The 288,358-nt window shown below is 40.1% G+C and overlaps 6 protein-coding genes, 3 long non-coding RNA genes and 5 other non-coding genes across 17 annotated transcripts; 6 read left to right on the top strand and 8 right to left on the bottom strand.

Moving 5' to 3' along the window:
* Positions 1-67,135: 67,135 nt before the first annotated feature.
* trnai-uau (transfer RNA isoleucine (anticodon UAU)) lies at positions 67,136-67,229 on the bottom strand. Its single transcript has 2 exons — positions 67,192-67,229; positions 67,136-67,171 (listed from the first exon to the last, which is right to left on the bottom strand). It is a non-coding gene; the product is annotated as a tRNA-Ile (tRNA).
* Positions 67,230-68,057: 828 nt separating this feature from the next.
* trnal-aag (transfer RNA leucine (anticodon AAG)) lies at positions 68,058-68,139 on the bottom strand. The gene has a single exon. It is a non-coding gene; the product is annotated as a tRNA-Leu (tRNA).
* Positions 68,140-70,184: 2,045 nt separating this feature from the next.
* Positions 70,185-70,266, bottom strand: trnal-aag (transfer RNA leucine (anticodon AAG)). The gene has a single exon. It is a non-coding gene; the product is annotated as a tRNA-Leu (tRNA).
* A 781-nt stretch (positions 70,267-71,047) lies between these two features.
* On the bottom strand, positions 71,048-71,129 carry trnal-aag (transfer RNA leucine (anticodon AAG)). Its single transcript has one exon. It is a non-coding gene; the product is annotated as a tRNA-Leu (tRNA).
* Positions 71,130-83,703: 12,574 nt separating this feature from the next.
* On the bottom strand, positions 83,704-83,785 carry trnal-aag (transfer RNA leucine (anticodon AAG)). Its single transcript has one exon. It is a non-coding gene; the product is annotated as a tRNA-Leu (tRNA).
* A 30,753-nt stretch (positions 83,786-114,538) lies between these two features.
* Positions 114,539-152,539, top strand: LOC131448868 (uncharacterized). The gene is made up of 3 exons (XR_009234231.1): positions 114,539-114,675; positions 151,871-152,096; positions 152,464-152,539. It is a non-coding gene; the product is annotated as an uncharacterized LOC131448868 (long non-coding RNA).
* Positions 152,540-153,861: 1,322 nt separating this feature from the next.
* On the top strand, positions 153,862-158,106 carry LOC131448726 (bone morphogenetic protein 2-like). Its single transcript, XM_058621429.1, has 5 exons — positions 153,862-155,002; positions 155,608-155,747; positions 155,890-156,006; positions 156,103-156,295; positions 157,444-158,106. The coding sequence occupies exons 1-5, from the start codon at positions 154,684-154,686 to the stop codon at positions 157,857-157,859; spliced, it is 1,185 nt and encodes a 394-aa protein (XP_058477412.1). The 5' UTR covers positions 153,862-154,683; the 3' UTR covers positions 157,860-158,106.
* Positions 158,107-165,716: 7,610 nt separating this feature from the next.
* On the bottom strand, positions 165,717-167,857 carry LOC131448701 (uncharacterized). The gene is made up of 3 exons (XR_009234213.1): positions 167,722-167,857; positions 167,534-167,636; positions 165,717-166,012 (listed from the first exon to the last, which is right to left on the bottom strand). It is a non-coding gene; the product is annotated as an uncharacterized LOC131448701 (long non-coding RNA).
* A 3,073-nt stretch (positions 167,858-170,930) lies between these two features.
* On the top strand, positions 170,931-175,992 carry LOC131448829 (transmembrane protein 273-like). The gene is made up of 5 exons (XM_058621617.1): positions 170,931-171,284; positions 173,991-174,044; positions 175,354-175,473; positions 175,565-175,594; positions 175,782-175,992. The coding sequence occupies exons 1-5, from the start codon at positions 171,224-171,226 to the stop codon at positions 175,793-175,795; spliced, it is 279 nt and encodes a 92-aa protein (XP_058477600.1). The 5' UTR covers positions 170,931-171,223; the 3' UTR covers positions 175,796-175,992.
* A 2,687-nt stretch (positions 175,993-178,679) lies between these two features.
* Positions 178,680-217,348, top strand: vstm4b (V-set and transmembrane domain containing 4b). The gene is made up of 8 exons (XM_058620135.1): positions 178,680-178,929; positions 180,742-181,149; positions 188,841-188,894; positions 189,077-189,184; positions 189,740-189,773; positions 190,044-190,168; positions 213,649-213,713; positions 214,456-217,348. The coding sequence occupies exons 1-8, from the start codon at positions 178,878-178,880 to the stop codon at positions 214,579-214,581; spliced, it is 972 nt and encodes a 323-aa protein (XP_058476118.1). The 5' UTR covers positions 178,680-178,877; the 3' UTR covers positions 214,582-217,348.
* Positions 217,349-222,324: 4,976 nt separating this feature from the next.
* lrrc18b (leucine rich repeat containing 18b) lies at positions 222,325-224,813 on the top strand. Its single transcript, XM_058621560.1, has 2 exons — positions 222,325-222,588; positions 223,344-224,813. Exons 1-2 carry the CDS (start codon positions 222,325-222,327, stop codon positions 223,779-223,781), a joined length of 702 nt encoding a protein of 233 aa, XP_058477543.1. The 3' UTR covers positions 223,782-224,813.
* An 8,264-nt stretch (positions 224,814-233,077) lies between these two features.
* Positions 233,078-265,374, top strand: si:dkey-191m6.4 (rho GTPase-activating protein 22). 2 transcript variants are annotated; one of them, XM_058622025.1, is made up of 10 exons: positions 233,099-233,401; positions 242,354-242,553; positions 246,576-246,663; positions 255,893-256,021; positions 259,856-260,063; positions 260,148-260,280; positions 260,439-260,512; positions 260,716-260,837; positions 261,038-262,076; positions 262,719-265,374. In XM_058622025.1, the coding sequence occupies exons 1-10, from the start codon at positions 233,359-233,361 to the stop codon at positions 262,939-262,941; spliced, it is 2,259 nt and encodes a 752-aa protein (XP_058478008.1). In that variant the 5' UTR covers positions 233,099-233,358; the 3' UTR covers positions 262,942-265,374. The 2 variants fall into 2 exon arrangements, with proteins under 2 accessions (XP_058478009.1, XP_058478008.1); XM_058622026.1 differs by lacking the exons at positions 255,893-256,021; positions 259,856-260,063; positions 260,148-260,280; ... (2 more) ...; positions 261,038-262,076; positions 262,719-265,374 and adding an exon at positions 246,932-247,484 and having other exon boundaries at positions 233,078-233,401.
* Positions 255,917-264,233, bottom strand: LOC131449069 (uncharacterized). Its single transcript, XR_009234251.1, has 3 exons — positions 264,098-264,233; positions 256,330-258,890; positions 255,917-256,001 (listed from the first exon to the last, which is right to left on the bottom strand). It is a non-coding gene; the product is annotated as an uncharacterized LOC131449069 (long non-coding RNA).
* Positions 265,375-265,611: 237 nt separating the features above from the next.
* Positions 265,612-287,740, bottom strand: mapk8b (mitogen-activated protein kinase 8b). 3 transcript variants are annotated; one of them, XM_058622028.1, is made up of 12 exons: positions 287,379-287,740; positions 281,459-281,642; positions 280,522-280,651; positions 280,000-280,058; positions 278,471-278,609; positions 277,220-277,385; positions 276,229-276,300; positions 273,405-273,587; positions 271,865-271,989; positions 271,118-271,181; positions 270,313-270,390; positions 265,612-269,691 (listed from the first exon to the last, which is right to left on the bottom strand). In XM_058622028.1, the coding sequence occupies exons 2-12, from the start codon at positions 281,578-281,580 to the stop codon at positions 269,675-269,677; spliced, it is 1,155 nt and encodes a 384-aa protein (XP_058478011.1). In that variant the 5' UTR covers positions 281,581-281,642; positions 287,379-287,740; the 3' UTR covers positions 265,612-269,674. The 3 variants fall into 3 exon arrangements, with proteins under 3 accessions (XP_058478011.1, XP_058478012.1, XP_058478010.1); XM_058622029.1 differs by having other exon boundaries at positions 265,612-269,686; XM_058622027.1 differs by lacking the exon at positions 276,229-276,300 and adding an exon at positions 275,320-275,391.
* Between the last annotated feature and the right edge of the window lie 618 nt (positions 287,741-288,358).

Genomic DNA, 288,358 nt, shown 5'->3' with positions numbered 1-288,358 from the left:
TGCAAAAGTTGGGAAGATACAGATTCAACCTTTCACGATCAACACGTTGTGAGTTTAGTGTCGTCAAAACACAAACAATGCCTTTGTTGTGCCATAAAAATGTTCCAAAAAAGCTTTTTTATTCCTTTTTTATTGTTATTATTCAAGTAGGTTTTTAGTTCAATGAGGGTTTTTATGGCTTAGAATCTATGTTATGTTGAAGTTTTCTTTACTTATTCAATATTTAAGAAAAATCTTGTTAATTCAGGAAAACTGAGCGTTTCGTGAAATTTTGAAACCGCAATACGCTCTTGTACCTGATGATCAATTCCAGGGCGGAAACCAGAAGTTGCTAAAATCATTAATTCAGTCATTTTGTGCAGTCAGCATAAAATCTGTTGCACCTTCACTGTCCCGTGTGTGTGTGTGTGTGTGTGTGTGTGTGTGTGTGTCGGCATCAGTCACAGGCAGGACTTCCCCAAGTGGTTCCCTGGTGTTTGCTGGTGACCTGCTGCCCTGTGTAGTAATGGTGTCAGTGGGACACACAGTGACTTCTCTGTGCAGCAGCAGCAGCAGCAGCAGCAGCAGCAACAGTGGCCTGTTGTGACTGTGGCGAGTCAAACAGAGGCTCTGTATGCTTCTCCATGAGTGGCACGTGTGTCCTTTCTCGCCGCGCGGCTAAAAATAGCATCAACAACAATGGCACCGGGAAACTGCTCTGGTTAGAAAAAGAGAAAAATAAAACCCTGACCTCAGATGATATCAGTTTGCAGCCAGTGAATGAAGCTCAGAGAAATTTAAAATCGGTGGCAGAGAAGCTAAAGAGTGATTCATTTGTTTCATCCCTTCATGTGTAATTTGGATCAAAGTGTCTATGGAATAATGTTTGTTTTTCAAAAAAATGTTTTTTAAATCTTTAAAGCTCCAGTATGTAACATTTAGGAGGGTTCACTAGCAACATTTAATATACTAGTAAAATCTGATATTGCTTTGACGGGAAAAACACCTGCTCTCTCCGTCAGGTCTGATAGTTTTGCTTCACAGAACTCATTTTCACATAAACGATGCAGCTATACTGTATATAGATGTATATTTACAAAGACTAAACTCAGTTACGTACTGCAGCTTTAACAGAGCACAGTAATAATGTGTTCGCCCTTTGATCCGTCTCACACTGGAAAAGAGACATTAAACCGCTCCCTGTTGGATTATACCACAGTTATTGTTGCACATTGATGTTCACATCACTGTTCCTCCTCTGTGGTTCGACTTTGCTGAAAGTCGGTTATTAAATGATCAGCTGCCGTTTTTCAGCATGACACTTTCCTCGACGGGTGGATCTGTCTGTGGCTGTGAGGCAGCGAGCGAGGGAGGGAGGGAGGTATTGACTGTGCAACCTCAGCCTGTGAACTGGAGTTATTCAATGGCCTCTTTTTTTTCTCCCCCCCTGTGGCCGTCACTCACCCACAGAGCTGTGAAATGATTTATGGAATAAAAGAAAATATAGATTTTTTTTAATGTTTGTCAAACTTGCAATGTTGCAGTAAAAGGGAACTGAGGGGGGGGGGGGGCTTGGGGGGTGATAATATAAATAAATATTATAACCTTACGTGAAGAGTGATTGATGCCTTTATGGGTTTACCAACATCGCCCTATAATTTTAATTTAGAATATTCCAACAAAAACTGCTCTAGTTAATCATCAGTTTGTCTTGTACCTAAATGTCATTGATGGAAATAGACAGTGAAAAATAAAAATACTTAATTTTATAGGTAAAAGTACTAGATTGTTCTCCTTTAACTTTACGTTTGGCTGGATTAGGATTAGGGTTAGTTTTATGCATCCACTTCAGATATTTAAGGTGCAGGCTAAGTGGCTAGAGTGTCCTCACAACTACAGGAAGTCAAACATTAATGTGTGTGTCTGTGTGTAGAGAGAGAGAGAGACGACCGACACTGAGAGGTAGTGAGGAGCCTGCTGGGTATGGACCCAGGTTGTCCATCATGGTTTGACGGCACACAGAAGTGGTCGCTCCTGACAGCTCCACCGTCTTACATTTTCCACTCTATTTGAGATGAAGAGGGATCACACCGCGCGCTAGCCGGCCCGCTAGCTAATGGTGGCAAAAGCCAGAGTTATCAGCCCTGAAAGACTCATCCATCTTCTCACCACTCGAGTGACGAAAAGCAAACACGCGGGAACAAGACTGCCATACAGCGTCCAGCTCTCACACTGCTGCCCAAACACTCCAAACAGAGATAACAAGACGCTTAAGAGGCTGGGAGTTACCCGCAGGGCTGAAATGTAAATAAATGCTGCCTCTTGAATAAAAATAAGCAGAGCTTCATTAGCCGAGGTTGGTGAAAACGAGTTGTCTTTTCTGTTTCGTTACAAATACATACAAAAATGTGTCTAAAGATGGAAACAAGGCAACAAAGAGGAGCCTGTGTCAGTCTCTGTAGACTACATGAATTCTTCTTTACCAACCTTTCATTGATATCATGGTATACACTGGCCATGCCCCCAAAACCAAGTCTTCAAAGGCTTTAAAGTTTAGTTTAATCAAGCTATGGTCATAGTCTGGCTAACACAGGCGATCGGACAATTTACCGAGGCTGAGTATTCATGTGGAGGAGAAAACCGATTTGTACTGTACATCTGACCCCACCTCCACAGGTGGTGCTGTATCTCTCTATAAATGAATGCGTATTGAATGCGTTTCTTGTTGACCTTTATGTCACAGAAAAGCAAAGATCATGCTGTGGTTCTAAAGCATGAAACCCGTCTCTTCGTCAGTCCAAACGTGGGTCTTCTTCGTAGCTTTCACTCTCACCGGCGCCATCTTGTTGTTAAAACAGTACTGCAGTTTATATGTCGTCTCCTTCTACTTCCAGGTCAAAGTGTAATCAGACTATTAATCACATTATCCAGGTATGTTAGTCTGACTAAGACTAGCTCTATTTTAGTCTGACTAACATGTTTCCATGACAGTAAGAAAACCAAAGCTTTTAACATGCATGTAACATACTGAATGTTATCATGGATTACTATTTTGAACACAGAATAGAATAGAATAGAAATCCTCAATATAATGGGAATAATTTGGTTGTATCTACACCAGGAGCTGCTGTTTACATCATTCAACGTGTTTACACCAACGCCTGTTATTATCAACCCCTCATTTGTGAATTTTCGTATTCAGTGAAAAGAGTCAAGAGGAAAAAACAAAGTATTGCAAGTCAAAGAGTCATCGCAACAAAGATTAGAGGCAGTAGGACATAATTACAGAGAGGGAGACATGTACTGCACACAGCAAAGCAGGAACCCGGAGTCCCTCCGTCCGCCAAAACTAATTTGTTCAAGCAGTTTGCCAGCAACACGAGGATTTGGACGACGGGGGAAATTGAGTTGAAGTAAACACGCCCGCTCGCATGTAAACTCATCAGCACTCGCAGCGTCTTCCAAATAATCCCACCCTAATTTTCAGAGATGAAGTGGAGGAAAACCCTTGTTGCGATGGTGCGGAGAGTTCCCGAAGTCTGAATTGCCGACTGTATACGTTTGCGTCATGGGTTCCCACAGACCGCGGGCGCTGCACACGCGTCACGAACAGGAAGAGCTGGAATATTTTCTTTGAGCGGTCATGGGAATCTTAATATTCACAGTCCAGCGTTCTGATTGTGCCGAGTCTGCTAAGCTCTTTTCTCTGCACAACAGCCAGACATTAAAACATTTTAGCCCCTTGATTAGAGCTGAATGCTCCGTCTGCATTAGCCAAGCCCGTGGAGCCCAGAGGAAAACACTGTGGTTGCATTCTGAAGGGAAATTAATTAAGCTGATAAATGTCAATGAGATTATTGCGCAAAAGCGTCTCATTAATTATTTAATCATGTCAAAATATGAGAAGCAACAGTCGTGTGTGTGTCGAAGAGGCTTCATTTGAAATGTTGGTCATTTTCCTGCCAATGAGTTCTAATCACAAGAACTGAATGTCTCTCGCAGAATTAAATTATGATTATGTTGGAAAACTTCTTAAAAACAGAATTTTTTTTATCCGTCACGGAAAAAAGCCCACGATATTTAGTGAAGCAAGCTTTCATTTTATGTTTTTTAGAATATAAATTTCATTACGAGTACTCTGAAGTTCTGGATATATCAAGATTTGGTGAGGCTTTAAAGCCGCATTCAAGAAATAAAGCCGTAGTGTGTAATTTTTTAAATACAAACAAATGTGCGCTACATTCAGTTCCACATAACTCTGTTAGTGCGTTCACGGTTCTGGCTCTGGCTCTGGCGTTGTCTCCGTTCTGGAGTCTCAGAACCTTGGAGCTTTCTGGCAAACCAGCCCGCGTTCACACCAGTTTAAGAGGAACCAAGTTGGGAGGACGTAACTCCGCGTTACTCAAGTACAACCCAGAATATGACACGCCCATTGATGATGTCACGGTTTGCGCGGAAGAACCAACAATTTTTTTGGTTCCAGCTGAGAACCAACTTTTCAGTTTCTGAACCAATTTAGTTTTCCGTTCGACACACGGCAACTGGTTCAAAATCAGGTTCAGGAACTGGAACCGGAAACCGGCGATATTCCCAATATAGCAGTGCTTTGTTTTCATGTCTGTGGAGACACAGAGCGATGGTAAAATGGCGGACGCACAACTGCTATGCAAATAACAAGAGACGTCAGCGAGGTGGAGAAATGAACCCCAGTTTACTGAAGCGTGTGAGGTTGTGAGATACCGAAAACCCCCACCGATGAGTTACCAAAAGTTACACAATATAGCATTTACTTTGGCTAAGTTTGGCTTTGCTTTTTCATAGAACGTCTTGGCTTTAACTCCAAACCAAAGAGTCTGTTCCTCAGACAACCACAACCAAGTTATTCCCTTCTACACATTTAGACCTAAATGTCTCATTAGTCTCATCTGATTTATTGTGCACACTCGTGATTAAATGTGTACCAGACTAACAGCTAACAATCCTGATTTAATGCATCTATTTGAGCCTCCCTCGTATCAAAAGGAGAGGTGAAGACCTCCTGTGCTACGGTATCAATTACTGCATATTTTAAGAGCTTAGTGGGGAGGTAAAGCCCAACGAACAAATATTTGGCATGTCAGGCAAACATTTTCTGCTGTTTATAATCATTAAGGGGGGGGGGGACAGCAGACCTGTGTAGGTGTCCTTCAGTGGATCTTGGTGCCACATGCACACTTGTGGTGGAAGGTGTTTACTCGAATCTCCAGCAGACGTGTGTGTACAGCGTCCACGGAACAACTTAAATGTGCCGGTTGCACGGCCAATTTGACCTTCTTGAGAAGTTGTGGCGAGCGTGTGTGTTTGCAACATGCCTATGACAAACACGGGGGTGAAGTTGCCGCTGGAAACGAGCATGAGTGTGGAATTAACGTGGTTCTCCTCCCTGCGTCACTGAAAGTGTCTTTTGTTTGTTGTATGCGAGAGGCTAAAAGGTCAACGGGCTTGAACATACGTCCCAGGGCTGTGCATCTCTGTCTCGGTCTTCAGTTTTCTGATTCCTATCGTGAGATGTGGACTACTTACGGGATCTGCATGCAACTCTGTTTTCATTTAAAAATGCATGAATTCTGCTGTGGATGCACATTTTTCTACCTTTTCATGGTGTTTTTGAGCCACAGACAAGGATAAGTTTAAAACATCTGTAGACTTTGTTTTCATTCAATTTCAATGTTTCAAAATTCATTGTTTCACTAAACCTCCGGGCTCCATAGAGAAAGAAGCCCTTTCGATGATACGATGATACTGTTACTCATTCACTTCCTGATTGTTTCACACTCAGGAAGACCCCGTAACAAGGTCTGAACAAGGGCCTTTCTGCATGGAGTTTGCATACTGGTTCTCCGGTTTCCTCTTACAGTCCAAAAATGTGCAGATTTGGGGATTAGGCAAATTGATATTCTAAATTGACCGTAGGTGTGAGTGTGTAGCCCACCTTTTAATCTATGTCAGTGCCACCTGCGAACCTCATGTGGAGGACAAAGAGGTAGAAGATGGATGGATGGATGGAAGTCAGGAGTGTTCCAAGTGCCATGGTACTTGTATCTCAGTTTATAACCAGTTATCAATCAGCACTGGTTTTTTTTTGTATTGGATATTGGAAAAAGAAAAGCTGAAGTATCACAGGCTTCACTAAGAACATTTTTTTTGGAGCTGTTTACTTATTGTTTATGGGATCAGAATAATTGTTACACACTTGGGGCTATATATACTAATTATGTGTGATTTACTGCATGGTACTTTATGTAAAATGACAATATTGATCTGATATCGGTATAAGTAGCTACTCAAGTTTGTGTTATTGGTATCAGACTCGTAGAAAATGGTATTAAGCCATCCTTAATTTTTAGTATTTCCCCAAAAGTAATTTTAAATGTACTGTAGAGCCACATGTGTGTAATAAAGACCCCAACATCAAACTGTTCAAAATTCAATTTAGCTTAGTGTCCCGTGATGGTCGGGGGAAATTAGGTGTAATTCTGAGGTGTTTAGCAAAAATGTGCTCTAAGCCTTTTGTTGCCCTCGGTCGTTGATCCAGAATTCGCTCTATTTGCCGTTTCCTTCATTGTGAGTCAGCGTGAAATGATTAAAATGTAAATGTAAAACCTAAGTATTATCTTTCCCTGCAGGAAACCCTTTCGCAGGAAAGTAGACTCTCGTGGGGACGATCTTTCAGTCTAATCACGCTGCTTTATCCGAAGATGGATTTAGACGTTAATATTTAGAAGAATGTTGGTACAAAGATTCTCCAGAGACTTTCTCTCCTTTGTGCGAATATACATTAATGCATGCGGAGAGACATGTAGTAAAACACACTTACTTTTGAGGGAATTCTTTTTGTGGAAATCATTAGCTCTAACCTCTGTCTCACCCTGAACTTCGACTTAAACCTGTCGTCTGGGACTGAGAGTCTCAGTAATATAGTAGTGCAGAGCAGTGTTGGGTTGATTTACTTTACATACATTTTACTAAATTGGTTTGTTCCACAAGTGTTGCAAGTTGAAGTGTTTCTTTCAAGAGCGAAGAAGAGCCTTAGCAATTATGGTAATCGGCAAAGCCATAGGCAGGTTGTACGGTTGCGCTCCTACGCTTGTCCAAAATGGACTGATGATTGTGACACCGTTTGTGACAGTTTTGGAAGACAAGGACAAACTTCCTGACGATTGAAGTCACGGGAAGCTATTCCTGTGAGTGTTTTGAAAGAGTTGTCCCAAAGACAACCTGTCCTCCAACGGAAACGGAACTACATACCTATGGTGTCGTATTCAAGGATTGGCCAAAACGACCCATAGGTATTTTAGTGCCCACAGAATGAGTGACGTCAGGGTTACGGCTAAAAAATAGACAGGGTTACATTACAGATAATGACATCAAAAAATGTGTATCTCATGTGTATGAGTCGAACGTGGGAGTCAAACCGCTGTCGATCACGCCAAAGTACAATGCTTCAACCACTAAGTGAACTGCCAGTGGAAACCTCATCCATGTCACAACCACACACCATTATACTAGCACCTATTTTAAAAAATCACCTATGGGTAAAATTACTGCATTTGACCCATAGTTACTCTCCCCAAGAGCTTGAGTGTCACAACACAGACGTCCAGTCAACAGGCAGAACTTTGACTTGAAGATCAAAGAGAGGTAAGAACATCTCCAACTTGAATTAAGGAAGTCCAGTTGCCTACAGCTAAGTAATGAGGATGACCTGGATGAGTGAGAAACTCCACAGATAGAAATGAAAGATAGATGACACAGAAACACATCATTTTTAATACAAAACCAATATCTGAGGAAGACATTGACAGCGTTTGGAGGGCCCTACTAACACACACAGAACGTTCTCCTAAGGTTTTCCTCAGGTCGGTTACAACCAAACCAAAATCTAACCCTGAGGGAAACGTTCCCTAAACATTCTCTTTGTGGTTGCACCGTGGTTTCCACACAACTAAAAGAGAACGTTGTCCAAAGGTTTGTTTGTCGACAAGGAAGAAGTATGAACTGTTGAGGCAATTTGAAGGTTCATCAATGTCATACTGTAAATCTGTAGTAATGCACGATAAAAACATTTGAGTGAGTGACATAGCAGCATGGTTGGCTCGTACCTTAAAATGAGGCGTCAGGAGAAACGGCCAACTCATTGAGTCTCTGTTTGCCAAAGAGTGTCTGCATCACACTATGCAATCAGATTGAATATCATAATGTCAAACTGAAGCCAAGAAGTTGACTGTTTTAGCTTCAAGTGGTTCGTCTTTCTCTTAAAATGTCATGGGCGTGATCCCAAACCGAACCATCGCCTAGTGTTTCCATGTGATCATGCATTTTATTATAATGTGCATCCATATCACAAAGATCCAAGCTTCTTTTTTTTTTTTTTTTACACTCAAGGCCATATTATGACACCTTCAGATCCCCGGCTCTACCTGCTTTGACATCTTCATGCGCCGCTTTAACACCGGGTGCATACAGTTCATATCAAATTCCCCCTTTGCTATGGTTTGACTTACAGTGTCAAAGGAAGCCAAAATAATTCAAAGAAATCCATAAAAGAACTTTATTTTGACAAATGGAGCAACACAATATCCTCGGGGCTTCCAGGCGATAGTGCAACCTGATCATTTGATATCAGATATATATATGCAGTCCCAGGGAGACATTTGGCTAACTGGCTGCATATTATTGGATGGAGGTAGTGGATAAATGTTTTCCAGTGGCAGCGGATTGGCAGGTTTACAGAGCGTGACGGAATTTGATCTATAAAGTGTCTTGCGAGCCGGGTGTGATTGGTGTCACAGCCGCGTTTGATTCATCGAGATCTAATAAAAACCTAAGACGGAACCCACCTCCTCCTAAACGGACGCCTCTGGCCTCCCGTCACAGCAGCGCTTCAGGCCAAAAGTGTCAATTTTACATTGAGCCCTGATGTCAAATATCAAATAAAAAAAGGGATATATTGATTTGACCTGCAAAATGTAAGTTAGTCATCTTGAATTCATCATCCTACAGTGGTTGTTTGTGCCATTTTGTCTGAGTGAAGTTTAACTCCCTCCCTCCCCCCATCACATACTCGGCTTCTTGAACCACCCACAACTTAATCAGAGACCTCGGGGGTCATCACGTCGACAATCTCCATCTCTGTCTTGTAAAAGTCCCTTGTTTCCAAACCAAACAAGTAAAGTACGTTAAACTTTACGTCCACTTCGAGAGGAAAGGGAATTTGTTTACAAAAATATGAACAAAGAACTTTTTATTGGAAGAGACTTGAGCCAAAGAAGTAAAAAAAAAAGAAATAAGAGGAGAAGCAAAGATTTTCTAAAAAAAAACTAAACTTCATTCCCAGGAAAGAGAATCCCACAAATCTTCACCGACAGACACAACGGTCCCATCAATGGGCCGTGAAGGCTGAATTTAAAGTATCTCTTTCAGAGGAAATGTCAATATTGTTCTTGAAGACGCTTGGACTTGACTATTTCAATCAAATAAACTCTTCTGATGTTGCAGAAATGAACTCATAGGTCCAGGAGTCGTGCTGAGCAATTTGTCAGAGTCCCATGAGAACTCTTTTCTGCTTTTCGCAGCCCGGAATATTCTTTAATCTCTTACCTACTGTTACGTATTATTATTATACACTGGGAATTCACTTTGCCGTTTCACTTGGAAAGTATTAGTAACTCTACCTTTTATAACTTTACAAGGGTATTACGGGCAGGAGAGCGTAATGGGCCATAAACTTTATTTTTTTTATAATAACGGTCATAATATTTCAGTACACACTTATGTCAGAATCTGTGGAGAGAAAAAAAAAATAGGAGCTAACAACAGTTTTGGGGTTGTTGTCTCTACGTCACACCTGTACGTTCAATATGAAGCTGTAGAGCTAGAGGAGGATTCATTTAGCAAATCAAGTTTCTGAAGGAGGAGGAAATTAAACGTCTGGTTTTGTCTTTCACCGCTCTCTGGAGGAAAGTATGCAGATTTACGGCACAGGTGCAGTTACTTTCTCTCTCTACGTCTCTGCGAAACACTCTCTCCTGACCAGTTTATAGTTTACATGACTGTAAAACTAAAAAAAGTCTATGGTCAAAGGCCCCACCCCCAACTAAGATCAATGAATCCCAGAGAAAATCTTCATGTTTACCAAACCATTGTCACAAAAAGTCGACAATGGCCCTCGAAAACAACCGATGATGTACGGCTGCTAATATTTAGGAATGCTTATTGTTAGATATTGAATATACTTTGTCTGTATAATCACGTTAAAATGAAAATGTGTGTGGTTTCCGTTGCCTTGCAAGAAGCTTTTTATTCTACGGCCAGCCGAAAGACGAAAAACGAATTTGCAGAGAGAAAAGAAGAAAGAGTGTTTTACATCCTTTCAGGCATGTGCAGGCCACCGTAGTTCCCTGATGCACTTGGTAAAGGGAGTGAGTTGGGAAAGTCGTCCTTTTGTTGCACTCTGCAGTCTCGCCATTATATGTCACTTATTCTTATGCTGTGTTCACACTGGTTGAGATTTGTCGCTTTGCCACTATCGTGACGCGGGATCATTTTGTACATTTAGTGACGCAAAGTAACGGGTCTGCAGAGAAGAACGGTTCCTTCTTTTAATGATAATGTACAAGAGACGGCAGCAATGGCACCATGGGTTCTAGGCCCATCGCGATGTAGGGCCCTATGGGTTCCTTATGCCACGGAAAGGCCCAGATCTCCTGAAAAATTAGAGCTTGTTCATAAATCATAAATCTTGTTCACATTTTTGTGTGAATGATGATGTTGTGCTGTTTGTATGGGAATTAACCAATAAAATCAGAGGCCATTGTTGGAAATTTGACTCTTCTTCCCTCCCTGTATCTCTTTCCCCCCCCAGCACCATTCGTCATTGTGACAAATACAACTGGTAGCTAAATGTGTCCTGTTGTCCCCAGACTGCACTAAACACCAGCCATGAAAGAGTCACTGCTAACAGCCAGAACATCCTGGTCCAAGTCTTGTCATGGTAGATGCATTAAGCTTTCCTGGCCTCCTCCTCCTCCTCCTCACTCCTGTGGAGAGGGAGACGGAGTAGGAGGGAGATGGGGAGCGTAAACAGGAGGAGGTAAGAGTTTGTTGAGCTGGAGACGAGTGAGCTGGATGGATGGGAGAAAAGGGTTGAGAGGATGAAGGGGGGCAAAGTTCACCAGAGGGAGGACAGACGCTGGGAAGGAGCTGTGGGAGAAAATTGGCCCCCAAAAAAAAAGTTGAGAAAGTCGTCTGATAGTTATTGAGTGAGGAGGAAAAAAGAAAAAAAGAGCAGACATGTTGGACTGGATGTAAACTAAAGCGGGGTAGCACACGGGTGTGTGTGTTTTAAAGTACCTGAGGGACAACCTCGCAAAGTAGCGCTACAAGCATCCACAACTCCTGATGCTTCCAACAGCTGTTCCACTGGAGCTCCGTGCACGTTCTCACTGCTGGGAAATGCATTTTCCCTCCAAATGTGGGGTCTCTCTCGCTCTCTCTGTGTCTCTGTGTCTCTCTCCCATCATGGCTAAAACATATCAAAGCAGCGTACCATAGATCAGGAACACATTGGTCCTCTGGGGTCACTTTGAGAAGTGGTTTTGACTTCGTTTTTCTCTCTCTCTCTCTCTCAGTCCTCTCCTCCTAATTTTCCAACATCTGTCTCCAGCACTCACTCTGTCATACGGAGCCGCGGCTAATGTTGATCGAGAGGCTTATTAAAGGAAAGTGTTAACGGAGGAACGGTTGTCACATTAAGAGAGCAGAGGAGTGATGTTCTCACTGCGACTCTTGTGAGGAATAAGTGGTATTTTTATTGTGTCGCTCAGATGGGAGTCGCCGCGATGTGTCTGCTCTCCTTGTCGCTCGAGCTCCGTCTCTGTTGAAGCAGGTGCCACGAGAGGACTCGTATTGGTTCTCGAGAAGCAGAGTGCTAGCACCTTATCCATTTGTCTGTCGGTATTACTAAATCATTCAATTATGAAAATCCTCAGTAAAGAAAAGATGTAAAAACGGGACTCATGTTTCACATTTTGCCAACTTTTCTTTAACATTTCCAACAGTGATTTAAACTTCCAAGAACACAGTCCATTTTATTTGGTGTCCTCTTATTATGATGTCCTTAAGGACATAAATGTGGGTTCTTATAATGAAGTGGACATAACCAGATATCCAGACCAACATCTCATGAGAAGAGAAGTCAAATAAAGAAGCGGACAGTACTAGCCTTCTTCAAACACTGCTCAACTGATTTTTATCTTTTCCCTTGGATATTATTTTCCAATTTATACCCTAACTAATTACCAATCAGACCATTTATATCAAATAATAATTTTCTATTTATGTATTTTTATATTCAGGGATACAGTGTGTTTAGTATTTCATCAGAAAAAAACATCCATCTTTATGGTTTCGATCATCGTGTAGCTCATATAACCTCTTTTTAGTCACAACGTTTGGACGCTGCCCTATCGTCATGATATGCATGCTTTGTTGCCATTTCTTACCATATACCATTTTCTTTCCACAGTCTTTATTATTATTCTATAATCCTTGGATGGAGTTTATTCTCTAATCATAAACGTGGGACCTATGACATACAGTATGTCTCCTAGCTGTTTCTCACATACCAACAAAGATGATGTAGGCGTTGTTTTATACTAGGATTAATTACATATTTGCCATTATATTGAAGAAAGATTGAATCTGCTTTAACTGGATTATCTGTTCATCATCTATTGCACTTATAAACACGATAAAGGAACATACATTTTTTTTTTTTTTTAATTCTGAGCTCATTGTTGTTTCATCTGTAGAGTTATCCGAGAGATTGCACTGAAGCAGCAGTTTAAACGTACTGTATTAAGGGTGATTTAAGCTATATTCCCACAATACAATAAGCCAAGAATCTATGAGGTCAAGGTTGCCTTGTGTAAGAAGAACAATGGAAATCAAAGCGCCTGGGATGTTAGGGGGGAAATACTGAGCTTAACCAAACAAAGCTGCGAAAACATAACTGCGAGTAAGTCTGAACCTCAAGAAGGGAAAGAAGAAACATCTCGAGAGGTCATTCTTAAAGGCGCAATCATCAGCTGGTGTGCAACAGTCCACAGTGTTTGCAATTCAAATTGTGGGCCTCGATATGAAAATCTCATCATACGCATAAATGGAGTTGAGCGTCTTTGATGTGTAGCTGCCCCTGTAACGTATACCAGGAGATTTAGCCAAAAAATCATTAATATTGGCTGAAGCAGCAAAACAATGAAATGGTCTGAACCACAACACCTTGACTGCTTACTGTTCACGAGGGAAAGCAACAATACCCACGAGAACCAGGAACATTTATCTTAATGAACAGGTCCATCTTCATGACCTTCAGTAGAGAAGACCAAAAACACGACGTTGATGTAGGATGCAATTCAGTAAAGTGTGAAAGTAAGCAAGAAGAAATAGATGCTGTTTAAAACTGTGGATATCGCAAAACATTTGGTGCTCAACAACTTCAATAAGTGAGAAACCCTTTATTGAGCTGAAGTAGGACCTGTTTTAAACTTTATATTTAAGGAAACCTGCTGAACGAGTTGCATGCAGGAATAAGTCACTTTTCAAGACAGTTATTGTTGTGTTTACAAGACAAGAGGTTCATTCAACCTGAGAACCTGAGATGTATTACAGGGTAAACAGTCTTCAGGGTAGACCAGATGCTGCAGAGGTCCACGATTGGCTTGTTTCCACCAAGTGGAACGGTTCAGTACAGTACGTATTTTGTTGCTTTTCCATTAAGAATAGTACCAAAATTATCGGCCCCAACCATTCCAAACTGTACCATGATGGAAACACAGCTCACGGCTTGCTTGGATGGTGCTAGCTGGTTTTAAAGAAGTGAGCAAAAGTTAGAGTAATAAAATCAAAAGAAGACAGAATGTGTGATGCTAACAATTCCGCTAAATTGATTAGCAAATAGCGGTTAATGCTGATGCGGCAATAGTAAACAATTAATACGCTTAAGGCTTAAAGGTTCATTGTATTAGACGTAGTGACATCTAATGGTGAAACAAATGACTCCTCTATCTACCCTTTACCTTTCCCAAACATGTTGAGGAACGTTGGTGGCCTTCACATACCAGAAGGCCACCAACTGTTGCTGTTTCCCCTTATTCTTAAATTCTTTATGCATCAGGTTTACGTGGGCAGAGCCATTTTTTTATTTGTTTGCTTGGTTAGCATCCATTTTAAAATGCAAAACACATGCTCTCTCTGGTTTGTCCACTTTTGGTCTGCTGTAGAAAATGGCCGCACAAGACGGAAGCCTCTGTAAAAGAAAGGCTTGAAGAAATATTAAAATATGAATTAGACCACAAAGATCTTTTTTTTTTTTTTTTGCCATGGAGACAACATAATAGCGAGATAAATGGATTAAAATCAAGTGGATCATTGGTGGAATGCAGAGAACTGTTGACATACCAAACACAGAAAACAGTAATTGGAGAGTCAGTAATTGGATGCATTCAATTTTCCTTAAAAGGGGGGAAATGGCTTTTGAAGAGTGGTGAGTAATCGGGGTGCACCGCTGTGGGGAAAGTGGATCAGTAAAACATGAGAATCTTTCCTCCACAGCGTGCCATGCACTTAAAGACATGCTGGCACCACTAACAACAACATGTCATCTGCCTGCTACTTCAGTGATTATTGTTCTTTCCAGCATCTCCAAATTTCTCAACATTAAAACCTAATTCCGGTAGATTTGGGGCTAAGTAACAAGCATTTTCATAACAAAGCCATGGATACTGTCATACCTTAGGGTAGCCATGAGGAGATATGACTCATAATTCACTCTCAGAGCTAATAGCTTATGACTTCTCATGGCATAATGCAGAAGATCCATTGAATTAATGTTTTCCCAGACTTGTAGTGTCCTAGTGGAGCGTGGAGACCAATTTTGAGGCAGGATTATATGTCAGAAGCCGTGACTTTGCAAACTTCATGTGCAGCAGCGCTGCCAGCAAACCTGCAGCGGTCAAGCTGCTTCATGGGTTGCCTGTCAGCAAGGTGAGTCAGCGCCGTGACTAACCAGTGAAACTAAACCACTATCGAGTGCCTCCATCTATGGCACGGGGTCCAGTGGGCACAGTGTGTAGCACAGGAGTAAATCTATCTATATCCTCGACTTTGTCTGCACTCCAAGAAACATAAGACACTCTCTTCTCTGCGAGAGATGGAGGGTGGGGTTGTTTTTATTCCTGTGCAGGATCCAAACACGAACCTGGAAGACTCGGAGCCACAGGGGCCAAATCTCTGAGAGCTACCCAGTCATCAAGGCACCTGAACTGATGATTAAGTGCCAAGAGGCTGCCTTTTCTGGACCTGGTGTCTCTGTGGGACTTGGACTCATAAGCTTTAGGGAGCTAAACATGGACAGCAGGAGCCTAAACTGTAATTTCATGTAAATTGTGGCTTAAGAATTGTGTCCGTATGTAGACAGTTTTCTACCAAAATGATCCCAGTGTTGTCAATATAGATCCGCTGACATCACGTTTGACAAAACCTCATGTGGACATGTCAGTATAACTAATGATGTTTAACAGAAGCCTCCACTCACTCAAACTGAGGCGTCTGCTACTGACTTTCTGTCTTTATTTTCATGACAGGACAGCAGTTCTTCTTTGACTTTATAATTTGACCTGGCAAAATATTTGAATTTTGATTTGACAGCTTCACGGATCACTCTCTCATCTCATAGCAGCCTCATTTCCAAAAGCTAGAGACAAATATTCAAGCAGAAAACAAAAAACAAAAAAAGATCAGTAAAATAGAACAAGATTTAACATTGGTGTTGATTCTAATAGCCCAAAAACAGCTCTTAGCAAGTAAAGAAATAGCGTTTGATGATAAAATTTCAGCTGAATTGGTTAGCGAACAGCTGTACATGCTAACTATGGCTGCTTAGCAATAGCAACTTTAGCATAACGTCTTAAATCAAACTACAGACTGAGTTATCAGTAATGTACCATAACATTAAGCTAAAACAACCCAACCTAAAAGTTACATTATTGTTTTTTTTTCGCAAAATATGAAAGCAAACAACTGATAGCTAATGTGCTATATAAAAATTCTGAGATGTTGAAAACAAAGTGAATGTGGCGTTCATTTTTGTCCAGAAATCCAAAAACAGTAAATAAACGGTCATAAATCTATCGTAAATGAGAGTTTACAGTAGTTTTGTAGGTGTAGCGTTTAAGAAGGTTTATTAGCATTAGGCTTGTGTGTGGAAGTAATGTTAGCCTTAAATTAAAACATTTACATGTATTTAAGGCCCTATTTCTATAGCGGCCGAAACAAACAATCCACAGCCAGAGAGTATTATTTTCCATATTGAATCAGAGGCTTACTACACAAAATAAGAATAACAACATCCTCTCAATATAACGACCACTGTACATCATTGACACATTTGATGGAGTCCTCTCTTTGTTAGAATCTGCAGTCTCACCATTTGATATCACTAACGCTCACATATGAGACCTTTAAGACCACGTTGGTATGTGTGTTTTGGTTGTTTCTAACCTCCCAGCCACAGGGAGCCACAAGAGCCGGGCCAGGCACCCAGACAGCACGTAGAATTAAGCAACTTAACCGCACCAGGCCAGCCACTCAGAACCAGCCTAATGGGAATACAAGGACCTGGGTATTTAGCTGTCACAGGGCCGTCAGCAAGCGATGGCGAAGTGACTGGGCTGTGGTGCCGCAGTCTGTGATTAACCTCCACCACCAAAGGAAAATCAAAGCACTGATTACTCTCTGCAGTTCGCTGTGGGCCTGGCCTCAGGGACTCGGTGGTCAGACATGACTGACACTCGAAGGGCAGTGTAGAGAATTTACAGTTGTTGCTGTCTCTTGTGAAGCAGCCCTCCCTGACTGATAATCAAGGGATTCCATTTCATTTGAGAAAAAAAAAATCCCATGAAATGTTGATGTGACAGCCTCCCATTCGGTTTGTTTATACTCGCCCCTCCAAATCTACCATCAGCCATGCGAAACATTATGAGATACTTAAATCCTCTTCACACTCATCTCTGCCGCTACATTGATGGAAACAGTGATTACAGAGTTGTTTGGTGTGGAATTATCCCCGACGACCGCACGCTGGTCAAACGTGGTCGGAGCTCAAACAGTACTGGAGAGAAGAAGGGCAGGCATTTGATTTTCCAGGGTGGTTCTGTTGTCACGTTTTTTCCCTTTTTGTCCAGCGCCGTCCTCTGTCATTTTTCTGAGCCTGTACAGCTGACTGTGTCTCACGTTAGCTGCACAGTGAAAACTGTCCCTACTGTGGAAACCGTTAGTCATCTGCCAAACATGGGATCTATTCTGGTCAATGATGATGATGATGCATGAAAAGAATAATTGTCCAATATTTGACGTGCTGCAACCATAAGAAGCCTTTGGTCAAAATGTAATGGTGAAGTGTGATGTTCTAAAATTTGGAAATAATCAGTGCTTGATCCTTAAAGTGAACAGTTATTGATATATAACAACCAGTGGAAGTGATGAGGAACACTCTCTGGTCATAAAATAGCTGAGAGACAGATTTGTTTTACTTTTTATTGTATTAATGCACAATACAGTTTAAATTGAAACATGGTATAATGATATAAGCCTGAAATTAGGATGTCATCAGCTCCCAATGTCTGTTTTCCATACACCTTTTAATCATCTCTTTTCAGAAATCTTATATATATATATATATATATATATATATATATATATATATTTATATTTTAGTGCAATATTTATGACTAACAAAATGTGTTGTTTTAAAAGGACAGTTCAAGATATCATTAGTTTAAAAACACACATTAACCCTTTAGAGTTCCAAGGGCCATTTTGTGTCATTTTTTGGTGTAGAATGAATATAACTTAAATTTGGATATACATTTTTTGAAAAAACATAGCACTCATGTTTACAGCAGTTTGAGAAGGTGACATTTTGTTCCTCTAAGAACAAATTTGTCAGGGTTTTTTTTTTTTTTTTTTAAATCTGACACTGCAAAAAATCATTGAACCATCTCAGGGCCTAATAATAATTACAATCAAATTCTCCTTGAAATGTATTTTCTGGAAATGATTGTAATATATTTTGGGGTCCAACAGTGGAGTTGTGTAAAGATACTGGCCTTTAATGGGTTAAAATCTCAAAAATATAATTCATATTTGATATGTATATTTCAGGCTGAAGTAGTTTTAAAAGACTGAATAATTTAAAGTGGAAAAACAAACAAATAATATATAATGTTTTGTACAGCAGTTTGTGGGGGAGGTGACATTTTCTGCCTCTAGGAGCAAATTAGTCAGGATATTAAAGGAACTCTTAAGGGTTAAACAAAGCGAAATGCAGTTAAGATGAAAATACAGGCTCATGAGGAAGATTTTATGTTTTCACTCCTCAGCTCATTGATAATGTTGGGTACCATTGTCACCCTCCATTCCACATTAAAGCAAAAACACTTTTTGTTTCCCCCTTTACTTTCCTACATGAACCCAAAACACATGTTGAACCTGAACCCTTATCATACCTGTGTAAATAACCCCCCCCCCCCCCCCCCCCCTTACTCATATTACTGTTGCTGACCGTCCCTCAAACTTAATCCCTCTTGACCCGTCCACAGCTGCTTAACAGCCCGTCGACGGCGACCTCCGACCCCTCGCCCCAACATGGCTGCCATCTCTGCCAATTATTGGCAATTGGTCAGTTATTTTCTTAGGCCACTGAAATTACCGTGCTGTCAGAGTAAGCAGTGCTATAAAATGTAAACGCTTCCATTCGCGGATCAGAGCGCGGCGGCGAGGTGTGCACACTCACACATGTGGGTAAACAGCGGACACGTTCACGTGTGGAGGAATGGTTCATTGACACATCCAGTGACTTTGAGATTTCCTTCATATTAAAAATAAAAAAAAAAACACCTTAAAACATGAAAAATGCACTTGTGGGGGGGAAAAGTGTCACCCGGTAATTCTGCTGCAGTGAACGCAGCAGAGACTTTCAAACACGTGAACTTCCTTTGCACTGAAGCACCGCAGCAGACTGCAGCCCAATTAAAACCCCATCCACACTTTTCCCTCATCAGTTCCAGATTTATGACCCTTTCCAAACAATACAGATCACCCAATACAAGGGATGATTTAGTGCCGTGCTGTGAAACCGTGGCTCCTGTAACCGAGGGAAAAAGTGAGATGCACACAGAGCCCAGTGACTTATGCTCATGATTATACTTGACTGGTACAACAACGGCACTTACAGGAAGCTGCAGACTCTCATCCAGGGATCTGGATTCCAGGATCCTGTGAGATTGATGTCCAGGCATCAGCGGTGTATGAGGGTTTCTGCCATGACTGCAGCGCTGCCAGGGTTAGACGCATGGCTGTGTGAAGCTCTGGAGGAGCTGCACTGCACTGCCTACATTCAGGGTGTTTTGAGAGTTTTATGATGAGAGGAATGGAACTTTTGTACTTTGGGGTCACCTCACTGTGATTTTTGTTGATGTGTGGTTGGGCTGACCTGGAAACAAAGACAGTGGAACAGGAGGAGAACTGATTCTCGCCAACGCTTACTCTCCCGCACCAAAGTCCATAGAGAAAACCAAAGATTTTAGTTCACAGGAACACAAGTGTTAGTGGTGTTTCTGCCTTGTTTGGTTAGTTTGTACTACTTATATTAATCCAAAAAAAGAGGTTTTCAAACACCAAATTTACAACATAACATATCTTAACTCAGTAAAGGAGGCAGCGGTGGTTCGACATCGCTCTTGTGCCGTGATGTAAAATTGTTGTTTTTCTCTATAGACTTTGGTGCAAACAGAATAATTCTTGAGCTGTTATAGACTCCATCAGGCATACATTTTTATTAGGTTAGACATTTTGTTAAGTGGCTAAAATTTGTTTTTCCGCACTCAGCAAAGCTTATGCAGCCACTTCTAGAAGATGTTGTCTGTGTTGGAACTGTGACGTTTGGCACTCACTCACTAACTTCTGGCTGTTGCTCCAGCACCTCTTTGGCTTTTTGTGAAGTTCATGGAAGTCGGCAGGTCTGTCAGTGACGGACGAATTAACGTCCTATCTATCTTCTATCAACGGGATGGAACTTTGGCTTTGACTCGTGCGTGATTTCCGAGTATCTTTACCACTTGTCCTGCATGAGACTAGACATCGAGTTAGGGCCAATTCAGTGTTGGCGTATGAAAGAAGCAGAGGGATGGATTAAGTATAGCCTGTGTCTGATTGTGACATTTGCTGCAGTCGATGTTTGACAACGGTTTCTCTCCGAACAGAGCTGTTCTGTCAGACTTTGACATAATGATTCAGCAGGATTCTGGAAACACAGACTCAGTGGCAGCAATGCCAACGGTTTATTTACTTATTTGCTTGTGTGTGTGTGCGTGTATTAGAGTGTGTGCCCTATTAGTCTGAGACTTGTCTGTGTTTATGTTGGGATCAAACTCCTCGTGGCGCCATTTTGCTGTTCACGCAACGACCTGCATTTCGTCATGTTTGTGTTTTTCTGCTGACGGGGCACAGGAGACTGACGCACAGGAAAGTCAGGTCTACGTGTCCGACCCTCCCTTTTATTTTCCCCCCGTGTCTTCTTCAGACACCAAACATGTTCGATGGGCTCTCCAGAGCCAAAGGATGTGAGCTGTTGGGAGTGATGTCACTTTTTTTTTTTTACCTTTTTTTTGCTTCAGAGTCATTTCCTGAGTGACTGACTGGCTCACGCTTCTTATATTTGCTTGGACAACACAGAGGATTATCTGCCAGGACGGCGTCATTTGTTTACCGAGCTCGCACAAAACCCCACAAAGCCGCTGCTTTACATTTTCCACTGTAGCCTTCACAGCGTTATATTCAGGTGAGCCGAGCGGCGCTTGAATGATCATTTAAACCCCGTTGGTGCCAGATTTTCCTTCCACCGCTTCATCGTCGAGACATCCAAAAAGCCTCCGAGGGGGATGCGACCGAGAGAGTTTAATGTTTAACAACGCTCAGGAAACATGCACACAGAGCCCGCCGAATTATTCAGCCTCCGTTGCCATGGCGACGTAGCACTCCGCTCGCCGGACGGCGCGGACACACTTGTGCCCTGTGTCGCTGACTCACGCCCGGGGGCAGCGGTCCATGAGCCAGGCGCCAATCAAATGCGAACATGTGTGCCACTGAAACCGCTGAGTCCATGCCACCCTGGCCTTTCTCTGCAGCTGTCAGCGGTTGGCAGGGAAGGAAGAAAACAAGAAGAAGAAGAAGAAGAAATAAAGAAAGGAACGAAATGTCTCGCTCTCTTAGGCAAGAGGCACGGAAACCCAAGAGGGTTGAAAAAAAAAAAGAAATTGAAAAAGGAGAATATTTTTCATTGCTGCTCTTGTCAATATATCAATCTTCTGACAAGATTTTTTTTTTTTTCCCCCTTGTTAAACATGTTTCTTTCCCTCTCCGGCCTGAGAACAAATGCGAGTCAATGAAAAAGTAATGGATCTAAATCAGGTCTGAAGGCGGAGGAAATCAGAACGGAGGAATAACACAGTGGACTCGCTGCGGTCCTCGCAAATCAGACCACATAAAATTGTCCCAGGGCTAACAGCGGCGGGACATGTTTGACATGAGTGCTTTTCCACCCCAAACACACACACACACACTCACGGGTACACGCATGTACGCAGCTATGGGCGCATACGTGCATAAACTCCGATGCAGAGATTGCGAGCATGTCTCGCCTCAACAGCGGTAGAGTCATAACAAATTGCTACGGTCTGTGCAAACAAGAACAATGTGTGGCAGGGTTTGGTTCGACCTCTCTCTTTCAAACACACACATACAGAGTTCCCTCAATTACATTTATTTATTCCATAAAAACCAAAAGTAGCCAAAGCAACGTAGAAGGTTTTCATTAGCGCTCGACCTGGAATATAACATATCACGTCCTTCTTCTTCTTTTTCTGTTTTGTTTTTTCTTTTATGGAGCAAAGTGTTTCATCAAGCTTTATTTGGATGTGTGTGTCACATTGAAACCTGCAGAGGAGTGCTGGTCTCCGCTGATTACCAAAAATAAACAGCAGCGAAGTAAAAGTCTGACTCATTCGTCATTGCATCATATTGACTCTACATGGCGTTTGATGTTGCCAGGGTTTGTGGATGGGAGCCCTCTGCTTTACTCAGCATTTCTGTAGCAGATCCATCGTTTGTGCTCGGGAGATAGTTTTCTGTTACGTAACACTTGGATTGATGGATAAATGCAGGCTGGAAAGGCTGCAGGGGGGGGTTGTAATATTATATTGAATAGGTAAACCAACAATTTACAAGAGATATCTGTTTGGATGGCAACCCCAAATGAGGATTCAGACTCGTATCTGGGAATAACTGTTTTTCCATGCACATGGTGGTCCTTTGTTACATTTTGTAGGCCAAAATAAAGTGCTCAACATTGCATCAGAATGTCTGAAGGACAAAATATTATGTTGCGCCTGCAAATCCCACTTTTATAGCTGTTATATTTTAGATGTAATGACTGAAAATATGTTGTTTTATCACAGAGGCCACAAACAGTCACAGTGAGGGAGGTGACATCCCTCCCAGTCCTGACTTCTGATGTAAATGGAATACATGTGTTAGCTATAGCAGTTAGCCCATCTTTCCAACTTTGGGTCAAGCTGTTGGTCACTCTGCTTGTGGTTGTTGTGTTGTTAGCTGTAGCATTAGCCTGGAGTAGTCAGTTTAATCGAGCTAAGGCCATAGTCTGACTAAGACTGAGAAAAATCGATTTATTGGCCAGCGTATGTCTGACTCCACCTCCGTAGGTGGCGCTGTATCTCTCTTTAAGCCAGTAGCTATGCATTGAATCAGTTTCCTCTTGACCTTTAGGTCACAGAAAAACAAACAGTGAACGACGAGATGGACGGTGAGCCGAATCGTGTCGTGGTTCTGTATGTTTCGTACCTGCTGTACGTGTTCAAAGACGCCTAAACTGCAGTTTATACTTCGTCTCCTTCTACTTCCGGGTCAAAGACCGGGGAGGAAATTTTGGTGAATGCAGAGGAACACCAAGTCTGACTTTAGTCCGACTAAGCGTATACATGCAGGAGTAATCAGACTATGAATTACATTATCCAGGTATGTTAGTCCGACTAAGACTAGCTCGATTTTATTCGGACCAACGTCTTTACATGACATGAAGAAAACTGAATTATTGTCTTAGTTTGGCTAAAATCGGACTTTTAACATGCATGTAAACATACTAAGTGAGACAAACATCTAACTGGCTTGAATACAAAGAGATTCAAACATTTGTTCAACACTCCTAATGTTACATCACAAACCCCTGATGAAGCCACGTACAAAACAAAGACTGGCTGTATATAAAAGCAATTTTGTCGAAACAATACCTTCCAATTCCTCAACCATAACAAATACTGTATATTTCTCTTTGTACAGCAGGATTCGGTTGACAGACCTTTCTTTACCGCGGGTGGGCAGATTAATTAATTAGCATCATTAGACTCCTGACAGTGAAATGAGGCTCATTAAAGAGAATTAGATGAAACACACACCAGCCGGTGGTGGTGGTGGTGGTGGTGGTGCAGGGAGCCTGCTGGATTTGGGGGCATGTGGAGGAGGGGTAGGGTACGAAAGGCAGAAAGAGAAATAAAGACATTTTGGTGATAGATGTGTCTGCAGCAAGCAAGTGGGGGATCATCGTGGGCTTCTTTTCTGAAGTGAACTGTTGTTGTGCTTCAAACAATGGCAGGAAATGGATTGATTAAGTGTCATTAAAGCTGCAGCGTGAGTGATTGGACTCCCCATGAGGGTTGTGCCCCCTCTTGTGGAGCTTGGATAAACTGTTACAGTTCAACTCTCAAGTGGGAGATGCTGTAGAGTAGTAGAACACAGCAGCACACGCGGGTAAAACTGATTTACTGTCGTTGAAGAGACCACAACCCTGTATTTAAAGGTTAAATAGAGAAATACTGCACATGATTGAGACAGATAGAGGAAAACTTGGGGGTTTCTGAGTCAAACCGAGAGGGACAACCCCAAATAATACAGCAGCATGACTCAGAAAAAACGTGCCTCTTCATAATTTAAGCTATTTCTAGGAAAATGTTGGCAAAACAAAAGAAGTAAACTGCAACACATGATTTTCCCCATCAGCTTTTCATTAAAAGTGATTGTGACTTTGGGTTTAATTACACACTCATTAGAATATTGCTCTATTTTTTTTGGCACTTCAGTATTTAATTTATTCAGTATTCACTGACCAGTACCGCGTGGCATTAATGACCACTAGTAGTGCTGTAGAGCAACATTTTCCCAGGTTTGTCCCAGTTTTTTGCTGCCATTTCCGTCACAACCTCACTAATGTGACCACAAAGGAAGAAAAAGTAAAGCGCTGGTAACTGGAAATTGTGCTTAGTTGGGGTATTGGAATATTTAAAATGAGGAAAATCTGCATTAGACACATTTGTTAGACCTTGAGGATAAAACAAAGTGCAGTCAAGTACGAGGGACTTTTAACTTTCGGTTGTTTACAAGAAATCTCCATGGGGCATTTTTTTTTTTTTTCCATTTTGAATTATTGCACCCCAGAAAGTCCTTGACCGAAAATTATGTAAATTTCTTTATGTAACTGTAATGAAATAAAAGCAAGATGAACTCTTAATTTGGTCAATAATAAAAGCAGCTGTCCACTGCATTGATGTCACTGGAGTGGAGGCACCAGGATTGTCTGTTTTTATTTGAAGCAATTATTCGAACATGGGGGGAAAGTTCATATTCAGTCTGTGAGTGCAACAACAACAACGATATGTCTTGCGACTTGTGCGTCATTCAAACGTTGCTCCAGCTTGAGTTTTTTTCTTCATTTTTTTGGCGGGGGAAAAAGTGACAGCTCTAGAAATGTGCTAACAACACAGCGCGCCGTCCGGCCGGGGCCTCGTCTGCAGGACGAATGGAAGGTGAGGCTAAAGTAAACCTTCCCTGAAGTGCAATGTGGCATGTTTTCTTTGGTCTGCGTTGAACCTTATTCCAGCCACTAAGACAGTTGTTTTAATTTAATATTAAGCTCAGAGTTGGTGAACTCCATCACGGACTCGCCCGCCCCGTGTTTCGTTATGAACGCAGTCACCTCCGCGCCTCACAATCATCCTTCATCAAGTCGCCCGGCAGTGGAACACACTCCGTCACACGTGTACAATCTGAGGGTGTGTTGTAATTGTGCAGTGGGGGGGGGTGGGGCTTAATTGCGTCTGATAATTGGTGGCTGTTTTAAGGGGAAAATGTGCCCAGCTATCAGTCACCTAAATGGAGCGACGGAGAGGCCGAGTCTCACGCTCTCACGTCTGAGTGGAGGAGGAAAAAAGCAGACCAGGGTCCACAGGAGTGTTTGTTAGGGTCTCGTAGCTTTAACCTCGCCGCCACTTCCCTGGTGGTCGGCCAAGAGGAATGGCACAGCCCCACGGGGAAGCAGATGACTCAGTGCGTGTGTGTTTCTGTGCACCGACTACATTCATTTTGCTTTAAATACACTCCAGACTCAATTCAGCCGGAGCCGCAAATCGGGGCTGGCACTTCATTTCTGAGTGCTTTTGTGAAAGTAAGCAAGTCGCGGCCACTGCTTCTGCTGCTCCCGACGATTAAAAGTTCAAGTTCACACTCATTTCACTTCGTTTCTCTGAACTCAACATGTTCACAAACAAAGTCCGAGGCGTCCCGTCGCCCTCAGTCTCTTCCCTCGCCCGAGAAAACAAACGTAAGCGCATGATTTTCTACACCACAGCCATTCTCTGCGTATACTATTTATACAATTTGTCATTTTATTTAAAGCCAGGCTGGGCAACTTTTACCCAGACGCCGTAACTCGCAGGTGACAATTATGGGATAAGGGAAGATTGCGTTTTTTTCCTCCCATTTCCTCTCGTCTTTAGAGTTTTTGTGCTCTCATGTCAACAGTCATTACAGTGACGGGACGGAGCAAGTGCAGCAGGACATGTACGCAACAGTCAGGTATGTGAGAATAACGGGCGTGTAAATGATACACAGAGTGTATAAAACTGTTGATGCTGCTAAATCTAGGGCCCGCGGGGCCAGAACCGGCCCACCGGAGGGTCCTATCCGGCCCGCAGGATGAGTTTGGGAAAATGAATGTGATATACTGCATTTTTCAGACGTTTCCTCCCTGAATATTTGAGTTGAACGCTTCTTTTTTTCTCTCTTGTTGTTTTTCCATCCAAGTCTTTTCACTGGCATCAATTGTGAACTTGCTGGGCCTGATTAAGGCACTTTTTAGCTGCTGAATGTCATTCAGTATGACTCACTTTTAAAACATCGGGTGTTCGGCACCAAGGTCGGGAATGAAAAAAAGTCAAGATTGCAGCATAGAAAATTCATTTTAACTTCTTATTTTCAAAGTGAAATTGTTGCATATTGATCTTTTAACTTTAAAATAATGACGATGATTATAATGTTCTGTTGTTTAGTGGTGTGACTGGGTGAGTGTATGTGAATTTGGATGATTTTAATCTCTTCGATTAACATATTACAGTCTTTCCCATGTTTTCTGGCGATGTTATCTGGTCATTTTTGTCATTTTGGTGTCACTACGTTGAACGATCCACTCAAAATTCCATCAAAGTGGTCATGAGCACAATTTTATTGAAAAAAACGCAACATTTATGCTTTAGGCAAGTTGGAAAATACAAGTACTGATAATTATACACAACAATCAGTGTCCTGTCATGTCATGTCTCTAACAGAAAGACACTTGTTCGACTTTATTACATCAGCTCCAGTCAATGTAAGGGGTTGTAGTCTAAAGAGTCCTTTGGGGTCAAACACATGAAAGTGTTTGGAAACAGTTGCTCTGCCCTTATTCCACAACACTGACCCTGCCAACCAAATGCAATGTCACCTCACAATAGTAAAGACAAAATGGAAACTATCATTTTACTTGTCATCACCTTCACCATCGTTGCTTCTCTTGGCCGTGACTGGAGCTCTCTGTGCGTCGACCTCGTCAAAGTGTGCCTGTCGTTGAGTGTGTGTGTGTGTGTGTGGGGGGGGGGGGGTAACCAGGTCTGCCGCCACATGTGGAACATCACAGTCACCGTATGGTCGTCAAGCCGTGGAGCCGGAGAGTCGCTGTCTCCTTGTCCCACAGGAATCGAACCTGGAGCGGAGAACTGGGATCTCACTGTGAGGGCCATGACTTCATGTTTCGCTCACTGCCTCCTCCTCCTCCTCCTCCTCCTTCTTCTTCTCCTCCTGGTTCTCATTGACTTAATGACAGAATCATTCTTTTCTTGCTCTGTGTCTCCACCTTACAATGCCAGCTGTTGGACATGGACCAGTCATCACGGATACTAGAGATGGAACAACGTGTGATTTTATCACGTATTGTCTCACAGAGCATTCACACGGAGTTGAGTGTGGTGAATTTGCAATATCGGGATAATCACGAATGGAGAAAATGATCAAAATCTCCTGTAAAAGACATACAGTCCTAGTGATTTATGCTTGCAAGAGGGAGTCATGCATTTCCACACATCTTTTTTTAACTTAAATATACTTAAATAATACTAAAACTCATAAAATATGTAACCTGTAAGAATTTTTGGTAACGTGAGAAATGTTTTTTCTTTTAGTTAGACAAGGGTTTTTATGGCTTTGAGTGTTTCTGTGTTTTTATCCGTAGTATTTTTCATGTCTCTTTTAATATTTGTGGCATTTATTTTATTGTAAAGCACCTTGTGATTTTATATCCGTGAAAGGTGCTTGATAAATAAACTTTACTAACTTACTTACTCTTTCAAGGCTTCGTAGTTTCCTACAATGTCAGTAGACTCATCGACTTCATAAGATTAACACTTAAATGAGTATGAAGATGATTAAAAAAAAATTCCATAATCACAATTAAAGGCTAATCATGGCTTCTTAGGCAAAGCAAGTTTACTTACATAGCACATTTCAACAACAAGGCATCTCAAAGTGCTTTACAATAAATGTAAAACCCTAAAATAACTTAATTCCACCCCCAAAACCCTAACTCTAATCCTATCCTGAGCCCTAAATCTAACCACATCCTCAACCCTAACCCTCTGCTCACAATTTGGCAAAAAAAACCAACAACACAACAATGGTCCATGTGAGGATGAATACATTTCAGGTAAAGCTGCAGGAGAAGAGCCGCTGCTCTGCACCGCCCTTCTTTCACAGCTCGGAGGTTTGACCACAAGGAGAGAGACGCCAACAGCGTCCCTGTTCCTGTCCTCCTCTCTAATGTCTCTGACCGTGTTGTCCCCCGCCGCAGTGAAGCAGGTGACACGCGGTGTACAGCGGGGGTTATCCACGTCTCCCCAAGTGCCAGCGTTCGTCACCTAAAAACAAACAGCCTGTAACTAATCTTGGGACTGTTTACTGGTAAATGTCACCGCAGCAGAAATGTTTGCACGTGTGTCCTCCACCCCACTTTTTTCCACGCTTTCTCGCTCCCCACAGCGCCAATCACCTGGCTAATTTCAGAATTAATTGCAGCACCTCAGGAATTATTAATGACCTAAACAAATAATCAACGTGGCGGCGGAGAAGGCGTCTCATTTCCTGGCCAGCACCCCACCCTGACCCCTCCCATGCAGCCCATCTGGAAAACCGCAGCCAGGAATATGTAAATGGCAAATTAATTGGAGAGCTCCTTTTTCTGCTTTTTCTTTTTTCTTCTTCTTTTTCTTCATATTTTGAGTAAAAACACAGGCACAGTCATGAGGCCGAGCGTCTCCCAGGCACCGAGCCAGATCCCCAACACTGACTGACTAAATGATGCCGTCGTCAGTCGGCCCGGAGAATAATTTCACCTCATTACACGGCAGGCGAGGCAGGTAGACTCTGGAATTCTTTCCAGCGAGCAACTAAGGAAAATAGAGCAAAAAAAGAAAAGAAAAAGAAATAACAACTCGCAGCCTTGACAGTCGTTCATAGTGTGATGTGTGCGTTTCGGTCGGTCAGGTACCGCCGCACAAAGTGCTACACCCAAAACGGCTTCCACCTGACTGTCGCGAGATCATTCAAGAAATCGATAGACGTGTCGTAACACATAATAACCTGAAACTCTCTCTCTCTACACACATCTCCTCTCCGCCATGTTTTACCCTCCCGGGCCTTTTCTCCCCCCCCCCCCCCCCCGCAGATTTATAATGTGGCAGGTAGAGTTTAGTATGTGAGCAGCGAGCTGTGCAAACCACATCATGACGACTCGCACGCTTGCCACACGCTACAGCAAGCGGTCTGTCTCCGGCACACACACACACACACACACACACACACGTGTTGCTGGCCAATCAGAGCACTCTGTGTGTGTGTGTGTGTGTGTGTGTGACCTTGCGTTTGACATGAGAGTGCAGAGTGGTGTTAGTTAAGCAGGTGCGGTAGCAGCATCTTCATCTTCTCTCTTCTTCTTCATTGGTTCACATGAAATGGACAATCAAAAGGATCATTTTTGATTTATTTTAAGTCCATGACCATGTTTCGACTAGGGATGGCTCAATTCTACTTTTTTGTCTCTGATACCAAAATCTTGAGAAACTTCCAATACCGACATTAGTATGATACAGTATTTTTTTATATATATATTTTATTTTATATAACTATATATAAAATATAAAAAAAATATAAAATAAAATAATTAATTTTATATATATATATATATATATATATATATATATATATATATATATTATATATTTTAAATGGGTCATTAAATTGCCATTTAATGAACTTGACACTTTTAAAGTTCATACAAACAAGGTCTGGTTTAGTTTCATTAGTGTATATTTACTTGTGGAAATCTACATTTACTTTTCAAGTCAGGACTGGGAGTGACATCACCTCTTGACCAAGAGTTGACCACGTTCCATCTGTGGAGTCGGAAACAAACGTGGGCGCACACACACATCTCAGGTTAGCCGCTGATAGTAATGCCAGACAATGCATGTACACAAAACAGCATAGCAACATGTTCATGGATAAAACAGTAATATGGAACCCAATGTTGGGGTTTGTGTGGTCGATCTGACTTTGCGGATTGGAAATACGACCTGAGGGGGACGTTTCCGAACAAGAACTCGTAAATTTAGACTTTTAACTACAACAAACCATTATTGTCATGGCTCTGAGACTGAGAAACAGATGGCAATGAGTAAACACTGATCACTGATCGCTGGATATACTCATAAGTTCAATGAAAGTTGGGTTTCTAGTAGTTCATTTCTTTAGGGTCCTACTTGAAATACACTGTGACTGTAGAAGAGCTTCATAGACACATTTAAGCACAACACATATGCAAAGAGAGGACAAAACAAATCACCCCAAACTCCAGCCTGTTCATAGCTCCACGTGTAAAACTCCCATGTGTTCCAGTAGCAGTGATTTAAACGGATGGCCAGACTCAAATTTCCACACTTTTTAAAGTAGGTTTCTTGGCAAATCCACCAAGGCTGTGTAAATGTTATGGTCCGCAGGTTCTCCACCACAGTGCAGCAGTGCTGTTTCAGGGTCAGGCGATAAAGTGATTTAAAACACATCAGACAAGTTTACAACTTTAGCGTAATATAGTCCACGTATTACTGTAAATTTGATTAGTTGCAGCCTGGCATTAATGGAGCAAAGCCTTAATTCTATTAAAGGGGCGTCGTCCTGCATGTCACCCTAACTCTTTATTTGTAGCTCTGCTTTGCTTCATGTTACTATTGATAATGCGAGTGCGAAAGGATTGAGACTTGGCCGCTCGCGATTGGCCGGTGAAGCCACTCCTGGAAAAGCCGCGCTCCGCTGCACATCCTGAATGACAGGCACATAAAGAACTGCTCACCGGCCGTGTTCGCTGCAGGGACTTGTCCAAATGCAGAGTGCGTGTTGTCAATTTTTATGATGGGACGGACGACCCAACTTTCTGGTAATGTTCTTTCCCCCGAAGCGTTTGGAGAATGAAGTCAACAGTTGGCCCGGTCTTCCACGTAGAGCGTTTAAACATCATCGAGGGCTTTCATTAAAAGATCTGTGGAGGATAAAATAAATTAATCTCTCAACAAAATGGTGAAATAAAAGAATATTGTTTACTCCAAAGAGAATTTAATTTACCCTCATTTTATTATATATTTGTTAGATAGATAGATGGATGGGTGGGTAGGTAGGTAGGTAGGTGGATGGATGGATGGATGGATGGATGGATGGATGGATGGATAGATAGATAGATAGATAGATAGATAGATAGATAGATAGATAGATAGATAGATAGATAGATAGATAGATAGATAGATAGATAGATAGATAGATAGATAGATAGATAGATAGATAGACAGACAGACAGACAGACAGACAGACAGACAGACAGACAGATAGATAGACAGATAGATTTTAATCTGACACTTTGCTGAACCTGCTGAAACAAGTTGCTGGTTTCATAAAAAGGCATTAATCTCCTGATGTAATAAGTCAAAGTTCTACCAGTTTTCTTTCTGGAAGGCTTTCATTCTTGTCCTTCAACATTTGTTTAACACAACTTTAGCCGCACTGCACACATGTCTCGTGTTTTTCCGTCGTTCAAACAAAAGTTCATTTTTGGACGATAGAACGTTGCAACAAAAACAAAAAAGCCACTTTGGCCAAACTGCTTACGCCAATAATGTAACACAGATGCAGGGTAAACACGAAAAGCATTTGCAGTAGCTGCTGCCTTCAACCTAATCCATGACTTCACCGAGGCCGACAGTGCAGGTACCATGAGGTCATTGCTGAAACTGACACCCGTGACATAAATCTGCGTGTGGTCTACTAACTATACGGTGACAGATAAATAAAGGACTGAAGAAGCCAAGGCTGTGGAACATGGAAACTTTTTCTATTTATAGAACTCCCCTAAATAAGAGCACAACATGACAAAACTCTGCTCCTGTCTATTTTCTGAAATAACCAAATGTCTCCAAAGAGAGGACAAAAAATGTGGGATGTTCCCGTTTGATAAAGGTTGAGGCTAACCATATTTGACATAGACTGTAAATAATATCTCCTCCATGACACCCGTGCAGCAAAAACAACCATAAAATCCATATGGAAGCACTGTACTGCAGCAAAACAGCCCATAAAATCTTGCTATTTTTCATATTTTTTTTTCCCATCACCTCGCACGCACACACGCGCGCTTAAAACCATCAATGCATCCCAGAATATTTGCCTCTGAGATGAAATCAATCGCTGTCTGGATTGATAAAAGACCCCTAATTCAATTTATAAATTTGATCAGGCCCTGTAATAAAATAGTAGCGTTTGCTCGTAGAATGTTGAAACATAATCATGTTTCACGCTCTTGTGCCTTCTCTCAAATCATCCGTGTTTTGGTTTCAACCGCCGAAAAAACTCCGCTCAAAACGGTGAGCGGGCTCCTGCTCAAGGAAACTTGACCCCGTCGCATACTTCAAAACACACACTCGTGCAATTTATTGAATGGTGACCGCTCCTGTAGCTTTGACAGGGCTTTTAATAGCCTGATTAAAAGGTGATTAATTGCAGATATTTTTTTTGTTTTTTTTGATAAAATGTGTACAGTTGATATGAATCACCCCGTTGGGTGCCATGTTTGGTGCAACAGCTACGGTCACACCGGGGTTAGCGATAAATATGTGGCTTAGTCAGTCAAGCAGGCAGTCTGAGGATCAAGCTGTGCCCCAGTAGACTTATGTTCTGCTGGGTGTGAGTTACATATAGACCCCTCGGTGTCTGTATAGTCTACTGACCCATTACAGGACCCCACCTCCCAGCCATTTACCGCCTGCTAGCATGTAGCACCAGCCACAGTGGAGCTGAGGCACACGTACACACCCTTTAACTCACAAACACACACGTGGCCCCTGACTTCCACTGTAATTATATACAGTATGTTCATTTGTTAACTTAAAATTGATATCACTGACTTGTACTCACAAAATATGGACAAAAGGCTCCGTCTCTGTGTTTTGCGTAGCATATAAATGGGCCTTTAGGCTCCATTCTGCATTAGTGGGAACACAAGACCCAGGTGAACACTTTCATTTCTTATTTCCTGGCCGCTAGCATGACAGTTAGTCTTAAAACATTTTCAGCATTCATTCAAAATGTGTTCACTTGCTGTTCATTTTGAAGTAAACACAGAAGAAGTGGAAAATAACGCTGAATAATGCTAGCATTTGCCACACTGTCACTGTTTCTTCTCTCCTTGCTAATTTTAGCACAAAATAATGACCATGTCTCTACTGAAAATACACACATTCACCTTAAAGAGAAGATGTGAACATTGTGGAATAAACACATTTACTTTCTTTTTTTTTTTAAACATAGCATTAGCTGGATACTAGCTAGCCTGCCACTCTACATATGAAGCAATAGCAAGCGGCTTCTTAGCTCTGAAGCTAATCCCCTTCTGCTTCCATTGACTGTGGGCACACATTTCAGTGATAGCTAGGTAAGAAAGCTAAAGACCAGTCTTTCCAAACCAATATTCAACGACAAGCAACGCTGAAGGACTGGTCCACTGTATGTCCACCTAAACCATGCAATTAGTGTGTACACACTGCAATACATGCTCTATTTTATCATTGAATTGTCCTGTTTTGTTGATGATGACAAGTGACATTTACTGATGTCCATTCAAGAGAATGCAGGTATTTTCTTTATTGTCTGGAACCGTATACTTCTTCTATTTCTTACATATATATACAGTGCTTAAGAAATATTTTGATAATTACCAATGCTGTTCATTTAGGGCAGCTGTGGGTGATGGTCTTATCCATTTTTCCGAAGTTTGTATGTCCAAGTCGCTCAGCCATGATTGACACAGTCTAATTCCAAATATGTGAAGTACAGGACAGTGTCTGCAACGACACTGCAAAGGTTCTGCCTTCAAAATTGTCCTGTTATTGTTTTTGTTTGGAAACGGTATAAATTTGACTCCAAATGACTGGAAAACCTAAAAATACGGGCTCGTATTTCTGTCCCATACACAGATATATATACGGGAGGAAGAAGGGAGAAAATAACAGGAGCAGAAAAGAGAGGGAGAGACGGGTGGCGTCGGAAAGAAGTAAGGCCTCAGAAACCTTGTGGAAGATTTCAATTAGTCATGGAAACAGGGGTGGCCCACCGTGCTGCAGGAGCGACAACACTATTTACAAATCCTCCTCCACTCCTCCCTATCCTTTTTTTTTGACACTCTTTATCCCTCTGTAATTTCTTAATTCCTTTTTTTTTTTTAATCCCGTTCCCCTCTTGCACTCTTTCGCCACTGCCTCTCACCTTTTTCTCCTTCCATTTTTGTTGCTCTGCAGTGACAGCTGAGCCCTGACAGCTTTTTACATTTCATTTTTCTCCGCCACAGCGAGCGAACAGCAGGGCATCGGGGGCCTTGTTCAAACAAACAGGAGGCCGTGTGGTTCGCCGAGGGTGGCGACACGCCATAACAAACCGCCGGCTCCTGGCCGTCCGTCGCAGGCATACACTACACTGGGTCCCGGTACGGCAAGCAGTGGGGCGGGGAAAAATGGACCTGCCGCGCTGGTTTTCATGGCAACCAGACAATAACATTAGACGTGACGAGGTGCCGAGTGACGGCAGATGGGCGCTGATGTGTTGAACCACCTGGTCGAGGCGGTTTTGACGTGTGCGAGGTGGAATCGGAGCGGCGCGAACGGAACGAGGGGACGTCTATTTCGGTCGGGGGAAAAATAACACGAGTGTAATAGAGTCGAGACAAAAGACGGATAAATGGTTTTATAATGGTGCGTGCGGTTTTTGGGTTTAGTGATGGCATGAGTCAGGATGTGTCACGGATGAGTCAAGTCAAATACATCGACTGGATTATGAGCTTATGACACTCAAGATTGTAGTTTAACATTCCCCCAACACAGATTCAGGGTCCAGGGACACTATCTCTCTGAAAATCTTTTTTTCTTTTATCTATTTTATCTCTAGCTGACTGTCTGTCTTTCACTTGACAGGTTTCAAGCTTGGCAGGACACTTACTATGGGTCACCTTGTGTGCAGTGCCAACTTTGGGGATATTTGGTTCAGAAATGCAAAATATATCAGTAGAAATCTTTAAAAACTACTACTTCTGACCTAACTCTCTCTCTATCTCACCTTAAATCACAACTAAGTGCCTAACCCTAACCCTTCCCCTTATCCTAACCCTATTCTCAACCCAATTCTAACCCTAACCCTCACAAAGTGAAAAAAACAAGAACACACACATACAAATTAGTTTTGTATGTGTAACCCTTAACCCTTAACCTAAACCCAATTCTGACCCTAACCCTAAAACCAGGTCTTAACCCTAAGAAAGACCTCACAATATAAAAGGTTGTTTGTTTTGCACATTTTATGATCTGAACGGAACAGGGAGAAGAAAAACGTATTCTAATGCAATCTGTATATAAATCAAAGATCTAAATGATTGATTGACATAGTGAAGGAGGAATTATGGGTAATATGGGCATATTTTTCAATTTCTACCTTGCAACAACTTTAAAAACACAAAAAACAGCTCTCAACATGTGAAGAAGTCTCATATGCTTTTAGACGAGGAAATATCATGTTCCAATGAGGCGTGGCAAATGTTATTTTTTTGTAAGAAGTCATTCCAAGCCTTTCTTTGCTAACATTTGCATAATGGAACAGCACATTATACCATTAATTCATGCTATTCTAAGGATAAATATATATATATATATTTGAAATGTTATTTATGCGACAATATAATTTCATTAGCACATGTATATTCCTGTACATCACTGCGGATGAAGACTCCATTTCATCAATTTTGGTGAAACATCATTATTGAAACACAACACTCAAAGTTTTTTGGGGGGGGGTTATGCATTAATTCAAGTTTAAAAAAACACATTTAAAGTTGAAACATTTCAACTTTCATCAAACCACTGCAACATTCAACTTAGGCAAGAACAGATTATAGAGTAGAATAAAATATGAAATAAAAATCACTATACCAAGTCTCGCTCCTATTTTATGCAGTATATCAGCGTATTCTGTTAACAATGTTAAGAATAGCATTTGGTTTCTTGTAAATTTTAAACTTAAGAAAACAAAAAGAAATCCAATACATTCACATAAAGTGATCAACTGCAGCGTTGGAATTGAACCCATGGTTGTGGGTCCAATTCCTGGCTCTGCTAGTCCATATGTGTCCTTGAGAAGCGTGTGAATGGGTGAAAACTGTAGTGTAGAACAGTTCATCAAGACTAGAAAAGCTCTGTATAAATACAGACCATAATACCAACTCTTCTTCTTCTGATTTTATTTAGTAGTGCTTCCCGAGTCGAGAAATATCTTCATTCTTTTCTTCTTTGTTACGTGCCCACCAGTGACACTTGGTCCAAGGCTTGAAACTGCAACTCTAATTCTGCACTTTTTAGACCCACTCGTAGGGGGGCGGGACCTCATTGCTAACAGTTACGCTAACAGGACCAAGTGTCACTGAAAAGAATGAAGATATTTCTCAACTCAGGGGAAACTGAGGTTGGGAAGCACAATTTTTTCAAAAATACTTCCCCTATTCTAGTGATACAAAGCGAAATGCAAATCGGTGAAGTATTCCTTTAAGTAGTGTTTTTCTGACCCAACTCTGCCCCCACACAACCACCGAGAACATCAGTGGAACATCATATTAGCCCCTGATTGGCCACGGCTGAAAACAGATAAGAGAGAAGAATACATCACAAATTGAGCAGATAAATGAAATCATGGTCTGCGCAGACGCGCTACAAATTCTAAGGGCTGCAGGAGCCGCCGCCGCAGCTGCGGGAGATAAAGCCACTGCAGGCCCCCGGGGGTGAAACATGCATGGCGAGATTTCCAAACAGTCCAAACAGTTTATGCCACGCATCCCGATAAGATCTCCCCTGCCACAAATAAAAAACACATTAGCAGTTTGTTTCCACAAACCTCCCCTGAAAAAACGGCTGCTCCCTGCTTGCACTTAGCGAGGACTTTTTCCAAGTGAGAGGCCAGATCTGCACTTAGATTACGCAAATGACCCAAACCTTTCTCTGCTGCCTCACCGTCGACCACCTCCAGCCACCTCTGGACTCGAGTGGCACCTAATGACCTCCCAAGTGATGTTTCTCCACCGCTCTCCAATGCCCTCTCCTCTCTCTCCCATGTCATCTTCTCTGGGTTGAAAAAACCCCCAAGATATTCTGATTTTCTCGTTTTTGCCGCAGCCGTAGCAGCGATCGCTGGAGCAGGAAACCGTGGTTGAGTCAGTCCAGGTAACTGCAGAGATGATGGAGAAGTGAGATAACGCACATTTCTAAACTGATTACTCAAATCAAATTAAAAAGTCACTGGAGACCAAAAAACCTCAGACGTCAACAATGGAAAAAAAAAAGAAAAGAAAGGGCTCGCTGTACCTCGCTCGCTATCCGATAGAGAGGCGAATGTTTATTTCTATATTTACTTCTCTTGACCGATAATCCCGACAGGTAAACACAGGTCGCCATGGAGACTGACCAGTGTCACTTCAGTTCAGGACACAGAACTCTTCATTCAGTGTTTTGCAGTCTTGTATTAAGTACCTTAAAGGGGATACTTGAGTAAAAGTACAAGTATTTTACCAGAAAATGACTTTTGGTAGAAGTTGAAGTCACTTTTCATAATATTACTTAAGTAAAAGTACTTAAAGTATATGACATTTACTGTACTGTATGTGTCAAAGTGTGTCAATTGTTAGAAGCAAAAGTATTAAAAAAGTATGTAGTAGGATTGAGCCATGGTGGCTCAGTGGTAGGGCGAGTTGTCTTTCAGCTGGAAGGTTTTGGGCTCAATTCCTGGCCCAGCTAGTCTATATGTGTTCTTGAGCAAGAGATATTTAGAGGAAATATAGTGGAGTAAAAGGAAACGTTGCTAGAAATATAAATACATGAATTGTGTACTTAAGTACAGTAACAAAGTATTTGTACTTTGTTGCATTACAACTACATGGAGTTTAGACACTAATGTATACTCCAGTAACAGATTTTAACATTATCTTTGATGGGATAAGTGTCACTCAACACTCTTTTGTGTCCTAGACATTATCATATTTTTCATTAAATGCGATTGGAATTAAAGTTTTTCTCCCTGTTTGGTCAAAAGGACACATTTGTAACAATTTCCTCTTAAGAAAAATGACTTTAAAATCTATTCCCCTTCAATTAGATCTCATCAAATTCGACCGTAATGAAAAGCAGAGTCAAAATAAGCTGAGAATCGGTTGTAACGCAGTGTAAAAGTTGATTTATTACAGTTACTTTACATAGTCAGGCAGTGAGACACATAAACAAAACTCCAACACGAGACGAGTCCTCGCATACAATCAATAAACTGTATCACTCTAATGGAGGAAAACAAAAACAATTAGATTCAATACAGCACAAGTTTAACCTCTACATACAGCACTATGTGCCATAAATCAGGGTGATATTAAACGTGTGTGACTGGATTAGTTTGTTTAAAAAATGAAAATAAAACAAAAGCGCAATTAAAAGCACGTCAAAATTCAACAATTATCCTTATTTACTGCAGCCGGTAAACAGTGAAGCACCTTGTTTAGAAGTTTAACTCTTTATAATTTACATTTTATCAAACTTTATTTGTTATTCTGATTCATTTTTGGTTCGCCCCCCAGCTGGTTCAGTCATAGTTTAACTTCTCATGACGTGTTTTTTGTCAGTTTTTTACTCTCCTGCAGTTGTTTAGCTCAAAAGTACGTGTGTGTGTGTGTATATATATATATATATATATATATATATGTGTGTGTGTGTTTTTTTATTTAATTCCCACCCTTAAAGTGAGCACAGCTTGCTTCGACACCACTGATTGCACCCCAAGGCCCCTGGAAAACATTGGCAGCGTTGTACGGCGAGGGAGACACCGAGTCTGATAGATTAACATTAATATGGACTGGGGGAGAAGGGCCGGGTGTATTAAAGGTCATTTCCCCTCCTTCATTCACGGCTATCGGGGGGCGGGGGGCGGGGGGGGGGCAATGCGACGGGCCATTGACTGCAGGGCCACACACGCATGAGCGAGTGCACACACACACACACACACAAAGACACACAAGAAAGACACAAACAGCAGACGTGGGCATGAAGACACACACACACACACAAACACACACACTCTCGCACACATGAGTCAGCGTTACGGTCGTGTGCTGCCGTGGCGACAGCCTATTAAAATCCCAGTCAATTTATAACTCCCAATCTGGTGATTAGGTGATTGTGAATTTGCTTGCTCTCTGCTTCAGGTTGGTGTCACACCGGGCCTGTTTTCTGTCCATAAATCTAACGGCCAGGAGTCACCGCCCCGCCCCTGCCCCCCCCACCCTTTTTTATGGAGGTGATTGCTCCAGCCAATATAGGATTAAGTCCGTTTCATGTACATGTTTCACGACCTCTGGGCTCAGTAAGTAAGTGTAACTGTATGTGAACGCCGTCTGTACCAGGTTTTTCCGCCCGCCGCATCGTTTCCATTTGTCTCTGGTTCGCTCACAGACACATCCATCACTTTTGCTTTCATGAAACTCAATTGCAATAGAATTAGGTAAAAGTTTTTTTTTTTTTTTTTTGTCCTTGAAGGGATAATTCAGGTTTTTTTGAAGTAGGAGGTACATGGAACCAGTGTCGTGCTTCTGTCTGCGTCGTGTAGAATTCAATTTATTTCTGACCAGTGTTAATTTGGATTTAGTTGTAGTCTTACTATAAAAAGGCCATTTAGTTTCAGTCATATTTTAGTCATCTGAGATGTTTTAGTGTTAAAATCAACTTGGACTCATTATCTTCATCAGGTCAACGGACATTTCCACTTAAAATCCATACTTTTCAGAATTGGTGGTTTGTTTGTTAAATTTAGCAACAAAACAACATCTAAGCTGCTAAGCTTCAGGTTCATTGGTGGTTTTTTTTCCTTTGAGTTTGTCTCCACATGGTTTAGAAAAAGACTTTCGTCTTCGGAAACGTCGTACGTGAAATTCGTCCACATGTCGTCGCTCCTCTTTCCTTCCTAACGCCGTCATTTGTGCCGCTTTTCCTTGTGTGTCCTCCTCTGTGTTGACATCGGAGTAGTTCCATTTTTTGGCACCCTTCCCTTACAAAAAGTCAACTTCCACTTCTACCAGTAAAAGATACTTTTAAAGTACTTTATACAAGACTGAGAATGGTCAACATGCCTTTAATTGCAGTAAAAATCACACTATTGAAGAGGTACACAGTAAAAAACTCGAGGGTTCATCACCACGTTGCAAAAACATGCAACCGTGTGTGTTATTACACATACAATTTGGTACCTAATACACACAGACCCACTCACACACACACATACAGAGAGAGAGACTCTGCAGTTTGCAGATGATGTGTCTTTGCCAGCTTTCATTGCAGGATATTAAAAGCATCAGTAGGACGCAGGTTCAGGTTCCACGTCGCCACCGTGTTCCGTGGCCTGTTTGTGTACTTTGGATAAGCCTCGCGTTCAGCCCCCCGAGCGAGGAAATAAAATCAACCAAACAAATGAGGAGAGGCTCAAGGGTTCATATTGATTGGAATTAATTGCTAATGGCGTCACGGGTAAAAATAACAAACAGGTTTAGTAAAGACGTTATTATATGATTCAGCTGCTTTTTGACGCGCCAGGTAGGCGATGTAATTGCTGGCGGGAGGAGGTGAGTAACTGTGTTCATGTACACGCATGTTCCTTTGGAATATGCATTTGTGGATAGAAATATTGCAGCAATTTCTGATTTATTCATTCATTTATCTGTTTTTTTTTTTTTTTTACTGCTCAATAAAAGCCAAAATCATGTTTTTCATCGGCCCCGTTCAGCGCCTCGTACCCAGTCGTCTACTCCCCCTTCTGCGTCGCCACATGACCAAATTTATAGATTGAGCTCTTACAGTAGATACAGCGTGTTTTCTTTGGTTCCGCTCCCATCTAAGTCTTGCTTATTTAAAAGCCGCTCAGCCTCGTACGTTACCTGTGGAGTTCAGAGCTTACCATTATGTCACCATGGGATGGCGGTTCTGCTGCTGCACTTAAAAGCCCCCCTGATGACGGACAGAGACATAATCAAATGAGCATGGAGGAGGGGGGAGTGGGGGGGGGAGGAAAAGGACGCCTTCAGGACCTTCGTCAACATACTGCACAATGAAAACACACAAGGGTAATGTTAGTGTTTAAGGCTTGAGCTGCGTTGAGCAACTCTGCCCCTTTGGCAGCACCAAGTGGCAAGTCACAAGAAGCAGATATGCGCGGATGTGTGAGTGCTTTAGAGAAAGTGAGAATTAAGCAATAAAATGAGAAAAAAACGCAAGACCCTCCTGACTTGCTAAGAGAGAAATGCTTCACCTTTTGGACACATCGGTGTGTCTGTGAAATGTCGCGTGAGTCTGGGATCGTGTGAGGGGACAGAAGACGATGTAATGGACATGTTTGAAGCGACTGACCTGAGCTGACCCTTTGAAGTCCCTTCAAAATGACTTGTGCAGTTTTGAAGATAAAGCATGACTTGATTTAATGTTTATCTTTCTTCTGCATGACGTTTTGAATCATCTCCAATTTTCCTTTAGCTTGTCAATTTTTTCAACCAACCCTTGACAAAGGGTGGATGGAGTTGCAGCAGTTGCATTTTGACCATGCCCACAATGCCCTGAGTTGCTGTCATGTGATTTACTGATGTGCATTAAATCCGCAGGCTTCAGTTTAATTTACTACCCTCTAGTCATTAAGGACAAAAATGTCCACTTCCAAAAAACTGCTATAAAATCTTTGCAGATTAAATTTTGTTTTTCAGCTTTTTTATGGCCTTTTTAAGCAGATTTGAACCCTTTCAATTAACAAATATTAGGTGACTGGGGGAACATCAGTCTTGCATATGTCAAACATTATTCAAAATATTGACTTTGATGCAATATTAGTTTTTGTATATCGTCAGATTTAAAATGTACTACCCTCTTAAGCCATTAAGGACAAACATGTCCACTTACAAAAACTGCTATAAAAAGTACAGATTAATGTGTTTCTGCTTTGTGTTTTTTTTGGTTAATCTTTTGATTAACTTCAGTCCTGATCAAAACAAGCAAATATTGAATAATTATCAGGAAATGCCAGTTTGATAACATGATTATCAGCTAATATTTTTAATGAAAAAAGCACACAAAAAATTTGTTATTTTCCATATAACAAATCAGTTATCAGTCTTGAATATGTCAAGGATTCACCAAAAATATTGACTTTGAGGCATTATTAGTTTTTTATAACATCACATTTAAAATGTACTATCCTCTTTAGCCCTTAAGGACAAAAATGTCCACTTCCAGCAACTGCTATAAACATAGTTCAGATAAATATTTTTTTCTGTTTAGAGTTTAGAGTTATTTTCCATACCACATATTTTTTAATCAGTCTCGACTATGCCAGCCAAATGAATTTATTTCCATTATTATCAGTAAAGCCAGTATTATAATAGTAAAACCTACTGTTGGTAAAGAAGCATGGAAAGAGCTCACGAAAATACACTGTACTGTGAGTGTGAAAGTAAAACCATATAATCAGAAAACGCTGACAGGGTGAAGGAATGTGGTGGCACAGATATGCCAGAGGCTGAATCAGCCAGCGTCTGACCAGTGTGGGTTGTCAGTCAGTCCACACTGTCACCACTGGACACAGACATGCTTTGGCTTAGTGGCTTAAGCTCCTCAAGGAGAGCAGTGATGCCGTCCGCCCCGATGCCGAGGCCATCTGGGTGGTCTGGCATGAGGTTTTCTGGGAAAAACGTGTCTCCTGCATCGCTGCTGCTTTATAGAGATGTGCTGCACAGTGTGAAACAGTCAAGGAGTTCCTAACAACAGACACAACCCAGCTTTTTACAGCCAAAATCATGGGCACGTATATTTTTCAAGAAGCAACGTCGTCAGTGTTTGAGACATAAATACAAGTATATTCTTGGCTCAGTGAGTGTTTATTTCCAGGTCAAATACAAAGTCAGCAGGACGATTTCCTTCCAAAGCAACAACAGATTGAGAAAAAAGCTGAGAGAGAAAGAAAGAGTTAATCACCATGAAGCAAGTTTTAAATTAAGAAGAAAAAAAAAAGTTTCAACTTCTGGATTTGTCTTCAGTGGTAGAATTAAGGGGAAGTGGTCGGACTATCAGCAGGTCTGTTTATAGCTGTGCAAACAATTCATTTAACTCTGCAGTTCTTTTCCTCCTCCACATATCTGAACGCGCTCATTTATTCTGTATTCTAAAACTGATTTAACGCTATATAACCCTTGTTTTTCCCTGTTGAGAATTTCACTACTGGTGTTGATGTTTTACTATTAATTCAAAAAAAATGGATGATAAATCTTGTGGAATGGTTTTACAGAGATTCATTTTTTTTCTTCTAATATTGGAATATGTTGAATATTTTGGCGTAAAATTCTGGTTTCTAATTAAAACCTTTCCCCATTTTCATTTGTTCTCATCATGTATCGGCTTTGTAGCAACTGTGTGGTCTGACAGCGTCCTGAACTCCGAGCGTCTGTTTTCCCAGCAGCAGCAGCGTGTCTGCATTTTATTAAAGGTTAACTCAGGTCTTATATGAACAGGTTGAGTCTGGAATTGATTTAGTCGGATAATTATGGTACAAGTTCTGAGGAAAGAACAGGTTTGCGAGTTTAATCATTTTCACGACAGACTATTTTTGGACTGGTTTGATTTTAATAAAAGAATTGATGGAGAACAGGATTCATCTTGCAGAAAGCCTGCTTGTAATTTGTTGCGTTTTACAAGTGGAATATTAATTCTACTTGTCTTCTTCGTCATAATTTTAAATAGAGACTAATGAAAGCCACAGCAACGTTATCACTCATACACATCAAGCTGCACGCAAAGACAAATTTACAGTGCCGGAAATCAACATGTTTTATTTTATTTTACTGTTTTCCCAATAGATGAGTTTAAAAACGGCCTTAATTGAGCTTTACCCCTCAGAAGCCTTGAATAAAAACAATGACAAATGAAAATGACAATGCATTTTTAGACATAACATTTGAGTAGCCATAAATAAAATGGGTGTGTCTGTCACTTAATGCAAAAATAAATAATCATAATAATAACACATTTTATTTATAGGCAGCTTTCAGGACACTCAAGGTCAACGTAGAAACTACATAACAACAAACCAACAATGTTGAAGATGAGAATGTAAAGTATGAGCCTGTCTGAAGAGGTGAGTTTTGAGCTGAACATAAAAAACTTTAATTTATATAAAATTGTTGATGAATTCAATTAATTCGAGTTATTGTAATTGAAAAATAAATTGTTTTTGAATTTGTCAACCATTGCCTTTCGTCAGGTTTCAAGAGCAAAATAGAAACTTTTTTTTTCCCCTTCATCGTGTTCGTATCAGTAGCTTAAGTCAAGTCACGTGACTTAAATCCCAGCCTGTAAAATCAGAATCATAAAGTAAACAAGAAAGTAAACAACTGTTAATCCAAATTCAAACAACCCACCTCCCATAGCAACAAAGGCTGGAGACTGAAAACAACATTTCACTCATCTACTACCACACATGAACATACACACACACACACACAGGGAGAGAGAGGGAGAGAGTCTCCCTGAGCCTCTGTGCTGTAACCAGAACCTCTCGCTGTCAGCACAGCACTGTGAAAACAAATTAGTCCAATGATTAATGGAAGGGAATTAGAGCCAGCCGATCGTCCTGCTGTGAAGATGGGACCGTGAGCGCAGGGGCAGCATGTGGCATATGAGGCTCACACTGACACTCAAACACACACTTTTATGTCTACACTTGTGAGGACCAACGCGAGCCATATTTGTTTCGCCAACCCTGAGCCATGTTGTCGACCACTAACTTGAATTCCTTTATCTTATGCAACATTTTATGGTGCAGTGGTAAAAAAATAAACAAAACACAAAAAACGAGCGTCTCACAAGAAGAAGGTTCTCTGTTTGAATGAAAGTCTGACCCGAGGCCTTTCACAGTGGAGTTTCCATGTTCTCCACATGTTCTCTCCAGATTCCCATCATTCTCTTTTTTTCACCACTACTGTATACGACTACTGTGTGATACAATGATACCAGAACAAGTAGAGTTTTATTACTTGTGAGCCGATCTCATGTCGACAGCCTCATGTCAGACATGACAGTGTCTCATGTGACCTCATCATGTAAATGGTACTGGCTTCGACTGAGCTGCAACTGAAACACACACTGACCTCCTGTCTGTGATCAACCACAAAGAAGTGAGTCAGTGTGACCCTACAGATGTGGGAGGAGCTGTGTGAATCCAAGCACTACTCACTCTGCTGCAACATTAAAATAGAACAGAAATCTCATGTTAATCTGTGTTTATATTGTGACTATGGCTACAGAGCACTAGTAAGTGTAAAATGGAGTAACTTTTGCGGCACGTGTGGTCACTGTACCAAACACGAAATGATGAAAAAGTGATTTTATCTAGTATAGTTTTTCTAACCCTCCATTCAGCAGTTTCTTTTGAGCTTTTCAGGGCCTGAGTCTGGTAGTTCGAGACTCTGATAGTCCTCTCCCACCGGCAGGACTCGGTGCCTGTTCTGGTTCTCCCTTAGCAATTTGACATCATCAGTGGGCGTGTCATATTCTGGGTTGTGAAGACAAGCTGAAATCAGAAGTATGGAGATTTTGCCCGTGTTGTGTTTACTTCCGCTTGAGTGACGTAGAGTAACGTCCTCCCACTTTGGTTCCTCCTAAACTGGTGTGAACACGGGCTGGTTCACCAGAAAGCACCAAGGTTCTGAGGCTCCAGAGCGGCGCCAGAGCCAGAACCAGAACTGCGTCTGTCTGAAAGCACTATGAAGTTCTCACACTTCGCTGTCCAAACCCATATGTGACCCCCTCAAAGTGATTTTGAAGTCCATATACCATAAACGACCATAAACCACCATTAGACCACTGCATGCAAAGATCCTCGCACTTCAAATAATAAGACTAATTTTAGACACTAGATTAAAAGGCCAAGATGAGTCAAGGTTCTACAGAACAATACAATCATAAATCACAATTTGCTTTGACGTAATAGCAGTTTTATCTAAGTGGCTTTTTGTCAACCTCTGATCTCTGTCAGGGGCGGTGGAGTTTTTGGAAATCCAAAGGAAAAGCACATGAATTAAAGTGTGACAACAAACATGATTTCACAGTTACAAGATGTTCACACCACTGTTCACGCCACGGAACATCATAAATCCCACAATGCTCAACATCAGTCCCACAACACCCTGGCCCTCTTTCTCTGCCTCTGTTCTAAGAGTTTTCAGCTGTGTGCTAACTCCCACTTTACTTTTATGTTTGCGCCGTCGCCAAGGCAACACATCCCGAACTCCTTTAGAAAAAAGAGGACTTTGCTTAGCTTTGGCCGGCGACCAAATAAGGTTTTATGAGTGCTACTCATGCAACAGTTGGATTTATGCTGGAATAACCACATGACTACGTGGAACAGAGACAAGAAATATAATGAGCATATTTATCTTCACCCACCAAACACTGATTAATGTAAAATATGAACGTATGAGGGCTGTGAGTGAGGATGTTTGGGCCGAGAACTGCAGTAAGGATAGATTACATTGAACCGAAAGGAAATTTTAAGAATATGAAAAATAAATCAGGAATAATTTGACGGATCTGTAATTTAAGATCAATACACGGACTTACTGAGCGGAGTTAGGTCATTATTGGCCTCGTGTTTAGTAAACAACGACTAATATCAGCCAGTTACATCATTTGAAGGCAGTATTGTTCCCCACAGTTTCTCTGACATTGATAAACTGGTGTTAGTCATGCTGTTTACACAAAAAAATAATAATAATTTCATAGTTGTCATTAAAGACTAACAGTGTCTTCATGAACCTAATGCCAATCCAGATGTTTTTTTTTGTTTGTGACACACTGACAACTCTGTGGCAAACATGGAGCATTTGGTTTGCACAAAAGGACACATACTAGTAAACAGAGGCAGCTCTTCTGTCCTCTTTAAAGCTTCAGTGCGTAACTTTTGGTTTGTTGTTGTTTGCGTCTGTCTTTCATCGTGGGTTCTATCAGGCAATACTATCAGACCTGACTGAGGGAGGAGTATCTGTGTGTATAAAGCAGCAGAGCAGAACTACTTAACAACCAGATAGCCAGAAAAGGGTGGATTGCCCACTCTGGGTCAAGGTCCTGCCTTGAGTCGGGAGTTTAAGTATCTTGGGTTCATGTTCACTGGAGCTGGAGGTCAACAGGCAAATCAGGGTCTTAACCGGTATGTTGTGGTGCAACGGGAGCTAAACTGGAAGAGGAAGCTCTCGATTCACCAGTCCATCCAAGTTTCAACCCTCACCTATGGCCATGAGCTTTCGGTAATGACTGAAAGAACGAGATTGCACCACAGGGTGGCCGGGCTCAGCCATAGAGATAGGGTGAGGAGCTCGGATACCTGGGACGGGCTCAAAGTAGAACCGCCGCTCCTCCACATCAAGAGGAGGCAGTTGTGGTGGTTCGGGCATCTGGTTAGGATGCCTCCTGGTCTCTCTTGGGAGGTGTTTCGGGCATGAGAGGGATTATATCTCTTGGCTGGCCCGAGAACGCCTTGGGCTCCCCCGGGAGGAGCTGGCAGAAGTGGCTGGGGAGGGAGCTTCCTTGCCAAGGCTGCTGCCCGGCGATCCGACCCCAGATCAGCAGAAGACAATGGAACAATGGTTTAAATGTTCATTTGTTTCTCTTTGCTCCTGCAAAATTGTCTGCAATGTTGCCAGAAGGGATCCAGTAACTCAGTGTCAATACCTCAGATTACTTGAATGTAGGAGGGAAATGAGTCTGGTTGGATAGATGAGCTAATGAGATTAGAATTGTTTTTTCATTAACGTCATTAGTGCGGCAGATTAAGTGTGGGGACGAGAATAACGCTTTCAACGTGCTCTCTGCTGCGAGCTGGCTACATTTGACACCAATGTAAAGAGATATGTTTTTCAGAAAACTATTCACTGGACGTGATCATCACCAGAGCAAACACTGACCTCCAATTTGGATAAGTGATATGGGGTAAAAAATAAACACATTGTGAACTTGTACACCATGTGCTGATGCTCTCCATCCTCTTTATGTGTTGAACTAAGCTGGAATGACCAGCCACTGCTTCCCCCTCAACATTTATTCTGGAGCGATATAGCAATTATTTTTAATGGAGCTGAAATAAGAATGGTGCAAGGAGCTAGTGAGCAGCGGAAGGCATAAATTGCCTGCGGGTGGGACGGCACAGTGCAGCGATGACCTCATGCAGGAAGGCCTTCTTCTTCTTCTTCTTCCCCGTCAGCGTCTGGGAGTGATGGGTGATGTGATACGAGGCGGGCAGACAGGGGGCTTTGGATCTGGATGTTGCTGGAGCTGCTTGAGCCCCCTGAGTGACCCATGTGCAGAATGACAGGCGAGGGAGCTGCAGATGCCTCACCTGTCAAGAGGCGTATCGCTAACACGGTGGACGGTGACGGATGGACGAAGGGATGGGTGAGTCAAAGGGAGAATGAAAGAAAGACAGACAGGCCCAGTGAACTTTAAAGGGAAGAGTTTAAGAAAAAAGGGATTTGAGGAGGAACAGAGGAGAAGAAAATGAGGAAACATGAGCAAATCCGTGCAAAACGACAAAAGGAAACGGAGGCAGGAGGTCAGAGGAGTGAAGCACGTAGAGAGAGAAGCTTTAGTCCCTCTGGTGGCTGAAGTGGATGTAACCTAACCAGCAGCAGCCGTTAATGACATTTTATGTAGCTATTAACCAATTATTGAATACACAAAGCCTTTTATAGCATCCAAGCCCTGTGTACGCTGGGGACTTGCACAGCAGAGCAGAGAGGATTTTTTAAAAAGTAATAATAATAAAATCATTCAGACATCCAGGCCAAAGCCTACATTTTAATTTGCTAAAGAAGTCACGCTTGTGCATAATCCACAGCGTACCAGGGATTTCATACATGACTGGGGTACGTCCAAAGTGGCCCCAGCTACTCTCCTTAACAGGTACAAAGGTCTCTGTGGGCTCGCTTAATGAGGCCGTACAGCAGACCACCATTCTGGCTGCTGCCTTTCCCTGCTCCAGGCCCCCAGAGGAGCTCACAGAGTGGAGGGAAAGACTCATGTGATGGAGCCAAACTGCCGGAAGGCATGAAGGTCCTTGGCAGGGGTTGTGCAGGGCGGTAATCTCCACAGTGCTGAGACTAAGCGTTGTGGATTACATACTGAAGAGACTCAGGGGTTAACACTTGTTATAGGACAATGCCAGAGAACACCCGGGATCAGACTAAGGCCTGTGCACACCAGACACCAGTCTTTTAATCCGCAACCTGTGTGGGCGTTCACATCAGTGAGCTAAAAGTGCTAAAAGGTAGTTTCCAGCAGGTACAGATTCAACCAGTATCACAATGTGCAATGTTGACAATGTGATACTGAACCAAGTGAACTTTCCTCTTGTCTTCAGCGTTGGTTGTATCCAGGTATTTCTTTTCAACAATTTCTTCCCAAGAAGCCTTTTTTGGGGGTCTAATAGAGCAGCATCCCAAAGCTGTCACTCATGTGCATCAGAGAACCTACCCCATGTCTCTAACCCTAATCCTAAGACTTTGACGTCCCCAGGTGAATTGAGAGTAAGCTTTCCTGATACAAATGTCAGTGTCTGTATTCAGATTTATCTGTATCCTCTGTCGTCTTTGGCTTCTGAGGTTTGCGTTTGATGTGTTTCAGTTCCCATGGTTCCATACTTTCGAGAATCCATACACGTTTACCTGATTCCATTCCCCATTCCACAAGATAATCATACAAAGCTAATGCTAACAACCTCACACTTGTATATCTGCATAGTAGTCTGGATAAATGATGGTATTTACGTCATGTAACACAACTCAGGATTCACAATTATGCTGCTTTACCCTGCTGGAGCTTCCTCTCCACCAGCGAACACATGGATCCTGTAACTAAAACCATCCTGTTTGGACTCTTCCAACTTAACCTTTGAGCTTTTGTTCCCTGAACAGTTGCAAAAAAATGGTCTCATAGGCTTTAGTATCTGCTTTTTTGGAGGAAAGAGAAGCGTTCAAAACAAACTCAGAAGGACGAAAACCTTCTCGGCTTGGCAAAGCTCTATCATCTCATAATCCCATAATGGCCTTGTAGGCTTACTTGTCTATGATTATGGGTATTTGTTGATGTTTCAAGACAAGGCCACATCAGAGCTGTACACATAATCACAGCCTCTTGGCTACATCGCGACACTAAACAACACCTTCAGAACTCTGCGTCTAATTCTAGCCCGAAACCAAACTGCAACTGTAAATCATTTCATTTAGATAAATATGGAGTATTTGCTCTTGGAGCGCGTCCGAATGTTTGTGTGTTCCTGAATTAGGGACTTGAGTGTTGCGGGGGTATTAATCATCAGTTTTTCTTGCCAATGGAACCAAGTTGTCAGTAAAAATCTGGGAGTCGAGCTGCAGATCTCTATTTACTCTCCCCACAGTAGCACCATGGGACCCGTCGTGAAAGCAACCTCTGTCTAATCAGGAGAGAATATTCTGGATCACTTAGATTTCAGGCGTCTTCTGCCAGCAGCGAGCTGAGAGGGATGTTTTGGTCAGAGAGGGCGGAATCCCCTCATGACTCACGATGCGCCCATATCTGTGCTCGTTAGCAATGAGGAAATTTTAATTTATATAATTGCTGCAATTTGTTTGCGTAAAAGTTCAGATCGGAGTTCTTGTGAAGGCTCCTTTTAATGATAACAACAATATACACTGGAAACCCACCAAGCCTGTTTGAATCCGTATGAAACACAGTGGGTTGTAAGTGGATGTAAAACACACAGGTTCATCATGCCTCCGAGCTCAAATTTATATAGTGTCAGCCTTGTATATTGTTTCTTTCTCTGAGTAGGTTTTACAGCTTATTACTGATTGTGGCTTTTTTAAATGCTCTCCAAATATGAATGTATGTTCTTTCCAGGTCATGTATATTATCCTGAATGCCTCGCGTGTTCCATTAAAAAGGGAGGAGGGGGTGGGGGAGGGGGGGTTACATTCATCAGAGCAAAATAACATACGCTATAATTCAAGTCAGTTTTTCATTATTTACAGAAAAGAAATCAGAGTTATTCTGTGGAACAAGGTGCACCATACATGTCGAGGAAAACAAACCAGGAAAAGGCGACTTAAAAATAACTGCAAAACCATAATCATAATATTTTCTCTGGGTTATGCACTCGCACAAGGAAAATAGACAAAGAAGATTTTTGGGGGGGTATTTCTTTTTTTCCTTAAACCTCACTTCCATTCCCCCGTGAAAATATTGTATGGAGTACACAGTGTATATGAAGTAGGCGACAGGAGCAGGAAGGTTTGCTTCACACTGAAGATCTTTAAGACCATTTCTTTAGCACCTCATTTTTTTATATGATAAAATATATAGTGTGTGTTCGAGGCGACGTAACATTTATAATGAAATAGAAGCAAGAAGATTTAGTGTCAATAGATTATGCAGAGGCAGGATAATTTAAATGTCTGTTTTATTAATAAGCTTATATTTAAATTCTTGTGTGTTTTAAAAGAATTTTTTTCTTTGCATTAGTAGTAACTTAAGGCCAAGACGATGATTTTCAGAGACTTGAATCCAGTGCAGGAATGGCGGAATTTGAATTTTAAAGATAATCTCAGAATAAATGAAGTATTTTGAACTATTATTACAGAAAAACTGCAAACCAACTATCACAAAAAGTAATCTTTAATTTGATACATTTCGTAACCTACGCCTTATAATATTATAATATAATATCTAATCTTAAACCACACATAAATGATTTAACTGCCTTTTTTTAAGTAATAAATTGTTTATATATCTCCAAGCAACTCTGCTTATGGTACGATTGACACATGGTTGTCTTCTTGACTCAAAATGGCACTTAAAGTCTTACTCTCAACAAAAACCTTATTGAATTAGTACAGAAATCATAAAACACGCAAAATTAAGTTGTATTATATTTAGGACTTTGTGGTTTTCATTTCAATTTAAACCCTACTTCTAAACCAAAACCTCACCCCATTCTCTGATTGAAGCCTTCGCCGTCACCTGATCAGATATTCATTGAGTCCATGGTTTCCATTTTCCTTCAAACCACAGTGAATTACCTTCAGTTTGTGCTGTGGTGCAAAAACATAACTTTCTTAGTGCATATTTCATCTGTTACACACAAAAAAAAAACGGCCACACAGCAGGCCTCAGCTATCAGCCATGTTTATAAAAGAGTACGTATACCTGGCGGGCATCGCTGCCATTCATCCTGGCAGCTCAGCCAGACAAGACTGATGGAGTGCTGACACTGTGCATGGATGGAGGGAAGGAAGGAAAGAAATGGAGGAGGTGTGGAGGCTGGCACGGCCCAGATGGGTGGAGGAGACGGTGAAAGGTGTATAAACTGGCAGCGGCGGAACAGATGGAAAGTGCAAGGTGTAGGGTCAGTAAAAAAGAGTATAATGGGGTGTCGGTTGATGGTGATGGTCGTGTGTCCCACAGGTCTCCGCCGGTCCAATGATAACTTGCGGTTTTTGAAGTTCTCCTCAAAGCCACAAAGACGCCTAAGAAATGGTTGGCACTTGGCAAGAGGTGGAGCGTTCCATCACAAACAGGGACCCGGGACGCTCGGGCCTGAAGAGGGAAATGTCTCTAAAACCATTTACCACCCAGTTTACTCTGGCACCAAACTGGAAACCAAGACTTTTATATGCATAGCTTCAACGTCGGGTTTTGGAAACAGCGGATGATGGACGAGGGCGGAAAGCTACCTGCTGGTGAGAGGAACACCAGGCTTGTAAAGTGTGCACACTGCACTCGTTTTTGCCAATTAAAGGATTTAGAGAATCAAAAATAACTGAGTTTATTTGCAGTTTCGGTCCCATCTCGCCTGCTTATTGGTTGTGTTTTGATCCCAGCGTGGTCATAACTTGTGTTTCTGGTTTGTTCTCAAAACCGTCCGGAACGCGATTTACAAAACCACAGTTCATGAGAAACACTGCAGGAAGACAAAAATGGGGGCTTGTCAAAGTCTGGTACGAGCCGGTCAACAACACAGGAGGAAGGGAACTCAGCCCTTGGCCTCTTCTGCCTCTCTTCTGGGATCTGTTTATGAAGGCGAGCAGATGACATTTTTTTTTAATATGTTGTGTTTGTTAGTCAACCTGTTAACTTGTGTAAGAACCTTCTCCCTGCAGTAGAAACACCTTTGACCTGATCCCGTAGTGTTTATTATATAAGGCGCTGTCACATTTACGCGTCACGTAACGCTCGATAGTGGACAGGCCTGATGTTTGGAGCCATGTCCCATTCAAAGTGAACGAGAAGTTCTTCAATCGACACCCCCATCCTTCAACTGGTGTTGCCAACTGTTCCATAAAAGAAGGACGTGTTCCATATTTGAACGATAACACGTATAGAACAGTTGTAGAAAGCACTTATTTTTGATAAGTGCTCTTACCTTAAATCAGATGTCCTTGTTTTGTATGATAAAATATCGAAACTTACATACAGTACTGTGCAAAAAGTCTTGACCCCCCACTAGATTTGTTGTTTTATCAATCCAATCCAACTTTATTTATAAAAGCGCATTTAAAACAACAGCGTTGCACCAAAGTGCTGTACAGTCTAAAATCTATACGTACAACACCCACAAAAACACGAATAAAGGTTCAACTCGCGTTGTGGTAAAAGCTAATGAAAACAAATGTGTCTTTAAAATAGATTTAAAAACAGCCCAACAGTTAAAGGCGACTTATTCAATGCTATAAAGACCGTACACCATAACTATTTCTCAATTACAGTTTTTAAATTAGAATTTAAATTTCCCAGTTTCTACAGGTTTAACTTTACATTTGAACAATAACACGACCGTGACGCCCTTAAGCGAGGAGTTTAACCCTAATTAATGTTACGGGTGAAAACCTGTTTGTCCTACTGTTTCATGTGGACAAATATCTGCTGTGAAAAGGACTATTACACCACTTTATTAAACTCATTGTCAGTCTGCTAATATGTGAGACCAAGTTTCAGTCACATCTTTCCAATCCAAATGCCAAAGATCACAGAAATTGACTGACAGACCCTAAGACTTTTTGCACAGTACTGTAAATGTAAAATAAATCCAATTCTCTCAGTTGTTAATAAAGGTCATGGAGAGGTCAATGCCTCTCAATGCCCCCCCCCCCCTTCCACTCAAAAGTCAATAACAATAATCCTCACATCACACTCCGCTTTCTGTTTCTTACCTTTAACCCCTTTGTCCCTCAGTATCACCACCATCTCTCTCTCTCTCCTCCTCCCTCCTCCTCTCCTTCCCCTCGTCTCCTGCATTCTCCGCCCTAATCTGCTTTAAGTGTTTACAGACTGCTCGATTTCTCAAAGGGGGTCAGCTGGTCTTTCTCAAACAAGCCCATCAGAAACAGATGAGTGGCACTGGTAGGACATAAGTGTTCGGCAAATTAACACAACATGTTAGGTCATCCTTCCAAACGCAGAAAATGTTGCTCTCAAGACGTAAAGTGTATTGTTCTCCCTTTTCCCCCCCCCTGTTTTAGAGTCAGAAATAATAAAGGTTGGGGTAAAAAGTGGGGCTTTTATTTCTTCTGATACTTGTTCAAAAGTACATTTCAACAAAACATAAATAGTGAGTTGGCCACACCACAGAATTTTGATGATGGATAGTGGAAGTGAAGTGGATTTGTCTTTTGATCAAGGTCTCTTTTATTTTTCCCAAGTCCTTTTGGACATTAATGGAATTAATGTAGATCCCTTAATGTAGGTGACATTTCAAATTTGAGGTGAAATGGGAGTGTTTTAAATAATATGACAGCTAAAAAAAAAGGAGTATAAACATGTCTAAAATCTTTGTATTCCACCTGTATTCCACATTTTGCTTCATCTCGACTTAGCAGCAATCGTCCGTTCTCAAACAGGTGTTTGGTTTCAGTGAGTTCAAGATTGTAGCTTGAACCCACTGAGCTTGAACCCAAAACCCCAAATCCTCTCCCGTCTTTTATGTCGGTGTGTGGTTTTTCCTTTCACTTACTAAAACAAAAGAACTGAAGGTTAAAGGTCAACGGGGTCTCCCGCGGATCCTTAAAAATGACTTAAAAGGCATTGTATTCATACAGTAAATCTAAAAGCAAAGGCCTTAATTAGTATTAAAATATCTTAAATCCTGCTTTCAAAAGTCTTGGAAGTAGGATTAGGACAGTTAAACCAATAAAACAGTTTCCCGACACTGGGAAGTAGATATTCTAACTTTTGTGCTGGACCGAAAAGTCATGTTTTATGTTAAAATAACCACTTGTTGCAAAGTTGTCCCTTACTCATGTGTATTGGGCAGCTTTGTTGTTTTTGTTTATAGTAAAACTGGTCTGAAATTTCACTCCAAGTGGCATTTTAAAAGTCTTAAAAAGTCTTGAATTTAACTTGCCTTGCGCTATAGGAACCCTGAGTGGGGAGTGAGTCAATTGAAGGGAGGAGTGGGAATGTTTTTGGGGTTGGAGTCAAACAAGCAAACATGGAGGGAAATAAAGGTGAGAAAAGGTCAGAGATGTCGTGGTATATAAAAAAATGAAATGTGCGTCAGGTTGTTTGTGTGTGGGGTTCATGTTTGTGGATGTCTGAGCTGAGGATCTGTGTCGGAGGAAGAAAAAGCGAGAAGGGAGGAAGCGGGATTGTCCGCGCGATGGGACGGGATTAGACGGACGAGTGAGTGTGGAATTTGAGGCCGATGCTGAGGCTCAGATTTAGATCTTTGACCTCGAAATGCGTATCATATGGAATAGCTGTCAGAGGGGAGACGCGGCGAAACGATGAGACGCAGATATCGCAGTATTGTGGGAAACAGCGCTGAGGCTCCGACCCCGGAGTCTTCATGCCTTGCCTGGGTACACAAACTTTGCTTGATTGCCTCTCATTTGAACCGAAACCTTCCGACACACACACGCGCACACACACACAAGCACAGACAGACACTCGTGAGATACACATAAGCTCATGCTCACATTTTCTCTTAAATCCCACAGTGGAGAGCGCTCCCACACATGACCACACAGTTGAAAATTCTTCACCTTAAGACGAAGCTTGTTTGCTTTTAGAGGACGGGGATTAGTCGGACATGTTTGAAAAGGTATATGTTGGATGACGCCGACTTCTGAGGCCCTGATTTATCTGCCATCTGTGGTATCTCTCTCGTTCACTAATACTTCTTCACCTCTCAATCTCCGCCTCCTTATCCTTTCATCTTGATGTAGTGATCACTAAACACTCCTCCTGGAAGTGTCTTCTTCTTCCACACAGACAGCCGCTGCATCCCCCCGCCGCCCCTCCCCCCTGAACTCGTATTTCCAGGTTAACCAGGTCGCTGTAATTTATGACTTGTAATTACTGAGGTGTCAAAGGAACCGAAACAGCCCAGTGGCATAAACGAGCGACGCTCTGCGTCAGGCGACTTCCTGTTTTCTGCCCTCTTGACCTTGTTGTTTGACCTAGTACTTTTAATTGAAGGCTGCAACCTGCAAACGATACAGTCCACTATTTGGACGCAGGTTTCACCCCTCATAATGGTGGGAGTGCAGCACATCCATCCATCTTTTACCACTTTGTCCTCCACATAAGGGTCACAGGGGGGCGCTGGTGCCAATCCCAGCTAATATAGGGCGAAAAGGTGGGGTAGAACCTGGACAGGTCGCCAGTCCATCACAGGGACACAGAGACAAACAACCATCCACTCTCAATTGTCCAATCTGCCTACTCCCCAAACAAATGTTGGGGGAAACCGGAGGAACCCCAAAAGAACATGAACTCAATACACCAACCGTGTGGCCAGTAAAGTAGCTCATGCACCTATGATTTTAGCTCATTTAAAGGTATCGTGTGTAGAATTAGCAACATTTAACGGTGAGATTGTAACAAACAAAGAACTCCACCCTTTTCCAAGTGCGTCAAGAAATCTATGGTGGCCTTTGCAGACCACAAAGGATATGATTTTTGCTGGTTTGTCCATTTAAAACTGCTGTAGAAACATGGTTTTGGTGCAAGATGGTGACCTCCGTAAAGCAAGACCCTTTCCTTTCCCTCCTCAAGTAAAAAAAAAAAAAAAGGCTGACTGTAAGGCTTCAAAAACCATATGATTTTTATTTATAAGTGATTATCCACTTGCGTAGTACATGCAATTCCTGTTTCTTGTTATGGTTTTCCCAGGGAAGCACTTTAAGCTGCATAGCTCTGTATGAAAGGTGCCATTTAAATAAAGTTTGATTGACTGATCACAGAAACCAGTAATTCCCTGTTGTTGTTTCCCCCTAAAAAAAAAAAGTATGTTGAATGTCATATTTTGATCTTGATCATGTTTGTCTGCATGTCGATGATATTAGTCTCACTGTAAAACGTTTTTTTTCTCTCTCTCTCTCTCTCTCTCCCTTCTCCCTCTTCTGTCTTTCTCTGAACTGACGTTCTCAGTCTCCCAGTGAGGGCATTTCCAAACGAGCCAGAACGCTTCCAGGGTTTTCGTTGTTGTCAGAGAAATCAGGCTGACTGACGGCCTGTGGATTCTCTCCCTCTCTCTCTCTCTCATTGGAGCAGTCACCACTGATGCAGCCAATTACAAACCCCGTCCTTCAGAATGATGGCACTGGAGAGGAATGTGGAACAAGAGCAGAAGCAGCAGCAACCTTTCAGGTCAGTAAATAAGACAAGAAGAAACATGACAGTGTGAATATTATATTTAAAGGTAAAGTCTGTAGGTTTGGGGCCACCCTTTTGAGCCACTGTGTTCTATATGGAAGCCAGAACAGACAATCCAGCTAGAGCCATGGTTCTCAAACTGTGGTACGTGCACCACCAGTGGTGTGCGAGCTTCCTCTGGTGGAACCTGGAGGAAAAAAAATCAGAAATACTACTTCTGCCTACTTTACCAAAAGTACAGAAAAAAGGCTTTTTCTACAGCCCAAAACGCCCAAATTAACGGGCAGTATATTCAATTTCTACCATTAAACTCCTGCGAAATGTGACATCTTGGACCTATTTCCCAACAATGCACTGTTGTTTCTCGCAATTTGATTTGTGAAAATGAATTATCTGGACCTGACAACCATCTAAACCCATGGTTCTCAAACTGTGGTACGCGCACTCCCAGTGGTACGCAAGCCTCCTCTGGCAGATCATATCTTATTGGGAATAAATCTGACCTATTTACACCACCGTATTTTAACGTTGGAGATACTGGTGTTACTCCGAGAGGTCAGTATCTTCTCAGGTGGAACTTGGTATACACTCTGGAAAGGACGAGCGCGTTACAGTTTGCAGTCTCACCATTAGATGTCACTAATTCGTAAGATAAGACAAAAAAAATTGTTACACACCCCTAATTAAATTTTAAGAGACACTGGATGATGATCTTGAGACCAGAACAGAAACCCATGCAGTAAATGTCGACATGATTGTACTGGCTACCTGTCATGACCGACACAAACAGTTGTCTCGTCCAAGCCGTCACACGCATCATCACTTGGGCTTCATTGTTTTTCTTTCTGTCTGTGGCGAGACGACACGCTGCGTGGGGGGAGGCACGAGCTTCATCACTGTTTACCTTCTCCACGCATGGACTACACCAAGCCTGTGTGTGGGCCAGACCCCCGGAGAGACCGGTCGGTGTAACTACTGTCAGCGGTGTGGACAACAACAATACCCCCCCCCCCTCCCCCTTGCTATATATGGACAGGTTCTGCACCATTATCTGGGTGACTTGCTGACCAGAATTCCTCATGTTTGAGCCGTAAAGAGCCTGTAAAGCTTGTCGATTGGTTGATGTTGTTACGCACAGCACGCTGAGTGTGTACAGATGCAGATGTCCGGTTTGCCAAAATGCTTTGGCATCTGCAGGTGAGCAACAAAGTTTGTTTGGTTCCCCGCGGGAGTAAAGGTCTGTGTTTTTATTTGCATAGTTTTCAAGTTGTTGTTGTTATCCCTCTAAGCTGCAGGGAGGTTTTCTTGCAAATGTTTCTGACTAGAGCTTGGAGAAGACGGTTGCATGCCATGGATTCTACCGCTAAAAAAATAAACCAGGACATCCATAATTTGATTTAAATCACAATCTCCATTTTGGTTCCTCACAAGTTGTTGTGTTCCATAAAGAACTGCATGTCTGCATGTTCAATCACAGCTGCTGCTGTTCCTGCACCAAGCAGCTCCAAGTTTGGTACAGTTTGGAACAGTAAATCTGTTCCAAACTGTACACAACCAGACTCAAAGATGTGCGGCCATCTGCCTCGATAGGTTGTGGTGAAAGGAAAGATGACAGAGAGGAGGGAGGGGAGAGAAAGAACAAGAGGGGGAGGGGAGGTAGAGACAGAAGATAGAGACCAGGAGCAGAAATACAACAATTGTATTAAGTTATAAGTTTAGACAAGACAGTTATGAATCAGTGATCACATGTTTATAGTAGTACAATTTCATCTAAATACCGGCAACAGCAGAGATTGTAAATACGAAATTATACTGATATCAACTTTAACTGTTATTGGTCTAGCTCCACTCGTACTGTACCGTACCATTACTCTAGTACCCCAGGGGGAGGCTACCGCAAAATGGAACGGTTGGAGGCCACTATTACATACATAGTGCATGCATACTTATATGTATATATATATATATAACACAGTACTTTGTACTTACCAAACTTACCAAAGTACCAAAGAAACAAAAAATCCCATGTCTATGAGCTTGTGTAGAAACACATGCTGGCAGGTAGTTTAAGAAGCCCACAGGGGGGCGATAAAAGGTTCCACACTGTAGCTTTAATATACTACAAATAGGTTTTGTAGTATCCAACGTATATTTTTGGTACTACATTCTTACATGAGTTGATGAACTGCAGCCTTGCTCGATAGCTCGCTAAAAGTAGGAAAGTCAGCTTTTTTCTTCCCTCAACTAGTTTCAAACACGAGTCCTCGCTCTGACCTCCTGACACGAAACACATTCAGGATACGAAGAACAACTCATTAGCAGGTCCTTGTGTAAACCGTCCTTGTTTCAATAAATGTAACGCTGCAAACTGAACCCTCCGGAACAATGTGTAAGCCGCTCCACGTCCAGGCCTCAGATGGTGGTCCCCCTCATTGACTCCGCATGTTTTTGTTTTTTTCCGCTAATGACCGTGGACCTGGATCCCCGATTATCAAACACAGATAAATGTTTACTGTGAGAAGGATGACATCACGAGAGTTAACGTCTGTACAAATATACAGGTGCTCTGCCGCCTCCCTGCCCTCCGCGTTCTCCACTTCCTCAAGTCCACATTGCTTCGATAAAAACAACCTCGATGCATCAGCGTCCCCGTGTTCACATTTGCTCCGTTTCATTTATTTTGTTGGCCGCTGAGAACATAAACTTTTACTTAGCTGTGTGTTATTAGAATGTGAGCTTTTCCATGGTGTGTGTGTGTGTGTGTGTGTGTGTGTGTGTTGACCTGAGGTTTTCTTCTCGGTCCTGTCACTGATTAAGCCTCTTGTTGTTTTTTTTACACAAAGCTTCATACATCAATAAATCACATAACGTATCACGACTGTTACTAAACAAAGCTAAACACTGGCACCGTCCGACCCGACATCCCATTTTAATTTTCAGACACTGGATTTGTTTAATGGAAAACTCTCTGTGGCACAGCAACAGTTGTCACGGTGCCATTCAGTGTATTTATACATTTTTGCTTCTCAAATCTAATATCAGAAAGTTGACGGGGGTAATATTCCCGTAGCTGGAAGAGGGTTTGTTTATATGATATCACTTTTTATATGTCTTTGTTTTTGCAACACATATGGTGTGTGTAGTATCAGTCTGAGTTTGATGAAGGAACATTTGCGTTTTTCTGAATTGTAATGTGAAAAATGATAATTTAAAGTTTTAATAACATTCTGTTTAACCATATTTTACACATTTAAACAATGAGTGGATTATAAACAGAGCTAGTGAACTACTCTATACTGTAAGTTTTTATTTTATTTAAAGGTTTAAATCTTTGTGCTTTCATAGTGACCTTTTATTTAGAGATCAAGGTGAGAAATAAAAGTGTTTTAATAGCTGGGCTACTAAAAATGTGCATCACATCCTACGTCTACGTCAAATTCGATATTCATTCGATAAAACCTCATCAAACCTGACTTCATTTTGTGTTTAAAATATGGAAAGCCATTCCCAACACTTGGGATTCCATTTTCCACAAATATTTGAAGGACTCGAGTAGATCTACAGTACAAAGTTCTGTGGTTTATTTCCAAGGTAGGCCTACAACGTGCCATTTGTGGTTTTTGTTAGCAGTTAAACTATATAATGACTATGTAATAATATGTGATAACTTATTGCACGGTGTCAAAAAGGTTTTGTGGCTCCAGATTAATTCGATTTGGGTGGCGAGGGGTCAAAAATGGCTCTTCTGATTCTAGCTTTGGAGGAAATGAGGTACAGGTGTGAAAAATTGGCATAACTCAAAATAAACTATACATACTGTATATATATATATATATATATATATATATATATATATATATATATATATACACATATATAGACAAACCCATGTCATAACGTATGCCCTTTTTATAAATGAAACTCCTGCCTGTCTGTTGAAACATTAAATCAGTCTATCTATACTCCAATCTTAAGAATGTTAACACACTTTTCCTCTCTTTTGCAACATGTTCACAGGTAATTGTCGCCTTGCACCTGGTTTTGTATCAGTCCGACAACTTTGAGGTGACATAGAACATTTTAAAATAAAATGCCTCACAGTAAAGCTGCTGCAGGCAAAAAAAAAAAACACCAGGACAGCCTCTCATCTAGTGAAATGGCTACTACTGTGTATATAATCTTTTCTGCTGAGGTTTCTTTTTCCTCTGAATCTCATTGCTGTCACACCCCGGTTCTTAAGAAAGACTTACATCCTCTCTCGTTAGACATTCAGCAGCCACACAGTAACCTGAACCCCTCACACACACACACACACACACACACACACTATCACAACCTGTCCCCTTCTTGTCTCGTGTTCTACGCGCATACATTCGTATGTTTATGTGCAGACAAAGCCTCGTATGCACACACATGTGCCTCAGCTGTAGCCGACACCAGCCCCTGAATCTAATATTCCCCCCATTGGAAACACATGTGGACGTTTGACAAAAACCTGCATGTTCCCTGAGTCAGTCAGTCAGTCAGTCAGTCCGTCAGCCTGCTGTCTGTTGTGAAGGTCAATGTCAACAGTTCTGTCCGGTGCAGCAAACTTTACAACGTGTGCAGGAGAGGCTGTTGTCATTTGACTTAGATTGTAATTAATTCTTATTCTTGGATTTTTTTTACTAAACGTTTTATTTAGTAGCGTAAGTTGCATATTGCAAACAAGTTAATATATTTTCAATCAATTGTATGCAGTCCGCCACTTACTATCAATTTATAATAGGTTATTTCTTATTTATTTATTTAAATTTAATTAACAATCAGAACATTTAACCCTGTTATGGGAGATATCACTTCATTACATCACAGCTAACAAGCTATATTAGCTTGCACTGTGTTTGCTTCCTTTGCCTCTTTGTTTCTTTAAAACTTAAGCCAAGGCAGGTTTTGAATTATATTCAAATAAATCCACATATTAGTTATAGGCCCGTAGTGTGACATTCAATGTATTTCTTGGGTGTGTTAAACAATCCAATCCCATCCAACTTTATTTGTAAAGCACTTAAAAAACCGTAGTGGACCAAAGTGTTGTAAAGAATCATGAATAAAAGACATAGTAGTTCTAAAATACATCTAAAAAAACAACTGAAATAAGTGAAAAGACATAAAACATGGGTAAAAGTAACACCCGTAAGCAAAAAAACATGCAAAAATAACATAAACTAACATCAACAACTGAAATAGTGTCAAAGGCCAATGGAAAAAGATGAGTTTTTAAGGAGAGATTAAAAAATAAACAGGTCAGAAGTCATCAGACATTATTTCGTACTACGTGAATAACAGATTCGTGTTATATTTTGACTATAACAACATGGATGTGTATTTGCTTCTCCAGCTTCCTCCAGAACGTTCTGGTCGTAGGTATCGGGCAGGTTTGTTGTAATTTGTCCGTTTTAGAGCGAGTCATCCAAAATCATTTTTGCTGAGTGTACAGTGATGACAAAGTTCCTGCAGGGAAAGCAGAAGTAAGCGGCTGCTCGGGGCTTTTTCATTCTCTACCTCGAAACCTTGCACCTTCCCAAAGTGCCAAATTTCCGCCCTTGGTTGCGGCAGGTCTGGCGCTCACGTTGTTGCTCTTTTGCGAGATTGTGGTTCAGCTTTACTCAGCTGCGCGGACGCCTTTTTTCTTTTAGCCACAGCCGCTCGCACCAAAGCCGTCTCCATTCTCTTTCACTGACTACTTCTCCTGATTTGAATGATTAAATCACTGGCAAAGCGTTCCTGACGTTCCGTTTTCTCAAGCGGCCGCTAATCAGCCGGGGGAAGTAATCGGGTAGCGCACGGGGGTGGGGGGAGCGTTTTTGAAAAGCGACACGTTGTGACAATCTGTTTTGGCGCTTTGTCAGAACCCGTCTTTTGTCACCGGGGCGGGTTTAGGAGCTAATAGGTGGTGAAAAGCGCCGCTTGGAGGCCCAGATGAAGCAGATTATTTTATGAATCCCGAAGGAGAAGGCGGAGAGACATCCAAGAATTAGCATGTGTGCTAGCCAGAGTCGGTCCCAGGAGGGAAACTCAAGTCTGGCCATGACGTCCCGGTGGACATCCTCTGCCGAGGTTAGCATATCCCTGTTTCGGCTGAGTTGCTGACAGTCGTTGCATGTGTGACCACGTGTGTGTGTGTGTGTGTGTAGCAGCTGAAAGACGTGTTATTTGGAGCCGTGAAGTTTAACGACGTTTGTCAGCTCTAATATGCAGAGAGCTGCCCGGGCTGCGGCCGAAAAACGCTGGAGCTTTTTCAGCTTTGCGTCAAGTTTATTTTAAAAGGAAGTGCTGGTTTTCCAGAGGACGACCCGCGTCTGGAATAAACACATGTTATTTGTAGTTATATGGACGGAGATGGACGTTTATTTAGAGACACACGTGCAGTCAGTCAGGAGGAGGGTGATGTGGTTTGCTGTCATCACATGTCACTGGATGATAAATGGGGGCAAATAGCTTTCTCATCATTATTAATATTACTATCTTTTTAATAACAGGAGCAAAATAAACACAACACTTTTGTTGTACTGGTATTTCTTATATTAATTAATAAATATTACTACTACTGCTACTATTATTAATAACAACAAATTTAGTTCCCATCTTTCATAGAAACTTAAAATGAGAAGTCATGCAACCATTAATAGACCCATAGCATACATGGATGATTATGATTAGCGCTAATATAAAATAAATACTGGACATTGTGTTGTTTGTGTTGCCAATTCATTAGAAGACCATTCTGAGCTTAATTTAGGCAAAAAATAAACATATTTATTAAATAAAAGACGTGTTTTTGATGATAAATGGACAACATGCCAATATAATGATAATATATGTAATTAATGTCATTAGCATCTGATGTCCTATAGGTTCTTTATGTGTTATAAGATCAGTTCTATATAGAATAGGAACATCAATACTCACTGTGTTTGACACATACAATGTTGGTGAGGGATGATTTTTCTGATATGAATTTATAAATATTGCTACTTCTACTAATAATAATTATTGTTTTATTATAATAATAACATATTTAGTTACAATTTTCAGATAAGCTTAAAAGGAGAACTCAATTTAGGCTCAAAATAAAGGTTTTAATTTTTTTTTTAAACTTAAATTTTGTGTTTGATGATAAATACTAACACTATGCCAATATTCTATGTTCTTTATATGTCTTTTGGAATTTGCTGTTCTTTTAGTCAAAGTATCAGTAATATTCACCATGTTTGACACACACAGCGTTAGAGATATATGAGCAAATTAATGTTTGATCACACAAGCTGACTGGAAAGGAAAGAAAATGAATTGTTGATGAATGAAGCAGTAAATTAGACTTTATTTTACTTAAATGTAAGAAAATATTCACGCATATATACAGTTACTTTAACAGATTAATCACACCTGTACAGCCCCTCCACAATCATGACTATAAATAATTATAATAGTATTACGTCTGTATTGAATTTGACTTGATCTGAAGCAGCCGTTTACAGAACATACAGTAAAAAAAATGCTGTTTTTTCAGCGTCGATGGGAACCTGGAGGCACATGTGCCACACATTTGTGTAAAAAGGCCCGACCACCGCATACCTCTGAAACCTAACAGGCTGTGAAACATTTCCCGTCCAAACTCCCGAATCCCATAATTCAGCAGGACACGCACCACCGTGTCATCCTCGCTCATCACCGGCTGCGTCCATCCGTCGAGAGGCAGCAGACGACACAGTCGAGTGGCTTCTCTTTCTGTCTCTCTGCTCCGCTCTGTCTGACGTGTCTGATGTGACGTATCGCGTTTCTCAATCTCGACCTGAGCCAAATCCAGTGACCGGCCGGTGTTTCTCTGTGCCAGTGAGGCCTGTCAGCTCAGTAACACATGTAATTGCTCCCTAATTCCCCGTCATTGGCTGCTTAATATCTGATTTATAGGTAATGAGCCATGTCCCATTCAGCAAAGCTCTGTCTGCGACTTTTGCCTCGCTTTGTTATGCCCCCCCCCATTTTTTTTCCTGTCTTTGTTTACTTGAAAACCGTTTCTTGTTTCTTTGCACTGTCGTGACAGCGAGGAAGCTCCCTCGTCCTTCAAACAGTGACGCAAAAACCTGATTTGAAGGAAGAATCCATCAGATAAATCAAATTATGTTTCTTTTTTTCCCCCCATTTTAAATAGACTGAAATTAAAATGTGATCGTTTCCAGATTGAGAAGTCAACTATGAATGGGTCTTAATTATATTTGTGTTTTCCAAACATGTGAAATCGTCGATCAGAGCTAAAGTCACTGAACTTCCAAATCCATTTTTAAGTGTTTTCTAAGATTCTGTGTTTTTCATTTGTCTCATACCGTATACATGAGTCCTCAAAGCGTCCATGCACACGCTTTTTGAATATTTTAATAAGAAAAAAATCTACACAATAACAAAACAATAAGCCACAATTGTAAAAACAAAGGAGACAAACTCAAAAAAAAAAAAGTCACAGCTCAATAAACATAAATCGTGCATAAATTGTTGTGTTCTCGACTTCACCTCCAGTAACTTCAAAGTCGGTTACATGCAGAAAAACAAACAAACACACTGGATAATAGAGAGAAAGAAAAGAAAACACTCACTATGGTTTCATGTTGATTTAATTTCTTTTTTTAGGTTTTAACCCAAAATTACAAGCGATTCAAATAAGATAATACAGGCATATTTTAATAGAAACATGATCATTTTGTAGTTGTAGGAACGTGTTTCATACGACTATACGAGTATTAGGGCCAAACTGAAGAGAGAAAAAAATGTAATCTTTCAAGTATAAAGTCGTCACATTATGAGAATAAAGTCGTAATATTAAAAAAGTCCTCATTTTATAAGAATAACGTCGTAATATAACAAGAATAAAGTCGTAATAATATTAGAATAAAGTCATATTATGAGAAAATAAGTTCACAAAATGCTCAGATTTTGCTCGAATAATAGTGATGACTTTATACTCAGAATATTAGAACTTTATTCTTGAAAGTTGACGCTAATACTTGTAGTTTTAGGGTAAGTATCTTTTTGTGATCACTAGTATTAAGTAACTCAGCACGACTCACCTTGCCACGTTTATTTGCGTTTCCACTAAATACCACTAGGTGGTACTCTCATCGTAGGAGATATTATGTGTGATGTCACAGGAAGAGTCAAGCCCGACAAAAATCAAGCTGAACAGATTTATCTCACTATACTAAGCCACAAACTAAAGCTGCTCCAGGTGAGGCTCGAACTCACAACCTCGGCATCACTCTGCAGGTTACTGTCTTATAAGTACCGCGCGCTGACCGATTGCGCCACTGGAGCCTGTTAGCATCGCGTGTACCTGCACATGGACGAGAATGCATCAGTAACAATCCTGCGTTCTCAGCAGTGGCTGAAGAGTGTGTTGTGAAACTTTAGGGATGCATAAATGAGGAAATGGCGCAGATGCACACACCCTCTGTAACTGATTTTCCTCCTTTCCAATTAGAATGAAGCCCCTTTTTTCACTAGCACGACTCACCTCGTGCACGGTTACTTTGTCTTTCCACTAGAGATAGTACCTGGTACGTGGTACTTTCTTTAGTACCTGCTCTGGTGAGGTTCCAAGCGAGCTGAGGCGATACTATGCGTGAAGGAAGAGTCATGAGCAAGACGTCCGACACAAGAATCAAGCTGAACAATGCCGAACTGTAGATCAGTTAAAAAGACTTAAAAATCCTTAAAACTTGGGTTCATCTCCAAAAATTACCAAGCAGAATCTCCTCATTTAGAGGAGTCTGGTGTATTTAGCGACAGCACTGCTGGATGTGACCGGCGAGCGCTGTATCAGACGGAGACGGACGTACTGAGCAGATCTTTTTAATGAACTGATTCTAATGATTCAGTTCCACTGAAAACAACTGCTCGTCACTAGTTGGTGTGTGTCGCGTGTAAAATGAAGTCACGGCAGTTTCATGCAGCCGTGCAGTCATAACTCCGCCCACTTTGAGTAGATGCTGTTTTTGTAGTGTGAAACCAACTTAAACTGTGCCGTGGTGAGCTGGGACCATAGGTGGAAAAGGGGCTATAGAGATAAACAACCATCCACACCTATGGTTGATGTAGAGTGTCCAATTTGCATGTTTTTGGACACTCTAGTTCAAAACTTTCTGGCAGCGGTGGGATTCGAACCCACGCCTCCGAAGAGACTGGAGCCTTAATCCAGCGCCTTGGACCGCTCGGCCACGCTACCTGTTTTATCCCCCTTACAGGCACACGGGACACGAGTTTGAGACATCTGCCATACAACGTATCTATCTCTGAGCTATTGATTAGGGCTTTACAGGCCCCCAATGTAGCAAATATGTGCATTTCTGACTATGTTTACTGTCTTTCTATAACAACCTTATGAGTGTTCGATAACTTAATTTTCTACATGGTATTTATCAAATATTGAGTAAAAAGCTGGAAAAAAATGTATTTGGGGACCCAAAAAAACTCTCCCGTGACCCTTCTGTGGACCCCGCCCCAGTCTTTGGGAATGATGAAATCAGCATGGGATGTCTTGTATTAATTTGAATTGAGCCCTTTATTCCAAAATAAAGCAAAACCATATTTGAAAGAGCCTGACTGTGTGGAGAGAACTCTCCACACTCATGTGACCACTTCTCCTGCACATCTCAGTCGACCCAGCGCGCCTGTTTTCATACGTTCACCCGCTGGAATTTTGAAACCGTTGTTGCATTTTGTCTTTGTCGCAATTAGTGGTTTGTGTGCCGGAGAATAATAACCTCGTATGATGTCCTTCAGCCGTGGTTTGCCCACAACCACCGCGTCTTTATACGTCTTAATGCACTCTCTCTATAGATCCATTGCTGTTGTTCATACATACGCCACCACAGTAATAATCCCTTCTTAAAAACTCTCATACCCAACATAAATCAGCCGTACCTCCTTAATTAGCTGCTACAAACCACAAATTCTTAATTAGATAAAACCGTCTGCATCGAATTATTGTTCCTTGTCCGACTAATTCTACATTTCTGTAAAGTTTTAGTTGTTTTCGTTGGTGCTCCGTCCGTTCCCATTCATTTCTTTGCAGACTACTGTACAGTTAAAGGGCAGAATAGGATAATTTAGGTCTTATTTGCAGATAAAAATATGAGATTTTTATGGGTTTTGGCAGCGACTTTGTGTCGGAAAAACCTTCATCGAGACAGTTTGGCAGCAAAGTGACTTGCAGAAGCTAAACATTAACAAATAGGAGTAACCTTTGCAACATTCGTCGGTGGATTCTCACACAGTTCTTAGCTGTAAATGTTGGGGAAAATGAGAGTCAAAGAGAGCATAACACTCTCAGATTATTTTATACCCACGTCTGATACGTTAAGAAGCTTGACCTGCATCGCAAAACAGCATTTTTTTATTTTTTATTTTTTTTGCTCCCATAATTGCTGAGTTTATGAGCCATTGCTTAGATATGAGACATTGTCGTGGGTGTTTATGCCAAAACAAGTAAACCAATCAGATTTAAGGGGCAGCAGGATTGCAAGGGGTTTTCAATTGTGCTGGTAAATGATTTATTTTAAAAAGGAGATTGGGTGATATTTTGTGATGGTTGAAATAATCCCTTTCAATGGCTGAAGTCAACCTCCAAAGAAAATAATACAGTTTACTGACTCATTAGTCTTTATTTTCACTGTGGACGCTCGGCGTTTACATCCACGTTTGAGCGAGTGCACGTTTGCGTGCCGATATTGTAGTTACACCTGAACGCATGCTTGCACTTGTGCGTACTGTATATACACGTGTGTGAGACACACAGCTGGACCTGGACTCCACACGGGGACCAGTTCATCCCCGCTTTTATTTTTTTTCCTGTATATCTGTGGTTTGCAGAGATGTAAACGTGCAACATGTGACCCTATAGTGACTGGATATAGGACCAGCCGGGCAGTAATTAAATAATAATATAAGGCGTATGGGGGTCACACGGCGACCGGAGTCGTCAAAGGTACGGGTATTTTAAGTACTTTAAAGACTCTGTATTTTAGTGCAAACACATTTAGAGACACAACAATAACTGGTTATTCTCTGTTTGAAGGGTTTTTGTGAAGTTTTAAAAACGCATTTAAGCATTTTTTTCTCTTTGGAGCCCCCCCTACAGTTTTGCGGTACGTCTTTTAAAGACACCAGTGACCATTTGCATTTGTTTATAACACAGAACATAAGTCATGTTGATTAGTAATTGTCACTGATATGTTATTATTTGACATTATCAACATTCTGGTTCAAAACTGGCAGCGGTGGGATTTGAACCCACGCCTCCGAAGAGACTGGAGCCTTAATCCAGCGCCTTAGACCGCTCGGCCACGCTACCTACTGTCTGATTGAACTGCCAGGCGCATGGGCTGCAAGTTCGAGACCCCCTGTGTCCATCCCTGAGCTATTGATTGAGACCTTACGCGGGCCCAAAAAGTGCAAATATGTGCATAATATAACACTTCGGACTATTTTTACTGCCGCTCTATACTGTCCTCATGTTGTGCGTGTTTGATAACTTAATTTTTTACATGGTTTTTTTTATCACAAATTGAGTAAAAAGCTGGGGAAAATTTTTTATTTGGGGACCCAAAAAAACTCTCCCATGACCCTTCTGTGGACCCCGCCCCAGACTTTGGGAATGACTTATCTTAGATGATAAAATCATCATGAGATATCTTGTATTCATTTGAATTGAGCCTTTATTCCGAAATGGACAAAACCGTATTTGGTAACCAACAGTGAAGTACACATCCTTCCATATTAAAACCAGCACTTTTACTTTGAAATTCTGTCAAATATCGTAATGGATATCTGATATTGCCCACCTGCTACTGAACCACTTTTTTGTTCTCTAATCCGGCCCCTTCTTGACCAGACTAGATGCTCATTGGCTCCCAGGTCATTGAAGTTTGACACCCCTGTTGTAAAGGGATATAGAAATAAAGACACACCAGTGGGGTAGGGAAACAATGGGGTTTCAACCAACAACCTTGACGTGATGACTTGACTGCTCCCCAGGGGGCAATACATGTATGCATTTGACCCTTGCTCTATCAGGAGTTTTCTAGAATTAGTAGTAAAGTTTCTTGGTGGGAACTTAAATGGGCAAAACTCACTGGCAGCGGTGGGATTCGAACCCACGCCCCCAGAGAGACTGGAGCCTTAATCCAGCGCCTTGGACCGCTCGGCCACGATACCTGTTTTCACCCTTCCACGCTCACTGGTCAACGTTTCGAGACCCCTGCCATACACTGTTTCTATCGCTGAGCTATTGATTGAGGCTTTACAGGGACCCAAAAAGTCTTTCTGCATCTCAGGCTGCAAAAGTCAGTCTGCCATTTCCTGTCACTGTATTTATTCATATTCTGATAGGAAACATTTCTGTCCATATGATTCAGCAGCGACGACTGGGTTAAGCACCGTTTCCCTCTTTCCAAACCGATGCCAGAAGACAAAGAACTCATCACAGAAACTTCTGGGACTTTTCCAGTTCCTCTTGGAAGAATTCCCATGAACTTCTGTGAAGCCGAGCCCGTGGCGTGACCGTAAATGACAGTCTGTGACATCCGATCGCCGAGCATCGAGTTGATCTTGGCTGTTTGTCGGCCGTTGTGGGCAAAACATGGAAGCGTGCGTAACGGGGAGGAGAACCACAGAGGTCACGCACATTGGGAGATGCTCGCGAAAAACCTCATGCAAACAGCTTGTAAGGCGAGATCTAATTTGAATGTTTCGAGTTAAACTCAACTTATAAATGGCTAATTTATTGAATCAGTGCCTTGATTTAGAATAATAAATAACACAGGCCAGCGGTTGCCATATGTCACATTAAAAACATAGTGTGTATCTAAGTGTTCCCTGTTGGAGGGCCAGGATTAACCCCAGAGCTGTTCCTGTTTTAGTTCTCCTTGCATGCAAAAGTCAATTTCAAAGTTCATCTGAATTTAATATGAGCCTTTACACAAATTAAGTGAGTGCGTTCCAAAGTTTAAGTCCCTTTAGCAAGAAATCCTGTCTTCATACTCTTACGAAAGACTTATGCTGCACAAAGACTGTAACTTTGGGGAATACTCACCTACTTTTACTGAACGCAGACTCTCTGAAACCCATACTTGCTTTAACATTGGCCGTGTGGATTCTTGTCCCTCACAGTCAGGGATTGTCAGGAACCGACGTCTCAGTGGCCAGAATGAACAAGACGGAGAGAGAAAAAAGGAAAAAGAAAAAGAAAAATCATCTCACCAAGCAAAACGTTATTAATGCCAGGCGTAAAGTAAATGTCACCCTCTCTTACGCCAGTCAGCGAAATGTGTTTCAAGTAAACACGGCTGCGAGAATAAATTAAGCGAGGCCTTAAACCTCGTACTATTTTCATTTTACGTTCATAAATGAATCATAAAACTAGTCCTGTTTGCTCCCGGTAACTTTAGTCGCTCTTTAATTTGGCAGTAAAATGAATAATCTGTCAAGCTGTAACTCATAAAAAAATCACTTTTTTTGAATCCCAAACAGTAAATTACATTAGGAAATTGCATTTTATGCATTCATTTAAATCGTATTCAAAAGTATTTGTCATTAAATTAGGCACATATAGTATATACATCTGTTGATATAGTTCATTTGTTTCTTTATCTTTTCATCTTGTCTGGTACCTTTCCTAAAATTGAGGTTTTATTCGAGTAATTTTAGTCACTTTAAGTGAAAAAATACAGCAAAAGTTAGATGTAAAGTGAATAAAAAATGAATTAAAGCAAATTTATGTAGACGGGGAATGATCTTACTTATTCTCCTGTTTTATTTGATCTTCTTTTGCTTTTTAAATCTTCTATATACCTGTCTATATATTGATGTTTTTTATTTCTCCAATTTGGTCACACGCACTCCATTTGTGAATAAAATAAAAGGAAGAAATATGAACTCGGGGCCAATTTATAATTCCAGACAGACGTTAACTGACCGTTGCTCGGAAAACGCTTTGAGTAAAAATAGAAACACGTACAGTATCTATACTATTTTTTTCCAACCTTTTTGCAAGATTTATATTTTATTTAATGCACTTTGGGATGAAAGAATGTAAGTGTGTGTATTAAATATGTACGGCTAATTGAACACAAACACAGAGTCTGGGCTTAAAATAAGAGAAGTGGGCAAAGGGACATATCAGGTATTAATGTTATACTGTTATATTTGTCCTGCTATAGTAGGTGAGATATTCTATGTCCAGACTATAATAAGACGCGAGGCCCCCCTAACATGTTTATCTTGGACGTGGCCCACACACACACACACACACATACCGCGGACTCAGAGAAATCAGGTGGACATTTCGGGGGCTACGTTATACTATAGTAGCAGCTTTTTACGAGACAGACAACACGCCTGGCTTTCGCCGGCGAAACCTCATGATGGACAGGCACTTCACCTGAGCCAAGAGCGGGCGGGCCCCGCGACGAGGGGGGAAAATGAAATAAAATCAATACTCGAACATAACTTTTTAAATAAACATTTGCACTCCGCGGACATTGTTGGCAGTGGGAGCCGGTAACCTGTCCCCATTGGTGGAACTCAACACCAGACCGTTCCGCGGAGCACTGGCTCCCATCGAGGTGATGGCTACTGGCAAGATGTGACGTGAAGAACAGGCTGTGTTCTGTTTATACAAGGGAAAAGAGGCAGACGCTGCTCTTTGCCCCCCCCCCCCCCTCAAGCAGAGGTTTTTACGGCTTGGTGATCACAACTAAAAGCCTGGAAGCTCCAAGCAACAATCTCCTCCAAGAAAGAAGAAATCAGATTAAAGTATAATTTCAAGTGCACTTGGCCCGGGACTCTTCCACAGAAACAATGCGGGGTGGACTCGGAGGTTTAAATGTAATTTTGATTGAGATTTAGCAGTCGGACTTTTTAGGTGTTAAGCCAATAAATCATCGGCTTAAAGAGTAAACAGACCAAAAAAAATAAATAAAACACTCTTTCCTGGCGGCGATTTAAAGTCTGAGAGGGAACATTTTTGCTTCGTACATTTGAGTGAAAACAAAGCTGTCATTTGCGCCGGGGTAATGTTCTTAGCGGTGGGTAAGACGTCCAAATATGTTGTACGAAAGGAAAATCGATGAAAGCTTATCATGAGGACTTGGCAGACATGGCAAAGCAACTGGATAGAAAACATTACACATTCCTAATATCTCTACAAAACATGTTTTGATCTTTATCAAGAACTTAATTATCCATTTTTTTTCTACCTTTTCTCTGAGGGTCATGGGGTCGCCAGACTAATTAGCATTCACACTTATACAGTGGGTTATAAGAGCCTCTATGACCTAATCCCAATCTCTATGTCATGGGACTGTGGTAGTGAGCGAGCAGGTTGTGGGAAGGCGCAGGGACAGAGTTTGGACACTTCATCTGGGATTAACCTGTGGAATGCAGGCCGCGTTGCAGACTGATGAGCAGTGTAAGAGTATCTGAGGAGGATTTTCTTTCAAAAAACAACAATAGACTGGTCTGGAACTAATAGTCCACAGGTTGATACGCTGGGTGGCCTGGCCTGGTCTGGTCTGGTCTGGTCCAGGTGCTGCTGAGTACGGTGGAAAAGACCTCTCACTCTCCTCACAGCTGGCTGAATGGACACACACACACACACAGAGAGAGACAGAGATGGACACAGCTGTTTCGTTGAGTCTCTCTCAGCTGCAGCAGCTGCCACACTTGAGTCCTGATGAAGTGGGTCACAGAGAAACACCTGCAGCCACAAATCAGACTTAGATTTGAATCAAATCTCTGATGTCTGAACGTCTCTCTGTGACCGTGGATTATTTTTTATCAACGACTTTGATGAGAAACATTCATTGAATTTTATTTTAGCTCATTTGCATTAAAGGTTGATTTTGAAGAAAATATTATTATGAGTAATAGTTTTACAACATAATCATATTGGTGATCAAACATGCAGTCAACTGAAATTTCACGTCTTATTAAAAGTAATTTTGGCACAAAGATGAAATTAATAGATTTTGGTGGTAAAAAAAAAAAGCTCAGTCAGTCATGAACTTCCATAGTTACCGCTTAAAGCTAACTAAAGTCAAGTAAAACATGGTGAAAGCGACACATTTTATGCTTTCAGCTTAAAGAATGAGATCTTTTTTAAGTTGAAGTAAGACTTGACACATGTTGGTCAACATGCTAACAACTAATTTAGCCGCACGCTAAACTGGAAACCACCTAATGCTAACTAGCTAAAAGGAAGTGTTTCGCACCCCCTAGCGAGTGGGAGTGGACATACATCGTTCAATCAATTAATTCATGGTTCCCATGGGTCCTTGAAATCCTTGAAAGTTTGTGAATTTGAATAACAAAAATATTCAAGGCCCTTGAAAGTTTTATGTAAACTGGTCCTGGAAATTCCTTGAAAAGTCCTTGAATTTGATGGCACCCAAGGTGTAGGAACACTGTTGATTCTCCAGTAGTGCTTGTATACACTGATGAAGACAATAGTCCGATTAAACGGTGTAGTCAGGCTTTTACACCCACTCAGTTGTCATAAAGTGGAAACTACATCAGCAATGTTTACATTTTCTTTTAGTAGTTGTTAGTAGTTTACCCCGAGGGATTCAACGTGGCCTGAAATTCAAATGTCATCAACGTGAGGGGACAAAAGTAGAGACACGAACTGTAGAACATCTCTGCATTTTCAGTTGACAGCTTACCAGAAATAGTCGGGCTGTTTTTTTTTGAAAATCAGGAATATATACCCAACTGTTTTATATCACCGCTGTTCCGTCCATGTTGCTCGTGATCCCACCACCAAATTAACCTTTGAAGGGAGAATGACGGCTCTGGGTTGAACAGTGGTCGTTTTAAACCAGTTTCCTGTTACAAGAAGCAAATTTCAAATTTAATCATGTGGTAGAAGCCAGATATTTCTGTCTGGGGCTGGTTTATACTTACTGGATTATACTTGTATTTCTATGTGTTATGCTAAGTTGAACAGTGAAAAGAGGAATACATTGGCTTGGAGACAGTCTAAAAGACAGGAGGGCGGAGCTGGAGATGCTGAGATTTTTCGTTGCGCGTGACCTGGATGGACAAGATGGACATATTCCAGGGACAGCTCAGGTTGAAAGGTTTTGAGATAAAGTAAGGGAGAGGAAGACGACAGAGAAGGTTCATGGATGTTGTGAAGGAGGACATGAGGACAGTTGATGTAACAGAAGAGGACACAAGGGAGAGTACAAGATGGAGGGAGATGATTAACTGTGGCGACCTCTTATGCTGCTTATGCCCTCACTGTCCATTTTTAAAACTCATCTTAAAACCCATTTTTATTCCCTGGCTTTCAACTCAGCATGAGACTCTGCTCTTGTTTTTAGTGTTTTATTGTTTTTATTCTCTTAATATCTTTATTGTTTTATTGTTTGAACATTTTTGTTGTTTTATTGTTTTTATTGTTTTAGTATTTTTATTGTTTTGCTTTTTGTTTTATTTCTTGTACAGCACTTTGTCTCAGCTACGGCTGCTTAAAGCGCTTTATAAATAAAGTTGAGTTGAGTTTAGTTGAGTGTTCACACTGGACACGATCTGACACTTGACTATTTTGTGACGCGATGGGAACGGTTAGCGCGATAGACGCGACAAAATCGCGCCTACAGCGTCCGGTTTGAATGCAGCATTAACAGGGGGAAGCCGTAAGAAGAAGGAGAGGATTAAAATCTGAATAATCAAAGAGCAAACAGTGACGTAATCTGGTCAAACGAGACGGACGCTGTGTTGGACACGTGTGCCCGGTCGCGTCGTCACGTGTGAAGACTGAGAAACAAGCGCCGTGTTTGCTTTTGCAGCTTCTGTTCCTGGAAGCGAGGGCAGGGCATGTGTTTTTAAAAGTGTCTGAGACACACGCACACACGCACACACACTTGTGTGTGGAGATAGATGACAGTGCTGTGGACACACTCATCACACACACACCTCCATGTTTATTGGGCTCAAGTGCTCGCACGCACACACACACACGAGATGACACCAAATAAACAGTGGAATCGCACAGAGGACGTCTTACCAGATGTGTTTCACATCGTTGTCCTGTCTCTTCTGAATGTTTTGTTTGTCTCTCTCCACACACACACACACACACACCCTCATCCACCTGCTTTACTCACCCTTGCCACATGTGCGCCGCTGACTCCGCGTAAATATGAAAATACCCATAAATCTCCCGTTCCGTTAAGTCTTTTGCTCATTAGCCGCCTCAGAGACTCGCGCGTAAACAAAGCTGTCAGTCGGGGGGGGGGGCGGTCGCCATGGACAACATGACAGTCGACGCACGCGAAACTTACGGGAAAACCACAGAGAGAGGAAGAGTCGGTGAAGACGTGATTAATAGAAATGTCAAACGTGAGTTGCTGGGAGCGGAGGACAGCTGCAGAAACAGCTGCGAGGACGTTTGGCGGAAGTGAGGACAATGAGAGTCATCCTCACGTTCTGTTGAATTTCAAACAGTGATTTAGTTGGTTAAAGAATGTTTTATATCCGCGAGTGTCTTCACTACGAATGCTGTACGTGTGTGTCTGTGTGTGTGTGTGGGATTTGCCCTTAAGCAAGGCACTGCCAGGTGTGGATGTGCGTCCCATTGTGAGTATGAAGCTAAATGAAGCATATATATGGGAGGTTCACTGAGACAGAGTGCGCAAAATATTTATTTAAAGATGTCGTGGCTCAAGTCGGGAATGCTGAGTCAGGGATTCCTCTGTGATTGTGTCCCTGTTTTCTCTGCTTATATTTTGGAAATTATCGTCACTCAAAAGTATGAAAAGTGAGCACAGAGCTAGTTTTTTTCTGTCATGCATCGTGGAAGGAATTATGTAACACAAGTGCCACCTGTGAATGACCCAGAGGTTTGGAACCATACACTGCGTGGCACTGCGTATACACATATTTCAGACTAACTGATAGCAAACAAAAAATAGTCATTATGTAATACTGAAACGCTATAATAGTGTTTTTATTTACAGTGTATATGTATAACTCAAACAAACTCTTCAGACAGTTCCTCCAATCATCACGCAGGAGCTAAGCATCCGCGCCCCCGCCCACTTCTCCATTGACTCCCAGAGAAGCTGAGCTTCTGTGGGAGTGACAAGTAAAAACTTCATATGCAAACAATAAACCTCAGTTGTAGGTTTTTGTTTGTATTCTCACAGTGTCTATGGATGAAACCAAGGTTTCTTTTTTTGATACCAGTGAGTCTTTGGCACGTTTATGTTACTCAGACGACAGGGAACGTGAACTGGTATCACTGCTAACTGGCCTGAGGACACTTCAGAGGTCACAGAGGTGTTGATGATAAATAGCTTAATAAATTTAAAGGTTGACCAAAAAAATGGGTTTTAATTTGGGTGATACCGACTTCTGATTACCCAACAGAGTGTGTGATTAACCTCACAAAGCTCTGCTCCCCCCGCAGGTTGAAGCTGAAATCACGTAAGATGATACGTCATCCGGGATAAACGGCTGATTCTGAAGGAACTTGTGATGCACGTTTAGAATTGAAATGTAAATACAACACAGTAAATGTCTAACTTTGACATTTTAGAGGTAGACATTTTAGATCAATCACCACTTGCTAGACTGTGATACTGGTTTTGTATCAGACATGGAAAAGAAGTGGCATTAAGCCTTTTTCAGCACATTTCATTGAGCTTTCAACAACCGCACCTTTGCACTCTCATATCTGGCCATCCGGTAGTTTGGAGTCACTTGAATGAAGTCATTCTGCATCATTTGTAGATTGCTCTCCGCTGAGACCCTCGGACTTTTACCTCCAGGCAAGTAGGAGGAGGAGGAGGATGAGGAGGACGCGTGGCTGGCAGCGTGGCAGCAGAGACCACAGCCACCTCGCCGCTCATGAAGGCCCCCATTCACTGCCGTTCACACAATTTTCACGCTGGAGCGAGAAGCGGAGAGAGACTTCCCCCCCAGTCTTAAAGAGAAAACAATTGCCCCTCCCTGAAAAATTCCTGCTAATTTGCCAACGCTGGCGAGGCGAGGCGAGGAGCGGCGCGAGTGATGGACGCCTGCCCGTCTCGGCGCAGACTGTGTGTCCCTCTGTGTGTGTGTTTGTAAATGTGAGTGTGTGTGTCCTTGTGCTACTACATGCCGCGAGCGTGCCAGCTACTCCACCAGTGTCAACTTTGACACATCCCTGATGCATCCTGTTCTGAAGTTTCACGAGTCAAACGTCCAACATCCCTTTCCCTCCAAACACGTACCACATTCCCCCCCGTCCTCCAAACTAAATGTCTCTTTCTGTCTGTCTCTTCTTTTTTTTAAAAATCATTATTTTTGCTTTGCGCCTTTTGTCCGACCGCTGGTCGCATACGTGAATGACTTGTTATTGTGTCCAGTCACCACTCACGGCAACATGAGTCAGAGTGTAATTTCACTTTCCATATTTATTTTGCTGCCTTATTAGAAACGGTGCTGCTTGTTCAAGCGAAGGACTGTGAGGACGCTCTGTGCTGCCGGAGCAGAGGAAACCAGCAGGAAACCTTGTCTCATTTAATGTGTGTGTGTGTGTGTGTGTGTGTGTGTGCCTGCAGTGTTCACGTGTGTGTTGATAAATCAGGTGGCTCTCGTCTTCAACACGTCAAAACGTGTGTGTGTTTGTTTGCGTGTCAGGCGTAGCGTGACGTGAGACAGAGACATGGACATTCTGGTGTCGTTGAGGAGGAGGAGGAGGAGGAGGAAAATGTTTTTATTTTGCAGCATCTTTCCACCACAGTGATGGTTAACACCGGTGCCTCACAGCACGAAGGTTCCAAAGTTCCTTTTTTTGTGTTTTTATGGTGCGCTTCGTTTACGTCGGAAGTGGGAGTGATGTCACCTACGAAAAATGGACGCAGATGTTGCTCAGGTGAGCCGTCTACGTAACACACTGACATAAATGAAGCCATTTAAGGGCCATAAATAAAAGGTTTCAAAGAAATTGAACCCATCAGTGATGGCAAGTATACGGGTGCAAGAAAGCTCTATTTTTCTGCTTTTTTGGTATCCATCCATCCATCCATCTTCTACCACTTTATTCTCCACATGAGGGTGCTGTGCCAATCTCAGCTGACATAGGGCGAAAGGCGGGGTCACATCCTGGACGGATCACCAGTCCATAGTTTTAGAATTTCTAGATATCGCAGATAACAGTACTCATGCCAAATCCTGTCGGCGACGACAGAACACAGCTAGATTTTTACTCCCTTCCTGAAACCAACACGCTCATTTTTCCAGCAAGGAGTACACTCCATAAGGCCTCGTTGTGGCTGGGGTCAATTTAGACTGTCCAACTTGCTCAGGGGAACCCCAACTCCTTGACCTGCAGGGATTCAAACTAGCAACCCTTATGTTACAAGCCAAGTTCCCTGTCTGCTTTTCTGTGGCCTGCCCGAAAGTAAAAATACTGTAAAAATACAAAAAAAAATTCTAGAGCTGTGACGTGTACACTCACTGATAAACGTCCCTTTCCTGTGACTATTTCAAAATAAAAGTCTGGCTTTGTTTCAGTAGTTAAATTGATCAATCGCGCTCCACAGATCTTGAGCATTGTCTCTTCGTATGTCTCACCGCATCAGATTTTCATTCTTAAGATGTCCACACACACACACACACACAGACACCGCGACATTCTGAAGCAAAATTTCAGTTTCTGAGGCTGTTTCTCATCTGAGCTCCAGTTCTGCCGTCACAACTGTTAATATCACAACAATGGCCCGTCAACTGAGCTTAGCAAGAGTCAACCTGAGGTCACCCGTGAGGACGTCCAGAGCCGCGTGCGCGTCTCCACAGACAGCGAGGCAAAGAGGCCCACAGATGAAACCGTGTGCGACCCTCTTAATGTGAAGCAAATGAGACAGACGTGGAATTAAAACCAGCAGAAGCACCAGCGTTCGTTTAGATGCAGGTCTGATCGGCCAAACTGGTCGGGCACAGCTGATGTGATCAAAGGTCAGAGGGTCAAACTCTCCCCTCGGATCGCTTCCACCCCGTCTGCAAACGAGAGGCCGCTCTCCCTCTCTTTCCTCCTGCAGTCAGCTGGCATGGAGAAGAAGGGCTCTTTGACTCATGTGGAGGGGGGAAATGATGTGGGTGTAGGTGGAGGAGGGGGGAGGGGGGAGGGTCTCAGCGCTGGTGGAGTCTGATAGTCTGGCTGGTTTCGTCCAGGCTTTTTCCTCCAGGGTCTTAAACAGTCACAGAAGCAACAAAAAAAACAGGGGAGCCGGGGAAATTTGTGACTGCACATCCCCACCATGTGGACTGCTGGCTGACAGGGCCGCCGGGCGAACAGTGGAGTCACTGCGGAGAGATAATTATTAGTGCATGGCGGAGACAAAGGCTCTTAATTTGCGGAGTGTATCGGGGTCTCCGATGACACTGAGAGAGAGAGAGAGAGCGCAGTTGTTGCGTCGGATAAACGAGTGATGAGACAACAGAAAATGTTGTCTTTTTTATACTTTTAAATAACAGATCACTGTGATGTCATTATTGTTTAAAAAGCATTGATTCATATTTTCCAGTCCCTGGTATAAATCTAATCTATAATGCTGGTGTTTATCTTTGCAACCTGTCGAGCTTAAAGGTCCAGTATGTAAACATCACTAACAAATGGGAGCTATGGTGGCCTTCACGTACCAAAAAGGATGTTAAAAACTCAGCTTTTCCGATATCTCTCACTCTCTTCCATGTCTTCTTTCTTCTTTGTTTATATATAGTTTATATTAGGGGTGTAAAAACTCATTATTTTTAGTTCAGCGCTCTCATACAGTGAAATTTCATCTCAAGTGTGCCAGACCAGTAAAATCATAGCACAATAACCTCTAAACAACAAGAACTACAAAATGTTTCCCTTTGTTTTTACATTTAATGAAGCAAACAACCTACAGATCTTAGTGCATCTACAAAGGCACAAAACATTAAGTCACAAGTATCTGGAATTTTCGGGCCGAATTGGACCCTCTGGTGGGCCGCTTCTGGCTGTATGTTTGACACCCCTGGTTTATATTATAGTTTTGTGTAGTTCAGCTGAAAAAAGTCCGTTCTGGCTGCTGTAAACCCATGGCGGCACAAAAGTACAAACAAAAGCCTTTTTCTAAGGCTACAAAAAACAAATGAGTGTTGTTTTTTTATTATAAAACAGGAAAAACAATCAAACATACTTATGGATAGTATATAGTATCATCTGCCAATAAACATTAGACAACTAGACAAACCCAAAAATTTAGTGTCTGTAAAGCAGCAGAGTGACAGTACAGTAGATATTGTTCCAAATTTGTCAAAACTTGTTTTTTTTTTCCACAAGTCAGTCGTTATTTGCTCCTATTACTAGATTTCTAAGCACGTGACATAAACTGACAAAATATTCACCATTTCACTCAGACTGATGAAGATGTTGGTTTAAAGAGCCTGATTATTTTCTTTCATTTCAAAGTGATAAATGAAGGGAGACATGCAGACACAACAAAGAGATGGTTTTTCATATATATATATATATATATACGGTCCATTCAATAAACTCATCAGCCTCCCCCACTGTTCAGTAGCTGTGCCGCCCTCACGCTGACACCTAATCCAGACTCTCTACCATAACATTTTCATAAGGGTCACGAGCAAACTGCGTCTTTATAAGGGAAACGACACACGCAATTAGTGTTCGGCGGTGGGAGCGTGTGCCGCCACTGTTTCCTGAGTGTATACACTCTGATAACGTGTGTCTTTGTGTGTGTGTGTGTGCGTGTGTTTTTACAATGATTAGGGCCTCAGAGCGAGAATATTAAAAGGATGACAAACTAAAGGATCAACTTCTGACAATAAAGAGTTGGCATAAGTGGGTTTTTTTTTTTTATAGGTTTTTGAATGAGGTCTTTCAAGCGACTTCTCTCTTTGCCTGTAGCGTTCACACTAATTCACGCAGAACTGGAACAATCTTGCTTTTTGATTGGCTACTTATTATTCCTCAGTATGTTGTGGTCAAGTTCGTCCCGCGGGATTCAACTCGCTCTCCATAAAACACACACACTGATATTTTACTGGCTTTAACATCTAATTAACTGCAATTAATCACGCTGAAAACATGTGTTTTTCGTGTTATCGTAGCGTGCTCAAAATGTAAACTTTAATTGCGGCCGCTTTAATTGATTGTGACATCATGCGCCGCTTTCCCCGTCCCCCCTTTTTAAACACAAGATTGATTTCAATAATGTTAAATGTTTCCCTTTTGCGTTAATCAGCTCTTCAGTGAGTAATGGGGGTCGAGGATGCGTGAGTTTTATGTAACATTGTGTAACCTCATTCACGAGGGAAAAATACACACTTTTAAATGTAATGTGTGGCCATAACGCCTTAAAAAATGGTGACAACATGCATATTAGTTTCTATGAGCAGTTAATCTTGTCTACTTGAGGTCAATTTGACAGATTTAAAGGTGCAGTGTGTGACATTTGGGAGGGTTTTATTGGTAAAAAATGTAATATACTTCTTGTAAGTAAGTGTATAACATCTTTAAAACTGAAAAATTAGCCTTAGAATAAGTCTTTGTACTTAAGGTAAGAGCTTTTGCAGCATAAAGGCCCTGGTATACGCATTGTGCGTGGCACTGTGCGTTCCATATCGCAGATCTTGTTATACTTGCGCGTCAGGGTCCTGTTGTATCCCACACACATTTACACCTTTCAAATCGTAATTAGTTGTTTTTGCACACGTCAATTAGTTTTAATTACTGTAGTTCAAAAATTACTGGCAGCGGTGGGATTTGAACCCACGCCTCCGAAGAGACTGGAGCCTTAATCCAGCGCCTTAGACCGCTCGGCCACGCTACCTGTTATTGGGTCTACCAGGCCCATGGGCCATGGGTTGAAGTCCCCTGCCATACACATGCCGCGTGCACCAAAGTGCGCATCCTATTGCATGCTGCATATCGCGGACGCTGGCAGGGTCCTGTAGTATCCCACTTCACCATCAGGTGGCGGTACAAGTCTGAAACGCATTCCTACCAAAGAAGAAGAAGAGAAATGTTGGATTATAGGACAAAGAGTTGAGGAAAAGAATACGTGACCTGTCAAACACACACTCGTAGCTGCTGCAGCAGCAGCCGCAGCAGCAGCGATCTGGCATCGCGTTCGCGGACATGCGGCTCCACGAGAGCAGCGCAGGCCTTTCACCGAGGCCAACGCCTCGTCCTTCAGCACCTCCAGCCCAGTGAGTGCATCGCTCAGCATCCACAGCTGTCCTGAACGGCCCAATAATACTGTCAGTGTGCACATTCTTGGCAGACAAAGGTCGAAATGGTTTCGATTAAGACCCCCCTTTTATTGCATGTTCAAGTACACACACACACACACACACTCCAGAATCCATCCACACCCCAGCGTGTGCCAGTGAGCTGTGTTGTAAAATTTTATATGACAAAGTGGTGGACAGACTGCGGCCGGTCTGCGATTGTAGACGTCTCACTGCTGATGCTGACAGCGTTATTGCTCTGGCTCTACTGTGCGTATCAATGTGTGTGTGTGTGTGTGAAAAACCTTCATGACTGACTGACATGCACTCATTTTCGCTTCTGACTTTTTTCCCTTTTTCCCTTTTTTTCCCTTTTGTCTCTTTGTTGTGGCCCGTACTCAGGGTTCACCTAGTTGTGCTACTACCTGGTACCTTGTACGTTCTTCAGGTTTCTCACCACTATCACGTCTGACTACGGCAGAAGCAAGCGCGTGGTGAAAAGCGCCGAATGTTCTCCTTCACGTCATCGTCTGTGAGTGAACTCTGTGCCCTTTACACCAAACTCCAAGACAAAACAAAGGGGGAAAAACTCCAAATACTGATGCCCTGTGTTATCATGGGAAGTGTAAAAAAATGTGTTTGGTCCATTGAAATGAACTTTCCTTCCATGTTTAGGTCTAATTGTACAACTCTCCTTCATCATAAATATCGTGTTTCTCATCAAATTGCCTCAAGACGTCGTGATATTCTCCAGACAAAACATCTGACCTAATAAAAATGCTCTTGATCTTTGAGTGGTTTGTTTAAGTATGGTCAAAATGTTGAGATGAATCAAGTCACATTAGCCTGCAAACACTGAGATAAGGGAGCGAGAATAAGGTCAGACCAACTCCTCAATTCTTCCTGATCATTGTGAATGTTCTGAATACAGTTGAACCAGCACAGATACAGTTCTCCACTCTGTGTGGCCTGAAAAAGCCCTTTAATATTACTCCAGGATTCACTCTGTGGTCTGTTGAGAAGGTGCAGACACTTGTCTGTTTGGCTCCAGATCCAGTGCGACACATCTTCTGTCCTTCTGCCACTTCTGAGACTGCAAACTTGAAAACAGCCGCCTCTTCATTTCCGCCATTTGTTCCTTTGTGTCATGTCGGCGGTGGCATCGCAGCCACTTCACGCTCGTGACCGGGCACCATCTGCTAACATCTGCCCCCCAAAAAAACCTGTGTTTGAGCCAGAACGGTTCAGTAGAAACACAGCTCTGCTTCCAGAAGTGCTCACCTCATCTCCTCTGATGTGTGTCTGAGGCTGTTACCGCTCAGCTCTGCCTCCGCGCAGTAAAAACACAAAGTAATTGGGGAGCAGGAGCTCTGATTATGTCTCCTGCAGGCAGTAAAGGCTTGGCTGCGAGCTTCTCCCCATCCATCTTCACTTCCATCCTCAACTGAGATGGCGTGATGCCCAGAAGTGACTTGCCTCGAGTTGAATGTAGCGGTTAAATCTGTGGAACCTGTTTATCTCCGTCTGTGAGTCCACATCCTCTTTGCGAGACACCTCGGTGATTAACTGCCTATAGCAACATCTGCGCGACCGCGGGAAATAAACAAGTAAAACGTGAACAGATACTCGGATTGACATCAAACCTTTATGAGCTCACAGGTGGTTTTGGGAACTGCTGATTTGAAGCCTCACATTTCGCAGTTTGTTCAACACCGTTTTTTTTTATTTTTGGAAACCAGAGGAGATTATATTAAGATTAGAGGTTTAGTTGAGGAAGAAGCGAGTGGAAGACCAACCTGTCATTGTGCATGACATCCGCCGTCAATCACTTGATAACGATTCCCTTTGTCCGAGATTTATATTTGGTCCAGAGTAGAGAAAGAGATGGTCAGGCTCATACCACCTAGGCTCATACCACCTAAAAAATGTTTTGTTTTTTGCAATGTCTCTTTCCACATCTTAGGGCTCTTAAGGTTCCAAATGAAATCAGAGATAATGCTAAATCAAGTTTGTGGAAAAGAATATTTTGGAATGAACATGGGTATGTATTGGAAGAGATAGAGAAACTTTGGCTCAAAGTTCATTCTAATGAAATTTATGCAACCGGCCAGTGAAAGAGGAAAGATGGCCCTGAAAACGCTGAAAATCTTCCTGCAGGCATTTGAGAGAAGTTGGACGCAAATGGTTCCTTAGATTCCTCTCTAATGTTCTCCTCACAAAGGTAGCTTCTCTGTGGAAACCTTAGATGGAAACTTAGTTAGTTGAAAAACTCACCATGCCTGATATCTTGCTAAATCGGAGAAGATTCATGAAGTTTGAGAATGGCTGGTCTATGGTCCCATAGAAATAACAGCCTAAAAAAATAGTAGCAACTGGACACAAATGCACTCTCGCCGACACTGACTGAATGTTTCTGCCTGTTCCTTGAGCAAATGTGTGTTTACAGTGTATGGCCTGGCACAGCTGACTTGGCAAAGTGGTTGCACACTAACCTTCTGTAGAGTTATTGATTGACTGATTGAGTTTGACGATACCTTATTGTCAGACGGTCAAGTCTGAAATTTGACTTATATATAACGGCCATTCCATTTGCACTATATCAACGACAGACCATAGAAAAATAAACATCACAATCATACGAAACAAAGCGCAGTTTACAGTACACTTGATCTGGGATTTAGCTCCATGTTTAAACTGAGGATCGATTGATCCTGTTAAATCGTGGAACCATATGGTTTAGGTTTAAGATAACAGTTTACATTCTCTGTTCAGGACGTGATTAGAGCTGGAGACGTTATCATTAGTTGGGACCTCAAGACGTTACTGTGGTTGGACTGAGTCCCTCCAGGGTTTGGCCTACATTCTTTGAACAGAACACATTTTTAATTGATGGCACAGTTTTGACTTTAGAGTAGTGGCTGACACTTGTATCATCTAGTGTTGCTTTACTGTAAGACATTTATAATCACAGAGGTGAAAAACAGAAAGAGGATTTGTCCGTTCAATTCCGTTCCATTGTCTTCCGTATATCCTCGTCATTCTTAGCAAGGAAACCCACACTGTCACTTCTGCAAGTTCCTCTGGGGGATCCCAAGGTGTTCCCAGGCCAGCCCAGAAATAAAATCCCTTCAGCCTGTCCTGGGTCGGCCCTGAGGTCTCCTCCTGGAAGGACATGCCTGAAACACCGCCCCAGGGAGGCTTCCAGGAGGCATCCTAACCAGATACCCGGACCACTTGAGGTGGCTCCTCCCAATGTGGAGGAGAAGTGGTTCTACAGAGCCCCTACCGGATGTCCAAGCTCCTCACCCTATCTTTAAGGCTACCCTGCGGAGGAAACTCATTTTGGCCACCTGTACTGTAGATGTTGTTCTTACGCTCATTGACCATAGGTGAGGGTACGTAGGAACGTAGAGCGACAGGTAAATCTTCGCCAATTTTCTCTGATCGCCCCCAAACGATTGGTGATGACAGAGGTTGAAGTGGCAGGAAGATACTTTATCATATTATTCAAGAACCTCACTGTGGCACCTGGTTTGGTGGTGGCGATACCCACATGCTAATGTTGGAGCTAAGCATGTGAAATCAACATGAAATGTGACAGCTCAGCGTTTCTCTCTCTCAGTGCAGCTGGCGGCCGAGGCCAGGACTGAGCTGCAGGCCGAGGCCAGGACTGAGCTGCAGGCCGAGTCTGGCTGGCAGAGCAGCTCTGCTCTGTGGTTCTGCTCTGCACGGGCCTGCACACTGTCTATCTGACTTCACCTCTGTTCTGCACCAAACCACAACGTGAAAACCAACAGATCTCCGGCCTCTCGTGGGGGCTGATTTTAATGCGATTTTTACATGTGTACATGTTTTTACATATTGAGTACATACAAAAGGCTTTTTTTATTTTTTTCCCAACGTGAGATATTTACCATAAGGTGACTGACAAAATGATTGACGGTAAAAAAAAATTATAATAAATGATAATTTTTTGGAGGAGAGACAGCGTTATGCTGCTCTTACTGAGCACAGTCATAACTCTTAACAGAGTGGAACCTCTACATTCTACATATATATATGTATATATATATATATATACAGTATATATACACATATATATGTATTTTTTTTACACATTATCCATGTAAGCAAGTGTGTTTCATCCAATATTTGTACCTTTACTTTTGCACGTTTCCAATACCACACCATCACAAACACACACATGTATACACACACAGGTGTCAGTCTTTTTTAACGGCCTGTTACTGTTCTCCCGCTGTGCTCAACGCCATTTAAAATAACTAATACATCCAATAAAAGGCAGCAGCAGTAGCCTGCCCAGGTTTACACAAATAATTAGCTGCAGGCAGACACAATTATACACTGAGGAAAAAAAAAAAAAGACCTGCCAGAGTTGCATGATCGAAACCAACGGTAATGACCTCATATTGTGGTGTATGTTTTTTTTTTCTGTGGTAAACAACAAGCACAACGAACCGACTCCAAAAAAGTTGTGATTTGTGGCTTTGTAGCAACGTTATTATCACGTCTTCCTCTTGTCCTCTCCTCCAACTTCATCCCTTAATCCCCTCTTAACTTTTTTATTCTCGACTGCGACCGCACAACATTTAGCAGGAACACGAGCAGTAGGTTGATGTTTTGGCGTTTTAACGGGGGCCTCTGTGCTGTTTTGTTTTTTTGCCTCCAGCATCTGTGGTTCCCACACTGACAGCTTTACAGGCAGCTGATTGGAGGTGTCATGCCAGCACAACAAGGGAGGCCCGGGGCACCACATAATGTCTATCCCAACATAATTCTTCTTCCTGCATGGTGAAGTTTCGACCGCATGAGTGCAATTTGTTTCACTCGGCTGTATTTGTGTGGGTGTAAATTTGAGATTAATTTGTAGTTGCAAGTTTTACGGGCCTGACGGAACTTTTGTGAATGTCTTCTAACATGCAGCAAAATTCTTGAGTGAAAAACCCATGTAATGTCAAATCTATCAAATATATGACACATTTCTCCTCTGCCACTGTGTCAATTGTCAATGTATGCACATAAATTGATGTCAACCTTCCCTTTAAGGTACAGTGTGTAGGTTTTAGCGACATCTACTGGTGAAGCTGTATGTAGGCCTCAAGTTATCATTATGTCCATTAATTCTGTGGTCATAAAAACAACAGGTCGACAAAAACTACCAGTATAACAGATTTATTTTGTATAACATTTAATTCCACCTTCATTTTACACACTGGACGTTTAAGAGAGGTGACACTGCAAATCTACATGAGACACAGAACACGTACAGTGTTGTAAAAATAGCCATGACATCACTGTCACTCCACGTGCAGATGACGACAGCGGCTGCTGCTGCTGCATGCCACCAGCACATAAACACACACACACACACACACACAGCCACTCCACCCCTCACACACCCATGTCACCACCTATGCTCCCGCCCTACACCACAAACATACTGTAGTCACCATGTCTTTTCTGGAAATCTGCTCACACAACACACACGCACACACCTCGACCTGTCCAACAAACACACAGAAGCCCAAATACGTGTGTGTGTGTGTGTGTGTGTGTAGTGGAAAGTCTCCCTGGTACAGAGGTGTCACCTTCCATGACTGACGTCACACGTTTGCTCTCCTGACATTTACTGGAGGTTTCCCACTTGTTGTTGGTCTTTCCCCACCTCGCTCTGAATCTAACACTTTCTTGTCTTACACTTGCTTTGTTTATTTCTTTACTTCTGTTATTCTCGCTCCTTTCAAAAAAAAAAAAATTCTCAGAAAGAGGTGGTGGAAACTGGAGCCAACAATTCCAGCTCACACTGGACGAGACGCAGGTTACACCCTGGAAAGGTCGCCCGCCCAAGATACAGAGACAAACAATCACCTCAGTTTTAGAGTCTTGTATTCACTTAATGCCCATTTACATGGAGTTGGACTGTGGTTGGAAGATTATGTACCTGTAGAAAACACATGCAGACTTTATACAGAAAAGACCCTCGGTCAGATTTGGAAATCATCCCACCTAAACCACATATCAAGTGGTTAAAACTCATTTTTACGCAGTAAATTTCATATTTATATTGAACTGTGAGCAATCATTTAAAACTGCTTCTACATTCAAATAAAAGACAGTTAATATATATATAAGAGATGTAAATGAGGGCTAAGAATATATAAATGTATATATTGATGAATATGTTATTAAAAAAAAACAGTTTTTTTTTTATTTATTAATATCCGGTGCTAAATGTGGTATTCGATCATCAGACAGTGGATGTGAGATTCGTGTTGACGAAAAGTCAATGTCAAATTCACCTACTTACTGAAACCACCCTTTAAAGTCAAGGGCTGATATCATTTGAAATCTCATCTTTTAGCTTATAAGGAACAGTGAATAAAAACTGATGTTTTCTGACATTAAACCTCCAAAGTAAACTTATACAAATAGCCTTTTAACTCACTTTAAGCCCTAAGCCTATTTGTCTCTGCTTGAAAATTGCACACTCATAATGAAATGAGTATATATATCTGCAACCACAATTATTTGAATACTTTGGCTGTCATAGTAAAGGGAACAACTTGTTAAGATGTGTTAAATATCAGTACATGTGTTACTGAAGAGTCAATAAAAATGGCACACAACATAATCTGTGCCAGTTGTATTTTATCATGTATAAAACTACTTATTACATGTTTATATCATTATTAGTGTTCAATAAAACAGTTTATGGCTTTGTTTCAAAGTTTCAATTAGACTTCCATATATTTCCTATTCCAAAAACGAACACAAGGTGGCTGCACTGAGCTGTATCCCAGTAGCAAGGCTGCCTATATCTCCGATTCACAGCACTGTCAGCCAATTAGAATCAGCAGAACGCCGGCATGTGACCGTGACATGTGACTGCTGCAGGTTGTAATGCTTCCCCCAGGGTCCTAAGGTCCGGCGCAGGGAGCGCTTTGAGTGTAACACAGGAAGTCCGTCTGACAGAAAGTCCGTCTGAACAGACAGAGCGCTGTAAATATCAACCTTTTACGGATAAACATCGAAGGTAAGAGCAATTCTGGGTCCCCCACTTGGGGGACTCCGGGCTTAAAAGGTACTTAGAGCAGTAAATTATAAAAAAAACATTTGCTTATGGTGTGTACATTCAGAGTGTTGCTAATATATATCCACTACAAAACGGCCTGGATTTATGTATAACCACCTTCAAAATCACTGGGGGGGTAGAGAGGGCAGGGATCGACGTGCTTGACCGTTTTGAGTACTTTCAACAGCGTGACACAGTATTTACAGTCACTTAAGAGGACAGTGTGTCATAGAAAAAAGGTATTAGCCAAATGCTAGCCGCTCTGGGAGCTAAATGAAGGTTTCAGACAGGGCAGCATATTGTAACAGCTTGGGTCTATTATGTTTATGTTTTTCTACAGCAGGAGATGTTGTTCTCAATGTCTGTTTTTGTCATGACTGCTTGACAACTCCTTCTCTTTATTACTTTTTATGATGTTTGTGCTATTTTTCTTTGTTTGTTTCTAGGTGAGGTAGATAGCATTAGCTTGCTAGCACCCTTCTCTGACATTATTATCTCCTTCCCTCTTTATTATCTAATGACAAAACACTCACTAGAGTCGACCATAGGTACTGTACACCTCTGCTAATCTATACCCACACTTACTAGCGATGTCTGCAATGTCACTCTTACTAGTCTAAATACTGTTTGGGATATCTACAATTCAGTTTAAGGTAAGATTCAAAGTAATTTATGTGTATGAGGTTTGTCATTATAGATACAATTCAGTTGCTGATATAACTGAATTGTAGATATTGCTAATTCCAGATATTTACAATGTCTTTATGATTAGATATTTACAATGTCTTTATGATTAGTCATAATCCAAGTTCTAACTTTTTAGATTAGACAAATTAGAGATATCTACAACTCAGTTACAGATATCTGCAACTGAATTGTAGATATCTATAATGCCATACACATGAATGGCAAAAGTAGTTAAAATCTCACTAGTACAAACTGAATTACATAAATCTCTAAGTGTAGTTTTGACTAGTAAGAAGGAAGTCACAATCAAATTACACCAAGTCAAAATTACCTCACGGATATTTGTAATTCCAGACAGTCAAACTTAGCGATTAAATGTTAAAACAGCTTCATCATGTGCCAGTCTGTCTTTGTCTCTTCATCTGGACCACTATTATTGTCCGTCCTGGTTTTTAACATTCCCTGCTAATGTGTCGCTCACTGTACTGCACATGCTCACACCATCAGGTTTGCTTACTCTCAAAAACTCTCACTCCACCGTAAATGCTTGTGACGCTCTTGACATGTCACAGAAACATGAATTTGACTCACAACAAATTGAGGAAAATATGAGTCTATGTGTCTGCATCACTTAACATATTTCCTTCTATGCAGCAGATTTCATCTTCCTCGATCCATCTTTCCTCCCCTCACCTCTGCTCCTCGTCTAAGCCCTCCTTTTTTCCGACTGTTGTCCCTTCATCTGAATACCATCCACTTCCCCCCGTGTCCTTCTCTCCTCCTCCTCCTCCTCCTCTCCTTCAGTAATTTCCCTTCATGCCTCTCCAATCAGCCACAGGTCTGGTTTAGTGCTGAAATCAAGCCTGTGATTTGGAGTGACACTGTTAATCAAGGTTCAGCTAAAGTTGGACGTGGTATGTGAATGTAGTGTGTGTGTGTGTGTGTGTGTGTGTGTGTGTGTGTTGTCCGCTGGCAAACTTGGCTGGTGCCACTGTCACTCTTCTATCAGCCCAGCAGAAAATTTAGGATAAAATACCTTCAATGATGTTTGGTTTCCTGCCATAGTGACTAACGACGTGTTACGTTCCAGCCACAAGCAAAGTGTTGGTGCGTCTGGTAGTGATTTCCCCCTTTGTGGTGTGATGTGTGTGTGTTTTTGTAGTTGTTATAAAGTTCTGTGTTGGTGCTCCAGATAACTGGGATTTGTTTATTTATTTATTTATTTTTAGCATGTTCGTAGAGCCTGGGAATAACTATTAACTTTGTTACTCCTTTTCTCAATGAATCGATTAGTTGTTCGGCCCATAACATTTGTCCACAAACCAATTTTATTCAGTTTAATTATATTTTTCTTCATGAGCAAAGAAACCGATGGCAAAAGAAATCGAAGATTTTCTTTTAATTATTTAAAAATCAAAGCTCAGAGATCACTTTGAATCATGGTTCTGGTCAATTTTGACCCAAGCCAAGAATTATTTCATAGAATTTTGGAAGTATTTTAAAAATATGAATATGAATAGCCCACATGATTGTAATTAATGGATGTTTAACCCTCAAATAATGTTTTAGAGAGATGAGAGAGTGTTTTAAGGTTAAAAGCCCCTTTTTTCTGGAAAAAAAAGTCTATTAAAAGACAATAACATGTGCTAATTAATCTTAGATGTGTATCTAAGTGTGTATCAGTGTTAAAAAGCCTAAATCTATTCACATGTAACATTTAATTGGTGGTGTTAAAGGGAAAAATGTAAGTGTTATTGCTCAATTTAAGCAGTAACAGTTGTCGTGATCTGGGGATCTGAGATCCATTGCTTTTGTCTTCATCGAGGAACTTTCTGTATCTTCTTCAATCAAATATCTTTTTTTTAAGTGTAAAAAAATACATTAAAACATAAGCTTTAAGAGGATTTTATTTAAAGCAAAGAACTTTCTGGAACTGTTGGAATGCAGCAAGCAATACATCCACTAGAGGACAGTGTAGAGTCAAAAGTTTTGATGATAACGATAAGAAAATTATTATTGTCTATGAGTTCTTTATGGACTTTATAAAAACTTTTGTTGTATAAATGTCTAACTAGTTCACTGAGTTTAGATTACATCAAAAAACTTTGATGGTTTGGCTGATATATTGATTGTTGCAGCTCTATCCAATTCAAATCCAAAAACCAATGATTAAAAGAAAAACTTAACCATAAAAAAGGAAAAATCTGTCATCTGTGGAAGCTGTGAGGCTGTAAAAATATCATCCAATCATTTTATTCGCCTTGGATGAAATGATTGCGCGGCCCGTCAGCCTGCCAACATGTCTTTCTGCCTACCTGCATCAGCTAATAAAAACCATTCACAGTCTCCACTTGCTCCGGTTCAGCAGTGGGGTGAATTTAAGCTTTATTATAGCCCTTCACCACAAGCCAGACAGAAGCTTTAACTCCCCGAGCCTTAAAAATAATCTGCCAAGGGCTGAACGCTGTCTTAGAAAAATAAAAATACCAAAAAAAAAAGAAAAAGAAAAAGAAAAAAGGAGCGGTTTGGCGTTTACCCAGCTAGACCCCGGAGCTGAGCTGTAAGACGCAAGTGCTGGAAATGTTCAGCACCTGATCATTTGTGTGTTTTGGACTTCCACTTTCTGTCCTCATTGTTGTAGGAGGAGCACAGAGAGAGAGAGAGAGGGAGAAAGGGGGAGAAAGAGAGAGGGAGGGAAGCCCACCAGAGTTGCCGCTCGTAACCTCCGGGACGGACAGACGGATGCATGACGTGATTGACATGTGTGATTCTCCTTCAGTGTGCTTTAAACCCACGTTGCGAGTTGACATTTATTTAGACAAGACTCCTTCTGGACTGTGGAGAAGCCCCAGAGAGAGAGAGTGTGTGTGTTTGTACATGTATTTATGTCTTTGTGAGGTCCAACAAATGTACATATCTATCTTTGTGGGGACATTTTGATCAGGGCTGAAAGAATTAGGGTTTATGTTAGGGTTAGAGTAAGGGTTATGTACTGAGTTGTGATGGTTATGGTTAGGGTAAGGGGCTAGGCAATGCTTTATGTCTATGATGTGTCCTCGTTAAGATATGAAAACAAGTTTGTGTGTGTATTTGTACTAGTATTTATACATTTGTGAGGTCCAAAAAAAATCTTTGTAAAGACACTTTGACCTTGCTGGGATATTTTGTCTGGGACGCACAACTTTAAAGGGTTTTTAGGGTTAGGGTTAGAATTGGGTTAAGGGTTAGGATTAGGCACCTAGTTGTGATGGTCAAGGTTAGGGTAAGGGGCAAGGAAATGCTGTATGTCTATGATCTGTCCTCATTAAGATATAAAAATTAAGATATTTATATTTATATATATATATATATATATATATATATATATATATTATAATACTCCAATATTGCTTTTCCCCAGTGGCCTATTTCCTTAAATTTCCCCATTGTGGGGCTAATAAAGGACAATCTTGTCTTATCACTTTAAGTGTCACTAAATGCATACTTAATTTATATTTATTTTGAATTCATAAAGGCTTAATCTTAAAAAGTTCCACAATACCATATTCTTTTCCCTTTCAACTGCTTAAGGCCGTCAGTTGACTCCTTTAACTGTTCACATAATTACACTGTAACATATAATCCTGCATTTATCAATTAATCCAAACTAAATTTAACACAATATTGGCTCCTACACTATGATTACATTTAAGTAACTCTTGGTGTTTTTTGTTCTTTTTTCACGTTGTTGTTGACTATGTAACATTATTGGTTTGCTGTGTCCCTCATTTGAAAATAGGTTCTGTCAGGCCAAACTATCAGACCCGACTGAGGGAGCACTTGTGTGTATACAGCTGCGGCACAGGGGAGGGCGGGGACAAATAAGGTTTATCCAGAGCAACCAGATCTTTTCTGAGTAGAAAGATTCACTTCTGAAACTTTCCGTTGGAACTTCTTTGTGTTTCCAGTCAAACTCCAACCTGTTTGCAGTCATCTTGCATTTACTAAAGCAGTGTTGCTTTTGCCTAAAGAGCAGAAATGTCACCAGGCAACACAAGATCTAAACACGGCTATGCTTAAACACACACAGAGAGAGAGTCATGCAGAGCTGATAGGCTTAATCAGCTTTGTTTAAACTCATTTGACATTGATTTGAATCCAGTAGATATTTGTTGATATTTCAAAGTCACACACTTTGAACAGTTTCACTGTTTGACCCATTTTCTTTTCCACTCGGTCAAGTGAAGAATAAACTTAAAATCATTATGACGCATTCTATTACAAAGTTGGATTAAATTTGAACAGTTTTGCTTTTAATTTATTTAATTTTTTCCAGATCTTTTACTCATAAAACTTGACAGAAACACAGTAAAGAGCAGTGTAGGGCTTTTGTTTTCTTTTGAAGGAAGTGACTTTGACCTTGACTTTTTTTGCTTCTTCAATCCCAAATTCCTCTGTTGTTGTGGGAATGATAATCTGATAATCAAATCACACATTTATCTCTGGACATTCGTTAGTAATTACTTAGTAAACAAACTGTATTTCTTTGGGTGAAGTGGCCCGTTAAGTTTTAACATTAAGCATTTCTTTATAGTCCTTTTAGAAACCGAGTGAAACAGCGTTAATAGTTAGAGGGTTCTGGTTTGGGTTTGGGTGTGATGATGATGTGTGTTAGTGTGCACCTTGGAGACGGATGAAAAGTCAACTGAGATGTAATAACCTAGCTGCGAGAGAGTCTTAAAGTCTTTGGTTAAAAAAAAGAGAGAAGCCGAGCTCTCGTTTCAAAGTGCAGAATCTTCTATAAGCCCCCACAGACGCAGACTAAACACAGCATCCACTCTATTGTTGTTCTGCACTGTTACAGGCCTCCCAGGAGCTTTTATCCAGGAGTCATAAACCTACATGTCTGTGACGAGGCAGCCAATCACCACACGGCTTACTAATGACCCGTCCACCGAGGTCACACGACCACAGCCCAGATCACATGCATTCATAGATTGGAAAATGACTGGATTTTTTGGGTCTGTCTTTTGACAGTTTTAGGTAGTTTGTCATCGAATCAAACCCCTGACTACTTTCAATTGCTTTCCCAGTCTAAATACAAAGTGGAGGCAGGAGTATGGCACAGTTTCCCTTCAATGGCAGAGCTACACTTGGTGATAATCAATCCAGCATGTTCACCATTGTATTTTAAGACCTGGACAAAATGTTTTACATGTCAGGTTTTTTTTTCTTTTCCACCTCTAATACATGACTAGTCACTCCATCTTCTATTCTTTTTTTTTTTCCCCCCTTCATCATTTTCCATCATGTGCCGTTCTGTGGTTTGAAGACCAAGTATACACAAAGTAGACGTTACGGGAAGGAAGAGGAGAGAGTTTACTGGAAGAGGTGGCGCGTTACTGAAAGCACTGGATCAGTGGAAAGGTTGAAGGTCAAACAAACCCTACGCATTTGTTCCGTCCATTATGGCGGACGTATGGGATGGTTGCATTTAGGTCCGTACACGTTTGTGTATATATTCGCACGGGCGTCTCGCCGCTGCCTGGCTCTGGGTTCCATCGGCGTCTGTGAATCATGTAATCCACCGTGTTACCTCTGATTACCTGTCATTACGCAGAGGTCCGGTTTCAGCGACACCATTCAATCCACCGTCTAATCCGCGTGTTTACAACCTGTCAGCGCTGACTTCTCTTTCTAAAAAAATAAACATCCTTTTTTTACTCTGAGTGAAATTAACTTATACCAGATAGTGAACATGATATAGCTATAATTTTGAGGTTGGGCGTTTTTTTTTAAAGGGCTACTGTGTCCAGCCAGAGAGAGTGAGTCATAACTGCACTTATTGTGTGTTCATGTGCTTGTCTGTCTTGCTCGTGACTAATGAGTCTATAAAAGCTCTTTAAATGTACAATGAACTTGATTTGGTATATTTGTACTCTGTACTTTTTTTTTTGACCAAATCATCATCTATGAGTCTAGAGTCCAGTAGAACTGACTCTCACTCAAAAAATAGCACAAAACCTAGTTTGGTGACATTGGAAAGCAACGTGAGATCATGGGCTGCACGGTTTAGAGAGGAGATTTGGCAAAATAACATACGACAATAAGTACACACACAATAAAAATCAAAAACTTTATCCTCCACATGAGGGTCCCAGCTGACCCACGGCGAAAGGACAGATCGCCAGTCCATGGGCAAATAGAGGCAAACAACCATCCACTCTCATACCTACGGTCAATTTGGAGTGTCCAATTTGCCCAAATCTGCATGTTTTTGGACTGTATTAGGAAACCGGAGAACCCAGAGAAAACACATGCACACACGGGGAGAACATGCAAACTCCATGCAGAAAGGCCCCTTTTCTGACCGGGTCATGAACCTGGGTTCTCTTGCTGCAAAGCCAAGTGTACTAAACAGTTCATTAACTTGAATAAAAAATGGGTGTCTATGGATTTAAAGAGGGTTAGAAACAGGTTTGGCTAAAGTAAGTTCACTACTCGACAAAATATAGAAATTTGAGCTCATCCTATTTAGATATGTTAGTGCTGAAAAGTTGTATGTTACTGTATATCTTATGGGAGGGTGGTTTGAGAATGTGGAGGGGGAAAAGCCCACTCATAGTGAACCCACTGTGAGTGATCCCCGGTGGTTGGGGATCGTTCTTGCATTTTAATACTTTACAAGTCACGGTTGTGGGTTTTACGTCCAACAGCTTTACTGTCTGGTTTCACCCTTGCTGCTCTCTTCAAATATTAACCATCAAGCCCGTTTCCACCCACACACAAAGTCAGGACCCAGGGCTGTTTCTAGGGATTTTGGAGGCCCCAGGCAAAAGGGACCTTGGGGGCCTATGCCAGAACTCAGAACGCTATAGTGGCATCGGGCCTCATGAGGGGGTTTCTACTTGTGGTGTCCTTCTGTTTGGTTACTGTTTCCTGTACATATCTGATTTAAGATGATTCTTGTAAAGTTGACGGACATTCTCAAGGGCCTGTTCACAGTTTGGGCAACTACCTACTTTGCTTACATTTTTGCAATGTCCCTGTTAGCTTTTGAACACAGTGGATTATTAAGATAGTTTATAAGATTTACGAAGAGTAAATACTGGACATGTAATGAAATAATGAAAACATGGTTGTATAACCTAGGCTAGACATTCTAGGCTACTAAGTCAGTATCCATTCTTCCACTTGGACCTGGACTGAACTAAAGAGAACTAATCAGAATTTGGGCCAATCCATTCCCCTGTGGCCCAGTTTGGTTGTGTTTTGGTACATTGTAAGAATTAAGGTCTGAACTGAAATTGAATACTTCCACAATTATAGCTTGAGGATTGAAGATACAAATGCAACATTATTTGCTGAGTGTCTACTCAGCTTAATGGAAACAACATGAATAGGGTAGACAATTAAGCTATAGAAAGTTTAAAATGTATATAAAGCGATGCAAAAAATCAAATACATAATAAAGTTAAACATAAGACCAACTAAACTGGTGCAAACCTTAAAGCAACCTGATCCAAAAATACAAAGTTGAGGAGTACACTGAGCGACTGCTATTTTTTGGATAAAAAAATGGATGTCAAAAACTCATCAAAACAGGTTTCAAATTTACTAAAACATTGCAAGTTGAATAAATGGCTTCAATGTAACTTCTGTACCACACGTTTCTTGAGCCAAAAAAATATGTTTCTTTCCTTCAGGTTAAAAATTGAATGATGAGGTGATTTTTGTTGCCTAGAATAATCAAAACACAAACTGTAGATTCCACTGTCGATCTTACACGACCTACTCAGGTTTCTGGATACACAGCGGGTGGTCAGTTGTCTGGATTCTATTTAATTCAGTGACTTATCCCGCTAGATTATGTTCCATACGCGTGTGTTTGTCCTCCATTTAACAAACTTACACTTATGGAGCGCACACATATGCACATTATCCCCCCTGCTTTAGTCACCTTGTGAGTCAGTTATTGCATAAAACAGAGGGGAAATCTTGTCTGCCACAAAATGAACACCAGCCTCCCCGGGCGGCTTGAAACATAACTCTCAGCATGCTGGAGGGATATAAGGGTAAGGAAGGCTGGGATTATAGTGAGAGACGGTGGTCGGACGACGTGACCGTGTCTGTTTTAACCTTGGGTGAAGAGACGACACATGTTAAGATCCTGAAATAACGGAAGAAAATAAAACAGAATATGAAATCGCACACGTTATATAATTTTATGTTAATTCAATAAAACCCTTTTATAATATCTGACATGATATATGTGGATATACTGCATATGTACTCGGCCTCAGGTCCAATTCCCTTTTATCCCCAACCCTTCAAAACCTGGATTTCCACCTCATATAATGTCCTTCACTGACAGGAAGTGTTAGTCTCTGTCTCCACATGGCCATTTCTTTCTTTTGGCTCGAAAGAATCACGTTTAAAGCACTGGCTGCGGCTGACGCCATTGCTGTTGCCAAGCAACTATTGAAAACCTACTTAAAAAAACTTTTTTTTTTTCCCTGTATGGACTGAATATTAAAGTATTTTTAACTACTTGGCAGGAAGCAGCTGTAACAGAACAACTACTGCCATTGAAAATAATGAGGCACAATGAGGCCAGGGCTACGAAAACAAGGACAGGAATCATTTGAAGAGGTTCAGTGCGTCTCGGAATTAGTCGTAACTTCCTTGGTACAACAAAAACAAAAAGAGTCAAACGTTAAACTCCAGGTGGAGCCTGGAGTATGTGAAATTGTATAAAAGTGGACAACGTCCAATGTCTCACACCATCCATCCAAATTTACCCAGTAGGTTAGTGGTCACACTATGAACTGTCAAATAGTGTTTATCCAAATGTTGTAATGAGACAGATTTACCATCTTGATTTGATGAATTTGAGTTTGAATCCAGGTTCTCCTGAGGCCTTGATGCATGGGTTTTCTGCGGGTACCCCTTAATCCAAGGACGTGCAGATTAGGGTTAGGTTTCAGGGTTCCCACACCTTGGTTGACATCAAATTCATGTTCTTTTCAAGGACTTTCCAGGACCAATTCCCTCAAATTCAAGGACCGATTGTACTGACACCGCTTAAGATTGGAGGGCAACTTGTGAGAACCGCTTCATCCATGGCGTACACTTTTATTGATTTGCAGCGCATCTGGACAAGCGATTGTCCTTGGGATCTTGGACAAGCCAGTCTTTTTAATTTTCTTTGGCGAGCCAGAGATCGGGCATGGTTGGTGAAGTGGTTAGCACTCTTGCCTTTTCAGCAAGAAAAGTCGGGTTCCTGACCCGGTCGGAACAAGGGCCTTTCTGCATGGAGTGTGCATGTTCTCCACATGTGTGCTTGGGTTTTCTCTGGGATCTCTGGTTTCCTTCCACAGTCCAAAAACATGGGGATTAGGCAAATTGGACACTAAATTGACCGTAGATGTGAATGTGAGAGTAAATGGTTGTTCGTCTCTATGTGGCCCTGTGATGGACAGCGACCCCCACAACCCTGTGGAGGATAAAGCACTAGGAGATGAGTGAGTGAGCCAGAGCTCTTGGAATTTACATTTCCGAGACATCTCGTCATTTGCTGTCTCTTGCTTAACGTTACTCACTCATTGTTCTGCATGGAATCTTGCGTCAATGGCGGAGAGATACAGTGGACAGTCATAACGCCGCTAGTAGTTTCGACTCAACATTTGTTCTGTGTAGGCCTAGTCTACATCAACTTAACTTCTTTCTTGCCCAAAATTCAAGCATCGTAATGACTATTTAGGGCTTTTGTGAAAAACCTTTCAAGGATTTCAAGGACCCGTGGAAACTCTGAGACTCTAAATTGAGCAAAGGTGTGAATGTGAGTGTGCATATGTGTGCTGGAGTATGTATTTGTGCAGTTTCCATGATCAAAAGTGATTATTATTTTTCATTAGTATTTCCACCATCTGTGCGTCCCTCACCATCTCCCTCTTGACTTTATCCAGAGCTTCTCGTCTGAGGTGTTTCAGCTAAACAGAGGGGAGCAAGAACCTCGCCGCTCTGCTGCTAATGTGCGAGATTTATTTACACGAAAGTGCAATTAAGGATTCGACCGTGTTTGTCGGCCCTTTTCTGGTGCTCGCTCTCAGTCATGTCCTGGCTCAGATCTTTCAGTGCTGGACCTCAGCTCTGTTATATTTAGAGATGGTTTAGAGAAGGCCAGCCACATGTACACATTTGGCTACAGACATGGGCGTCTGGTTATGTTTTAAATATGTGGGAACATACAGGTAATTAACAAACAATTACCATCTTGTTTATACCACATAACTTCATGGTCGAGAAACAGCCACCTGCACTGGGCCACATTAGTTAGAATAAACATAACAATGAAGGCAGAGAACAAAGCAGATGGATTAAAGGATCAGTGCACTTTAAAACAATCTCATTTCAAAAGTCCAAATAAGCAGCTTTACACCATTAAACGTTTGACGGTTTGTTAATTCAGACGCTTTTTCCTCCTTGTATCTCTTCCTGTGCAGGTTGCTCCAAATTATTCATTGTTTAGGGTAGTTTTTAAAAAGAAATATTAAAATGAACATTTATTTGTAAAAATATACCAAGTGTAGTCACAAAAACACAACGTTGCTCCACTGAACTGAACTTTGGAGTGGTCAAAACACCATGACGTCACCCACTCATTTACAAACTGTGATTTTAACGCCTTGATTTCAGCATTTAAAAAAAAAAAAAAAAATAGAAGTGATAATATTTGAAAAAAAAGCATACGTGGACCTGACTTTGAGCCTGTGCATTGCACATTCACAGTAGTCGCTGTCGATGACATGATGTTAATGTCTCAATATGTACTAATTTAGACCATCATTTTAAAGTAAGAAACACCATGCAGTACGGAAGAAAATAAACTAGCAAATGAAACCATAAACTTCTCAGAAGAACTTAATTTTCTCATTGGATTCCCATACAAACACATGTTGATGCTGATGGCCATTCAGGAGAATGCAAGGTTCAGACAGTTGCATTGGCTTGATTCTCTGTAATGGGAGAGTAGAGTACATTTTTATATAAAAACTGTTTTGTTTGTGCTCTTTGTGCATTTAAACAACTTTATGTCCCTTCCTGAAAGTCACATATTACAGTTGGGACACATACATTTATACCTTTTCTCGCTTTAAAGGTGCAGTGTGTAAAATTAGGGTGAAATGATTTTCATTTGGCAGAAACTAAACACCAAAGAATAATACTTTATTTTTCAGAAATCCAGAATGAGACTTTTATAGGCGGGTAATTTGGGCCACCATGTTTCTACAGTAGCCCACAATGGACAAACTAAAGCTCTTTTAAATTTTGATGATAACTGAAGGCTAGATAGTTTCTCCATCACACTTGGAAGGGAACAGTGATGTGAGGGATATTCAACTGGGACATGCAACTTATATACAGTATACCAATAAACACACTGTACATTTAATAAGTGGTCCACTGCAGCTGTGCTACAATTGATGAATCTCAAAACCTTCCAATTTCTCTCTAATTTCCTTGCTACTGTACACATCAGCAGTGTGTGGTGTGAAGGCCTGACTGTGTCTAATACAGTGCGTGTGTGGTGTGTGTGTTTTTACTGTTATTGTACCGTGGATCGGTTACACAGTCAGCTGGCTTTGCTATTAGACAGAATTTAAAATCTGACCCGACTGTCTCCGACCTGTTTTCACATCTTAAGAGCTTCAGAGCTCCATTTCCATCCCTGAGCCAGAGTGTGTTTGTTCTGCGTGAGGTGCGAGTGATGGGCAGCTTGGTTCAGTCACACGGAGAAAGTGAGAAATGTGTGTAAAAGTGAGAGGGTGACCTTCGATTGCGCATCTCAGTTTGAGTTATTTTGTAAAATCCAACCGGTGACAATAAAAAGATTTCATACGATATTGAATTTTTATAAAATATCAACTCGGGGGGGGGGAGTGATTTGGCTTCTGTACCGTGTGTTTAAAATCTCAAATATTATCAGAGCAGACAGTTTCCTCAGGGAGTATCCTGTACTCGTGATCTATCGCCTTGTCTTCACCGGGATCCTAGCGACCGAATCATACCGGCATTAACATGTGTGTGTTTGTGTGTGTTTGGGGACGGCGTGCAGCAGACCTCAGCACATACCTGGCTTTGATCCCCCCCCCCCCCCCCCCCCCACATATATACACACACACACGGACGAGACGCAGAGGTGCAGCGATGGCATAAATCGTCCGTTATTTACTGCCCGATCATAAAGTGCAGAGCGAGAAGTTCATGAAGTCATCAAATGAGTTTATTTCTGGAACAAAGCTGAGGAGGAGACGCAGCTTGCTCCAAGCTCCATTTCCCAGATGACAAATGAATTTTTGGGGATTCATTGTTCTTGTCTTGCACTATTAAAAGAGTGACACATCAGCTGCTATCCCGTATTAAAACCAACAGAGTCCATTTAGTGACTTAAGAAGCAGTTACATGTACAATGTAATGCTTTTATTGTGGAGGGACAGAGCTGAAACTGAAGCCTCCACTGATGTCTCCTCGCAGCCGTGAGAGCTTGTTTGCTATTAAGTCCAAATAAATGCTTTGTTCATCACTGTTTTTTGTTTCCATACGCAGCGGAAATGATGATGACAAATCTAATTTTCACATTGACTTGAAGGCTACACCCACACTACTCCATTTTCATTTAAAAACACATCAAGTCTGCCCTGTAGACATCTGCCGTCCACACCACCGTGGCATTTTCAGAGTCCCCGAAATTGAAGACGTGCTGGCTCCAATTTAGCTGTAAAACTCCGGGGCAGTGTTTTTAGTCTGGGGCGGGCAACAACTCTGGAGACCTTTGGAAACAATGACACAGCTATCCACTATCTGCCTGTTTCAGTTTTACCTTGTCATTGCTTTAATAAAAGAAATCCCTGTTCCGACTTTTCACCATTGTTGTCGCCTGTTAGTCGTACTTTCTGAACTTAAACCAACCAACTGCAGAGGAGGAAATCGGCTTCCTGTTTACAGCGGCACAAGCTGTAAGAAAATGTGTTACGGATGTAGCCTGGGTAAAGTTGTGTGACAAGGATGTGAAAATCCAGTGCCTTTTTTGTAATTTTTTTTGGAACATTAACAAGCAGATTTCCCCTATTTAACTATCTCTCTCTCTCTTTCTCACACACACACACACATTTGAAGAAAACAGGGGGGGTACATGGGTACAAGCCTGACCAAAGAAAAACATGAACAACGCTGGAGTGTCAGATCGAAGCTAACTGATGTTGTCACTGGCCTCTACTGCCCGGACAAAGTGGTGTGTGTTACTGTGATTGTATTTGTGTTCGTGTGTGTGCGTGTGTGTGTGTGCAGTAAGGCCCATTAGTGTGCAGTAATGGGAGGGGATATTGGTAGTGTATAGGTGTAATTACCTCAAGCTAACATGGAGCTCAGGCCGCGTGGCGCCTCCAACACAAATATGAACTGCAGAGCATAGATACCACTTTGTCCTCCTTCGCCGCTTGACCCACGGGAGAAAGTTCAACAAGGCCTATAGTTGTTAGACCGTGTGTGTGAGTGTGGTTAAGAGAAAAGGACCTTGGGAAATAAAGATCCCCGAGTGCAGTCTACAAAAATAAGAGCAGATGGAGAAGAAAAAGAAGCGTAGGTGTGTTGGACAATGTCTGCGCTGACTGTTATCTGCTGCTTCTGCCGTGACTGCGTGCGTTTCCTCCCGTTGTTTCCCTCCGTGGCGCCGCCCCCGCCCCGCTCCCTCGATCTGTTCCTTTTCCTCGACTACAATCCATCAATCTATCTCCACCTCCTCCCTGACACAGGGGTTTGGACATCTCTCTATTGCATTTGTTTTATGAGAACATCTGTTTAGCTTACTGGCTCAACCGCTGGCCTGGGAAGGTCTCCAATAAGACCTTAACTCAGCCTCCATGTGGAGCAACACCACCACCACTACAGCAGTAATCTCAGGCAGGACGGTGGTCATCATAAAGACCACTGTTGAACTCCGATAAAGACCATTCAGGTGTTTAGACACACTGGTGAACATCAGCACGTTGTATGAGATTTTGGTGCAGATCCAGCAATTTTTTACTTTCTTTAACATTACGCTTTTCAACATTTATGTTAATGCCTCATCAACCAATGCATAGATTTAAAATAAAAAAACAAAAAAAAAGTCATATGGAACTAATCTATATGACTGTGTGCTCTTTGGTGCAGATCCAATTGGGCCTTGGAAAAGGTATAAGCTCTTATGCTCCTCTAATTGCATTTTGAAATTGTCGTTTTGGTTTCATAATCACCGTACCTGTTTTCTTTATGACTATAAAGGTGAGAAAGAAGTGAGTTCAATAAATGTTTAACACTTAAAAGTGTGTCTAAGAGCTCTAAGCTAAGCTTTAAGATAACACACAGTGCTGTAGTCTACGTAAGGATTTACATATAACCACTTAAAAATGCACAGAGATACATATCAACACTTTTTTTGTAACAGAACATGAACATGAACATGAAGGGTTTTGTTTCTGCAAATAAATGTTGGGGGAAGTTGGTCATTTTCACTAAAAACTAACAAATTCATCATTTGTGCTCTGTACCTTTTTTTTAATGTAGATTGGGCTCAACATGCTTCACAGTAGCACTTTACTAGTGTTACAAACATAGAACTTACGTGAAATAAGACAAAAACACTCACTTTACCCCCACTGGGAACAGAAAGTTTCAGAAAATATTAGTGAATATTACTGTACAGTTTGTACTCGTTGTCTATGTCTTGTTACTGTTGTCATGACAATTTGTATGTAGCAAACTAAGCAGCCAAGCTAGCAAGCTAACGCTAGGATTCAGCTTCACCTATTTTGATCTTTTTGAACTGTCAAGCTAAATTAAATGAGTACTCTTTAAAAATCAACTTATAATTACATTTAGATAGATAGATAGAAAGGTTTGAGCAGCGCCGCCGTGAGGACACATGAAGTAGTGACACCCGCAAGTGAAACTGGCAGGGACTGTTGACTTTACTGTAGAGTGCCGTAATTTATTAGTTAAAATATCGATATTTTCCCTCGTATTGCTCGAGGAAGTACCACAATATATCATCAAATCAATATTTTCACCCACCCCTAGTTACAACTGTTAAACCCTGACAGGAAAAGTCACCTTTAACCACTTGTGAAACAAAATATTTTCCAGTAGTTTATGAGCAAACAATGAAAAACGTTTAATGGATTTCACGAGGGTGTTTTGATTCTCTGGTCCAATGAACTTTCTCATCACAGTACTAATTTGCACTAGTTTTATATAACAATGTGTCAAATATTTGAGTGCTTATATAGCATCTTAAAAATGCCTGAGATGGGATGGGCTGTGGCATGTTTCCCCGTCCAATGTGGGGGATCCCGAAAAAAACAGGAATGTTGTATTCCAAGTGCTTTTGGAAAGAGCGTAGCTGTCAAATGACACTTCCCCATTTTCTCTGACCTCATTATTATTAAATATGTAACAACGTGTCGTAATGACGGAGCGCCTCGCTCAGCGACCTGGTCGAGGTTAGCCCAGCTTTGCCCCTGAGATAGTGTTGGACTGTAACGAAGCCAACTCGCTGCTCGGGTTCCTGGAACTGCCGAGGAGGTTTGGACTTGGAAAGTTGATGAGCAATGTTCGCAGCTCAGTCAGCTGGAGGTGATTTTGTGTTTCTGTGTTTGCACTGACGCATGTAGCCACGTTGGCCTGGTACCAGGTGTGAAAGTGTGTCACTGTAAAACAGGGGAAAGTCGTACCCCAAAGTTAAGAAAAAAAAGTGGGATGGAAGAAGACAAGGACAGCGAGGTGGGGGTGGAGGTGAAAGACCAGAGATTTATAGAGCTCGGTGATGTCATGTTTGTGGTTCGAGGCATTATGTCACACATGGTTTCTATATCGGCGGGTGCTGCTGCTTGGCCTGCCGCACCAGAGTGGACTGGACATCTGCAGATAAGTGCTGACCTCTCCGAAATGCACCGCGTTCCAAATTTCTCTGTGTGTTTCCCCTACAACTAATTTTCCCCTCTTTTGTGTTTGCTGTCTCACTCCAATAACAACAACCATATTAATGTCAGGACTGTTGTTGGTTTGTTTTGCATCATTTCTATTTTGTGCCTCTTTCAAGATGTTTGCTGCAGTGATGTAAAATCGCTGTTAGTCACAGTGAATTTCTCCTTCATCATTAAACCACAACAATTGATTTTTTGTTAAAAAATACTTGTATTTTGTTTGTTTTTTTATAAGGGGTGACATAAATGTGTTTTGCAAACAGATGAAGCGGAATTAACATTCATAGGAAACTTATGTTGCTGCCCAGCTAACAAGTTTAACCCCTGATGGGGGGAAAAAACGGACTCTGTAACAACTAAATGTTCACCAGCAAAACAAAAATCAAAACTTTCACAGAAAACTGCAGAAGCCTAAAACTGAATAAAACCATACATAAGTGCAGTTGAAAAATGGCCTCAGAGGCTGCCTTTCATATTATTGATACTAATAAAGTGCAGTGAAAAAATAAACTACTGACGTCTAAATTATTTAATACTGTATATGCAACAAGTTATACAAAGACAACTATAGTTTGAATTAACTTAATTCACGTTTTACCAGTTGGAGTGCGTTTTTTCAACGCTGGACCAACTTTTTTTGTCCATTTCACTAATGTTACTAATTCTCCCTGCAAGAACTGGTCTGGATCAGACTGGACTGGACTCCCACCTCTCCTGTAGCTGTTTTAAATCACTCTTATGGACGTACAAGTGCACATAAAGACACAGATCCATGCAACAGAGCTGTTAAAGAGAGTTCCTTCCTTCCCTCTGGTATTGTATTGTCCCTAGTCTAATGTGACTGGTGCATTTAATGTCCTTTATATTATCACAAAAACCATAAATCATTACTACACTGAGTTTACGCTCATCTTAACTAAAAAACAATCTAGAGGTTGACTTAAGCTGTAAGGGACCAAGAAACTTCAACATTTCAGCAAAGTTGGATAAAAATGGATTATTATGGAAAATGTTATTTGTTCACATGTTTAGTGTGAAGTATATCATGAATTATTGAGCAATATAATAAAAAAAATCACAATATTTATGCTTTAGAGAGGTTAGAGAAGAAATGTGATAATATGTGTATATATTATATATATATAAATATATATATATATAAATATATATATATATATATATATATATATAATGATTATTCTGACAGGAATTGTGATTGCGATATCATTATTCTCATTTTCATGCAAAAAAAAAGCATTTAAAATGATTATTGTGTGATATTTGTGCATCTATTAGTGAGATGAAAAAAGATGTTCTCTTCAGTAGAATAAGATGTGTATGGATCAAGACAATAATTCATCTAAAATGATTTTGACACACATTTTGGCTTTAACAGATACTGTGCAGTAGGCTGAATTGCGATTGCCATAAAATTGTGATTAATTGTACAGCCCTAGCAGCAAGGATAGTTTAAAAAACAACAACAGAGATTAGGTTATCAATGGTAAACATGCATCGTGACATATAGACAGTATAGAAAGAAAAGTGTGCTACCACCAGATATTTACAACAGACGTTTAATACAAACGTCTGTTTGTCTATTTTAAAATTCCAGACACAAGTTTTGTCGTCACTGAAACCCGTTGGTCGTCTGATGCAGCACTTCCTGATAATCACAGGTCACACCAGGACAGGGGTTGTTTTGGGTGAGTTGGTAAATGTCAAGGCCACGTCCCAAACTCAACACGCTCATGACCGTGCATATGAAAAAAACCACATTCCCTCATTCCAGCTTTCAAAAACTATAGGTTAGCGCCACCAGCTTGACCCCCCCTTTGTTTCCACGGTTACCAGTGTTTGTTTAAGCAACACACACACACACGTGTATACATGTATGTATGTATGTATGTGCGATTTGTAAGGGTTTTGAATATGCAACTGTAGCCAGTCATTTCCCCACAAGCTGTTGAATTATGGATTATTGTATTAGCCGGACTATCGTGAAGTCAGAGCAGCGCACGCTCTCAGGAATAAATTAGCGTGACCCGGAGGGAAACAGCGCGGCTCCTCGCCGTTCGGGTTTCAGCCTCCGCTGCTTGAGGTCCAGAGTTTAACCCAAATGAGGGCAAGTCGAAGCGGTTCCACGTATTTAAATCCATGTGGTGCGAGCGCGGCGCGGCGAGCGTCATTAAAATGCTGTTCTCATTTGGCAGCGGTGGCAGATGAACTAACAAATCATTTTGCCTCTTCCTTTCTCAGTTCTTTCATTTATCAAACATGTTTATGTGTTGCTCAATGATGCTCGGCCTCTTGTGGGTTTTGGCAGTTGAACTCGGTTTTATTGGCTGCTTCTGCGTTTGGTTACAGTGAATAAAAACAAGATAGTTTTTTTTTTTTTTTTTTTTTTCCTTTCCCTATGTGCATCTGGTTAAAAAGGCAAAGCTGGGGCGGGTCTGCAGTGGCACTAAAGGTCACTGTACTTTTTTAATACGTGCCACTTTGACCTGATACAATCTAATGTTATGAGTCCAATGTGTAACATTTAGCAGGGTTTACGGAACATACTACTAATAAGTACATAGTAGTATAGTATACCCCTCAAAATAAAAGTCTGTTGTTTTTTGTAGCAGAGAATAAGCCTTTTAAATGGGCCTTTCACTTTAAATATAGATTCCTAAGCAAACAAAGCGGAACAACATCCTCCCTGGTCCTTTAAAACCACTAAAATATTTTAAATAATCTGTATTATCTTCAATCCACATTCACAACTGAAGGAGTAATAATCAAAATCAAAGTCATAAGAAATAACGTCACCTTTTTTTTCTTATTTTTTAAGTCTCCCGTTCCACTTCACCTGTCTTCTGCCATGACACGAAAACCCAAAAAACATCCACTAAACACCCAGAGACATCTTTTTTTTTTTTCTTTTCACCCCCTCGCTTTAATAAAAGGTGGTCTTTCTGTCTCGGTGTGTCTTCGTGTGTCACGACTCGCACTAATGAAGCACATTTCATTTTTATTTCTTCAATAAAATCTGCTTCAACAGGACAAATCGGATTTAAGTTATGTTCTTTGTTGTGATTGACGCACACAAATGTGTCGTACTGTCATTTTCCACGACAGAAATCTTGCAGTGACATTTTGTCGACATTTAACTTGACATGCATCGCCTCTCTAGTCCAGCGCTTCAATACTTCTATACTAATTCAATGCATTGTAAGTGCAGTTGTATGCAAAAATACCCCTATAGGAACAGCAAAGTTTGATTATTTGATTTAAAATGACTTAAAAAAAAAAGGATTTTTATGCAAGTGCTCCGAGTTTCATGATTCCAGACTTTTCCGATTTATTGCCACGTAAGTTGTGTGAAACTCAAACTGATATTTCAGTCCGAGCGTCGAGCGCGGCGTCTTTCTGACAGGAGAAAAGTTACTATGAGGCGCCGCGCTGACATTATTGCTCGTATCACTGTTGCACCTGGTCCATTACAACTATGAGTTGCCTGCTAATCACAGTCGGCTCAGTGGCATGTTTTCTTTTTCCAAACGTTGCTGTTGTCATAGAGAGAGAGAGAGAGAGAAAGAGAAAAAGAGCAGGAGGCGGGTGGAGAAATGGTTCCCACATGTCTGAATATTATACACTGTTCATTAGCTGTGTGTGTGTGAGTGTGTGTGTGTGATACAGAGCTGTGATTAATTGATCCTATCCACTAAACTCTGGAAACACCAGAGTTCAGATCAGGCCATTAATTGTCAGAATCCACATTTGTTTGTTTCAGCTGACCTCACCAGATGTGTTTGCCTGCACGTGTGTGCATGTGTGTGTGTGTGTCACCTACACTCTTGACAGCACATGACTTGGCTTCAGTGTCTCTTCCTCCTCTGTTCCTGTCCATGTCTAGACAAGAGAGAGAGAGAGCGTGAAGTAAACCAAGATACAGAATGAAATGAAGGCGAACTTTCTGCTCAGGCTTGTTTTTGGCCAACTGGATCCCAGTGGACACTCTGTTCTCTTCAGATGGTTTAAACTGGTGATGCTCTTTCAGCGTGTGTCGGGGTTTTTTTGTTTTTTTTGTTGCTGATTTTGCATGATGACGTCCTCCAATGCGGCGGCCCCGTTGTAGCCCCTGACAGTAATAATATTTTATGTCTTCCTGTGTGAGGTTGTGTGTGTGTGTGTGTGTGTGTGTGTGTGTGTGAAAAATAAGCCCAGCAGCTTCCCTTTCATCGACATGTAAACTTTCTGTTGCTCATCCGGCTCGTGTGTTGCTAGAGTAAACAAGAAACAAAATGAGCTAACCACTAAGTGAGTCAGCTTCACTTGAAAGAGAGAGTAAAAGAGAGCTGCAATTTCACATATATTCACTTTTTCTTCTGTTATCATCTTTACTTTTGTCCCATAACCAGAGCCGGCCAGTGGCATAAGCGAACTAAGCGGCTGCTTGGGGCCCCCAAATCACCAGGGGGGGGGGGGGGCAATAGTGTGTGGAGAAAGAAATAGCTTTTTTGGGGGGTGTTTATTTTGGAGTTGAAGATTTGGGGTGTGAACGGGTGAATGGCAAAACTGTAGTGTAAGGCAGCTTTGAGTGGTCGTCAAGACTAGAAAAGCACTGTGTAAATACAGACCATTTAAACTGGTTTAATCCAAGTTCAGTATCACCACAGAAGTGCAAATGAATGCTGGGCCACTTTTGTGATTTTACTGCCCTCTAATGTTGAACAAAAACAAGAGTGACACTGGTTTTGGTGTAAATAACACAACTATAATTAATGCAATTTACATTTGTATCAATACTAGTGAAGCACTGTCTACTCCGAGGTGATTTGTGGGGGGCCCCCCCCAAATCAAATTCAACTTGGGGCCCCACAAAGGCTTAGTCTGGCACTTAAACAAATGAATCCAAAGATCTTGTTTCCGTGTGATTCATGGCGCTTGTGAAATTAATGTCTACATTGAATGAACTTTGTGAAGTCATCTTTGTTTTTGGTGTTAACTCCTGGTGAGTGTTATTAATTTGCCTCTGTTTGGCCTTTGTCAGTATGCTGCGTTCTTCATGTGTCAAGCAAAACTATCAGACGAGAATAAGGCAGGATTTGTGCAGAAGAGAATCATTCGTCTCTCGTTAAAGTGCTGAACGCTTGGGTTTTTTGAGCTTTTTCTTGGAAGCTTCTCTGTGTTTTTTTGTTATTTCTTTGTTTGGAACTCATTTGACAATGGTTTGAATGTACAAGTGAACAAGTCATTCACAGCAGTCTAAAATCTGTTTTTAATACAAACGGGGGAAAAAACACAAAGAAAAAGCTGTGTAGGTATAGCAGCAGCGACTTAGCAAAACAGGCTTAAACAGCTTAAAGGGTCTGTTGACCTGGTGCACGTGTACCTTAACCAGATGGTGAACTTCTGGAGGCTCACGTTCTGTCTCTGGATGAGATCGACCTCTGCTAATCATGTTGAAGAGATTATTCTTCCCGTCTCTCTGGAGCAGCTCTGGCTCCGAGAGACGTTTCTGTAGCTGAAACTCCAATCTGTAAACAAATACGGAATGAATAATAGTGATGCAACGGGGATTAGTCAGACAAACACAGTAGGTGGTGACAGATATCACAAATATTCATCTGTATTTTTTTATTAGTTGAAGGATCTCTGTGTTTCATCGGAGGACTGCTTTGTTGTGAAGCAGCCAGGTGGGGGTCTTTAACTGCCCGGCAAACAGAGCAGAGAACCAGGCTTTGGCTCCATCTCTGATCCTGATAGATACGACCTCCTCAGAGAAAGAGAGAGGGAGAAAATATACAACAGGAGGTGCCCACCCCACCCCACCACACCACACCACAACCATCACCACCCCTCCTTTCTCTGCTACGCCCTCTTCTTGTTCTTTTCTGTTGTGGAATCCAGGCCTCTAACCTCTGTATCCGCAAAACATCTACCCCAGTGATGATTATGAGATACTTCTCTATTCGCTTGTTTTACTACCGCGCCACATTCATCCTGCGAGGGGAGGAAAGATGCATCTCCAAAGAAAAGCCCAAATTTAAGGATCGTTCCGCGACAGGCATTCTTTTATTTTTCAAATAAATAAAAGGGAGTTCGGAAATCCAAGGTTTGCCGCATTTAAAGGCCCAGTCTATCTTCGTGTAAGGGTACAGTCTCGTTGGGCACCGCCTTTTTGTTTCTACAGCAGCCAAATGTGTTTTGCATTTCATTTTCGAAGCCGAAAATTAGTAAGAACAGATCCTCCCACGTAACATCCAATCCCTTAAACAGCAAAGAATGAGGAAACGGCACAGAGAATGGGTGAGTTGAAAAGTTTAGGAAGAGTTGTAAAAGAGTTGTTTGCGTCCTTTCTGGTATGCGAAGGCCACCGTAGTTCCCTGACATGCCAGCGAATGGGAGGGATGAGCGAAGGAGTCATCTCTGCAGTTTCACCATTAAGTGTCATTAAGTGTGGCAGCGACATTATCAGAACCCTTCTTGAGTACCTTTTTTTCCATCATCTGTCCTGAGTTACTGCTGTGAATGTTAACTACGCTGTGGCTGTGTTCCATTTCAGGAGCTGTGTCCTTCAGAGGCTGCATGTGAAGACTGATAATGTCACAGCTGTGCAACCAGGATTTCAGAGGCGAATTCAGTCATGGTCAACTATAGTGCGTCTGAGCAACGTGGAACCCAATGGACGGATCCTTCTCAAGCCGACCAGCGAAAGGTAAGATGAGCAGCAGCTTGTGGTAGCTATAAGTACAACGGTAAGGATGAGACGAGCTGGTGAGACATGTTTTGGTTCAGTCTCTGAAGGCCACAATTTGGTACATCAAGAAGACCACATCCTCTGACCTATTTGTCTTCATACTGTTAGATAGACAGCCGTTGTGATCGTGATGGATGGCAGCTATGCTCCTTTGGCTCCACTCTCTACAGAACATGAATCTTCACTTAATTCAGTGACGTTGTTGTTGTTAATACGCTGGCATCAATGTCGGAACAGACAAACAATTGCTTCTGTGTCTTCAGAGACATGATTATGTCAAAAAAAAAAAACACAAACCCTTCAGTTCTTCCTCCCTAACTTTTTTCCTAACCGCACTTCACTGAAATCTGTCAAGATAGTGATATCCTGACAACTAACTCACAACCAAAAACATGAGGTAGCAAACAGAAAAGCAGATGTAGCAATTACAGCCGTCAGCATCATTTCCTCAACTTTATTGGCCTTGTGCTCTGGTCAGACCCCCTGGCCTGCTCTCCCTTTCCCTCTCCCTGACCTCTGACTTTGACCCCAACAACAGGCCTGCCTCCCGTCCCCACTGACACCTCGTAAACATTGACAACAGCCCTAAACTAACAACTAATCGCTGGGCTGCACTGGTGGAGACGGGGTGACCTGGTACCTGTGATTAAAACTTTCCCATGAGCAGCCAACGCACCGGATGACGCACCTGTTTATGGTGACATAATGTCACTCTGTTACCACGGCTACTGGTCCAATTAGTAAACAGAAGTGTTTTTCCTGCTCTGTTTATTGAAGGCCACCAACAAGACGTTCTGGCCTTGCCACTCTTGCCGACTAATTTTCTCAAGTAGTGTTTTTTTTCTGATGGCTAATGGGAACTTGGAGCAACTTCCACCTCCTGCCATCATCTTCCAACCAATTTAATGGTCCTTTTTCACTTTGAATTTTGTGGCGTCTGTGGTCCGCTTTGCAAACATTGCGTACCTCAGACGTTGAGAACGGTTAAACTTTACAAGCGCCATCAACTAATCCAACATAGGCCAAACGGAGCCCTCGCAGAAAGTTGTTCTCTCCGGTTTTTTGTTGAACAAAGGGCACCCAACAATCACATCACAGCTTTTGCCAGGTAGTTAGCCTTCAAAGATGCTGCTCTGCTAACCTTTGACAGCTACCTCCAGCACCAACCATCAAACCCACCCAACGTCAAATGTTGAGGCAGCACATAGTCGACTGTTTATGCGGCTTGAAAATCAACCTTGCATTGTGGTCCATCTTTGGAATTTGAACAACAAAAGGGTTTGTGCCACCATTTTTACAAAAATGTACCCAATGACCTTGATAGAGGCTGTTCACAGTCAAATTCTGGGCATACATGAGCGACATTTGATACTTTTGCTAACTTCATTTCAACAGACCCCTTCTTTTACTGCCCTGGAGGTTACTTTAAGAAAACACAGCACTGAAACTACAAAAGCCAACTAATAGCCAGCTACCCCTCACACATATTGTTCTAATGCCGGTCTTAAAGGTTCACTAGCAGTTCACTGCCTGCTATCCACAGATCGAGTGTTAAATAAGGCATTACAATCTCACCCTGGACCTTGAGTGAGCCTCTTAAACTACTCCATAACCTTCTGAGTCACCCTTCCCCCAAACACCCACCCTTTCCTTTTAGGGGAGGCCAATAAAATACACCTCCATTTTGCACAATAATCAGCTATTTTAATCATGCATATTAGTCCTCCAATAACTTTAAACGTCATCTAATCCCCCAAAAGGGGCAGTGAAAGAAAACTGGCCCCATGCCTAATTTTACCCCAGTGGATTTAGTCGGGCGCCTGGTCTGATTCAAACTTTCTGTGGCCCCCGACACGTTTGAGAACAATGTGGAGGCCTTCAGGGAGCAACTACAGTGACGAATGAGGCCAAATAGGTTTGCTGCTCTGTGACTGTCGCTGGAGTGAAAGTGGCCAATCTCTCAAAGTTTTAATGTGCTTCAGTGTTTTGCGTGTGGCTTTCGGACTTATCGGCCGGGCGCACCTCCGAAATCTGCAGATCAGTCTAAAAGTCCCAAAGGTAAATTCAAAATGTTTCTTTTTTTTTTTTCTCGCTCATTTGACCTTTATGGGGAACTTAGTTTAAATTGTGGATAAAAATAATGATTTTTGGCTGTGCACACTTTTGTGTTTATGGGTATACAGTGGTAGGCCTTATAGAAGGTCGAGACGAGCATTTATCCTGCCGCGAGTGTAATGTACAGCAGTAGATCTTAGCTACTGTAGCGTGAAACAATAAAACTACTTTCTGGCGAAAGAAAACAAAGCAAACTTTTACCTCCATGCAGTTTTTTTTTTTACAGCAGAGATGCTACAAAAAACTTGGACCAATACAGGTGTTAGAGTCCATCTGCCTGGTGGGATCATTTACAACCGGTCTCACACGTGCGTTTGAATACATACATGTTTTATGCCTCCTCGCTGCGTTTTATTGGTTCCCTTTGTGTCCTGTTTAATGCAAATAACCCGCGCAGTGCTTCTGTCTGACTTCACTTCTCTCCTGTTCACCCGCCGTCTCCTCCGCTCCAAAAAGGTTGATGTAACCAGCACTATCTCATATGCCAGTGCTCTGACACGGCCCCCGGGAGTCTCATCGGTCAATAAACAGATTCACTGTGGGCACAGGTTTCAAACACACACACACACACACACACACTCAAATATATATAGATTTGCAGAAGTAAACAACGCTTTGACTAGTGCGTAAATACAATTAAGCATTTCCAGGTTTTAGCGTCGTCACTGTTATAAGAAAAGAATATCTGTGAGGACACTTTTACCCGTAGGCTTGGATTTGACTCGCAAAACAGCTGTTTTTCGTTTAAAAAACAAAACTTTTTTGTGGGTTTAATTTTTATTTGTTGATTTTTTTTTTCTCTCTTTTTTTATTCATCATTGGTTTTTTTTTGGGTTTTTTTTCCTCTTTTCAAGGAATCGGTGCACACTGGCACAAATCCAGTTTGGTAAACATGATGTTGCAATTGATTGAGTGATGTAAGATGGAAACCTGCACACAAAGAGTTGTGATACAGTAACCCTTGTGTGTTTATGGTTTTTAGCTTTGCTATACATTAGTCTATACTGTTACTGTTGTCAATTTTACCTGAAATGTTCAGATCAATCCACTCTATACATCCAATTGAGACTTTACGATAAAGTTAAAACATGTCAAATCGCTCTTAAAACCTAACACTTTCAATTACATAATACAAACTTCGTTTTTTGACCTGTGCGCAAACCATGAGAAACTCTGAGCAGTCACAGATGGAACAAACATTGATGTCTTCCGCTGAGCTTGCTCGAACATACATTCCTCACTAAATAACAACACTTTATCCTTGATCCTCTTTCCATCTCGTCTTCCCCCCACTCCTCTCCTCCCTTTTCCCAGGGAAATAATTAAAAAAAGGCCCCACTACTCTCCTGCTCTCGCTGCATATTCCCCTGCTGGCCCCGCTGCGCTGAGGCCAAACGTGGAGGCTTTTGTTTTATGTGCTTGTAAGGTCTTGGCATTAGGAGGAAGCGCTGCGTTTGCCAGCGATCTACAGTATATCTGTCTCTCCCTTTTAAACCACATCGACACGGCGCGCACACATAATTTACAGTAGTGGTCGTTGTAACAGATCCGTATTAATCACGAGCCATCCTGGAGGATTGCTACATGTACATGAGAGGAAACGTGAGTGGACTGTGAGACAGACAGCAGTTCTTTTCTGTTACTTATCTTACCTGAGAACAAAAACTTAGATGTTATTGCCAAGGTTAAAGAAATAATGGTTTAGAAATGTGATGAATGGAAGTTCTGATGTCCAAACTTGCTATCATGCACCATAATGTAGTATATCAAAACTGATATAATCTACAGTTTTTAGAAACCAATGTGGAAGCATCTGAACGCCTGTTTTCTCTTGAATGGTTATTCACTTACTTTATTCTACACTTGAGGATCATGGAGCCAAAGGTGACACACCCTGGACAGGTCACAGGTAGAATGCCCAATTAACATAATCCCTACGAGCCACTGCTCCACTGTGTGGACACTGGTTGCAAAAAGAAAACTCTGGAAGAGTTTATGCTTGTTACAATTTTTGTAAATGCTGGTCCCATTAATAGATGATAAAGCCCAAAATTGTGCATGGATGCAGGTGTGAGTAGAGTAGATTACCTTTGGTGTCAAATAATACGCTCAAGGCTTCAAAATGACACCGGTGCACTGCCCTCCTGGATTTGCAAAAGACCATTTGGTGCAGAATCATCTTGCAAAGTGGTGTTTAGGCAAGGCAAGTTTACTTGTACCGCACTATTCATAGGTGGGCAACTCAAAGTGCTTTACAAAGGCATAGAAATACATTAAGACAGTCACAGAACAAAAGCAAGACATCACAATTAAAATAGACATTAAAATCATAAGAGATAAACGTGTTTTTTGCCAATAAAAGCGAATTTAAAGCAATGATTATTTAAGAATTTAAGTAAAAGCCGCCGTTCTCCTTTTTTATTTTGTAGAATATTTTTAATCTGGCTTACTTGAGAATAAGCCAGGTGAATTTCCCCAGATGCTCACGTTCTGTAGGATGTAGGATGCCGATGTTAAAAGCAGGACCACACACAAGCACACACACTGACATATACAGTACAATACATCAGTGCTGTCGCGGCATCTCATTTAGTCAGATCTGCAGGATGAGCTCATACTGAGTCGGAGCAAAGCACTTAAACATGTTCTTATAAAAGAATAACTATGCATTGGAGACCAAGGAGCCAGACTCACTGAGTGTATAAACTGACTATATACATATACATACATATATATATAAATATATATGTATATACACACACATACATTTTCATCAAAGTTCTTGCATGATCAGCTTTCTCTTTTCTAAAAATGATTCATTTTCTCTCTTAATGTCACATCACGACTCCAAACTCTTCAGTGAACCTCATTTCTTTCTATTTTTAAACAAGATATACAACATATTTTAATGAGATGATGAAGTGAATGGTGGATCTTACTGAGAGTGATGACCGGTCACTGTCATCCCCTGTTTTACCCTCTATTTATCTCTAAAGGGGACCATCATTTCCAAAATTGACCCCATTTTGTATTGACCAAGACCTACAACAAATAATTGAAATCACAAAATTGTCAGGAAAATGTTTATTTTTCTAATTCTAATGAGAATAGGCTCATTTTTTAATAGGCTTGCATTCAAACTCATCGTCGCTCAGTGTGTTTACATGCATGGTAAAAGTGCTACTTTATTCGTACTAAGACAATAATTTGGTTTTCTTAATGTCACACGTTAGTCTGACTAAGACTAGTTCAATTTCAGTCAGACTAACATGTTTACATGACACTAAGAGTGCCACCTACAGAGGTAGAGACATACACTGCCAGTTCTCCTCCGCATGTACTGGGACTCTGCAAGTTGTCCGACTGCCCGTCTTAGTCAGACTATGGCCTTAACTCGATTAAACTGTGCATGTAAGTCACAATCGAACTCTTTTGGCCTGATTGTATTTGGATTTAGTTTCAGAATGATTGAATTACACACTTTCCACAGTGTTACAACCCACTCAGCAAACTTACACAGTGCAAGGACAGACGTTGTGGTGCAGAGTGGGGGATGACAGATGGACCACCCCTCCCTTTCACACGTCAGTGACCTTTTTCGAAATTATTTTAAAGCTGCTATTTCAAGATGAAATAAGGTTGCATAGTGCTGCTTTATTATAAATAAAACGTCGCTGTCGGAGCGTACAGCACAGATTTGATTAAAAAGACAAACTGTGCAGAAAGAAAACCACACACACTTCCAATCAGCTTTGATTTTCGCAGCACTACCAAAACAGCAATAACTTATTTCTCCGGCCTCCCATCAGGTTAAGAGCCACTGCAATACGCGGCGTAACACAGACTCAGTGTTCCTGCTCACTGAGCCATCAGGCCTCTGAGGTGAGCTGAATCGGAGCCAAGTGTGTTCTGCTGGGACCCGCGCGGCTCTGAAGGTCCCACAGTGGTTCTTCTCCAACTCTGGATCTTCATTAACCCGGGTCACTCAGCGGGACGCCCACCGAACAGCTCCGTCCTCCAGGGCGTTCATGTTTGTCTACGAGCCCCGACGGCGGACGTGAGAAAAAGGCAAACTCGGATTCAGCTTTTGGGGGGAAATGTAAATAGTGTGTGTGCGTGTGTGGTGCGTGTGGATTTAATGAGAGCCACACAGCCACTGTGCTCCAGGGGGAAGAAGTGGCTTTTCTTTTTTCACTTTGAACTCTAATTTACACCACCGTGAAAACTCACGGGGGGATTTACAGATTCAGTGTGTGTGCGAGATCTTGAGTTTCAGAGTCAGAGGGCACGTAAACACGGGGAGCCAATCCTTTTTGTTGTTTTTCTTTTTTCCGCTGCATCTCTACTCCCCTTTTGTTTCTCTTAAGTTTACGAAAAAAGAGTTGTCATTCGTGGGAAAGTCAGGCGGACACAGTGTGATCTCTCACACACTGCGTTAGTCAAACACAGCTTAGTATAATAGATTCATAAATTCATAAATCTACCGTGTTTGTGAAACTGTTGCCCCCATGAAATGTCATCGCGTCCGTCATTTCACCAAATCCCCAACAGCCAGATCAACTTTTCTCCACTTTCCCTCAATTCCCTCCTCATTTCATCATTTGTGGTTCAATTTTTAACCGCACGTCCACTGACACAGAACTAATACACATAAATCCTCACTACACTGAGTTTATACTATTTGACAATGTGAGACAATGATTTTTGCCATCTAGTGGCACATTTGTGTAACTGCAAGGAAACAAAGGCATTGTTTTGTTATGTTTTCCATTACCAACCAATGGGTTTATTAGTTTATATATTATTTATGGATGTGCGGGTGAGTGCATGTGAGTATGGGGATGAATCCCCATCTGGTTTTACCTACTAATTTTCTATGGTGGTCATTTTTGGCCGGAATCAGGAATAAACCGCTCAGAATTAAATGAAAATCTGTGATTTTATTTGCTCAGTATGAAGAGATATCCAGGGCCGGCCCTATGCATTTTGGTGCCCTAGGCGAGTATGGGATTTGGTGGCCACCCCCTACACGCACACAGACACACACACACACACACCATAGTGGTTTCTAGAAACACATTTTTTCAAAAAAAAACAAAAAAACAAAACTCCAATCCAATCTAAATTTTATTCTACAGCGCATTTAAAAACAACCAAGTTGACCAAAGTGCTGCACATCACATGAACACATAAAACGCAGTATAAAAGAACAAACAAACAAAACAATAAAAACTGTAAAAGCCAATAAAACACAGAATCAAAGTCAACAATCAATATAAACATATACAACATATACAAAAAAATAAAACTGCCAGCCTGTTGGCTGCTTTTTTCCATTACTATGTTTAAACCTACAGTATATATACAAAGGCTATAAGAATGTGCAAAAAGAGTGTCTTATAGACTTCTTTTTCAGCACAACCTAGGCAATGCGATGATTTTTTTTAGTTTCAATAAAATGGTAATAAAAATGGTAAAATAAACAAAAAACGTTTCTTGAAATTTTAAAATTTCTTTTTTCTGTCTCAATTATTATTATATTATTAGGTATGCTCATTTTTTAAGAGGAGTAAGGCACCAAAAAAGGCAGATTTTTTATATATTTCTTTGTGGTCATGCAGCGCCCCCTCTGGTAGTTGTTTCCCTAGGCGACCGCCTATATGTCCTATGCCTAGAGTCAACTCCAGGGATATAATTGCATTTTGATGAAGTAAATAAGATGAAGAACACAATATTTACATGTCAGGATAGTTGTGAAACCTGCTCGGATTGGACTGAACTCTGGAGGAAGGTTCATTTAAAGTCAAACAAAACACTGACACTTGTTGTTGTACACGGTTCGGTCCGGGATGATCAGAACACTCAGCACTGGAAGTTTTTGGGCGTTAGAGAGACAGAAGAAGGGAGTGGTTGGAATTGTGCGTACTGTACTGTACACTGCGGGTGGTTCCCTTTATGCAACTCAATCACTGATTATTCACGGTCCATCATTTAATAAATATTGAGAAATCAGCGTGGTAATCGGCTCCTTATGGTCAGCGGAGTGTTCGTGGCGCTCGGCCACTAATGATTCAGTTTTTCAGTGAGTCTCGCATGTAATTACCAACATGCCAAGGTGCAAAACACAAAACAGACGCCCTGTTTGCTCGTTGCTGGCTCCGCCGTCCACGCTGGCTCCTCTCGTGTAGGAAAAGATTAGTGTGCGGACGTATCCCTCGCTGTAATTACACTTAAGGCACGGCGTGTAAAAATATAAACGAAGTGACATTTACAAGAGCGGGCGATTAACTGTTTTGACCCGCCAACGCTGAAAATAAACAGCGCGCGGTCACGCTCCGACAGGGGGGGTAAACTTTAGATTCATCCTCGTCACGAAACCTCACGAGTAAATTAATATTAAATAATAACAGTGTTGTCAGTCAAAATGGATTGTGTTTTCTTGCCGGATTGTTTAGAGTACACTGAACGATGACATGAAAGATACTACAAACTATTAATGAGTGAATCTGTTGACCCTGAAACTAAAACCATGTGCGAGAGGAGACAAAAAGTTCTGCATAAATCTGATGCAAAGGCATGACATCATCTTCCTGATGTCACCAGTTCATTAAAACGTCCCTAATACTGTACTGTTTGAATAAAAATATGCACTATAGATGCTTCAAGGCGTGTGTCAGCTGATAGTATAACTGGAAAGTGACCGAACCTTGCAAACAGTCTTGTGTTTGTGTGTGATCTGAAATCTTACCAGAAAATGACTTTGGTAAAAGTTGAAGTCACTTTTGTTTATAATATTACTTAAGTAAAAGTCTTGAAGTATCAAAATGTACTTTTCTGATATAAAATGTACTTAGGTTTTTGAAGGATAAGTATTATTAAAAAAAAGGTGAGGAGTTAGGATTGAGCCATAGTGGCTCAGTGGTAGGGCAAGTTGTCTTTCAACTGGAAAGTTGTGCGTTCAATTCCTGCCTCTGCTACTCTATATGTGTCCTTCAGCAAAGACACTGAACCCCATGTCGCAGTGTGTGAATGGGTGAAAACCATAGTGTAAAGCAACTCATCAAGACTAGAGAAGCTCTATATAAATACAGACCATAATACCAACTCTTCTTCTGATTTTATTTGGTAGTAACACGTGTCAAAGATATTTAGAGGAAATAGAGCAAAGTTAAAAGTTGCTAGAAATATAAATAACAAAGCAAAGTACAGATATGTGAACTTTTGTACAGTAAAAAAAAAAATATTTGTACTTTACATGATAACACTGACAAAAACACATGCTTTGCCCCTTTAAAAGGGAAATAACTTCAGTTTTGTTATATTATTTGACTAACGCAGTTGTAATCTAATGATTAATTTCTTGTATTTTGGGTTTCTCTGGATGAAAATGGTATCATTAACCAGAATTATAGCTTTATTTCAGTCAAAAGTAGGTGTACACATTACTCAACCCAAAGAGATAAATAATGTTTGTTTTGCTATTGTTATTGTTAACAGATACTGTAGATAAAATGAACTAAAAGTGACGTCTTGACTCTGGCTTATCCTGGGCCACAATGAAACTAAATATTTTCACCCTCTGTGGTTAAACTGCTCTGTTTGCTGTTGCTAAAAATAGACGTTAACCTCTTCACCTCCTGGAATCTCCTCGTAACCCTGGAACATCTGGTGTCTCTGCTGCTGTTGTCCCGTGTCTTGGCAGGTCTGTTCACCTGTGTGTGTGTGTGTGTGTGTGTGTGTGAGCGTCCACGGACAGCAGGTGTCTCACACAGTGAGTCATCTTTGGACACGGCTGAAGCCAGAGGTGGATGCAGACTCTTGTTATTTCACCGATATCTGCAGCTGGAAGGCAAATATTGTTGTCTTGCGCGGGGCGTATTTGCACAGACTCGGTCAGGGAACGTCTGAATCTCCTTGCGGTACCTGCAGAGGCCACGGCCAACTGTCTGACTGCACGCTTTTTTCAAAACAAAGATGTGGTTGCATCATCGACCACAGCTTTTCTGTCCAGTTCTTGTCCTCGTGTGATACTTTTAAGTTCTCAGAGGAAAACCGAGAAGTTTTCTCTTGGAATTGTTGAAAATGGCTTCGTTTTAGGTCTCGTCTTGAAAAAAAACAGTCTCTTACATTGTATTTGATATTTCCTACCACTGTACAAAACAGTCCAAGAGTCTTTTTCCTAAGAATTTCCGACTTTTTTTCCCCAGAATTGTGACTTTAATCTCAAAATTTTTACTTTTTCCCAAGAATTCTGACTTCAATCCCAGAATTCTGACTTCTTTTTTTTGTTTCCAAATGTATTTTTTCAAATGTGTTACAGTTTTCCCTCTCACCAGTAGATGTCACTTATTCTTACACTCTGGACCTTTAATCAGGCCATGATGAGAGTTTGCATCGACAGCAGTATTCTGATATTAACCAGATTAGGTTGAAGATTTCGCTAAATCTGAATATAGACAAACTAAACAGTATTTTGAAACTACAAAAATGACGTAATGACATATGTGTATAATTTCTCAGAATCTGGTAAACAAGTCGTATGGTTGGACGTAAACGTGGTCATTAGATACAGTTTAGTTCTGTGGAACATCATTGCTCTCTCACAAATCATTTAATAACGTTGCCAAAAACAATGTCAGGAACATTATTATTGGTCATATTTCTTTGCTTTCGACCGCCCAAAACCGAGCTTTTGTCGCCCTCCAGTGGTTTCATTATTTTTTGAATCTCAGACGACACGTTAGAAGTTGCGAGTCAACGCCAATGTGTGGTTATTACGGTAATTTCACCGTCTTTGTCAACAGCAAGGAGAGAGTTGGAACAAAGCATGTACATAGGTTCCATACTTGTTTGGCCCGTTTTTGGACATTGAGACACAAACTCAAACAAATGTTACTTTCAATATGTTTTATACTGTTCAAATTTCAAATTGAACACACAAAATGTACAACTACTGTGTTTTTTTTTCTAAATAAAACAGTTTTAAATTGTTAATACACTATTATAGCATGCAGCAAATTGAAAATAACTGCCAGATACTGAAAGTTTTTCTGGAAAAATGCTCAAAAGCACTTACTCACAGGACATGTTCTGGCCCTTTTATGGTTAAAATAAACAAAAAATAAAAAAGAATCCACTCCACTCCACGTGTCCTCGTGACGAGTGGGTGTGGCTACAGGTACAACAAAGCTCACTCCTGTTAAACTCACCTTTAAATCTGTAAATGGTCTATTCTGACAATGTTCAGACTGAGTAAAGGACATGAAAATGCCACTGACCCCACCCTCCTAATTTGTTGTGTGCATGTATGCATTTCAAATGCCCTTTCAGCTCATTTTCTAATATTTTACTGGACGTCAAACCACTGGCCTGGCCCACTCGCTTTCCTCCAGCCCTGAACTTCTTGGCATGTCTGCCGTGTGTCTCCCAGCAGGGACTGCAAAAACAGTATTAGCATACGTGGGAGGGGATTTTTTTCTTCGTTTTTTTTTTTTTCTTTATACCATTACTCAGAATCAGATAGCGCACAGTTGACCGTGACATAATTTTATTTATAATGGCTTGAGACCCGGGTCTGTATAAATGTTATATATCCTTCTATCTGCATGTCTGCCTGCGGAGCATGAAGAGGGGAAGGCGTGGAGGTGGAATATGCGGCCCTGGCTCGGTTAGAACTGACCCGCCGCTGGTCTGAATGTAAATGTAATTATACAGTAAGTCGTTTTAGCCAAGCAATCTGATTGGACAGCGGTGCGGTCAAGCCTTGGTGGTAATTCCCATGAAGCTCAGCCATGCCTGATCGAAAAAAAGCATCGGGTTGCCAAGATGAGCTCCATGCAGCTCCGATTATCTTCTCTCTGTTGTCCTCTCACCTTCTCTCTCTGTGTGTTTTTTTCCTCTTTTATATTCCTGCGTCCAGTGAAACGTGGGCAGCACATGTGTCTGATAAAATCGTTGGAGTTACAGATCAGGGCCCCGGTCTGCGCCGCTTACGTAAATCCATAACCAGGCCCATTAAGACAAACAAAATGAGGTAAATTCACTAAAGCCATTTTCTATTTATGCCTAATTTGACTAATTTCATCATAAACGGTCAAACGAAAAAGAAAAAGTCAGAGGCTGCGTTTGGTTTTCCTTTTTGTAGGGTTTAGACCTGATTGCAGTGATTTACGGGCGGTGGATACGCCACAGTGGCACATGTGCAGTGAGTACACGGTGTCCAGTTAGAATCCAGACACTGAGGGTCAGGGAGAATCTACTGTCTGTCTACTTTGCACACAGAGATTAAATGTTAGTGCATTTTATTATTTTAAGTAGTTGAAGCGGAGAAATGCAGTGTGAAATAATCATTTACAGTGCATTAAACGCTCAAACCGCATGAAAAACAAGTTTATGTGAAGTGTCAGAGGGTCACAGGAGTTCATGTGACCACATTTGCAAGATTGTGCTTTGTGGATGTTGTCAAAATGTCGCCGAATAGTCAGTATTAGGTGTTAATAAGTAATAGAATTAAAGATAACTAGACAATAATCTTTTCTCAATCAGGTCAGATTCCACAACAAACAGGTTGTTGTTATGTTAGGTGCCGAGATGGAAGGTGATTATGTACTCACACATACATTTGCTCGTTAACACACATGTCTCATCAGCCAATCACATACAGCTACAGCTCACTGTCTTTAGCCATGGAGACATGGACTCAGATTTAAGTATCATTGAATGTGGCAGATTGATGGATGGTAGGTAGGCAGGAAGGATGGATGATGATGATGATGGATAGCTGGGTGGTAGTGGATGGATGGGTAGGTAGGTAAGTTGGATGGAGGGGTGGATGGTAGGTAGGTAGGTAGGTAGGTAGGCTAGATGGATGATGGGTGGGTAGGTAGATGGATGGATGGATTGAAGGTACATAGGATGGATGGACAGGTGAAAGTAGGTAGATAGTACGGGTGGATAGATGATGATGATGATGATGGATGTTAGGTATGTACGGATAGGTGGATGATGGTGGGTGGATGGGTAGGTTGGATGGTAGGTAGATAGTACGGGTGGATGGTCGGTTGGTCGGTAGATAGGTGGGCTAGATGGTGTGGGTGGGTGGGTAGATGGATGGATGGATGGATGGATGGATAGATAGATAGATAGATAGATAGATAGATAGATAGATAGATATCTTTCCACATCCAAGCAACACTTTAATTTTGAAATGATGTAAAATTATTTCAATTTAATTTTCTCAAAAAAGTTGGCACATGTATAGCCCCCTAAATCATTATAAACCCACTTTTTTCAAGTTAAATCATTAAAAAATAAGATCATGGAATTTATAATCATACAATAACAGCTACTGCGTCCAGCGAGTGCAGGGACAGGACATGGGACGTCTGGCGTGAGTCAGGCTTCTGTCTCCAGCTGAGGCTACTGCAGGTTCACACAGGTCACAGGTGGCTGCGTGTCAGGGCAAACATCTCCAGATGGATGTCAAAGGACACTTCTCCATTTCACAACTGCACTCACGGAGGAGTCGAAACCCAGCAGCCAGAGGAAAAGCAACTGTGACACAGGAAACTCCCTCGTCTCCTCATTGTTACGCTTGCTCTCACTGATTTTCTCCTGTCATGTGCGGTCATGGGTTTCTTATCACTATCAACATGAAGCTGCATGTGCGGAGTCATTTTTATAATTATTATTTGCTTGACATTCCAGTCTGGATTTTGTTAAAAAATACTAACATTTTACGTTCCAACTGGAGAACATGTACCTGCACTTCCTCCAATTTTGCCACAAAACACGGACCTGACACCTTTTTCACGTCAGTGTCAGAACACAATGGTTAAAGACTCGTGTTACATATTAAGATGCACCCAAAGGAACAAAAAGAAAAATCAAAATGTAGCCAATTTTCGCTGTCTGTCTCTGCACCTCCACTCTCAAGTTTAAACTCTCTCGTTGGAATTCGACCTGGGGAAATTCCCACTTTTGACACTGTGACAGCTCTGGTTTGTGTTGCTGAGGATAATCAGTGAATTCTAGAGCACAGCCGAACCTGTAATTACAAGGGAAATTAGCAATAGGCAGTAATTTGTGTCTATTTGCAGCCGTGTGTTTGACAGGGTGGGCGGGGGTTCACTCCAACCTGACAAAAAAAAAAGTTGAAAAGAAGGAATGGAAAGGATGTTGAATGTGCTTCATAATAATCCTGAGACATTTAAATCCCCATCCATTACAGCAGACCAAGTGGGTATCTGTGTTACACTTTATATAATGGATTTTATCTTAGATGTAAACCAGGTAAGCAGAGGAAAACGATTGTAAAGACAGAATGAATTTGTGTCCCTGTATTTTTATCACACGTGACCAAATAACCTTGTGCAACTGTTGAGATTTTGAACACGAACTGCCTCGGGCAATTCTTGTAATCTTGAAGTCATTTGGCTCGAGGAGCGCGCGTTGCCCAGAAGTCACTTAAAACACATTGTGTCCGTGTGGGTTTTTCGAGAGAGAGAGAAAAAAAAAAAAAAGAGTTCAAACCGATTTTTAAAATCTCTGCTGAATCACTACCAGCTGCCACGGGCAGCGTCCTACCAGGTTAGTCACCTAAAGATGTCTTAGCAGCTGGCTTTGACCCAGGCTACTGCTGCACACTGTTTGGATGCACAAATGATCCGGGAATAAATGAACTGCCTGTCTCAAATTGGGAAAATAATTACTATAAACTAATCAATATTCATTAGACAAGATGGCTTCAATAAAATTAAAAAAAAACTTAGGAGACGTAGAGTAGATAGCTCACAGATGTGGCTCACTTCCTGGCATGGTTTTAACACCTCTGCGATTCTGTAGTGTCCACATGTAAAGCACTGCATGTGTCTTAAATGTCCAGAATCAAATGTGGGCGTGTTTTTGGCAAGGTGGAGTCATGTATGTGGACCTGAAGTGGTCCATATGGGCAGTTTATTCATCCGTATCTTCAGAGGTGGAGTCGGAAATGATCATTTCTAAGATGCATCGCAATGAGGATGTGGACGATTCTTCAGTGAAGACATTAGCCCCCTTTTCCACCGCAGGAACTTTACTCATTTACCCGGGATTTTCAAAAACCTCACTGCGTTTCCACCGAAATTATCTGGGGAAAAACTTTCCCTCGATCCCAAACTGTCACCCAGAGAAACACCTAGTATTCGCGATTTGGGACCTTTCAGAACTTACCAGGAACTCTAGAGGGGCAGTGCTGTGTGCTGAAGAACACTGATTGGTGGAACACGTTTTGCAGCTGTTTAAGACACGGACACCTTTAAAAGAAAATCAAAAATATGGAGCAAAGAAAAGGACGTACAAGTGGACGGACGACGAGGTCCAAATGCAAACCACACAGATTACCGGGAATTCTTTTCCCCAGGTGAATAAGCCTCCTGGTAATAAAAGTTCCTGGAAACGTTGATGGAAAAAGGGGGCCGTTATTGCCATGAAATATTGATTTTCCAGTTGCTAGCAGCTGTAAATAGCACTGTTCATTTTATACACTGTTTATGGAAAAATATTGATAAATAAATCCGACTTAGCTTGTGAATTTGATATGAAATGCATTTGATTTCCTAGTTGGTTTTATTGGTGACAAATAAAAGCTTGTGGGCATTTCAACCTTACGTAACGATACACATTCTACACACAGTTTTAACTGTTTCACTCTGTTATTTAAATAGCTTCAAAGACATTAATATTTAATTTCATTTTCTACCATTTCTTGTGGTCAAAGAGTTCCCTGCTACATTTTGTTGTCTTGTGTTTTTGTATTGTGTTGCTAACCAAACGGTTGCTAAGGTATTTGTGTCAGATCTGGACACCTGTGTATGTGTGTGTGTATGTGTTCCAGCTGCTCCGGTGATAACAGCAGCATGTGATGACAGGGCAGCCAGGTCTAATTAGAGATGTCTTCAAAAAAAGCTGTAGTGCTGATGTCAGTGACACTGCAGCTGTGAGGGTCATCTTCACGCACACACGCACACACATGCAAAGTTTTAAATGAAAGCTTACACACCTGGACAGGTTGGTGCAGTAGGGCTGAGGTGTGCGGGGGTTGGAGGGGCGGGCACTTAAGTGTCAATCACTCGCTTCAGCTGAGGGAGATTACGTGCTGACTCAGGCAAACAGCTGATCACCAGCAGTTATTAGCTTGAACTGGAACTTCCCCACTCACCCACTGACTACCTTGATATGAGAATAGAAATTCACCTGTACACTATAGTTAGAGCGCCGACTTAAAAGCTTTACAGTGAGAGTTTTTGAAATGTGGTTTCGAAACGCAGATTGTGGTTGAATTCTTTACAAATTGATATAATAAAATGTGCATTCTTTTGCTTATGTTTAATATTTTGTCTTCTGGCTCCTTCAAGCTTCACATTATTTATTTGAGGAAGCTTTGTTAGGTCACTTAAAATGTTCCCTATGCTCACTTAGCTGAGCACAACCTGTACGTTTTTTTTTATATAATTCTGGAATGTTCTTTCATATTTGTAACTGTCGAAGTGACATACTGTATGTGCCTTGCCCCACTAGCTATGTTAGCATATGAGCTTGTTAGATTGCAGAGTTTGCATTTTACAGCACATTAAGTTTGCGATAAGTACATTTATTAACATTTATGTCTAACACTCTGAACAACAGGCTGTTGAACAAGAACTTCTACGCGTCGTCAAAGCTTTTAGGGAGCAAGACCCACAAAGAGCTAGCTAGTCCTAGCATGACTGGGAATAGGAAGAAATAGCTATCCAAAACAAAAAGGGAATATACACCCATGAAACTGATAAAGCTCACTAAGAAATGGGCTTATGGAAAAAGTAAGACTCCTAGCTTCAGGCAACATGTGTAGAAGCTGTACACAAATGTTGTGTAGCAAGTACTTTTTTCTGCATTTGCATTTGCGTTCAGATAAAAAAACAAACAGATATAAATATTTCTCCAATCTTAATGTTAAGCTAGGCTAATACCAGCTCTAGCTCTGTGGAGTGGGAGTAGTTTACTCTCATTTCAAGGTCCAGCGCGTGACATTAAGCAGGGTTTATTGGCAGAAATGAAACACACTGTTTTGTTTGTACATACATACAAACAAACAAAAACAGTTTGGCCTTTCATATTAGGCAAGGTCCTTGCAGAGGCCGCCATCTTGTGCCACCATATTTCTAGAATTATGATGCTAACAAGGAAGCAAGGCTCCACTCACGTTAACCTAATGCGTGAACCAACAAAGCAGAAGGAGGAAACAATACAGAGAATGCTAGAAAGGAAGAATGGAGAGAGTTGTAAAATAGAGTTTTCATCTTCTCTGGCATGTGAAGGCCACCGTAGTTCCCAGATGTGCTTGGGAAAGGGAGGGGTAAGGATGGATGGATGGATGGATGTTCGAACTTGGAAAAAACAGTCAAACAAGGACAATAATACTGTCATGTTTGTCCAAGAATGATTTTTCTCATCGAAGCAATTAAATGAAGGGACATTTCCTTTTCAACAGTTTTAGCCAAAGTTGTTTCCATTGCAGATGATGGATGGTCAAAGTTGCTCTTCAATTTTTACTTTAACGCAAGGAGCCGGAATGCAGCACGATGACAGCCAAAACGGTGGGCCATATACGGGAATCCACGGAAATTCAGACCAAAATTTGAAGGACAATACCACAACTCCACAGTTTTGACAGATTGTTGCGTCCACAACACGCTGTATAATCTCCAGGGCTCCTCACACCATTTTGTTTAAGCCTCCCACATTGTGCCCATCTCGCTGTTCCCACCCACGGAAACCCAGACTCTTGGAACAGCGCTCAGTACCACAGCCAAGTCTCCGAAGACTGACTTCCTCCAAAAACACAGTAATCTCGTTTGTGCTGCCAATTTGGGGGCTAACAACACGATTCTGGTGTTTAACTAAAGGGCCTTTATCATTCCTCGGCTGACCTCAACGTCCCCTCAGGGGACCTAATGATGACATCTTTAACCCGTGCCAAGCACTGTGGCCTGATAATCCCTGACATCATGTACTGTAACCGGCGAGGGCAAGATTCTGATGTTGGGCGTTGGTGTGAGAGAGGAGGAAAGAGATGGAGAGGAAAGACGAAAGGGGCAGTTAATCGTCGGTATCATGGTATGCAGATAGTTGAGGTTGTCTGTATCTCAGATAGCTTTTCATCCCAATAAATATAAACGGGATCCATCTGTGGTTTTGACAAAACTAGAAAAATGATTTAAAAAAAACAGCAGAGATCATATTTCTGCTACTTGGGGTAATTATCTCGAGACATTCCTGCTATAAGAAGTGGAAGTTAAAAACTGCTGAACAATCAACTGCTTCAATTCCTTTAAACCCCTTTCCAGGACTGGCCTGGATCAAAATAGCAACCTCCAAACATCCTCATATCTCCTGCATAACTACATAGAACTGTATGAAAATAACACTGTCATAATATCTGACTTTTTTAAGCCATGTTATAGTGAAGTAGAAAAGCGCGTTCTAACTTTCAGAAGCAAATGTCTTCAACTACATCTCCAACGTTTGCAGATCATGACTTTGAGGTTTTATTTATGAAGTTACTACATCTGTTTCCTGCATAACATTCACTACTTATACGCACATCTTTCCATCTATACAGTGTCTGAACATATGGCGCCTCCGTGACAACAAAACGGCATCACTAAACATTCTTCTCACTGCAGATGGAGCTTCAGTTTCCCTGCAATTCTTGTCACATCTTAAGTCCTAAATGATTTCCACAATGGGCTGCGCTGCAACGACAGGAGGATTTAACCTCATCACATTCGACTGTGACTGTGAAAATAAGGGCCCTTGTGTGACAGCTGTCGCCGTGTTCTCCTGCAGGAACTGAGCCCCGGAGGTGTAAATCAGAGAAGAAGAGCAGCAGAGAATCACAGAGCATGTGGTGTCAATACTCCGTCATTTATTGCCCGTCATTATCCCCTTCCTGCGTTGGACGTGCTGAGGCACACATGTCTTGATGCTGAGAGGTACCCGCGGCTTTTACGTGGTACTTTACTGCCTCCTTCAGGTCAAATTGGAAAATACAGCTTCTTTTTTTTCCTCTTTTTAAATGACGTTTGTCATTGTGGCTGTAGTCTTGACAGGATAACCTTAGGTTATCGAGCTGGAGCCGGAGTGTCATGAGAGACACGTTACAAATTTCGTCCTTAACAGCTGTGGTTCAGTATATCATCTTTCAACCAGAGAGGTTTGGGGTTTGATCCCAGCTCCTCTAGTCTTTATGCTGATGTGCTTCTGGGTAAGAGACTTATCCCTAAATTGCTCCTGGCAACTGTGGAAACAGCATGTGAATGCTTATTACAGATGTGGGATTAAAAAATGGATGCTCTGTGTGAATGGGTAAATGGCACAACTGTAGTGTAAAGCACTTTGAAGGGTATATAAGAGCATCACATTGTTAAATGTCACATAAACAGTGTTGGGCAATGTTACTTTGAAAAGCTACTCCATTCCCCACCTTTTTATACCAAGTACCACCCGAGAAAATATTGAAGTAAAATACAGTGGTGTGAATAAATAGGCCGAGCAAAGTCAGCTACAGACCTTTCACAGGAGGCATTGACCAATAAGATAATTTGCTCTCTCATCATCCTCCTCTTCCTCACATATACTTCACACACTGGTGTAGTGAAATTATATAGAATATATCATTTTCTACGCACTACTACTAAATTCCTCTGCAGCACTTCTGATCACATACCCTGGTATACACAGTAAAAACAGTATTTCGGATTTTCCTTCAAGTACCACCAGAGGAATCTCTTGTGTACCACTGTTGGTACACGTGCTACAGTTTGAGAATCGTGGAGTTAGAGTATTTTTAGAGTATGGAAACCCCACTGTGTTTGCGAGTATCTGCCTGATCAACCTTGCCCGATACACCCATTATCTTTTCCACCTGTACCTCCATTTTTAAGTCAATTTTGTTGAGGTAGCAGCAGATAGTTTCAGTTACTGTTCAGTCTTTCATACAAATCCTTTCTTATTGATACTAATCTCCTTCACAATAGCAGCATTAGCCTGGTTAATAGTTAGTTGTCTCATCATCATCTTAATCCTCCTCCTCTTCTCTGGGTCTTTTCTGCCGCTTCATTTGCTCACAGTTAACAGACCCGTGTAACCTGGGGACGACTTTCATTCTACTGTCATGTTCCACAAATACTTCTAACACTGTCTCTTGTGTCATCACACATTCACACACACAGTGAATAAGGTAAACTAACATAATAATTACTGGCGGATTTGCTTTCTTTGTGGCAAGAAAATAACAACATTTTTGAAAAGGTAACTAAAATTCCACCCATATCCAAAAATATATCAGCGAAAAGAAAAAGGGAACATGTGTGTTGTACAATGTTTCAAACATCCCCACAAAAAGACATTTTTATCATCACTTTCATTATAAAACTTGGACCCCGAGTGTTTTTCGACAACAGATTTCCTCCGGAGACAAAGACAAACCGATGACTGTCATTCAGGACGAGCTGAAACTTGGGGAGGGAGAGAAAGCGTTTGACCACAGTCATGAGGACGTAGTGATGGAAAAAGCATTACCTCCTTTCCCCTGTGGTGCGGCGAGGCTGTAAGAGCCAGCTGTGAGCTTGAACAGATTACAGAGCGTCGGTCCTGAAGGCCCATAGCACTCATTATACCTGCATCAGCACAGGAACTATCTGACACGAGACAGACACCTAAGAAAATGATAATAAAAGCAGTTTTGAGAGTGAAAACTTATTGGCAGTTAAAGGCTGGAAACGTATGAACTGTAACTGTCTCCTGCATCAGTATCTTTTCCTTTCCTCTTGTTTTTCTTATGGAGTATTACGTTCAAGAGCTGACGTGTGTTGACAGAGGGTGAAAAGCCAATAAGTAAACACAGACTTTCGTGAAGAGAATCACATGCGTGTGATAGCTCCTTGCGTTACGTGAAGCTGCGGCTGCTGCAGCTGCGAGGGCCAACACGAGGGCCAACGCGGCGTCCAGCGCGTTGTCAGTGGTTTTCATCCACGCGTGAATGCACCACCCCAGCAGCCGTGTTTTTCCAATCAGTGCTCTTCACCGATGACTTAGTGATCAGAGTGAGTTCTGCAGATGAGCTGACCTCGCAATATTTTACCCAAGTGACAAGTGATTCAACCTGTGATGCAACAGAAGATGAACCAAACTAGAAGTTGATGACTCTCTGGTGTTATTGATACTTACAGAAATCAATGTTTGAGGCTAGGAACAGCAGAAATGACGCTGCCAATAATCAGTTTAAAGTGTTTGGCATTTAGTTGGGATTGTAAGGTTAGGATGTACTTATTAACATGAGCCATAACATGTCCAATGTCAGGGAAATGTCAAAATCCTGCCAGGTTTCAGGGCCCTAAAGTGAGATAAACCACTGAAATTTTGAAGTTAGGTCCTTGGAGTTTAAAGTTGCCAAAACTACTTTTTTCTCTTCAAAACTTTGTTGTACAATATAAACATGAGGAATGAAATGACAAAACTGTTTAAAAATGCCTAAAGTATTGGGACAATTAGATTAGATTAGATGAATTTAATTCATCCCCTTGGGGAAATTCAAGTATACCATAGCTCACACTGAATTGACACTGCATATGCTGTAAATACATAATAATTCATCCAAATATAAAAACATACAGCATTAAAACAATGAAAGTTTAGAAGTTTAAGTCACTGGCTTAAAAACCATCAGATGAGGTAGGGAAGGAAACACTAAAAACATTAAAAAATCTAACTCAGAAACAGAGTTGGATTATGATTAAAATCCTATATTGATCCACATGGGGGACAATTTTGAGTTAGAGTAGCCGGAGTATAGTATAAAATCTACTCAGAAACATAAATGGGAAACAAGTATATAAGACAATAAAATATATACGTGACAAGAATAGCACAATCATACTATGCCTATAATGTAAAACAGATGATAATATAATGATACTGCACTACTAATTATCCCACAGTAATAATAATGATAACATTGTCAAACTTTTTAATGGCACTCACTAAAAGCTCAGCTCATACGAGCTTGACTTCACTTTGTGCGCCTGAACTCACTCAGCATGTGTTTCAAGTTTTCAACGTTGGCTTCCGTCAGTATCACTTACTCGTTACTCATCACAGCACCACTGCCCACTGAGTCACCGCGCTGACCCATGGCCAGAATCCCATTCACTTTGGGTGATGATTCACTGCCGGTTGACTGGCTCCTAACACACCCAGTAGTTGTAAGAGGACTTCTGTTGAGAGGCTCGAACATTTATACTTGTGTCTATTTTTAGACCGTCCAGACTTTGCTGTGTCACTTCCTGGGCAACACGCACAAACTTAAGTGGAAAATATCGAGCTGCTCTTGATGACTTGCAAATCTGGTGTTCGTGATGTCACTCAGCTACTTCCTCTGCCATTAAAATCAAAATCAAAATAAAAAACATGTTTTTTTGCCACTTACAAGTGATTCAGCTGATGTAAAGTCACCCACAATACATGTAATAGTTATTCATGTTTATTTTTATTTATTTAAAGGACAATTATCATAACTAACAATGATGATTCATGATATCTAGGTTTCCTGGCTCATAATTAATATCAGAGGATTTGCTCCCTCCACACTTCAGTTTTACACATGTTCATTAAATTCACCGGAGGCGTTTTGTGGCATCACACTCGCGATCCCAAAACATCCTGTGCTGCCCGAGTTTACCTCTCTCAGTTGTTGGAAACAAGGCCGGTAACCAAAAAAAAAAAAAACAACAAAGAAAGCCCAGCAACGATGCTCAAATCTGCTGCCAAGCAAAACCGCACAGGAACGCCGGCGCACATGTCTGATTGGAGACATTTCACGGATTCTGCCAAACCTTCAGGGAAGGTTACGCTGACAGAAGACAAGAGACACCACAAATGAGAACCAGAGAGGCTGAGGCAGCAAACGATGTCAGAAACCCCTTTTTGTTGGAGAGTTTTCTCACATTGTCTCACATTAAAGGAGCTGTTAACGTCACTCCCAGCGAGAGCTTATGTCGTCAATTTCATCACACGATGGAAACGTCTTGTCAAAGACGGTTGTGTCCGTGGAATACGAAGCTAAGATAAGCATTCGCACAAAATAGACCATTTCCAGAGTCTGGAAAGGATGTAGTCACCTCCCACTTTCAAGAGGCGTGACCAACAAACGTAGATCCAAATGCCTCTGCACACAACTGGACAGACCTACAACCAATCAGACCAATGATCTGGATGACGTACACACAGCTTGTTGTAGTTTTCTACAAAAGACAGCTGCACTTCGCTGACGGCCATCTTAGAATATACAAAAGCTGGTTTCACGATATTTAAGTCACAGTACAATATGGTCATTATACAATATATCATTGCAATATTGAAGTCGCATTATGATTGCATCACAATATTAAAGTCACAATATCATATCATCATGATATTTATGTCACATTACGATATCATCAGTATGCAATATCATCACGATATTTAAGTCACGATATATCATCGTGATATTTAAGCCACAATATGATATTGTCACTATATGTTATCATCATGATATTTACGCCATGATTTCATATCATCACGATATTTAAGTCACCTTATGATTTCATCACAATATCATATCATTGCGATATTTAAGTCACCTTAGGATATCATCATTATGCGATATCATCACGATATTTAAGTCACGATACAATATCATTACTATACGTTATCATCACGCTATTTACGCCACAATATCATGTCATCACAATATTTAAGTCATGATTTATCATCACGATATTCAAGTCACAATATGATATTGTCACTATATGATATCACGATATTTAAGTCACGATTCAATATCATTACTATGCGTTATCATCACAATATTTACACTACGATATTTAAGTCACGATGCGATATCATCGTGATATTTGAGACACGATACGATATATCGTGTTATATTATATTACATTACAATACAATATTTAGGTCCCAATACGATGTCATTGCGATATTTAATATGAGAGTAGTAGAAATACACTGGTCGTATTAGACCAGGACCAAGAACACTGGAGAGCGTTTAATCTGAGTTATTCAAGAATATAAAATGTTAACCCAAGATTTGAAAATTCTCATGAGCCACATTGAAGTTTGTCTAGATTTCAAAAAGTCGTAATTTATTCATGTATTAAGTAAATTACAACAGAATAAATCAGCATATTGTCATTGAATATTTCACACTGAAATATATTTGATACTGGATGACGTGATTTTAACACAAAAGTAAAAAAAAACACCAGATCACTCGTCTATAACATTAATTATCAGCATAAATCTGATACATATTCAGTCTAAATGTAATTAATCAAAGTTATTGACGTATATAATTATGCGAAAGTGTTAAACTAGAGAGAGTTCATGTGAAAGAAAGGAGAGAGCAAACATGCTCGGAAACTGTCCCGGAAAGATACGTGATTAGAAAAATGAATTCAAGAAACTGGTACATTTTGTTTATATTGTTCTTGGCACTTTGTTGCCTTTTAACAAAACCGAGAGTAAGCGTTGGGCAGGCGCTCTGTTCTCCCTGCCAAGCTTGGATGTTAAAGCCAACACTGAAACAGGATATCATCGGGATAAATCCTGGCGTTTTCAGCCGGCGGAAAATCAAATGTTGGTTATTTTAAGGGGGAATGAATCCTCCCTATGCTACACACACACACACACACACACACTGCTGTTCCAGATTACAAACAAAAAGATAAAATAATCTGATTATCTACATGTCATATATTCTGTATTCTGCTCCCTTTTTTTGTATGAGGCATAATAACTTGTTGTAGAAAACATGTTTTTGGTGCTTCAACCTCAAACGTGATATTTTTACCATATGGTTAGTGTATATACTCAGTAAACATGTCATCGTTAATATTAACAAACTCTACGGGATATTTCCCAGTGGCTCTTTCCTTTTCTTTAAAAATGATTTTGCCCTCAAAAGTCTGGTCTGCAACAAAGTTTCTGTTTGTATGTCGTCTATTTTTAGGACGCCATTTTGGCAACAATGTTATATTAATGTGTCCAAAAGAGAAAAAAAATAGTGGAAAAAGGTCAGAAATTGCATATATATGTTGTAAATTAATTCACTGGTGAGGGCAGTTTATTTGCTTTGGTTTCTACCAGCTTCTTGGGGGAAAGTTTGCCTCTGTAGATTTATTTTTCACATGATATATCACGCTGATGAGGGTTGTATGACATTTTCTTTTTTCTATTACAGGTGATAAAGTGAGCATGTTCAAACAGCACCAGTGCTTAAACCAGGGGTGTCAAACATAAGGCCAGCGGGTCCAATCTGGCCCACATTTTTCAGTTCTAGATTCCTGATCAACTGTGATCTGGAAGTTGTCAGGCACATGAGTAAATGGTAAACTTAGGCATGATATTGTTGAATTTTCACCTATTTTTCTCCATTCATTTCAAGTGGTTCATGATATGTTTTAAAAAAATATACTTTATTAAATGTAAAACAAAGGGAACATGTTGGAATCCTTGCTGTTTATAGGTTATTATGCTATAACCCTTAATCCTCTTATCGTCGTATCCATCTTTGACCGCTTTATTCTCCACATGAGGGTCGCCGTGCAATCTCAGCTGAAATAGAGTGCAAGGCAGGATCACACCCTGGACAGATCACCAGTCCATTGTTTTTGAATTTCTAGATATCACAAATGGTCTAGGAGTTATGGTTATGAGAAGTACGCTTGCCAAATTGGTCACAGAAGGGTTAAAGAATGTCTCATCCACTGGTGTAAAAGTGGAACACAAAACATTCACATAATGAATAAAATATAACCCAAATTTGGTTTGTGTTACATAGATACTGATTGCATAGGAACTGGTATTGTATTAGATCTGGAATTCTGGTGCTCTAAAGCCTATAGTGCTGCCTTTGTCTCTTTTTCCATTTCCATTTATTTTCATTGATATTTCTTCCTGCTGTTTGAGAGCAGGTCATAGGTCATTACATCAAAACTAAAAGAAGCTAAAATGCTCAGTGAAGCTGAAGAATGTGTTTGAATTGTCCTAGGATTCGTGTCCTATTAGCCGTTTGATCCACTGTCAATATAAAAAATATGGATGTTTGCATTAGTGCAGTTTTAAGATTTAGCTCCAGTACACATTAGTCCAATGTCAGGACGCAGGATCCTTTAGCCTCAAGACGCCGGTGATGAAAACTGACTTCAGGCTGCATTTTCAGAACAAATCGCAGAGGCTGCAACCTCAGGGGTGTATCACATGGATTGACCAACACTCTGAGGAACCAACATAAGCACAGCTCCGTACCATAAATATGTGAGTACAGCCATAAACACAAGTGAAGTAGACATTAAAATAACAAGAGTGCTGTCCTGCTAAGCGAGGTCCACACTGTCGGCCCCCGGGCTCCATTGTTTGTCTTGGACCAGCTACAGCGACACACTGATGACCCCACTAATCTCTTTTTTAGGTGAATACTGAAAGGTTTCAATGACACAAATCATCTTGCATCACGCTTCTTTCAGGCAGAGTTACATGTCTCTGTTAAAATGGAGGCTTCTTTGTTATTTAGACATACTGCAGGTGTCACTTTGTCCAAGTACATGAGTCCATTATAGTAAAAGATGCAGAGCGTGCAATCACAAACACATCTTGAACCCTGAATGTGAATCAGCCTGAGCAGCAGAGTCATTTTTTTTTAGCATTGGCTACGTTCTTATCTTAATTTATAGCAACATCATGTGACTTTTTTTTTCTTAAAACAACAGCTTCAAAACGATTCTGATGAGTCACTGACTTGTAATAAAGAGAATGGAGCCTCTTTAATTGCCACCTCTGTCCTTGAACAATGTAGATTTGTAAAGCAGGTATTTTAATCGAATATTAAAACATAAAAATCTTGTTTGTACATCACTTCTCAAAGGTAAAACTGGGAGTGACCTGGAAATCTGGAAGTGTTTAACCTCAAGGTATGAACACAGTTATGGGGATAAAAGACCCTTATTATGCTGAGGAGCCAGAGCATTAATTGCTTTGTAAGAAATTAAAATAACTCCTAAAACATACTGGATGTCAGTGTGAAGAGGCTCAAACCAGGGTGATGTGTTTAAACCAGTTTACTCTTGTTAAAGAACTGGCAGCTGAGCACTGGAGGTCGCTCTGCAACAATTCTTATATAAATTCTATGGGAACACACTGAATTTATGTGTATTCCAGGTCCAGCAAGTTCAGTAAAGCTGACCTGCGATCACTTAAAATGACTTAAAAGTCATTAAACAGCTGCTATAATTGATATTGGTATTTTTGTCCACAGGTTACATACCAGTGCTTTACAGAAATCCAAGAATTTCCGGAAAAAACTACAAACTTGAATCCGTAGAAACAGTAGAGATTAGCCACCGAGTTAAAGCATCAGATTTAAAGCAGCTCACAGATATGCACACGTCTCTAATCTTCCGTCACCATTTTTATGATTTAGTCGAGAATACTGCTGCTTATTTCGTGTTGTTGGACGAGGGACAAAAACAACAAGGTGTTATGTTGAAACTGCTGTTTGCTCCATTACACTTTGCTGCATGTGTACTTCATCAGACAAAACAAAATGCACATTTATTTTTTTGTCTCAGTGTATGTTTTATCTCAAACTCCCTGTGACCTTTCATTTGACTGCAATCAGTCTTTATTAAGTGCCTCTGATGACGTGTTTTGTAGAACAAGTGCTGTATGAGTGTGTGGCTGAATCTGCACCGAGACTATGACCATGTCGGATGCTAATTCTGCCAGGTCTGACCACGTGATATTACCATTCTGACTTGGTTCTCCATGTATTTTCCAGACGATCCAATCCAAAAGGTCATCAGGCATGAGTGGGATCTGCTGAATCGATAAAGCTATGATACAACTCAGACTTCTGCTTGACTCCGTCTCTCATCCTGTATTTTAAGCTGTCTGTCAGTCCAGCTCAGTATTCACTTCTGGCATGAGTTATACATCGACAGCGACTGTTGAGGAAAGGAATTCAGCCGATATTCATCACACGCACACACACGGAACTCTCACCTTCCACACATCTGTCTTTCTCACCACATCCTTGATTTTGACTCAGACTGTATTTCTGTGTCTGTCGCTCTCTGTCGTTGAAACTTGAAACTCAGATTTCTGATCAGAAATCAAACCGGTACAAAGATGTGGGTGACAAATGTTCAGCTTTAATGATTCATCTTCTTTAATGATTCATCCAAAGCTTTTACTGACAGACGGTTACACGGACCATAGCAGACCACTGTGGACATGTGTAGCACTAGAGTGCTAGAGGTTTGATTTCTGATTGGCTGACAATTCTTACTAACTGGTTCTACCAAGAGTGCTCTAGTGCTACACTACCGGACTTAGTTCATCTGGCTACTTTTACTGACAGATGGTATCAAGCTCTTAACCCAAGTGCTACACTACCAGACTTAGGCCTTGGTCACACGGACCATAGCAGACCACTGTGGACATGTGACAATCTTGAGTACCGGTATAAAGATTTGTTCTGTTACTGACGAGAACTTTACTCTTATGCTATACTTGCTGACTCAGGCCTTGGTCACATGTCTGCAGAGGCCCACTATGGTCCATCTGGTACAGTACGTATTTTTTTTGCATTTCCATTAGGAATAGTACCAAAATAACTGGCCCCAAGCATTCCATTTTTACAGCACCCTTCCCTTGGGGTACCAGAGTAATAGTACAGTACGGCACTTTACCTTGGGTACCAGCATAAAATGCTACAGTACTGTGCAGGTGCAGCTAGACCGGCTCTCACGACAGTCAGCTGATCAGTCCATATGGTGGCCAAGGGGTACAACATGGAAGATGGTAACCGTGTGGATACTTGCTCGAAGTTAATGCGAGGAGTTTAGGGTTATTGTTTTCTTTCTGGCGTTGTTTGTCAAGAAAGAAGTTGTTGGGAACAAATGCCTACAAGTTTGAACACACGTGTAAATGAACTTGTTGATCAACGGTCATTGGAGTTTTGACAAGAGCAGGAACTGGAGCTGCTCCGAGTGGTGATAAACATTCCTACAACGTAATTATCCTTTAACAAATACGTCAAACAGCAGTAGCTATTCCAAGGCCAGGCCTCACACCTCAGCCTGACTCATGTATGTCTGTACACATGCATGAGAGTGTGTTACTATAAAACATTGGGGTTGGCAGGGACAGCACATTATTTGGTCACTAATTAAATGTAATTGCAGTTAAACTGGACTGTTATCAGCGTGTCCTCAAACAAGCCCTTTGGATGAATCTCAAGATCCTTAATTCTACATTTGGCATCATTTGCCCTACTCACACTTTATATAAACACGTTTTAAATGCTTCCAAATATCAATATCTACACACTCACTTACTGTATCTTCGAGCACCGAGCAATTGCGGTACTTATTTGCTAATGAGGCCTGTCTAAGATTATTCATGAAGGCTGCACCACAAAACCACAATCTGACTAAAGCACAAAGCCACAGAGGTAAAGGGTTTTGGCTTGGATTCCTCATTTTTTAGCCTCTGTTTGAAGTGGTAAAAGTTACATAAAGTAATCATATGGTTTCTTTCATTTTAACCCTTCAACAAACCAGTAGCTTCACCTCAACATAGAACTGATCAACCTCAACTATTAGGAATGTATTTCTCTGCAAAAAAAAAGCAGAATATAGCATTTTGCAGTCATATCGCACTCATTTTATATTTGATATATGATTATATCAGTTTACCTGGACCTGGTTTAGGCCTTGCCATCCCCACACAATTAAGTTTGGTTTAAAAAAAGTTCATAGAACAGCCACCTTTTCAATAAATAATTAAAGTAAAGCCTTAAAGGTTCAGTGAGTAACATTTTTGTGGGTTTTCTTATCTAAGATTAAATGTACTACCCATACAAATGTTTATATAAGTGTATAACTGATTGAAAAATAATATTGTTTGGTTTTCATAGCCTCAAAATAAGCCAGAATGGACAAACCAGCTGGAGTGTGCGTATGTTGCTATCAGCTAATGTAATCAGAAGGTATACTTTCACGACTATCTAAGTGTATTCACATTCAATTTATTGGAATAAAACATGCAGATACCAATGTGAAACTGCCTTTTTAAATATAAAAAAACATTTCGAGACAGAACCCCATGTTGAAATGCTTAAGTATTTCTTGCACTAACTGACTTTATCTTGCGTTATTTCTGGGTTACGAACAATAATCCCCTTAAAGTGTTGTTTAATGACACTTTAAAAGACATGAGTCATTCCCAGGCCTTTGCTTAAACGGGAAAGAAAGAAGCAGATGAGAGAGTGCAGAGCATTTGGCATGTAAACGACGCATTGGTCAAGCAGTCCCATTAGAAACTCGGCACAACAATGAAGAAAGGAGAGGCAGGCGATGATGAAAAATAGATGTATTTGGTGGATGAATTCCATATGCCGATCTTTTCTCAGACGGGAGCAGCAGACCTGGATCGGGTTTCCTTTCCCAAATCCCAGTCCTAGACTATCAGTGAGACAGCAGGAAAACTTACCTCAAATCACCATCTACTGTTGCTTTATCCTCTGCCATCAGACCTTCATGTATTACATGTTTGCATAGTCTTTATGTTTTTATTCAAACTGACATGCAAAGAACACACTCCGGTGTACTCCTCGAGTACTGGTCGACACTGCTAGCAGGCAAGGCACATCCAGGGTTGTTTTTTTTAAATATGAAGAAATGTGGTCAGTTCATGTCCGTTTAATCATCAGAACCTAATATCCCATAACTTTATGACTTATTTCAAAGACAGATGAAAAGCACTGAGAGCAGTCTGGAGTATAGCAGCGCAGCCCAGAGCATGTGTTTTGCTAATAATTTTTCCGGCCGCCATGTTTATGCAGCAGCCGCAAATGAACAAACCAGCCTGAGTGTGTGTGTGTGTTTCGCTAATGGCTATCGGCTAACGTAAACAGAAGGTATTGTTTAATTCAAAGGAAAACAAAACTATTGTGTGGAATATAGCAGCATAGACAAGACCATGCATTTCACTAGTGGCTAATGCTATCGGCTAACGTAAACAGAAGGTATTGTTTAACTCAAAGGAAAACAAAACTATTGTGTGGAATATAGCAGCATAGACAAGACCATGCATTTCACTAGTGGCTAATGCTATCGGCTAATGTAATCAGAAGGTACAATTTCACTACTATTTAAGTGTATAGTGCTGCTTTTTCATGGTACAGTTCTAGCACTGCTCGACTCGACTCGGTTCGGTCATAGCATGGTTGCGTGAAACTGCCATGACGTAAACACAACACAAACACACTAACTAGTGACGAGCAAAGCAGTTGTTTTCGGTGTACAGAATCATTAGAATCAGTTGATAAAAAAGATTAATTCAGTACAGACTTTGTCTGACAATCACTGAACTGAAATACAACTGAACGGGTTGTGATTCGGCTCACGATCGTTGGCTTTCAGCAGTGCTTTTGCTAAACACACCAGACTCCTCTGTTAAATATTGAGATTTTAGACATTTCCTTGTTGGAGATTAACACACATTTTCATGATTTTTAAGTCTTTTTAACTGATCTGCAGTTCGGCATTGTGCGGTCTGATTCCTGTGTCGGACGTCGCACTTATGACTCTTCCAGTGACGACACCCTCTGATCAATCAGTCTGTCGACGTCACATTTTAGTATTGGCTCAACCCACCTGGAACCTTGCCAGAGCAGGTACTAAAAAGCAAGTACTTTGCTTTTCCATTAGGGTTCGTAAAACTGACGCTTATAATGGAAAGTGACTGTGGTGATGCTGAGCTAAATGCTAAAGATGAACAGCTAGAAGTCATTTTCATAGGAAATGTGTAAATGATAGTAAATTACCCTGGTAACATTTTTGACATTACTTTAAACACTTATTTGATATGTATTTTAGCATTATCCCCCTCATTTTCTTGGCACCAGTGCAGAGAAAATAGTGACTTTCCAAGTATTTCTGTCTGCTGAAATATCAAACTGAAGTGGCTGTAGCTCTTTGTAGTTGTGGTTCCTCAAACTACTCAATGAGTGCCCTTATTTTAACTTCTCCAGAGCCTTGGTATAAGCACTGGCATAATATTTGAACAGTATGAGTGTTTAGTTTAAGAGCTTTGCTGCTGATAATGGAGTTTTTGTGATATTTGCCAAGCAGGTGAGGATCCTCCCAGGAATCTTGAGATAAAAATGTCCGACCAAAACCTTCTGTGTGGTTGTTGAGGGCCAACAACATAGCTGCAGGTAGATCTTTGATACTGTGGAATATAGACAACATCTCCCCATAGTATGGGACATATTTCTCAATAACTTACTCACACTGACAGCAGCCCTTGAAGTGGAACCAGTCTAATGATACAGCAGGGAGAGAACACACACCCAGGGCTCTGGCAACGTGATGCTTGGTCATCCTGCAAAGTTGTTGATCCAAGATCAACACGTGCACCGCAACACTTCATCATCAAGGAAGGCTCTGTGTCGGTCAGACAAACACAATCTTAAGGGTTTCTGAAATCTCAACAGCATTACAAAAATACAACTTTAAATGCGAGTTGTTTGGCATAAATGTATGACCTGTAAGTGTATTAAGTCTCTCCAGCTTACCTACATGAATCTGTGCACAAGCTCTATAGCTGCTACATGATTGAAAACCCTAAGATCTATATCTCTACCCTGGGTTACCTTGGGTTTTGTAATCTGCAGTTTAATCCAAATGTAACGGTTTGATCCGATGTGAGTTTGGTCAGGTTTCGGGGGCTGTAGCAACGAGAGCAGAAAAAATTGAGTACTTAAATTTTTTCCAGTGTTTTCTCGGACTTATGTCTCAGATACTGCAGCGCTGCGGTAAAGAAAATGGAAAGAACAAATTGGAGCAGATAGGCATGGCTTTTTCCTCGCATCATTTGTGATGGACATTTTTCAAACCAGTGACCAGTTTATGCAAATAAAAAAGACAAAAAGAGAGCAGCAGATGTGTGGTTTAGATAGCAGACCTCAGTCATAATGGGGCTGGTAGCGTGATGTATGAGCCAATTTAAATAACATAAACCTTCGCTACATCTGGAAACTTGACACACACACGCACACACACACACATATATGCATACACATGTAATATCCAAGCATATACACACACAAAGTGCTGCAGACCATGTGGCATTAACAAACAAACATTACCCCTTTTGTGCCTGGCTCCCAGGAGCTGAGGGAGCCGTAGCTACAACAACTGGGCTACTTCAGTCTATTTGGCCAGTCTGCCTCAATCTACTTCAGTGGTGCTATAGGAGCCATGGGATGTTGGCACAGCATGCAGAAATGCTCCCCCCCCCCATCCCTTGCACATTCCATCCACTATTATAATTCTTGGTTTAACATTAAGATTCTTGCAACAAAAGATGATGATTCAGTAGTTACTAACTTTGTCTGCCTGCCATCTGGTGCAGAGCAGGTATAATGAGCTTCCTCACGTTGGCCTCCGTCCCATCACTGGCACCAGGCTGGCTACAACCATTGGCACTGAGACTGTTGCTAACACTTTAATGGCTTTTTTGCTTTTAATTCTTATTAAAAGCTTATTTGTTTGTGACAACCAGGGAGTACTGCATGTCTTGTTCGTAAACAGAAAGAGGAGCAACTGGACGCTGGACAATTCCACTCAAAAGGTCCAGTGTGTAGTGTTCAGCAGGGTTTATTGGCAGAAATGCATATGTGTGTAACCCTGAATCTTGATGGGTAGCGTCCTTGGTACTGCCGCGGCAGGAGAGTTCCAAAGTTCTACTTTTATTCACATGACAACACACGCACTCTTATTTTATAAACACATGAGACAGCTACAGATAAAGACAGGTCATTTAATTTTATTTTTTATTTTTTTATTTTTTTATTTTTTATTTATGTTTATCAAGGAGAAACATACAAGATAATCTCAGTACAATTATACACTCAGAAACTTGTAAAATTGCACAATCAAATAATCTCCCATCTATTACTCTTCTTTTATATTGACAGGTCATTTTAATACTCCTCACATGGGGCTGAACGTGCAGCTTTGGGGCCCCCTCATGGCTTTTGGGCCTTATGCATTAGCATAGTCCGCACATAACAAGCAATAGCTATGGTTAAAACAAAAATTGTTTGCCTTTTGTAGACTTTAGGCTTTATTAAGGTTTCACAGCAGCTCTGATAAGCAAACTAGCCTTATACATTTCATATTTAGCTGGTTTATGCAAACAAAGAGCAATAATATCCTTTCTAGTATGTTAAGACCACTATAGTTCCTGTCTCACCATTACATGTCATAAGTTCTTACACACAGGACACAGTTTGACTAAGTGAAAATCAAAAGAAATTCAATAAAAATGTGGCCCGAGCCGAGCTACAAAAGTTCAAAAACAAACAAAAAGAACCACTACTTTCCACAGCCAGCACGCATGCACAGTATGTAGAACATTTGGAGGCAGAGAACACAAAATATGAATGTAATCCACAACATAAACTCTCTGACACACTCGTACACGGCCCACGTAGGTGGCCGACCATGATAACAAACAGTATAATTAGAAGCAGGTAAACGTTACGAGGCTTTCTATTATCTAAACTGCAATAATTTACCAGATGAAGTAGCGTCTGGCTGACTTAATGACATAGATGCGAGGTCGCCATGCAGAGTAAGGGGTGGGGGGGGCGTGGTTTAAGGAGTAAAAAAACATCACTGGTACACAGCCACATACAATAGCACTGCCTCTGGAGTTCAAGCCAAGACTAAATGTTCTCTATGTTACTGCGATTTGAACGAGATGAAAGATTGAATTCAGATACTAGCCGAAAGCAAACTGCATAAACTGAGAAGACATGTCTTCAACTGTTTTTTAACTGCACATATTTATATATATATACAGATATATATATATGTATATATATACATATATATATATATATATATATATACATATATGTTATAGAATTTTATGTGCAATTAATTGCATATAATGGTATTTGAAGGCCAGTGTCATGGGAGATGGGACCTTTTTTATGTGTTTATGATATGGATGGCACGATAGCACTTTTTCATGACCAATACCAATATCCCAAATTTGAGTATCTGTCGATACCATTATCAGTCATTTTAGACCTTTTAAAACATGAAGCTGTTAACAACACATTGGTGCCATTTCAAGCTATTTCAAAGACATTATTCTCCAACCGTGTGACAAATATTCTTCTCCCATAAAGTGGGCTACTGCTGAATTTTATTTACATTTACAGTCTGTACATAGTGAAGCGTAGAATTTTTGGATTGTATCAGATTTTACATTTCCGATCCAGTGATCTTGACCAGTATCGGAGCGATACAGATACTGAGATAATATCGTATTGGCTCATTCCTAGTGCTGAATATAGTGATATAAGATTAGCCTAATTTAGCATCAAAACAGAAAACAGCCAATTGTGGTTTCTCTTTGGTGTTCTATGCATGTACTTATTAAACTAAGTGGCAACTCACATAACATAAACTACTGTTAATATTTATTTTTCAAAAGGTACCAGGTACTTACCATAATGGAAAAGCAAAAAAACAACGTCCTATCTACATCCTGAAGCATAGCCCACTTTATTTTCTTATTTTTACTTTTGAAGAGACAACATTTATCAAAATGGACATCATGTTGTATTGAAGAAGACCTGAAAAAAGTGATTAAGGCCATAAAATCCCCAGAACAATGTTTACTAAAGTTATGAATCAAGTGAGACGTTAGCTCATTTTCTCACTAACAAGCTTTCTGAATCTGATGATTTAGCCCCCTGATTATCAATGATGAGCATATAAGTTCCAGTTTTTAGGTTATATTCATTATTTACAGTCTGTGTGACTGACTTCAGACTTAATTGTTGACATATTAATTTGGGAGCAAGTCAAGCTAGCTGTTCCCTCCTAGCATTGTTTGTTTTTCTAAGCTAGGCTAATCATACATTGCCCATATAGCTCCATAGTCAGCACACAGAACGTAAAGCTTATTCAGAGTATTGTTTTAGTAGAACAAGACTTTTCACAGACACATTTCTTCTATATTTCAAATACAGTGTATTTCTGTCCTCTGAATGTTATTGGTGAGTATTAATGTATTACGCCATGTAAATATCTTCACTTTTCTGTCCTGCTTTTCTGTCATTTCTCTCGCTATTGTCTTATTCAAGCTGTCGTTGTGTTTTTGATGCTCAGATTCGAGAGAAAGTTGTGTTTCTCACATCTAAACTGACCTTAAATGGAGAAAATGTAACATATACAGTTTGTTATTGTAGTTCAGGCTCATTCACCAATTCACCAATCACCAGTAAATGACACCCAGAGAGAATGTAGATCCTACAACTAGGGCAACTGACCCTGTTCGTGTTCAGAGGCAGTAGAGATACATTTTATTTTTATTTTTCTAAATCACATTAAACTGCGGCCGACTCCAACACCCTCGTCATGTGTTTCCACTTTTTACCGTGATTGTATTCCTCTTCATTATTCATTCAAACGGAGTTGTAGCAGTGGCCAGCACTTGTAGCAAATGCCTTCCATGTGTCTCTAATTGCCTCAGTCGAGGTATTTAACACAAGGTGAAGTCATTAACACATGGACACACTTGTCAGATGTGGAGCCAGTCGGCCGCGGGTGAGGGAGTCGACAACAGAAAGCGAAACATCCTCCACGGCGCTCCACGCCAACACACTGCGCATCAAAATATCTGTTTAAAATGTCACAGAAAAAATACAAAGGTGATTAACACTGCGATGTTTCTATATGCTGTTACATCTATCAATTCCAGTACATAAATTCTGTTATTTTAGGCATTAAGTCAAGGTTTTTTTGTCAGTTTTATAAAAGCCTGACACATGATGTAGCAAAGTCTGAAGCTTTGTCCTCCAATCATGTCGTTTTAGCAAAAGCAACAGAAATGGGGATCCATGCACAAGTCAACAGCATCACCTGCTGTCCATCAGAGGCCACTGCGTCCATCCAGGTCCAGGTTCACACAGACTCGGTGGTGCTGAGCTGTTAATAAGAAGCAGAGGAGAAGATGAGATGAAGATGTGCAGACTTTAGTCTCCACTCTGCTGGGGAACTGGCAGGCGCTGCATGTGCTGAGGATCTGGCACAGAACATGGTGTAGGTGTTGGACACAGAAGACATTCTGACAAGACATTGTTAAGGAAAAGCTACTGGATTATAATGTTTTCTATTTTTTTTCCACATTTATCAGCTGCTCAGTAATGCAATGAAAGAAAGCCATGATACACCCACTCCAGATCCACGCTCCACATTCATTTTTAACTGCTTTTTTGCCAACATGAGCATTTATCCGCAATGACACAGTGAAACACACACTGTATTGATGTCCATTCATTTGGACAACCTGAACAAAGCTCATCCCTAACCTTAACCATAACCAGTTAATGCCTTACCCTAATCTTAACCTAACCACGATATAAAATGTAGCCCTTAACGTAACCAGTTCTTCATCATGCCTCATCAGGACCAGGTTTTGGATTCCACGAGGACTTCTGGTCTTGTCAAGATCAGTGTTTATGCCCGAAAAACTCCTAACAAGGTAACAGACACACACACACACACGGAGGTATTTATGTCCTGCATTAACAATAAATACATGATGTACAGGTTATTTATTCTCTATAACAGTGGTTCTAATGCATCCATTACCGTTATATCTGACATCGTTTGTAGATTGCTTTCTCGAGAACTTCTGCTCTATAAAAGCTCATTCTTATGATTTCCAGCCAAATGTCACCTTTAGTCATAGTATGTGTATGTGGTGCTGTGGATCTGCACGCAGCTGTCACGTGAAGCTCTGCACACGTCTACGTCAGAGGGCTTCCCTTTAAGTCTATCTGTGATCAGCACATGGTCAGAGCAAACATTTGAGGACATCCCACACTGTCCAGCTGTGTCGTATACGTTCACGTGCCAACATGCCACACACACACACACACACACATTTACACATACACTGCAAAATATTCACAGTAAACTACCAGCATGTGGTTGCTAAGTGCACACATGTAATTTAGCGGAAAACTGTTTTTACTTCAGTTATGCATTTTCATTTATACATATTGTATACTGCTATAACTTCACATTCTTTTCTCTGTAAAAAAAACAAAACAAAAAAAACAACACTCTTTACATCAGGGGTGTCGAACGTACGGCCCGCGGGCCAGAACCGGCCTGTCCGGCCCAAAGGATTAATTTGTTATGAATTAGAATCTAATGTGAAATATTTTGTTGAAATTGCGCTTATGTTTCTCAAGAAATGTCATGTTTTGAAAAAAAAAAAAAAAAAAAAAAAAAAAGATACTTCATGAATGTAAACATTTGGAGTTCTTGTTGTTTATAGGTTATTTTGCTTATTATTTTACTGGCCTGGCCCACTTGAGATCAAATTGTGTTGTGGCCCCTGAACTACACATAAACACACTTGTTTGTAGCCTTTTGGTGTGACTTATGCCCTTTCTTTGAAATAAAAAGAACATTTAAATGACTTAAAGGACAGGAAACGGTATACTTGTCCCTTTAAAAACAAGTGAAACACTATTTTCATTCGATCCAATCATCATCTGATATCCTTTTGTTGACACTGTTTACAGCTGTATCATCTCTCCTGTGGCTTATCTCACAGTGAGGCTACTAAAAAAAAGTGATCCCAGAGATGATGGGTCATTTGTGCGCTAAACGTGAGTAATGGCCCCTAAATGAGGGGATCATCATCCCCGTGTGATCGCCACGAATTTGATCAACAGCAGGGGGGAGGGGGTGGGGAGAGAGAGAGAGAGTGGAGCCATTGATCAGCACGACGATCTTGTGAATTTGATCCCTGTTGTTCGGGGCTGAATGATTGGAGGGCACAATAATAATAATGATGGAGGAATAAACACGTCATGGGCCGGTGGGGGAGGGGTGAGGAATGTGCGCGTTAACGGCAGCTTTAGAAAAAGGAAAAAAACGCGCCCCTCGTGTGCGTCACGGCCCCCGCGGTTCGTTTGCTCTCCAGCGACTGGCTTCATGCTGATAACAGACAACTGCGCCCGGGGAACACATGACGAGGAGCGGCGGCGACAAAACATCATTATGGGTCAACTTTGTTTGGCTGCTGCGGGTTGTAAAAACGACACTCATATGTTGGAACATATCCATCACTTCAAAAACATCCTAAAACTGAAATAGTGCGTATTTATGTCACGGTTTTACTGACTTTTTGTTGCCCCTTTATATTCATCCAACAATTCAAACACCATCCATATTCGGAATGTGGTCAAACTGGTCATCTGGACACGTTATTAGTAAGTAGTCTCCATGGTTACTGCTGTCATGAGGGGGGTTTATCACGTGTATAAATGATCTTGTAAGTGCAATAACAGCTTAGAAAACCCCTCCGTGTCTCTACAAACATGGCCCTGCTCTCTGATAAAAGCCAGTCTGTTTGGTCGCTTCACCTTCTCGAACCTGGACATACAAATTAAGGGGAATTAGTCATTTATTTATGAGCTTTATGGCTGAGTCTCGGGTCATTTTCACCTTTCCTTTGTGTTTTTTTCTTACCACCATTGTCAAATCAAGGGCCAATCATCTCCCGGTGTTTGGTGAATACAGGGACCAGGCTGTCATCAAAGGCAGCGGGATCTCCCTTTATCACCCACAGCCCACTCAGGTGTGGAGCTCAGTCCACTCTCACTAAAATATGACCATAGCAGGAGCTCTGCGCCTCTGGATCCTCCTCGCCCTCCACCTGAGGTGCGCGGCGCCGCTCACCATCCCTCGGGGCAGAGGGGCGGCGGAGCGGCGGGTCAGCGCGGACCAGGAGACGAGGACCGCGGGCGAGCGTCTGGACGCGCTGCTCCACCTGAAGGAATCGCTGCGCGGTCCGGCTGCTGCTCCGCACAAGAAGGCGCCGCAGTTCATGCTGGATCTTTTTAACGCGGTGTCGGTTTCAGATGGATCACCGAAGAGCCAGAAAGACATTTTGGAAGGAAACATAGTGAGGAGCTTTGAGGATAAAGGTGAGCCAAAACCACGAGGAATTTACTTTTACGCACGGGATTTTTGCTGGGTTGTTTTTTTCTTCTTCTGCGAATTATGATATGTTAAATATATTGGATCAATGTGACTATATTTAAAGTTTTACATGTAAGCACTACATGGTTTAGAATGCGTAAAGGTCATCAAGGCGCGCATTTACGCAGATTTTACGCATGGTTAAAAGTAACTATAAAGAACCCTTTTAGAGCACATTATTTTAAAATCTCATGTCAGACATTTTATTGAATCTATGAAGTAAATGTATCTCGTGTAGAAGCTGAGTTTCTCAGCAAAGTAGCAGCTAAATACATTTGGTTCATTTTGGGCGAAGTGAGTATTTCTAGGTATTGTTCTGTTTTCCTAAGTTTTCATGTCATTATATTTAAGTATTTTTTTTATAATTTATTGTTATATTCTTATAGAAATTGTTTTGGCTTTTAAAAAAATAAAATAAAACAATATATAGAAGTCAGTCATGGAATGATATACTGTATGATTGGATCTTGATTCCTAAAAATATTGAATATAAAAACACATTTTGTTTCATCATTTCACTAAAGAGGTGCTCGGTGTTTTCCATCCGCAGGTCACACAGGAGAGAGGTTTCACTTCTTCAACCTGTCATCTTTCGACAAAGAGGAGAGAATGATCAAAGCAGAGTTCCGTTGGTTCAGAAAGAAACAGAAGTTTTACCTCGGAAAGTCATATGGACCTCATTTCTATAAGGTAAAAAATATGATATTACATTTTAAATGTTTTGTCAGATTGTTGTATTTCTGGTCAAATTTGACATTCTAGAGTAGTTTGTGGACTAGGGCGTGACTTCATGTTGGTTAGACACAGTTTAATGTTGATGTTGACCGTCCAGGTGGATCTGTATGAGGTGCTGGACAGCAGAGTGAAGCCGTGGAGAGGAAACCTCATCACGTCCAGACTGGTGCCACTCTACACTCAGGGATGGGAAGTCTTCAACGTCACTCAAACAGTAAATGCCTTACTTTTAATTTCACATTTTGCTATCTTTATTCATAGTTAAAAAAAAAACATATTTCTTAACTCTTTCCCCTGCTGTGATTGACAGGTGTCTAAGTGGATCCGGAACAGTCAGGAGAACAACGGCATCCTGGTGGTGACCACACTTCCTTCTGGTAACTGGATGGAGTCGGTGGTGTCGTCGTCATCCAAGCAGAGTGGAGAGCTGTCTGACACTAACTCCTACCTGGTCATATTCTCTGATGACGGGAGGACAGGAGCGTCCAACCAGTCATACCTGGGTAAGATGGAGACACTGATGTGGTTGTGTTAATGTGAGAAAACAAGAGAAAGTGTGTGCACTTTAATGCATTGTTGTCATTATTACATTTTTAAGTTTTAAGCTCGACTTTATAAGCACGGTTTTTCTCTTTTACTTCAATTATATACTGTTTACTGCATATTTGTATGCTATGAATGTACAGTAAGATCAAAAATACTCAAAAATATTCATTTATACTAGTTTCATTCACTAAATATTATTACAGTTTAGTGACTTATATCATATTCCCTCTTTTAATTCAAATGTATGCTGTGTATTGCATAGTATTAAGCTATCACTGCTGTACACTAAAATGTTATATTATAAAAATACTCCAAAAATATTAATATATGCTAGTAGTCACTAAATAGTGATACTATATTGTAACTGTATTGTTATTTTTAAGGGATAGCCTCTTTTCTATTGTAATTATATCCTGAATAATTAATAGTACTATGCTGTCACTGTACAGTAATATGCAATACTACAAAAACACTACGAGTATCACTCACTAGTATCACACTTGATGTTATTTTAATGTTATTAATGGATTTTTAAGTGATCAGCTGTATCACAGTGGTCTGTTTTATATCACTATTATACAATATATTGCATAATATTAAGGTTTCTCTGTACAATAACAGGTATTAGTGCAAAAACACTACTATAAAATAGTACTATATACACATAACATACCTTTTTCTGAGTACCTGCATGTAAACATAATATAATATGTATGTATTTTATTCATAATATTACTAGGCAGGCACAGAGATAAAGGTATATTATAACCACAATGTACCTATATCTGTGTACCTGCACTTAAATATACAGTATTGTGGTCTACTGGAGTTTCTCCACACAGATATTTGTACATTTCACTGATATAATATTTGGTTTGTTGTCACATTTGTTTGTAGTATAAAGTTAATTTTACACTTTGACATTTTGGCAGCTGCAGTTTGAGTTTCTAAACTACAAATATTTGCAATGCTCCAAAATCTCACTTAGTGTTTATGACATAGTATTTTGAATTTGTAATCCCTCAAAATCTCCCAAAAATAATGACATCATTTTATTTTTGCCACTTTTCTCACCTTGTATTATCATTTTGTTTTCTTTACAAAGGTCAAGGTCGACCTCCAGCAGCAGCACCTGCGCATCACGACCACAGCAGCAGGAAGAAACGTGCGTCTACCGGTTCCTCCTCCCACGGCCACTCGCAGCCCTGCCAGCGGGTTCCTCTCTTTGTCGACTTTGAGGAGATTGGCTGGTCAGGCTGGATCATCTCTCCCCGTGGATACAACGCCTACCACTGCAAAGGCTCCTGTCCATTCCCACTGGGCGGAAGCCTCAGAGCCACCAACCACGCCACGGTGCGCTCCATCATGCACGCGCTGAGGCTCTCTGCTGATGAAGTGGGAGCGCCCTGCTGCGTACCCGACAAACTCCAGTCCATCAGCTTGTTGTACTTTGACGACGAGGAGAACGTGGTCTTGAAGCAGTACGACGACATGGTGGCACTAAGCTGCGGCTGCCACTGATCTTCCCTTTTTAACGATGAGCGGACAATGATGGGGATGATGGGGGATGATGGCTTGAGGGAGCTATTTTAAAACACTGTATTTTTGTGAAAATGTTTATTTATTGTATTATTTTTGAGAAATAAAACCACTATTCCCCTGCTATTAATCATCCTTTTTCCTAGGTTAGTCTATGCGTTTATAAGGAGTTGATAGCCCTGAATACTACAGACTGACGGGATTAATAATCCTGAATTTAGATAATGTTCATGTGTTTATATAACACTAGTTGCTGCAGGTCAGGTCAACTCAAGGTTGGTGATATTGTCTATGATGCTGATATATAATGTCAAAATACTCTTCTCTGGAATTATGTGTATTTCCACTTGTCATAATTTGTATTTAATCTCTTTACTGTGTTTTTATCATCTGGCCAGCAGATGGCAGCACAGACACTTATCTGAAGACTAATTCTCCACAGTACAATCTGCAAAATTCAAACATTTCTCACCAATCATATCAATTCTAATTATCATATTTTAAACAAACACGCAGTTTTGATTGATTTCTACAGCATTTTTTTCCAGACGGGAACATCGAGTGGAGTGAAAACAACAACAAGAGTACAACACAAGTCTGTAAAAACAGTTGTTTTTTTATTGGAATGGATCACAGACACAATGCAGCCCTGCTTTTACTCTAAGTTTAGAAAAATGCCAATGCAACAAACTTGCAAAACCAGCTCTCCTCTGTGATCTGTTTATTAAAAATAAACAAAAAAAAACAAAACAAGAGTTGCAATAATTCCAGTTCAAGCTTTTAAAAAGTAAAAATTAGTTTTGTAACTGCATTTTTTAACTAAAGCATGCAACTTTTTTTAAATAACGTAATGTAGTTGTGTGAGTAATCGGATGGAATTGTGTACCAAATTGAAAATACTGTTTTAATAAATGATCTTTATTTCCGTTTAAAAAAAAAAAAAGATAATTGAAGTTACTGGAAGCTGAATCTTGAGGCAGCAAACTCTGCAGGAAGTAAAAACAAAACGCTGCAAAACCTGAACAGTACTACAGACCCTAGTCGTTGGATATAACAAATACAATAAATATACCACATTTACATTCAAGCTCTGTGTTTAAAATACATTATGTACATGGATCGTCCATGTCCTCCGTCCGTCTCAGAAAAATAATTGCACGTCATCTTACACAAATTCTTCAACCCGCATTCGAACAAAGAACATTCAACATCAACTACCATTCGACCACAAACCCATGAAGTCTTCTCACTTTACACTCATGTCCAAAAATTCCCCTTCACAATAAAGTGTGAAAGTCATTAGTTCTTATAAGCTTCACAAAGCTCAAGCAAATAAAGGATCAAAATGCAAAAATCACATGACCTTGAAAGAAAGATCCACCCTCAAACACGTTTTCACTGTTAAGGTGAAGCAGATTTTGGTGATGTGTCCTTGCATTTCTCAATCTTCACTTATTTATTTAATATCTGTTTCTCATATTTACTTCTCTAACATGGAGATAAAGCCTCCTGTGACTCACACCAACATTCACATGTAAAGAAATCTTTCATATAAATGTTTTTGTTCTTTTGAAATCTTTGTCCTATATCTAGGAAATAACCAAATGGAGTAAATGTAGATGTGTCAGGGTGGAGTTGGAAACAAAAACTTAATATGTCCAGGAATGCAAAGAACACCACGATCTGATGGTGCCAAAAACAGTATGTAAGGAGGGTGGCATTTTTCCTTTCAAACCTCATGGCTTTTCAGCTCGGACAGTCCAGCTCCTCAGTGCCCATGAACTCCCCTAATATGTGGTCATGTTGACCAAAGACTGGCTCTAAATAAGGACGTCCCTCCTTACAGTGCATTTGCCTCGACCTCTTCAGGTGTCTTTGCTCAAAATCCTCTGGCTCCACATGGGCAGTTTTGATGGTAGCTTTCTGAGCCATGGGGGACAAAGGGACTGGTACAAAGCTGTGGTAAACAACCAGAGGTGGGGTCAAGACCTCTATGGGGGACGGCTGAGGAAGAGCACCATCAGGCGGCTGGACTGGCAGCTGCACGTAGCTCCCCGTTTCAGGATCAAAGAAGGTCTTAGTTTTGACTTGTATGGGCATATCTACAACAAAATATTGCCCAGAGTCGGGATCCTGGAGGAGCTTCCGCTGGGTCATCGGGAACGACTGTGTGACGATGGTGTGCTCAATGCTGGACTGGCGTGAAAGCTGGCTGGTGTGGCTGGATTGGCGAGACAGGGTTGAAGGGTGAGTCACTTCGGTGCCATACGCATCGATACTTTGACTCCTTCTCACTGGGTTGTCTCTGCTGGCCTTGACTCTGGCTCGGCCTCTCTGGTGCAGACCATCTATGATGGATTTCTCGATGCGCTGGGACCTTGGATCAAACCTCTCGTTGGCGGACATATCGGCACTGAACCTGCGTTCAACTCTATCTCCCAGGTATCTGTCAATGCTTTGCGATCGGCTCAGTGGTCCGTCTGATGCTGGGTTCTCGCTGACCTGAGCCTTGTACACAGGTACGTTACTGATGACCCTATCAGTGCTGTAATGTCTTGACTTATCTCGAATGTGTCTGTCGCTTGTGCGACCTTGTCTTTCTGCTGACACAACCTGATCTCTGCCCATGTTACTGCTGTCGAGGCTCTGTCTTGGAGTGTTTTGGTTCATCTCTGTTCTGTCTTGATGGCGGTTTTCCCCCTTGTGGCTTCTTCTTTCTTGGCGAATTTGCTCAGCTGTGTTGTTAATGGCTGTGCCACGATGACGGTGACCATCCTCCGATGTTTCTCTGTGTTTCTTCTCACTGCTCTTGCTAGTCCTACTTCCGCCACTGCTGCTGCTCTTCTGCTCCGACTTGTCACCCTTGTGTCTCTCTGCTCTGTGTTTGCTGCTGCTGTGAGACGACTTTTGGTCGGATTTCTGAGCCTCTTCCTTTTTCATTCTTCTATTTGTCAGCTTGATGGCTTTGAGAACAGCCTTTTCAGATTTGGGTAAGACAGCCGGTGCTTTGGGTAGCCCGGGTTGACTGTCATTTCCACTGTAGTTGGATCCTGAGCATTCACTGGGAACCTTGGACACTTCAGGCTCTACCAAAAGACCTGTACTAATTCCCACCTCTACTGCTGTGTCAGCTGTGCTGGTTGTTAAGCTTTCCACACCTTCAGATGATGGACTCACTCCAGAAAATCTGTCTTCTTCCTGTGGAACAGTGAGGAATTGACCAGCTTGGAGATTCTTTGGCTTTTCATTTTGTATCTTTGAAGGTGTGGGCAAAGGAGGAGGTAATTTGTTGGTTGGGATCTCCTTAGGTTTAGAGTTTTCATTAGGACTTAAACTGGCAACAGCTTCTATAGCCTGTGGGAGCACTGGATTTCTCTTTGCTTGATGTAACTCGTCTTCTTCCCTCTGTGAAACAGCCAGACTTGATCTTAGAGGCCATGGTTGGACAGTCTTCTTCATTTTAACATTTGCAGTGTTGTCTTTGATTTTAAACAAGGAAGGGATCCCCGAACTTGGTGAGAAGCTGTTAGTGGGTGACAGTGGTGTCTGACTGTTTTCATAATGACCAGAGCTTTGGTCTGGAGAAGTATATCCTCTGTCCTTGATGTCATTCTTTGGTACTTCTGGCTCTTTTTGAGGCGATGTTATCGATCGCTTTCGGAACTCTGGCTCACCTTCATGATCACTTAGAGAATAATATTCCCCTTCAGTCCTGTCTGAATCGATTTTGATGTTAGGTGACATGCTCTGCATGCCTTCATCCCCTTCCACCTCTCCAATCAAGGTCTCCAGCGAATGGTAAACATTTGACTCCGTCTCAGCATTTCTGTGCAGGGCACTGTCCACGGAGAAGTAGGACGACTTTGAGGACAAGCTGCCTTGATCAGGTGGGCTCTGATTGATGCTAATACCATTTACCATTAGTATGGGTGAGATTATGCTTCTGGGCGTTTCACTGAGAGCTTCTGTATCCACATTTACTTCCTCTGGAAGTTTGTTTATTTTGTCGGCTTCGACTTCTGCTGCGACAGTTTTAGCTATTGTGTCATCTGGCGTGATTAAATGGTCTGGTTTTAAAGGGGCTTTTCGCTTTATCTTGCGCATTTCCTGTGTTTTGATGCCTTCAAATGTAGTTTCCCTTGTGGGGCTAAAATCTGTCTGCAAGTTATTTGCCTCACTTTCATCTCCTCTGAACCTCAGTGATAAGTGCAAGCTATTTTCAGATAAGATGGGCTCATATTTTACGGCATTATTTTCCACGCTGCACATGTCTTTATCAGAGATAGTTTGAGCCTCTTTTGTTAACAGATCACTATCTATTTCTTGTTTTACTGAACCTGCTGCACTAATCTTACTCAGGCCAGTCTCACCATTTTCATATCGCCCTGCTTTGTTGAAGACATCTTCATCTGCTGCATCATTTAAAGTATTTATTTCCTTATTACCACTGTCATCCATTCTGTTGCCTCCTTTTTTGCGCCTAGGAGGAACTGGAGTAGCATCTAACTGTCCGATTTCATTAATCAGACTATTGCCACTGTCTTCAGACACCTGTCTTGCCACATGTCTGAAATTCATCTCCTCTAATTCATAGTTGGGATCATCCGGTTGTTTGTTATTAACATGTTTAGGTTTAGATTTAAGGAGATCGTCAACTCTGTCCATGCCTGGTAAAGGAATTCTTCCACCAAGTCTGTGAGTCTCACCAAGTCTAGGTTCAGTTTGTGCAAGAATCTGCCTCATGTAGTTGTGGTCTTTCAGATCACTTAACCTGTCTTTTAGCTCATTTTCTTTCAGTGTGGAAGTGCTGCCATTTTGTTTTTCCTTCATCTCCATCAGCGAGTCGTCCATCGCTTTTTTACATTTTTGTGCCCTTGTGACATAACTTTCATCACCAGCGCTCTCTTCAAACGTTCTATTTTCGTCTTCCGCGGATGTAGTCATTTTCTTCTGCCTCTCTGAAATTATTTCTTCAAGTGCCATTTTGGCCTTGTCGTAATTGACGTTTAGAAGTGCTTTGTTTACCGTGATATTACCCTCTGCCTTTGTGACTGCCTCCTGCAACCTTTGCTCCTTCTCTTTCTTGGCAAATATGTCTCTCTTAGCTGATGTGTTTCCTCTCATTGAAAGCATGCCCTTCTTTATATTTCGCAGCTCCCGCGAGATCAAATCGTTCTTAGCCCTGGCCTCCTCATCGATATTATTGACGCCCAATTTTTTCTTTGCATTCTCAAGAATGCGGTCACCAAGCTTTGCTCTCTGCAGTTCTTTCAAAGCATTCAAATCATTAATAATATGCTCACTATCTCTTATTTCTCTCATTGACTTTTTCTCGTCCATCTCCGCTCTTGTGTTCACATTCAGTTCCCGTTCATCCTGTTTCTCTGCTTGCTCGTCATCGGTTGCTGCACATCTTTGATTTTTTATGTAATTGTTCTGTCTGGCTGAGAAAATATGTTTGACCTTCCCTTGTTTTGAGACAGATTCGTCTTCTTTTGACGGTGAAACAGCGGAATCACAATTAGTGGGTTTGTCAGCTGTGTGTGTTTGATGTTTTTCAAAAGCAAATTCAATATCAGATTTTGAAAAATGTCTATTTGGAACTGGCGGAGGCTCTTTCTTGTCATAAATGTTTTTGCCAACTGGTGACGCACTAGTTGACTCATTTCTACTTTTAAATAAAACCTTGTTGTCTGGCGCTCTTATCTCGTTTTTGCTGTTAACCTTTTCTTTTGAATAGCTAACCCTCTCATTTACTTCTTTCTCCTGTGTTTCTTCTATGACTATCATCTGTTTGTTGGTGCTCTCTGGTGGCGCTGCAGATTTATTTTTTGTTGCATTGATTGCCTCTCTCGCTGCTCTGATCACATCCATCGTACTCATGGTTTGGCCACTCAATTCTTTTTCCTTAGAAACAGGCTGTGCTTCAAACTCCTTTTCTTTTGTGCTTTTAACCACCGGTTTTGCTTTCTCTGGTACGTTTGAGAGAGTTTTCCCTACCAATACCTTTGATGACAACTTCTCATTCTCAATTGCATGGGGGGAAATTATGGGTGTGTGATCTTTGTTGGCGTTTGAAGTGTTTAGTGAAAGCCCTGTGTTTGTTGGCAATGTCATTGGGGAAAGTTGTTTGTTTAGCATGAGTGGTGAAAGCTCATTTGTCTCACTGGATTGGTCTACGTGTGGAGGAACACCACAGCTTGGAGGGACTTGAAGATATCTCATATCACTCTCATCAGGGCTGGCTTTTCTGTACAAATTCAGAGAAGGATAGTTTTGCTTTTTAGCCTTGGGGCTCTTGTTCTTTTTTGGGTGTATAAGAGGGGATATTGGATTCTCCTCACTGAAAACGGCACTACCTGCCACCTCCTTTTTGGATTGTAGTAGATGTGATAACAAATAATCATTGGACAGAGGCCTGTCAGTATCATGCTTTGTAAGACTAACAGTTGGGGTGTCTGCAAGTTCCAAGATAGGACTGCAGACAGACTGTCCATCTCTTAAAATTACAGGAGTGCTGAAACCAGATGCATTGCCCTCAGAGTCAGCTTGTGAATGTTTCACATGATCTGATTGTAGAGAATGGATGCCAGTCTCAGGCGGCTCTAAGGTTTTAAATTTAGGTGGGCTGTAGCGGCTTTTAACCCTTTTCCTGTTGTCTTTGATGTTGAAGAGTATGCTAGAGGCAAGTGATTTGTAGCCGTCCCGTTTGACTGGAGGTTCAGGGGTCAGCTTGGCCTCAGAGTGTGGCCTAAGTGGAAGGTCCAGGGCTGAGGGCGAGAGGACTGCTTGGAGGATTTCTGACGTGTCTGTTGCTTGTCTGGAGGGAATGAGGGGAGTCAGGAGCTGACAGATACTGAATGGAGTAGAGGCTAAAGAGCTGACTTCTTCAATAGCTTTCACCTCCACAGACTTAGCTTCCTTTTTGACTAGTGAAAAACTTTCTTCCAGTGCCTTTGCAATATTGTCCTGACTTGGTATACCAGGCTGATTTACCAGAACAGCACTTGTTGCCCTGGATCTGTTGCGCCTCCAGGGGGCAGCGATCCCATCTCCTACATCTGATGAACACCTTTTCTCTGCTGGAGTGGCCGAGGGCTTTGGCAGAACTTTTGGTGGAGGAGGGGGAGGTAGGGGTTTGGGAGCAATAGGAGGCGGAGGCTCAACTGCTGCTTTTTGGCACAACTGGGACTCCACTGTGTGCAGAGTCTCTTTTCTGTGTGCATCTGTCAGCTCCTTGTAAAATGGCAAGTCGAACCATTTAGGGACACTGTCTGTGGGAAGAATAGAAGTTACAGTCTTGTCTTGGCCAAAGGAAAAACGATTAAAGTCTCTCCACGTTTGGAAAGGGCTAAACTCACTGTGGAGGAAAAAGTTCTTGATGTTGAGTTTCTTTAGTTTCACAGTAGTTTTCCCATTTTTGATCTTTGAGGATTTCCCTGAGGGAAGGGCAGCATCTTTGCCTGTTTTGTTTGACGAATAATGGTTCTTGTAATGTCCATCTCTCAAATTAGCGTGATAATCCGAGGAGAATTCTGATAACTCTCTTTGGATGCTTCTAAGTGCCGACTTATCCCATGACTCCCCATTAGAGTCTGTCATATCTCCATTTTTGATTAGCATCCCCTCACAGCTTTTCTCTGTGGCACTTAATACCTTCAGGAAATTTGACATGTTGGATAGGTTCTTTTGTTGCTGCTTTTTCCATGGCTGGGCATCATTTTTGTCGTTTTTATTACGTCCTTGCTTTTTAGATTCCTTGTGTTGAGTGTTTTTCAGAGGCTCCCCCACTATAGGTTTGTGGCAACTGAAAGGTGAGTATCCATACAAGAACTCATCATTATAGACTGCATCATCTCCAATGCAGAGACTTCGGAAGGCTCGATCCGTTAGCGTGCTCACCTCCCGATCAGTCTCATCCATGAACAAGTCAGTGAAGCCATTGGGGAAGCGATGGTGGAGCATGCTCCCCATCCGATGGCTCATGTGACGCTTTTCCACACAGCTCATGATGTCAACATGTGTCTTGTCTTGCACATCACCAGTCTTGCCTCCTCTGTTGCTGCTGCTGTCGCTCTGTAGATCAGTTCTCCCAGCTCAGGTTGATCAGGGAAGTGGTGGGATGTCTGGACGTCCTAAAAGAAATAAAAACAAGTGGTATCAATATTGAAGAGTTCTGGAATGGCACTATAAAAGTGGTGATTATATAAACATATCACTAGTTTAATGACGTGCAAAAGCGCCGTTTTATTGACGTGATTACTAAAAATAAACAACCAGTAGTTGCACTGATGACCTTTACCTACACGACATGTGTCGGCTTCAGCCATGCTGTCACTATGCAGGCAACAGACAAACACTTCATACCATGCTCCTGTCTATTTTTAACACAGTGTGGTGTGTGAGCAAAGGGGATCGTTTTTGTCGCCATGAGAACTATACCCATACTCTGTTTATAGGAAAAATGTTGGCCATTTCCTCTATTCATATGTTGTGCATTTCCAAAGGAGGGCTCACATTACACATCGGTAATGCAATCACACCATCGTGTTAAGTTTATTTTAACTTGCTCTACCAAACTGTAGAACAATATTCATGCTTAAGGGTTAACACAACAGAGGACAGGGAATGTAAGTGATTCATCACAGTGTACCTCAACAGCAGCTGCTGTAGCTACTGTAGCTTTCTTTAGATATCTGGGTGAGGTCCAGGAATAGCTCATTAACCCATTTATATGCCCTGACCTGGGAGCATAGCCACTGGCATATAACTCAACTCTTCAACTTTCCACACAACCACGACTCTCCTTATAAGCAGATGCGATTGACTGAGGCAAATATAAATATAGACGTTATACAAATTAATGGCATTTTTGATTGAATATGCACCTTTAAATTGTGATGATTTTAATATAGTTTGTTCAAGACAGTGACAGGCAGTCTACTAGAAATGATCAGATGTGTGGAACTGTGGAAGAAAAACTAACTGCAGAAAAAGACATTATTATTATTATATTGCTGCTATACAAACCGGTTAGCAACAACTAATCATTATTATTGTTATTATCATAACAACCTGACAACCAACAAACAAAATAAATAAATGCACTGCATCTTTCTTACTTAATGTTTTGGCTTTCCAAAAAACATTCCCCAACTCTCTTTTAGTCTTTCAGCTCTGATCAGTTGCACTTATCATTATCTTTATTATTATTATTATTGTTGTTATTATTATTATCATTATTATTATTGTTACTAGGCAAGCTGAACAGCACAGGTTAAATTACTAGAACTAAGTGACTTTACTGTATCTTGCAGCTAACTTACAAAATGCTTTTGGCTTTCTAATAGACCCCGGTCGCCAACAATCTTCCACTTCTTATAACCACAGATCAGTTAGCAACCACGGTACTTTCCCTGCATCTGCTTGTGTATTTATACCCATGGAATGAAGTATCCCAGTTACTATACAGTATAAAGGCCGAGTACGTATCCTCAAAGATTTGTCAATCAGTTTACAGTAAATGTAAATATTTGTGTTTAATAATATTTTTTGATTTGTCTATTCGAACATTTAGCAAAAAACTATCAAATATTCTGTCACCTCTTGGCTCCAATATCTTTGTAAACATCTGAATAATCGCACTGCTCCCTCACCTTGGTGATAGGTCTTTCATTATGAGTGTAACCGTCCCAACTTGACTCTGGTATCAAATAAATCCTCAGGGGAGAATCCAAGTATCCAATGCAGTGCCACCTGCTGAGAATGGACAGTCTAGTTAGTCGCCCTCGTTCATTATTAACAAAACATTCTGTTGAAGTCGAATTAAACAAAGAAAACTCACCAAAGTGAGTCAAGTCCTCGGCTCCATGTTTAAGTGCACTGATGTGGCCGGTCTCCTGACAGCCAGTTCAGAAGATACCAAAATAGATGCACAAGTCGGTGTGGCCAAAACTGAGCAGCAACACAGGACGTGGGTCGCTCGCTCACTCACATTGGAATAACCAGAAGGTGTCGAGTGGCAGGGCTGGGCAGACTAGCAGGATGAAATGGAAACTGTCATTGGTTATTTTTGTATCCAAGCAGTGAGGGCTGATAGGTTTCCACAAGGAACCTTCTCCTCAGTGTTAGGCACCTTTGATGAGAGTGGACCCACTTGTTATTAATGATGAGGAACTGATCAGTCGATATCATGGAAGAGAGGGTGCAGATGAGTGGTTTCCACTACCACATGACACACATGGACCCTTTGCACGGCAGGTCACAGTCAGAAAATCAAATCACAGATGTAAATAATCAAATTAAGGATGGCTGAGTTCCATATAGCTTCACCCTGTCTTGACCCACATATGAACTGAATAGGGCCATCACCTGTATTTTTCCGGCTAAAACATGTCAAAAAGGCCGCCGTGCAAGGGAGTCATTGGCGTACATTTAGCTGCTGACTCATTTTGCCTCTGTCACCACAGGAAACAAGCATTCTGATTGAGAACCATTGCATCACACGTATCTAAAATGGCGTGACGGTCCGTGACGCTCCATGGCTGGTATGACTTTTGCAGTGCTGGGGTAATCGTTGGTTAAGCTCTGTTTACAAGGACGTGTGAACATGTGTGACCGGGTCATCTAGTCTTAGGAGCAATGCAGCTGTTGTTGCTGTGAGATTGAGTTTAAAATGGGGAGAGCAATTTTTTGTTGTTGACTTGTTACCCTTGGTGAGTTGTGGGAAGTCGGTGGATGAGGTCACAATGTGAAGCATGACCCTGTGCATTCCTATAATGGAGGAAGTGGTGTTTGGATTAGGTTTAAATATGTTAATATGAGCAAGGGCACCATTGGTACCCAACTGAGAGTAGGGCCCAATTGTTTGGTTACCAATAACTTTCTATGCTTAGTATAGTTGTGTCTAAAAGTGGACGCTTTAACCATGATATTCAAACCCTACACCCCATCCTGCCCACTCCACTCTGCATCAGCAAATGGGCTTGGTGCCGCCTCACTGAGAGGATCGCAGAGTCATTCACCGAACTCACGACTGTTTGCTGTCCTGGCTCCCAAAAGGTGGAACGAGCTCCCCATTGACATCCGGACAGCACAAAGCCTCCACATCTTCTGCCGCCGACTAAAAACACATCTCTTTCGACTCTACCTCGACTAAGACGACGACAATGACGCACTTGCACATCGCACTTATGAGTAGCACTTTATATTCTGGCTTACTTGAAGCACTTACTTACTTCTAGCTCTTGTTTGTACCCAAATGTTGAAATGCACTTATTGTGAGTCGCTTTGGATAAAAGCATCTGCTAAATGACATGTAATGATACCCAAACCGATTTGCGGCCTAACTGGAAATAGCAGTTGCAACAAATCTACAGGCTTCTTGGCTGACGGGATTGAAAAATGCCCCCATTTCATGCAGCATGGAAATGACACCATCCCAGCTGTAGATGTAGCCAGGATGAAAACAGACGAGAGCTTGAGGTGTCCATAGAACTTTCTGACCCATTTAAGTTACACTGCACCATGTGTTAAAATGCAATTTTTCCCTGAAAATAATGTGTGTATGTGTGTGGACACACACAAACTGAAACACCAGCACAAGTCCACATACACCACGAAGGTACCATATTTAAGCCGGTCTATTCCTGTCATGTTGTATTTCATAAAGTAACAGCCTGCCTCTCTGGTGACTGCACCTTACTCCCCTGATAATCAATCACATGCTAACCTGGCACGTGTTAGCTGACTAACTTTAGATGGCAACACGTGCTCTTTTCTGCAAAAATGGTCTTCGCGCTGGACACATTCCAGCAAAGTAAAACAGTGGTTAAGCTAAGCTCCGTTGTTCTCCTTTGATGATCAATAAATATTCACAAAATTCATTAATTCTTCTTCCAAGTGCATGGTAGATATGTAGTGCCCTCCTTTTATTTTACTGGGGAAAAGTCCCTGGTTTGTGTTAGAGAGAGGGAGATGGACTTTCTTGCTGAGCTGTGTGGGAATATCATGTTGTGAGCAGAGACACTGTGTGTGGGAGCATTTGTCTTTTACTGTCTCTCACTCACGCCTCTCCCAGAATAAGGCCTCACATGGGCCTGAACCCTCTCACACCAAACAAGCCTCTTTCTCAGTTTGACTTTCAGTCATAAAAGTCCCGATATTTTGTCCGAGAGGTACTGTACGTGGAAACACAGATGTCTGCGAGTGTCGCTCCACACATTTTTTTGGAACTTCTCCTCCCAGCTGTCAGATTTCTGAGAATGTGGAAAGACAATAAGCCAGAATATTCACAGCGTGAGACTGAAATGTCATCCACAAAAGACTATATTTTATGGCTTTGGCCTGTATGTACTTGCACAAAGAGAAATATTTATATAACAGCTTTGAAAACCAAGAGCAGACATGTCAGACAGTTGACACCTAACAACAGACACCCAAGAATGAAGTCCAGTCTGACAGGCTTAAGATGGGACTTTTGTTTGTGCCTTTATGACTGACACCCACAAGTGTTTTGCCTGGTTGGCTGTGAAACTGTTCGGGCAATCGCAGGCAATCTGGCTCATGTCCTCTCATACCCACTGAGAAGTGGGACAGACAGGCCAGGGCAGATTGGGCTTCAAGCCCCGACAGACTAATCAGCTAATAAACTCTGGGACAGCTGGGGCTTGGCATTATACAGTAGGAGATAAGTAAAATATCACATTTAATGGCATATATTACATAGGACAATGGAATTCTGATTGATTGATCTTGCAATTGATCTATACTGGTTTGTATACAAACGTAAGACGTCCTTTTTGGGATAAACAGCCATTATTCTCCTTATATGGAGGACATGACCACAGGATGAATCAAAACACCAACACCAGTCATCAACATCGTCATGCGATGAAGTCAAGACGGGAGCCATCAGCTGTCTGACACACTTTTCAGCTCGTACCCAGAGGACGTTGGCCAATGATATTTTATTTGGAAGTCGTAAATATACAATGTCATGTCTCCTGTGGCAATATCATGTCAACATCAATGGTTAGTATTCAACAAGCTGTGCATAGGAAATTTAGCAAGGAAACTTATTGCAAGGGTGCGTGATGTTCTAGGAACATATCAACATACGATACACCACAAAGTACAACTACAACTTGTATTTATTAACGTTAAAACCTGCCACAATGTTGATTGCAAAAGTTTAGCTGTTAATGCCATCTTGCACTGAAGCCACTTAAAGGACTGACAGAAGTCAGACAGATGCACAATCTTTCAATCAGAGCAGGAAACTGCTCGTCATGTGATCTTTTGATGAAAAAGACTTGCAAGCACTTGAAGCAGGAGAGTGAAAAGTCATGACAGCGCCGCAGACGTGTGGGTGTGTGTCCACCATCATCCGGACCGTCCTCATCGTCCGTGAGTATGAGTCTGTATGTTGTGGTTAAATAGTAACTGAGGCTGCTGAACCAAACACAGTGATGATGGGATATTAATGGCACACTGTGCACTGTGGTGATGAATGAGATCGATGCAGCTTGTGCTGTGTGGGTTTCTGAGCAAACTTTGTTTTATTATACGATCAGAAATTCATATCAAATCATCATCAATTACTCTTTCATATAAAGATCAAACTATTTACTTGATATTACATAGCTAATTATCTTAAAATATACTTTGTAAATACTGTAATGTATTCATCTTAACATTTATATACAAAAAGACAACCTTAAAATGATGCCCAAAAGCCCTGATTAGTTTAACTAAATTAGCTTAGTTTAGATCACTCAATTTAGCCAACCTAAACTAATATTTACCTTTAAATGATTAATTTGTGAATTAGTTTATTCATCTTAACATTAATATTGTGGTATAAAAAGAGACAAAAGCAATGCCCAAAAGCCCCAAATCTAAAGCTAATTTCAATCACTCATTTTCGCAAACCTGAACTAATATTTATGACTAAAATTTTGAATTAGTTTACTCATCTTAATATTCATTAATATTGTAGTGTAAAACAGAAACAACTTCAAAATGAGGCCATGAAAACCACAAACCTAAAGCTAATTATGTTAGGTAATTAGATTACGCAATTATGCTAGCCTACACTAATTTTTATGACTCAAATTTTGAATTAGTTTACTCATCTTAATATTCATTAATATTGTAGTGTAAAACAGAAACATCTTCAAAAGGACGCCATGAAAACCACAAACCTAAAGCTAATTATGTTAGGTAATTAGATTACTCAATTTAGCTAGCCTACACTAATATTTAATTGTAAATAAGTTTTTTTACAATGAACATTAACAGTGCAAAATGGTATATAAAACATTAAAAACTAGCTATGTAAGTATAAAAGCCATGCTATAGTTTAGCTAAAGTGTAAGTTAACAAAATAACTTGTTTTTGCTGACCTACACTAAAATATACTCAAATTTTACATTAATCTATTTATCTGAACATGAATTTTATAAATATAAGAGTGAGACAGATTAAAAAGATGGCTAAAAATAAAAAATAAATCAAAGGCAGACTATCCTATTAATTAGCTTCGTTTAGGATAAAAATCATACATTTTTGCATAACTTACCTAATGTTTACTAATGAAATTCATCCATTTAGTATATGTATTTCCACTGTTACTGTTAATATATTTATTTTATTAACCAGTTGACTGCAGAATGACATAATTGCGTTGACATAATTTGAATTTACCTTTGTAATCTATGAATGAGTTAATGGTTTACTGCAGTATCTGTTTATAAATGAATAAAGGTCATGAGCTGTAATTTTAGGGGGAAACAAATTTTTTTAAGGATTTATACTTAGTCCAACCCTAACACTGTTTGTATACATGGCCTTGGAGTCAGTCGGTTCAGCTGCCCCTGCTCTGCTCACTGGACATGACACATTATGTAAGAGGTCGCACTCAGGTCAGTGTGAACTTTATCTGCAGACACTCAGGACACATTAAGCTGAAATGGCCTGAAGATGATAGAGGGCACACAAATCACCTCGTGATTCAAGCCTGGCACAGTTGTCACTCTGGTGTTCAAACTCGAGCTCAGTGGAAATACATGATTCTGACACTGTAAGGAGAAAAAAAAATCAACATTTACTGGTTTTGCAACTTAATATAAGATGGCCACTCAGTGTTGGTTTGTCATTTGTCACCTCTACACAGTCGAGAATGTCCACTTCACTGTCTGCTGACCTCTGGACAGCAGCAGCAGCCAAGTGCTTGGCTCAAAGGTTTTTTGGCAACAGCTCATAAAACGTGACTTCCTATAACGATACTTGAAGAGTTAATCTAACAAGCAGCTGCCGAATCACACAAAGTCACCGAAGTTACCAAAACACGATAATCTGAAGTCCCTGGCTCACAGATTGACAACAAAGATCTGATTATGACTAGATATCTACAGTCTTCAGTTAGTATTTTAAGTATTCTGTAATGTTCACCTTCATGGTTTTTTTTTTCCTGTCTGATCGCTCAGATTTTGAAAATTCAAAAAAAAAGATGCATTGTGTTTGGCCATTTCTGGCGTATTCATTTTAAAACTCTTATTAGTTTCTTTATTATCTGGCCTATACAATCACATTTACATGTAAGACTTTGCTTCATTTTTAAATATTCATGATTTCTTTCAAGATCCATGTGCCTGGCAGACAAATTTATTAGATTATTTGCTCTGCGACTCTGTCCACATATATCAGCTGACACATGTCAAGCATATAGGTCTAAAATAAGAGTGTGAGTATTGCCGTAAATTCTTTAAATAGATTCCACTCACGCTTTTATTTTTAACGCGACACGGAGAGAGTGCATTAATAATAATTATATTAATAATAATCTATATCTGTTCTCTGACATCACATGTCATATTTACTCTCTCAATGTCAAGAGCCAGAGGTCAGAAGTTAATCTCTCTTACTTTTCCTGGACATATTATTGCAATATCATCAATATTTTTTACAGTTTCCAATGGATTTAAAACTGAGTACTGAGTCTGAGTCACATTGTGCGATGTCTGAACAACACTGTGGCATTTTCTTCTTCCTGTTTGTCTGAGATCTTTGTGTTTCTATGACCTGAAAAATCATAACATTGTGTGCTTGCAGAGTTTCTGCTGATGAGCGTCAGAGGAGATGGAGCAGATTCTGGAGAAGAACTAGGTAGGACAGCACACCACGCTCTGATTCTGAGGTAGATTAGATCAGAAGCTGCAGCTCAGCACTGTGGTTTCCTGTGAAAACTTTAATACTTCACTGATGCCGCAGTCAATTCTGGGTAAAGGTCTTGTGCCACATTTGTTCACAAGATAAGTATCAGGACAGGAAAGCGGAAGAAACATGTGACTCACTTGACGAAATGGACCAGAAAAGACCTGTAATGGACTTGCGACGTGTCCAAGGGTGTACCCTGCCTTCTGCTCTATATTATGTGGAGGATAAAGCACTAGAAGATGGATGGACGGATGGTCCTTAAAGGTCCACTGTGTAAGAATTAGTGACACCTAGTGGCGAGAGAGCAGATTTGAACAAACAATGGACTCTTTGAGAAGGTCCAACTGCAGACGCAGTCTCTTGTTTGACCCAATCATACAGTTTTGCCATTCACACCCATTTTCTAACATGTTCAGAATACCTAATCCTACGCTGCCCACGAGCATAGCTCTCCCGCAACCCACTGTCACTCTTCCCTCAATTTCCAATGAGCGTCAGGGAACTACGGTGGCCTTCGCATCCAGAAAGGATGTTGTTCTCTGTTTGTGTGTAAACCATCTGCTTCAGAACATGAAAATCCAAACTCTACTACCAGAGGGTTAACAGGTCAAGGGATGGGGGGACCAAATCCTCATTGATTGGATTGATTGGACACTCTAAATGGATATCCAGTGGTCTCCTTGTGTTGGTCCCAATCCCGGATAAATGGGAGGGTTACGTCAGGTAGGGTATTCGGCGCAAAACCTCTACCAAGCTCAGCTGTGGTGACCCCTAGACAGGCAGAAAATACACGTATACAAACGTGCTTATGGGTAGCACATTAGATTTCTGCCAGTAAACTCTCCTGAAAGCTCTTGAGTCTTTGGCAAACAATACAGGAAGAGAATGAAGGTGTTGTACGGTTTGAAATTTGCTTGAGGATTCATGGCCTTGAAAGTTGTTGCTTCTGAGTCTGTTGTCAAAACCAGTGGGATGGTTGGCACACTGACCACACCCACCACCGCCATCACCACCCACCAATCATTCCTCGACGTTGTGGATTCACGGAACTGAATATGAGGCAAGAAGCACGAGACCATGACTGAGAACTTTCACTGACTGACTGACAAGAGTGTAAACAAGTTGTGAAATCTTAACGTCTGCTCCTCCACAACAGAGCAGAACATGAGCTGGTGTCACTCAAACACTCTGATGCTCTGCTCTGTTTGTTCTCTGCTAATGCAATGTCTGCCGTTTTTTTTTTCTCCAAACCCTACAGACCTCCGCTATGTTTTTATCGGAACTGGGGTCGGCGTGGTCTTAGCCGTGATATTTGTGATCTACAAGCTGTGCCTCATCAGGAATCAAGCGCTCGCCAGCAGCACAGGTGGAGAGTCAGGTGAGACGATCGACTCATCTAATGATATCTCATTTTAAATTTCCAATTTTTTTTTGTGTTAAAATCAGACAGAATGTTTTTCTTTACACAGCTGAAGTGATTAGGGGCGATTCAAGAAGAGGTAAGACTGTAAATATTGTGTGATGTTATAATGTTCGATGTTAAATGATTTATGTGTGTTACTTCCCGAATGTACCCCTTTTTATATTGTAAATCCTCACATATTGTTTTGTTTCTATCTTATGCGTCAAAGCTATTAATTGCAATTTTAGTGCAATCATTTCGCTTATTCTCTCTTTCCTTCTCAGGAATGTCGTTGTGACACCAGGTCATGGACTGCAGATGAAAATTAGCCATTTGACCAACTCTAATTTTTTATTACTGTATGTATAGTCCATGCCCATTAAACCAGTAGATAAAAAAGAGTATATATACAGTATATGTATATATATATATACTGTGCATATTTACTTGTGTTTATTATTCTAAACTTGACTTGACTGAGCCTTCACTGCTGATGAGAGGACCCTGCAGCGGTGGACTCCCCTGTCGTGCAGTGTTAAAGGTCATAGGTCACGCAGAATGAACAGTGGGATTATTTGACCCCTGGAACAGGGTTTTTTTGTGTGGGTGAAAGGTCAACCCGGCGACCTAACACGCAACTGTTTTACTGCTTTAACCTTTGATTTTGTTATTATTTTTTATACACATATTTGTATTTTATTTATGTTTGTGTTGGGCTCTATTGGCACCCGTCTGTTCAGCAATGTGCTGTCACTAAAATAACACTTCATATACTGACCAGAAGGGGGCGACATTCACCTCAAAGAAAGACAATGCAGTGGAGTCTTGACTCTTTGTGCTGAGTTTACTTTTATGTACATTTGAACTTAAAAACCTGGATAACAACAGTATCACAACTTTATTTATAACAATAACATGAACAAACAGTTCGATGGAAATTTAAAACAAAACTTCAAAAACTTTATTTTAATATTGTGTTTCTTACACAAGGAAAACACAGCATAACTTATTTTTCATCATTATTTTCCACACGGACAAAAATACTTATATCTTTAAAGACTCTTTTTTTCTAATATTTGTCATGTTCTTACATCAGTTTGTGCACTGACCTATAAACGGATGCATTATTCTTTTGCTCTTGCACTTTAGTGCAAACAAGTCGTGCCCTCTTATAAATAAGTGATGTGACACCATTCATCCTCCTCCTCCTTCATGTGATCTATAACGTCCTAAGTAGGAATCCTCTGTCCTCTGACAAGTTCCTGCAGATTTATCCAGTGTGTGTTTTTAGCTTGTTGTGGCGTTTTCTCCTCCACTAAATATAGACAGGAGTCAGATCATCGTGCAGCTTTTAAAACTCCTGCTGCACAATTCCTGGTTGAAAATAAGCAGGAAAACATCTGCTCTGTGTTTACAGACCTAATCTGCTTAATCCCACTGAATGCTGTAGGTTATGCGTCTTTTAAGGGATAGACTTTTTTTTCAGACTTGACGCCAGACTAGAAGCACTCTCGAGGTCCTTTGCCGTCTTCACTATTATCTGTAAATCAAGAGTTTCCCAGGATCTCCGTGACGCTGCTGCTCTCTGAAGGTTTGATAAAAGCCAGGAAAGTGTCCCCAAACTGTAAAGCTGAGAGGCTGCAGCACAGAGGCTCCACTGTGGGATCCTGTTACACGGGACAAGAGATGACGGGAGATAGATGTAGACGCAACAATAACCAGAGGCTGCAGGGGGCCAGAAGCAGTTTAACATGTGAGGAGCATTTCAAAAAGCCTAAGGCCAAAAAAAAAGGATTTTCAAAATGGGGACTGCAAATTTAAAATATAGAGCACTAGAAATTACGTGACTAGGTTTGTCTGCACTGAAAAGCAGGAAAAGCTGAGATCCAGACTTTTATTACAGAACTTAACAGACTGAATAAATCTGAGTCTAACAAGGCTGCCAGGTTCTTTTCATAAATATATAAAACCCCAGAGCGGACATTATTCAAGACCTGCTGTCACCCAACATCTTCAACTGTCTGATAAACTTTCCCTCATTCCATCGCCATAACAGTGTGTAAGTAAATAGGATATTAAAGTTGATTAGCATTGGATTCTGTACCTGAGAATTGGAAGCCGTTGCCTGTAGTTTGCCATCATCGCTTGGTCTTCTACACTCGCGACAAATGTAAACAACAGGTAAACAACGTCTATCCACCATCTTCAGTCTTTGGGGAAACGTGGTATACGTGAGTGTTCTATCACGTCATGGGGTTTCGAGATAGTTTCCGAAAGACTGAAGAGATTGAAAATAAGAAGTGTGTCTGCTCCGAGCAGCAGCAGAGAATTGTCACATGATGAGGCAACCATATATTATAGGAAAGAGATAGTTAGAGCGCGTTACTCAGATAATACTGACTGAAGCTTGAGGCTTATCTGTCCAGGAGAAACATCTGTTTCCAACTTTCTCTCCGCTTTCATCTGTCCACATATCCAACACAAAGCTTTCAGGCGATAACCTTGCAGTGATAGGGAGCGAGATGGAGGCAAATGATCCGCCTAGGAACTAACTTTTCTGGCAACCTGGGCTGCATTATTGGGGTAGCGACACATGAGAATGAAACACCAAACCAAACAGAAAACAAAGCGTTGTGTCCCACAAATGAGAAGTCTAACTGTGAACAAACTCATCTGTATTATTCATGAAGCAATTTAAATGTTTCCTTAATGATGACACATTTTTACGACTTAATGCGATACATTTCTAACATAACGGGCCTTTAATTACTGTATGAACAACTGCATCCGTTTAACAACGTCTGGGTTAATGAGCACCTTAAATGCAAGTTACATAAAAATACACTTCTTGCCATCTGTTTTATTGTCAGGAAATGATTGCCCACACAGACTCTAACACCGCCCTCACCACTACAACCCACCCCCACTCCCCTCCTGGTGTCAGCATGCATGTGTGTGTTCCAAAATAAAAGCCCTGACTGACTGAGGTCTGCGCCTGCTCACCTCCACAGCTGGAAGTGTGATTTGCCCGGCGTCAAACTCAACAACACGCTCCCCTCACCCACTCTCCCCTCCATCCTGCACAGGAAATTACATTTCCCACTCACTTGACACAACCATAGGTGTATATGTATGTGTGTGTGTGTGTGTGTGTGTGTGCGCATATGAGTCTGCCAAATCTGTTTTGACTGTGTGTGACAGTGTGGGAGGAGGAGCAGGAGCAGAGGGGAGGTTCTGAGTAGAAACAGAGAGTCCAATGTTTCATATTACACACTCCTCAGCTTGGAGGAGGGAAAAAGGAGAAGAAGAGGAGGAAACCTGTGACTTCTTCTCTTCGGAGGCATTTAAGTGGGAGTTTATGGAGGCTGCAGCCGTGGAAAATGAAGATCTCCTCTGTGGTGTTTGCTCTCCTGATTCGAGCACTGTTCGGAGGTAAGGAAACAAAGTTTATTTCATGCTTCGTCGCTGAGAGGATGTGGTGCTGGAGGGCGAGATGTTTCTGGAGCCTTTCAGAGGGCATCTGAGAAGCAGGGGAGGATGTTGGAGTGATGGCTGAGAAGATGTTTGATAAGATGCTGCTGTGAAACGTCTGGAGTTCATATATAGTTTGAGAGAGTGCAGGGCGTGTTGGCAGGAAAATGACACGTTCTCCAGAGTTGGAAAAATGTTGACAGAGATGAGAGGGACAGTGAGAATTGGCGACTTCTCCCTTTTTTTAAAGGGTTTGAAAGTGAAATAGCTTTGAGTTTCACCTCTGATCTCATTCACAACATTTCAGTGCTTTTAAAAAGTTAAAATCTGGACAAATCTGCTTGCGTGTCACAGAAAGTGTGGAATAAAAAGTTGCCCAACCCTGGAAAAAAAAACACACAACAACAGTGTGATATATTGTCATAGCACACGTTCAGCAGTAAAGATTATGGTCCCCTCAGTGTTTTTGGTGCCACATACAGTATGTCGTCACAGGCCAAAAACAACACGGCTGTCAGCGTGAGAGGAAAGAACAGTGTTTGAGCAACAACACACCCTGTGAGACGTATAGCTTCCTCCTGTGGAAACAAACCCGCTGTGCATTTGTCACACTGGTTGCTGTCGTTTCCTGCTGGTGTGGGAGTAAAAGAGAGGAAAGTTCAAGTTGGTCACAGAGGCATCAGCTGCTCCTTCTTCTGCTCATGCATCTCATCTTAAAACCATTAGGGTTAAGTTGACTTCACAGGGGTTTGCTGCGGCCAAGTGGAAGCAGATTGAACTGTGTCATCAACGCGGAGTTACTTACATTCGTGTTTTGACTCCACACAAAGACAATTTGTGGTGAATAACCTCACATTGTCCTGTTTTCCGTAAAAGAAAAGAGTTTATTCTTAAATAAATCAATCAAGCAGACAAATTGATGGAACTCATTGTGAAGATAAAAACAAGAAAACAGAACAGTGAAGTGAAATAAGCTTAAACACAACCGATTTACAATTAACTTAAAAACAGAAGATGAACTGTTAAGAAAACTATATTCAAAATTAAATAACATTCATTTGAAAGTTTCAAGTGATAAAACAAGTTTAAATCAATAGAGAAATAAGTTAAACTATTGGAGAGTTTTGACTATTAAAGTTTTGTAGTACAGTGAAGAAGAAGAAAAAGAAGAAGTACATTTATTGGACTATACTTGTGTGAGTATACAAGGAGAAAAGCTACCTCCAATTCTGAAGACTTGTCCTCAAGATGACACATACAATCATCTGTCCAGGAAGACACAAACTCACTGGAATAATCCGCTCTTATTGTCTCCATGATTATCTATATTTTGGTTTACACTAGGCAGTGATTGGCTTCTTACTGACAAAGAATGAACACAATAGTTTTCTCCCTGAGCCAAACCTTGAAACTAGCTCAGTCTGTACAATAACATGTCTTCCTGGCCCTTTTATTCATAATAAATAATATTTAATAACACTGCAGACTGACAGAGTTGTGAATTTCCCTCACAAATACAAGCGAGATAAATGTCAGGTGAAAAAGTTAGGTTTTCAAATGTAAAGGATCAAAGGTGAAGGTGCAGATTGTACTGAGCTTCTTTTCTATCTTAACCTTCAAGTTTGTAGAAGAACTGACAGTGACTTTCTGTGGCTAAAGGTCTCTCTCTCAATTTAGGAGATCACAGTGGACATCAAGCCCATATAGATGCACAATCTGTATTTCAGAATAGCATTTGTCTGTATGTGTCTCATCTATATCTTACTTCTCCAGATTTGTGTTTGGCCATCAATGTCACCATCACCCCGTCCCCCTTCACAGTGGCCCAGGAGGGTCAAAACATCACTCTGACCTGTGTTGTGTCCCAGCGGCGCCGGAATGCTGCTTTACCAGTAGTGAAATGGACCTTCTTACCGACGGGCACGGACCGCCAAGAGGATGAACTCTTGATTGCGCGCGTCAACATGAGGAAGGCCCGATTCTACGGCAACTACACCAAGAGCTTCTCCTGGCCCAAGCTGAAGCTGACGGTGGTGAAGCAAGGGAAGATCTTTGACCTGCTGATCTTGAACGTGTCCGGGGGCGACCGCGGGCTCTACATGTGCCGAGTGCAGGAGTTTAAAAAGCACCAGGACCGGTGGAAGGCAGCATCCAACTGCACTGCTTCTACGGAGCTCAAAGGTGAGGGCTGAATTTATTATTCTGGTTTTGTTGTTTTTATCTCTCCTGAGCTGCACACAAGTTGTTCAGGCCAAGACCTCCTTGACGTTGTCGTTTCCAATATTATGTCCACACTGAAACTACAAAAAGGTGATTTGCACTGTTGCTTGACACTTTAAAAGATAACTTAACCTGGGATTGGGTCCCAAAAATGCTGGAAACATCTACTTTAGGCTCTCCTTTTAGACTTTCCTCTGCAGTTACTTGCTAACTTTCAGAAAGTACAATTCAAAATAAAGAACTGTGAAAAATTACAGCATTTATTGTTGTTTCCAAGTAAGTGTTATTGGATCTTTTTTATGCAGATGATTATCAAGTGATGGCTAATGGGAACCGAACAGGAAGTGAATGCATCACCATTCTCTTAGACCTCCAAATTTCCAGACTGAAACACAGTGTCAAAGTTTTCAAATCATAACTCCTGTAAACCACGTTTTCAAAATTTGGAACTGGAAAAAGCTGGGATAGAGTTGGACGGTAGAATTCATTTGTTTTTGAACAAAAACAAAATAGACAGATTAGATTTTTAAACATAAAGAAATCTTGTTTGCATCTGCAGTGTGGATGTAAACATCTGTAACTGTTGGGAGAAAACACCACAAGATTGTAGTTTCTCACACAATGACATCACCACTTCTAATAGAGCAGCAGGGCGGGGGAGGACGTAATATTTCTGCGACCACAACAGAAGCCGTGACAAATGCAGTTTTGATAATAGTGAAACCACAGATAGTTAGTAGCAGATGTCAGATTGGGTTACAGGGATATTCCATGGCGAGCAGCAGAGAAGTGTGACTGTTACTGAGCAGCTCCCAGCAGTGAGCTCATCAAACTGTGTGTGTTTCCAGCTGGATTTTTGAAAAAGAAAGCTCATACTGAAGATGCTCTGGTAAATCTCACAACAACCTGATGACTTAGCAAACCCCTGTGTCATCGATTTTTTAGAAATGCTGTAACTTTTTCAAAAAATTAGAAACGTCAAAGTATTTGTAGGTACAGAAGAAGATGGAGAGCAGCGCTCTAATAGTAGCAGTTTTTCTCACGACCACACTTAGATGATGTAAGCCATCTGTCTGAAGAGTTACTGAAGTGGGTTCGCTGAGCGAAAGCACTGTCCTGCTTCTGATTTTGGAGGGGAAATGTCATTGGTTGGGAACAAGCCCGGGGATTAAAGGATCCTCTGCGGCAATAAGCTGCAGCTTTGACTGAGGAGGATGATGAGGTTTTGGAGAAAGAGCAGAAGGGAGTGAGAGGTTCACTTGGCGCAATTGGAAGACTGATCAGATATTATATCATATCTAAGAATTTACTCTGGCTACACCTCTAAAGCAAGTATTTAACCCCAGTGTATGTCGCAAACTAACCATCTGAAATTCTGAGATGTTTCAAGTGAATCAAGCTTGATTGTAGCTTGATTTGTCAGCTGAAAATGCAGCTAGCTAGATTTACTATAATCACACTGCTAGAAAAACTAGTATAGACCAGTATGATGGGTTTTTGGTGACTGGACCAGCATCAAAACATGCTGATCCAGCAAGGTCCACCAGCTAAACCAATACAAAACCAGCATAATCCAGCACTGACCAGCATAGACCTATCATAGTTTCCATGGTAGTCTATGCCTGTTTCCCAGCAGAGCAGCTCGCTAAGTGACAGGGCGGCAACAGTGTGTGCATTCTGTTCAAGACCACATGGCATGCAAATTTCTTCTTCCCCTTTATCCATTTGGATGAAAATGTGAACCGAACTGCATATAATTCTACCGCTGCCAGCTGACATGACAACTGTTGCTAGCAGGCTGACTGTATTTAGCTTGCTATGGTGTTAGCGGTGGAGTAGTTAGGGTTAGGGTTAGTCTGGTCATTTGTGGGTCTTCAGGTGGCTGTATGCCAATCCATGACCCACAAGTCCTGTTGCAGTGGGGTATACATGAATGGTTGTCCTGAAGGTGGACGTTTGAGGAGCCATTTTGATTCGGCAGGTCCCTTTCTTGTTTTTATCTTCATGGACCGTCCTACTCCACAGATCTGAGAGGCACCTCCCCCCAGTTGTTGAGGTTGAAGCGACACTTTTTTGTTCTTCATAAGCTATTTGGTTCACAATGCCAACTGAAGCAAATGCCCACATTTTGAAAGGAATGACACACATATGTGTTACCCCTCTACTAGCTAATTGAAGATCCTGTGAAACTAATGTCACAGAACCCTTAGTTTCTGGGAAAAACAAGATCGATGACGTTGTTCCAGACATATATTGGCATTTTCACTCCCTACTTTTACCTTCTACCACCTTCACCAATGAATTTATTAGTCTTTGAGCCCCAATCAATTATTGGTAGCAGTAATCTGTACCGGGTGACGTGAGGATTTTACTCTTGAAGCTTTTTATCTTAATTGAATCACAATGTAAATATGAACTTCATTACCATAGTGCTAGAGTTAGTGTGCCACCCGACTTTGAACAACAGCAGACATTTCTAACCACATTTTCCATGGAAGCGTTCCTACAGGCTTGCGACTTTTGGGGTGTCCACAGCCAAGTCTGGGCTCAGGCAGACGCAATGTCCCTATGAGAGGCTGTTGACATTGGCTCTGATGAGGAGTTTCCCTCCCAAAATTAGAACAGTGAAAGTGTCCAGAGAGACTCAGTGGAGCTGCAACAAGAAATATTTGTGCAGAGGAAGGTGAAGTTCAAGTGTTTGTCTGCAGTGGAAGGCGAGCAGTCTGGCGGGCTCGTGTCTGGCTCTTAACCTTCTGTGGTTGAGGATGTGGAGAGCTACTGTATTTCCATCCAAGAACATGACGGACCATTGTGGTCTCAGCGATAGTCATGAAAAAGCACACTGCAACATATTTGTACGTGAACTGCAATTATGACAAGAATGGCAATGGATAGAAAATAAGTTTTCATATATTATTGTATTTGATTAGCTGGGCCCAAAATCCATATGGAAATTATTACAAAATGAACTAAAGCTAATCAAAGTTGTTAGACATGCAGGAGAGAAATACAAGACCAAAGCTGAGATATCTTAACTGTCAATTTAAAATGTGAGTGAGATGTTGGGGCCTAATTTCCCATAATCCAACTCCACAATATCTTTTCGTCTGGCCTTGCCTGTATTAAGAAATGTAAAGGCAGGCTGTTTCTGGTCAACCCTGATGATGATGTCACTCGCTCCTTCAAATCCATTTAAAACAATGTAAACCATTTGAATTATGAGTATAAACATTTGTGAAGATACAGGAGAAAGCCCTAACAACACAGGAACGCTGTTCCATTTCTGACCGCTGGACCAGCAGGTAGACGTATATTTTTTCTGCTCACAGTTGACAGCCATGATAAACATCAGCTGCACAGCTGAGGGGTTAAAACCGCAGTGGGACCATTGCTCCGGGTTCCCACTTTAGAGGAGACTCAGCAGATGACTTCATAAGCACACACACGCGTGTGTTTTTAATGGAATTCTTGAGTTTTGGATAACATCAGGTGACCAGGTGTTTCCACAATCTGTCACACACGCACACTGAACCTCCCACTACTCTACTTACTACTCCTATAATAAACACACACAGAGAGGTCAGAGGGTTTGCTAAAATACTGATATAGGTTGTGTGGATACAGCCTCCTCTTGGCATAAACAGACCAAATGTTTGGGTATTTCTCGAATGCATGTGGGTGGGTGTGAGTTAAAAAAGAGACACACGGCACACGGATGTGGCATGGCTTTAAGTATAGAAGGAACACGGACCTCTGGATATACAGTATACTGCGGAAGGAAAAATTTAAAATATATCTATTCTGAGGCCACACATGTGTCTTAAAGAGGCAACAGGCAACTTTTGTGTCTCTACCAGTTCTTGTTTGGTCACAAACCAGCCTGTGGCACATGGCCAAGACAATAAAGTCCAACTTTGGACTGTCCAACATGAAAGATAACCAACGTGGAACAATAATTGGCTAATCTACTGATTGTAATCCTGGCCGTTGTCAGGGTCTTGTGATTAAAGATATCTAAATTGTTCAGAACTTTATGATGATCATCTAACACTGTGTGTCCTGCTACGTCTACTGATTAGCCAATATGGACCACATTCTACTCTGCCCTGTTTCTACTTTGGCTTTTTCTACACACACAAAGAAGGTCTGCCAGATTAATCTTGTTCTCTTGTATAATTTGGTCACAAAACAGACTGTGGTACATGGCCAAGAAAATAATGTCCAGTAGACATTGTACAACTTTGGACCAACGTGAAACAATCCTGGCTAATTCTCTGGTCATAGCTCTTAAACTGTTGTTCACCATCGTACTTGAGTTTGAAATTGATGGCCGTTGTTAGGGTCATGCGATTAAAGATAACCTGCTAAATTGTTCAGAACTTTAAGGCTTTTTCTACGCACACAAAAAAAGGGATTGCCAGATTGTGCATGCTGATTACTTTTTATCTTCTATACTAACTTGTGTTGTGGCCTATGATTCAATAAGTGCCATTATGCATAGTCACAGTACATTACAACTTTATTAGATCCTTGTGTGTAGGCTGCATAACTTAATAAAGGAAAGCCTTTAGGGGATTGATGTGAATGTGGATGGTGTCATTTTTCCTGCTAAAATTACATTGTGCATTCAGTGTTATTCATCATTATGACAAGAAAAGTTGTTTTTTTCTGCAAGAAAAGGAGTAGATTTTAATAAGAAGCCCACTATGAACATAAATATGCTCATTCTTTAAAGAGCAGATGCAGAAACACAACAGGATGTTAATGGGTTGATTATTTTTGGCTTTGTAACAACACAGAACACTGTCTCGTCTTTTTTTAACACAGTAAAATGGAGCATTGATGGACACAGGGGATCATTGTTCACTCCAGTCTCCATCTTTGTGTTGATGTTTACAGTGTTCGGTGTGTTGGGACACAAAAAGAACCACAAATCTGACACACAGTCAGCAACTGAATGCGACGCCGTGGGTCTGATAAACAAAAAGTCGTCTGTTGGATGTTTCCACATCCAGTCTTTAGCCCTTCAGAGGTTGCTGTAAAAAGAGGGTTTTTTGTCGATGAGGATAAAAGGCAGTTTTATACAGCCACCTCGCTGACAGAGCGACACACAACCTGAGGCGAATGACACCACATAAACGTCATGAATGTTATCAAGATTTACACTGGGAATGATTTACTGTGAAGGGGAGGTTAGAGGTTTAAATGAAATCGTCTGCCATTCGATACAACTTGAGAAAGTCTGTCTTCAATTAAGTCCAAACTCTGGCAAATGCTGTAGATTCAACATCTATCTTTGTGTTGTACTGTATGACTTTAGCATTTTCACGAGCTACAAAATGGCTACAGCTGTGTTATTTGCAAATAACAAAACTGCTGCTGTTGCTGTGTAAAAACAAAGGGTATATACCCATTATCAATAGCTGTCATATTGTTAAAGAGTTGAGATACACCTTTATCAAACTGGTCAATGATGTGAGAAAGATATCTATCATAAACGTACATTTTCATATCATTGTTTTGCTCTTGCTGGGGAGTAGAATAGGTCCAAATTCCCTGAAAATCGAATTGGAACGGAAAAATTTAACTTGCAAAGTGACTCACAGTAAAAATGCCAAGTCGTGCCTATAACTTTGACTGATTTAAACGGTAAAATGTAGGTCACTCAGTGTAGGGTTAGTGGTTTCACAGATGGGGGACCAATTCCTAAGGTATGTCCCAAACAGTCCATATCTGAGGACACCAGATTCTCGTAAACGTAGTTGTTTGAAATGTGTATGAGACAAGTGGAGGCAGCAAAACAGATTATCTCACAACTGTGTTTGGTAGATGTGAAAAGGTGATATCTAAAATGCTGACACTGCTGCTTATTTCATTTCACTCTCTCAACTTAACGGCAGTGCTTTGTGATTGTGTGATGGCGTGTTTGAGGATGCCCTGTTATTTCTGGCGCCATGCAGAGTGAAATTTCGTTTTAATAAAGGTAATCCCATAAGAGAATGACTAGTTTGACTGTGCAGGAGTATGAACACAAAGCAGCATCTTGCAGACACTCGTTTCTAGTATTACGTTTTAGTTGTAAACATCCCACAGCTTTATGAAAAGCTTCACAGTTTTTAATTTATACTCCATATACTTATTTGCTCACAACACTTCAGCCAACGTTATTGCAAAGATTTTTTTTCGCATGTGTGTTTGGATTATCTCAGGCATGCTCGCTTGTTTGTCAGTCATCTCTGCCTGTGGGAAACTCTCCCACAGCCAGCCTGTTTGTCGTCAGTTGCCGGTGGTTTTGGGGTATTTCAAGATGCCCCCGATGGGTGTCACCTCATGAGCTTCCTGCCACACCAGCTCAGCAGGAGCACAGTAGCGTTAAGGCGACTGTGGTCACACGAGGCGGTGAAATGAGTGAGTGTGTGAGGCGTACTTTTTGCTGAGTATGGGAAACTTAGCTGCACATAGTTGGGATTCTCTTTACATATTTCGGCTGCATTTACTTTGAGCCGCCCACTGTGGCTCCTGTAGGATTTTTGGGGCATAATGTAAAATATATATGTTTTGAGACGGTGGCTCAGTGGTAGAGTGAGTCGTATTTCAACTGGAAGGTTGCTGGTTTGGGTCCCAGCTCCGTGAGACTACAAGCAATGAGTATGAAAGATGTGATATAGAAATAGAGAATAGAAAATAGAAAAGCACTATATAAATACAGGCAATTTATCATTCATATTGGCCTGTGTTGGAATGTAAGTAAGTCATACAAAAAACGTTTGATGTCAAATATCAAACGTAGTGCTCTAAGCATACTTCAATGCGTGTCTGTATTTTTGTGTTTGTGGGGGATCTTTTAGCATTACATCTGTCACATTTCTACCTATATCTCTTGCATTTCTTATCCAATCTCCAGCGTCCTTAGTAAGTTATGAGCCAGTTTGAAGCCTGTAAATAAAACCGTTCGACAGATATGTAATTATGAGTCAGACGGAGAGACAGACAGAAGGTCCTTGCATTTATAGACAGATGTCCCTGCCAAATTGTGTCACAAGCTTCACTGATACATGACCCCTCATGCCGAGGGGAACATGGAGGGATAATGATGGACAACAGTGTTCTCAGATAGATACTGTGATTTATCATTATGGGATTATCAGGCAATACACCCTACGATTCCCAAATGATGGATGGATGGATTGGACGATGATGTATAAGAGCAGAAATTTTAACTTTAACCTCTAAATCGTCCTGGAAACATGTTACTGTTTTGACAGAGAGAAAAAAGAGACACGTCTGAATTCTCGGACATTGTGTGGACCAAAATAGACAAAAAGAAATGTCTCTGTCACACCACAACACTTTGTTGTGAAGGTTAAAGGGCATGGGCCGGTTGGGCTCAGGTTATGGGTGGATGTGAGGTGAGAGTTTACAGTGAATCATGACTCCGAAACCAAATGTTTGCACTGATGACTGAGTCCACAAAACGGTTCACACTGAGGTTTTGTCTGGAGAGTCGGTGAGGCAGAGACAGGATCGGGGCTGGGAGTAGGTCCACCTTGTTTAGCTGTATTTAAACTGAGGGTAGTGTGTAATCAGGGGGCTGGGAAGCCACAGTGATGACTATGGACTTTACATGTTTCTCCCTCTCTCTCTCCGTGTAGTGCATGTTCTGCCGACCACCAAGGCCAAGGAAAGCCTGTGGAGCTTGTTTGAAGGTAAGTCGTCATATTTCCAGTGTGTGTGTGTGTGCACTTTGTCATCACAGACAAGCAAAAAAGAAATAAATCCAACCCAAAAGGTTATTCTATGTTTTCTATAAATAGCTGTGCCAGACTGTGTGTGTGTGCAGTGAAACACAGCTGCTGTAGTGAAGTGAACTCATGTTTCTGTGTTTCAGATGTTTACTTGTGTGCAGCGCTCATCTGTTCAGTCGGTCTCCTCTGCATGTGCATGTTCACCGTGACGGTGACATGTCAGTACATACAGAGGAAGCAGAGGTTAAAAGGTGAGCACTGAGATCACTCCCCTCTGATCTTCTTCCTTTCTTTCTTTGAATAACGTGGAAACATTCAGAGATGTGTGGTGTGTGAATGAGGTTTTGTGTTTTGTGATTAATGGGGAGCTTGTGCTTTGTTTTATATGATTTATTTCTTTTATTTATAGTTTGCTTGACTACATCGTGTGTGCGTCTTTTAAGTGAATTTCATTTGTTTGTAAAATTTGAGTTATGGTAAATAAACGTAATTAAAGACATTAATGAACATGTGCCTGATTGTAGCCATGCACTTATTTCCATCTTTATTATAAGCATATATAAGACATACACACGTACATAGAGCAGTCAACAACAGCCCAAAAAACAATACAAACAACAATTTAAAGTGTCATTTTGCTCTATTTAGTGTAGCATAGATTGCATTGTTTGTTACTAGACATCCTATTACATATCGCATTTATGATGTTCAAGAAACTGGTAGGTTGTAAATACAGTACATCCACAAACCTGGTTTCAGATGTGTTTTGATGGATGTGATTGTCTCAATGTGTTGTATCTTTACAGATAATTACCTGCTGGTCAAAAGTCCACAGAACAGGTAAGATTTTTAGGGGAACAATTGTTTCTATTTCTAACTCCAATTACCAACCAGTCATTGCAGTGACTTGAATCTAATCTTCAAAAGACCAAAAAGGATTCTGTGGAGGGAAAAGAAAAAAGGTTTTTTAGGCCTCAATGACCTTTTTTGACCACCAAATCGAGTGAAGATGTGTGCCAAATTTAGAATAATTCCATCAAGACGTTCTTGAGGAAACAATTACATGAAGAAATGTTCTTAACTGCACTGAACCTCATGTTTCCACTGTAGCTCAGGGGAGACGGTCACCAGCGTGGTCAGTATGTCTCCTGCTCTGCCACAGAAGGAGAGGAGGTACAGGAAGAAAAAGAACAGGAACCATCAGGAGGATTTACCACCAGAGATTCCGGCCAAAGGTAGAGTCGTCTAAAACACAAACATGGATTCACATGTGATTTTCCACAGGAAAAGCTAAAGATGATCAGAAAAACAACTTCGTGAATCTGTTTTGAAAGGTCAAAATGTTACACTCACAAAAATGTAAGTATAGTAAGATGTACAAAATTATCTGACTTTGGACAACATACTATACTACTCATCCTTGGCTTATTAGACCAGTGACTTACCAATTATGCCAATAGGCCTACCTATGTCATTGTGTCAACATACTAATGTACTAAACTATACTATGACTTTTTTGACTGATTTTGGACAACATACTATCGTATGACTTTTTTGACTGATTTTGGACGACATACTATACTATGACTTTTTTGACTGATTTTGGACGACATACTATACTCTGACTTTTTTGACTGATTTTAGACGACATACTATACTATGACTTTTTTGTCAAATTTTGGACGACATACTATACTATGACTTTTTTGACTGATTTTGGACGACATACTTTACTATGACTGTTTTGATTGATTTTGGACGACATACAATACTATGACTTTTTTGTCAAATTTTGGACGACATACTATACTATGACTTTTTTGACTGATTTTGGACGACATACTTTACTATGACTGTTTTGATTGATTTTGGACGACATACAATACTATGACTTTTTTGTCAAATTTTGGACGACATACTATACTATGACTTTTTTGACTGATTTTGGACGACATACTATACTATGACCTTTTTGAATGATTTTGGACGACATACTATACTATGACTTTTTTGACTGATTTTGGACGACATACTATACTATGACTTTTATGATTGATTTTGGACGACATACTATACTATGACTTTTTTGACTGATTTTGGACGACATACTATACTATGACTTTTTTGACTGATTTTGGACGACATACTATACTATGACTTTTTTGACTGATTTAGAAGACATACTATACCATGACTTTTTTGAATGATTTTGGACGACATACTATACTATGACTTTTTTGACTGATTTTGGACGACATACTATACTATGACCTTTTTGTCAAATTTTGGACGACATACTATACTATGACCTTTTTGTCAAATTTTGGACGACATACTATACTATAACTTTTTTGACTGATTTTGGACGACATACTATACTATGACCTTTTTGTCAAATTTTGGACGACATACTATACTATGACCTTTTTGTCAAATTTTGGACGACATACTATACTATGACCTTTTTGTCAAATTTTGGACGACATACTATACTATGACTTTTTTGACTGATTTTGGACGACATACTATACTATGACCTTTTTGTCAAATTTTGGACGACATACTATACTATGACCTTTTTTTCAAATTTTGGACGACATACTATACTATGACTTTTTTGATTGATTATGGACAACAAACTATACTATGACTTTTATGATTGATTTTGGACGACATACTATACTATGACTTTTGTGGACGACATACTATACTATGACTTTTTGGACTGATTTTGGACGACATACTATACTATGACTTTTTGGATTGATTTTGGACGACATACTATACTATGACTTTTTGGACTGATTTTGGACGACATACTATACTATGACTTTTTTGACTGATTTTGGACGACGTACTATAGTATGACTTTTTTGACTGATTTTGCACGACAGACTATACTATGACTTTTTTGGACGACATACTATACTATGACTTCTTTGAATGATTTTGGACGACATACTATACTATGACTTTTTTGAATGATTTTGGACGACATACTATACTATGACTTTTTTTCAAATTTTGGACGACATACTATACTATGACTTTTTTGACTGATTTTGGACGACATACTATACTATGACTTTTTTGACTGATTTTGCACGACATACTATACTATGACCTTTTTGTCAAATTTTGGACGACATACTATACTATGACATTTTTGACTGATTTTGGACGACATACTATACTATGACTTTTTTGATTGATTTTGGACGACATACTATACTATGACCTTTTTGTCAAATTTTGGACGACATACTATACTATGACCTTTTTGTCAAATTTTGGACGACATACTATACTATGACTTTTTTGACTGATTTTGGACGACATACTATACTATGACCTTTTTGTCAAATTTTGGACGACATACTATACTATGACCTTTTTTTCAAATTTTGGACGACATACTATACTATGACTTTTTTGATTGATTATGGACAACAAACTATACTATGACTTTTATGATTGATTTTGGACGACATACTATACTATGACTTTTTTGGACGACATACTATACTATGACTTTTTGGACTGATTTTGGACGACATACTATACTATGACTTTTTGGATTGATTTTGGACGACATACTATACTATGACTTTTTGGACTGATTTTGGACGACATACTATACTATGACTTTTTTGACTGATTTTGGACGACGTACTATAGTATGACTTTTTTGACTGATTTTGGACAACGTACTATACTATGACTTTTTTGACTGGTTTTGGACGACATACTATACTATGACTATTTTGTCAAATTTTGGACGACAAACTATACTATGACTTTTATGATTGATTTTGGACGACATACTATACTATGACTTTTTTGACTGATTTTGGACGACATACTATACTATGATTTTTTTGACTGATTTTGGACGACATACTATACTATGACCTTTTTGTCAAATTTTGGACGACATACTATACTATGACCTTTTTGTCAAATTTTGGACGACATACTATACTATAACTTTTTTGACTGATTTTGGACGACATACTATACTATGACCTTTTTGTCAAATTTTGGACGACATACTATACTATGACCTTTTTGTCAAATTTTGGACGACATACTATACTATGACTTTTTTGACTGATTTTGGACGACATACTATACTATGACCTTTTTGTCAAATTTTGGACGACATACTATACTATGACCTTTTTTTCAAATTTTGGACGACATACTATACTATGACTTTTTTGATTGATTATGGACAACAAACTATACTATGACTTTTATGATTGATTTTGGACGACATACTATACTATGACTTTTGTGGACGACATACTATACTATGACTTTTTGGACTGATTTTGGACGACATACTATACTATGACTTTTTGGATTGATTTTGGACGACATACTATACTATGACTTTTTGGACTGATTTTGGACGACATACTATACTATGACTTTTTTGACTGATTTTGGACGACGTACTATAGTATGACTTTTTTGACTGATTTTGCACGACAGACTATACTATGACTTTTTTGGACGACATACTATACTATGACTTCTTTGAATGATTTTGGACGACATACTATACTATGACTTTTTTGAATGATTTTGGACGACATACTATACTATGACTTTTTTTCAAATTTTGGACGACATACTATACTATGACTTTTTTGACTGATTTTGGACAACATACTATACTATGACTTTTTTGACTGATTTTGCACGACATACTATACTATGACCTTTTTGTCAAATTTTGGACGACATACTATACTATGACATTTTTGACTGATTTTGGACGACATACTATACTATGACTTTTTTGATTGATTTTGGACGACATACTATACTATGACCTTTTTGTCAAATTTTGGACGACATACTATACTATGACCTTTTTGTCAAATTTTGGACGACATACTATACTATGACATTTTTGACTGATTTTGGACGACATACTATACTATGACCTTTTTGTCAAATTTTGGACGACATACTATACTATGACCTTTTTTTCAAATTTTGGACGACATACTATACTATGACTTTTTTGATTGATTATGGACAACAAACTATACTATGACTTTTATGATTGATTTTGGACGACATACTATACTATGACTTTTTTGGACGACATACTATACTATGACTTTTTGGACTGATTTTGGACGACATACTATACTATGACTTTTTGGATTGATTTTGGACGACATACTATACTATGACTTTTTGGACTGATTTTGGACGACGTACTATACTATGACTTTTTTGACTGATTTTGGACGACGTACTATAGTATGACTTTTTTGACTGATTTTGGACAACGTACTATACTATGACTTTTTTGACTGGTTTTGGACGACATACTATACTATGACTATTTTGTCAAATTTTGGACGACAAACTATACTATGACTTTTATGATTGATTTTGGACGACATACTATACTATGACTTTTTTGGACGACATACTATACTATGACTTCTTTGAATGATTTTGGACGACATACTATACTATGACTTTTTTGAATGATTTTGGACAACATACTATACTATGACCTTTTTGTCAAATTTTGGACGACATACTATACTATGACCTTTTTGTCAAATTTTGGACAACATACTATACTATGACTTTTTTGACTGATTTTGGACGACATACTATACTATGACTTTTTTGACTGATTTTGGACGACATACTATACTATGACCTTTTAGTCAAATTTTGGACGACATACTATACTATGACTTTTTTGACTGATTTTGGACGACATACTATACTATGACTTTTTGTCAAATTTTGGACAACATACTATACTATGACTTTTTTGACTGATTTTGGACGACATACTATACTATGATCTTTTTGTCAAATTTTGGACGACATACTATACTATGACTTTTTTGATTGATTTTGGACGACATACTTTACTATGACTTTTATGATTGATTTTGGACGACATACTATACTATGACTTTTTTGAATGATTTTGGACGACATACTATACTATGACCTTTTTGTCAAATTTTGGACGACATACTATACTATGACCTTTTTTTCAAATTTTGGACGACATACTATACTATGACTTTTTTGATTGATTTTGGACGACATACTATACTATGACTTTTTTGACTGATTTTGGACGACATACTTTACTATGACCTTTTTGTCAAATTTTAGACAACATACTATACTATGACTTTTTTGACTGATTTTGGACGACATACTATACTATGACTTTTTTGACTGATTTTGGATGACATACTATACTATGACTTTTTTGAATGATTTTGGACGACATACTATACTATGACCTTTTTGTCAAATTTTGGACGACATACTATACTATGACCTTTTTGTCAAATTTTGGACGACATACTATACTATGACATTTTTGACTGATTTTGGACGACATACTATACTATGACCTTTTTGTCAAATTTTGGACGACATACTATACTATGACCTTTTTGTCAAATTTTGGACGACATACTATACTATGACTTTTTTCACTGATTTTGAACGACATGCTATACTATGACTTTTTTCACTGATTTTGAACGACATACTATACTATGACTTTTTTGACTGATTTTGGACGACATACTATACTATGACTTTTTTGAATGATTTTGGACGACATACTATACTATGACATTTTTGACTGATTTTGGACGACATACTATACTATGACTTTTTTGAATGATTTTGGACGACATACTATACTATGACTTTTTTGAATGATTTTGGACGACATACTATACTATGACTTTTTTGACTGATTTTGGACGACATACTATACTATGACTTTTATGATTGATTTTGGACGACATACTATACTATGACCTTTTTGTCAAATTTTGGACGACATACTATACTATGACCTTTTTGTCAAATTTTGGACGACATACTATACTATGACTTTTTTCACTGATTTTGAACGACATACTATACTATGACTTTTTTGAATGATTTTGGACGACATACTATACTATGACTTTTTTGAATGATTTTGAACGACATACTATACTATGATCTTTTTGTCAAATTTTGGACGACATACTATACTATGACCTTTTTGTCAAACTTTGGACGATATACTATGACTTTTTTTCAAATTTTTAATAAGTCTGACTCTGATGGGACTTGAACTCAGCATCCTTGGCTTATTAGACCAGTGACTTACCAATTACACCACTAGGCGTAACTGTATCATTGTGTCAACATACAAAAGTACTAAACTTTACTATGACTTTTTTGACTGATTTTGGACGACATACTATACTATGACTTTTTTGACTGATTTTCGACGACATACTATACTATGACTTTTTTTGAATGATTTTGGACGACATACTATACTATGACCTTTTTGTCAAATTTTGGACGACATACTATACTATGACTTTTTTGACTGATTTTGGACGACATACTATACTATGACTTTTTTGAATGATTTTGGACGACATACTATACTATGACATTTTTGACTGATTTTGGACGACATACTATACTATGACCTTTTTGTCAAATTTTGGACGACATACTATACTATGACTTTTTTGTCAAATTTTGGACGACATACTATACTATGACTTTTTTCACTGATTTTGAACGACATACTATACTATGACTTTTTTGAATGATTTTGGACGACATACTATACTATGACCTTTTTGTCAAATTTTGGACGACATACTATACTATGACCTTTTTGTCAAATTTTGGACGACATACTATACTATGACATTTTTGACTGATTTTGGACGACATACTATACTATGACCTTTTTGTCAAATTTTGGACGACATACTATACTATGACCTTTTTGTCAAATTTTGGACGACATACTATACTATGACTTTTTTCACTGATTTTGAACGACATGCTATACTATGACTTTTTTCACTGATTTTGAACGACATACTATACTATGACTTTTTTGACTGATTTTGGACGACATACTATACTATGACTTTTTTGAATGATTTTGGACGACATACTATACTATGACATTTTTGACTGATTTTGGACGACATACTATACTATGACTTTTTTGAATGATTTTGGACGACATACTATACTATGACTTTTTTGAATGATTTTGGACGACATACTATACTATGACTTTTTTGACTGATTTTGGACGACATACTATACTATGACTTTTATGATTGATTTTGGACGACATACTATACTATGACCTTTTTGTCAAATTTTGGACGACATACTATACTATGACCTTTTTGTCAAATTTTGGACGACATACTATACTATGACTTTTTTCACTGATTTTGAACGACATACTATACTATGACTTTTTTGAATGATTTTGGACGACATACTATACTATGACTTTTTTGAATGATTTTGAACGACATACTATACTATGATCTTTTTGTCAAATTTTGGACGACATACTATACTATGACCTTTTTGTCAAACTTTGGACGATATACTATGACTTTTTTTCAAATTTTTAATAAGTCTGACTCTGATGGGACTTGAACTCAGCATCCTTGGCTTATTAGACCAGTGACTTACCAATTACACCACTAGGCGTAACTGTATCATTGTGTCAACATACAAAAGTACTAAACTTTACTATGACTTTTTTGACTGATTTTGGACGACATACTATACTATGACTTTTTTGACTGATTTTCGACGACATACTATACTATGACTTTTTTGAATGATTTTGGACGACATACTATACTATGACCTTTTTGTCAAATTTTGGACGACATACTATACTATGACTTTTTTGACTGATTTTGGACGACATACTATACTATGACTTTTTTGAATGATTTTGGACGACATACTATACTATGACATTTTTGACTGATTTTGGACGACATACTATACTATGACTTTTTTGAATGATTTTGGACGACATACTATACTATGACTTTTTTGACTGATTTTGGACGACATACTATACTATGACTTTTTTGACTGATTTTGGACGACATACTATACTATGACTTTTTTTAATGATTTTGGACGACATACTATACTATGACTTTTTTGAATGATTTTGGACGACATACTATACTATGACTTTTTTGACTGATTTTGGACGACATACTATACTATGACTTTTATGATTGATTTTGGACGACATACTATACTATGACTTTTTTGACTGATTTTGGACGACATACTATACTATGATTTTTTTGACTGATTTTGGACGACATACTATACTATGACTTTTTTGAATGATTTTGAACGACATACTATACTATGACCTTTTTGTCAAATTTTGGACGACATACTATACTATGACCTTTTTGAATGATTTTGGACGACATACTATACTATGATCTTTTTGTCAAATTTTGGACGACATACTATACTATGACTTTTTTGACTGATTTTGGACGACATACTATACTATGACTTTTTTAACTGATTTTGAACGACATACTATACTATGACTTTTTTGACTGATTTTGGACGACATACTATACTATGACCTTTTTGTCAAATTTTGGACGACATACTATACTATGACTTTTTTTAATGATTTTGGACGACATACTATACTATGACTTTTTTGAATGATTTTGGACGACATACTATACTATGACTTTTTTTAATGATTTTGGACGACATACTATACTATGAATTTTTTGAATGATTTTGGACGACATACTATACTATGACTTTTTTGACTGATTTTGGACGACATACTATACTATGACTTTTATGATTGATTTTGGACGACATACTATACTATGACCTTTTTGTCAAATTTTGGACGTCATACTATACTATGACCTTTTTGTCAAATTTTGGACGACATACTATACTATGACTTTTTTCACTGTTTTTGAACGACATACTATACTATGACTTTTTTCACTGATTTTGGACGACATACTATACTATGACATTTTTGACTGATTTTGGACGACATACTATACTATGACTTTTATGATTGATTTTGGACGACATACTATACTATGACCTTTTTGTCAAATTTTGGACGTCATACTATACTATGACCTTTTTGTCAAATTTTGGACGACATACTATACTATGACTTTTTTCACTGTTTTTGAACGACATTCTATACTATGACTTTTTTCACTGATTTTGAACGACATACTATACTATGACTTTTTTGACTGATTTTGGACGACATACTATACTATGATTTTTTTGACTGATTTTGGACGACATACTATACTATGACTTTTTTGAATGATTTTGAACGACATACTATACTATGACCTTTTTGTCAAATTTTGGACGACATACTATACTATGACCTTTTTGAATGATTTTGGACGACATACTATACTATGATCTTTTTGTCAAATTTTGGACGACATACTATACTATGACTTTTTTGACTGATTTTGGACGACATACTATACTATGACTTTTTTGACTGATTTTGAACGACATACTATACTATGACTTTTTTGACTGATTTTGGACGACATACTATACTATGACCTTTTTGTCAAATTTTGGACGACATACTATACTATGACCTTTTTGTCAAATTTTGGACGACATACTATACTATGACCTTTTTTTCAAATTTTGGACGACATACTATACTATGACTTTTTTGACTGATTTTGGACGACATACTATACTATCACTTTTTTGACTGATTTTGGACGACATACTATACTATGACCTTTTTGTCAAATTTTGGACGACATACTATACTATGACTTTTTTGACTGATTTTGGACGACATACTATACTATGACTTTTTTGAATGATTTTGGACGACATACTATACTATGACTTTTTTGACTGATTTTGGACGACAAACTATACTATGACCTTTTTGAATGATTTTGGACGACATACTATACTATGACTTTTTTGACTGATTTTGGACGACATACTATACTATGACTTTTTTGAATGATTTTGGACGACATACTATACTATGACCTTTTTGTCAAATTTTGGACGACATACTATACTATGACTTTTTTGACTGATTTTGGACGACATACTATACTATGACTTTTTTGACTGATTTTGGACGACATACTATACTATGACTTTTTTGAATGATTTTGGACGACATACTATACTATGACTTTTTTGAATGATTTTGGACGACATACTATACTATGACTTTTTTGACTGATTTTGGACGACATACTATACTATGACTTTTTTGACTGATTTTGGACGACATACTATACTATGACTTTTTTGACTGATTTTTGAAGACATACTATACCATGACTTTTTTGACTGATTTTGGACGACATACTATACTATGACTTTTTTGACTGATTTTGGACGACATACTATACTATGACTTTTTTGACTGATTTTGGACGACATACTATACTATGACCTTTTTGTCAAATTTTGGACGACATACTATACTATGACCTTTTTTTCAAATTTTGGACGACATACTATACTATGACTTTTTTGACTGATTTTGGACGACATACTATACTATCACTTTTTTGACTGATTTTGGACGACATACTATACTATGACCTTTTTGTCAAATTTTGGACGACATACTATACTATGACTTTTTTGACTGATTTTGGACGACATACTATACTATGACTTTTTTGACTGATTTTGGACGACATACTATACCATGACTTTTTTGAATGATTTTGGACGACATACTATACTATGACTTTTTTGACTGATTTTGGACGACATACTATACTATGATCTTTTTGTCAAATTTTGGATGACATACTATGACTTTTTTGACTGATTTTGGACGACATACTATACTATGATCTTTTTGTCAAATTTTGGATGACATACTATGACTTTTTTGACTGATTTTGGACGACATACTATACTATGACTTTTTTGACTGATTTTGGACGACATACTATACTATGACTTTTTTGAATGATTTTGAACGACATACTATACTATGACCTTTTTGTCAAATTTTGGACGACATACTATACTATGACCTTTTTTTCAAATTTTGGACGACATACTATACTATGACCTTTTTGTCAGGCTTTGGACGATATACTATGACTTTTTAGTAAGTCTGACTCTGATGGGACTTGAACTCAGCATCCTTGGCATATTAGACCAGTGACTTACCAATTACGCCACTAGGCATAACTATGTCATTGTGTCAACATACAAAAGTACTAAAGTTTACTATGACTTTTTTGACTGATTTTGGACGACATACTATACTATGACCTTTTTGTCAAATTTTGGACAACATACTATACTATGACTTTTTTGACGGATTTTGGACGACATACTATACTATGACTTTTTTGACTGATTTTGGACGACATACTATACTATGACTTTTTTGACTGATTTTGGACGACATACTATACTATGACTTTTTTGACTGATTTTGGACGACATACTATACTATGACTTTTTTGAATGATTTTGGACGACATACTATACTATGACTTTTTTGAATGATTTTGGACGACATACTATACTATGACTTTTTTGACTGATTTTGGACGACATACTATACTATGACTTTTTTGACTGATTTTGGACGACATACTATACTATGACTTTTTTGACTGATTTAGAAGACATACTATACCATGACTTTTTTGAATGATTTTGGACGACATACTATACTATGACTTTTTTGATTGATTTTGGTGGACATACTATACTATGACTTTTTTGACTGATTTTGGACGACATACTATACTATGACTTTTTTGAATGATTTTGGACGACATACTATACTATGATCTTTTTGTCAAATTTTGGACGACATACTATACTATGACTTTTTTGACTGATTTTGGACAACATACTATACTATGACTTTTTTGACTGATTTTGAACGACATACTATACTATGACTTTTTTGACTGATTTTGGACGACATACTATACTATGACTTTTTTGACTGATTTTGGACGACATACTATACTATGACTTTTTTGACTGATTTTGGACGACATACTATACTATGACTTTTTTGACTGATTTTGGACGACATACTATACTATGACTTTTTTGAATGATTTTGGACGACATACTATACTATGACCTTTTTGTCAAATTTTGGACGACATACTATACTATGACCTTTTTGTCAAATTTTGGACGACATACTATACTATGACTTTTTTCACTGATTTTGAACGACATATTATACTATGACTTTTTTGACTGATTTTGGACGACATACTATACTATGACCTTTTTGTCAAATTTTGGACGACATACTATACTATGACCTTTTTGTCAAATTTTGGACGACATACTATACTTTGACTTTTTTGACTGATTTTGGACGACATACTATACTATGACTTTTTTGACTGATTTTGGACAACATACTATACTATGACTTTTTTGAATGATTTTGGACGACATACTATACTATGACTTTTTTGAATGATTTTGAACGACATACTATACTATGACCTTTTTGTCAAATTTTGGACGACATACTATACTATGACCTTTTTGTCAAATTTTGGACGACATACTATACTATGACTTTTTTCACTGATTTTGGACGACATACTATACTATGACTTTTTTGAATGATTTTGGACGACATACTATACTATGACTTTTTTGAATGATTTTGGACGACATACTATACTATGACTTTTTTGACTGATTTCGGACGACATACTATACTATGACTTTTTTGACTGATTTTGGACGACATACTATACTATGACTTTTTTGAATGATTTTGAACGACATACTATACTATGACCTTTTTGTCAAATTTTGGACGACATACTATACTATGACCTTTTTTCACTGATTTTGAACGACATATTATACTATGACATTTTTGACTGATTTTGGACGACATACTATACTATGACCTTTTTTTCAAATTTTGGACGACATACTATAATATGACAGTTTGACTGATTTTGGACGACATACTATACTATGACTTTTTTGAATGATTTTGGACGACATACTATACTATGACTTTTTTGAATGATTTTGGACAACATAGTATACTATGACATTTTTGACTGATTTTTGACGACATACTATACTATGACTTTTTTGAATGATTTTGGACGACATACTATACTATGACTTTTTTGAATGATTTTGGATGACATACTATACTATGACTTTTTTGACTGATTTTGGACGACATACTATACTATGACTTTTTTGACTGATTTTGGACGACATACTATACTATGACCTTTTTGAATGATTTTGGACGACATACTATACTATGACTTTTTGGATTGATTTTGGACGACATACTATACTATGACTTTTTTGACTGATTTTGGACGACATACTATACTATGACTTTTTTGATTGATTTTGGACGACATACTATACTATGATTTTTTTGACTCATTTTGGACGACATACTATACTATGACCTTTTTGTCAAATTTTGGACGACATACTATACTATGACTATTTTGACTGATTTTGGACGACATACTATACTATGACCTTTTTGTCAAATTTTGGACGACATACTATACTATGACCTTTTTGACAAACTTTGGACGATATACTTTGACTTTTTCAAATTTTTAAGAAGTATGACTCTGATGGGACTTGAACTCAGCATCCTCGGCTTATTAGACCAGTGACTTACCAATTACGCCACTAGGCATAACTATGTCATTGTGTCAACATACAAAAGGACTAAACTTTACCATGACTTTTTTGACTGATTTTGGACGACATACTATACTATGACTTTTTTCACGGATTTTGAACGACATACTATACTATGACTTTTTTGACTGATTTTGGACGACATACTATACTATGACTTTTTTATCTGATTTTGGACGACATACTATACTATGACTTTTTTGACTGATTTTGGACGACATACTATACTATGACTTTTTTGAATGATTTTGAACGACATACTATACTATGACCTTTTTGTCAAATTTTGGACGACATACTATACTATGACTTTATGACTGATTTTGGACGACATACTATACTATGACTTTTTGACTGATTTTGGACGACATACTATACTATGACTTTTTTGAATGATTTTGGACGACATACTATACTATGACTTTTTTGAATGATTTTGAACGACATACTATACTATGACCTTTTTGTCAAATTTTCGACGACATACTATACTATGACTTTTTTGACTGATTTTGGACGACTTACTATACTATGACTTTTTTGACTGATTTTGGACGACATACTATACTATGACTTTTTTGAATGATTTTGGACGACATACTATACTATGACCTTTTTGTAAAATTTTGGACGACATACTATACTATGACGTTTTTGACTGATTTTGGACGACATACTATACTATGACTTTTTTGACTGATTTTGGACGACATACTATACTATGACTTTTTCACTGATTTTGAACGACATACTATACTATGACCTTTTTGTCAAATTTTGGACGACATACTATACTATGACTTTTTTGACTGATTTTGAACGACATACTATACTATGACTTTTTTGACTGATTTTGGACAACATACTATACTATGACTTTTTTGGACGACATACTATACTATGACTTTTTTGACTGATTTTGGACAACATACTATACTATGACTTTTTTGACTGATTTTGAACGACATTCTATACTTTGACCTTTTTGTCAAATTTTGGACGACATAATATACTATGACTTTTTTGAATGATTTTGGACGACATACTATACTATGACCTTTTTGTCAAATTTTGGACGACATACTATACTATGACTTTTTTCACTGATTTTGAACGACATACTATACTATGACTTTTTTGACTGATTTTGGACGACATACTATACTATGACTTTTTTGACTGATTTTGGACGACATACTATACTATGACTTTTTTGAATGATTTTGAACGACATACTATACTATGACCTTTTTGTCAAATTTTGGACGACATGCTATACTATGACCTTTTTGTCAAATTTTGGACGACATACTATACTATGACTTTTTTCACTGATTTTGAACGACATATTATACTATGACTTTTTTGACTGATTTTGGACGACATACTATACTATGACCTTTTTTTCAAATTTTGGACGACATACTATACTATGACCTTTTTGTCAAATTTTGGACGACATACTATACTATGACTTTTTTGACTGATTTTGGACGACATACTATACTATGACTTTTTTGACTGATTTTGGACAACATACTATACTATGACTTTTTTGAATGATTTTGGACGACATACTATACTATGACTTTTTTGAATGATTTTGAACGACATACTATACTATGACCTTTTTGTCAAATTTTGGACGACATACTATACTATGACCTTTTTGTCAAATTTTGGACGACATACTATACTATGACTTTTTTCACTGATTTTGGACGACATACTATACTATGACTTTTTTGAATGATTTTGGACGACATACTATACTATGACTTTTTTGAATGATTTTGGACGACATACTATACTATGACTTTTTTGACTGATTTCGGACGACATACTATACTATGACTTTTTTGACTGATTTTCGACGACATACTATACTATGACTTTTTTGAATGATTTTGAACGACATACTATACTATGACCTTTTTGTCAAATTTTGGACGACATACTATACTATGACCTTTTTTCACTGATTTTGAACGACATATTATACTATGACATTTTTGACTGATTTTGGACGACATACTATACTATGACCTTTTTTTAAAATTTTGGACGACATACTATACTATGACATTTTTGACTGATTTTGGACGACATACTATACTATGACTTTTTTGACTGATTTTGGACGACATACTATACTATGACTTTTTTGATTGATTTTGGACGACATACTATACTATGACTTTTTTGACTTATTTTGGACGACATACTATACTATGACCTTTTTGTCAAATTTTGGACGACATACTATACTATGACTATTTTGACTGATTTTGGACGACATACTATACTATGACCTTTTTGTCAAATTTTGGACGACATAATATACTATGACTTCTTTGAATGATTTTGGACGACATACTATACTATGACCTTTTTGACAAACTTTGGACGATATACTTTGACTTTTTCAAATTTTTAAGAAGTATGACTCTGATGGGACTTGAACTCAGCATCCTCGGCTTATTAGACCAGTGACTTACCAATTACGCCACTAGGCATAACTATGTCATTGTGTCAACATACAAAAGGACTAAACTTTACCATGACTTTTTTGACTGATTTTGGACGACATACTATACTATGACTTTTTTGACTGATTTTGGACGACATACTATACTATGACTTTTTTATCTGATTTTGGACGACATACTATACTATGACTTTTTTGACTGATTTTGGACGACATACTATACTATGACTTTTTTGAATGATTTTGAACGACATACTATACTATGACCTTTTTGTCAAATTTTGGACGACATACTATACTATGACTTTATGACTGATTTTGGACGACATACTATACTATGACTTTTTGACTGATTTTGGACGACATACTATACTATGACTTTTTTGAATGATTTTGGACGACATACTATACTATGACTTTTTTGAATGATTTTGAACGACATACTATACTATGACCTTTTTGTCAAATTTTGGACGACATACTATACTATGACTTTTTTGACTGATTTTGGACGACATACTATACTATGACTTTTTTGACTGATTTTTGACGACATACTATACTATGACTTTTTCACTGATTTTGAACGACATACTATACTATGACCTTTTTGTCAAATTTTGGACGACATACTATACTATGACTTTTTTGACTGATTTTGAACGACATACTATACTATGACTTTTTTGACTGATTTTGGACAACATACTATACTATGACTTTTTTGGACGACATACTATACTATGACTTTTTTGACTGATTTTGGACAACATACTATACTATGACTTTTTTGACTGATTTTGAACGACATTCTATACTATGACCTTTTTGTCAAATTTTGGACGACATAATATACTATGACTTTTTTGAATGATTTTGGACGACATACTATAATATGACCTTTTTGTCAAATTTTGGACGACATACTATACTATGACTTTTTTCACTGATTTTGAACGACATACTATACTATGACTTTTTTGACTGATTTTGGACGACATACTATACTATGACTTTTTTGAATGATTTTGGACGACATACTATACTATGACTTTTTTGACTGATTTTGGACGACATACTATACTATGACTTTTTTATCTGATTTTGGACGACATACTATACTATGACTTTTTTGACTGATTTTGGACGACATACTATACTATGACTTTTTTGAATGATTTTGAACGACATACTATACTATGACCTTTTTGTCAAATTTTGGACGACATACTATACTATGACTTTATGACTGATTTTGGACGACATACTATACTATGACTTTTTGACTGATTTTGGACGACATACTATACTATGACTTTTTTGAATGATTTTGGACGACATACTATACTATGACTTTTTTGAATGATTTTGAACGACATACTATACTATGACCTTTTTGTCAAATTTTCGACGACATACTATACTATGACTTTTTTGACTGATTTTGGACGACTTACTATACTATGACTTTTTTGACTGATTTTGGACGACATACTATACTATGACTTTTTTGAATGATTTTGGACGACATACTATACTATGACCTTTTTGTAAAATTTTGGACGACATACTATACTATGACGTTTTTGACTGATTTTGGACGACATACTATACTATGACTTTTTTGACTGATTTTGGACGACATACTATACTATGACTTTTTCACTGATTTTGAACGACATACTATACTATGACCTTTTTGTCAAATTTTGGACGACATACTATACTATGACTTTTTTGACTGATTTTGAACGACATACTATACTATGACTTTTTTGACTGATTTTGGACAACATACTATACTATGACTTTTTTGGACGACATACTATACTATGACTTTTTTGACTGATTTTGGACAACATACTATACTATGACTTTTTTGACTGATTTTGAACGACATTCTATACTTTGACCTTTTTGTCAAATTTTGGACGACATAATATACTATGACTTTTTTGAATGATTTTGGACGACATACTATACTATGACCTTTTTGTCAAATTTTGGACGACATACTATACTATGACTTTTTTCACTGATTTTGAACGACATACTATACTATGACTTTTTTGACTGATTTTAGACGACATACTATACTATGACTTTTTTGACTGATTTTGGACGACATACTATACTATGACTTTCTTGAATAATTTTGGACGACATACTATACTATGACCTTTTTGTCAAATTTTGGACGACATACTATACTATGACTTTTTTGACTGATTTTGAACGACATACTATACTATGACTTTTTTGACTGATTTTGGACGACATACTATAGTATGACTTTTATGATTGATTTTGGACGACATACTATACTATGACTTTTTTGACTGATTTTGGACGACATACTATACTATGACCTTTTTGTCAAATTTTGGACGACATACTATACTATGACCTTTTTTTCAAATTTTGGACGACATACTATACTATGACTTTTTTGACTGATTTTGGACGACACACTATACTATGACTTTTTTGACTGATTTTGGACGACATACTATACTATGACCTTTTTGTCAAATTTTGGACGTCATACTATACTATGATTTTTTGGACTGATTTTGGACGACATACTATACTATGACTTTTTTGAATGATTTTGGACGACATACTATACTATGACCTTTTTGTCAAAGTTTGGACGACATACTATGACCTTTTTTTCAAATTTTGGACGACATACTATACTATGACCTTTTTGTCAAACTTTGGACGATATACTATGACTTTTTAATGAGTCTGACTCTGATGGGACTTGAACTCAGCATCCTTGGCATATTAGACCAGTGACTTACCAATTACGCCACTAGGCATAACTATGTCATTGTGTCAACATACAAAAGTACTAAAGTTTACTATGACTTTTTTGACTGATTTTGGACGACATACTATACTATGACCTTTTTGTCAAATTTTGGACAACATACTATACTATGACTTTTTTGACGGATTTTGGACGACATACTATACTATGACTTTTTTGACTGATTTTGGACGACATACTATACTATGACTTTTTTGACTGATTTTGGACGACATACTATACTGTGACTTTTTTGACTGATTTTGGACGACATAATATACTATGACTTTTTTGAATGATTTTGGACGACATACTATACTATGACTTTTTTGAATGATTTTGGACGACATACTATACTATGACTTTTTTGACTGATTTTGGTGGACATACTATACTATGACTTTTTTGACTGATTTTGGACGACATACTATACTATGACTTTTTTGAATGATTTTGGACGACATACTATACTATGATCTTTTTGTCAAATTTTGGACGACATACTATACTATGACTTTTTTGACTGATTTTGGACAACATACTATACTATGACTTTTTTGACTGATTTTGAACGACATACTATACTATGACTTTTTTGACTGATTTTGGACGACATACTATACTATGACTTTTTTGACTGATTTTGGACGACATACTATACTATGACTTTTTTGACTGATTTTGGACGACATACTATACTATGACTTTTTTGAATGATTTTGAACGACATACTATACTATGACCTTTTTGTCAAATTTTGGACGACATGCTATACTATGACCTTTTTGTCAAATTTTGGACGACATACTATACTATGACTTTTTTCACTGATTTTGAACGACATATTATACTATGACTTTTTTGACTGATTTTGGACGACATACTATACTATGACCTTTTTTTCAAATTTTGGACGACATACTATACTATGACCTTTTTGTCAAATTTTGGACGACATACTATACTATGACTTTTTTGACTGATTTTGGACGACATACTATACTATGACTTTTTTGACTGATTTTGGACAACATACTATACTATGACTTTTTTGAATGATTTTGGACGACATACTATACTATGACTTTTTTGAATGATTTTGAACGACATACTATACTATGACCTTTTTGTCAAATTTTGGACGACATACTATACTATGACCTTTTTGTCAAATTTTGGACGACATACTATACTATGACTTTTTTCACTGATTTTGGACGACATACTATACTATGACTTTTTTGAATGATTTTGGACGACATACTATACTATGACTTTTTTGAATGATTTTGGACGACATACTATACTATGACTTTTTTGACTGATTTCGGACGACATACTATACTATGACTTTTTTGACTGATTTTAGACGACATACTATACTATGACTTTTTTGAATGATTTTGAACGACATACTATACTATGACCTTTTTGTCAAATTTTGGACGACATACTATACTATGACCTTTTTTCACTGATTTTGAACGACATATTATACTATGACATTTTTGACTGATTTTGGACGACATACTATACTATGACCTTTTTTTAAAATTTTGGACGACATACTATACTATGACATTTTTGACTGATTTTGGACGACATACTATACTATGACTTTTTTGACTGATTTTGGACGACATACTATACTATGACTTTTTTGATTGATTTTGGACGACATACTATACTATGACTTTTTTGACTTATTTTGGACGACATACTATACTATGACCTTTTTGTCAAATTTTGGACGACATACTATACTATGACTATTTTGACTGATTTTGGACGACATACTATACTATGACCTTTTTGTCAAATTTTGGACGACATAATATACTATGACTTCTTTGAATGATTTTGGACGACATACTATACTATGACCTTTTTGACAAACTTTGGACGATATACTTTGACTTTTTCAAATTTTTAAGAAGTATGACTCTGATGGGACTTGAACTCAGCATCCTCGGCTTATTAGACCAGTGACTTACCAATTACGCCACTAGGCATAACTATGTCATTGTGTCAACATACAAAAGGACTAAACTTTACCATGACTTTTTTGACTGATTTTGGACGACATACTATACTATGACTTTTTTGACTGATTTTGGACGACATACTATACTATGACTTTTTTATCTGATTTTGGACGACATACTATACTATGACTTTTTTGACTGATTTTGGACGACATACTATACTATGACTTTTTTGAATGATTTTGAACGACATACTATACTATGACCTTTTTGTCAAATTTTGGACGACATACTATACTATGACTTTATGACTGATTTTGGACGACATACTATACTATGACTTTTTGACTGATTTTGGACGACATACTATACTATGACTTTTTTGAATGATTTTGGACGACATACTATACTATGACTTTTTTGAATGATTTTGAACGACATACTATACTATGACCTTTTTGTCAAATTTTGGACGACATACTATACTATGACTTTTTTGACTGATTTTGGACGACTTACTATACTATGACTTTTTTGACTGATTTTGGACGACATACTATACTATGACTTTTTTGAATGATTTTGGACGACATACTATACTATGACCTTTTTGTAAAATTTTGGACGACATACTATACTATGACGTTTTTGACTGATTTTGGACGACATACTATACTATGACTTTTTTGACTGATTTTGGACGACATACTATACTATGACTTTTTCACTGATTTTGAACGACATACTATACTATGACCTTTTTGTCAAATTTTGGACGACATACTATACTATGACTTTTTTGACTGATTTTGAACGACATACTATACTATGACTTTTTTGACTGATTTTGGACAACATACTATACTATGACTTTTTTGGACGACATACTATACTATGACTTTTTTGACTGATTTTGGACAACATACTATACTATGACTTTTTTGACTGATTTTGAACGACATTCTATACTATGACCTTTTTGTCAAATTTTGGACGACATAATATACTATGACTTTTTTGAATGATTTTGGACGACATACTATACTATGACCTTTTTGTCAAATTTTGGACGACATACTATACTATGACTTTTTTCACTGATTTTGAACGACATACTATACTATGACTTTTTTGACTGATTTTAGACGACATACTATACTATGACTTTTTTGACTGATTTTGGACGACATACTATACTATGACTTTCTTGAATAATTTTGGACGACATACAATACTATGACCTTTTTGTCAAATTTTGGACGACATACTATACTATGACTTTTTTGACTGATTTTGAACGACATACTATACTATGACTTTTTTGACTGATTTTGGACGACATACTATAGTATGACTTTTATGATTGATTTTGGACGACATACTATACTATGACTTTTTTGACTGATTTTGGACGACATACTATACTATGACCTTTTTGTCAAATTTTGGACGACATACTATACTATGACCTTTTTTTCAAATTTTGGACGACATACTATACTATGACTTTTTTGACTGATTTTGGACGACATACTATACTATGACTTTTTTGACTGATTTTGGACGACATACTATACTATGACCTTTTTGTCAAATTTTGGACGTCATACTATACTATGATTTTTTGGAATGATTTTGGACGACATACTATACTATGACTTTTTTGACTGATTTTGGACGACATACTATACTATGACTTTTTTGAATGATTTTGGACGACATACTATACTATGACCTTTTTGTCAAATTTTGGACGACATACTATACTATGACCTTTTTTTCAAATTTTGGACGACATACTATACTATGACCTTTTTGTCAAATTTTGGACGACATACTATACTATGACTTTTTTCACTGATTTTGAACGACATACTATACTATGACTTTTTTGACTGATTTTAGACGACATACTATACTATGACTTTTTTGACTGATTTTGGACGACATACTATACTATGACTTTTTTGAATGATTTTGGACGACATACTATACTATGACCTTTTTGTCAAATTTTGGACGACATACTATACTATGACTTTTTTGACTGATTTTGAACGACATACTATACTATGACTTTTTGGACTGATTTTGGACGACATACTATACTATGACCTTTTTTTCAAATTTTGGACGACATACTATACTATGACCTTTTTGACTGATTTTGGACGACATACTTTACTATGACTTATTTGAATGATTTTGGATGACATACTATACTATGACTTTTTTGACTGATTTTGGACAACATACTATACTATGACTTTTTGATTGATTTTGGACGACATACTATACTATGATCTTTTTGATTGATTTTGGACAACATACTAACCTATGACTTTTTGGTCACATTTTGGATGACATACTATACAATGACTTTTAGCAGGAATGTAATGTTCCTTTTTATTTTATTGAAGTGATTTTAGAGTTTTGAAGAAGTTACTGTCGAAATCACCCATTCCTTAAATGTACTAACATTTCCATGGGAACTGGAAATGTGTGTTTGATGACTGACACGCTAATTGTGCTGTTTATTTTATTGGCAGTACCTCCATATATCTCAACATATGCCACATATAAAACTGTCCTTTTTGGCAAATGTTTTTTTTTCCCCAAACAAATATGTAGAAAAATTCAAACTCGTGCAGCTTTATATTTAAGAGTTGAATGTTTCATGTGCTTTTTTAACAGTCACTTTGTGTTTTAACTGTAAATAACAGAGAATAATGGTGACACTTGTGGTTGTTTATGTTGTCTTGCACATAAATATGCATCATATATAAGTTATACTTGCTAAATAAATCTCTCTTAAACATTTTGCTTTGTTTCACGCAGCTCCCATCAGAGACAAAACAAGAAAACCCAAACTTTTAAAACCACAACCGAGGAAACTAGTGTTGGTAAGCACATACGTCCATTTTTACAACCCTTTTTTCATGATTTTCTTTTTGTCATAGTGGTCATAAATTGTGCCCAGTAACATTTTGCATTGGTACTTTTACGTTAGGGCCACACGGTGGTGTAGTGGTTAGCACTCTCGCCTTGCAGCGAGAAGACTCGGGTTCGAGCCCCGGTTGGAACAAGGGCCTTTCTGCATGGAGTTTGCATGTTCTCCCCGTGTGTGCGTGGGTTCTGTCCGGGTACTCCGGCTTCCTCCCACAGTCCAAAAACATTCAATGTGGGGATAGGTAAATTGGACACTCCAAATTGACCATAGGAGTGAGTGTGAGAGTGAATGGTTGTTTGTCTCTATCTGTGTGTGGCCCTGCGATGGACTGGCGAACTGTCCAGGGTGTACCCCGCCTATCGCCCGATGTAGCTGAGATTGGCACAGCACCCCCGCGACCCTCTGGTGGAGGATAAAGCGGTAGATGATGACTGACTGACTGACTTTTACGTTAAAATTTGTCACACTGCACTAAGGAAGACAATATCCCAAATATAATGAATAAATGAAGAGGCAATTTGACATTTTAATGGCACAAAATGCTGCAAAGGATGATTAAATATTTGCCTCAAATCATGAATATTCTCATTTGAGAGAACAAGGCGTCCCTAACCCTGTAATTATCTTAACAGCGTTCTGTCCTTTTCTTGCCACTGATCAATCCTTTGCCACTTCATGTTTCTCCTCGTCTCCAGCCGAAGATTGTAGAGGAGAATCTGACCTACGCAGAGTTGGATCTGGTGAAGCCCATTCCAGAGGCCAAGGCGTCTCGCAGCGGCACCGTCTACGCTCAGATATTGTTTGGGGAGCAGCAGCTATGAGAGAAACACACACACACACTTACACACAAACAAACACCACTAGTGACTGTGCCTAATGTTTATATTTATAGTCTGTGTTTTTGTATTAAAATGAAGGTTGAAACGTGTGAAGTCACAAAACTACGATGTACAGTATGATTTTATACAAAGAACAAGATGCAAAAGGGGAAATGTTTCTTTTTCTTATGGTTGTTTTTCCTTTTGCACACCTTTGTAGCTCAAGCTGGGAACACAATAGAAGACTAAAAACTAGATCGGAGGACGCCCACAGGTTCACAGATTCCTGTGGTGTTTTTAATGTTATTTTTCTCTGGGGTGAGGTGATAAGAAGCATAATTATCTTATTTAATGTGCACAAATATGGAACGAGGACCACTGAGTCTTATCATTTTTTTAACTCAGCAGACACAATGGAAGCAGAAAGCTAGCCTGTCTGCAATCTTAAAACCTCTTGGATATCTGCTTACAACAAAGATTAGCCTTAGGGGGCAACAGCAGTTTGGGCCTGTAACTATAACAGGAGCCAAGACTCCGTCTTTGATTCACAATTAAGTGTTTAGAGTCAGATGACAAACCCAGGATGAGAGAATGAAGTGAATGAATGAATCTAAAGGTCCAGTGTGTAACTAACTATAAGTGTGTTTGTATAAGTGGATAATCTCTTTAAAATAAAAAATAATTTCAGTTTTATTAGCCTTAGAATACGACTTTCATACGCCTTGGTTCACGGTAGCTTCCGTAGTTAGGTGAGCTGGGGAGTTTTAAATTGCAATCTTCAGTCTTACAATTTGACGTTACTAATTCTTACACACTGGACCTATAAGTGAATCAATACACTGACATTTTAATGAATTGAAACATATACAGGCTGAGTGTAAGCAACCGTCTCTTTCCGCTGCCTTTCTCCCAAGATAAGCTAGTTTACCTTCCTCTTCTTAAGTTACCCATTATTGTCTAATCTAAAGATCCAGTGTGTAACATTTAGGAGGCTTTATCAGATATACTACCTTTATGTGTGTTGCTATAATTGTATAATCACTTTAAAATAAATATGTGTTGGTTTTATTAGCCTTAGAATATGACTTTTATACATAGTTTAGGAAAGAGTCGTCAATAACATCATATATTGAAACATCAATATGCATCTATGAGAATCAACTGAGGTACAACTTGGCGAATCTTCCATTTGTTGCAATCCTCAATCTAACCACTAGATGTCGCTAATTCTTACACACTGGACCTATAAACTCAATTTCGACACAACCTTTTACTCAAAGCCCCACAACAGATTTATGACCAAGAGAACCATTTACTCTATTATTATGAATATAAACCAGTTCAGTTTTCAAATGTGATTTACTTCTAGTGTGTTCCCAGCGTTATCTGCCTCGCAGCATCTGTGTTCAGTCTGTGTCTGTGTCAGGCCACAGTTTTTATAATGACCACAACTCTGCAGACTTAACACTGAACTAGCGATTAGCCCCCGCGACCTCCGCCCCCTTGCGGGCAAGCACATGTGGGGCCGAGCCCTTTCATCTGGCGCCAACGCCAACTTAACAGGCCGTTAAGCGACACACGTATGTATACATAAAGGCGAGGGTGGAGCTGCATGTGGGATAAACAGCCGTTGTTTGTTGTCGTCGTCGTCGCACGACAAAAATGCACATACTGTAAAGCCAAAAAACCTGCAAGCAATTGTGACACCTGGTCTACAGGGACAAACTGTGTACGGACTATTTCACTGTAATGAAAATCTACTTCAAGGTGATTCTAGATAAGAGGCGGCGGCCACATCAGCCCGTTATGCCACATGCCTTCGCCGTGGCCTCTTTGCTTTCTCACTTGAATCTGAACATTAAAGTGCACAGGAGTCTTTTTTTTCCCATTTAATGATCTGCTGGATTCATGCATGGAAAAAGCAAAGGGGAGGAGGAACAGTGAACTTGAAACCCAGACACAAAGGCACCGGATCCTTCCCTCACCCAAAGATTTTCACTATCTAATATGAAGTGATCCATGCAGATGGAGGGAGTCACACTTTCTCTCTCCCTGTGAGCTGCCCTTTATCTTCAAGGAGGTGTTCTTAATTATTTTTTTATTACAAAAAAAAAAAAACATTGTATGATATTATTTTAATCTTATAGTCAACATACTAAAATATGCCAAATTTGTCTCAAATGTTAAGGTTGATGCCTTGTTGGTTCATTAGTAAACTGCCGTTTCAGTTTTTGGTGACCTGTTTCAACAACAACAACAAAAAAAAGATAATTTTTGACACAGAACACTGAAGAAATGTTCTGTAAACTTCAGTCTCCGCCGGGCGACCAGGAAACTATGGCTTACATGTTCTTGGACAATTACACTATACAGCATATAGAATTACAATGTAAAACCACTGTTGACCTCTGTGTTTGCTGGCGCTCCAGTTTTCCACTCATGTTCTTTTCAGTTTTTTCTTTTCCCTGTGCTAAGTGACTGAACGTGACCTTGCAGTGGTGGGTAGATGTGTCTCAGAAATGCCCTAAAACTGTGAAATGTAAAGTTTCTTCCACACCACATTGTCCTTAATGGGCGTCCGCTAACTAGAACCATGTGTGTGCTCTCTCTCTCTCTCTCTCTCTCTCTCTCTCTCTCTCTCCCTGCCCACCACTGACCTCTGCATCCACCAACATTCCACCATTTTGGTTCTTTGTCCTTGTTGTACATTTCGAATGTACAGTTTTGTATCAGTAAGTGAAATAAAAAATGAAAGTTGATGTAAACCGTGTGCAGCAAGTGAGTTGTTTTAGCATACTGTACATCATATCAAATGCAATAATACAAAATTGCTATATTATATTAAAAGCTTGAGACATTTTACTACTTAATCAATTCCTTGTGCCAACAATGTCAACATTCAAGTATTGCTGGGGGATCAAATCCTGCTTAGGGACTCACAAAGGCTTGATTCGGTTCAATATTTGCACTTAAGGCATTAAATCAAAATAAGTTCCAGCTTCACTTGGATCTTCAAACAGAAGCATATGCTATTAACCTGCATTGCCCCTTTTGTATTTATAGTGTCTACTGTTAGTTTTCACCTCCATGTCGGCAGGCGTGACAGCAGCATCCTGGAGCCTGGTTGGGTGTCAGCTTCTCTTGTGGTTATTGAGGCGCTGTAATAAGAGGAGGGAGGGGACTGTTGAGATTTTTAGTTAAAACTTTCAACCTCCAAATTATTTCCAAAAGGAAAGACAGAGAGGGGAGGGGCTTATGTCTGTGTGGACACAAGACACAACCAGAGCTACCTCACCTCGCTGAAAAACATGGAAGGGGAAGTGGTCAAAGAGCAATGAAGTACAGGTAAAGCAAATAAAAATTAAAATAAAGTGTTTTGAGAAGCAGGAATTCCATCTTTGTGGGGGAGGAAGAAAGGACAGCTTTTAAGTCGCGGGGATACATTTCTGTTTGCACGTCTGCGGTGATGCTACTGATGTCACCGCTGAAACAGCTGAACAAAACCTATTGTCAGTGGAGTCCGTGCTTGTTCTGTCTCCTGCGTGCCGTCACACCGGCCCCGTAGGAACACAATGCATCGCAAAACACAGCCTACAACCGACACATCCTGTGTGGTTATAGTAATGCACAGCTTCAGCCGGCCTCAAAAAAAGAACATAATGAAAGACTTCAGGTCAGTGGAAATCACAGGAAGTATGAATTAGCATAAGGCTCTGGAAATGTTGTGTTCAGTGTCCAGTACACGGCCCATGTTGGAAGACGAGACCTCTGTAATCCCCCCTCAGTAAGTATACACTACTGCCGCTCATGTCCTCAAACAGGCCAACTGGGACAGTGCCTGAACCCAGTGGACGTCCAGTCCAGCTTGGACTCAGAAAGAAACCACAGCATCAAAACATTCAACTCAATGGACTCAAGTCAACCTGAATTTCCCATCGTCCAGAGTTTGTCCAGCGACTTTAAAGATACAGACGATGTTTGCAGGGGTGTAAAGAGTACTGAAATATTCTACTCAAGTAAAAGTACCACTATTTTGTTAAAAATGTTTACTTAAATAAAAATATACTCAAGTAAAAGTATAAAAATGACACTTGTTTACTTAGTTACTTTTTTAACAAGGTTGGGGTTCTTTCTTGTGTCGTGCAAAAAGGACATGGGGACACAAATCTCACATGAATTGTGTCCAATTAAAGGCAAACCTTTATGAATTAAAGTGCTAACAAAATAAAATACTGTATGTAAACACATAATGTATCAGTCAAAATGGGTCAAAGGTCACAAATGCTTTAACCTTCTCACTCATTTAGGGCCCTTAATTAATGCTAGTTCACCTGTCCCCATCACTCACCTGTCCTCATCACTCACCTGTCCTCATCATCGTTCACCTGTCCTCATCACTCACCTGTCCTCATCATCATTCACCTGTCCTCATCACTCACCTGTCCTCATCATCACTCACCTGTCCTCATCACTCACCTGTCCTCATCATCACTCACCTGTTCTCATCCCCATTCACCTGTCCTCATCATCACTCACCTGTCCTTATCATCACTCACCTGTCCTTATCATCACTCACCTGTCCCCATCATTCACTGCTAAAGTTTGTGGTGTGTGATTTTATTTTTATTTTTTTTCTAAATTCATGCCAACAATTTATGAGTTATGGATGTGATTTAAAATGTAGCCAAAAAAAACATACTTAAGTAAAAGTAAAAGTAAAATTACAAATTTAAAAAAGACAGAAACGCAAGTCAATGTACACCTCTGGATGTTTGTCGACCTATGAAATCTGCTTGTTTTCCACGTTTCTTGGGTTATTTCAGCTCCTTTGTCAACAATTCTCTGGAAAGCAAACTTTGGGACAAAAACAAAAGACAACCGCAACAGTCCCACAGTTACAGCAGAGTAAATCCACGTCCACTCAGGTAAACACACAGCTGCCCACAAAAGTGGCTTCAGCCTTGTTTTGAATCAGAGCGTGGAAACGATAGTAAAGAGGACAAAGTGTCAGGAAGCACTGACTCACCCCATGTGTCTCCCTGTGGAGAGGGACAAAGACGCTTCGCCCTGGCTGAAGCTCAAAACTATATCTGTACTGTGTAAAGGTCGGCTGTAAACACATTAAAGGGAGAGTTCAGGGTTTTTTGTGTGTGTGGTAGCAAAGGAAAAACAAACTGAAGCCTCTTGACTTTCACAAAATCAAATAATGTGTTACTGTACTTAAGCAAAATTCATTCATTCATTTATTCATTTACTTTTATTCCACAATATTTCCTCTAACTATCATTGTCACATGTTACTCCCAAATAAAATCAGAAGAAGAAGAAGTGTTGGTATTATGGTCTGTATTTATATAGAGCTTTTCTAGTCTTGATGAGCTGCTTTACTAGCAGAGACAGGAATTTAACCCACAACCTTCCAGTTGGAAGACAACTCACCCGACCACTGAACCACCATGGCTCAATCTTAACTCCTCACATTTTTAATACTTTAGGCCTTTTACTTAAGTAACATTATTAAAAAGTGACTTCAAATTCTACCAAAGTCATTTTCTGGTGAGATACTTGTACTTTTACTCAAGTATCCCTTTGAGGTAATTTATACACCCCTGCACCAAATCCCATAGAGAAAATCAGCAATTTTACATCCAGGCAAAGCAGGAGTTGTTAATTCGATGCTGCCTCCATAAGTGAATTAAAAAGTGTTATTTTGTGATTTCAGTGTTGATAATATTTCATTTGGATGAACTCATGTGACACACATTTAACAAAGAAGGCAGCAAGAGATTAGAAACTCATGTGTCCCTGCAGGCTAAAAACACAGATTTTCTTAATGGGGTTTGGTGCGGGAGAGTGAGCAGTTTAGAAACTTTAGTTAGTCATTATCTGATGCAAATACACTTTAATAAATCATTCACTTTGATGGTACATCTATGGATTAAATGCTAGAGTAAGCAGAGTGGATGAAGAATACAGTTATTTTTAGTTTTTTAGTGAATTCCAGTCTCTCGTGCTCGTACACACACTGCTCACGTTTCTTATCGTCAAATGTAATCTGAACTACACCTCGCTCAATTAGGTCAGCACCATTTCCTGCAGCGTGACCTGCATGTCTGGCAACCGGCGTGTCGCACCACTGAGGGAAATGAGTCAGGCGAGAAACAGAGCGTATTATTGTCGCCTGCTCGTTCAGGAGAAACACAGGAGGACGAGGAGGAAGATATAAACACGCAGGTCTGAGCTCGGCCCTGGTTCTGTCTACACTTCAACATTACGACCAAATAAATCAGCCACTCTGTGGCGACTCTTTCCACAGCCACAGTGGAATCTGACGCAAGCTTTTTTTAATTTCCCCCTCTGTCGCGTAATTATATTTACTGCATGTTCAACTTTAATGATGGCTTAGGGCAAACCAGTCACTGTTGACTGGTGAGTATTTTACATGTAAGTATTTTACATGTTTACATCTTTATTTGCTCAATAACCTCTGCTGCCCCTTATAAAATGGAATACAAAATTGTCTTAAACGTAAAGTTGGCAAAGGTTTTATACCTGAAAATACACGTATTTATGATTTTCCCATAGTTTTTCGTCAGTAAAATGAACAATGATGCATTTCAAGGGTGTGTTTTAGTTCTAGGTCACAGTCTGCTGACACCAGTTCAGAAAGATGGAGATTTTCCTTCTTTTCAATTGTTGTATTGTTTATAATATTTTTTTTTTTTCTTCTATGAGCCCAAACTAACAACAACAGTCCAGGAGCGTCCCTTTCCTCTAACCCTGGACATGAGTGATTCACCAGTGTCATGTGACCCCACACCAAAACTTGTTACATGTTTAAAATGTACCACTTATATGCATTAAAATGAAAAGACTTCTCAACAACGTCTGAACTGGTTTCAGTACAGAGACACTTGATGACATCAACTGTACAGAGGTACTGCCACCTCCTGGCAGGAAGGAGTTACTGCTTGTTATTGAAATGAAATGGAAAGTGCAACAGGTCACATCTGAGGGGAGTCAATACTGTCTTAAGTAGGCTGTGAGGACTAATTGTCAAACAAACCTTTGTAAACTTTCAGGTGGTCCACACAGCTTTAAAGGGCTTTTTCGGGGTTGAAACCTGGTTTTAGGGTAAGGTTAGGGTCCATTTAGTTTGTGCTTGTGCATTTTCAGACATTTTATTTCTGAAATTGGAGTAAACAAATAATCACAAAAATAATAATAATAAATAATCTTTCTTTTGTACTTCTAAAATGTAGTCTAAATTTAAACATACTTGACTAATGACATGAACTTGGAGAACTTGGAGAAACATTAATTACTTGTTTCTATCAACTGGACAAAGCCTTTTGTATTATGTATTATGAGTAAAGTTAAATCTGAAAGAACCTAGACTGAAACTCATTATTAATATTACGTTTAGGTTTAGGAAAATCACATCCTTCACTGGCTCATTCATATTTTTACGTAAATATTATTGTGTATTGATTTCATGTTGTAATCGTGTGTCAGGTAAAGACACTTCAAAGTGTCAGTGAATGTGCTTTGTCATGGAACAGTGTCTGTCTGGTCAAGTTACAGGTAGTTCGTCCACAGAGAAAGGTAAAACTCACAGTGTGTCTACAGTTTCAGCTGCGATGAGTAACACAACCTTTCATCTCAACTGTCAACGCTTCTGTCACAGCACACTTAACTACACACCTGTCACTGTCTCTGCAGCAGCAGCAGCAGCAGCAGCAACATCATGGTGGGGAGGAAAGGAAAGAAACTAAAACAGCCTGGAGGTAAAATAATCTCGCTGAAAACAGCTCAGAGCTGCGTGGAATTCAAACTGGACGGCAAACCTCGTCTGGACCTGAGTTTTAAGGGAATCTCTGCGGTGCCAAAGTGCATCCAGAAGCTGTGCGACGTGGACGAGGTGGACCTGAGCAGAAACCTGATCAGGAAGATTCCTGATTTTATAGGACAGTTTGTCAGCATTAGTGTTTTGGATCTGCACAGCAACTATGTGAGTGTGACAGGAAGCTGGAAATTAATTTTTATTTTTATTTTATTACTTTATTTAAAGGAGTATTGCACCATTTTTTTTACATACTACCAGGTCCTCTTTTCCAAGTCTTAGAAATGATCTTACTTGATGTCATCAGGGTAATTTCTCATATGTTCATAACCAGCAGATGGACCTTAAATTGTCATACAATTATTAAATTGACAAATTCTGAGAATTCTGAGATTAAATTATGGGATTAAAGTCAGAAATCTGAGATTAGATTCTGAGATTAAAATCAGAAATCTGAGAAAAAAATATTCTGAGATTAAAGTCAGAATTCTGAGAGCAAATTCTGAGATTAAAGTCAGAATTTGAGATTAAATTCTGAGATTAGTCACAATTCTGAGAAAAAAAATTCTGAGATTAAAGTCAGAGAGTCGGAATTCTGAGAAAAAAAATCTGACAGAATTCTGAGAAAAAAATCTGACAGAATTCTGAGAAAAAAATCTGACAGAATTCTAAGAAAAAGCATAAATTCTGAGATTAAAGTCAGAATACTGAGAAAAAGGTTTTACATTTTTTCTTTTGTCATAAAACTTGAATCAAACTATAGTTTCCTGGATGTTTTTTGTGAAAAATGAATTAATTACATGTTATAGAATTTTCTGCTCGTTAATATAAGAATTAGGTTTAGAATTGTGAAGGTTGGAAACATGTGGCTAAAATGATAAATTCCAGGACATATTTTCATTGTGTCCACATTTATGTCGCAGGTGGAGCAGCTCCCTGTGATCATCGGCCGCCTCCAGAACCTGCAGGTCCTGAACCTGTGCAACAACCGTCTGACTGACCTTCCCAGTGAGCTGGGGCTGCTGAAGAAGCTCCACACTCTGAACTTGGGTCTGAACCTTCTCGAGGCTCTTCCCTCCTCCATCGCTGCATTGAAGGAGCTACAACACATCGGCCTCTCCGACAACCGCTTCGCCCGCATCCCCGTGTGTTTATCCAGGCTGCCCAAATTGGAGAAGGTGAACCTGGACAGGAATCCGGTGGTCACCGGGCAGACGCAGGAGTCAATAATGGTCACAGAGAGACTTTATCTGGTCAAAGAGAGCTTCCTGTGTGAGGACTGTCTGAGGAAGTGCCAAAGTGAGAGCAGGAACATGGAAGAACAGGATGGAAGCCAAGTATCTGCAGAAGAGGAGACATAAACACTGGATCACTTTTGGAAAAATATAAGATTTTCATTGGAAGTGACCAGGATGGACAGGATAATGAGCTTATTGGAGGAACAACTCAGGTTGGACAGTTTGGAGATAAAGTAAGAGATTAAACGTTGAGATGTCTTGGTCACGTGCAGAGGAGAGAAAATTTTAGGATAAGACGCAAACTAGAAGGTTCCCTTCCTAGATACCAAAGCACCAGGCATCGGGACCTGATACACTTGCTAGAATCTGTGATGACGCCTCACTGTTCAGATGTCAGATGTCGTTGTCTTAGTTCTCCTCAGATCTGAGCTGTCTTCAATAAAAATCTTTCAATTTAACTCCAGAGGTTCCATCATTGGTTGTTTCACCTGATTATCAAATCTCTGCAAACAAAAGTGATTAAAATGGACTCCATCTTCAAACTCCATGTTGAAGATGGAGCGGCTCGGCAGGAGGAGAAGAGGAAGACCACAGAGAAGGTTCATGGATGTTGTGAAGGAGGACATGAGGACAGTTGGTAGAACAGAAGAGGACACAAGGGAGATGATCCACTGTGGCAAGAAGCTGAAAGAAGGAGAAGAAGAAGACATTCATAAAAGGCATAAAATGAATATTTCTTGAATCTTGAATGATTATTCCTTTTATTTTTACTCTCTGACCTCAGTCAATAATATGGTACCCAAACCAAAAACTGGACAACAGCACCACCTGCTGTCGAGAAGGATCATCCAATCCTTTTAAATCAACAAACCACATTGTTATTCAAAATTAATTTTCAAAACCAAAAAAACTCTAAAGGTCTGATCATCTTAGGTAAAAAAATGTTAAACCAGGAGCAGAAAATTGTCGCTTTTTTACGATTTCAACTGCAAAAATTAGAAATTCAAGCACCAAAAAGCACATTTTCACAGATAATTCGTTTTCAGATTTGTGGTCAGAAGCAAATGTTACCTGCAGGAAAATTAACATATACAGTAAATTATTTATCAGTTATTCAATCATGCCATGTTGATTATATGTAATATGTTAAAATCTTGACATGCAGTTAAGCTTTTACACAACTGTTCTTTAAGTTCCTAACAGAGAGATAAAGTAATTAGAATTGAATTTAATTTAATTGATGATATTGTCTTGTCCTCTTTACTCAATCATCTCTCTTCACCTCATAGATCCAGGCACCTTTAAAAGCTCTCACACTAAAAATATCGTTTGCCGAGGAGACGACGGCCAAATCTTCTTTCCTCCATTTGTTGCCTTTAACGTAAATCAATTCTTTTCCATTGGGCTGTCACCGGGCTTTACCACATCTCTCCACAAACAGTCAATAATACGACCTTAAAGCAGAATAAGCTCACAGGTCTGTGTGTGTGTGTGTCTTTGGGGTTTTCGCCGCTTCACTGAGCCACAGAGCGCTGACTGGACTGGATTAAGATCTCAGCAGCGGCACATAGACTCATTACAGAGGCCGCGCGCCTCGTATTGACTCAGCACTGCTGTGCGGAGACGGAGCAACGTTATGGTGAATGAGACGGAGGTTAAAGTAAGAGGCAGTTTACTGAGACGATGATGGATGGGGACACTTTCAGCTTTTTCTACACATACACTGTCTGATAATAAGATTGTTTTATATTTATTTAAAAGGGACAGGTGAAGTTAAAACATGAATGTTGACCATTTGATATTAAATTATTTTAATGTGGTTTTATGTCTTGTTTTAGTGTAATCAGTGTAGTTTTCTCGTCTGTGAATGGTGAGCCAAAGACAATTTATGAAAATGTGTTCTATTCTATTATATTATATTGTATAGCTTATACACTCTGCGCTTACTTTCATCTAGAGTCCTTTTGTAGGTCAGAACAACACAAGAACTTGTAGTACACAACAAATAAAGCACATCATAGAAGTTAAATGTTAAAATTAAAATAAATTCAGTAGGACCCTCAGTGTCGAAGTCAGTAACTGCTAAGGTTTATCTGTTGAATTGATTTCATTTTGGAGGTTAAAGGTTAAAAACACACACATCCATCCTTGTTTTAGCCCCTCTATGCATTATTTAAAGACACAGTATGTAACATTTCTGCATTATAATACCTAAAATCAATAAAAAAAAACACTTTAAATCCATAGTAATCTGTATTTATGTGAAGATTTGTCAGATAATTATATATATTATTTTATTTTGGTATGTTTTTTATGATGTTGATATAGCACAATATTATCAGCATGATATCGGCAGATATTGGCTTTAGAATGTATTATGGGATATCGACAAACAATTTGATACGACTAATGAGTAAAATAGTAGACTGAAAAAGCTGCTGCCTCCTTGAAGTTTATGCTAGCGCTTCTATGCTAATGTTTATTTATTTTGAACAACAAAGACATTTTATATCCACTCTTACGTATAATCTGCAGCATATGTAGGAAAAATATAATGGTTAATTTCACTACAGAAGAGAGTAAATGACCAAGGCGCATATGTCGGTATTGTTTATCGGCTTAAGCACTCCCGATATATCGGATGAAGCACAAACGCAACCAAAATAAGGCAGTTCCCATGATCCCACGCTGGCGTCATTAAATTTGATATTTTTTTGTTATTGTTTTCATTGAGAGCCCCCTAGTGGCAAAAAAAAATACTGTGCATTAAAGAAAACCTTTCAATGTGGCACAAACCTTCACATGAATCAACGTTTTTAGATTTGGGTCGCTGAAATGCAAAGGTCAAGGTTCAGGCGGCCTCACGGAATATGTTTTTGGCAGGTTTTATTTGTGAATGAATGCGTCTAAAATGCTTGGGTCAACAGAGTCATAAAAACCACATCGCGGCAGTAAATTCCAGTTGTTATCCGTCTCACATTCACCGTGACAGAATGAAATACACGTGTGTTTATCAGCAGTGCCGCGGGACGAGGCGTCATCGGAGTGCTAAATCATTCTTAATCAAACACACACAAAAACAACAACAAGATGTAGAATAGTGACCTGTATATGTTTGTTTCACCATCATCACTCTGTTGATGTTTATTTAAATAGAATCCTGCAAGTTCATCATGGCTCAACACTCTGATACCAAACGTTCCTCGTCTCATGAACTGACAGAGATATAGAAAATCAATACACACACACACACGCACACACGCACACACAGATACGTACAGGGAGATAGATGGATGTGCTGCGTCTTTCTGTTGCTCCCTGCTGTTTTCCCTCGGCCGTTCCATCAGCGTCCCCCTCCCCCTCTCCCTCCCCCGCCCTCCCCGTCCGTCAATCACAGAGACACAAACAGGACAGCGGACAGAATGAGACTGAAATGCTGCAGAAGCAAAAGCCACAGTCGGAATCTAATTCACGTCTGTCGACACAGACCGGGCTTCACTGTGCTGAGACAGGAACCGGGACTGAAAAACATAAATAAATGAAAAAAGTCATTAAGGAGCTTTCAATCAAGGACAGGTTTCCTTTCTCTACTGATGCTATTTTACATCGCAGCTTCCCTTTGTATCATTTAAAATGAATAAAGTTCATTTTTAAGACATTGACCGTTCATATTTTTAATGTTTTTTAGCCAGAAAATTTCAATACAGTATATGTCAATATTTTTCTTCTAATCCCCCCCCACGCGTGTGCACTAATTGCAATGTTGACAGAAAAGGTGCCAACAACAGGTGTTGGTCGCAAACGACGTTGACGTATTTTTGGGAAAAAATCCTGCCAAGAAAAAGGCTGATGCAGAGAGATCCAAGACCAAGAGAGGACATCAGTGCTGCGTTTCAATGGCTGAGACAAACTTACAATCACTTTAAAATAAATAAATAAATAAAATGTATTGTAGCTTTCTATATGTAAGTCCTTGCTTTACAGAGGCCACCATCTTGCACCGCCATGTTTCTAAAGCAGCCCAAACAGGCAAAAGAGCCATTTAACATAGCAATCTGCACTCTCACCATTAGATGTCACTAATTCTTACAGGCCGGACCATGTTTACAAAATGTCATGTTGGCCAGGCTGGTGTGGCTCGAATAGCACATTTGCATCATTGGGTTCAAACTCATTCAATTTTGGCGAAAACGCCTCAAACAATGACGCGAAAAACCGAAAACTAATGTCACATCTGTGGCTTGACGTCATGTCTCAAGACTCCCCAATGGAGGGAAACTGTATCCTACTGCACTTATGAGGTTTTATCTACAGAGAGCGTTTTAAATAAGAAAAAGCTTGAAATAAAGTCAGTGAGGAAGTCGGTCTATCGGTCTTATTACTAAAATACAGAATTGCGTCGTCCTGGTTCAGAATGTCCACAGAGACGCTCGTCCCTCCTTTGGAACAACAGATGCAGCCTGACAACAACATAGAAAAAGACTCAGAGTGAGAAAATTCAGACAAAGAAACGTGCGCTCTGCCCACACACGCTGCCGTCTGCTGTCCTGCCAGCTCCTCACAGAGCCGTTAGTGGGTGACATCATGGTCCTGTGGTAATTGTCAGTGACAGAGAAGTGGTGAGGGGGGGTTAATGGGGGCAGAGAGACACGGAGAGAGAGACAGGCAGAGACAGACGGACAGATAGATCTCGGGGGAAAACACCTGTCTGCTGTTTGTCTCTTCACTCTTGTAATGAACACTAATGTCATTTTCTTTCCTCTAATTACAGAAAGATACAGCGCCACCCTGTTTAGACACTGTTGTTTTGGCGCTGCAGGTGGCGCTGCAGCGTGAATAAAACGTTTGGTATATGATATAAGAGAAATAGCTGTCAGGACTCAAAGAAACTCATGGTTTTAAATGCAAAAGTATGCGTGCATTTATTTTTAAATATACACAATGTTCTATTTAATGCATATGTTAAGGATATTCTATCATTTTATTCATGAACCCTTTGTATATATTACTAATATTGCTATATATCAATATATAGCATCAGTTTTTCATATAAAAACACATTTTTAAAGATGACAAACCACTGGAAATTTGTGTTTCCCAGAAGTAGGTTCTATAAATGGATCACAACTTTATTTTAAGCGTGTCATTTAAAAAAAAGACTTAAAAAATGATATTGAGTGACCTCTAAAAACCTCTTAAACCTACAGTCTGAGATTGTAAATCAAGAAAAATTAAAAAAAAAGTTAAACATGGACAAATGCAAATGAGTATTACCACACCTTTTTTGTTATAAATGAATGCAGAAGGCAGAGTGAGTCGCTCGTGTTGAATAAATAATGCTAAGTCAACAGTTAGCCCTTCAGCAGACACACATGGACGCTCGTCTCTGCCGGTATGAAATTTTGATCAAGCTGTTTATTAATATTTCAAAAGGTTTTTCTAAAAGACTTAAAAAACTGTGTGTGTGTGTGTGTGTGTGGATTCTGAGGAACGTGAGTTCATCCTCGGTGACGTTATTTGACCACGGGCGTGACCGAGACGAGAGAGAAACACAGTCAGTGACCGATGTTATCCTTAAAATACAGTATATATATATTGTATATTATATACTGTACTATATATACATATATATATATACTGTATATGTTAAAGGTACCGTGTGTAAAATTTAGCAGCGGTTATAAGTGAATATCCCTCTCCTCGTCCTAAGTGTGTTGTAGAACCTGTGTTAGCGTTCGGCTAGCATCAGAACTCAAAAGATGTGAAGTTTGTCCATCGTGGGCTCCTGTACAAACATGGCGCCACAAAATGGCTGCCTCTTTAAACAAGACCTGTGTCTTAAATACATATAAAAGGCATTTTCTAGGACTACGAAAGTGTTTTTTAATTCTTATATTAGTTAAACACTAGTTATACAGCTGTGAATAAGCTGTGAACAAATATGGGGAAATATTTTTGCAGTTTTAAGTGTAAATTAATCATAATATAGTTGGGTTTTTTTGGTTTGTAGTTTAATGTTTAATGGCAGATGTCATGTTACATTACTGCCTTCTTCCTGGTTCTTCTTCTAGATGGAAGAACACATCTTATTATAGTAATTTAATAAAGTCTACTACTGTTTATCTTCTTAATAGAGTTTGTTGAATCCTCCCCCTGTTTTTTTGCTTCTATATGAAGGTCTGGGAAAAACCACATGTGCTTTCTCTTCTGATTGGCTGCACCATCAGGTCAAAAAGACAATATTTTTGTATTAAACATAACTTAAATGTAAATAAATCTTGAAATGATGATGATAATGTTTCATTTTGTTTACTGATTCCGTGTTAGAGTCGTTTTGGGAGGCTGCACAGAGAGGTGTTCCTAATATTTGTCAACCTCACAGAGGATATCAGAGAACATTTAAATCCCACATCAATCACAGCTCTCCACCCAAACAGAGACTTGATCTGATACGAGCTGTAAACGGAGGGAAACCCCCCCCCCCCCGACAATCAAGCAAAACTATGTGAAAGTACATAGATGTGCAAGCTTGATTTTACAGGAAGTTTGCTGCATGTGAAGTGAAGAAAAAAAAAAACGACGATTTATCGTGAAAGAAAAACAAGAACACGACACGGTTGAGAGCTGGTTTACACGTTCAAACATCCCTCGTCCCTCCCTCCGAGTCCAAACTTTCTTTATTCTTTTTACAGTCCAACAGACGACTCTGTGATAACACGACAAACATGAGGGGTGAAACACCCAGACGCCCAGAGCCACACCCAAGCACCACTGCTGACAAACCTCAGCCTTAAACTAAACACTGGCACTGCTGTCTAATTTTGGCTTCTTTTTCGTGTGTGTGTGTGTGTGTGTGTTGCTCTCCCTCACTCTGCGGCTCCATCTCCCTCCTCTTGTAGTCTTTCATTTCAGCCGCCGTGACCTCTATCTCTGCTCCCGTCAGACTCATTTTCACTTCATTCTCACAGACGTCAAGTGTGTGCATTGGATCCAATATCTGGGCATTTGCTCGCACATTTGTCAGGCTTGTTGGGCTCGTACTGTACATTTTGTGACACACACACACACACACACACACTCTGCATCTCCTACCCTCTCTGCTCTGTAATAAGAGCAGCTGTGGTTGTCTTAAGGCCAGCTCTGATTCAATTGCAGTGCAGGACTTAGGGCTATTATCCTCTGCACACTGGAGGAGGAGGAGGAGGTGGAGGTGGAGGAGGAGGGAAGCCCGGCTGCTGGAGCACAGCTGCTACTCCAACGACAGGTCCGATTGTGGCCTTCAGGAGGAGGCTGAGAGTAGGAAATTCGAGCTCCAAATTGGGGCGGGGGAATGAGAAGAAGAACTCAATCAATCAGGCTGATTTGACAGGCTCGTAAAAGGCTTCTTTTGCACCTTTTTTTTTTTTTTACAATTCTATTGTGTCCGTCTGACAGTTTAAAACTGTACAGATAAAGATTCTAACCTTGAACGGGTGTATTGAAATTCCATTCGATCCCATTTTGCCTCTTGCCCCTAACACTTAGCCCTATACCCCTCCAATCTTTGTGTGTTCACATGTCAACATAAAATGTTCCACTTTAGGTAGAGGGGAAGTGGAGCCATTTAGTTTGGTATGGCATTTCTTTGTGTTCCAATTAGGAATAGTACCAAAATAACTGTCCAAACTGTTCCATTTTTGGCACCCTTCCCTTGGGGTACCAGAGTGAAATGGTATGGTACGGTCCGGGGTGGAGCTAGAGACCAGCTGATTGGGGTGACCGAAAATGCCTTTCTCATACAAAGCTTGTGAAGTCTTCTTGAGATAAACAGATTAGAAACGAGTCAAAAAAAAAGGCTGACCCAGAGCTTTACCGTTCCAAACTGTGCCGCACTGTACCAAACTGAACTGTACTGTAATGGAAACATGGCCAAAGAACTAACTAGCAAGGTTATAATAGTTTTGGACTTTATTATTACTATATACTAACTAATACTAAACTTTTAAGTTTCTATTTAGTTTTAATTAGTTTTTAGAGCGGGTTTGCTAGTTTAAATTTTTTTGTAAATGTTTAGTTTTTATTAGTTTTAGTTTTTTGTAATATGGAGTATTTGCAAGATTCAAAAAGGTGATCTCAAATACAAACCTTTCAAAACTGCCAGCAGAGAAAAAATAAACACACTTCATATGAACTTAAAAGACTTATGTATGAAATAAATTTGCAAATACGATAACTAAGCACATTTTCTCTACAAGTTAGTTTTGTAAACACACAATTTAGTTAGTTATGGGGTTTTTAAATTCTAGTTTTTATTTTAATTTCAGTTCACAATTTATTTATTGTTATTCAATTTTAGTTTTTGTTAACTATAATAACCTTGGTTATGAGGTTCAGTATTTACCAGATTAACCGAATCCCAGGCAACAAATGCTACTGTGATAAAGCTAACAGTGGTTAGAATGTTGCGTAGCCGCGCTAATCAAAACAAAACTAGTTTACAGTCTTTTAAACAGACAAAAAAAAACAGTTTGTTTTGTGTAAAAGTGCTTAATAATGTCCATATAGTCCTCAAACATTATGCAACAGCTGATGTTGTTGTTTTCTTTTGGCCTTAAATGCTAAAAACATGTAGCGCCTGCTCACATGATCATGTGTCCCAATTTGTTCCAATGGGTAGAGGAAGAGGCAGGGGTAGAACAATAAGGACCTTATTGTTTTATATCTTGCTTAAATTACCAAATGTCAAAACAACAACTGAACAACAACTCAAATCCACTACCAACAATGTTCTGGTGTCATGAAGCGTCATCTTGGTGCCACACTTCCGCTCTCCAACTCCTTCTTGTGTCAATTACAGGCTGCAGTAGCTCAGGGCGACAGGACATTGTTTTTTTAAAGGGGTAAGAAGAAGAAAAAAAAAATTCTGCAATGTTTTTTTCCTGACTTGTGCCACTGGAATGCCTGCAGGATATAATTATGATTTACTGTACGCACTGGGGGAAATTCCCACGTCTGACTGGTGAATGGAAGCTGGGCATTATTCTTAGAAAGCCGAAAAAGAAAAGAAGACGACGAAGATAGTTCAGGAGCGTGGTCAAGATGAGGAACATGGAGAAACAGAGACAGAGGCTGAAATAGCAAATGAGGAATGAGAAGGAGAGAAATTAATGATTAAGGAGGTGGAAACAAGCTGAGGACCGCTACAGCTTAATTAGGTGCAGGAGGAGGAGGAGGAGGAGGCACCTGCCAGATGAACACCCCCACCTCTTCATGTGCTCCTTTTCTTTTATCATGCAAATCTCCACAAGAAACAGTTTGTTTTGGAAAAAGGACACTTTTTAAAAATCAAGCATCTGTGTTTTGTTGGTGGCAGACCTTCTCCACAAACCATCTACTCCGGGGCGGATGTACCACTATGAATAATGTAACAGGGAGGGGTGGAGGCCGTTGGGCGTGTGTACATAGAAAAAAGAAAAAAGAGGGGGAGTTGTAGTAATAGTAGTTCCTCCTCCTCCTTCACTACCCCCCTCTCTCATTTTTTTCCATTCTCCTCCCTTCCCCTCTCTCTCTCTCTCTCACCCAACCCCCTTGCTGCCGGCTGCACTGCAGAAGGTCAGAGAAGAGGAGAGCGAGGCACAGTGAGGCTGAGGCGGAGAGAGAGCGAGGGGTGGGGTGCGTGGATGTACACGAACATGCCGACAGGAGAGCGTGTCGACCAGCGATGACAGCAATGCTGAGCCCAAAGATCAGACAGACCAGGAGAGGTAGGAACACGGGTTTGTTTTGCTTGCTGGAGCACCTGCCAGCTGATTCCTAACTCTGTAGTGACACGTACTGCTGCTGTCATAGCTGACAGGGGCACTGATGTGGTCCGTCTCTTTCCAGATGTTTCTTTTTGTGGTTGTTGTTTTATATTTAAAGTGTTTTCTCTACCATAAATCAGATTCTAACACTTTTTTTCCCCCCATCCTCGTCCACTCCATCCATATTCTCTGTGTTCTGTGAATTCTGAATGAAGCTGCCTGTGTGTAATAAACCTCTAGTGTACATTAGCATTCTACTACAGCTGGCGTGATGCTGCCAGTGTGAATTCTATTAAAGAGGAGCATCTCTGGTTTCATCACTGCAACACTCACAGGCTGCTGTCAGCTGCTGCTGCTCTCTCTGTATTAATATGTGTGTGTGTGGCACTAATCTCCATGCCTATTATTATAAAGCCGACTCTTATTAAAATGAAATGTATAGTCTCCCACAACGGGAGAGTGATGTGTATAAAATCCTCTCCAGGAGCGGCGTGAAATTGGTAGCAAACTGGATTAAACCTGTGTTTGCATACATTAAACTAAAGACGGATTAACTGATTGACATTTTGGTTACAACATGGCATCAACAATTAGGCTGCGTGACGTGATTTCCAGGAAGAACTTGATGGTTTATTGGCAGAATTATGTTGCGGTCATTAAGTGAGGATTTGTGCAGAAATGAAAAAGCAACGGGAAGATCTACTTAAGTGGAAATTACAGATTAACTACAGGGAATGAAGTGTGACTCAGTGTGAGGAGCATGTTCTTGTGCATGTCTTCGGGAAATTAGTGCTTCCACCGCTGACGGCGCCACATTTGTTGCACAGAGCCCGTGGACGGAGGACAGTCGATGTGAGCTTGTCATAAAAGAGACGCAACATTAACCGGCATGAATGTGACTCCGCGGACGGTTTGAAAAGAGGAATCCCCGAGAGAATAGATTAATAATATAAATATCATTGACTTTTTTTATTGATCTTTCATTGCTGCGACATTCATGATGCTAGAGAAGGTCAGTTGACAGGCTAACTAGCTTAGCTCTTCTATGCTGTGTGTAAGAAGGTCTTGGATTTCACATTGTTCTGTCCTTGTTCTGTCCTTGTTCTGTCCTGTGTCCCCATGTCCATGTTACCAAGGTCCTATGTTCTTGTATTCCCAAGGTTCTATCTTTTACTCCGAAGGTTCCATCTTCCAAACGTCCTATGGTCTTAATTACCCAGTGCCCCATTCTCCCAATAACTGTGTTCTCTGGGTCCAAAGTCCCCAAAGTTCCATGTTCTTCTGAATCTTGGTATTCCACATTTATGTTTATAAGGTGTTTTTCCTGTATTCCCAAAGGTCCTATCTCCCTTTGTTCCTGTTCTTTTTCCAAGTCCCAATTGTCCCATGACCCATTCTCCCAAATACTTTGTTCCCAATGTCTCATACCCCCAATGTCCTATGGTCCAATCCAATACTGCGTTTGTGATGCCTGATTCCCAAGGTCCTGTATTCCCAAATATTCCTACATACAGAAGCTTCTATATTGCCATGTTCCCCAAGAATTTTCTGTTAGCAAATATTAAGGTGTTCAGATCTTCAAGTCATAATAACATCATGAGGTGATTGAGAACATCTTTGTCAGGTAATCATTACGCACTATTGAGCTGGGGATCATAAGACTGAGAAAATAGGACATAAAGACAGAGCGTAAACAGGGGAATCTTAATATAAGCAAACATAGAAGATCAGTTATCCTTCTATCTCCATGCTCAAAATCAATTCATCGCCCGTATCTGCTTCACGGTTGCTGTGTTCCAGTAACTGCTTTATCATTAAAGCTGCACTGGATCTGCATATTTTTTGCTCTTCTTCTATAGCTGGCACCAGAAATCTAGAAGCAGCTTTAATTGCCCACATATCAGCTGCCTCGTTCTCATGCTACATCGTTTCCTCCTTGTTCTGCGTTACCATGGTTTTAAGATCAAAGTCCTGCCATGTAGCAACACCCCATGTAGCATGGATGTACTGTATATAAGAAGAAGGAAGGAACACCCTGATGGGAGCGCAAGCGTGCGGCATGAATATGAAACTGCACGAGCCGACGCACTCCGATATATGATAACATGTACACACACACACACACACACACACGCTACTGCAGATCTGTTCCACTCCACTGCAGCTTTCACACACAGGCTGTACGTCATCGGCCACACCTCCAACCCCTCAAGAAGGTCTCCCCCACCCCCCACCCCCAACTCCCCACCTCCCCACCTCCAACCACCAGCTACACACACATATGCTCACACACATTATGGTTAACACATTAATCAACAGTGATAGGCTAACGGGAAGCTACGCCCTGATGCACCTGTAACTCTCGCTCTCGCCATTTCCCCCTCAGCCATAAATCACTACACAACAACCAAATTAATGGAATTGGATTCCTGCAGCATCCTGGCACAAGTGTGTGTGTGTGTGTGTGTGTGTGTGTTAACCATGTGTGGAGTGTTGTCCAGCTTTTGTAGAGTACCCGCCTCACCATGCTAATGGATGGGCTCTTCTTTATGATGTGCAATACACCCATTTCCTGCTGATGATGAATCTATGGCTCCAAACTACATTAAGTGACATCACAGAGGCCTGGAGTGGGTGTGTGTCAATGCATATGTGTTAAGTGTGTGTGTGTGTGTGTGTGTGTGAGAATCGAGTGTCACAGCACTTGGATTTAGATTTGGGCCTACACACACACACACACACACACACACACACCATTTGTTCACATTACTCACATACTGAGTTACTACAGTCTTTACATTCCTTGTTTGATCGGTCAATTACTGCGACAGAACCAGGCTCTAACCTCACTTGTCAAACCGTGTCTGGGTAAAAACTGATCTACGTTGTGTGGATTCATTGAACCTTTGCTTTTAGAAGCCATTTATTTGATGGACTGGTGGTGTGTGTGCAGGGTATTTCTCTCAGGGATTCCATCCTCGACCCATTACAATGAAAGTGAAACTGAAAACTCTCTGTAAGGCTCTGTCTCCCTTGTCTATTACCACGTGTCCTTTGAGGGTTTTGTGGAAGAGCTGTACGTTGGGTCGAGAGGTCCAGTGTCTCTTCATGGACAGGTCACCAACCTATCACAGGACCAGCATGGTCATTTTAAAAACCTTAAATTACGTTTAAGAAAGTTTGAAGACCAGAACTCAAGGAGAACATGCAAATTCCACATAGAAAGGGCTCAGTCAAACCAGGATTCTATCCAAGAACCCTCTTTTTATGAGACACCACTGCCCACCGTGCACACCCAATGTCTCTTAGACAATATTCAAACAGGATCATTCTGTGGCTGAATACGTCCAGGGCCAGAACAAGAAATATTGTCCCTTTATTTAGGGAAAGGATGTAAAGTGGGGCGGCCATTCGATATCATTAAAACAAAATCAATATATTTCAGTAAAATCCGATATAATCTGACTGCGTCTCCGTTGTTGTGATACACAGGACGACCAATTAAAAGTGCCTGTTTTCTGGATTGGATAATAATGAATGAATGAATATGGAAGATTTTATTTTACCTCATACAAATCTTCATTAGTGGACTAATCTGTGATTTTCCTGCCATGACTTTTGCACCGACTGCATCTGTTCAATACAGAACACGTCTTTTATCTTTCAAACATGGAACTAATTCTTATTTTACGGTTTTACGGTTCTCAAACCTAGTGTAAAGTTCTAATTTAGGTGAAATCCTGCACTTTTCGCATTAACTTTTTGTTTTTCTTCACTTCGACAGATATCGTGATGTATCGCTATATGATTGTCTTACAATATATTGATTATGACACAACCGTTGTATCGTGATATTATTGGTATCGCAGACCGTGTATCGTATCGTGAGGTACCCTGTGATTCCCATCCCTTCAAACGACTATGTCAAAAAACCTTACCTTCATGATCTACTAATCATTTCTAGTGATATTATTTCTTAAATCTGTCAGATTTTTCTATTGGATGACTTTTAATCTGTTTTTAGGCTTTAAGTGCAGTTCCCATCCCAGTTTTTCCTAGACCCACTTTTTAAATATCGCAACCCATTGTGATCTAATTATGACAAGAGCAAATGTGTGCATTATATGACTCTCCGTATTGTTTTGATTTTGTTAAACCAACCACTGTCGAGAGAAATACTGCAGATTTATTTAACCACCCAAACAAAATTGGACACGCTCCATCTTGCGAGTCCTGACCCAGTTTCTGGGAATGACTGTCTCATCCCATCAACAACTGCTTTATAATATTATGTCATGTAGCCTGTGAGCTCATGCCTGAGTGAGTAGCAACGCTGGATACGCGGCTTCATGCTCGGAATAATTCATCACATGACCCTGAAATAACATAACGTACTATAGATTCACAGATATTATACATGAACGAGTGTAGAGCTGCACACACACACACACACACACACACACACAGTCGGGCAGGATGACCTCCACGTCTGGAGGACTCCCGTCTACTGTAAATGTGTGAGTCACAATCACGCTGTCTCTCTGTCTTCGGTGAATTGCAGTGATTATGCATGAAGTCTATAGTGAAGCTGCTTATTTTCTAGCCGTGTAGCTGATAGATGTGATCGCAGAGCAGCTCCACCCAAACCCGGGGAAGATCTGAATCATTCTGAGCAGAAGGTCCAACTTGGCAACAGAGTGGGTAGTCGTGCTTGGCGCACACACACACACACACACGTTAAAAAAATCAGTTGTGACTCAGATGTGAATCATCAGCCGTTGGTTTTTGTTCCACTGTGTCCAGCGTGGGATCCAGGCAGCTGTTGTACTGCTTTTTTTAATGTGAACACTGGCACAGTGAGGAGTCATGGAGGGACGTGATGGGGTGAAAAGAAACAGAGGGGTGAAGGTCAAGGAGGTCAGAGAAGGTGAGTGTTCAGGCAGCGTCGGGGTTTTTAAGGTTCAGTTGTCACTGAATACTGAGAATAGTCGGATAATTGGTTTCTTGTCAGTATATTGTCACTGGTTTTACTGGCTAAAGATAAGCAATTTCACAGCCGTAAGACAAGGAACGGCACATTTCATGTGTTAATCCAAAGTGTTTAAAAGATTTGTACAAAAGCATATTTATGGTGGTTGTGTCTGTTTTCAGAAAGTTTGACGACACTGCACTGTGTTTTTAATATCTTTTTCGGGCGTTGCACTTTATAGACGGTCCCTTATCTGATGACTGATATTTTACCCTCTTACTTCCAGCGAAAAGCATAAAAATGTCAATTTTTGTTGATTTGCAGACTGTCACAGGTCACGTTCAGGTCACGTAACTTACGTCAGATGGAAAAATCAAAACTGGACAAAACAGGAAATGCTCGTTATCTGTTTTTTTTAATTTTTCCATTTTATTTTGAAAAACTAATAAACCAATGATACACAGATTCTTATGGTTAGGGTGGAACAAATCATTGAAATTTTATCGATATCGGAATTAACATTTCTATCGCTCATTTTCAGTAAATGTTCTTTTAAAAAAAAAAAACCTGGATTAGGGCATTTTTGCTTTAGCCTTATTCTTGGACTTGATATGTTTGTGGCCCAAGTTTTGATTAAAAAAATACAGAACCATGTTCACAGTGAAACTTCATTTTCTTTCTTTCTTTTTACACTTGTCTGATTCTCTGACTGAATAATAATTTTCCATTATTCATGGAAAGTCTGAGTGTTAATTGCATAACTGTTCATTTGACAGGCTTCAAACTCTTTCTGTCCAATTTTCCTCTTCAGAAAGCCAAAATAAAAGTGAAAACTGGACATTTTTAAAAACTTGGAGCCGTTCCCTATGAAAATGACCTTTTTAGCACTCAGTCACTAACAGCTGACAGAGCTATGAACATGTTCACCATGTCTTCAATTAAAGATTGTTTTTAACACTTACAATTAACCTTCGTCTCCCAGCAGAAATAAATAAACCTAATTTATGAGACAAAACCCTGTTTTACTTCAGGGCCATTGGTAAGAACATCTATCTTCTCGCTGTGTCGCGTGAGCATGTGTGTCCTGTTTACGCTCAGCAACAACAGAGCTTTGATTCAATGAGCCCAGCAGCGCCGAACACGAGGAGCGAGGAGAGAGGAGAGAATCAGAGCGCGTCGAGGCGAGAGAAATGGAGGGAGGCGAGGGAGAAGGAGACTGAAATTAGCACAAAACGGATAATAGAGTAAAAGCCCAGAAGGTCGAGAACATGAAGGTAAACAAATGCAGAAGTAGTCAGACAACGGATAAAAGCCCAAATTCAAGCACTGTATTAAACCCCTAAAACTTGCTGTATGTATTATAATTCAAATTAAAGGTCCAGTGCATACAATTTTGCAAAATTACTTACTAAGTATACAATAGTATAGTATATTTAAGTATGTTTTTATAAGTGTAAAATCACTTCAATTTAAAAAGAAATGGCTTGGTTTTCATGGCCTTAGAATATACAGTATGTACTGTATATGTGATCGCATGTTTCTATGGCTGCAAACAAACAAAGCCATAGTGTTCCTTATTTACATTGGAAATTGTTATTTGACATATAAGTCTATAAAATAAAACTTCTACTCTTTGTATTCTAAATTACAAGGGAAAATCACTTTTCAAGAGAAAGATCCAAGACGTTTTATTGTTATCGTGCTATTAATATAATAAAGGCTTATTGAAATAGGGAGAATACAGTTAAAATAGTTCCAATACAAAGAATGCAACTGATGTGCTACAAACTGAAACGACACCATCTATCTATCTATCTATCTTTCTATCTTCGTATTTCAAAATCCACTTCATAGTGAAGCAATAACAAAAACAATTAAAAAGTGCTTTGTATTATCATGAAGGTGAAAAATGCAACATGATCAATTCTCTGTGGTAATAATCCGACACGTCCCAGAGGATCAACACACTTTGAAGAAAGATAATGTGAACCATGTGTGTTAAATTACATATCATTGTTATCTCTCTGTGTCTATATATATATATATATATATATATATATATGTATGAGACACAGAGAGATAACAAAAACCCAAAAAAAAACAAAATCAACATTGATTTTTTTTCCCTACTCCCTATTCTGCCATCCCCCTGTTCCCTGTTTGGCATCTCGATATTGATTATGTGTGTGTGTGTGTGTGTGTGTGTGTGTGCCAGCAGGAAGGATGTCTGCTCAATTGATTCCAATAAATTATACATGATGACCAAACAGAATCACCCCAGTTTGCCTGGGAAAAACCCAATTTTTCCAAGCGTCGTTCTGTTTGAAGAAGCCGTGCACAAATGTCAGCTCTTCTTAAAAAAAGAAAATATAATTTAAGAAAAAGTGAAACGGATTCACGTATGCGTCTAAAATCGTGATCGGGATGATCTGAGAAGGTTCGGCGGGCACAAAAACCCTGATGTGACTCTGACTCCCGTCCTTTCAGGACTTAGTTCAGGTTACACATGAGTCAGAAAGACAGACAGACAGACAGACAGACAGTCCGTCCCATGTGGTCCTATTATCTCAGCCTAAAGAAAAAAAAGCCTGAGTTGCTCTACAATAAGTCTCTTTCAAGGACCTCGAAATTGAGGGGGGTATCCTTGTCACCTGAGGCTATGTGTGTGTACATATGTGTGTGTTTGTGTGTGTTTGTGTGTGTGTTTACTGCTCCCCCTCTTTCACAGACTCTATTTTATCTGCTCTCTGCTGTTATATTTGAGCCTGCAGCATCTCTGCAGTCCCTCTGCCCCTTTTATCTAAAGGTCTAGCAGAAGGCGTATCTCTGTGTGTGTGTGTGTGTGTTGATGATTGTGGAGCGTGTCAGAGCGTGTGTGTGAGTGTGTGGGTGTTTGTGTATGTGTGTGTGCGCAGCATACAGATTGAGGGATAACACGAGTTTCTATTAGATGAGGGGAAAATGAAGAGACACAGAGAGACGGAGCGACGCAAGAAGAAAGAATCAAACCTTCTGACCTACACGACACTTTGCTTATGTTCCGCCAAATATAATACACAAATCAATATAAAATGATACTGTATAAAAGTGGCGTCATGTAAAATACAGTATACTGTACTCATTGATGTTTAAAACATGCAAATATTGCAGGTCCAATTAAAAACAGGCTGCCAAGTGGAAACGGTAATCACACAGGCGACGGTGGATTAGTGGTAAAGCGGGTTGTCTTTCGACTGGAAGGTTGTTGGCTTGATTCCCGTCTCCACTAGTCTACATGGCGATGTGTCCTTGAGCAAGTCACGAATGGGTGAATGGCAAAAACTGTAGTGTAAAGCAGCTTTGAGTGGTCACTAAGGCTACAAAAGCGCTATATAAATGTCTTCCAATTCTTTTTTTCCCCTGTTTATCAACTTGTTACACGATTTTTCGGGAGTAATTTGACTGAGAAATTTAATTTAGTGTCATTTCAATCACACTAACACAATATTATGGATTTGTGACATGTAAACATACCGACTTTGTTGTTACACACACACATGCTCCTGCGGCACGGTGGCTTAGTGGTTAGCACGGTTTGCATGGTTTCATACCACCATCAAAACATGTATGAATGAATGTTTCTTTGAATGAAAGATCCTTTCGTTTCTAGCGCCGTCCATTGTTTTGTTTCATTTTTGTGAGTCAGCAACAGGCGACGACTGAAAGTAAAAAGTGCGTCTGCTCTGAGCAGCAGCAGAGGATTATAACACGAGACGAGGAGACGACAAGGCGACAATATCTGACTAAAAAACATTATATTGGTACATTTTTTAAGAGTCCATTAAGGTTTAACTCATAGCTGCAACCCAGAGTTTATGAGCTTTAAATTGAATTTTTACAATTGTGAATAAACTATATTCAGTTGTACATGTTTATCAACACTTTTCTCACCTTCATGTTTGCAGCCAGGTCCAAGAGCATGGTGATGGGCGAGGTGTCGCGGGGCCCGTGCCGGCCGGGCTCCCCGAGCCTCCAGGAGGGGGCGCTGAAGGCCGGCTGGCTGAAGAAGCAGCGCAGCATCATGAAGAATTGGCAGCTGCGGTGGTTCGTGCTGCGCTCGGACCAGCTCTACTTCTACAAAGACGAGGAAGAAACCAAACCACAGGTGATGATCCAACCACATTTGTAAAAAATGTGTCTCCATATATATATATATATATATATATATATATATATATATATACATGTATGTATATGTATATATATATTTATTTTTTTTGAATAGCCACAAGGGGGCGACTCCACTGATTGAAAAAAATAATCAAGTTTTTTTGAAATTCTATGAGAAAATTATGATAACAAAATTGTATGTATTAATTGTAGTGCATTATTTACATTTATATTAATAGTATATATACTGTATATTATATTATATACATTTGGGGATATGAAACATATAATTACATAACAATGTTTCTCTTTTTGTTTTTGTCATTTTCTACACATAAAGATGTAAAGCCACAATAAACAGATTTTATTTACAACTTTCACCATAAAAAATCCACACATCAAAGTAATGATCATGTTCTACTTATTTGACCATTTCTATGCCTGTATCACACAGTCCCACTGACAATAGTCATAAATCTTTGACCCTCTAATGTAAATGAATGGACCCTGTAAACATAACCTGACCTTAAGATCACCGCCGTGACCTTTGAAACGGCGAAACACGACGCTGACAAATGATCACGAGCGACACAAACACTGAGCACCGACGTGTCAGGCCCAGATTTGACGTCGCCGTCCATCTGCCGATTCAAACACTGCCTTCATTCATTCAGTCATGTCGGTGGTAACGATGAGTCACGGGACGAGTCACAGAATGTCAGCGTGTGACGCCAGGTTTCCTCCTCCAGTGGAACACAATCATATTAGAAAGGTTCCACCATCTATTTATGATCGAATTTTTTTGCAACGTATGTCTTTTTTGTCCAGGTTCTGACTCAGACACACACACACTTGGCTGAAATCGTGACATTTTCATTGATTTATTCAGTTTTCATTGGGCTGTTCATTTCACGGAGGCAGCAGCCGTTTGCTATCACTGCCTTTTATTCCCCCGTCATCACACACACACACACACACACACACATTTCCTAGCCCCTTACCCTAACCTTAAACATAAAGTAATGACTTAACCTTCCAGAAAAAGGTTTTAAGAGTAAACATATACAGTACACAAGTACACACTCATACATACACATGTGTTTATAGTACATGTGTGTATATATATATATATATATATATATATATATATATATATATATATATACACACTGGATGACGTGCTCTCTGGTCTGTGGGGAACAAATGAGTGAAGACTTCGACAGACTGTCTTTAATCAGAGTCTGCCAATACTCATCCAGCCTGTATTGATCTGCAACTCCCATTGGATTAAAGTAAAACACATGGCTCAGTGCACACACACACACACTGTACACTTACTTACACACACCTCCTCCCGCTCTGAGAGCAGGATGTGTGAGAAAGTGTCATTCTGGCCTCTCTTTTTTTTTCCCCTTCCCTCTCTCCCTCTTCTAATCGATTGGAAATTTGAGGCTCGGAGAGGAGGAGGAGGAGGAGGTGGATGGTGGAGAGGAAGGATGTGAAGGCAAATCATTGCACCAGAACAAGGCTCAGTCCTCCTCCTCCTCCGCCTCCCTCTCATGTTCCTCCTCTTCCTCCTGTTCTGCCGAGATGAAAAGATGTGATAATTGGTGGAAGTAGAGACAACATACCGAATCCATACACTCTTTTTCAACATTAAACCATGACAGAACAGACACGATTCAATTATCGGGAAATCAATCTTTCTCCAGAACAAACATGAGTGGTAATGATGGTGAGGACACAGGGATTATCATTATTATCATTATTATCATTATTATTATTATCATCAATACTGTGAATTAAAAATGAGTCTTCAGTTTACTTCAGCTTTTCACTTTATGAAATCCACTTTTCTCATTGTTATTATTATTTTTAAAGAATCAGCTCCTGCAGCGACAAATGTGACACAAGTAATGCATCATGTGTGCCCCAAAATGGCCGCCAGTTACGGAGGGAACATGGACACAAATGGTCATGAATATGTAAACGGTAGAGAGGCTACAAGTGGAAACTAATAATCATTGTTCACATATGTGTGCAATGATTTGTGTGGAACCACCTTTGCACTGTGAAACATTTCAATCTACAATCACAGTAAATTATATTCATGTTTATAGTGAATTACTTTGTTCACAGGTTATTGAAACATCTGATGGTAAATTACTATAATGTCCCAGTTTTGTCATATATTACAGTCATTTAGTGGTAGGATTTTTCTATTTAAATTATAGATATTACTGCAAAGTACAGTATATTATACACTTTAAGAAAAAAAATCACTTTTGGGGAGTTTCCTGGAATAGCCATGCATGTCTATATAATTTTAGAATAAAGCAGCAAAAATAACATATTTTAATGTAAATTATCACAGTTAAAGCCTATGAAATTATGATATAATTTATTGTGAAATTTGCACTTAAACTTTTTTACTGAATTTAAGAGGCATCAAAGACACAAATCAAGGCAAAATCAAAGTTGTAAAATAAATATTCCTATTTATTATATATATATATATATATATATATATATACATATATATATATATATATATACTGTATATATATATATACATATATATATATTACTAGGGGTGGGAAACCGGCAGGAAACCCACAATATGATATTGTTACGATACTGCGAAATACTGAGCGTTTGTGAAATCGTATATTGCGATAAACTCAGTGAGAGTGAGCACTTGGCGCCATCTAGTGGACTGAAGCGTCCATAGATTTTCTTTTTCCGATATTCCCCAAAATGTTTACTTGTAACACCAGTTCAAAAATGATATGGTAAAAGAAAATCGTTAAAAAGTGATATCATATTGCAATACTTCACTGTGTCGATTTTTCCTCCCCACTCCTACTTTTTACATCTATTATTTATTCAATTTAGAAAAAGAGCGTATTTCTTTATTTAAAAATACCTCCATGGTCACAATCCTCTGACATCATGTATCCATGGTAACGCAGTAAGTGAGTTACAGGTTTTGGGGACGTTGGTTTTTAAAAGTATTAGCTTTTTTTTATTGAATGAGTAATGACTCTAAACCATTGTTTTACTGCTGCTGCTGCTGCTGCTGCGGGAGAATCCACAAACGTCTGCTAAAAGCTCTGTTGGTGTGTGTTTAACAATAGCAGGTGTAATTTAAAGGCCGTACACGCCGGTACAATCAATAACAAGTGTGTTTGTAACCGTACACCTGCTGCCCTGGCACGGGTGGAGTCTGGTCTGAGACAGTGTCTGGTCAAGGATGATCGTTTCCTTCCAGCTGTGTTGACAGGCCTGTGCAGGACAACCTCAGTTTATTTATGATAGTAATGATAATGATGACTCTAACAAAGCATGAGCTCTGCTTCAGAGTCACTGTCTTCACAGTGAGACACAGAAAAACAAACAACACTCTGTCTTCTCCGGTTACGTGTTGCCTTTTCTGACTCTTTCATCCTCGGCCAGCTACTCGCGTGATTCCGAGCACACAGCACCCTTGGGAGTTCTCCTGAGCCCTCCCCACCCCCGGTTCCTGCTCTGCCCCTGTGCTCCATCCCACCCCTTCCATTTGTTGCCATGGCGACTAATGCTGGCGACAGCCTGGCCCTCTGGGTCGAGGTCGGTTTTGGCAGACTCCTCTCCACTCCCCCCACCCCCGTTTGATGGAGGATGCCAGTGCGCAGATTAACGGCGCCGGTTCCATCACAGACGCTGGCGTCTTTTCACAGCTCACTTGGCCTCACTTCTCGGGGGCTAAATAGGTATTGATCTGGATAATGTATTCTGATAATCTGTGCTCATTTAGAGAGGGGTTAAGTGTGACAGAAGAATGAGTGTGGGGGGGGGGGGTGAAGAGGGGTGGAGCGAGGATTAGGGGAAGAACAAGGAAGATGAAAGGACAGAAATGTAGAATAGACATTAAATCGCAGAGGACATGAGAAGGAAGTGAAGGACAGAATTGCACCTGTTGTGATTTCATGTGTTTGAATCCATCTGTGCGTGTGTGTGTGTGTGTGTGATTTGCAGGGCTGCATACCTCTGCAGGGCTGCCAGGTCAACGAACTCACCGCCAACCCAGACGAACCAGGAAGACATCTCTTTGAGATCGTACCAGGTAAGATCCACAAGCTCCTCCTCTTCTTCCTGCAACTGAATGAATGGAATTTTATGAAGACAAATCAAAAGACAGAGTGTTAAAAAAAAATGAATAATCAATAACGTAATCACGTAAATCACAGCTCAGGTCTGAAGAGAACTGAAACAGAAAAAAACCACTCCAACTGGATGGTTTTATAGGTTTTAAAATGCAAACCTATACATTACCATCCATCTATCCATCTATCTATCTATTACAGAGCAAATATCTGTATATTTTACTCCAGAATTCCTCTGTGTTGAATACAACACGATACTTTCTTACGTTCCCTGGCTTGCTGTTCAGTAATCAGCCACCAGGGGGCGCCATCAACCAAAGATTCGTGCCCGTCACGGTCAGTCTCCTTCTCATCTCACATCTCATGACTTCAGTCAGACGGACGCCTGGTGCCCGAGTGAAAGTTGTCGACACTGGCAGCAATAAAAAAAACTGACCTGGAAATAAACTGAAAACAAAATGGCGGCTCCATCACTCACAGCTGCCTCTGTGTCTGAACACAAACCACTCAGGACTTGTTAGTGTGGCGACACGCTCCACAGCAGACACACACGGGAGCTTCGCCTGTGGCTGGGCTGACCGCTTACATTCACCTTATGTGGCCTTTAAAGGCTTTACTCAATCAATGAAGTGTCTCTTTTTTTATCTGAAGTGTGGATTTGTATTCAACCCTTTATCGTAAATAAAAAAACATATCTGAGAACCACACAGTGAAGCCCATCACTCTGCCGTTGTGTGAGTGTTTGCTCGGAGGGTTTCTCTGTGTGTGTGTGTGTGTGTAGAGCGGCTGCCAGGCTTGTGTGTCTTGTTTATAACCTGTCAACATAGCAGAGGAGTGTGAACCCCAACGAGCAGCTAACTTATAGCCTCCTGTGGACGGGTCTGCACCCGAGGAGCAAAACTTTATACAGAGGGTGAGGAGTAAAGAGGGGAGGTCAGAGGAGGAGAGCAGAAGCTCCGATGTCGGGGAAGGACGGTTTCCGGACAAGAGACAATTCAAATGTAACCTGATTACTCTTAGTTTCCATGTTACGTCAGATTAAGGGTGAATTCACACCAGCCCTTCTTAAGCCTGTGATATACTTCCGCACGCATGCCGTCAGAAGAAGCAGTCGCCAAGGAAAATCATCCGAGCCTCGACCTGACTCCCCTGCCTTTCAGGTCCGAGCCAATAGAACCAGATGTGAGGGAGCTGTAGCACCGCTCTCTTCTTCTTTGGTAGGAATGCCACAGCTCCCTCGGACACATCTGGTTCTGTTGGCTCAGACCTGAAAGGCTGACTCGGGTGACTATCCTTGGCGACTTCTTCTGTTGTCGAAATGCTTTTTTCTGCACACCCAATTTGCTTTCTGCGCGCGGTTTCCAAAATCTGGTATAATGGTGCGCGTTGGGTACACCAGGGCCTTTAATCGGCCACCCTAGTTCATTTGATCGGAAAGTCCAGTTCGTTTTGGGGAGGTGTGAATGTGCAACCAACTCTGGTCTACAAAGCAGGGCATGAAAACGAGGATACCCTCGGATATCACATTCACAAGTTTTATTTATCCTCACCAAAACCTAATTGGTTCATCCTTAAATCCAAGGATTCCCTCAAGATGTTCTTGAGATGCCACTGGGCTGCTCGGACAGACAAAACATCATCATCATCCAACCATAACAAAAACTGTGGCTTCTCCACACTTTTCATTCTCCTTTAGCCGAGATCAAAAGCGGGAGTGTCTTTCATTACGAGCAGACTCTCATTTCTCTTCTTTGACGATCCATCTGTGTAACAACCTGATGCCGACAACATCCGATGTTTACAACATATTAGAGTTGTTGGCTCCTGAGGGAGGAACACATGAGTGGTTTCTCTCTGTCGTTCTGTCTTTCCTTCTTTCTTTCTGTCTTTCTTTCCCTCTGTAACCTATAATCAGCTTACCGGGGATTTATTCTCTCCTGCTGTATGAACTGAGGAGACTTTAGATTGTGTGTTGTGTGTGCAAAAGCGGCGCCTCAAGGAGGAAATTGCTTCTTCACTCAACAACACGGCTTCAAACTGTGAGACATGATAAAAAAAACTCACCAAATATAAGGACAGTGTGGAGAAATCAAGTTAGTTAAAGTTAGTCTAGATCTTAGAGGAGAGACATTTACATGACGTTACAAAAAAACAAATGTGCTGATCTGACTAAAACCGGATTTCTCAAAGTCAGACTAACACAAAGTCAGACTAACACATCCAGATTATGTGATTGGGAGTTGAGCCACGACTGCATGCAAACCTTAAGTCGGACTCAAACTGGTCTGGATGCACTTGAACAACAACACAACAGCAACAAAAATGACATATTTTTGGACTAAAGAGGAGACAAGTTCATGAGTTTACGAGAAAATTATGCTCCACTGTCCATCCGCGAGCTAAACAGCATTTTTATAAGCTAAATTGGGGGTGTATTGCCCCCTAGTGTACCATAGGGGCACACACATCATTTAAAAAAAGCACTTTTACCAAGACAAAGACAATTGTCCAATTTCACAATCGAGCTGAACTCTGAATGGAAAATGACTGACTGTTACTTTGCTACCATACAAACTGCACATGTGAGGACATTTATCATGACTCAAAGTCATATAATAGACCCTCAATTTTAGGCTAAATTAGCCCAGAATTGAAAGTGTGATAGATTGGTCACTGGCTTCCTGTGACCCTCAGCACGTCTCTGTCCACTGTATTAGAAGCTTTGTCCTTCAAAAGAGCCCAGGGAGCTCGTCTGGTCGTGTGGGTCGTGTCATTGACTGATGGACTTTGTTTCCCTGAGACTGTGTAGGTGTGTGTGTGTGCTATCTGTCTTGTATCTACCTTGTATCTATCACACTTGAATCTTTCTATGGCTGTATGGACACTTCCACAACCAACCCTAATAACCTATAACCCTAAAACTAATCCCATTTCCTATTTCTAATCTCATTCAAAAGTAACTTGGTTCTGAGTCCTAAAACTTTAAAACCCTGAAACTGTCCCCCATTCATTACCTCTTAAAATAACCCTGTCCTTTTACTAACCCTAAACCCTACAATAAAACCTAATCCAATCCCTCAAACCCTACAAAATAACTCTTTTAAGAACACTGAAATCCCCAAATTAGCCCATATCTGAACCATAAAACTCCCAGATCCTTCAAAAACTAACCCTATCCCCATGTCTAGAACTAAGTCTAAAACCTCAGCACTTTAAAGTTGTGAGGACAAGCCAAAAATGTCCTCACAACCGTAGACAGATGCACACAGATCCACACAGATCCATCCACACACCCTGCATAATGTGTGTGTTAAATGTCTCAGTGCACTGTGACTGTGAAAAATCATCTCCACCATCATCATCGTCATGTTGTCCACACATGTTTCTTTTAATAGACACACAGTCTCAAGGTCGTTCTTTAGCTTCTGTGTCATTAAAATCTCCTGCTGCACTTTTATTAATCAGCAAAATCTTTCTTGAAGGACACAAAAAAATCATCATGTCACTGTGTCAATTTATGGAAATGTAAGCATGCAGGCAATTAAAACTGAACTGCCGCCGTGTTTTTTTAATTATCATTAGTATTATTATTATTAGTGTTATCAGTGAGTGTGTTGGAGCGGTGCGACCCAAACAAAGCCGCTTCCACAGTCGTGTGCCTGCGTTTGAATTGAACTCCTCTCGGAGCCTGAAGGCATAAAGGAAATGGACAAATAATTGGGTCTTTTGAAATATTCTTAGTATTTAATGGTTGACTAAAGGCTATAAGCTCTCTGTTGTGGTGGTGTGAAGCAATTAAGCCATCTGGGAAACAACACACACACACTTCTGCCTGTGCAAACGTGACAGCTTCTGCTTATTCACTCACACACACACACATTCAGCCCTTACGTTGCCAACAAATCCACATACATTTTTTTTCTGACACAAAATCCATCCAATATTGACCTTTAATCTTTATATTTTATTTTTTTATGTTGCTGGAAAAAAGGTGAAGTCACTTTTGGGATGTGTCGTAGCAAGAAGAAGCAGATGTAAAATAGTTTTTTAATGATTAAAAGGTCACATATTATTATATTTTAGGTACAAATGAACCTAAAAACTGTGTTTGTGAAGGAAGATTCCAAGACTATAACTAACAAAGATTGATGCATTCTATAATCCCTTATTTCTAACCATCAGCGTCAAAACTGTATGCTTCCAAACCAATCCCATTCCAAATCCTAAATCCCTAGATGTGACCCATTTCTGAACCTGAAAAACCCTAAAAATGACCATAATATTCTACTACAAAAAACTTACTCTGAACATCATTTAAAATGTTCATTTCAATTGTTTTAACAGTTAAAACCCAAACCTAACCCACATTTGCTTTTAACTATTAAAAAGGCACATATTATTGTACTAATCAACCTAGAAACCTAAATTGCATTCTATAACCCCTTATTATAACCTAAACCGTCAAAATTGTATACCAAAATCCAACTTTAATAACCTAACCTCCCATTCCTAATTCTAATCTCATTCCTAAACATGAAATACAAAAACAAGCCCCATTCCAAATCCATAACCCCTAAATGTAAACCCTTTTTTCCCCAAAACCCTTAAAACAACCATAATCATAACCATAAATTACCCAAATTCAGAACATAATTTTTAAATTAAAAATGTTCAATAATTTTAAAACCTAGCCACCAAACCCTTAAAATCACTTTTTTTTTTTTTTTTTTTTTAACTATTAAAAAGTCATATTATTGTACAAATGAACCTACAAACTGTGTTAGTGAAGGAAGATTCCAAAGTCTGCGCAGAGTGTGTGTGTGTGTGTGTGTGTGTGTGTGTGTACAAGTTTGTTTGGCAAAGATTGGAGGACGGCCCATCTCCCAGTAACTGCACACACACACACACACACACACACAGTGAGAGAAAGAGAGAAAGGCACAGACAAAGAGAGAGCGAGCCTTGTTTCACTCCTCCTCAGGGATTTGCTTCCCCCCAGGGGGGCTAAAGGAACGGACCTGCTGCCCACACTGGCTGAATGAGACTCAGGAAGAGAGCAGTGAATGAATGGGCAGAGTGAACGGGTGAGGAGCAAGAAGTGGGACTCGTTTGACAGGTTTTGTGTCCGCTGGCATTGAGCATGCCTCACTGGCAGGTTCTGGCTGTCAGTGCTACCTGTGTACTGATCTGCTCTCAAACGGACTGGAAGAAGCCTCTTCTTCATGCGGCAACTTTAGACCACAGACGGTCCCAGAGACAGTCCCAGAGACAGTCCCAGAGACAGTCCCAGAGACAGTCCCTGCCTCAGCCTGCGCCACTCACTCAGACATGGGGCCGGTCTGCTGCAAGCCGGACAGACTGAAGAAACACCATCTCCAAGGTAACGGGAAACAGATGCTGGAGATTTTTTTACAAGTGTAGAGGAGACTGAAGTGGAGCGCCTGAGTAGCTTTGAGACTGATGGGATTTACAGTATGTTTAGAACCACCTCTGATTTATGGCTTTTTTTTTGCACAGTATTAAGGTACAGACTCCCTTTCCCACCCTTTTAGCTGATGATGCATCTTGGGTTTCAATATTTCTATTGAGCAGAGACACAAATGAATAGCAATGGGGGGAATGTGTAATCTATTTGCTTATCCAGAGCGTTTAAATGCACTTAAAGTCAATAAGAAGTAATTCATTTCTTTGGTTGATTCCAAATAACATTTTATATGTTCTGTTTTTGCATCTCTCTGGTCTTATGTTGTCATATCTTGTATTTGTATGAAGTACTGGAATAATTTGACTGTGACTCAGTGTGTGTTGTACTGTGTGTCACACTTACAGTAGAAACATTTTGGTGGAATGATGTTAAATCCTATAGATGTGTTGACGTCAAGTATTCCTGTACTTGCTGGCAGATAATTGATGAGTATCTGACCACTTGTGGTTTGTGTGTTTGTCATTGTTTTTCATAGTGAGAAGAAAGCTGGTCTATTCTGAACCCCAAACCCTAAAATAATTACCCCATCCTCCCCCAGAAAACTAACCCTAACCCCATTCCGAACCCCCAGACGGTCAAACTAATGAAATTCCTAACCCTAAGAGCTTAACCCCAACCCAAACCCCAAACTAACCCCATTCAGATCTCCCTAACCCTAAAATGAACCCCATTCTTAACCCTAAGACCCTAGCCTCAACCCAAACCCTAAAAATATCCCCATTCTGATATCATTAACCCTTAAAGTAATTCCATGCCTTATGCTAACCCCAATCCAAACCCCAAAACTAACCCCATTCTGAAATCCAAAACATGAAAATTAACCCCATTCCCAACTCTAAGACCCTAACCCCAAAATCCTCAAATCTCCATGTACTGTAAATCTGCATATGATAATGACTACAATAAATAATCTGTGGTTCTATTAGCTGCACTGACAGTAATGTTTGTGTAACTAATGCATTATCTTCTGCCAGTCTCTCTCCCTCCCTCTCTCTCTCTCTCTGTCTCTCCCTCTCCATGTTACTCACTGTCTCACTCTCTCATTCTCTCATACATAACAATAATTAGCTGCACAGAGGTCGCATAAAGTAAATCCCCAACCAATTCACAGAGCCCAGTCATCGGAGGCATTATTAATAGAGGATGTAGCCTGAGGGAAAAGACACACACACACACACACACACACAGGGAAGAGAAGAATATAAAATGAATGGCATAATATTTTCCAGGCTATTAGAGCTAGGAAGGATCCTCTTTAAAACCACATACCCGCTTTTCTAAAGTTGATTAACTAACATGTTTAATATCTTGGTTGTTTAATCTACAGAAAAGACAAAATGAAAAAAAATTACAATTTGATGTTTTACATAATAGGGTCTATAGAAAACTAACATTTATACACTCTTGATACGTCATATTAGCCGTTCCAGTAAGTTCCAGTCACATCAGTATAGTATTTCTTCTTATATATAACCTTCTATAAAAAATATAGTGATTACATGTTACATGTTTTAAGTTAAGCACTAAGTTACAGTTGAGTGTTTGCTAGGCTACGTGTTCCAGAACTAAGATGAGCGTAAATTAGCATCCTGGCTAATTTAAATGTCATGTTTATTACCTCTGTTGTTAGCTGCCTCAACTTAGCTGTTGACGGTTAGCAATAGATGGCAAGCTGTTGGCTATAATGAGTCATGTCATACATTTTCTTTCCTGTGAAATATACACTGTAGGGACAAAAGTATTAGCCAACAGCTCACCAGCTGAGTCTGTTAGCTGAGTCAGCTAACAGCACAGGTCACGTTCATCTTAGTTCGGGAACACGTAGCCTAGCAAACACTTCTCTAAATAGAATTGAGGTGTTTCAATCAGGCTTTGGGCTCTAGACCAATGGACAAACTTAACGCTTCAGCATACCAAGACATTTTGGACAATGCTATGCTATTTGAATACGTCATTACAGTCCCTGTTGGCGACCAAATACTTTTGTCCATATAGTGTAGGTACTTTTATGATTAGAATATTCTTGCCATTATGTTTATTATGATGAAGCTCTGGCACAATAGCACCTCATTGTTTTTGAAGGTAAACTGATAAATTTGTTGTTAGCTTTGCAGATGTCCCCAATTTTATTTTCCATTCCCCCCCCCCACACAAACCTTATTATGGGACTATTGATGTTTATAAAAAGTGAGGACCTCCTACAGTTTCAAAGGCGACTATTCTCTCTCTGAGGACACGCACCAGCCCGTATTGACCATTTAATAAGTTCAAACCGTGGCATCAGCAAGAAACTGGCCTTTCATTTTTCACTCCCGCCTTTCACTAATCTCCCCTTCAATAGAGTTCCACGAGCCGCCTGACATTTGAGAAACGGCCACTATAATTATCAAGAATATATCTTCGCTAAATGTCACTGTGTGTGTGTGGTTGGTGAGTGTTGAGACTTGGAGAGTCTTCTCCACAGACAGTCTTATCTTAATTGGCGTCACAAAGGGACATTTAGATGTATGCGCAGTTTTCGGTGGCTCTTTTAGCGACACTGGGGTTGATTTTAAGTGGCTCTGCATGTGTGAGTCACATCAGGACGCTCCTTCACATCCGAGTCTGTCCCGACATTTCTATGCACCTAATTAATGTCCCTCTTTACCAGTCCATGAAGTTATTGTACGTCCTCAGACTGTCATCATCACGGCAGTGTGAGTTTGCAGAGCTGGGCGACAATGGTACTTAACTTTATGGCACCACTGTTTGTGTTTGAATTCCCTCCTTGCGGCTAAATGACTGCGACAACAGTGACTGTGACTGTGGCAACAATACTTTGGCTCTGACAAACTGAGGCCACGTGATGACAAAAGTGTCATGTGCAGCATTCATGTCTTCAGTATCACTAATTAACGGCTTTATAAATTCTCTTAAACAAATGTATCACGTGTTGGTCGTCAGATGAGAGCCTTGATATTGTTAAAAACTGCCAAAAAAAAATATGAACGTGAGATTGATTGTTTCTCTGCTCTCTGTAGGGGTTAGTTAAGTTCAGTATCTCACATGAAAATGTGGAAGTGGAATTTCTGCTGCGTTCAAAATGCAGCAATTGACCCATCTAGTGGCAAAAAGCAATTACTGCACATTGGATTTGAGAGTGGTGTCAATTCCAGACAAAAAAATGATAAAGATTATCTTCAAATTTTCTTTATAGATATATTACAAATCAATAAGTATTAATGTTGAGTCATTAGACATATCATTTGTCTATTTAATTTCATTTTTTGGGGGCAAAATAAGAAACATTTGGGGAAATAATTCACAGGGTTGGCACTACTGCTGCACCCAATAAGTATTTTCATTATTAATTAAGCTATTAATTATTTTCTTGATTGGTTGTTGTCCACAAACTGTGTGACAAATGTGGAAAATGTAGATTGATGTTTCCAAATCCTCAAAATGACGACATTCTTATAAGTTATAAGATACTCCAAACAATAAACCAAAAAGAAAAAGCTCATGTTCATAAAAAGAAACTGCAATCAAGTCAATTTAAATCTAGTGAGTCAGTTAATAATCAATAGGTTTTTGCAGGTAAAAAGTATAATAAATGTCCACTAATGAACATAAAGCTTTTGGGTTTTTGGAGGATAAATCATAGAAAATATTTGCAGCCTGTTTTTTGACTAACCGCTCTTCCTTCCTTCATATTTGTCATGCAGGTGGCTCAGGAGAGAAGGACCGCGCGCCGATCAGCCATGAGTCTTTCCTGCTCATGGCAAACTCCCAGACAGACATGGACGACTGGGTCAAGGCCATACGACGGGTCATCTGGGCGCCGTTTGGAGGAGGTAAAGACAAAGAGAAACATTATCACTTCCAAAAATGAGACAGACAGATTATTGTCCTTGAACATGGCCGACATCAAATAAATAAGCAATGATTAAAAATACATTTGTGGGAAAATACATAATCAACAAATAGACAATGGCCCTTTGCTCTACAGGACGGCAGTTATTCCAACTGAAGAACATTTTGAACAGGTTAAAGTAATAAATTAATTGAATGCTCGCCACTTTTTTAAACTTCACTTGTATACACATTCATTTCAGAACCCTACAAAAAGTCAGACTTCTTGATTTATCATTATCATAATTACCTATATTATATTAGAGTTTGCATGTTCTCCCCGTGCATGTGGGTGGATTTTCTCCAGGTCTTTCTCCGGTTTCCTCCCACAGTCCAAAAGACATGCAGATTTGGGGGGATTAGGCAATTTGGACTCTCTAAATTGACCATAGGTGTGAGAGTGAGAGTGAACGGTTGTTGTGATGGACTGGTGAGGATAAAGTGGAAGAAGACGGATGGACGTTATATTGGACAATGGAGGTTGGAGCTGCCGAGCAGGAGGAAAAGAGCAAGACGACGAGAGAAGGTTCATGGATGTTGTGAAGGAGGACATGAGGACAGTTGATGTAACAGAAGAGGACACATGAGAGAGGACAATATGGAGGCAGATGTGGTGACCCCTAAAAGAAGAAGAAGATCATCATAATTGTTAATATTATTACCTCTGGGACTTTGGAGCTTGGGGGGCCCAGTGGTGGCCAATGAGCCCCGAGCAACAACTTATTCGTTGCCCTACAGGATTTGCATTTATTTGCAGTCAGGTCATAGTGTTCTTCAGTAGTTTGCTTGAATTTCTTTGCAAACCAGAAAATCTCTGCGGCTGGAGTCAGTGCAGCTCCTCCTCACATCCTTACATTATTCTGTCTAAGTTACAGTATCACATACCGCCTCATGTCTGCAGGCTGCAGTTAGTTCTCGCCCTGTTGTCAGTGTTCCAGACGACTGTACCTGACTGCAGAAACGTGATCAGAGATTGCCGTCGATCTCTTCCAGTAACGTGTGGGTCTAAATTCAAAAATAGAAGACTGAGTGTGTCTCTTAGGTTTCTGTCTCTGGATGGAACCTGCTGAGCCGTATCCGTATACATGTGTACGTCTGACATACAGTTTAGCCTCTCGTCTCGTCTCTTTCCTCTCACCCTCTGTCCTCTGTGGACAGCACGTCCACTTGACACGAGGCCAGAAATACAACCAGGCTGGTCTCGGTGTGAACTGGGACATAAGGACATACGGAGCAGCTGAGCAGCGTGGTGTTGGGTTACAAAGGAGCGGTGTATTAATAGGGGGATAAATGTAGCATAACACACATGCTATATAGTGTGTGATGTCACTGGTCTCATTTTAAATTTCACTTTTTAATCAGGGGTTTTCAACAGTAACATATACTCGACAGTTAATCATTTATGATTCATTACGATCAATAAATCTAATAAATTCATCATAAAATAGAATTAAATTCTCACACTGGAGAAAATGATTGTATAACTCCATTACATTTGACATAAAACATGATATTAACCATCGAGAAGGGAAAAAATGATGTCCACTGGATGATAAATGGATAAAAATCAGGATAGAAATTCAACCTTTTCAAATAAAAAATTCATGACATGTACTATATTTATAGTATTATCTACATATGTGCCTTGTATATTACATCAAATATGACCAAAACAATTAAAAGTCAAGTCAATTTCAAAGAAACAAAAGATACAACAACAATAATGTTATGCAGTTTTATGCAAGTTTGAATATGTTTTTTATTTTCAGGGGGAAAATACAATAAACGACTAAAGAGCACATTCTCCAATGGCTGGTAAAATAAGTGGAATAAATAATAATATTGATATTGATAAATTGATATAGAGGAAAAAAAGGAGAACATTTTTGTTGTTGTTTACCTTCACTATCATGTAAACAGCGGTTTGCTGTGTAATCCACACCAGCTCTAACAAAAAAATATAGAAAACAACAAACACATCATCAATTGTACGTGACAGAACTTACAGTAAATCCTTCTTTTCCAGCTGTACTAAATGTCTTAAAGGTACAGTGTCTAAAATTTAGACGCATCTCTTTGGTGAAGTTGCAGGTTGCAGCTAAATGTCCTTTAAGAATCTATGAAGCTTTCATTTAACCTAAACATAGAAAACAGCATATTTCAGAATGTAAGTAAAATGTTATTTATATAAAAGGTCATCATAAAAACTTATGTCCAATATAGAGTGTCTTATATCTTTTTTTCCCCAGCACAATCTATAGGAATTTGTGAAATTTGGAAAATACATCACAGTTCAAAACTGACTTCCGCACAATTATCGATACTCCCAATATTTCTTTATTTTCAAATATGCAATATAAAAATTTTACAGTAAATAAATAAAAACATAACAGTGTATGTGTAGTAAAATATACACACACAGTGCAGAAATTTAAAACTACTATAACACGCACACTAAAACTCTACAAACATACTAAAACATCAGAAAGTACAAACAAACAGTGCGTCCTCAGCTTTGATTTAAAAACCTCAATTAAAGAGATTAAAGTAACGTCACCTACATTTCACAGACTGGGCCTTTAACCCATGCTGGCTCATATTCCCTTCTCACAGACGTCCACAGAGTAGGAGGTGTCTGTCTGTCTGTCTGTCTGTCTGTGGCTACTTAGACTAGAATAGATCTGTCGCCAGCTCATGGAGCTGTTAGCAGCAGCAGTGTGGTCACAGCACCCACTGCTCCCCCGCGTGAGCACACTGTCACATGTCTGTGCTCCATCAGCTGCTGCCGGTGGTCACTTCAGCTCCTGCTCCCTGTGACACAGACACAGACGGGACTTTATGAATGTGAGGTTAATCTGGCAGCGAGCAGTCAAATGCCTGAGCTGGAGTGGATGAACTTGGTGAAATGTGGTTTTGGAGTGTTTGAGGAGAAGACGAGGACGAGGAGGAGGAGGAACTCTCTGCTGCTGTGCAGCGTCTGCTCGCTCGAACACTACGACTACAGTGAGCTGTCGTCCAGCTGCGACTGCTGCAGCCTGTCACCAGGTAACACAGAGGACAGGGATTAGACACTTGACCCGGCTTTAAATCTGCGTCTTTCAGGTTTTCTGCTACTACTTCAGAGTCACTTAGCTTTAAATATCTGATAATTCATCATTTTGTGTATTTTCTTATCTTAAAACCACAGGTTTTTGTTGTGATTTTTTTGTATTTTGTTGTTTTTGCTTCCAATTTAAATAGAATAGAAATGAGGATTCACATGGTGCAACAGTGGCTGGCATTGTTGCCCCACACTAAGAAGGTCACTGTTTCATTTAGTGTATTTTCTTATCTTAAAACAAATTGCTTATGTTTCCAGTAATGCCATCTATTGTATTTTATTATTAATAATAATAATAATAATAATAATAAGGTTCTAATGAACCAGAAACCAGCAAATATTCACATTTAAGAAGTGGAAAAAACAGAGCGCTTGTCTTAATTAATAAAAAAAAACAAGAAAACACTTAAACCGATTACAATATTATCAAAATAGTTGACAATTCATTTAGATATTCTTATTAATAACTGATTTATATGCCTGTAAATGACTCTTATACTCTTATTAAATGTGAAGTACTGGGTAATAACATGAAATAATGTTCAGTGACTGTTGCTCATGAAAGAATGCTTTGACTGTTGTGCGATTATAATGTCATTTTGAATAAGTTCAGAATAAATGACATCACCGGAACGGTCCATTTATAGTCCATGTCTCCTCCCACGTCTGTCCTCAGGGATATTCGGCCAGCGGCTGGAGGACACGGTGCAGTATGAGAAGAAGTTTGGCCCCCGGCTGGCCCCCCTGCTGGTAGAGCAGTGTGTGGACTTCATCAGGGACAGGGGTCTGGATGAGGAGGGTCTGTTCCGGATGCCGGGTCAGGCCAACCTGGTCAAAGAGCTGCAGGAGGCGTTCGACTGCGGAGACAAGCCTCTGTTTGACAGGTGAACACAGCACAGTCGACCGTTACGAGGGCAGCAGCACCAGCTTATTAACAACTAAATAATGAATAATAATTCTCCTTGCAGTAACACAGACGTCCACACGGTGGCATCCTTGCTGAAGTTGTACCTGCGAGAGCTGCCTGAACCAGTCATTCCCTTCTCCAAATATGAAGACTTTCTGACCTGTGCACAGCTGTTGGCCAAAGACGAGGAGGAGGTTTGTGTGTCTTTATAATAGTTTTCTAATCAATGACATATTCTGTAAAATCCAGTAGCATTTAATATTTTGGTGAAGGCTTCAAATAAGATTTTTATCCGGCATTTAATTCTGCAAGTATAAATAATTAAAATAGAAAATGGTGTGTTTAACAATAGGGGGTCCAGGAGCTTGGGAATCAAGTTAACACTCTACCTCTACCAAACTACAATCTCCTCAAGTACATATGCAAGTAAGTTCAGTTCCTTCCTTCTTTTCATATTCTATATAACGTAAGTTAATGTATAGTTGAAATATGTCTGCGTAGATTCTCCGAATGTCATTGAAGTAACTGGATATGTAGAATCCAGAAGATGCTAAGAAGTCTTCCAGTCCCGTTCAGAGAAGTTAAGAAGCCTCATGGGTGATATGTCATCACTCTGCGTCTCTATTCAGATTCCTCGATGAGGTCCAGTCTCACTGTATTGAGAACAAGATGAGCGTCCAGAACCTTGCTACAGTATTTGGACCAAATATTCTTCGACCCAAAATGGAGGACCCGGTCACTATCATGGAAGGTATGGTGGCATGATGTTCACTGACTTTGTGCTCAGGCTTGTATTACAGTGTACCTAAAGCTCTGTGGGGAGTAGTGATATCTACTGATGATAGTGCAGAGTACAACAAATAGAACAAGAGTCCTCGGGTTCCCTGAGTCAGGAAATCATGTTAATACTCTTTCACAACTCTCTCTGCCTTTGTGCTCCATATTATCCAGGTACCTCTCTGGTCCAGCACCTGATGACAATCCTCATTAGGGAACACAACCGTTTGTACTCAGGGAGGGACCAGGAAGATCCCACCATACCGCAGACAGAACTTCCCGTCCAGGGGCATCAGCTGCAACACCGTAGCCTCGGGGCCTGGATCTCTGAGGAAGACCTTCCGAACTGCCCGGTCTCCAACCCTGACCAAGAGCTGCACAGCAGTGCCTCATCTCTGGATGCCAAACTGTGCGCAGCGGTCACACCCACCCAGACTCCAAGCCCAAACCCTGGATCAAAACTGGGGTCCTCATCAGGGAAAGGTGAGACTGTGGTGAGCCCGAGTAAACAAGCCAAGGCCTTGCCGTCCTGGAAGTACACATTCAAAAGCTCCTCAGCGCCGCGGTCTCAGCCTCAGGCTAAGCAAAGCAGCAGCGGTGGATCTGTGGCAGATACAACCAGCGTATCTTCTGGTGGTGGAGGAGGTGGGAGTGGTGGTGGTGGTGGAGGTAACTGGCTCATGAATGGCTTGTCCTCCTTGAGAGGACACCGGCGCACGTCTTCAGGTGAGCGGTCCACTCGTGACCGTGAATCCAGCGGCTCCTCACAAAGACTGTCCACCTACGACAACGTCACCTCTTCCTCCAGCATGGGGAGCGTACCCAGCGTCTCCAGCACACCGTGGTCCAGCTCCTCCTGCGAGATCTCTGTTCCAGACTCGGGAAGTGAACCGTCAGCAAACTGTGGAGTAGGGGATGGGAGTGGGGAAAAGGGGGAATGGATAGTGGAGACCCAGAGGGACAGTGACAGAGGAAGGGATGGAGGGATGATGACAGACCCGAGCTCGGAGCAGGACAGTTGCGAGGCCATGGAGCTCTGCAGCAGCAGCGCCGCCTGCAGTGAGAACGGAAACATGGCAACGGCAGCTGGGGTTCCGTCCATTATCATGACTGAGGATGGAGACGGCGTAAATGTAACAATAAGCAGTCTGGTGGAAGGACTGAAGGACGAGTTGACCAAGCAGCAGACCGTCTACGAGGCCAGGATACAAAAGTAAGTCTGGGTATAAAGATCGTGTGATGCCCATTGGGGTTTTGGAGAAGTGGATTAAGAAAGTAAATTTTTCTAAATCTGACTGAAGTATTGTTTTTCATCAATGCCTCTTGATATAGATTGTTTTCTTTGTCCCTTGCAGTTACACATGTTAACCACTAGATGGTACACTACACCATTTTATTAATAGAATGTATTGATGATTTATGGATTTTGAGTCAATATTAGGACAGTTAATAGACCAGTTACATTAGACTAGAATCAAGGAGACAAGGATGGATTCAAGGAACTGTGGAGAAAGGTTAAAGGTCCTGTAGTGGCAAAATAACCAAAAAAGGAGGTGCAAATCACCAAAATTGACACCAAAATTCAAAATGGCCGACTTCCTGATGAGTTGAGGATATGGTTTCCAATCGACTTTTTTGTTCGTCTTAGGCTATAACATCTTCCCACCAAGTTTCGGGAAATTTGGTGTAACTTAATTTTGGGCAACGCATACCTGACCTCCATGCAATGTTTCAAGAGTTTTTATGCATGTTTACCCCCCATGTTCCCCCCCCCCCCCCTCCATTCTGTCTAATTTATGAAAATACATAACAGTCCATGACCTTTGCTCTCTGTCTCTGTTATGCATCTCTTCAGGCTGGAAGAGTCCAGTGCTTCTCTGTGTGCACAGATGGAGCGTTTGGAACAGGAGATGGAGCAGGAACGGAAGAAGCAGCGTATGCTGGAGATCAAGCTACGGAACTCGGAGAGAGCGAGGGAGGACGCGGAGAACCGCAACCGTCTCCTGGAGAAGGAAATGGAGGATTTCTTCTCCACGCTGGGGGACCTGGCCCTGGGTGCGAGGACTAGCGACATTTGATACATGGAGGTCACTTGTCAGTCTGTGGCCAAAGCTGAAGCTGTCATCAGGGTTTATATTTTGGGGGCCGAGTTCTTTCAGCGTTCTCACTCAGTGTATGGAGAAGAACAAAACGTATGCTGAAGGTCGACGCCATGTTTGTGTACTTTCAGGACAAACTCTAAAAGAAAGAGAAATACTGGGATGGAACTGACTGTGTGGACTTTGTCAGAGTCTTCTCCACAAGGTCTTTCTTACGCATGAAATGGAGCATGGAGAGGGCGCTCCTGTGATTACACCCCTTGTGACACGTCCATGGTTTTGTGAAGGCAGTATTTCAGCACTTTGGAGGCCCCTAGTGGAATGTAAAGTAATTTCTTTGATAGTCTCCGTACTGAAGAGAACTGATTTCTTAAACCACTACTTTACGGGGAAACAAAGTGAATACATTTCATGTTGTAAAGACCTGTTGGGGACATTAATGTAGAACGCAGTGAGCTGATAGGTATTTATCTTACTCTGATATTTAAACACAGAACAGTTTGACATTTTGAGATGGGCCTATATTTATTTAATTTTTTTGCTGAGAATTTAATGTCTAAATCTACTTGGCTTAAGCTTCAATCAATTCGAATGAATTCTCAACAAAAAATATAAATAAAACTGATCTTTGAATGTCTTTTCCAAACTGTTCCTTCAACTGTGTCGTGAGTTTATCCAAATTACAAGAGAAAAACGATCGAAAAACGGTTCTCTTTGGCCAGATGTGAAGAAAGTTCAGGTTCTGGGAAGAAAAGTGGCTTAATTGTAGCGGTAATATGCACCAGAAATAAAGTACAAATGATCAAACTGATGTACTTGAGTCCAAGCAAAGTAAACCAATGCCAGTAAATATTATTATTGTAGCAGTAATTAGGCTTTGGCAACTGAACTTGGACCACCATGGGGTGTCATTCAAACTGGGTCTGGCAACAAAACTAAACAGGGACTGTTATTTAATCTGGCTATTACTGGACAAAACTAATTTGGCTGCCTGGATTATTGTTTTATATAGTTTTTTTGTGATTTGGGTGAACTGACATCAGCATTAGCAGAGGTTCCTCCAACTCAGAAAACTAGATTTTCTAAATAAAGCCTCTTGATAACAAAGATAAATTGAAGCAGTGACAGTCGGGACCTCTATGACAGTTGCCTCTGTACTCCTTCCAGTGCCTCTCTCGTCACCATCTACATGGTTTCCACGTCCATTTGACGGCAACGCCTCAGTCTTCGGAGTCACACCGAACCCTCACGGATGTCAACACACCTTTAATGCACAGAAAACAAAACAGGGACAATGATAAAAACACACATTTTCAAGCATGTTCAAGCTGCCTCACTCACTCACTCACTCACAAATGAGACACTGTGGCTCAGTAGGTGCAAACCATTCACGGTACACAGTAAATACCAAAGCTGCACCGCCTCAGCTGTCTGCTCACTAAAGATCAGAATGGCCTGCCTGGAAGCCATGTTGATTTTGGCACATGAAGCTGAACACTGCCCTCAAAAAACAATGGAATTTCCTGGTTGTGCCTTCAGGGAAGTGTTTTTAAATACAGTCGTGTTGCTTGCTTTCCTGAGATGTCGTGCATATGTTTGCCCATAATACATATAGTGGCGCTTTTTTTTTTATATTATTCAAAAAAATATGGCAACAACTGACTGCTGACAACAAACTTGTTTTCCCTTGAAGGTGCCAAACCTTGTGAAAGTGAACTGTACATTGAATGTAAGTTTTGAATTAAGAATGTAAACTTGTAGTGAATGTAATGTGTCGTCGATGAAACCAGCCCTGTGACAAAAAAAAAAAGTAATGGAAGTGATTGACTTACCTTAACTGCAGCTCTAGGCAACGTGGAACATGTCATGTATGATTGTGGGATGTGTCACGTCAGGTGGCGGTTTTAATTATTTTATATTTCCTAAATGAAGAGTTGCAGGCATCTGCTTTTTTTTTTTTTACATTTGCATGTGGTTAAATGGCTGAAAATATCCTTTTATTTTGAAGCATCTTATCACGATTCAGATGAATGTCCACGAGTGATTGTGACACTACAAACAGTATATAAGTGAAAGTGTGATTTTTGGTTGGACAATGTGACTGTATTTTTATTTTTTACATTGTATAAAGAAATATATTATAGACAGTGGTATTAATTGCACAGGTTTACATGGTAACGGTCTGGCAAGACTTTACCTGTGAACTAACACAACTACAATCCATGATATAATGGTGCAAGTCTACGTCAGATTCCAGACATTTATTTTCCCCCTCTTGTACGTCTCACTTTTAAGGTGTTGATTATTTCTCTGCTGATCATCTACGGTGCTTATTTATTATGAATTTCCACTATTGTAATGAATGGACATGTATGGAAATAAAAGTGACAAAGGTCACGTGACAAAAAAACATTAGAGAAGTGGAAGTATTTGAATTAATCGGACAAACCATTCATTTCTTCCATCGTCTGCTTGCTTTATCCTTCCCGTGAGGGTCGCTGGTGCCAATGGTAGCTGACGTGGGGGCGAAAGACAGGGGAATCCTTTACCCAGAGAGGTCGCCAGTCCATTGCAGGGACACACGAGACAGAAACACAGGGAGAACATGCAAACTCTTGAACAAACCAGCCAAAAGAAGATGACATACAATGATGAATCAAAGTGGGTTTTTTTTTTTATTTGCAGTACATGTTTTGTTTTTTTTAGATATATTTTTTAAAGAGGTGGCATCATCAGATCCCAGTGCGAGTATTCTAGTAGTGCACTTCTTCGTTGGTTGCCGTTTTTGGGACGCGCAAATTCCAGGAATTCTTAAAACTACTTGCATGGCTGGACTCACTAGCAAACATGACAAACCAGCACCATACATATAAGGATTTCTTGTATCTTTTTCTGTGTTTATTAACATTACTGTGCTCACCCACGAGCCAAATCAAAATCTGTCCACTGTGTTGTTGCGACTCAAAGAACCTTCCGTCTCTGAATGAAAACCCCTGGGTTTACAGATTTGTTTGGAGGGTGAGACGGATTATGTAGTATTATGACTATAAACAAGTCACAGAAATAAAAATTGATCTTATTCATTGAAAAAAAAAAATTATAGAGGAAAACATGGATTGACAGTACCAAACATTTTCTTTACCTTCAGGAGACAGCTAACAAAGGCTAGGCCAATCACATACTACTAGCACAGTTTGCTGAAGGTATTGCACATTTAGTTTAAAAAAAAAAAAGAAAAAAAAGTACATATAACAATTCTCTTACTTCTAGGTGAAGTACACAAAGTACAAAACTAGAAGTCTGTTGAAACCGACAAATAGTACACTTTCAAATAAATAAATAATGGAATCTGTTATTCACACGTCTTCGATAGCTCGTTCTGCAGGCGACTACATACACGCAAGAGGAAGTGGCAGAAATTCAGTGTGAGGTAGTTCATCAAAGCCGACTCAAATCAGAATGATGCTGTTTGGAGAGATGCAGTAATAACAATAATTATTATTATCATCATTATAAAAAAAAAGCGACAACAATTTAAAGAAGGAAAAATAAGAGGAACAATTAAAAACTCTCATAATGTTGGGCAACAAAATTAAGAGCACTTTAATCAACCAAGTTTTTTTTTCTTTTGATTGACTCTCTTTAAGCTAGTTTGACAAATATGCTAATATACGTCAAATACATCAATTGTTCTCCCTGTTATTACTGCTTTTCTTACCGATTTGACACTGAAATTGTTAGTATACTACTGCACCTTTACGAATGGACACTTACATTTTTTCCCACTTTCTCTAAAGTGAGGGAATAAGAGTGAATTAACTCAATTGTCTTGTGCTAACGTGGCTCTGGGGCTGCTAACACTGTAGCATGCTAGCAAACTCTCCATGCTCAGCAGCTACAAATCCATTATTTTCTCATTCTGGTCACTGAGCTCTTTTACCACAGATAGAAAGACACAATAAAATTAAAATAGTTTGCGCCACAAAAACTAGCTCCAACATAAAGCTAGTTTGCTAGTAACTGTCAGTGTAGATAAAAGTCAGCACTTACACTAGTTCTGCCAGACTGACGATGATAAAATGCCAATTAATAATTGGGCATATGAGATTTGAATCAAATTCAACAAACATTACCGAATATATTTTCCAACCTTACTGTATTAGGCAAATCATTTTAAAATAAGGTACAAAATACAACTATTTGCTATATTTCTCACTTATTCCTAAAAGCTCCGTAATTCTGAAACATGTATACAACATGTACATGTGAATAAAATCAGTTTACATTTACAATGGACTGGAAGGGAATAGTTTGACCAGCTATCAATGGAAGAGACATTTTTGGCAGCCATTTCATCCATCCATCCACTTTTTTTTATGTCCATATCAAGGACCAAGACTACTTTAGCAAAAATCTAAATACGATTAACTCCTTTGTGTAATTCATGAAGAACCACAGTGTTCATGATCTTCAAAGGTCAACAAATCGACTCGCCAACATATAGTTAAGCTGATCTGGGGCTCGTGCAAACTTTTCAGTCGATAATGAACAAATCAGTTAGAGCCAGAAAATTTATGGTAGTCTGGCTCCGTCTCTAGGAAATGTGTTAAAGCATTAATTAGCCTTTCAGTTCTAATCGAAATACTGACAACACAATGAACGCTAAAACTTTTCTATTCACTTCTCTCCCTTACACTCATCACAAAAAAGCTGAAAAACCTAATTCAAAATTTGGTTTGCTGTCACTGCAAAGAAACCCTTTTTTTCACTTTGATGAAAGACCTTGACGAAACTGCCTTTTCTACGGAAATGACTCAAACACGTGCTGTCTCGCCGCATACGTCGTCTCTCTCACACCCAGCGAGACTCCACAGTCTCCCGTCCGAGGGTCAAAAGCAAAACAAGTAGAAAAATATACAACACATTTTGTGAGAACTACAACCCCATCATACACCACTGGTTTGATATGGAGACTACAGCTGTTTTCCAGACATCACGAAAAGAACCTACACATAGTAACGAATACACTTCCTCCCATGTACTCAGGAATGAATGACAAACAACAGGCACTTTTTCCTTTCAAATCTAAATCAAAAACACAGGTAAAAAGGGCACTATTATTGCATACAGTAAGAATAATGGTTCTTTTTACTCGGCTTGTTTGTGCTGCTGTTTGACACAAAGTCTAGTACGCTAAGTGTTTGGCCAGCTTTTAGAGAAAAAATAAGAAAATCACTTTCAGTTCTTGTTCAAATTCACAAAAGTTACATCAACAGGATCTGGTAAAAAGGACATCGTTTCCAAACTGTTCCGTCATAATCGCTATCCCCTCATAAAAACCTTCACAACCGTTCTCCACACCGTGATTCCCTACTTAACCGAAGCACATTCTACTTGACACCGCCACCGATTTCACAACCAACGCACAACTCTATGTCTCAACAAAAAAGCACCTCCCGAAACGCGACGAAAAACATTCCCAAGTCCCAAACCGACAACAATACCTCACTGTCAAAAGCAAACCAGAGAAGAACGTGATTCAGAGCTCTGGTCCTCCAAAGCAATACCACATCTCTAAGAAAACATCGCACTGCCTGTGGCAGACGAGAGAGGAGGTACTTTAAAGCACTTAAAAATATACAGTATAAGACAGTCATCGAAACATTTCAACGTATATCTTGCTGTGCCATTTTCAATTCCCATAGCTCAAGTGTAGATTGTAAAAAAAATGAATCAAATGGTAAATAAGAAAATTCTGATTGAGCGGGAAGTGAAAAAAGAGGAATTTAGAGAGATTTCATTAAGATGAAATTTACAATGTAGGCTGTAGTAGTGACTCACAAGAAGAAAATCATTTAAAAAAATAAATCTAAGTGACCTTAGCTGGTCTAGTAAATGGATATGTGTCATTTTAGACAATATCCATATCATGTGAAATAATAATAAAAAAAAAAGGTAAGGGGTACTTCGACCTTACTTCTGTCAATTAAATTATGTTTCAATGGCTCACTGCAAACGCATAGAGAAGATAAACCTACATCTACCATAAAATCTGTACAAACGCCATCTACATTTATATGGCAAGTTGTAAAAGCAAAGAAACAAATGAAAAGAAAAATAGATCACATTTAACATTTTACAGATATCCTTTAAATTCTCACTGTCGGTTAATACAAACCGGAACGTAGTAAAATCATAAAAATTCTCTTATCATCGTCATCTTAGGTTTCTGAAAAAAATAAATGAAGAAATGCCACAATAAATTACAGCTAGGACTAAAACAAAACCAACAAACAAAAGAAAATCCTAATTGAAAAATAAAGGATTATGACTGTCATAAAAAAAAGGAAAATAATAATCTGTCCTTTCTGAAACAGTTCTCAAACAGCTAGCTGGCTAATCACTACACTAGACAAGCACAGACGGGTGGTGGGGGAGGGAGAAAGGGGGCAGGGCCAAAGCCAGCATCAGGCTGGTGGTCTCAGAGATGACCAGGGAGAGGGGGGCGTGGCCCCGTCCAGGACCAGGAGAAGGTGTAGATGATAGTCATCTGCAGGAGCCATTAGCCAGAGCAGCCACGGCGACGGTGGTGCTGGTCATCTGCAGGCTGTCGTCAGCGTCAGTCAGGGTCAGTCAAGGTCAGAGGACATGGAGGAGACATCGTAGGTGGAGGCAGAGGAGGAAGAAGGGTGGTGCTGGTGGAGGCTGTTGCTCACTGTTGCACCTGTGCTGTGAGACACATGGAGATACACCTGTCGTCAGCTACAAATGCAGCGAGTGATCTGCTGAACATCAGTGTCAACACTCAACACCACTGTCATGACTGATTAATTAACTGATGAATTTGGCTGATATTTTTTTTATGAATAATTTCAATAACAATTATTACAAATTAAGCATTTTTCTCTCTCTCTCTCTCTCAGGAAGTTGATAATTGTGGCTATGACACTAGAATTGTATTTTTTACAGTGATAGAAGGTGGTTTTTCGTTAACTGCATGACTGACTTTGATTTTTCAAAAGAAAATATAACTGGGGATGAGCTGACATGATTATCGGTATTGATCCGATACTGGTCATTTTCAAATTTATGTCCATGTTCCCACACATTGTAATTTTTCCCATCTCTGAGGTAAAAACTCCATTTATATATGAACTCACACACACACACACAATAATAGTAATATACACATCATAGACATGAAGCATTCCTTTGCGTCTTACCTTAACTATCACAACTAAGTGCCTAACCCTAAACCTAAAACCAGGTCTTAACCCTGAAAAAGCACTATTTGTCCTAATGTCCTAAATACATGTACACACACACACACAAGAGAGAAAGTCTACTAACCTATTGAGGCTGGTTGTCCCCTGATGATGCCATTCTTTGTCCTTTCCTCCCAGTCAAACACTTCTTTGTATATCAACTCTGCAACAAGAAAAAAGCAAAGAAAATCCTTAAAAAAACTGTCGTCTAATCGAAGCTGAAAGAGAAAAGTAGTGTGACAGTGGACATTATGGCGTGTAGAGGTATCAGAAAGTGTATTCTACATCTAGTTTTAAGTATTTTCAATCCAGATCACATACATATAAACACAAGCACTCCTGTTTCCCAGTTGACAGAATTTTTTCAGTTTGTAAGTTTGACTTCACAATAGTGTGTGTCCCAGCGTTGTTTGAATATCAACCAGTTTGACTGTCGCCTGGCAAAAATAAACATGTGCCCGTCTTAACAAGATAATCACGAGATAATCGTGATGGAGACACAGCACGAGTGCGAGTGGAATCCGGAAACACAGGCATGTCACACAGACGACGCACAGAAAAGCACAACCCCGAAACGCCTCCTTTCTTTTCTCTCTCCACTTTAATCAAGCGTGGCAGTTAAGTTATATAAATATTTCACAGATGTGTATGTCGCAGTGTATAGTCATATATGAGTGGCAGGGCAGTGAGAGGAGGAAGCGAGGAAAACGAGTCACACGGCAGTGCCTTTATGGATTCAGACAGACGACGCAGAGGAACATTCACCGCAATTTGAAGATTAAATGCCCCACAGGCTGCAGAGCACAAAGATAGAATGACCTTATGCAACACACTGCAAAACACTAAGCACTTATGACAGCTTATAAAGGAGAGGAGAGGATCTTTCCTACCTTTCCACTCGTCCACTGTGTGCTCTCTCTCATCCAGCTGCTTGTCTGTGATCGCTGGTGGCGGCTGCAAGAAAAATAAACATCTCAGTTCCATCGTCTTACAAGATAAACAACATTTAAGTTCCTGGAAAACATCACAGGAAATCGACAGATCCAGTTTCTACTGATTAAATGATGTTTGGATGGACAACTATGAATCTGGATGAATGAGAATCTACACAGACAACACTTTCATTTCTATTTCTGCGGTTTAAAAATAACAGAAGTGCGATAGACACGGCCACAGAACAGTGGCACCATATTTTTTGCTCCAATCAGAAGGAGGCAGCATTTGATTCACCGAACCCTAATTTCAAATTATATTCCCTAAATTTAGACTCCAACTCCCCCAAAAAAAGAGGCCCAGAGACTCAGATATCCCATTATTCCTAAAGGACATCGAACACATCATAATGTTTCCTGTGTTCCTGCGTCAATCAATCTGTCATGATCACCTCATGTGGGGAAAATGAAAATAAACAGACTGATGACAGGTTTTCCTTCAAATTTAATCACTATTTATTGTCCCTGTTCTAAATAAATTGTTGGAAATCAGTTTACATATGTGTTTTAGACTAAGGAAACAGAAAACTTGTACACAAGACAAGCTGCACCAAGAGAATATTTGCCATTCTTAAATAAATTCATTGGTGTCAGCTTAATTTTTGACTAGAAACATAATGTTATATTGAGAAGAACGTGACATACCGCTTCCACTTCAGTCGGGTCGTACCACACGTTGATGTAGGAGTGCTGGAGAGCCTCGTCCACCGAGATCCGCTTTGACGCGTCAATTACCAGCATCTTGGACAGCAGGTCTCGGGCTTGACTCGCTGTCAAGGAAACGTGGCAATAAATAAATAAATAAATAAATAAATAAATAAATATGTAAATAAGTGATAAGACTGAACAGATTTCGATTCTGCAGTTTGTCAGGCTTTATTAATTTGACACATTTCCTGTTGGAACAGGATGTAGGAGCAGGGCACAATACAGGGAGGGACTGTTCAGGAGTACAAATGTCTTTGAGGGAGAAAAAGCTGTTTGGATTTGACAATATGGGTTAAGAAAAAGCAACACTGCGAAAAGACAATAGTTTCATTGTCTGATGTGAGAATTCTTCCTTAAATTAAGTTACATATACTTTTATAGACTTACCTTTAGTCTTTGCCTTTATGTGATATCACATTCTTGTTGTTTTTAATTCTCTTCAGTTTTATTTATGACATTTGGTGTTTTGTATTTTTTTGGCTCTTGAATTAACGTTTCTCTTGTGTTAACCAATTGTATTTATGCTTTAAACATTATTGTCCAACTAAAGCAAATATCTTGCTTGTTTGTTCCATTTTGCATCACACAAACAAAACACCCCTCACACTTAAGTTGCGCGAGAAGTTAAAGCTCCTTACGTTTTGTCTTACCGTCATAAAAATCTGAACAAAGACAATTTAACCTCCACTTTAATTATGGCATGTTTTGTCTTACATCCTGAGAAATCGCAGCCTCGGTAGCAGGTTTTTATCCGTCGCACTTCAGGAGAGTCACATGTTCCTGCCTGGCTCAATTAGCGCGGACTGAAAAGTTAGAGCTACTTTGTTCCTGTGACATCTTGCAGCAGGAGTTTGCTGCGAGTGTTCCTGTCATCTCCGGTGACACACGAGCACACGCTCGAGGTAAATCCCTCTTCACAGTAAACAATTCGGTCCTGAAGTGTCAGCCTCAGTAATGACTGCTTAATCTAAGGCAGACGCTGAAACTGCATCTGACGCTCGTCAGCATGCACAAAAACATGGCTCAACACAAAGTGATGTTCTATGAAGGAAAAGGAAAATACTTGTTTTATATTAATGTTTGGATACTTACACACTGAACCATAATGGAGCCATTCAAATTAGAAAAATAAATACAATATAAATTCGGCCATTATTAATCCTACATTAGCCAAAAAAAGAGCCAGCTGTAAAACTGTTTTTGTACAAATTTCGAGCAGTAAAATTGTGAAGTGCATCGTGGCATTAAACTCACGCCTCTAAAACACTAATTGCCTCGTTATTCCTGGCACCTTCTGGTGTACGATAAAAGCTATTTGAATTTTGTAAATGAGTGCCTGCAGGCAGGACAATTGCTCCGCCAAGGTATTCAACTCTTGGCTGTGAATACATTTACAAACCAATTTCCTTGTACTTTCCTTTACAGCCTTTACAAGACAATGTAACATGGGCATTTGTGGGAACTGTGTCAGTTTTACCTTTTAGTTTGTTGTGTTCGGAGTCTGCAGGAAACAGGACATCGGGGAAGAGCTTCTCAAAGCTGTAGCCGGCGTACCGTGGCCGGTTCTCCACGTAATTCCGCACCGACTGGTTGAGTTTCATCAGGAACTCCTGAGATGGTGTCCCCAGCTGCTCGATGACCTTGTTCCACTGGTCGATATCTTGTGGTTAAAGTGTTAAGAAAAGCCTTCGGCTAGATTTGGACAACAGGAGCATCCATTCCAGCGTGGATTCTGGGTCATATTTAAGAACTGATGTAAAATAAAAGAGAGCTGCCTGTCTTCTAATACATTGTTCTGACTAGGGCTGCATTGATTAATAGATGAATCTATTATTAATTGATAACTAAAATAATCGTCAACTAATTTTATAATTTATGAATTTGATTTTTTTCAGCTTCTTAAAAGTGAAGATTTTCTGGTTTATTTGCTTCATATAATAGAAGTCTTAAAGACAAAAACATTTTGGTTTGTGGGCAAAATAAGACATTTGAAAACATAATTTAGAGGTCTATTCTCTATTGATACAAAAATATGAAAAGAACCGCAGCTCTGGTTCTGGCTTGAAAGCGTAACCTCTGCTGTAGAATGCTGGATTAAGAACACAGGTGGGGAAGTTTCTCAACACACTGTAAAGGCCATATGGAGGCAGTTCCACTTATTAAAAAAAGGGTTGGACCAGATTTAAATGTCATTTAAACCTGTAGAAAAAAAACAGCTAGGATGAACTGTGTGGGATACAAACACTATGGACTGCGTTGCAAAATTATTTCGAACATCTGGACTCAAACAGTCCAGATACAGGAAATAATGTATGCAACTGTTTGTTCTTAACAATAACACGTAAAAATACACACGTAACATGTACATTGACTTGGAGGGCAAAAAGGTTCTTGTTCATATCTTTGTTCATAAGAAATAATGAATGAGCAACAAGGAAAGAGCTACCCTACCTCTTCGCATTAAGCTAACGAAACGCAGTTTTAGAGTTAATGTTGAATTAAAAATGTAACCCAGATGTGACTGTGATTCTTATAACAGACAGTGAACACACTGAACACTGAGCAAAAACTAAATGGAACTGGTTTGACTTCACTATTTGCCAAATCACTGAGCCAATGTTTGTCAAAATCAAACCTTGTTCGAATGTTAGCAGTAATTAAAAGTTTTGACTTCGCCTTTGTTCAATTAGTATTCTACCTTTATTAAATACAATAGATAACTTATGCTTTTGGAGCCGCCATTTGAAGGTAAAAAATGCATAAGGATGGTGCAATTACTAAGCTAATGCTACATTAGCCTGATCAAACCACTGTACACTGTGTAGCATTTGCAAAGACCAATAACCCTTCAACTTTTTGGGGGTTATTTGGTTGAGTTATGCTTTAAGGCTTCAAACATTAAAGCTATTCCAAGTAGCTATTACCCTAGCTGTGCACTATTAGCAAAAGCAAACAGAATCTTAATGCATCATGCTACACTGATTAAATATTAACTAGGGACAGCACAATACCAGTTTTTTGTGTCCGATATCGCTAACTCAGCTCTGTTAACGACACATTTGTAATAGTCATTTTAAATATTCTTCTCATATGAAGAGAAAATTTAACAGCCCACATGACTCAGCATGTAATATATAGGATTGTTGGATTGTATGGAGGAAACAGCCTATTCAACCTCCTATTTTAGTCATACCGAGGGGATCTTGGTGTGTTTGCAGATATCCAAAAACAGATTTCAGAGCCAATATCAGCCTGTAATATTTTGCATTCCTAAATATTTCATTTTATCCAAGTTTCGGCCTCCTGTTGTGCACAAAGATATGAACAAGATGTCAGACAAAGGACAAGACACGATTGTTGGGGTTTGGATGGAAGGTTCAACTCAAGGATACGATCAGTGCCTGGAAACAACACACTACCCCGGACCATTTCAGCCATGATGCAGCCAACAGACCAGACATCAACTGAAAAATGAAATGACAACCACCAAATTAGCATGCAGGACTGAAAAACAAACAAAAACACAAAAAACAAAAATAAAACGGAACGATAAACATGATGCACATGCCAGGTGATGTATGTGACAAAAATGGATTGCATGCAGCCGAGTGCACTCTCAAACCTGTGTCAGCCTCCAAATGAAGGCAACGGAAAATGATTCATTTTCTTTTTGGATAGCATTGACTACATGTTTCTGTAGAAATATCATTATCCCAAGAAGGAAATGTTTAATATTCCTCCTACGTCAGTTGCTGTGAATTGAAAAATGTGACACTCTGCTTCATAACACCCTCTGTATCCTCACTGCATTTCATGCTGTATGAAGAAACTGGAATACTTGCATCAACAATTGTTCGATTTGTCTTTGGTTTACCTGTGTATAACATGGCAGATTTTCTCACAAATACTTATCTGTGGTCTATTTTGCATTTACAAAAGTAGTAGCTGCTGTGGCATCAACCATGTTGAATGCAGTGTGAGGATAAAAGTCAGTATTTTATTGCAGTGTTTTTCTCTACAATGGAAGAGCAAACTACTAAATTCTATTTTGTTGTTTCATGTGACAGTCATGGATCTTGGAATTACTGCTACTTATGTGACTGAGTTGTGTAAGAAGAGCAGGTCAATGGATGCAAGTCAAAGTTGTCATACAAACATGGGAAAAATCGAATTTCTTTTAGTCGCTCACACGATATGGTCTCCGTGCAATTTTCACTGGATGAAAAACAATTACTTGACTTCCTCTGTGCCGCTTGTTTCTCATGGAATGCCAGACACTGCTGCAAGCAGCTCAAGGATACAATCCCTTCCTGGAAAAAGGATTTTGTGGCGAACCATTTCTGCCATAATGCAGCCCACAGCCCAAATATCCACTACATATGCGCAGCATAAAAAGGAGGGAGAAGAGAATAAGCAAAAAAAAAAAAGTTGCAACAAGACAGCAGGAAAAATGAGCATCAAGGTTTTTGGTCAAAAGGACTGAGGGTATGAAATAATTAGTATTCAAAAGGTTTTTGTTCTTGTGGATCTTTTTTGTTGACTCCACCTCAAGGTGCCTGAAATGAATATGTAAAAAAACAAAAAACAGAGAAATACGTGGCTATAAAGCGTCTAATCCTAATGAATAACATCTGATTATTTGAAAAGCAAATGGCACCCCAGTAACATCTCAATTAAAAGAATGGTTAAATATTTAGAGAAACTGGCATCCTTTTCAATAATTAAAGGAATGAACTGATATCACTCTGCACTAAAAACAAAGCCACAGCCAGGACGCTTGGTTTAGCTTGGCATAAAAACAGAAAATGGGGACACAGGTAGGCAGGCTTCCCATTTCTATGCTATACTACATTTAATGTATCCTGGATCAAACATACACATGGGAAAATGGGACAGATTCTCCCACTTTGCACTCGGTGAATGAGTAGATTTCACAAAATATTTATATATTCCTTTATAACTCTGCTGCATAAGCTGCTTTTAGCCAGGCTCTTTCAAACTGCAGCCTCTTAATAAAACATCACACACATGCTGAAGCACTGCTGGAGTCTCCTAACAAGAAGTTCCCCACAAAGCGTCGATGCCTGGCATGCCAGCTTCCCCTGAGTGTGACCTTTACATGAACAGTGAGTGAGTGAATGAGTGAGTGCGGGTGTGTGCGTTAGTGCGTATGTGTTTGGGAGGTGCTGTTAAAAACATCTCAGAGGTGGGAGCGACATGCAGCAGGTCAGGCAGCAGCTCCTCATTGGCCAGTCGCTGTCACGGAGCCACCTCCTCCACTCATTCACTCACCATTGGCCTGGTAGCCCATGCCCAGGATGACTTCAGGGGCGCGATAGTAGCGGGTGACCACGTAGGGCGTCATGAGGAGGCCGGTGGCGGCCGTCCTGGCCAGACCAAAGTCCAGGATCTTTAGAGTACAGTCAGACTTCACCACGATGTTACTGGGCTTCAGGTCCTGGACAGAAAACACAATGTAGACAAAACGCTATGTATTGCGTAAACTGTATGCTTGAGTGGTTGCATCTGTGCCCTAACCTAAAAGTACTGCTGCCTCTCTTGGCCAGAGACTTTTCATCTCAAGCTCAGAATTCCAAGCAGTCTTTTCTTAGTGCATTTTATTTAAGGCAGTTGTGCCTGACTGCAGGAAGGGTTAGGAAACCAAGTGTATGCCTGCGTGTGCTTTGCAGTTGGGGGCATTGAAGCTTGGGAGCGTTGAAGTTTTGGTGACGGTGACTCATGTTGCACCTGCTGAGCTGCACCAAAGTCACTTGACGTTGTTCGGCTCTGCCTGTGGCTCCATTAGTTCCGGCTGACAGAGCAAGAGGAGCTCAGCTCAGCTCTGCTACTTCTTACGCTGAGAGTGACTGACAAAGAGCCATCAGTATGTAAGTGTGTGGGTACACTGCTGCCGGTACTTCAGGGACTGTGTGTGTGTGTGTCATACTGTGTCTGTGTTTTCAACCTCAGTATGAGCACCTGAGTGCTATTTGCTCTTTCCCGAGGCATCCTTTGCTTTGCTTTGTCGTGTGTGATAAATGTAAAGTGAGTATTTTTGCATTCTGGACATTATGATGAACAGAATACACGTGACAATGGGACCTTGGTCTGTATAAAAGAATGTTTTTTATGGTTTTCAATCAATCAATCATTTAAGCAGGTTGAGATTGTATGTGTGTTCATGGGCATCACGACATGACACTAAAAGGTGCAGTTGAACATTTTATGGTAATTTACTTCCCCACAAAATGTAAGATCATTTGACTATGTGGCCCCAAGCCCAACATTTTACCATTTCTTCCACATAAAATCAACTGCAAAGAGTTCCCTTCTGGAATCACGTGACACATTTTCATTAATAAGAAGAATTTAACATTTTATTACATAAGAAAGCCCTTATGTCCATGTAAAACAGACAGTAGAACAAGAGGCAAAGTTCATTCTTAACAACCCAACTCTATCCTCCTCTGGATTGGCATTACACACTGTATATGCTGGTCTCTTGGGCAAAATGTATACGTGCAGTGAATTAGTGAGCCTCACCCTGTGTATGATGCCTGCGGCGTGTAGGTGTTTGATTCCACAGAGCATCTGGTAGAGCAGGTACGACAGCCTCTCGTGATCGAGCTCCATCTGAATCACCTGGCAGAGGTTGGCATCCATCAGCTCCATCACTAGATACCTGCGAGGGGAGTCATACCTCGTTTTTGACAGTGTTGATAGATGTCCAGAATCAGCCACTTTTTTTAAACACCGGTTTACATGGCCTAAACAGGGCTGATGTTATGTTTTTCTGGCAGCTGTTGCATCATCAGTCCCTTCAATCCTCTTACATGAAGTAATTTTTGATATAAGATTTTATTTTCATGTATTTATGCTGTAAAAAAGAACAACATTTTTTATTCATAAAATGCACAGTCACGCACACTGTAATGCAAGTATGCATCCAAGTATACGAGTGTTCTCCTTCATCCTTTTACTGTGTGTTTGCACTTCAACCCTCAGGCAGTGATTTGTCCAGTTTCCTTTTTAGCTCAAATCAAGCAGACACACACACACACACACTCACTCACTCACTAGAGGATGGCATTAATCATGTTTGTTCCTGTCATACTCTGTGAAACCATCACATCCCCCATACATATTTGGGTCTAGCATTACCCTCTCTGCGATTCCACATTCACATTTCACACTGACGTCTTGTCGACTTCGAAAACACAGGACGCTGCTAAATATAAACACACTCCCATGTTGCTCCTGTTAAAAGATGAACTGCAAAATTCATGGATGTCAAGAGTATTTGGCATTTCCAAAAGACCGAGGTACTATATCTGCACTCCAACAGGATGTTCATGTGTACGTTGGACAACACTCACCCTTGATATCAGGATTAAAATGTGTTTTTCATCAGCGTTCCTGGATGACTTTCAATTAAATTAAGTCATTAAGGAGGAGTATAAACTAAAATGCTTGGAAGCCTCTGCTGGCCAACAGTTTCTGTCTTAACAATTTATTTCCAGACTCATACGACATGTGCATGCTTAATCGTCAAAGAGGCCAACACCCACGTTTCAGACGTTAATCTGTGAGTCCAAGTGAACATTGGTGCCAAATTTGAAAGGATTCTGTCAAGGTGTTCTGTAGATATCGCTTTCACAAGGCAAAAGAAGTTTATGAGGTTACATCAACCTTGAGCTTTGACCACCAAAATCTAATCCTTTTATCCCACAATGAAAGTCCCAAACTGAAAGGATTCCATCATCATGGTGTTCTTGAAAGAATAAGACCTATGAATATACAGAGGAGAAGCCCAAAACATAATGTCCCCAGACATTAGGGAGGAATATAATAAAAACATGCACTTTATGAGGGGGCTTTGTGTTATAAATACAGTATATACTTTCCTTGAATTACATATTTTTGGCATTATGTACTAGCATTAAGAGAGGATAACTAAAAGCAACAAATCAGCTAAGCTGCACAACCACTAAAAGGCCTGAAAAGATCACCCTAAACCCCCTGTAATCTCATATCCTGTATTGATTTTACAAACGTGTTGATGCTGTACTCACACATCTTGGAATTCTTCCAGTGTCTTCTGTGGCGTGAATACATTTAATAAGCCAATTATCTGCAGGATATAAAAAAAACACACAGCGATTAGACAAAGAGTTTGTGATGAAAGACAGTATCACCACCTCGACAAGCTCTGAACAAGCAACACACCACTGGTAAAAGACTCGCACTTCAGCAGCAGCAGCAGCAGCATGGGCATCAATAATAGATAACAACAGCACAATGTCTAATTTAAAACACCGCATAGAATAACATGACGCAGCAGAAGCTTTGTGGTAATCCTCGGGAGTCCACTGTCACTCAAACACCGTGATAAGCTTTTAGAGGACTCTTTTTTTGCTGCGGAGTCAGCAGCAAAAAAGCCGCAGGATGGAAATTAGACATCTTAACCTTATGCATTTTAAGCAGACGTTACTCTGGCAGAATGTTAAGGTGTCACAACTGAAAATCTACAGTAGTCTCTCTAATACTAGAGTTGATAAACACACATACATAAAAGAAGAAGTGCAAACTCTTACGTTCTTGTGGTTGACACATTTCATGAGCACCAGTTCTCTGTAGGCTCGTTTCGCGTGGGTTTGATTCTGAAAAGGCCGGCTCAGCTTCTTGATGGCAACGTTCCTCTCCAAGATGTGGTCATACGCTGAACTGTGGGCACAGGAGTGGTAACAACTCAGTCAAAAACCACCAGCCATTTCACCATTTATTATTTAGCCAGCCAAGCAAAAACGTGGGTAACAATGGGTCTTAAAGCTGCAGTGTGTAAATTTTAATGTTGCTGATTACTCTTCGTCTCATTAAGCCTGCCCCACACCGAAGGATTTTCAAATCTGACTTGATTTTAAAATACGTGGGAGACCACAGACACAACGCACTTTGTAAGCAATTTTCAGTGTTTTAATCCTCAGAAAGCACAGACTAGACGATCCAGATGAGACACAGGACCACACACGATGTTTTGTGCTGAGAAACACAAAAAAACTGTGACCATGGCTAAGAAGACGGAATCAGCTTGGCGTGTACAAGTTACGGTTCTAAACAAAAGTTTATTCCAATTGCTGTTCAGTCGTAAATATTGTGTTTAATACTTAACGATTTGAAATCGGTTGTCTTCACGTCTGTTAATCCTTCACGCTACAGGACAATTGTCCAGATAATCTGTTCAAACCAGTCTAAAATCGGAAGGCACCCATGATTGTCGGAAGGTCCAGATAGGGACAGAAATCTGGCCAATTATTCTCTAGTGCAGTGTAGTTGTCAACAGCATTTTCTTCTACTGTCATTTAGACATTATACGGAGATGGTCAGACCACTGCCCGAATCAGGAGGCTTTTATCTATCTCCACGACAACTGAGAGAACTCCTTTCTTGACAGCAACCATTTGATGCAGTTAAAAGTAATTGAAAAATATAACAAGATGGACTGCATTTGGGCTATTTTGCCCCTCTACTCACCAGACGATCCCCTGTGCTCCGGATCCGATGGGTCTGAGGTTCTGGTAGCGCTTTAAAACCATGAACGTCGAATCGCCCACATCTATACTGTAGTACTCCTTTTCACGCTTGTTCCGGTTCATGGTGAAGCCTTGGACAGACGCGGTGTCAGGGCATCCAAGTGGAGCTCTCCTCCTCTCTCAACCTGCAGGGTATGAGGAAAAATTGATTTTTGTTTGGGGTTGAATATGTTTATCCAGCAACAAAAAAATACCACACCAAACTTGGACACAGGGATTTCAAAACGTCTATTTTCTTTAGCCTAAAGCTCCCTTGTGTAAGATATTTTCTGTTTTATCAAAAAATCTATAAAAACAAAATCATTGTTTTATATGCATTATATGAACACATGTGGATTTCTGCCTGAATATGCTTTTATTATGTTTTAGTTATCCGACACTTATCTGCATTGAATTCATCTTTGAGACGTGGTATTATGTGCTATACTTAAGTTTAAGAAATCATGAATCGTGAATGTAAACCAGCCATGGTTCCTAAAGTGACGTTGACCGTCTCTGAAACACGTCCTATAGCCCAGGGGAGATGTGCATACAGTACAAAAATCAGAGTGATGGACAGAAGAACAAGGCAGATAAAGAGAGATGGAAAGGAGAACAAACTCGAAGTTTTATGCCGGGCATAAAGACGACATAACCATTAGAGGAATTTAGAGCATTGTTGTGATGATGTCTGTACATTTCCTGGACCATGACAAGCATCCCTTATAGAGTCCTTTAGACCTTTTCTTCTACTTAGTATGAATAAAATATAAGTCAGACATAGTTTGGAGACAGCGGTTTCAGACTACAATTCAAATCCTACTCGTCTAAGACACTAATCGCATCAACTTCTTGCCTTTTTTTTAATGCGACTCTTTTAAATACACATCACAACACTTTTTGTATCTCAACCTTGAGTATCTAACAATGCTTATATCGTTCTGATATAGTCGTCTTTTATATTCCTAAGCTTTTAATGACACATTTGTGCTAATGTGCAGTATTTAGCTTCAACTGTGTATCAAATATTCTGTTCTCATAAGGTATTATATTTATATTTTAAGTGATGTATTTATGCGATATTAAGAGTATATCATATCAGATTTGACTTTTTTGATATCCAGTCCGGTGATATAATGCAGTATAAGACTGATACCAATTCTAAGTAATGTACTGGCTCCTTCCTACCCATAAGCAATCTTTGTACAAGACTCTTAATACTGCAGCCAGAAAACACCAAGCACACTTAACCGTAGCAAAGATTTATAGATGGATTAAATTTGTAATCTAGGCTGACGTCAAATTTATGTTTCCCCATGCAATTACATTAACGCTTACTGATTTACTAGCACCCACTCCTTGCAGAACTGCCATGATCCTCCAGCAAGCAGCAAAAATGTCACCTTCATTTCCAACAAGTACAGAGCTACATCTGACCACCATGAACACACCTTTTTTTTTTTTTACAAAATATCACTGGGTAAAAACCAAATATAGATTACACTGGAGGAGAGTGTGAGCACTCATGCTCCGCAGAGAACATGCATGTCAGTCTACACCCTGTAGAATATGTTAAAACTAATGCGAAGCTGCAGCACCACGCGGTGTGACACGACCATGTGAAAGGGACGGAGCCATATATCAGTGTTACTGTGAGACAGGTGTGGAAAAACAGGGCAAAACACCATGACAGAGCGAGTTGTGCTGTCAAATCAATTCAACAGCAAGGAAGCAGAGAACAATGTGTGAGTGTGTGTCTCAAATTCACCCTATGTTATACAGCCCGCGCTGCACACAGGCACATGCCTAGGTGTGTGTGAAAGCTGGTGGCTCAGTTTTGTATGCGTTTGTGTGCAGACTGCGGCAATATTTTGTTTTGTTTATCCGATGATCAAATAAGACAGCCGGGGTTCGCAGATATTTCTGATCTAATCCTTCACAAACACTGCAGCTTTGACATATTTTTACCTATCGAGGTGTCTCCCTGCTGTAGCACAGATTAGCGCCTTTCATTGAGGCCTTGAGTCATACAACTATTAAAAAACGATATTTTCAGATAAAACCAAGCGTTTTAGCTCCATGTCAGAAGTAATCTGCATCAAAACTAATATGACTAATAATAAAATGTACATTGCAGGACCATTTTGGATACATTGAGCAGACTGGCTTAAACAGGAAGTCGATTATTTCCTCTGCGGTTGTTTACACAGTTCCAAGGAGTACAACTAACAACAACAAGGATTATGAGACTGATGACAAGGTGGAACTGAAACTGATATTAAGATTTAACAGCTATTCACAGCTGGTAGTCACATCAATGCTGATAGGAACCAATCAGGAAACGGGTAACTACGTCATTGCTTCCACAGGTCTCCATTTTTGCTTATCTTTAAGCCCCATATTTTTCAAACATAACAGGAGACAGGGGCATTTTTTTACATCTCCGTTTTGGGGGTTGTAGAATGCGAGGGTCAGGCGTAACCGGAGCAGAAAAAGACAAAATCGGCATCAAAAGAAGTGTCAAATGTGGCATATTCTCCCCACAATAAGTGAGGACACATTGAACTTGGCAATCCTGTCCAGATTTACACAAGCCTCTGTCCCCCAGCTGTCCATCACAGCACGTCTGCTTGGAGCTGGTCTGTCTCTTAGTGCTCCTCTTTCACTAAGAAGACTCATGTAGATTTCCTGCACAAATCAAACTGATATGTTTTAGTATCTGACCACGAGAACAGTCGGATTGTATCAGTGAAACACTCAAATTCAACCAAAGTAATGGATGCTGATAAGAGCCCATGAGGCCAAATCCAATATAAACATTTAGGGCTATTTCATGACCTTTCTTCTCCTGGAAGCACTAGGGGACAAACCAGCACTGAAGGACAAACTAGGGCTGCTTCAACTACCCAGGAATCTAAGCCGATACGCTACTGTTTTGTCTACCCAACATCCAGATGTCAAAATCAAATCACAACAGTGTTGACAGGCGCATGGTTTCGTTTTGGTATCAAATTTCACATAGTTGGATATGTCCGCTGTGTCTGGGGAAACAGAGAGCACAAGCTTGATAGTCACAACAGAGAAAACGTTCATTTTGCAGGTTTTACTTTTACACTTTTGCGACGTGAAAACATAACACATCATATCTTTCTGGTGAGATGATGAACAAGGTTCAAAGGTGTGGAGGGACGAGAGGGATTGTTATTTCTCTCTCGTTAACCTGTTCACAACCGTCTGAACTGTACCATACACTTTCCGGTTTCAAATTTAAGTAATAACTCTAGCTACAAAGGGAACATGTTATAAATATGTGTTCACTTATTAATAAACCTGCTCAAGAATTATGTACACAAAATATCACTAAAACTGATTACTTAAAAATGTACATTTACAACCAGTAAGCCCCAAAATCACATCCAATCAGCCAACAGGACCTTGAGATGTGAATGTACCATTATCAGACATGAACCAGGACTCGTGGTCCCACCTCCCTGCAGGCCACCTTTCACGTTTGCTGCAGGAATCAGATTTCTTGGTGCTTTTGGCTGACCGCTGCTCTTTTCTTGGCACGTTGCAGAGAAAACCCTCACAAGCATTGTGCGGAGCAATCTGGGAGCTTCACCCAAGTATGACCAGCGTATGAACTACGTTAGTTAAATATCGTGACCCGGATTAATGTGCAAGAGAGACACACACATCAAAGCTTCAGCTTGGGACAATCTCTGGCTTTGGCCACCTTTGGCCGGAAAACTCCAACAAAACCAAACATAACTGATAAGATCGCTGATAATTTGATAGTTTACAAAACAGATAACTTACAATATAATATGGGCAAAGACTGTTACTTATCCATGTGACTGCAGCAACAAAGATAAACCAGAATGAAAAATTATGCAACTGCCACACTCATCTTTCTGTTTACAAGTCAGTGAAACGTTAGCATCTTCACATGAGAGCCACATAAACAGAAACACTGAGGCCTTGAGTGTAGCCAGATAATGAAATCCTACCTCAGGGGTCACTAAAGCTTGGATCACAGACCAGACCCAGACGACACATAATTGCCTACCTTCATGGCACCTTTGTCTCTTAACTTCCAACATAACAATGACTCTGGAGGTCCAGTAAATCCAGACCAATTACATGTGCGGTCAGTCATCACATGAGGACACTAAAACAATCAAATTAGTGAATTCTAATCATCATTTTGGACCAGAGTCACTGAGGGAGATGCACACACCAGAGAGAGTAGGGGAGGACAAACCAGTTAAATCAGCCATAAAGCATGGATACATTCAACAACCACTCCTTCAGACACACCTCCTCAACTGCTTATTAACACAAACATCTAATCTTCCAATCACATGGCTGGTCCCCAGTGCATTTTAGCATAGACATGTACTAGACAACATGCTGAGGCTGAAACAATGAGGAAGAAATTATTTAATTTCAGAAACTGCTGAACTCGAGGGACACACAACTATCTTAAGGGTTTACAGAGAAAATATCCAGTAAGCCTCAGCTGTCACAGTGAAAATGCCCTGTTGATGCCAGAGGTCAGAGGAGACTAACCAGACTGGATTCACATAGAATGACAGTAGTAACTCAAACAAAAGCACTCACAGCAACCAAGGAATGAAGAAGACCATCTCTGACCAAACAACACCTCAACCCTTGAAGCAGGTGTTCTGCTTCAGTAGAAGACCACACTGGTTGCCGTTTCTGCCACTTTATTAGAAATACTGTGTGCCCTAAAGGGCTAGATGATATGCTCAAAAAACTTTAACATGATAAAACACAATGAAGTCAAACAATACAAATCAAATCATGATAAATGTCAAATCATTTAAGATGTGTTTCTTCACATTTTCTAGTTGTTTCTTGCAAAACAATTAGATATAGTTGTTCTACAGATGTCACTTTTTAGTTATTGTAGTCTATTACTTATTGAGTTAATAATGTTTATTGTAATGTCTAGTGTGTGAAGAAGGTGTTCAGGGAAGAATTTCATTGTATTCTGTACTTTTTACACAATCAACTTTCCCTCACGTGCAAAATTCGACAAACTGTGGGGTTTCAAACTTCATAATGAGCAAAAACACTTTCTGGGGGAATATATTCAAGGTAATTATTTGTTCTTATGAGTGTTTAGCATACACACTATATCAATATAAATTAAACATTTGTAGTAATTCATTTAGTTATTTAATGATAGCGTGTATATCCATTCACGTTCTTTTATTTTGAAAGTGTTTTTTTTTACAATATAGAGAAACAGGTACAAACACTGTGGTATGTTTTTCTCATTTAATTAAAATAGAGTATAAATCCTGGTTTGAGATATTAAGTATTACACAACAGCCACCAGTGTAAAAACGCAGCGGCGCTCAGCTAACAGTGATTTTACTCACCTTCCATGCTAATGTGGCTGTGTGAAAGATGCTAATATAGCAGTAAATGTCAACAAACACATGCTAGCTTCAAACAAACCTGGTCTACTCCGAGTGTTTGGATGTTATAGTGACCGCAGGTGTTGACGTTCCCCTGGTTGGTGTGGTTTGTTACACCGCCCAGTTCTGTTCCCAATGTTAGCCGAGCTAATATGGGAGGTACACGGTTATCAGCGGCGTGATTCCCGGTCGGTGTCGCCGCTCAGTGTGGCCGCCTTCCCCACAGTTAGGCCGGACGTGAACAGCCCGCTCTGTGGTGCTCACCGTGTTTGTGTTAGCAAACACTTATTCCCCTAGTAACGTGTGTGTGTGTGTGACCCCCAAATATGACCGTTCCCTTCCCCCACGCGTGACAATATTACGTCAAATAGGTCTCATATAGTAAAAAGACAGGGGGAGAGAGAGAGAGAAAAACACATATGTGGAGCTCACCCCTCTCCGGTTAATTCCACCAGTGTCGAGCTGCAGTCTCTGTCGGCTGCTGTAGACACAACCCGGCCGCTGTTTTTTGTAATTTGTTTGTAGTAAAACGACACTTTACTCCGCTTTCCGTTCTTCCTCCGGTTCCAGTCCCGTTTCCCTCACGCCAACAGGCCACAGAGATACATGTGTGTAGCTCCGGCGTATCCTACTCGTTGTGCTTCCGTGACACGGGCAGTTTCTGCCATTTCATACCGACGTCGTCGGAAGCTACCGATGTTTTCTCGGCTGCACAATGAGCAGCAACTGTAGAGGCGGCGAGGAAACAGCAGCAGCAGCGGGGGACGTTCAACGCCGCCTGCGCGTTCACGACGGCTGAGTGTGCGCGAGAAACCGGAAGCGACGATTTGGCAACGTTTCGAAATGACGCTGCAAACAACGGGAAAATATGAATATTTTACACATGTTTGTGACTGTATTTCAAGTGATTATTTGTTTCTATAAATACACGGTTTACATATGTGTATAAATTGATGATTGATTGATATATCGATGTATAAATAAACATGTATGAACGGTTTTGCAACATTAAAGTGTGTAGAGGTCAACCGATATGGGTTTTTCAATGGCCGATATTTACCATCATTGCAGCCAATATTATGTTTAATTTAAATTTAAATTTTAATCTTTATCTGACAAATTATTGTATATGTATTACAATTGTTCAATTATTAAATACATGCCAGCCAATGTCATTATGAGAATATTGCTAAAATTATATAAAATATATATATATATGTGTGTGTGTATGTATGTATGTTTACATATATATTGAAATATTTTAGGTAAGATAACAAATAAAAAATGGCCAATTTTGTCTGAATATTCTATTTCTTTTTACCCACTCCATTTATTTGACATTTATTCCAAACTGTGAAAAGAAACAATAAGGAAGGACTGTTGTACATTATACAATTGATATATGGAGCCTA

This window comes from Solea solea, chromosome 21 (assembly GCF_958295425.1).
Source record: "Solea solea chromosome 21, fSolSol10.1, whole genome shotgun sequence".
Classification (NCBI taxonomy): domain Eukaryota; kingdom Metazoa; phylum Chordata; class Actinopteri; order Pleuronectiformes; family Soleidae; genus Solea; species Solea solea.
Note: the sequence above shows the minus strand (reverse complement) of the source record. Positions and strands in the feature narration are given on the sequence as shown.

What these genes read in the sequence shown, in the direction of transcription:
- LOC131448726 (XM_058621429.1), top strand. Translation starts at nt 154,684, where the DNA reads ATGACCATAGCAGGAGCTCTGCGCCTCTGGATCCTCCTCGCCCTCCAC. An exon ending in ATGGACCTCATTTCTATAAG is followed by an intron (nt 155,748 to 155,889) that starts GTAAAAAATATG and finishes TTGACCGTCCAG; the next exon opens with GTGGATCTGTATGAGGTGCT. An exon ending in GTCCAACCAGTCATACCTGG is followed by an intron (nt 156,296 to 157,443) that starts GTAAGATGGAGA and finishes TTCTTTACAAAG; the next exon opens with GTCAAGGTCGACCTCCAGCA.
- LOC131448829 (XM_058621617.1), top strand. Translation starts at nt 171,224, where the DNA reads ATGACAGCGCCGCAGACGTGTGGGTGTGTGTCCACCATCATCCGGACC. An exon ending in CCGGACCGTCCTCATCGTCC is followed by an intron (nt 171,285 to 173,990) that starts GTGAGTATGAGT and finishes GTGTGCTTGCAG; the next exon opens with AGTTTCTGCTGATGAGCGTC. An exon ending in AGATTCTGGAGAAGAACTAG is followed by an intron (nt 174,045 to 175,353) that starts GTAGGACAGCAC and finishes CAAACCCTACAG; the next exon opens with ACCTCCGCTATGTTTTTATC.
- vstm4b (XM_058620135.1), top strand. Translation starts at nt 178,878, where the DNA reads ATGAAGATCTCCTCTGTGGTGTTTGCTCTCCTGATTCGAGCACTGTTC. An exon ending in CCTGTGGAGCTTGTTTGAAG is followed by an intron (nt 188,895 to 189,076) that starts GTAAGTCGTCAT and finishes TCTGTGTTTCAG; the next exon opens with ATGTTTACTTGTGTGCAGCG. An exon ending in GAGGAAGCAGAGGTTAAAAG is followed by an intron (nt 189,185 to 189,739) that starts GTGAGCACTGAG and finishes GTATCTTTACAG; the next exon opens with ATAATTACCTGCTGGTCAAA.
- lrrc18b (XM_058621560.1), top strand. Translation starts at nt 222,325, where the DNA reads ATGGTGGGGAGGAAAGGAAAGAAACTAAAACAGCCTGGAGGTAAAATA. An exon ending in TGGATCTGCACAGCAACTAT is followed by an intron (nt 222,589 to 223,343) that starts GTGAGTGTGACA and finishes TTTATGTCGCAG; the next exon opens with GTGGAGCAGCTCCCTGTGAT.
- si:dkey-191m6.4 (XM_058622025.1), top strand. Translation starts at nt 233,359, where the DNA reads ATGACAGCAATGCTGAGCCCAAAGATCAGACAGACCAGGAGAG. An exon ending in CTGGGCGCCGTTTGGAGGAG is followed by an intron (nt 256,022 to 259,855) that starts GTAAAGACAAAG and finishes GTCTGTCCTCAG; the next exon opens with GGATATTCGGCCAGCGGCTG. An exon ending in CTCCTCAAGTACATATGCAA is followed by an intron (nt 260,513 to 260,715) that starts GTAAGTTCAGTT and finishes GTCTCTATTCAG; the next exon opens with ATTCCTCGATGAGGTCCAGT.
- mapk8b (XM_058622029.1), bottom strand. Translation starts at nt 281,580, where the DNA reads ATGAACCGGAACAAGCGTGAAAAGGAGTACTACAGTATAGATGTGGGC. An exon ending in CATGGGCTACCAGGCCAATG is followed by an intron (nt 276,301 to 277,219) that starts GTGAGTGAATGA and finishes GCGCATATGTAG; the next exon opens with TGGATATTTGGGCTGTGGGC. An exon ending in CCTTTTTCCAGGAAGGGATT is followed by an intron (nt 273,588 to 276,228) that starts GTATCCTTGAGC and finishes TTTAACCACAAG; the next exon opens with ATATCGACCAGTGGAACAAG.